The sequence below is a fragment of the Melanerpes formicivorus genome, unplaced genomic scaffold (genome assembly GCF_026170545.1).
Source record: "Melanerpes formicivorus ecotype bairdi unplaced genomic scaffold, bMelFor1.0.p_v2 SCAF_7, whole genome shotgun sequence".
Taxonomy (NCBI): domain Eukaryota; kingdom Metazoa; phylum Chordata; class Aves; order Piciformes; family Picidae; genus Melanerpes; species Melanerpes formicivorus.
The window spans coordinates 7,067,828-7,340,509 of NW_027142359.1; the positions used below are offsets into that span (position 1 = coordinate 7,067,828).

The 272,682-nt window shown below is 48.6% G+C and overlaps 8 protein-coding genes across 26 annotated transcripts; 5 read left to right on the forward strand and 3 right to left on the reverse strand.

The window, feature by feature from the left end:
* The first annotated feature begins 3,883 nt into the window (after window positions 1-3,883).
* Window positions 3,884-89,201, forward strand: SGIP1 (SH3GL interacting endocytic adaptor 1). 12 transcript variants are annotated; one of them, XM_068140851.1, is made up of 26 exons: window positions 3,884-3,953; window positions 10,390-10,434; window positions 30,814-30,877; window positions 36,022-36,046; window positions 37,399-37,476; window positions 38,763-38,819; window positions 39,615-39,669; window positions 41,463-41,638; window positions 44,987-44,998; window positions 46,222-46,233; window positions 47,298-47,322; window positions 47,850-47,901; window positions 49,059-49,144; window positions 51,874-51,966; window positions 54,569-54,643; window positions 57,517-57,960; window positions 61,527-61,651; window positions 62,726-62,852; window positions 66,928-66,987; window positions 73,755-73,866; window positions 75,429-75,584; window positions 76,880-77,012; window positions 77,844-78,046; window positions 79,714-79,778; window positions 80,513-80,677; window positions 81,851-89,201. In XM_068140851.1, the coding sequence occupies exons 2-26, from the start codon at window positions 10,425-10,427 to the stop codon at window positions 81,871-81,873; spliced, it is 2,433 nt and encodes an 810-aa protein (XP_067996952.1). In that variant the 5' UTR covers window positions 3,884-3,953; window positions 10,390-10,424; the 3' UTR covers window positions 81,874-89,201. The 12 variants fall into 12 exon arrangements, with proteins under 12 accessions (XP_067996952.1, XP_067996953.1, XP_067996951.1 ...); XM_068140852.1 differs by lacking the exon at window positions 3,884-3,953 and adding an exon at window positions 6,992-6,999; XM_068140850.1 differs by lacking the exon at window positions 3,884-3,953 and adding an exon at window positions 9,853-9,938.
* A 1,270-nt stretch (window positions 89,202-90,471) lies between these two features.
* On the forward strand, window positions 90,472-93,135 carry DYNLT5 (dynein light chain Tctex-type family member 5). Its single transcript, XM_068140865.1, has 3 exons — window positions 90,472-90,555; window positions 90,673-90,797; window positions 92,303-93,135. The coding sequence occupies exons 1-3, from the start codon at window positions 90,519-90,521 to the stop codon at window positions 92,504-92,506; spliced, it is 366 nt and encodes a 121-aa protein (XP_067996966.1). The 5' UTR covers window positions 90,472-90,518; the 3' UTR covers window positions 92,507-93,135.
* Window positions 93,136-94,185: 1,050 nt separating this feature from the next.
* On the reverse strand, window positions 94,186-96,637 carry INSL5 (insulin like 5). The gene is made up of 2 exons (XM_068140497.1): window positions 95,749-96,637; window positions 94,186-94,444 (listed from the first exon to the last, which is right to left on the reverse strand). Exons 1-2 carry the CDS (start codon window positions 96,065-96,067, stop codon window positions 94,242-94,244), a joined length of 522 nt encoding a protein of 173 aa, XP_067996598.1. The 5' UTR covers window positions 96,068-96,637; the 3' UTR covers window positions 94,186-94,241.
* A 114-nt stretch (window positions 96,638-96,751) lies between these two features.
* Window positions 96,752-123,782, reverse strand: DNAI4 (dynein axonemal intermediate chain 4). Its single transcript, XM_068140864.1, has 17 exons — window positions 123,719-123,782; window positions 122,769-122,916; window positions 121,268-121,458; window positions 119,661-119,758; window positions 118,676-118,832; window positions 117,252-117,391; window positions 114,550-114,708; window positions 112,904-113,098; window positions 111,239-111,495; window positions 109,125-109,211; window positions 105,829-105,980; window positions 105,168-105,325; window positions 104,755-104,876; window positions 102,735-102,833; window positions 101,712-101,938; window positions 100,972-101,125; window positions 96,752-99,515 (listed from the first exon to the last, which is right to left on the reverse strand). Exons 1-17 carry the CDS (start codon window positions 123,766-123,768, stop codon window positions 99,471-99,473), a joined length of 2,439 nt encoding a protein of 812 aa, XP_067996965.1. The 5' UTR covers window positions 123,769-123,782; the 3' UTR covers window positions 96,752-99,470.
* Window positions 123,783-124,008: 226 nt separating this feature from the next.
* Window positions 124,009-176,590, forward strand: MIER1 (MIER1 transcriptional regulator). Of its 7 annotated transcripts, none has more exons than XM_068140868.1 (14): window positions 124,009-124,165; window positions 124,857-124,941; window positions 147,373-147,397; window positions 148,961-149,106; window positions 155,671-155,838; window positions 159,167-159,299; window positions 161,995-162,059; window positions 162,371-162,443; window positions 164,217-164,368; window positions 166,283-166,364; window positions 169,066-169,160; window positions 170,018-170,145; window positions 170,942-171,081; window positions 172,188-176,590. In XM_068140868.1, exons 4-14 carry the CDS (start codon window positions 149,008-149,010, stop codon window positions 172,511-172,513), a joined length of 1,461 nt encoding a protein of 486 aa, XP_067996969.1. In that variant the 5' UTR covers window positions 124,009-124,165; window positions 124,857-124,941; window positions 147,373-147,397; window positions 148,961-149,007; the 3' UTR covers window positions 172,514-176,590. The 7 variants fall into 7 exon arrangements, 5 of the variants coding, with proteins under 5 accessions (XP_067996969.1, XP_067996971.1, XP_067996967.1 ...); XR_010987627.1 differs by lacking the exons at window positions 124,009-124,165; window positions 124,857-124,941 and adding an exon at window positions 126,272-126,441 and having other exon boundaries at window positions 172,188-172,659; window positions 172,941-176,590; XR_010987628.1 differs by lacking the exons at window positions 124,009-124,165; window positions 124,857-124,941 and adding exons at window positions 126,272-126,441; window positions 171,308-171,384 and having other exon boundaries at window positions 172,188-172,273.
* A 2,036-nt stretch (window positions 176,591-178,626) lies between these two features.
* SLC35D1 (solute carrier family 35 member D1) lies at window positions 178,627-193,130 on the reverse strand. Of its 2 annotated transcripts, XM_068140871.1 has the most exons (13): window positions 192,928-193,130; window positions 191,905-191,938; window positions 191,715-191,801; window positions 191,299-191,366; window positions 190,782-190,853; window positions 189,320-189,388; window positions 188,895-188,997; window positions 188,120-188,212; window positions 185,277-185,344; window positions 184,324-184,402; window positions 182,853-182,935; window positions 181,364-181,455; window positions 178,627-180,503 (listed from the first exon to the last, which is right to left on the reverse strand). In XM_068140871.1, the coding sequence occupies exons 1-13, from the start codon at window positions 193,128-193,130 to the stop codon at window positions 180,433-180,435; spliced, it is 1,122 nt and encodes a 373-aa protein (XP_067996972.1). In that variant the 3' UTR covers window positions 178,627-180,432. The 2 variants fall into 2 exon arrangements, with proteins under 2 accessions (XP_067996972.1, XP_067996974.1); XM_068140873.1 differs by having other exon boundaries at window positions 178,627-181,455.
* Window positions 193,131-202,279: 9,149 nt separating this feature from the next.
* On the forward strand, window positions 202,280-221,129 carry IL23R (interleukin 23 receptor). Its single transcript, XM_068140874.1, is given in 14 exon segments — window positions 202,280-202,435; window positions 203,735-204,028; window positions 204,631-204,754; window positions 206,144-206,325; window positions 206,970-207,115; window positions 208,174-208,333; window positions 210,528-210,610; window positions 211,446-211,662; window positions 214,242-214,439; window positions 215,109-215,192; window positions 215,976-216,026; window positions 217,104-217,200; window positions 218,781-218,871; window positions 219,876-221,129. Coding segments are annotated over 14 exon segments (2,484 nt in total). The 5' UTR covers window positions 202,280-202,299; the 3' UTR covers window positions 220,497-221,129.
* Window positions 221,130-233,179: 12,050 nt separating this feature from the next.
* Window positions 233,180-246,842, forward strand: IL12RB2 (interleukin 12 receptor subunit beta 2). The gene is made up of 11 exons (XM_068140875.1): window positions 233,180-233,237; window positions 234,223-234,549; window positions 235,662-235,776; window positions 236,169-236,341; window positions 236,836-236,975; window positions 238,560-238,704; window positions 241,760-241,852; window positions 242,819-242,906; window positions 243,906-244,005; window positions 244,823-245,307; window positions 245,383-246,842. The coding sequence occupies exons 1-11, from the start codon at window positions 233,180-233,182 to the stop codon at window positions 245,417-245,419; spliced, it is 1,761 nt and encodes a 586-aa protein (XP_067996976.1). The 3' UTR covers window positions 245,420-246,842.
* The last annotated feature ends 25,840 nt before the right edge of the window (window positions 246,843-272,682 follow it).

Genomic DNA, 272,682 nt, shown 5'->3' on the forward strand with positions numbered 1-272,682 from the left:
AGAGCCCCCAGTGTTGCCAGGAAATTTCTGACCCAGAGGTCAGGGTTGTGAATAGAAACCATGGTGCAAAGAAATCCAACACTGAAGCAGCTCCATAGGGTTTCCCATGGCACACAGGCCATGGGGCTGGTTTTCCATGTTCATTTTTTCCCTCTGCTCTATAGGAGTTTGGGACAAGCCTGGATGCTGTCCTGGCTACAAGCCAGTGGTGGTGCCTGCCATGGCCCAAGCCTCTTGTGACATTGTCCACTGGTGAAAAATGTTGAAGAAATCTTGGTTTTCTTCCGAGGAAATGCTTTGGGAATGCGGATTTCCCGTCTGGATAACAACACACAGCAGCAGCTTTGTTCCAGTGGTGTTTGTGGGTGTCCTGTGTCCTTCACTGCTGGCCTGGCTGAGGACAGGGATGTGAATCCCAGTTCTGGGGCCACCAGATGCCACACATCAGGATGGCTGAAGCCACAGAGTTGTCTCCAGTTGTCTTAAGTAGCAAAAGCAGCTTTAGAAACCTGCTTTTATTGCAACCAGTGCTCAGTACCTGGAAGGTGATTCCTTCTGCTCGTGTTTTGGCCCTACCAAACTTGGCTTCATGAGCCTTATGTTCACAAGGAGGATACCTCACATCCCAGAGCACACCATGGTCCATGTTCCTCTGTGTGCCAGGTTATAATCCAGCCATAAGGATCTGCTAAGTGCTGGAAGTTGTTTGCTGGCCAAGGAGATTTAGGTGCTGCTGGCTCAGAGTTCACCTAGAGGTCCTACAGATGAAAACAAAAGAAACGAGAATCCGAAGTGCTGACAGTATGGTCATCAAAAACAGGAAGGAGCCCTGGGGGCTGGTGCACAAAACACAGATTTTATCGAGTCTGCAGTGCTGGAAGTGAGCCCAAGGGCTCACAGTACTGGTAGCCTCCATGCGAAGGGGAGGTGGAACTCATGGTCTGAAGGCTGGGAGGTCTCCAGGCCTGTCTGGGAAGGACAGAGCGGTTGTGGTCAAGCTGATGCAGCTGGGGCTGTTTTAGTCTCCCAAATGTCCTTTTTGGGGTCACACAAGGAGCTCATCCCCAAAGGTGCTGGTGAAGAGCTGACCCATGGGGGACAGGGGGACCAGCCTGAGGACATCCTGAGCCCCTTGGCACCTCGGTCACTGCAGAGAGGCGGTGGCTGCCGTTAATGAAGTCAACTGCAGCAGAAGAGATTGACCCAGAAGAGGGGGTGGGTGCCAGCAGTGGGTCCTGCTGTGGGGTCCCACACAGGGTTCTCAGCTCCTCCTGGCCCTGTTGCTGGTGTTTGAAACAGCTTTGGAGGGGCAACATATGCACTGCTCCATCCTGCCTGCACATAGCTGCCTGCACAGCAGCACAGCTCCAGCAGCTCCATCCTGCCTCCACACACCTGCCTGCACAGCTGTGCAGCCCTGTCCTGCCTGCACACAGCTGCCTGCACAGCTGCACTGCTCTGTCTCGCCTGTGCACAGCTGCACAGCTCCATCTGCCGAGGCCCCTGACCACTGCAGGACACTGCACAGCAGAAACGTCCATTGCAGGGGTCCTTGCTTGGACACAGTACCACTGGAGACATGCACAGCTGGAGCAGTTCATGACAGGGCCCCAAGCAGCTGGAGACATGGCTAGCTGCAGTCCCACACAGACGGCGCTGTGCACAGCTGACACCACGTACTACTGCTGGTGGGGTGCACAGCTGGGGCCCCCTTGGACACCTGGAGACTGAGCGGAGCTGGTACTTGAGCGCAGCTGCATCCCTGCACAGATGGAACCAGGCAACGTTGGAGGCTTACAGCTGGATTTCTACACAGCTGGAACCCTATACAGCTGGAACCTCTCACAGCTAGGTCTCTTCACAGCTGGAGGCTGGAGACTGGGGTGCTCTCTGCCTTTCCTGCTATGCTGCACACCATGAGCCTTGCATTCTCCCAGTTCTGACATGTCCCAGCCTCACTCCCTCTTGCTCCATGGCAGCTCCATGCTGATGTGCAGCTGGTGGGACCCAAACCAACCTGCTGGATCCATTACCCAGCCACAGTCCAACTTTTTTGTCTCCCACCCTTCCATTTCTCCCATCTCACACCACCTTCAGCTCCACCTTCAGCTCTTGTTCCATAGATCTGGTGGGAAAATCCTTTTTTAACACAGGAGGGATAAATGGTTCTTCCCTGGCAACATGGCCAGGTTGCTGGCAGCTGGAGGATGTAGTCATGTGAAAGTCATCTACAGGTGCTTGACCAAACATGATACTGCCACCACATCAAAGACTGAGAGTCATAAGGCTTGAGGTTAGGCACCATAGCAGTAATAAGGTCAAGCATTTGGCTTCCATTTGCCTTGAACCTGCTGGCCATCACGTCTCCCACCCAGCCAGCAGCAGGTGTCTGGAAACACCCTCCAAGTGAGAAAGAAACACCAGGAAGGACCATGTCCTTTGCAGAAGTTTGGAGAGAATCTTCTTGAGGTGTTGGAAACTGCTAAGAGCAAACAGAGTGCCTCCTGCCTGCCCAGGACACCACAGGTCATCATTACCAGTACCTCAGAGCTACCTGTACCCCTGCATATCCCATGCCAGACTCTGGGCAGGGTGGGTGTTGTGCCTAAGTAGCACCCATGGGTGAGCACCCACAGGAGCACCCTGCTGCCCATGATGTGTCCTGCACCTGGGTGACCTATGAATACTCCAGGCTTGGGGCAGAATGGTTGGAAATTGCCTGGTGGAAAAGGACCTGGGGGTGTTGGTTGGCAGTGGCTGATGATGAACCAGTGTGTGCCCAGGTAGCCAAGAAGGCCACCAGCATTCTGGCCTGGATCAGCAACAGTGTGGCCAGCAGGAGCAGGACAGGGATTGTCCCTGCTGGACTCAAGCACTACTGAGGCCACACCGTGAATACTGGGTCCAGTTTGGGGGCCCTCACTCCAAGAAGGACATTGGGGTGACAGAGCAGGTCTGGCAAAGGGCAGTTAAGCTGGTGAAGGGTCTGGAGAACAGGTCTGGTGAGGAGTAGCTGTGGGAACTGGGGTTGTTCAGCCTGGAGAAAAGGAGGCTGAGGGGAGACCTTCTGGCTCTCTAAAACTCCCTGAAGAGAGGTTGGAGCCAGGTGGGGTTATTCTCTCCTCCCAAGGAGCAAAGGACAGAACAAGGTGAAATGGACTCAAGTTGCTCTAGAGGAGGTTTAGGTTGGACCTGAGGAAAAATTTCTTCCCCTTGAGGATTGTCAAGGACTGGCCTAGGCTGCTCAGGGCAGTGGTGAAGTCCCCACTCCTGTGGGGATTGAAAAGCTGTGGTGCTGAGACACATGGTTTAGTGGTGACCTGGCAGTACTTAATAACTTGAACCCCATGACCTTGGAGATCATTTCCAACTAAAGGAAGTTTTTAATTCCAAGCAAGACTGCTGGTTGCAGAACCTGTGGGGCACACAAGGACTTTGTCAGTGCCCCTTGAAGCATACTGAAGATGCAGGTGGGTTTCAAAGGTGGGGTTTAGTATGGTGCATATTGAGGATGGAGGTGGCGATCAAGGGTGGGTTTTGGTGTGGTGCATGATGAAGATGGAGGTGGTTTCAAAGGTGGGTTCCAGTGCCTGCTCCATCGGAGGAGCTGCTAAATGTGTGCTCCTGAAGATGCTGCTCCTTCGTGGTGTGATTTCATGGAGCCATAGAATCATTTAAGTTGGAGAAGACCTTTAAGGAGACTGAGTCCAAAAGATTTGCAATGATAGGGCGCAGGAATCCCAGCCAGGCTGGCAGCAGCTGGTGGGGCATGCGTGGGGCTTGCCTTTGTGCCCCAGGGCATAGCCTAATTAGCTGTGCTCGCATGATCCCTGTTAAATAAGGCAGAGTTGGCTGCCGAGTCGCTCCCGGAGCCTGCGCGTTGTGCCGCTGCTCCACCAACGCCGCCGTGCCACGGGGGCACGTGGCCTTGGAGGGACCCCGCGCAGCAAAATGTGAGTTTGGGGTGAGAGCAAGAGGGCTGATGGCTGCAGAACCTGGGCTGCTTCTCACCCTCCATCCTGCAGATGCCTGGTGATGGAGGCGGTTGGCCGCAGGAGCTGCCATGTTTGGTTTCAGGAGAACCACGCCATGTCCCCAGCCCCTACCCCCTACTGTGCTCAAGGGGGGATTGCTCCCACCTAGAGTATTTTGGGGTCCTGGGGGGTGCTGACGAGCTGGGTCTCAGCCTGGGCCAGGTGTTTTGGGGTCCTGAGGGATGCGGACGAGCTGGGTCTCAGCCTAGGCTGGGTGTTTTGGGGGTGCTTTGGCAGGGTGAGGAGCATTTGGCAGGGTGCTCCTCAGGGTTGTTTCCCAGCATGCTGAGGAGGCAGGAGTTGGGGAAGGCAAGAGGCAGCATGTGGAGAAGCGTGGGCAGGAGGGCGTGTGCCTGTGCCGTGTGCTGCTCCTGGTGTGCCCCCGCTGAGCTTCCTCCATGCCAAAGATCTGCTGCTCTCTAGAGAGCCTGGTGCATGGTCTCTCTTTAAATGTCCTTTGAGCAGTTTTCCCTGGTGCTGCTGGGGAAGCAGGTCCCCTGGCCACTTCTCCTGCCTCCCAGAGCATGCACATCCCCAAAGGGTGATGGCACCGCGGGCTCCTCGGAGAAGCTCGCTGAGGTGGAAGGAGCTCGGTTGCTCTTTGTGCCTGGGAAAGCCTGGGATGAATAGAGCAGAAAACTAATAGAGCAGAAGGTAACAAGCTTCATTGTGGAGCCAGGAGCAGCTGCCTTCTGAAAGGGGCCCCGTGCATGGGGATGCTGCTCCTGTCCTCCTTCCAGGGCAGCTCATGGTCCTTGGTGCTCCCAGCTTGTGTGCTGACAGTGAGCTGCCCGTGACAGGCAAGCATAGCAGAATGAAAGGGGTTGGAAGGGACCTCTGGACATCATCCAGTCCAACCCCTCTGCTAAAGCAGAGGCACCCACAGGCAGGTGGGTTTGGAATGGCTCCAGAGTTGGAGACTCCACAACCTCTCTGGGCAGCCTGCTTCAGGGCTCTCCCACCCTCAAAGAAGTTCCTCCTAGTGCTTAGATGGAACCTCCTTTGTTCAAGTTTCTGCCTGTTCCCTCTTGTCCTGTCATGCATGGCAGGGTAGCAGGACTCATGCCAATGAGCTCCTCAGACTGGACTAGCCCTGCTCAAATGGGCACTGTGCAGGCATGTGTGGTGCTCTAGCTGAGCAAAACATGGTGGTTGAGCCCCACAGCATCTTGGGGTGCAGCAGGTTTTGGCTTCACAGCTTCATAGGCAGCAGCATTTCTAAGACTTGGGAAAGGCATTTGTTGCTTGGCTGCCTCTGTGTCCTGAGCTCACTAGGGACTTGGGTGAGATGGTCCTGGTGGTTCCTGCCTTGGATCACCAATAATCAGACCAGCAGAACCTGAGCAGGGGTTATCCCCATCAGACTCAGCACTGGTGAGGCCACACCTCAGTTTTGGGCCCCTCGCTCACACTGAGGTGCTGGAGCAGGTCTAGACAAGGGCAATAAAGATGGTGAAGGGTCTGGTGAGGAGCAGCTGAGGGAACTGGTGTTGTTCAGCCTGGAGAAAAGGAGGAGGAGGAGAAGAGACCTTCTGGCTCTCTGCAACTCTCTGAAAGGATATTGGAGCCAGGTGGGGTTACTTCTCTTCTCCCAAGGAACAAGTGACAGGACAAGAGGAAATGGCTTCAAGTTGCACCAGGAGAGGTTAAGGCGGGAAATGAGGAAAGATTTCTTCCCCTTGATGGTTATCAAGGCCTGTCCCAGGCTGCCCAGGGCAGTAGTGGAGTCCCTATTCCTGGAGGGACTTCACAGCTGTGAAGATGTGGTGCTGAGGATCACGGCTTAGTGGTGGTCGCTCAGCAGTAGCGGTGGGACCGTGAGCTCTAGGGGAGCGGCTGGGCTTGACCTTCTGAAAGGTCTCTTCCAACCTGAGTAGTTCTGTGAAATCCCCAGTGCTGCCTGCCGACGGAAGCTACCGCTCCTGAAGGGGTTTGGTCTGTCCCACGGGGAGCAGATCAAGCACGAGTTTACCCCTGCCGAAGGTCTGCCGATGGTCTCCCGAGTGCGGGTGGGGCCGCGCTGGAGGCGGTGTAAACAAGACGGCGCCGCTAATGCCGGCGGATTTGCCCGCGCGGGGATGAGGCAGGAGGATTTGGGCTTTATTTAGCAAATCCCCATCCCTGCTGCACCATCTCTTGCTCCTCACCCGCCCCGCGGCCAGCCTGGGCCCGGCCGGCTGGGGACGAGCCGGGCTCCTGCGCTGCCACCGCACCTGGCACATGGACCTCAGGCATGACTCTGCTGGGAGATGAGTAATGTGCTGCCGTGACTCATTTGCTGCCTCTTTTCTTTTTCCCTTTCTTGAGGCTGCTGACTTCTCTCGATGTTTACTTGCAGCCTTCCTAACGTGCATCCTGCAGGAGCTGCTGGAGGTTTCCAGCGCTTCTGCTGAGAAATGTCCGTGCGTGGTTGGCTCACGGCCACCCAGCGTGGTTGGAAATGGATCTAAAACCCCACAAATACCAATTTTTCCTTGAAAGGAGAGGGGCTTATGGGCATGTCGTCCTCCCTGGGAAGATGTGTGGACTCCAGCAATGACCTGGCCCTTCATGGGCCTCCTGGCTTAGGGAAAAGTCTGCAGAGGGAGAAGGTTGATGGTGTCATAGATTCATTTCAGTTGGAAAAGATCGTCCAGTCCACCCATTTCCCCATCCCTGCCAGCTCACCACTAAACCATGGTCCTCAGCACCACATCTCCACAGCTTTTCAATCTCTGCAGGAACGTGGGTTCCACCACTGCTCTGGGCAACCTGGGCCAGGCATTGACAGCACTCCAAGGCATGACATTTTTCCTCATGTCTAACCTAAAGCTCCCCTGGGGCAACTTTAAGCCATTTTCTCTTGTCCAGTCACTTGTTCCTTGGGAGAAGAGACGAAGGCACACCTGGCTCCAATTTCCTTTCAGGGAGCTGTAAAGAGCTGGGAGACGAGAATGCCCCTCACCTGGCTCCAACCCCTCTTCAGGTAGGTGTACTGAGTACTGACGTCTCCCCCCAGCCTCCTTTGCTCCAGCCTGAATAACCCCAATTCTGTTATCTGCTCCTCACCAGCCCTGTTCTCCAGACCCTTCACCAGCTTTGTTGCCCTTCTCTAGACATGCTCCAGCTCCTCAATGTCCTTCTTGGAGTGAGGGACCCAAAACTGAACCCAGGGTTTGAGGTGTGGCATGCCCAGTGCTGAGTCCAGATCAAGTCCAACCATTAACCCATCTCTGCTAGGTCCAGAATGTCCATGTGTGGTTAGTGTCAGGTTCATTTTGCCCTCAGGAAGATGAGTTTTGGTTTTGCCACATGACAGGAATTATTTCATAAGACACAGATGTCCCATGGAGCTGTCTTGAGGGTAGCAACAAACCTGGGGTTCCCCCCATGTGCTGATAGTGGAGGTGGCTGAAACTCAGCATTGGATTGGAAAAAATTGATGAAGGTGGAGGTTTTGACCAGTGCCCACCTTGTGAGTGGGTTTGCAGCAGTTCTGCCTTGTCTTGCTGGTTTAAGGAACATAAACCCTACTGAAGAGCACTAAGAGCTCAGGAGGTGAGCTTCTGGGTATCTTCTGGCTGGAAGCAGATTCGCTGGGATTCAGGATGGGTATGGACACAGATCCAGCAGGGATCTGAGCACAGTGGATCCTGCCACATGTGCCATCCTGGTTCCTCAGGGTGTGTTGGGATGGCCTGGGGAGACAGCGGAGCAATGTTGGGCGTGTTGTGTTAATCTTGGGATTGCAGAAGGGTTTCCTGAAGGTGCTGGGAGCAATTTGGGATTAATGGACCATCTGCTCCATGATTCTGGCCCCTGCCTGTGGTGGCAGGGTGAGGACTCTGTTGAAGTTTTGAAGCTCATTCTTCACTGGTGGATCCAGAGCCATAGGAGGTGCTTGGATTGTTTTTTTTTTTGGGGGTGGGGAAAATATAGGATTAGTTCTAAGGGGAAACAGTGAGCTTGGATATTTTTAAAAGGTGAAAATGGTGATAAAAAGATTTTTTTTATTTTTAATGGAAGAAAACTTGATTGATTTTATTTTCAATGGGGAGAAGAAGGGACTGCTTGAAGGGTGGGCAAAAGGATTAAAGAACCATTTAATTTTTGGAGGGGAAGGTTTGTGTTTTTTTTCCCCCTAAGGGAGGAAAAAAAAGGGGTTTTATTTTAGTGGGGGGGAAATAGGATTTTTTAAATCTTTTTTAGTGCAGGGAAAATGGACTTTTTTTTTTTTTCCTAAATGGGAAATTGTTGGGTTTGTGTTGGCTTGTTGGTTTCCAATGGGTGGGAAAAGGGTGTTGTGGGTTGTTTTTTTCGAGGGGGGAAGGGTTTTATTTGTTTTTAATGGGAGGAAAGGGATGGGGTTTTTAATGGGGAGAAAAAAAAAAGCTTTTTTAATGGAGGGAAAGGGACCTTTTTATTATTAAATGGGAGAAAAGGGCTGTTATTTAATGGGGGGAAGGTTTGAAGTTGTAGTGAGGAAAAGGGATTTTTTTTTTTAAGGGGGGAAGAGGATTCTTTTTTTTAAGGGGGATTCTTTTTTATTTTAAGGGGGGAAAAGGGGATTTTTTTGTTTGTTTGAAGGGGAAAGGGTTATTTGGTTTTAAGAGGTGAAGGGTAGGGTTTTTTAAGGGGGGGAAAAAGGGATGGGTTTTAATGGGGGGTAAACGAGATTTTTTTTTTTAATGGGGAAAAAGGATTACTTTAAGGAGGAAAAAGCAGGGTTTTTTGTTTTATTGGGAAAAGGTTTTTTTAGTGTGTGGGGGGGAAGTGGTTTGTTTGGGGTTTTTTATTTATTGTTTTGTTTGGGTTTTTTTAAGTGCTGGAGAGGGGAGGAAATGGGATTTTCCTGGAGGGAGGCAGCTTCTCTGTGCACGGCGGCAGGTACTGACGGTCCCAGTCCCCATCTTTACCGGGTGCTGAGCTGCACTGGTGACCTTGGGGACAGACCAAGGAGTCTTGGGTGTCCCTAGCAGGGTTGGGAGCAGTTTTGGATGTTCCAACCAGGGATGCAGCTCCCGTTCCTGCAGCCATGCACGGGGACATTGTGAGAGGTTTAAAAGCATTTTTCCTGCAGAGTAAGTAACTGAACTTTTGGGGCTGGTTAAAGCTAATTTGGCCAGAATTGTGTATCTCGCGTGTTAACCGGGCTAATCCTAGTAGTGTCCCGTCACCTCCAGCAAGCCCCCCGCCCTTGTAGCAGCCCTGGGAAATGGTTTTGAAGTTGGTGAGGATCTCCCACCCCATCAGCGGGGCTGGGAGGGCTGAGCTGAGGCTGTGTGTTGGCTTGCGGGGGGACATGGCAGGTTGCTGGGACAGGGCTGCTTGAGGTGAGATCTCATCAGGTATAGATAGGACATGAGGGGTTTCCTGAGACGGGGGGGATCCCGGCAGAGGTTAGGGGGTGGTCAACCCTTGCAACCCTCCTCCCCTCCATCAACCTCTTTTGTTCCCCCTCTCCGTCGATGCTCCGGTTGCTCTTCACGTGGAATTAATTCCCGGGAGCTCTTGGAAAAACAGTGGGGAGGGAAAAACCTTTCCATCATCATCCTTTCCGGGCTAATTGGTGGCGATGTGACGTCATCCCGATGGATTTCTCTCTGGAATGGCTGCGGGAAAAGCCAGGAGGGCCTGGTGGATGCTCACCCATGCTGACAGTCCTTTAGCGTGCTAAAGCTCGCTCCCAGTGCGTTTTCCACACTGGGTTTATTTCTTTCCTTTTATCCCACCTCCATCCCTAATCTGACAGCAGTGGGAATTAATCCGGCTGCTCCAGCCGCCGCTATAGGATTAGAGGGAGGGGAAGTGCGTCACTAGGGACGCCCAGGGAGATGCTCTTGGTGAAAGTGGAAGAGAAGGAAAAAAAAGGGGGGGGGGCACAAAAAAAAAGGCACCACCAACAAGCATAAAGCCGGGAAATAGGTTGGTGTGTTCCCAGGGGGGTGTGTATGTGTGTGTGTTTGTGCGCTGGCAGGGGGGATGTGTCGGGAGGCAGCGCGCATGTGAGGAGGTGTGGGGAGGGAGGGAGGGAGCGGCTGCGCCTGAGCCGAGCTGGGCTCAGCCTCCTTTTTTTTTTTTTTTTTTTTTTTTTCCCTTCTGCTCCCTCCCCCCCCCCCCCCCTTTTTTTTTTTTTTTTCCCTCCCTTCAGCATCCTCCGGTGATCCTGGAGGTGATACAGGCTCAGCAGCATCCATGGCCTGCCCTTAGCTCCAGCTCCTCTGCCTTTGCTTCCTCTCCTCATTCCAAAGCATCTGGAAGCGTCTCGGATTGAATCCTGCCGTTGGGCAGCTTGAGGAATTGGGATTCTCTTCTCCACTATTTTCCCCTCATTATTATTGTCATTTTTTATTTTATTTTTTTTTTTTTTCTCCAGGCTCCTTGGAAATTAAGGAATGCAATTCTGCCACCATGATGGAAGGTAGGTGATGAGCCCTGTGTGTCTTTGGGGGATCGTTGTGCTTTTTAGAAAAGAGGAGGAAGAGGAGGGAGGCTGCACCCAACCTGCTGGTGTGAATAATTTCCAAAATAATCAATAATAATAAACCCCAAAATCCTCCCCTCCCCCCAATTCCCATCAAACCAAAGCACCCTGCCCACTGCTGGCAAGCTGGAGGATGGTGATATAATATCAAACCCATCCAGTTATTTGCAATTCCATCCCCAGCTCAGGCTGGTGGGCAAACAACCTGGCTTATGGGGCATAGCCACTAGTGCCTTCAGTTGGTGAGGGGAGAAGGAGCAGGGGCTGGGGTGGGTTTCTTGCTGCTTGGGTTCTTTAAGCATTTTTTTTTCAGTTGGAAAGCCACTTTCTCAGTCTGATGTGGTGCTCAGAGGGTGGATTTGAGCGTTGCCCATATGCACAGCATGGGGGTTGTGTGAAGCTTCTCTCTGGGGTTTCACCCTGTAGCTCCATGGACAAGCAGCTTTGCGGTAGGGAAGGAAGGTGGGGGAACTTAAGGCAATTTTTTTGGCCATATTGTGTCACTGGTTTGAAGATGCAGGCTGTGGAGAAGGGAGGGCGGTGGGGGTTGTTGGGTGAAGGTCCACATGCGTAGCATGGGGGCTGTGAAGCTTCTCAATGGGGCTTTTACCCTGTAGCTCTTCGTGGATGAGCTGCTTTGCAGTGGGAATTGAGGATGGTGGTACTTAAGGTATTTTTTTTTTTGGCCATGTTGTGTCACTGGTTTGAAGATGGGAAAAGGAGTGTGGGGGGGTTGTTGGATGGAGGCTTGTTGGAATAAAAAGAGAAATGAGAATGAAAATGTGGCCTCCAAACATGAGATGCTTCAGGAAAGGGTTGCAAGACTGCGTCTGCTCGTGTGTGGGAACGGCCTTTGGGCATTACAGACATTTTTAACCCCTCTTGGCTGTCTCGGCCATATGTAAAGTGATTTCCTTAATGCCTTCTGGAGCAAGATGCAGGGGAAGGCAGACTGTGTAATAGATTTTTCTTTTAAAGCAGAATGAATCAGATCAAAATATTAATTTTCATTTATTTTATGGCCTGTGTCCAAGGCAGAAGGTCCCAGCTCGGCGAGGGCTACGTGGAGCTACAGCCAGCTCCAGGCTCCTAGCGCTGCCGGCATGTTAACCACCAGCCAGCTGCCCAACCGTTGCCTGAGATGACAGGCAGAAATTGGGCTGCTGATGGTGTGTTTCCCTTCACACCATGGGCTGCTACCCCAAACAAATCAACCCAGGCAGGGAGGTGCTGGGCTCCCTGGAACCAAGGCTTCATGTCTTGATTTAAAAATATTTGGTGAACCTTGGAATTTTGGTGCTGTAATGGTGGTGATGTGGGAGCGCGCAGCTGCTTGCTGGGTTTGTTGGTTCCTTGGTGTTAGGAGAAGGAGGGGTAAGAGAATGAGTGTTTGCCTCTGATATGAGGAAATAGCTTCAGTAATCCCTCTAATATTGATGATAAAGTCATAGGCAAAAGAGATTTTATGTTCTTTAGGCCGTGACATCAAAGCCATCACAGCATGCTGGAAGTCCATGACACATGGATGTCACCCAGCCCATGCAAGAACAGGAGGGGTTTAGAGAAGATGTCATAAACAGCGTGATTTCTCTCCAAAAGACCTGTGTTTGTGGAGGAATTAGTGAAGATAAAGTAAAGTTGGCCTGGTGGAATTCTTGGGTTGTTTCATGTAATGTTTTGGGGTTTTTTTTAGGCTGGTTGGAAGACAGGTGGTTGAGTTTTGGGGGGGGTTGCGTGAGGATTTTTGCCTTTTGAGTATGCTGCTGATGTGGGAGCCTTGGTTGTGGTGGGGGCAAGGTGGGTAAGTATAGGAAAACAGCTGCACAGAGTGCCCTGACCTGGCTTGGTAGGAGGCAGAAGTGCCTCTCACCAACCATCATTCCATTTAAACATAAAGAAAATAGGAAAAACAAATTACTAGCCATAAAATTTCCTCCATTATCTGTGTCTTCAGATGTTTCACTTGTTCCCCAACTAACATCTGGGAACCTAGAATGGAGGCAACAAAATTAGAAGAGAAGAATTTCTCCTTTTGATGAATTTTTAAACAGAAACTGGTTTAATCTGTGGAAGTGTAGAACTTTAGTGACTAATCCCCCCCTGAAATGCTGTCACCTGGCAGAGGTGCTTTATTTTAATCTAAGGATGCTTGCAATGTTCTTAGCTTCATTTGGTCTGAAACTTCTCATCCTGCACAGAATCCCAGCATGGTGGGGTTGGAAGGGACCTCTGGACATCATCCAGTCCAACCCTCTTCTAAAGCAAGGGCACCCACAGCAGCTTGCCCAGGATCATAGATTGGCTTGAGCTGGAAGGGACATTAAAGATCATTGAGTTGCAACCACCCTGCCATGGACAGGGACACCTTCCACTAGACCAGATTACAATGTCCAGCTGATTTGGAATCTCCAGAGAGCAGGACTCCACAACCTCTCTGGGCAGCCTGCTCCAGGGCTCCAGCACCCTCACACCGAGCAAGTTTCTCCTCCTGCTCAGATGGGACCTCCTGAGTTCCAGCTTGTGCCCATTGCCCCTTGCCTTGTCATTGGGCACCACTGAGAAAAGTCTGGCCCCATCCTCTTGCCCCCCACAGGTCCTTTAGCTCTTGCTGAGCATTGATCAGATCCCCTCTCAGGCTGTTCTTCTCCAGGCTGAACAGCCCCAGGTTTCTCAGCCTTTCTTCCTCACAGAGAGGCTCCAAGCCCCTCAGCTGAACTCTCTCCCATAGTTCCCTGTCTCTCTTGAACTGGGGATCCCAGAACTGGAGCCAAGACTCCAAATGTGTCCACCCTAGGGTAGAATAGAGTGGGAAGAGATCATCCCTCGAACTGCTGGCCACACTTCTGAAGGCACCTCAAGAATATAGTTTCCCACTGAGGGTGTAGAACTGGGCTTTCAGGGGGCATTTGCACCTGGGGATGAACCACTGGTTGGTCTTCTCCAGCCCCTGTAGTTCCCTGCAGTTAAAGGGTTTTTATTATTAGACCATATCGAGAAACCAGTTCTTGGAGGAGATTTGAGTGTGTGCCACATGATATCTCATCCACCCAAAGAGGATTGTCGTCTATCTCCATTGAGTGCCCAAGCACTGCTCTTGCTCACCGTCCATACTGGGGATGGTCTTCTGTACTTGGCCTTGTTCTGACAGGTGGCAAGTAGGTGTTGGGGATGGGGACTAAACCTCCTCCAGCTTTGAATTGACTAAAAATAACCTGCAGTAAAATTGTGAGTGTCAGAACTAGATTTGGGACCTGAAATGCTGTTGGAAAGGTCCCACCACATGCTGGAGGTCTCTGCAGAGGTGGCTGTAGATACAAAAGGTATTTAGATGTTCCCTTTGGTTATAGAAGTACTCAGCAATGCACTGGGCATGTCACCAAGATAAAGATCTGTCCACAAGAACAAATTTATCTCCTGTTTCAAGCCATCTGTTGCATCTCCGATGTACTGAAGATCTTTCAGAGAGCTTAATTGAGTTTTGAGATGACTGCTGCAATGTATCACTTGAGCCAGAAGCTCTGTGATGTCCAGAAAGATGAGGAACTCTGTTGTTGATAGGAGCAGTCATGGTTTTGTTGAGGGTCATTTCTTCTTCTGTGGGAGACAGTTAGCAGTATATCTTCAGACCCCAAACCAGATGTTTGCTGAGGTGAAGCTTTCTCCCAGCAGAAACTTCTCAAACTATCTTCTCCGTCCCCCGTCCCCCCCCACACACACACTTTTGCCCCTGTTTCTGTGGAGTTTGGTCACTCAGAGAACTTCCATGGATGGTTGGTTGACCACAGGCAAAATGGCAAAAGCTTTCTGGCGTTCTGTTTTCAGTAATGATTATCTCCAAACCTTATGTTCTCAGTGTGCTGGACTGGCAGTGCTGGGACTGGAGGCATCTAATGGCACATCAAAAGGTCTCTTTCTTGATTAGATATGTGGTTCAGGCCCCATCCTTGGAGACATTCAAGGTCTGGCTTGATGGGGCTATGAGCAACCTGATCTAGTTGATGATGTCCCTGCTTACTGCAGAGGGATTGAACTAGATGACCTCAAGAGAACCCTTCCAACCCAACCATTCTCCTTTCAGTAACTGGTGTCTTTAAATGTGCTTGGTGCTGGTAGAAACATCTGGAGTTTATCTGAGGAAGCCAGCAGCAGGTTTGAGGCAATTAACAGGAATTCAGGCATGGATGGGCAAACCATCCCAGAAAATTCTTGAGCACCATCACACCTATATAAGATCACACTAGTGGAGATTTAGATTGAACAATAGGAAGAAAGTTTTACTATGAGGGTGGTGAGATACCAGAACAGGTTGTCCACAGGACTTGTGGATGCCTCATCCCTGGAAGTGTTTAAGACACATATGAGTGGGTTTTTTGAGCAGTCTGGTCTAGTGTGAGGTGTCCCTGCCCATGGCAGGGGATTGGAACTAGATGCTCTTAAAGATCCCTTTCAATTCAAACTGTTCTATGATTCTACAATCTCGTTTTCTCCAATGCATTTTTTCAGCAGTAACCCATGACCATGCTTGGGCATGCAAAGAGGTTCAGTTCTTAGGCTTGCAGGAACACCTCCAGCCATGTCCTTGGAGATTCAGGGAGCATTTTTTTTCCCAGCCCTGCTGCCTCACCAACAGCCCTCACCACTGGCAAGGAAACTATTTTTTCATGAATGCAAGAGATTTTGACCTGAATGATTTGATGCTTTGATTTGATGATTCAATGACTTGATGAACTTTTTGTCATGCCTCTGGAGATCATCTAGTCCAACTCTCCTGCTAAAGCAGGTTCAGCTAGAGCAGGTTGCACAGGGTGATGGTGTGGCTGAGCCAGTGGCACAGCCTTGTAGCCCAAGGTGGGAACAGGGCTGGGGATATTTCTTAAATCCAGAGACATCCATTAAGACTTTTGGGATGTGCTTGGAGGGCTGGTTCTGCATAGGAAGACTCAGGTTCTGAGCTGCTGAGAATGAGGCATGTGGAAAGCGGGGGGGCTTGGGAAGTGAAGCCTTTGCAAGATAAATGTCAAGGAACTCTCTTTAGCTCTTGTTTTTTGTGGGCTCCAAAGCAGGGAATGTGGTTAATGTGTCCAACCCAGAGTTGCTCTGTGCACAATGAGGTGCTCCAGTGCTGCATCATGGTGCATCTACCAGGTCTTATGTGATCAAGATTTGAGCTGGGTTGGTGAAACTGGATCTGAAGAGCATCCCCATTGATGTGAACTGGATTTGTTCAGCTGGGCATGATGCAGTGGAAACCTCTAGTCATGGGAGTGGCAAAAAACCCCAAAACATTCTTGCAGGACTCTAACCCCTTCCCACTGACCTGGTTTGAGGTTTTCCACCTGTAGTCCACAGGCAACAAGTTTCTCCACACTGAAGGAAGGGTTAAATGGCTCTAGCTCAAAACAAACAATCACCAAGAGTAAGACCCCACCCAAACCTTGGGAATTTGGGAAATATTTTGGATTGGAGCTGGTGGTGCTAAAGAGGTGGCTGAAATCATGGATTTAAACCAAAATATGAACAAGGAAGCAAAACTTTGGGCCTAAAATGATTGATGCACTGTAGCAGCTGAAGGAAAAGCCCACCAAGGTTTGGGGTTTGGGTATGAAGCAGAGGAAATATAGCAAAACTCACCAACTATGTGTGGTGCAGGTCTGCAAAATACCTCCTTGGAAGAAGCCCCAGTTTTAAAATGTGCCCTTGGGCAGCTCAAAGCGGTGCCAAACACAGCAATTTGGGATTCTCTGCCAAGGCAGAAACTTTCTGCATGATTCATTGACTCTGGCATTGGAACAGGCTGTCCAGGGAGGTGGTGGAGTCACCACCCCTGGAGGTGTTCAAAAAACCTGTGGATGTGTTGCTGAGGGACATGGTTTAGTGGCAGTGCCTAAGCAGTAGTGGTGGGATTGTGAGCCCTAGGTGAGCAGCTGGGTTCGATGATCTCTAAGGTCTCTTCCAACCTCAACAGTTCCAGGGTTCCATTGAAATTTTAGAGACTCTTTAGACCAAAATGTTCAGATTAAGTCAGGTGTCTATTCTGCTTGAATTTCCACCACAGGCTCTTCAGCAGTTAAAGGAGGAAAACCATGCTTGTGGGTAGCAATTCTCATTCCCTAAGTGCTGGGGAAGCTTCTGAAGATGGTATATTTGAGGTTCTAGAGTAGGAGAAAGGCAAACACCAGGCTGCTGGGCTGTTTGCTTGTTAGCAGAGTGGGTTGCTGAGTAGCACAAAGTGTGGTCCTGTTTGCCTTGCCAGCTATTGAAGAGCCTCAGCTATTTGTTCTTCAGAGAAGTTCAGTTGCAGGCTGATGCTCCTGGGGGCTTTTGAAGGTGGTGTTGTGTTGTTGGGTTTTTTTTCCCTCCTTTATCTATGTGACTGAAAGAGAAATAAATAAGGATGCAGTGGTTGCAGCTGCTGCTGTTTTTTTTCACTTCACAAAATGATTTCTTGCCTCACAAAAGTATTTAATTTTCATTTTGGTTTGGTTCTTAGAATCCCAGCATGGTGGGGGTTGGAAGGGACCTCAGGAGAACATCCAGTCCAGGCCCCCTGCTAAAAGCAGGGTCACCCTCAGCAGGTTGCCCAGGATCACAATGTCCAGGCAGGTTTGGAATCTCTCCACAGAAGGAGGCTCCACAACAAAAGGTGGTTTTAAATTCCATAGTTGGTCACCAGGCAGCTGCTGGGGTAGGCATGGTCACCTGGGGTGCATGTTCTCCTCTGTGAGACAGAGGTGAGGGTTTTGGGGCCTGCCTTTTGGGAGCAGGCACAGAGCTTGTACCCTGTCCTCCAGACTCCATGTCCCCTGCACACCAGTGAGCTTTCACCACAGTGGTGGGAAGGGGAATGTTCCTGCCACATCCTCACTTACATGATAACATGGCTTGAACCCAGTGAAGTACCAGGGCTGGCAACAAAACTGGTGAAAGGTCTGGAGAAGAGGAGCAGATGAGCAAACTGGGGTTGCTCAGCCTGGAGAAAAGAATGAGGGGAAACCTTCTGACTCTATACAACTGCCTGAAAGGAGGTTGGAGCCAGATGGGGGTTGGTCTCTTCTCACAAGGAATAAGTGCCAGGAAGAGAGGACACAGTCTCAAGTTGCCCCAGGGGAGCTTTAGGTTGGACATGAGGAACAGTTTCTTCCCCTAAAAGGATGTCAAGGCCTAGAACAGGCTGCCCAAGGTAGTGGTGGAGCCCCCATCTCTGGAGGGGTTTCAAAGCTGTGTAGATGTGGTGCTGAGGGACAGTAGCCCAGCACTGCCAGGTCACTAATGGTTGGAATTGATCTTCAAGGTCCTTCCCAACCAAAGCAATTCTGTGATCCTGTGCTCTATTATTCCATAAATCATGAGGGTTTTTTGTTTGGTTGGTTTGGGGTTTTTTTGGCGGGTAGATTTTATGTTTGGGAGTTATTCATAGAATAAACCCTGTTGCAGAGAGGTTTGAGGTAGATTGATATGAAGAGGGTGGAAGTGGAGATGATAGTTTCATAGTATACCCTCATCACCTGGCTGCAATGACTAGTTCTGGAGCTTGGAGGATTTCACACACTCCCAGCAATATTTTGATTAACTAAACCATTCTGTGACACATTTAGCTTGGTAAAGACCTTTAAGATCATTTTAGAGTCATTTAAGACCTTTAAGAGTCCAACCATTAACCCAACACTGCCAGGGATCTATAGAAGTCTTTTGTGTCATGAAAATCATCTTAGAGATTCTTTTTGTCTTCTAATCCCCATCAAAAGACCTGAACCTTCTTCCTGGGAGCAAGCCTGGGGGGTGGTCAGTGGATGGCTGCTGACCCAGCTGTGCTTGCTTCTAGAGGGGCTGGTTTTTAGCTTCACTATTGCTGGGAGCTGCATGATTAAAAATAACCTTCCCCAAGTATTTTGCTGTCAGCAGAGAAAGAAATAAATGTGATGCTGCTGGGAAAAAAAAATGTCCTGTAGCCACCTTGGTGCTGGTGGAGGTTTGCTTGGAGCTTGTGGTGTTGGTAAATGCATCTGATGATGAACTTGTCTGGGGAACCCTCTGGTCCCTCTTAAGGTGCTCTACCAAATGCCAAAGGAGTTGATAATTTTTAAGATGATTTCTTGGAATTTTTCAGGGATTTGGGTGATAGAGGCCTCTTTTATATCTTCTGCACTTTAAGTCATTAAAAACAAGGTCATGTATGCTGCACGAGTTATCCTGCTCTGTTGAGGCCCAGGCTCTCTGGAGTCCTCAGCACAGCAGAGACAGGAACCTGTTAGAGTGGGGCCAGAGGAGGTCACAGCAGTGCTGGCAGCCCTCTGCTGTGAGACCAGGCTGAGAGATTTGGGGTTGTTCAGTCTGCAGAAGAAAAGGCTCCAGGGAGACCTGATGGCTTCAAGGGACTGATCAGAAAACTGGGGACAGAGGTTTGGCCAGGGCCTGTTGTGACAGGACAAGGGGTGATAGTTTGAACTAAAAGAGGGAGATTCAGACTGGAGAGAAGGGAGAGATGTTTGACATTAGGCATGGTGAGACCCTGGCCCAGGTTGCCTGGAGAGGTGGGAGATGCCCTATCCCTGGACCCATTGCAGGTCAGGTTGTCTGGGGCTCTGAGCAAGCTGCTCTAGCTGCAGATGTCTCTGCTGACTGCAGGGAGGCTGGACTGGATGACCTTTAAAGGTCCTTTCCCACCCAGTGCAGTCTATGAAACCTCAGCATGGGGGATAGAGTGTGTGAGAGTCTGCCATGAATGTCTGCAGGGAGCTGCCCCACCAACAATGCCCTGCAGCTGCCTAGTGCTGGAGCATGCACGTGGGAGCATCATCTTCTCCTTTCTCTCACACACCAAAACCCTAAAACCTCCTAAAAATAGGCATCTGAGTGTCGTTTGGGGGAGGGAGAGCCCATCCTGGAGAAGTTCTTAAATAGCACAGCAACCTTTAGAAATGCATCTGGCGTTGTTGTGCCTGTGCCAGCCGAGAATGAAAGCCACAACTGTCCCCAGACTGAATTTAGTGACAATATTGGTGGAGATCTTTGTGTCCTGCATCCCTTGGTCGCTTCACACTGGGCATCTCTGAAAGTTGATATTAAAAACCTAATTTCTGGGGAAAGTGATTCCTGCAGCTGCTTGGTGAACAACCCATGAGCAACAATTTGTGTTCTTCTGATGTTCAGTAGTCCTTAAATGCTCAGCTCTATTGCAGGAGAACAAGGAGTTGATGTCCTGTGTGTTGGGATGGATCCTGCTGGTCCTGCCCTTTATTTTAAGGACAGTCTTCAGCTGCTGGCCTGGTTCCCAAGATCTGGGTTGGGGTTAGCTCTGAGCCACATGGGACTGGGTCTAATGAGCATTTGTGTGATGAGGTGAAAATTCTGGGGGCTTCCCAGTGCACCCAGCAGCAGCAAGGATGAGTTTTCAACTGGATCTTGCTATGGGGAGACCTTTATCTATAGGGAGATTGGTGTTTCCATGGCTTGGGGACTTGTCCCACATGCTGGTGCTGCATTTAAAGATAACTAAGAAGTCATTTGAACTCAGCTGTGCCTGCAATGCCCAGACACCAGTTTAATTTCTGAGTGTCTTCAAATTACATGGAATCCCAGCGTGGTAGTGGTTGGAAATCACCCAGTCCAATCTCCCTTCTTAAAGCAGGGGGACCCACAGCAGCTTGCCCAGGATTGCAATGCCGCAGCTTACTCCAGCACCCTCACACTGGACAAGTTTCTCCTCCTGCTCAGATGGAACGTCCTGGGTTCTGGTTTGTGACCATTGCCTCTTGTCCTGTGCTGGCCACCACTGAGAAAAGTCTGGCCCCATCCTCTCAGTCCCCACAGGTCCTTTAGCTCTTGCTGAGCATTGATCAGATCCCCTCTCAGGTTGTTCTTCTCCAGGCTCAACATCCCCAGGTCTCTCAGCCTTTCTTCCTCACAGAGATGCTCCAGGCCCTTCAGCCACCACTGGACCCTTTCCGGTTTTTCCTCCTCTCCCTTGAACTGGACCCAGTACTCCAGATGTGGCCTTGCTTGAGGGGAGGAGAATCTGCCTTAACCTGCTCACCACACTTCTTCATGCACCCCAGGAGATCGTTTGCCTTCTTGGCCACAAAGGGCCAGTTGCTGGCTAATGGTGAACTTCTTGTCCACCAGCACTCCCAGGACCCTCTCCACAGAGTTGCTTCCCAGCAGATTACTCCCCAACCTGTCCAGGTGCAGGACCCTTGTTGGTACTGGTGTGTGCTGCCTCACCATGCTGAGATTGTGCAAAGAGCAGAGGTTTCATCTCAAGGTCTGTTATGACTATTTGGATGGTTTGCCAAGTGGAAAAGGTGAAGGGGAAGATAAAGATATGAAGATCCTGCAAGCACAGACTACTGTTGATACTTAGGGATGGATGTTCACTGATCTGGGGCAGGCAGGACATGTATGTCAGCAACTGCAAACCCAGAGCTGTCCACTTGGCCACAGGACTTTCTCTCGTTTCTTCTTCCTGTCTAGTCTCTGGACTCAGATGGGTATTTTTAGCAAGGTGTTGGATGCTGACTCAAAATCTCCTTAGGCAGAGTTCACCTTGACCTGCTCAGACTAACCCTCCTGGTTGAAGATGGATGTAGGATGGACATTAGGAAGAAGTTCTTTACAAAGAGGGTAGTGAAATAATGAAATAGGTTGTCCAGAGAAGTGGTTGAGACCCCATCCCTGGAGACATTCAAGTTCAAAATTGGTGTGGCTCTGAGCGACCTGATCTAGCTGGAGGTATCCCTGTTGACTGCAGGGGGGTGGGACAAGATGACCTTTGAGGGTCCCTTCCAACCTGACGCATTCTGTGATTGGAAATGTGACTGTATTTTTTAATCAGCTGTGGGGTCTTGTGCTGGAAGGGACATTAAGGATCAAGTTCCAAACCCCTGCCATGGGCAGGGACACCTTCCACTAGAACAGATTGCTCAAGGCCTCATCCAGCCTGCCCTTGAACACTTCCAGGGAGGGGGCAACCACAACCTTCCTGAGCAACCTGTTCCAGTGTCTCACCACCCTCACTGTAAGGAATGTCTTCCTAATCTCCAATCTAAAGGCCAGGGTCTGTTTCTGTGACTTGTCACCTTTCCCCTTCCACCAGAGCTTCATGCAAGTGTAAATGTGTGGTGCATTTAGTTGGTTTGAAGCAAAACTGAAGTGGCCTCAGAGCAGATTCCTCTTTGGAAAAAAGTTAAAGATTTTTTTCATGTTTCAGAGATATAAGAGGAGATCAACTTACAAAATGTGTGTGGGAGTTGTATCTTTGTTGCTTTTGCTGAATTGGTGGAAGTAGCTTCATTGTGTTTTTCCTGGGAGTTGTGGTTCTGGATAACATCCAGGACTCAACAGGCATGATTTAAGTCACTTTGCAGAAGGGATGGAAGGCTAGCACCAGAAATGGAGCCAGTCCAGAGAAGGGCAACAGAACTGGTGAAGGCTCTGGAGAACAAGGCTGGTGAGGAGCAGCTGAGGGAACTGGTGGTGCTTAGCCTGGAGAAAAGGAGGCTGAGGAGAGACCACCTGGCTCTCTACAGCTCCCTGAAAGGAGGCTGGAAGCCTGTGATGAGGACTAAAGGGCTGGCCCCAGCACTGCAGGGGACATCTCACTGGAGCAGAGCAAGAGGGGCAGAATCCCCTCCCTCCACCTGCTGTCCACACTGCTGAGGACCAGGACTGGCTCTGGGCTGGCAGTGCATGGTGCCAGCTCATCTCCAGCCTTACACCCACCAGCACCCCAAGTCCTTTGCAGGGCTGCTCTTCAGCCCTTCATCCCCCAGCCTGTGTTGAAACCCCTACCCAGGTGCAGAACCTTGTGGAGCAGAGGGCCAGAATCCCCTCCCTTGACCTGCTGCCCACTATGAACAAGCCCTTTGGGCTGCTGCCACAAGTGGTGCTGTCACTGCTTGCTGATGATCCATCCTCTCTTCTCTGTAGCTATGCCTGTAATTAGACTTGTAAATGAAGACAGTTAAAATATTAATGACTGCACGGAGGCAGTGTGGAGGACTTGCTGCATTATTAACCCTGCTGGTAACCTGCTTCAAAGCAGTGGTTGGGTTGGGTAGAGCATTGTAAACGTTACAGAATCACAGAACTGCTTGGGTTGGAAGAGACCTTTGAGATCATTGAGTCCAACCATTAATCCAGCACTGCCAGGTCATCATGCTAAAGATACAATAATTTAATTACATATCAACCAGGCAAACCCAAAATTAACATTGAATCATAGCATGGTCTCAGTTGGGAAATATCTCTTAGGTTGTTATTTGGACTTGATGATCTTAAGATCACCATGGCCATTAAATCATGGACTGAATCTTATGGACTGAGTCTTGTGGGGAGCAGCTGAGGGAACTGGGGTTGTTCAGCCTGGAGAAAAGGGGAGACCTGGCTCTCTTCAAATGCCTGAAAGGAGGCTGGAGCCAGGTGGGGATTGGTCTCTTCTCCCAAGGAAGAATTGATAGGGAAAGAGGAAATGGCCTCAAACTGCACCAGGGGAGGTTTGGGTTGGACAGTAGAAGCACCTTCTTTACTGAAAGGGCTGTCAAGCCATGTAACAGGCTGCCCAGGGTAGTGATGGACCTCACCACCCCTGGTGGCGTTCAAAAAATGTGTAGACATGGTTTAGTGGCCATGGTAGTGTTAGGCTGGGTATTGGACCTGATGATCTTCGAGGTCTTTTCCAACCTTAATGACTCTGTGAAGCAGCATGGTTATTGAAACTTGAATTTTCTGCTGCTGAGGATGTGGTTGAGAACCTCAGGTTGTGCAAGGGACTGAAAATGCCTTCTTTTGTGTGAAATGTCTCATGGGCACCATGGTAGGTGCGGGCTGCTGTGTCAAAGCAGAAGAAACTTCTGCTGGCCTGCAGGGAGTATTTGAGGTACTGCTGTTTGGGTTGTTTATCTTGAGGATTGATGTGGTTCCACCTCTACTACTTCTCCTTTAATATACTGTTTGGCTTTTGCTGCTGGATATGACTCAGAGAATTCCATAGTTTTGTCTTGCCTTTGGTTTCGTCTTGCTGAGCAGAAACAAGACTGTTATTGCTTTAGTAAAGCAACCCAAAGTCCTTTGACTATGAAACAGGAGAAGCTTCCAGGTCTTTGGACCCAGTGAAGAAATTCAGGAGGAACGTGCAGGTGTGTGTGTGTGTGGTGGGGACAGCAGGTTGCTCAAATCCAGCTCCAAGCAATGTGCAAAAGAATCCACAACCAAAGAAGGAAAACCAAACCTAATGGTGATTAATTCTTATTCCCCCCCCCCCCCCTTTCAACCCATTCTTCCTTTTTCTTCCACTCCCTGCAGGTACTTTGGTCTTGAGTCCTTGGCATGGCACTAGATAATGCTTATCTTCAAGTACAGACTGAGCAGAACTAATTTCAATCTTCTTTTTTCCCCTGTAGTTATCACAAAACAGCATTTAAGGCAGAGATGTTCTCACTAATGTCTTTTCTCTTTGAGAGGTGTGTGGCTTTTATGAGCTCCATCCTCCTCCATCCTCCAGGGACCACCCCCCCACATTGATATTTGGGCCTGGGGATGGAGGGTCAGGATACCGGGTTGGAGAACAAGGTTATTTTCCTGCTGGAGATGTGAAGTCTTTGGTGTAAAAAACATGATGTTGGTAATTATTAAAAATAAAATTAATTTTATCACCAGCCCTGGTGGAGTTAGATAATGGTCAGACTGGATGATCTGAACAGGTCTTTTACAACCAAAACAATTCTGTGAAATAGTGAGAGCTGGGTACACACTGAGCCTCCTGTTGTTCAACAAGGGCAAACACATGGCTCTGTACCTAAGCTGGGGAAATCTTGGTAAACAGGCTGGAGGATGAAGGGCTGGAGAGCAGCGCTGAGGAGAACAACTTGGAGTGCTGTGTCCTGGTCTGCTCACCAGCAGCAGGGGCAGCAGATAGAGGGAGAGGATTCTGCCCCTGCGCTGTGTTCTGCTGAGAGCCCCCCTGCAGTGCCAGTTCTGAAGTCCTCAGCACAGCAGATAAAAGGACCTATTAGACCAGAGCCAGAGGGAATGACAGCAATGCTGGGAGGGCTGGAAGCCACCTGCAGTGAGGCCAGGCTGAGAGAGTTGGGGTTGTTCAGCCTGGAGAAGAGAAGGCTCCAGGGAGACCTCCTGCTGGCCTTTCAGTGCTTTAAGGGGCCAGAGAGAAAGCTGGGGACAGACTTCTGAGCAGGGCCTGCTGCTACAGGACAAGGGGTGATGGGTTGAACTCAAAAAGAGGGAGATTCAGACTTGAGCAAAGGGAGAAATGTTTGGCGCTAAGGGTGGAGGGAGCCTGGCCCAGGATTCCTAGAGAGGTGGGAGATGTCCCCTCCCTGGAACCAGCGCAGGTCACATTGTCTGGGGCTCTGAACACCCTGCTGACTGCAAGGAGGCTGGAGTTGATAACCTCTAAAGGTCCCTTCCAACCCAACCCATTCTGTGATTATCTAAAATACTAATGCCTTTCTCTCAGATACCATTTTTTGTGGTGGTGGTTGTGGTTTGTTTGGGTTTTTTGGTTTGTTTTGGTTGTTTGTTTTTTTTTTTTTTTTAATATTAGAGGTTAAAAAAGAGATTAATAGTAAATAAAGGTGAATAATGTCCCACTCATCTAGAGCCATTTGTGTTTGAAAGATCTCCAACCCACGGTGGTTGGCTCAGCCTGGGCTTGTGGCTACTCTGATCCTTTGAGTAAGAGTCATAGAATGATGTGGGTTGGAAGGGTCCTCTGGGGATCACCTGGTGCGACCCACAAAGCCATTTACCTTAGTGAGGACTGCACGTGAAGTTGTTTGGCCTTGGAGAGGTTGGTGGCTTTCCCCATGTTTGGCCTCTGGGCAAGGCTGTTTATGGGGCTGTTGCCATGTGGGTAACAGGACCAAAACAATTCTGGGCTGTCATTGCATGAAGCTCTTTGAGGAACAGCTGCTGAGAAGGCATCAGAGATGGCATCAAATGTATCAGCTGCAGGCATTTTGGTCTAATCTCTCTTCCAGAAGAGGGAAGTCCCACTGGTGCTTGAGCAGGATGCATGAGTATGGTATTTGGTGCTGCTGTCTTCTCCGGCTCATGCACGTGGTGGGGTCCCTTACTGGTGCTACTGTACTCCTTCCAAGAGCACAAACTAAACCTCTGCTGAGGCCTTTCCTGGATGGACATCAGGGACAACCCACCTGTGCTTTAGCTGGGCACTAACTGTATGGGATGAAATCAGCCGTTGATCTTCCAGACAGCAGCAAGGAAGTATGATAGCTGCTGGTGGAATGGCTTTGGTGCTACAAAACCAATAAAGCTTGAGCTTTGTGCAGTTTTAAAGCGAGATTAAAATGGAGCTGGGCAGGCTGTAGAGGTGGGTCCTGCCCTGTGTTTTGGATGTGACAAAAGGGAGAACACTTCAGGAATGTAAATAAGGACTTCTGTGACCCTTAATATTGTCTACTTAAGTGGATTAGCATTTCAGGCACAAACTTGAACATAAGAACTTCCATCTAAACATGAGAAGGAACTTCTTTAAGGGTGCTGGAGCACCCTGGAACTACCCAGGGAGCTGGTGGAATCCCCATCTCTGGAGACCTTCAAAATCCACCTGGAAGTGTTCCTGTGTGACCTTCTCTGAACCTGCCTTGGCACAGGAGTTTGACTCCAACTCCAGAGGTCTGGGACCTCCGTGAGATTTATTAGGATTCTTCTAATGTAGGAGGTCTCCAGGGTGAATGGATGGGGAGAGGGCTAAGGAGGTTACACCCACAGGGGTTTAAATCCTTCTCTGATCCAGGTATGACATCATCCTAATCTTTATCATACTGCCACTTATGGTGGACCTTGACTGACTCTTCTGGTAGCCCTGCAGCTATGGGGTTTTGATGGCTGAAGGTTCTGGCACTGCTGGGCAGTTAGTGTGGGTCAATGGAGATGTATTCCCAGTGTGACCTGTGAACCAAAGCGGGGTGCCTCAGGGCTTTAGGAAACCCTTCCCAGGTTCAGCAGCATGCAGATCACAGAATGTTGGGGATTGGAAATGAACTCTGGAGATCCTTGCCCTGACAGAGCAGGATCTAGCACAGGTTGTACAGGAATGCATCCAGGCAAGGCTTGAAGGTCTCCAGTGAAGGAGGCTCCACAATGTCTTTGGGCAGCCTGCTGTGAACCTTGCAGTGAAGAAGTTCCTTCTCATGTTGAGGTGGAACTTCCTGTGCTGCAGTTTACATCCATTGCCCCCTGCCCTATCAGAGGGCACAAGTGAGCAGGGGCTGTCCCTTCCTCCTTGACACCCAGCCCTCAGATATTTTATGTACATTTATTAAAGCCTCTCTGTGTTTTCTCCTCTCCAGACTAACCAGCCCCAGGTCTCTCAGCCTTTCCTCATACGGCAGTGCTCCAGTCCCTTCTTCATCCTTGTACCCCTGTCTAGCCCCAGCCAGAGACCTGCAAGGAGATAGGTCTAGAGGGGCAAGTAGAAGCTAGGTGTCTTGCCTAGGTGTGCCATGAGATGCTGGGCCCAGGGTGGGGATAGGAGTGGGCTGTCTCTGGGTGACATATACAGTCCCTCATGCTGGTGTCACCCAGTACTGCTATCACAGGCTGATGCAGCTCTCGGGGCCTTCCTGCCACAGATGGTTTTGGATCCAGTACCCAATGTGTCTTGATAGGGAGAGGTGGGTTTTGATCTCCGTGTTGGGTGCTGCTTTATAGAGCATCACACCAGTGGTGGTTTAGCTCCTCCCTGCTCCCGTGATGCTCCACATGGATATTGCTTGACTTGCTTCCTTCATGCCCATCTTTCTGCTGCCTCACTGCCTCTTCTCTGCTTGCTTTCCCACTTGACATCACCTCTTCTCTTCCAGCATTACATCTCTCTTGTCCTATGATGGACCCATAGTGCTTCCATGTGGCATTCCCTCTGTGGACAAGGTCTCATTGGTATCTTTAATTAGGATGATTCTTACCAGGACAGGTTTTATGGTTCTTCAGCTCCTAAAACCAGCTGAAGTGAGATTTTAGGACCAGAGCATGAAGTCCTCTTCCATGCACAACCTTCAGCTCTGTCCCTGCACCATCAGATGGGATATTTTCAACAGCTCTCCAGGCTGGGGTTGACCATGGCAAGAGAGACATGAGCTCCTCTGGGCTGCAGCCACCCAAAAGCAGAGCTATCCTGGGAAATCACTGTGTTGTCACCATCAGGGCAACAACTAGTACCTGGCATGGGTGGTGGGCTTTGTTAGGGGGCCTGCTCCTGCATCTCCAAAAGAGGCTTCTATTTTTTTCATTCTGCTTTTCCTAAAGATCTCTTTCTCCCCTCAGTCACGACCATCTGAAGCAGATGGTGGGGCTGTTATATAACTGAGCAGCAGAAGACTTCCTTACAGAATTCACCCAAATTGGGTGCTGCTTCAGAGCAGACTAAACAGCCCTTCCTTTTGGGGGTTTTCAACCTTCCTTGTTCTGCTTTGAGTTTGGAGGAGGAAGTTATTCTGAGGAGGTGAGGTCAATGGAAACCTTCTTCTGTTATTAATAACTTGTTTGAGTCTCAGAGCTGTTGTAGGGAAGCTGAAAGATGAAATATAGTAAAAGCAAAGCTGTCCACACGAGGTTGCATGATGAGCTCATGGGGTTCAGCATCACTCTCGGCTGCTGGAGGTGTATGGATCCCAAAAGGGACTCCTTCACCCCTGATGGTGTGATGCCTGCTTTGGGAAGAGGAGAGAAGTGCACTTGGTGTGATTTTTATTGGTTTTTATTCCCGCCCCACCCCCCCAGAGCAGTTCCTTTGTTTCCCATTTCACAAGGCAAAATGTCCAACCTGAAAGGTCCATGAGCAGCACCAAGGAGACGTGGTGGAGCCTCTCTTGATCCTAACCCAACTGGCTTGTTAATAGTGTTGGCTCACAAAATCTACTCAACCACAGGGTGCTGAGAGTCTGAAGGCCCCTTCTGTATTTGGATAATATAATTTAAATCCAATGGTAGTTAATTAAACAAAGTAAGTTGAGAGTTCTTAGAGCGCTGGAGCCCTGGAACAGGCTGCCCAGAGAGGTTGTGGACTCTCTGGGGAAATTTCAAAGCCACCTGGACATTGTGATGCTGGACAAGCTGTTGTGGGTTCCCCTGATTTAGCAGGGGGCTTGGACTGGGTGATCTCCAGAAGTCCCTTGCAACACCCAATCCTAGCATGGTAGGGGTTGGATGTTTTAGTTGATGTCAAGAAGAGGAGGATGTTCCTGAGAAAATAATTTCAGTTCAAGGGCATGTCCAGAGTATGAGGCAGACCAAAGATGCCAAATCTCCCCCAAAACACCAATGGGATGGACTATGCTGGAGCACACAGCTCCTAGGATGAGTGCTCCCATGTTCCTGGGATCTCCAGAGCTGATTCCAAGTGAGCTAAGCTGGCTTTAGACAAAACGTTTGATGCTGAGGGTGGTGAGACCCTGGCCCAGGTTGCCCAGAGATGTGGTAGATGCCCCATCCCTGGAACCATTGCAGGTCAGGTTGTTTGGGGCTCTGAGCAACCTGCTCTAGTTGGGAATGTCCCTGCTGACGGCAGGGAGGTTGGGCTGGAGGACCTGTACAGGTTCCTTCCACCACAAAATACTTTGATTTCATGAAGGATCTGCTGTAGTTCCTGCATGCAGCTGTGCCTGACCCACAGTGCTTCATGTTTGGGTAACTTCCAGACCAGGAAAAGAGGGCAGAAATAGCTGCTCTAGAGTCAAGGTCCACAGTTTATATTGGCTGCTTTGGCCACCAAGATCTCTAAAATTACACCCTGACCTAAATTAATTGATTTTGTGCCCCTGGCAGCAATTGCATGGGGAGTGTCCAGCATGACAACAACTTCCAGCTGCAGCCAGGTCTCAGAAACTGAGCTAGGTGGTAGAAAATTAATATGCAGGAAAAGTGTCCAGTCAAGGGGAAATGTGGGGTTTGAAATGCTCCAAATCCTTTCCTCGGTGTGCTTGCCGCACAGGTCATTAAAAACCCATCTCCTGGATAGTTCTTAGGCTGCAAAGGGGAGAAACTTGGATAGATTTGCTATCCTACATTGATATTTTTTTTTTTTAGAAGTCATGTGATGGTGGCCCCTGCCCTGACAGATTCCATGGCTTCCAAGGCTCCTGGAGCATCCCACTTCCCAGGCAGCTCCAGCATCTTGTGACAGGATGAGCAGGAATGGCTTTGAGCTGGAGGAGGGGAGATTCAGACTGGAGATTAGGAAGAAATTCTTTGCACTGAGGGTGGTGAGACACTGCAACAGGTTGCCCAGGGAGGTTGTGGATGCCCCCTCCCTGGAAGTGTTCAAGGCCAGGTTGGATGGAGCCTTGAGCAACCTGCTCTATGGAAGGTATCCCTTGGTTGGAATTAGATCATCTTTAAGGTCCCTTGCAACCCAAACCATTCTATGACCATTGTTACCAGACATCATTTTAAGCAGTGTGCTGGCCAAGAATCATTGCAGAAAATACCCGACCTCATGGTTAAAACTCTTTGGTTGGGTTGTTTTTACACTAAGGAGAGGTTTTCCCACCATTTGTTGATACCCACCTCCAACATCACAATGAGCTCTGTAATTAAGAGCATAAGCTTGGCAACATTAACTGTGAAATATGTTGTCACATGCTGAGAGCAAGCTAATAAGTGCTAAGTGAACAAATAGAAGCCATGAGCAAACATCCACACTACCTGCAAAGGCCTGCTGGCCTTTTCTAGGGCTTGGGTCTTTCTTTTGAAGCTTACTCACAGATTGGGTTGGAAGGGACCCTCAAAGGTAGTCTTGTCCCTGTTGACTGCAGGGGGTGTTGGACATCTCCAACTAGATCAGGCTAGCCAGGGTCACACCAAGTCTGATCTTGAATGTCTCCAGAGATGGAACCTCAACTACCTCCTTGGGCAACCTGCTGCCGTGTTTCACCACCCTCATTGTGAAGAACTTCCTGCTGATGTCCAACCTGAGACTCCCTTGCTCCAGTTTCAAACCATTGCCCCTTGTCCTATTACCACAGACCCTTTTAAACAGTCCCTCCCCAGCCTTGCTGTAGGCCTCCTTCAAATGTTGAAATGCAACTCTAAGATCTCTCCAGATCCTTGTCTTCTCCAGCTGTACAACCCCAACTCTCCCAGCCTGTCTTTGCAGGCCCTCCCTTGGACCCACTCCAGCAGGCTTATGTGTCGTGTTTGGGGTCCCAGAGCTGGACATGGGACTCCAAGTGAGGTCATTGATGAATTACAGTTGACCAAGGGCATGAAGAACCTTTTGGAGTGTTGATGTGAAATATAATATTAATATTGTGTTCTAATTTTATTTCTTTCTCTCTCCAGGATTGAAAAAACGTACAAGGAAGGCCTTTGGTATACGCAAGAAAGAAAAGGACACTGACTCCACGTAAGTGATGGAACTGTTAGCTTGGAAAAGGGCAGGGATGACATCCAGGAGGATCTTGACGTGATTGAGAAGTGGGCTGGTGCAAACTGTATGAGGCTCAACAAGTCAAAGTGCAAGGTCCTGCATCTGAGTAGGGCCAATCCTAGGCACAAATCTAGGCTGGGTGCAAAGTGGGTTGAGAGGAGCCCTGAAGAAAAATACCTGGGGGTTGTAATGGGTTGGGGCAGACCCCCTCCCCACCATGCGCAGAAATAACGACTCAGATTGCAACAGTGATGGAAAGTTTAAATAGAGAACAGTGAGTGTGTACAAAAAAACAAGCATAGTGACAAGAGAGAGACCAAAATACACCTAGAAAGATCCCATCCCCACCTGAGGGTGCACCCAAGACCCCCAGGGCTCCTCCTTCTCCCCCTCCCCCCCACTGCTAGGCTAGTCTCAGTTGGCCAGATCTGAGACTGCCCATCCCCCTGTGGCCTTGGGCCTAGCCAGGCCCATGGCTAGGAGATATCTCCCCCAGTTACCGGGTGTTGGAGAGGAAGGAAAAGAGGACGTGCCAGACCCTGCACTGGACTTTATAGTGGTGCAGGAATTATGGGAATGGAATACCTGGTTTCCTGTGACTACCCCCTGGGCTGCGCCCACCCCTTGGGACCTCTCAGGTGTGGTCTGTGCAGTGGCATCCGGGCCAGCACCCAGCCTAAACCACCACAGGGGTGTTGGCTGATGAGAAGCTCACCATGAACCAGCAGTGCCCTCATGCAGACCAGAAGGCAACCATGTCTTGGGCTGCCATGAAGATGATCCAAGGGCTGGAGCACCTCTGCTGTGAGGATATGCTGAGGGTGCCGGGGTTGTTCAGCCTAGAGAAGAGAAGACTCCAGGAGTCCCTGGAGCTGCCTTCCAGTACCAGAAAAGAACCTATGGGAAGGCTGGAGAGGGACTTCTCATAGGGGTGCCTAGTGACAGGACAAGGGGAATGGTTTTATGCTGAGGGAGAGTAGGTTTAGACTGGATCTTGGGAGGAAGTTCTTCAGTTAAAAGGGTGGTGAGGCACTGGAATAGGTTGCCCAGAGTGGTTGTGGATGCCTCCTCCCTGAAGGTGTTTAAGGCCAGATTGGATAAGGCTTTAGTCAACCAAGTCTAGTTGAGAGATGTCCCTGCCCATGGCAGGGAGATTGGAGTAGATGATCTCTGAGGTCCCTTCCTACCTGAGCCATTTTATGATCATCCAGTCCAACCATTAACCCAGTTCTACCATGTCTGCTGCTAACCCAAATCCAAAGGGGGAGATATCAAATTCTTAGTGTTCAATGAGACATGAACCACATCAATGCATAATCTTGGTCCCAGAAAACTGCTGTCTGCTGCCAGAGGTGAGACAACAGAGCTGGCAACAGCCTTTAGACCACAGCAGGCTCAGAGTGTTGGAAATCAACCTGTTGTGGGCAAAGAGGAGATTGGTTCTTGAGAAGTGGGCATCAAATCTTTCAAAACCTTGAAGATTTGGCCTCAGATGTGAAGTATTTTGTGGATGACTCAAGTTCAGACAAGATGGTGATGGTGAGATAAAATGGGCAAAGATGCCACCTGGGTTCAGTGAAGGTCAATCAACAAGGATAATCAGCCATTGAAATCTCCTCAGGGACATGGTGCAACCTCCAGCGCTGGACACTTTTGAGATTCACTGGACAGGGTGCTGGGCCATCTTGTCTAGACCATGCTCTTCCCAAGAAAGGTTGGAACAGAAGATCCCTTCCAACCTCTGATTTTGTTATGATACTGGGGAGAAGGTCATGCCAGCATGCCATGGCAGGAAGGAGGTTGGTCCATCACAGGTTTTTGTCATCCCTGATCAAGCCTTGTAGTAATTTTAAGTTGTTTCCCTTCCTACCCATAGTGGCCAACAAATGAGGTGTTTCCTTTGTGGCTCTGCAGAGAAACCCAAGCTGGTTCTCTCTGTGCTCACAAGCTACTGCCACAGTTGATCAGAAGAAAATTACTCCTTTGGGACTTCCAGCAGATTAATCTCTGCCCAAACTACTGATCTGCCCATCTGCTGAGATCTTTTGAGATGCAAATTTGGTTTTAAACAGATGCCAGTGCATGAGCCTGTTGTTGCAGTGAAGGCTTGGGGTGGTGAGGGTGAAAGGGATTGCTTTGGCTGCTGCAAGAGATGCATTTGCTTCCTGGGAAAACATCTGGTGGGTGTTTTCTCCCCACATCTGGTGGGCGTTCTCTCCCCAGGAGAGAACATCTGCCAGGAGATGCAGTGCACAGGTGAAGAACTACTGGTGAGGTGCTGAGCCCATGCCAGGGAGGATGCTCAGCTGTCACCAGTGTGACTTTGGAGTAGATATCCACAAGCTGGAAATTGAGTGGGGTTAAGACAGTGGGAAGCCCTGCTCCCACACCTCATCCAGGTGGCACAACAGAAACTGTGGGTTTGTTTTGGGTTTTTTACCATTTTGTCTTGCTTGGCTTTGCTTTCCTGAGCTATTTGATATCTCAGAAGTGGTTGGTGAGGTTTTTCATGTGAAGCACTGCAGGTCCGACCACATTCCCAGAGCCCAACTGAACTAGCTACAAAAGGGCTCAAAAGCATGGAGAGACATGGAGTACATCCCAAAAGAGATGCAGCACCAAGCTATTGTCCTGTTGGCAGGGAGGGGATTGCTCCAGCAGCTGGGCAAGCTGTAGGTCAGTCAGGAGCTCCAGCCTGAATCACAGAATTCTTTTGTTCAGAAAAGACCTCTAAGATCATCAAGCCCAACCATCAACCCAACATGATTGTGGCCATTAAACCATGTCCCAGAGCGCCATGGATTTGAACACCTCCAGAAATGGTGACTTCACCACCTCCCTGGGCAGCCTGTTCCAATGCCTGACCAATGTTTCAGTTCCTCAACTCTCATCTAATTTATCAGAAGGATGAGTAGGAAAGAGGCTGCTTTGCATCCTCCTCTTCTGCTCATGGAAAATCAGTGGAGCCAAGTCTAGGTCCTGCTTGTAGTCAGCACCATGATTTCCATGCTGGTTTACAGCAACCTGCTCTTCCCAGAGGCTGGAGAAGCTGATGGTGCCTGGAGATAATGAATCCTGGGACATTTGTGGTGGTAACAAGCTCACAGAAACGCCACTGTGGAGGAAAAGCTGCAATTAGCAAGCAGCAGTGATTAGCACGTCATGGGGTCATGGCACGGTCACTGCCCTTGGGTGGCTTTAAGTGCTCTCCAAATCCCTTGTCTGCAGCTAGTGTGTAGCTTGAAGCGGTGAGGGCTGATGGATTCAGATAGACCTCTGGTCACACCTTGTCACAGATGAGCTGCTGTAGTCCCAGGAGATGGTGGTGGGTGCCACAAAGTGGGGTCTTCTGAGCTGGTGCCTGGGTTCTGGCCTCTCAGAGGAGGTCACAATAGTAATGTGAGGGTGGCAGCCCGCTGCTGTGAGGTCAGGCTGAGAGAATTGAGTTTATTCAGCCTGGAAAATAGAAGGCTCCATGGAGGCTTTCTGGTAGCCTTTCAGTGCTTCAAGGGGCCCATCAGAAAGCTGGGGACAGACTTTTGAGCAGGGCCTGCTGTGACAGGACGCAGGGTGATGGTTTGAACTCAAAAGAGGAAGATTCAGACTAGAGCTAAAGGAGAAATGTTTGACACTGGGGGTGGAGAGAGCCTGGTCCAGGTTGCCCAGAGAAGTGATAGATGTCCCATCCCTGGAACCATTGCAGGTCAGGTTGTCTGGGGCTCTGAGCAACCTGCTCTAGCTGCAGCTGTCCCTGCTGACTGCAGGGAGGTTGGAATAGATGACTTTTAAAGGTCCCTTTCAAACCAACCAGTCTGCAGTTCTATGGAATTTGCGGGAGCTGCAGTGCAGTGGTGAAGGACCTGCCAGCCCTTCCTTCCACCAGTTGTGAGTCACCACAGCCACTTCTGGCTGGATTTTCAGGAGGTGACATTCCTTGTGCATAAAGGGAGCATGGAAGCAAAGAAGATCTTTGCTGCTTTCAAAGAATGTTGGAAGTCTTTGCACCATGAGATGAAACATGAGATGAGAGGTGGACACCTATGAACAGGGGGAAGTTCCCCAAGAGGCCATTGTTCTCTGTTAAACCAGTGCTGCATGAGCAGATGTTAACTGGTGGCAAATTTTTGGCAGTGCTCAAAAATGGGAAGTGGAGGAGCATGACTGGTTGTTCCTCAACATATCTGTCCTTCCGTAAATAACTTGGCATCCTCAGAGCACCTTCAAACGTGGCTGCTGAGCCTGCTGCGCCGTTGGCTGTGACTGAGGTCCAAATCCCATAAGTAGCTGGGGATTAGGATCCCTGAGGAGGCTCATCAGTTTTCAAATCCCTTCAAGAGAAAATTGGCTCCTTCTGGTAGAAGGAAAAAAACCTCCAAATGACTTTGTGTGATTTTATTTTATTGTCCTCCACAAGATGGGCTTTGGCCATGGAGGGGTGCAAGGAGGAGCCAGCCCAGTTCAGAAGAAGTGCAGACTGGTTTGGGTTGGAAGGAAGCTTTAAAGGTCATGTAGTCCAATCCTGCTGCAGTGAGCAGGGACATATGCAACCAGAGCAGGTTGCTCAGTCCCATCAAGCCTGACCTTGAATGTCTACAGGGATGGGGTCTCCACCATCTCTCTGGGCAACTTGCTTCACTGTTCCACCACCCTCACATTAAAGGACTTCTTCTTAATGTCTTCATCCCTGGAGACATTCAAGGTCAAACTTGATGGTGCCATGAGCAACCTGCTCTAGGTGAAGATGTCCCTGCTGACTGTAGGGGGATTGGACAGGATGACCTTCCATCCTGATGCATTCTGTGATGTTCGTCAACTGGAAGAGGTCAATCAGCCTCAGGAACACTTTATTTACTAATAAATATAAAACATCATCTGATGGTGGTGGTGGTGACCCTGCAGTGTTGGGTCACAAGTTGGACTAGATGATCTTGGAGGTCTCTTCCAACCAAAGGAAGGAATGGTTTTGAAACCCTTCTGTGGGTTTCACATGTGGCAGGTAATTCACATCTGACATCATCAAGCCCATTGCTGATGTAGATTCCTTAAGGAAACCATTTCCACAAGTTACTCAGGAGTGGTTTGGGCTCTAACATGGATGCTTTGCTTTCTGTTCCTTGCAGAGGTTCGCCGGACAGGGACGGCATTGTAAGTATGGCATGAACCTTGGCCCTCTCCTCTTGCAGCCCTTTGAATGCTTGTCCCTCCATCAGCACTTCGTGAACCATCTTTTCCTTTCTGTTTAATATAGAAAACAACTTTCAAGGAGGAAACAAAAATGTTCAAATTAATGAGATTCTGGGGGGTCCATAACATCCAGATAAATGATGAGATGGACACATCTGAGGAGTGCTGGGGGCAGAAGGACCAGGTGTCCTGCTAAACCCTCTCAGCTCTCCACATCCTCATTTCCACTCCTGCTAATTGGCTTGGGTCAGATTTGTGGTGTGATGAGTGAAGGGGAAATTGCCAGAACAGCTGTTTCCAGGAGCTGTTCTTGTTTTCTGTATTAAGCTGAAAATGAGGAGCTTCTTGTCTCTTGAATTATTGCTGCTTTTCTTTACGGTGCTAGATAGTGATGCCCCTGCTAAATCCAGGTAGCAGATGGACCACTTTGGACTTCAGATGGTCTCCTTTAGCTGTTTGGTATCTATGTTGTCAATAAGCATGTTGGGTTCAGACTGGGACTGTGCTGGTTGTTATTTCTTGAGCAAAATCAGATGTCAGAAGCTCATCTTGAAATGAAAAAATGAGACTTAATGAGGCTGGGCAGGGAGAGTGGTAGTGGAGGTCTCTTACAAAGCCCTACAAAAAATGGGCTGCTAAATTGTGTAAGGAAATCACTTTTTGGTTTTCCACATCTGACCCAAGATCCTTGACTCTGGTCTTAAGAAATTGGGATTAAAACAGGGTCTGCAGCTCAGGTAGTACTTTAACCATGGCTCTATTCAGCAGTCATAAATAACTCCAATCCAAGGAGCAGCCTGGAGCTGTTCCCTCCATGGCTATAAGTGATGTGGGCAACCTTTTCCTACCAGGAATGGACACAAAGACCTCAAGGGAGCTCCTTAGACTTGTTGTCTAAGCTTGGTGCAGAGAAAAGTCTCCAGTGCTCCAGCAAGCTGAGTCATAGATTCATTTTGGTTGGAAAAGACCTTGAAGATCATCGAGTCCAACCATAATGATGTAGAAATGCAATTTAGGGGTGGGGCAGGGTGGGATATGCTGAAGATGAGGAACATATTGGAGAATGGAGATGTTTGATATTCTTATCTTTGAAGCCCCTGGTGGGGCTATGAGGCAAATCCTCTGACTGCTGAATAGACCCCCACCCTGTTACACCGCCCCCCCCCCCCCCCCATAAACCCTGTGCTTGCTCCTAATGGAGCCATGTTAATTTCAGTTTTCTTGTGTTTGCTAATTCCTTATTTTTCTTTGTTTAAAACCCCACCCACTTGACACTTTAACCCTCTTTCTGCCAATCCCCCAATCCCTTCCAGCCTCCCAGCCCTCAACCCAATGAGCCACCTTGCAATAGCAAACCTGAGAGTGTGCGTGAAGGAGGAAAAAAAAATGCGGTAAGGAAAACCTTCTAGCTAAGGGTTGGTCAAAACCAGTGAGTCGTCCTCCAGCCTGGCTTTCAGAAGCAGGAGAACATCAGCCAGGTTCAGGCAGGTTCAATGGAAATGGGGTTAAAGATGAACAGATTGGAAAACACCTTTTTTTGGGTAGGTTGGATAGAAATGGGGCTAAAAATTAATGGATTGAGGTTGAGCCCCCATCCCTGTAGACATTCAGAGTAAAGCTTGATGGGGCTCTGAACAGCCTGATCTAGTTGGAGATGTCCCTTCTCGCTGTAGGGGGGTTGGATGAGGTGACCTTTGAGGGTCCCTTCCAACCCAATGAATTCTGTGATTCTGTGAAAAGCAGAAATTCTGTATAACGTCATCTGGAATCTGATTCTTCACTCTCATACCTCTAATGGGGCTCTTCTTGGGCAGTGTCATGTGGACCATGGGGTGAAACAGGGAGAATACTGGTGGCCTCATCCAACCCCAGGATGATGCATTAGATCCCTGGTAGCATGCTGGGGTGGTTGGTGCTACCTCTGGCAGCAAAAGGGAACTGGGTTATTTAATGTAGGTGCCCGAAATGGAGAACCCAACCTGACTTCAGTCCCCTGGCAGCATTGATTGCTGGCCACGGTGGTCACCAAGAGCTTTAGGTGGGTTTTGGATGCCCAGAGCAGACCATCAAAGGATTCTGCAGGTGTTGGGTGCCCAAAACCTCCTTCCAAAGCAACCCCCCCCTTGATGCAAAGCAGCAATAACCTGTGTGTGTCGTCAGTGTGTGTTGTGACGTGCACTAACCATATCTCAGCTGGGTCACCTCTCACTGCTGCAACCCAACTTCACCGCAGGCTGAAGCCATAACCCTCAGCTTGCTCTGCAGGTGGTTTGGTTGCTGGATAACCAAGGCTCAGTCCTTCTTTCAACATGTTCTGGGGAAGGTGTTGATCTCCTGACAAACAGTGATGCTGTCTGTACTCAGTGGGCATCTCCTCATGGGTTGGAACATCCCAGCACATGGAGAAATGGCTGTTTGGTTCCTCTTCCTTTCAGAAATGTTGTATGTTCAGCTAATGAATGTTAAAAAAAAACCCACCAAAACCTCTTTTTGTGTTCTGGTGGTTCCAGAAATGGGGAATGCTGTTGGGTATGGCTGCTGTGGAGGTGCAGAGCAGCTCTCTGGAGTGCCTGCAGCTCCAGCCATTCCAAGTAGCATCCCAGTTAGGTCTATGATACAATATGTCCTTGCTTCCTTCATTTCAAATGTGGACATTTTCTTTTCCAATGTGTTGCAGAAGAAAACAAATGGAGCTCCAAATGGATTTTATGCAGAGATTGACTGGGACAGATATGTAAGTGTCCTGTGAGTCGTTCTCTTCACCTAGCACCCCTGAAGCTCATGATGGGGACCTGGGTTGTGCTCCCATGTCACCATTTTGGCTTTCTGGGTGTCTGTTTTGGGTGGTGTCCAGGTGCTAGTAGTGTCCAGATATGTATTTTATATCTGCAATGTCCCTGGAGATATTCAAAGTCAAACTTAACAGGGCCCTGAGCAACCTTGATCCAGCTGGAGATGGCCTTGCTCACGGCAGGGGGTTTGGACAAGATGAACTTTGAAGGTCCCTTCCAACCCAATGCATTCTGTGATTCTATATTAACAGAAAAAAGTGGCTCTGATGTCTTCAAGGTGAGGAGAGCAGTGCCCAGGCACACAGGACATTGCCCCAACTGTTGATTCCAACCAAGCATTGCAAACCATCTTCTACAAAACCTGAGCACTGCAAAAACAGGCTGCCCAGGGAGGCTGTGGATGCCCCCTCCCTGGAGGTGTTCAAAGCCAGGTTGGATGAGGCCTTGAGCAGCCTGATCTAGTGGGAGGTGTCCCTGCCCATGGCAGGGGAGTTGGAATTAGATGATCTTTAAGGTCCCTTCCAACCCAAACCATTGTAATGAGGCTGGGTGCTCAGCCCCTGCTGGTGGAACCCAGTGGTTCTATCCAGCTCCAAGCTTACCAGTGGGCTTGTGCTCCATGGGGTTTTGTTGGACATCACTTCCCACAGAGGGAAAGAGCTGCTCTGTTTTTTTCAGGACTAAAATCAGCATTCATAATACTTTTGGGATTTTTTTTGTGTGTGTGTCCTCTTCAGAATTCACCTGAACTTGATGAGGAGGGATACAGCATCCGACCTGAGGAACCAGGCTATATCCTTTCCTGGTGGCTTTGTCTCTTGGCTTCCAAGCTATAAGATGAGCTGAGGTTCAATGGCAGGATGATGACTATTTGTGTTTCTTTATTGTTGTTGTTACTATTAATATTTATTTCCTTCTTTATTTTCTTTTTGAGTTTTCACTTCACAGCTCAAGTTGGCTCCCCTGAGTCAGTAGAGCAGGAGGTGATTTTAGTTGGTGTACAAGAGGTGATGGCTTCCTCTTTAAGCTAAAAGAGGGAGGTTTAGACTAGAGAGAAGGAAGATGTTATTCAAGTTGAGGGTGCTGAGACACTGTCCCACATTCCATCCATGTCCCAGTGGAGGCCAGTGACAAGTGGAGTCCCTCAGGGATCAGTCCTGGGACCTGTCTTATTCAACATCTTTGTGGGGGACATGGACAGTGGCATTGAGTGCACCCTCAGCAAGTTTGCTGATGACACCAAGCTGTGTGGTGCAGCAGACATGCTGGAGGGAAGGGAGGCCATCCAGAGGGACCTTGACAGGCTGGAGAGGTGGGCACAGGCCAACCTCATGAAGTTCAATAAGAGCAAGTGCAGGGTCCTGCATCTGGGTCGAGGCAATCCCAGGCACAAATACAGGCTGGGCAGTGACTGGCTGGAGGATAGCCCTGAGGAGAGAGACTTGGGGGTGCTGGTGGACAAAAAGCTCAACATGAGCTCTCAGTGTGCACTTGCAGCCCGCAAAGCCAATCAGATCCTGGGCTGCATCAGGAGAAGTGTGGCTAGCAGGTCAAGGGAGGTGATCCTCCCCCTCTACTCAGCCCTGGTGAGACCCCACCTGGAGTACTGTGTCCAGTTCTGGAGCCCCTATTACAAGAGGGATGTGGAGGTGCTGGAACGTGTCCAGAGAAGGGCCACGAGGATGATCAGAGGGCTGGAGCACCTCTCCTATGAGGACAGACTGAAGGAGTTGGGGCTGTACAGTCTGCAGAAGAGAAGGCTCCGAGGTGACCTAATTGTCGCCTTCCAGTATCTGAAGGGGGCCTACAGGAAGGCTGGGGAAGGACTTCTCAGGATATCAGGTAGTGATAGGACTAGGGGGAATGGAATGAAGCTGGAGGTGGGGAGATTCAGGCTGGATGTGAGGAGGAGGTTCTTCACCATGAGAGTGGTGAAACCCTGGAATGGGTTGTCCAGGGAGGTGGTCGAGGCCCCGTCCCTGGGGGTGTTTAAGAGCAGGCTGGATGAGGCTCTGTCCAGCCTGATCTAGTGTGGGGTGTCCCTGCCCATGGCAGGGGGGTTGGAACTAGATGATCCTTGTGGTCCCTTCCAACCCTGAATGAAACTATGAAACTATGAAACATTGCCCAGAGAGGTGGTAGATGCCCCATCTCAGGTACTATGCCAGATCAGGTAGTCCAGGGGTTCCATGACCCTTGCAAGGTCCTTTCTGACCTACATCACTGTATGACATAGTGGCAAAACAGAATTCCTCTCTCTCCTGCTGGTCCTCTGTGAGTGATGAGCAGTGGAGTCATGATGGAGAGGGAGCTCAGATACTGATGCAAATCACTGCTAGGTTAAACGACTGGCTTAATCTCTGTGGACACCAGTTCCCAAGTCATCTCCATAGATCAAGCACTGAAACATGGCACCGGTGCCAGGCACATCAGGAGGGTCTGCCCCTGCCCTTGGGATGAGCCTTTGATGAACACCTAAGTCTATCTCTTCAGGGAGGGTAGATCCTTTGAACACCAAGGTAGAAGGTGCCTTCAGCACGTGAACATCCTTCAGCAGAAGGAAACTTTCTTTAACTGTGCTCTACCTACCAAAGGAAAGCACTTCTACTCCTCCAGTGAATCTGAAGAGGAGGAGGAGGCACACAAGAAGTTCAACATTAAGATCAAACCTTTGCAGGCTAAGGACATCCTGAAGAGCGCAGCGACGGTGGATGAGCTCAAGGCATCTGTAGGCAACATCGCACTTTCTCCATCCCCTGTGGTGAGTCCTCAGTGTTCCCATCTCTTGCCCTGGCTGATGCTCCACAGGGTTCATCCCAAGCATGTGTGGAGCACTTCCTTAGATGCCAGCGGTGAAGTCTGTGTTGGTGTCCCTATTTATGGAGTTTAGCCTGTGTGGCTCTTGTAATAGGGCTCGAGGTAGTGATCAGGTGTAGTGCTGGGATGCTTCCACTTCAAAATATCTTGAAAATGTTCTTTTCTGCTCACAGAAGAGGACAATTGAGCTCAGAAGATACTATTCCCTTGTTTTTCCTGTTTTTCCCCATGTGATCATTGTTCAGGACACAAATTGGATGAGTGATGTTTTGACAAGGAGAGCATCTGTGGGGTGTTCCACCCTGCTGCTATGGGATGTTAGAGGGACATTTATGACCTTGGGGTCAATCAAGGCTTCCTGGAAGGAAAGGTCATCTCTCCTTAGTCCCTCCTGGTATAAATCCCATCACCCCCTAGCTCTCCTAAGGGTTGTTGAGATTTCTGTTGTCTCATCCCATTCTCTTCAGCTGTGCACAGCTTTGATTTTTGCTTCTCAGTGGATTTTGGCGTGGGCTATGGAGTCTTCAGATGAAGCTCTCTGTGATGTATAAATAGCCTGGATCTGGAGTGTGAATGAAGCTCAAACTCCAAGAAAGGGGAAGTAAAATCACTGTGCCTTATATCTTCTTCCCAAACCAACACAGCAACTTTAGCGGAAGCTTCTGCGATGAGTCATTGTCCTTGGCAATCCAAAGTCCCAGTGCCATGACTCTGCTTGACCCAGTGCTTGGTCCCTTCTAGTGATATGGTCTTCTGGGTGTATTTTGTGCTGTGAGTTTCTGGTTGTTGGTGTTGAAGGATTAGAAACCTAAGCCCTAAGAACATCTTTAAAGGCCAAGTCTATATTTGGAGTCTTATATTTAGTGTATTCTCTTTCCCTCCTTGCTTTTATTTCCATTGCTGGCAGCCCTAGGAGTGGCACCACAGGACTCCAACCCATCCCAGGGTGTGAACCTGCCACAGCTGTGGCAGAGGTGGGGAGAAGCTGCTCCTTGATCTTGTGCTGCAGCATGACAAGAAATAGAAACTAACATTGCCCTTAGTGATAAAAAAAATGAGAAATTATGGGATGGATACAGGCAGCAGCCAGCAGTCCAAAGTTCCTTGGTTTTATTCTTAATAATGCAATATCAAACCGATCTAATAATTGATATTTGATTGAAATTGATAATTAATGCTACTTGAATCCTGGGTTCAGTTTTGGACCACCCACTCCAAGAAGGACAGTAATTAAACTGGTGAAGGGTGTGGAGAACAAGGCTAGTGAGGAGCAGCTCAGTGAACTGGTGTTTGAGGCTGTTCAGCCTGGAGAAAAGGAGGCTGAGGGGAGACATTCTGGTTCTCTACAACTCCCTGAAAGGAGGTTGGAGCCAGTTGGGGGTTGGTCTCCTGTCCTAAGGAACAAGTGATAGGACAAGAGGAAACAGCCTCAAGTTGCACTGGGAAAGTTTTAGGTTGGACATGAGGAACAATTTCAACCTCAAAGTTGTCAAGGCCTGTCCCAGGCTGCCCAGGGCAGTGGTAAAGTCCCCATCCTTGGAGAGATTGAAAAGCCATGCAGAAGTGGTGCTGAAGGACATGGTGATCTGGCAGTGCTGGGTTAATGGTTGGACTTTTGATCTTAAAGTTCTCTTCCAACCAAAGATACTCTGTGAAAGAATTCAGTGATTCTGTGAGTGGTTTGCAGCAGTACATGAGAGTTGGGTTGGTGTGGTCAACAGCTCTTCTGACCTCACCTTTTCCAGGAGAGTAAGACCTCACAAGATGTGCGTTTTATTAGATGTAACATTGTGTTTTCTCTTTTTCCATGGTGTTTTTTGTGCTGAGGTCAGGGAGCGGTTCACCACCAGGTTAGGAAGGATTTAACCTGTTTGTCAGTGTGGTGTGATCCAAGTCCTGCCCTTTGGGCTCTGGGTTGTGATGGCCTGGGCTTTGCTTTGATGAAATCTCTGTTCCCAGCACTAGTCTGGGGTTGGAGTCGATACCTCCATGTAAAACAGCTCAGCTGTCTTCTGCTTCCCCCAGAAGGCTCAGGGAAAAGCCCTGTGCCAGGCTGGACAGAAGGAACCATGCTGCTTCCCCATGTTGGGACCAAAACCCAGCATATGGAGCCAAAGAGCACAGATGGGGAGGTGAGCGGTGCCATGGCCGAGCAGCCGGGTGCTCCCTGGCACACCGCATGCTGGCACGTGGCACTGGTGTCCTGGAAAGCACTGGGGCTCCAGCCAGCAGCTGCCTGGAGGAGTTGGGCATCCATAGGAGTTCTGTGCTCATTGTCTGGGTCCCTGTCCTGGGCTCATCCTTGCTCTTTGGCTGGTGGAACATTGGAATAGGTTGCCCAGGTGGTTGGTGGAGGTACCATCCCTGGAACCATTCAAGGTCAGGCTCAATGGGACTCTAAGCAACCTGCTCTACTTGGGAATGTCCTTCCTGGCTGCAGGTGGGTTGGACTAGATGACTTTAAAAGGTCCCTTCCAACCCAAACCACTCTGTCATTCTGTGAAAACCAGCTGCAAAGCTCTCCTGTGTGCTGACCTTTCCTGGAAGAGAGCAGTGGGATGGGAGATACCATGTCTATGTCCATAGGTATTGTCTTCTCTATCCCTGTGGGGTCTAAATTGTGGTGCCTTCACATGAAGACAAGAAGAAAACTGGAGATGCTACTGTAAATGGTTGCATCCTCTGCCTGAAGCTCAATGGCTCAAGTCTCATTTCTTGGGAAGTGTGGATGTGGTGGTACAACCTGTCCATGTCACATACTGTACCCATGACAAGCCACCATCTTCAGACCTCCTGTCTCTTCCTCCTGGCAGCTCCTGCTCCCTTTTCTCTTTGCACTGTAAAACCTCAGCCCTGGGAGCAAGGGATTTATAGAAGTCAGTGGGCAACATGGAGTAATATCCTGAAATTGAAGCACTTTGGGGTAAAATAAGGGTTGTGGCTCTCCTATCATGGACCCTACCAAGAAATGAAGAAGGCTGGAGAATGACCTTTGCTTATAGCTGTCAGGGTTTGCTAAAGACAAAGCATGTGGCACTTCATAACTCAGCTCAGATGTAGGTTTTATTCCTCTATGCTGTCTCACCTGGATCTTCTTGGATGGAGGACAGCCTGGCTGGATGCTCTCATGCCTCTGCTGTGTGGTTAAGAGCTGTACACCTGATGCTTCTGGTCATCATTTAAAAACAAAACAAGCCCATCAAAACAAAAAACCAAACCAACCTCTTATTTTTTAATCCTTTGTAGAAAATCTCTTCTCATTTTCTTGTTTTATTTTCCTGCTTTCTCTCAGAGGAAAAGTCCGGTAAGAAACACACTTTTGGGGTTTTTATCTCCCTTACCTTGTTCAAACAATCTGTTTTGCATGACTCTGGAGTTGAAATGGAACTGTTTTAAGACCAGGATGGAAGAAGCTTTGAGCGACCTGTTCTAGTAGGATGGGTCCCTGCCCATGGAATGGGTGTTGGAACTAGATGATCTTTAAGGTTCTTTCTAACCCAAACTATCCCATGGTTCTATGAAATGTAAAATGCCATTCAATTCTCCTGTTTGGGAAGATAGCATGTTGGTGGTTGGACATCCTTTTCCCTTCACAGACTCATAGCAACATTCAGGTTGGAAAAGGCCCTCAGGATCACCAAGTCCAATTGATAACCCTACTCTACTAGGCTCACCCCTAAACCATATCCTTTGATTTCACTTAGAGTGTTTTAAAGTAGAGCTAGGCTGGGGGTGTAGTTTGGGTGGGTTTGGATGTGTAAGGGCATGGTTTTATCTGGGCATGTTTTAGCTACATCAAAACATACGGATGTGTAGCATCTTCTGTCACCATCGTTGTGGTCAGGCCCAGGAACAGACTGCCCAAGTCAGTGGTGGATTCACCATCAATGGAGGTGTTCAAAAAACACGTAGACATGGCACTTTGGGACATGGTTTAATGGCCGTGGTGGTGTTGGGTTGATGGTTGGACTGGATGATCTCAGAATTCTTTTCCAACAAAAACAATCCGATGATTCTACAAAAGCTATGAGAAAGCAGAAAAACTTATTAGTGGTTGATGATCTCTGGATGTGATGATGATAGCTTCTCCAAGAGGATGAAGATTTGGAGTATTCAGAGTCCAAAATGGGGAAATTCATTCATTTCAGGGGGTTTGGGTTCTCTCTCTGGACACTGCTTTCCCCTTGCTGCATCCCCCATGGCCAGGATGATCCACCAGCTGTGGAACCAAGATGTTGTCTTCCCAACAGTGGGTCACAAGTTGGTGACCCACCAGCCTGTAGGACCAAGGCATTGTGTTGCCAGTAGCAGGTCACAGCCAAGGTAATCCATTGACCCATAGTACCAAGGTGTTGTGTTCCCAGTAGTGGGTTTCAAGGGGGCAGCATGGAGGAGGAACTACTCCCAAGCAGGTCACACTGTGAAGCCATGATGGAAAGGGGTGTGATGGGCACTGGGGGAGCTGGAGTGCTGACCTGTTGCTCTCTGACCAGGTCTCTCTTCTCTTTTCCTTCTTGCTGACCGCAGCGACGCAGCCCGGTAAGCACCTACTGCTTAGGGGATGGGGGTGCTGGGGGGAAATGGGCTGTGCTGCGATTCCTGGTGAGCACAGGGGAGGGGGAGTGGGATGTCAATGCTGTTAGCCACCCTGTTGTGTGATCCCCGGTGACGGTGGAAATTCATCTCCCTCACCAATGCAGAGAGGTCTCCAATGATGGACATCCTTCATGGTTTGATCTCCATTCTCACAAACCTCCTGAAGACCTTCCTCGTGGTTTTGAGGACTCCCACTCCCCATCCCTCTCCAGCAAAACTCCCATTCTCCTCTCTGCTGCATGGTCAGGGATGGGGATTGTGGATGCTCCCTCCCTAGAAGCATTCAAGGCCAGGTTGTACAAGGCCTTGAGCAACCTGGTCTAGTTGAGAAGTGTCCCTGCCCATGGCAGGTGGTTGGAACTAGAAGGCCTTTGAGGGCCCTTCCAACATAAACCATTCTATGAGTTCTGCTACATGTGGCCATCTGTGTGTGGGGTGGCAAGAACCAGGATTTAGATTGATAAAAGTTACTTATTTGGCTTTATTTTGGGTTTATGCCACTTCCAATGGGGTGAGGGTGTCAGTGACGCCCCCACCCTCCCCCCCCCCCCCCCCCCCATAAGCCACGGGCATCAGGATGGTTGCAAAAGAAGTCCCTGGAGATGGTCAAGGTCAGATTTGATGTGGTCCAGCGCAGCCTGATCTAGTTGAAGGTGTCTGCTGACTGGGAGGGAGTTGAGCAAAATGAACTTTGAGGGTCCCTTCCAACATGAATGCAATCTGTATAGTGCTGCCAGGTGATGGCTTTAGGTAGCTCAGAAATCTTGGTGTGGGTTTTGCCCACAGATCCTCTTGGCTGGGGTTCTGCTTCCTATGTTCTGCAAGCAAATGGGATTTCACCACTCACATGTCCAGCGGGGCATCTTTCAGCCACATGCAGTAAATATCACCCTAGATAGATGTTCTTGCCACATCTGGGCTGCTTTGCTCCTCCTGTGTCCCTTCTCGGGTGACATTTGCCATGTACCCATCTCCCTGTGCTTACCTCCTTGTGTTTCTAATTCTAGGGAACGATTAAAAGGAATTTATCCAGTAAGTATGTTCTGCAGCCTTCAGGAATGATGGCTATGGCAGGGGCATGGTGGTGGTGTTTTTGGGTGGGAACAAAAAAAGGGAGTGGGTTAGGTTTGCTTTGAGGTGGTCCTAGTAGAAATGATGGCATCCAAATGTCTCCCATAAGATGACCACCAGATGAGACATCCTTGGGGTGCCCTGTAGAAACGGTGCAGCTCCCTGGTCCTAGTTCTCTACATAAACAAATAAAATCTGATTTAAAATCTACTGAAATAAATAAAATCTCAATTAAAATTCCACTTCAGGACATGGTTCAATAGCCATGGTGGTGTTAGGTCAATGATCTTGGAGATCTTTTCCAACCAAATCAATTCTCTGATTCTACCAACATCTCCATAGCAGGTGTGGGATGGGACATGTGCTGTGCTGGTGGCACACCTGGTGTGAGGCCTCCTGACAGCATGGGGTCCAGGGAGGTTAAGGGTGATGCTCAGAAGTGGGCAGGGGATCACTTCTAGCCTCATGCTGTCCATTCTGTGCTGCAGGTGAGGAGATTGCACGGCCCCGACGCTCCACACCAACACTGGATTCTGCCAGGTCAGTATGGAGTCCATTGGGATAATGATCTAATGCTTGGCTGGGCATTTGCACCCTTGGATAGGTCCAACCCAGCAGAATGCAGCAAACTCTTTACTGCCCTACCAATATCTCCAACCCATCACCCAGCTGAGCTGCCCCAGTCTGGCTCATCAAGGACACTACTGCAGAAACATCACTTTTCAGTAATTTCTTGAGGGTCACAAACCAGCCAAATCTTTGTGTTCCGTGGCTTAAATAAGATGGACAAATGCAAGAGGAATAGGGAGTTCTGGGTCACAGAAGCTCTGAGTTGCTGCAAAATGAGTGGAGGTGACGGTAGGTCTCTCCAGAGCATGGCTGAACAGGAATGTGCAGAGCTGAGGTGCTGGTGGCAGCCGCACCTCTGGTTTCAATGCACAGCATCCATGCTGGCTTTCCACTCACAGCAGGAAGAACATCCACTGCTGGAAGCCATCTCCAGCCTGATCAATAGGTTGCGCTGTTAAGGATGTGCTGAAGGGACCTTTAAAGGTCCCTTCCAACCCAAAATGTATTACCATTCTATATTGATTGGAAAAGCAAACAGATTAGTTGGTGTAAAGAGAAGCCAAATCCCACCATCAGAGTCCTGAGCAGCTGCAGGACACAACTGAATGTGTGCTGGATGTAAGTGTGGCCCCTCACACCAAGAAGGACATTGAGATGCTGGAGCAGGACCAGAGAAGGGCAACAATGCTGGTAAAGGGACTGGAGAATAGGGCTGGTGAGGAGCAGATGAGGGAACTGGGGTTGTGCAGCCCAGAGAAAAGGAGGCTTAGGGGAGACCTTTTGGCTTTCTACAACTCCCTGAAAGGAGGTTGGAGTAAGGCAGAGGATAATCTCTTCTCCCAAGGAACAAATGAGGACAAGAGGAAACAGCCTCAAGTCACCCCAGGGGAGGTTTAGGCTAGACATGAGAAGCAATTTTTCCCTTGATGGTTGTCAAGGTCTGGCCCAGGCTGCCCAGGCCAGTGGTGGCGTCCCCATCCCTGGAGGGGTTTTAAAGCTGTGTAGATGTGGTGCTGAGGGATATGGTTTAGTGGTCAGACTGGTAGTGCTGGGTTGGGCTAGTTGGGCTCTATGATCTTGGAGATCTTTTCTAACCTAAGCAGTTCTGTGATTGTCTTCTCCCACAGCAAGAAAGCTGGGGAGGACCCTGCAGCACTGGCACCGCTCTTTGGGCCCCCATTGGAGTCAGCATTCGAGGAGCAAAAGCTGGATGGTGAGCTGGGGGACATGAGTGGCATCTCCTGGCAGTTCCAGGAAGAGTGGGGTCGGGGTGGATTGAAGTCCATTAATGACACGGTCTTGGGATGGGCCCTGAGAACAGCTAAGGGACTTTGCAATGTGCTTCAAGTGAAATGTTGGGTTTGCTATTGAGAAGCTCTGCCCATCTCCCTCAGAGCAGTTCAGCCATGGTAGCTGATATCTTCTGAGACCATGGCAGCACTTCAGCACCACCCTAATTTAACTGAAGGAAGGCATGAATGGAGCTTGTCTGCTGATGCTTCACAGCTCCTCATGACAGTGAAGCTGTCACCTCAGTAATGTCATTATTTCTCCATTGGACAGGAGTAGAAGGATGCTTTGCTCCCTTCCAGCCCTGTTTGTCCCAACTTTTGCAAAACACAGACACCTTCCAAAGATTCTTCTCCCCAAAGACCTGGAGCAGTTGGTTCCCAGAGAGGTTTCCTCTTCCTCTTCTGTTGTCCCTTGTAGCCTAGTTATGTCTTGTAATTAATGACCCTCATTCATTCTTTTAATCAAAGCTGTGTTTGCCTGCAGCTCTCTACAGACAGTCCCATAAAAAACAGTGCAAAAAGTTTAAATGAGATATCAAAAGAGTGGGATTTTACCTCAAAAGTTGATATACTTGGGTCTTTTAATCCCATTTTTTGATGGATCCCAACTGGATTTTTCATTTTAATACCATTTTTTCATGGTTCCAAATAGGATCTTTTCATTTTTATCACATTTTTGGATGGTTCCAATCTGGATCTTTTCAGTTTAATGCCTTATTTATGTTTTTTGATGGATCCAAATAGGATCTTTTCATTTTAATTCCATATTTTGATGACTCCTAACTGGATCTTTCATTTTAATACCATTTCTTGATGCCCCAAATCTGCATATTTTCATTTTAGTACAATTTTCAGATGAATCCAAATAGGATCCATCCATTTTTGGATGGATTCCAACTGGATCTTTCATTTTAATCCCATTTTTGGATGGCTTCAAATTAGATCTTTTCATTTTAGTACCATTTCAGATGGCTCCAAATGGGTCTTTTCATTTTAATTCCATATTTTGATGGATCCAAACTGGTTCTTTCATTTTAATACCATTTATTGGATGGATTCAAGTTTGACCTATGATCTAAATGCCATTATGGATGGCTCCACTCTGGACCTCTTAATTTTAGTACCATTTTCAGATGGCTCCAAATAGGATCTTTCCATTTTAATAACTTGGGTTTTGGACAGACCTAAATTGGATGGATCCAAACAGGATCTTTCCATTTAATCCCATTTGTGGGTGGATCCAAATGGGATCTTTCCATTTAATCCCATTTGTGGGTGGATCCAAATGGGATCTTTCCATTTAATCCCATTTGTGGGTGGATCCAAATGGGATCTTTCCATTTAATCCCATTTGTGGGTGGATCCAAACGGGATCTTTTCATTTAATCCCATTTTTGGGTGGATCCAAACAGGATCTGTCGTAGTGTTGGAAGGGTAAGGCCAAAAAGCCTCTTCCCTCCCCCCTGTAAAGTAAAGGGAAAGAAAGTTTGAAAGGGAAAGGGAAAAAAACCTCACAGCTGAATTAGCAAAGCAGGGGGGTGCTGCATATTTACAAAGCCGTTTAGGGAAACACAGGGAAATATATACAGAATTTACAATATATACAGAAATATACAACAAAGTAGCACAGAAATAAGAGAGTTCCCCCCCTCTGCTGAGGGGGTTCCCCACCTCAGCTCCCCCTTCTTTCCCCCTTTCCCCAGAGAGGGTTAGAAAGAGAGAAAAGAGAAAAAAAGTTAGAAGCAGTTATGTGTTAATTGGAAAGCGGTTAATACAGGCCTTGCAGCTTATCAGTTTCAAGGTCAAGCCTTGGCCGAAAGCCCAGAACGCTGTGAGCTGCAAAGCCACCAAAGGAGGAAAGACAGACTGACCAGAAAAGTGCAGGAATGCCCATGATATTCTGCTGCACTCCCAGTTCAGAAGGTTCTTCCTCCCAATCTACCAATGAAATTAGTTTAGATTCGTCTTTTCGTTTACAAACATCCGACTACCATATTCTCTTTCTTAAGGGGACAGCCTCAAACGGTCACAGGATCTTTCCATTTTAATCCCATTTTTGGGTGGATCCAAACTGGATCTTTCCATTTTAATCCCATTTTTGGGTGGATCCAAACTGGATCTTTCCATTTTAATCCCAATTTTTGTGTAGATCTCAATAGACTATTTTAGGTTTTAATACCCTTTTTTGATGGATCCAAACTGACTCTTTTAATTTTAATCCCATTTTTGGACAGCTCCAATCTGGATTTTTTAATTTCAATAGCTTTTTTTTTCCCCAGCACATTCTAAAATTCCAGACGATTTCCGCAATTAACGCACCGCTGCTTCACTTAATGCAATAAACCCCCTCAAACACATAAATGGCATTGTGGGGTTTGTCAAGCAGCATGAGTGTCAAACTAATTGCATGTCCTGTTTCAAAATCAGACAAGCCTGTAATTATCTATCATTACAGAAAGCCTTCCTGTCTTTAATTAACGAGAGGTTTCTCTGTCGCCGTTTAGTTTCTGCTCTTTGCAGGCCCCAGCTGAACGCGTCTCATCTGTGTGGTTTGGTGTTTGTAAGGAGATAGTTGGGTTTACCTTTTCCTTTTTCATGCCTATTTATTTATTTATGATTACTTATTTCTTTTTTTTTTTTTTTCCCCCAGCCACTGTAGATCAGCCTGAAATATGGGGTTCAGCCCAACCTGTCAACCCAAGTGTAGAGTCCCCAAAGCTACCAAGACCTTTTCCAACTGGAAGTAAGTGAGATTCTCAACCAAAAATGAATTAACATAGATAGAAGTCAAATAAAATGTTTAGCTTCTCCTCATCCATAATCCTGGCACTGTGCAATTGTGTGGCATCTTAATCACCAGAGGGTCTTCCTTGTCCCGGCTTGACTCTGGTTTGAACAGCATTGGAGTGGAGGAAGGACAGGGCTTTGATAATCTGTCCCCTCAATGGCCTCAAGTTGTACCAGAGGAGGTTTAGGTGAGACATGAGGAACAATTTCCTCCCCAAAAAGGCTGTCAAGGCCTGGCTGAGGCTGCCCAGGCCAGTGGTGGAGTATCCCCATCCTGGAGGGCTTTTAGAGCTGTGTAAATGTGGTGCTGCATGGTTTAGTGGCGACCTGGCACTGCTGGACTCAATGATCTTAAAGGTATTTTGCAACCTAAATGATTCTGTGATTCTTTGTTGAGAGATGAGATGGATAATACTCAAGATGGGAGTGATGATGTGCATCCTTCAGCAGGAATGTGCATCTGCCATGTGTGCTGAGTTTGTACAGCAAAACAGCTCTGGATATGGCAGTGGTCTGCATGGAGCCAGCAGTTAAACCTGCTCTGCTCTTGGAAACAAGGAGACCTGGTTATTCCTTCCATTATATTGAGACTCTATCTACAGTACTGAGGACAGCTCTGGAGTCATCAGCACATCAGAGGCAGGGACCTGTTGGACCAGGGCCAGAGGAGGTCACATCAGTGCTGGAATGGCTGGAAGCAGTCTGCTGTGAGGCCAGGCTAAGAGAGTTGGGGTTGTTCAGCCTGAGGAAGAGGAGGCTCCAGGCCTTTCAGGATTTCACTGTGCTGATCAGAAAGCTGGGGGCAGAATTTTGAGCAGGGCCTGTTGTGACATAACAAGGGGTGTGATGGTTTGAACTCAGAGGGGGATTCAGACTTGAGAGTAGGGAGAAATGTTTGACACAGGGTGATGAGACCCTGGATTTGTTTGCCCACACAGATGGTAGATGCCCCACCCCTGGAACTGTTTCAGGTCAAGTCATTTGGGGCTCTGAGCAGCCTCTGTAGTTGCAGATGTCCCTGCTGACTGCAGGGAGGTTGGTACTAGCTGAGCTTTACAGGTCCCTTCCCACCCCCCCACCCCAGTCTGTGATTCAGGTTAATGATGCGATTATTTGATCTGAAATGCTGGCAACACTGCTTTCCCTGGGCTAACATGAGGGTGGCCAACACAGTTCTGAATCCCCAGTTTTCATTGCAGCTGTTCTCCCCACCTGTGGCTGTTACAGGTACCCCAATTTTCCTCTGTAGCTGCAAAATCCCTCTTGCTTTTTTCTCCTGCTCCTTTCCCCCTGCCTCCCCCTAACCATTAGCACAACCTCTTCTATGCCAAACCCACCCCTGATGCTGCCAGATGGCCAGTGCTGTTGAGCCAAGGTCAAGACAATCTCTAACCACATCATGAGCTTGCCATGGGGATTGAGACTCTCATGATTTAAATGGTTGCAGAGTGGACAGTGCCACCCAGGCTGCTTCTCCAGGAGATTCCAAGTGGGATGCTATTTACATCTGCTTTGCAAGGAAGCCCCTGCAGAGCAGCACTGGGTTAATGAGCTGTGGTGTTCCTCTGCCCGCATGCATCCCAGAGCGGTGCGGGATGGGCATGAGGAGCATGGAGGCAGATAAATGCCTCAGAGCTCACAGGTTTTAATCAAAATAGTAATTGAGGTTTTCAAGCCATGAGTGGGATCTAAGATTTAAAAATGGGAGAAAAGCCGAACAAAAAAAAAAAACGCCCTCTAAAGGCAGCCCACCAAGATGCTCCCCCCACAAAGGCAGCCCACAGAGACGTCAGCCCAAAGGAAAAGTCCCCAAAACCAAATGAAAAGAAATCTCTAAAATCCAGCAAAAAAAGGTAATCCTCTCAAACACAACCCAGAATTCGCCCAAAACTCAAGAAACCCCTTCCCTCCACCCCTCAACAGAATGGGGCAGGGGAGGAGGGGAGGAACTAAACCAAACAGGTAAAACCCCTAAGTTCCAACAAGTAAACCCCTTATAACCCAACATAAAAAGCAAACCCAAATTAAACCAAGAGAACGCCCCAAACCCATGAAGTAAACCCTGAAAAATCAGCAAAGAAAATCCCCTAAAATCTAACAAAGACACCCCTAAAATCCAATGAGGACACCCCCCCCCAACCCTGATGGAACAAAACCCAATGGAAAAAAAAACAACCGAGCAAAAAAACCCCAAACAGCACTCCCCTACCTCCCCCCAAAAACCCTCAAAATCCAATGGAGGAAAAAAAGCAACCCCACAACCAAACCCTAAAACCAACAAAAAAAAAGCCAAAACCCCAAAGCAAAAACATCCAGGCCCCAAAACCCAACTGGGAAAGAAGCCCTTAAAATCCAATGAGGAACCCCTGTCCAAACCCCTGCCAGAAAAGCCCACCAGTGATTGCCGGTGACTCAGCCTCCTGGGTGGTAGGGCTGTTCCTGCTGGCCCAGCAATCCCCCAGGGCTGGATCTGCTTCCCACTTGGCAGCAGATCCCCCTTTCCATGCCTATTCCTAGTCTACAACTGGATGTTTTTCCCTCTTTTTGCTCTCTTGCAGCACCTCCACCGCTCCCACCGAAAAACATCCCGGCCACGCCACCGCGCACTGGCTCTCCTCTGACAGTGGGATTAGGTAAAAGCTTGGAATTGTGTCTTTGTTGTCCAGCCCTGCTAGATCCATCCAGAATCCTGGGGGTGGTGGGGTGTTAGGTCCCTCTGGCTGCATTTTGGACATGGATTTGGTCCCTGAGCATCTTTGTGTCTCAGAGTTCATGGTGCTTTATGGACGCTGTGGACAAGGGGATGCTTTAGAAGTGATGCAGAGATGACTTTGACCTCCTGAGCTGGTATCACTTGGGTGGAATTGATGCTCTTGGCCACTTGTAGAAATGAAATACAACATAAGGGTAAAGGTAGTGAGACATTGGAATAGGTCATGGATGCCCCATCCCTAGAGATGTTCAAGGCACGTATGAGGCCTTGAGCAACCTGATCTAGTGGAAGGTCTCCCTGCCCATGGCATGGGGGTTGGAACTAGATGATCATTCAGGTCTTTTCCAACCCAAACCATTCGATGATAGTGCTCAAAATTGGAGGTAAATACTGTTGGGATTTGGGAACAAGCATTGTCACCACCTGGAGCAGCACTTGCATGGTCTGTGCTTATCAAGTAACAGGGTAAGACGTGCCCAGTGGTTTTAGGGAGCTGCTCTCCTGCTCTCCCAAATTCCTCCTGCTGTTGGGGAAGGTGGGAAAAGCACTCCCTGGTCCTGCAGCCCGTGATGCAGATGGGAAAAGGAGACAGTGACATGGTAGATAGAGTAAATGATGGCTTGCAGGAAAGGGTTGAAGGACAAAAAGGGAGGTTGTGGATGCTCCTTTCCTGAAAGTGTCCCAGGCCAGGCTGGATGAAGCCCTGAGCAACCTGATCTGTTGTTGGAAGGTGTCCCTGGCCATGGCAGGGGGTTGGAACTAGATGATCTTTCAGGTCCCTTCCAATCAAAACCATTCTATGATGTTGTTGCAGCCAGAGGGACATAAAGTGCTTGTAAGAGTATAATTCATGGTGCTTTTTGCTGGGGGTTGCAAGTTTTGAGGGCAATCCCTGGTCTTTGGATAGAACATTGTATGAGGACAGACCATCCTGATACACACAGAGCACCTCCTGGTGTCGTTAACATCACTGATGAAATCCTTGGCTCTGAGCTTGCTGCTCTGTCCATCAGTATTCCATTCATGCTCCCTTGTCTTGATGTTTCTCTTCAAGCAGCCAGGCCTACGCATATAGACTCATCAACCAGAGCAAATGCAATGCCCAGCCATGTGTGATGGTTCATTTGCTGGCATCTGGCTTGCTGCACCCTTCAGCTTGTGTATCAAGAAGAATAAGTGGTAGAGGTTGATTTGCTTCTGCTTGAGGACATCTGAAGTTTATCTCCTAAATGGAGAAGGGCAGATGGTTCCTACAAAGGGAGGAACAGGGGTGGGATGCTGGAGGACACATTAATGTTGGCCAAATACACATGACCAAGGCCTTGGACAACCAAGTCTAGTTGAGAGGCTTCCCTGCTCTTGGCAAGGGGATGGAGTAATTATCTCAAAGGTCCCTTCCAGCCTAAGCCATTCTATGAGTAAGGGTCCTTGGGAAAGATAACTGTATGGAAAGGAAGGGTGGAGGATCTCCATCCTCTGGATGTGCAACACTTTTTGCTGATGAGTCCTACCTCCATGTTCAAAAACCAAGTGGATGTGGCACAGTCTAGTGGCCATGGAGGTGTTGGGTAGAAGGTTGGACTTGGTGATCTTAGAGGTCCTTTCCAACCTTAATCACTCTGTGATGTTATGTTGGTTATGATGTCAGATATGAATGTTGATGTGTGGTAGCTCAGGTAGTGAGAACAACCCTAAAATACCCTGGTTAAAATACCTCCATCTGCTGCTGCTTCCAACTGATAGCCTCTATGCTGAGGCTGGTGAGATGCTGGCTGGCAGAGAGGTGGTAGACACCCAATCCCTGAAACCATTCCTGGTCAGGCTGGTTCTGGCTTTGAGCAACCTGATTTAGGCTGGCTGCAGGATGGTTGGAATAGATGACCTTTAAAGGTCCTTTCCAGCCCAAACCAGTCTGTGGTTCTTTCCTATGATGTACACAAACCCTGTCTGCTATCCTGTTCTGCATGACCAACCCCAAGTGTTGAGTGTCCACCATGCTTAAATATATATATTTATAAACACAGATTTATAAATATATAGTGGAGTGTGCAAGAGAGCTGAATGTGTAAGCTTGATGTCTGCTGATGATTCTGAGTGATGATAATGTCAGAATTAGCCTGGAGAAGAGAGAGCTCCAGGATGATCTTCTGGTGGCCTTTTAGTACTTCTTGGGGCTGATCAGAAAGCTGAGGTCAGAGTTTTGAGCAGGGCCAGTTGTGACAGGGCAAGGGCCAATGTTTTGAACTAAAAGGGGGAGATTCAGCCTGGAGAGAAGGAAGAAAGATTTGACATTAAGACTTTGGTTGTCCAGACAGGTGGTAGATGCCCCATCCGTGAACCATTCCAGGTCAGATTGTTTGGGGCTCTGAGCAACCTGCTGTACATGATGTCCCTGCTGACTGCATGAGTGTTGGACTGGCTGACCCTTAAAGGTCCCTTCCAACCTATTCCATGACAGTGGTGTCATTTAGACACAACATAAGCAAGGTTGAGAGTCAGTTGTACATTTTAGGAGGCTATGAGACCATTGCCTACTAGGAGGAAGAAGAGAAGGGCTTGGCTTGTGGTGCATGCTCACTCTCATCCTGCCTTTGGATTTCAGTCCAGTGTGGTTCATTGTACATGGCACCTGGCCTGCCCTCGAGTCTCTCTTGCCCATGAATTATATACTGATCAAACCCGGTGCTTCTAGAGCACCCTCTTCTCTAGTTGGTGTAGAGCCCCAGTAGAGGCCAGCATGGCCGCAGTGCTCTCGGTTGATGCTAAGTGTAAAACCAACTGCTTTGACTGCAGGAGGGGACCAGCCAGCAGCAGAGCTCAAAAGGGACAAGCTCCCATCCATCAATGACTTGGACAGCATTTTTGGCCCCGTGCCATCCCCCAAGTCTCCCGCTCTTAACGCAGAAGCCAAGTGGGTCAATTTTTCTGATCAATCCCCGGAAAGCGTGGCTCCGGAGCTGACCCCCCGGGAAAAAACGGGGTCCCCGTCGGCGGTCGATGCTCCTCCAGCAGCCGAGCCCAGCCGCCCGCTCCCCTCACCGCTCCACCTGGAAGAGGTTCCCAAGAAGGTTTCTGAGCAGCCTCACTTTAAGGATGATAACATGGAGCCGGTCGCCTCTCCCAAAGATTTTGGGCTGGGACAGAGAGCGACCCCACCTCCCCCTCCGCCACCCACCTACCGCACGGTGGTCTCCTCACCCGGACCGGGCGCCAGCAGCGGCACGGGAAGCCCCAGCGGTACGTCCCGCGGCCTTGGCTGTGCTTCGGTGTGGCCGTGACCGCCTTCGCCCTCCCTTCCCGCCTGGTTGTGCCTGTGCCCCATTGCCCGCGCTCCCACCCGGCCCTCTCGTGCTTCCACGTCTGTCCTCAGCCTCCTGTGTCCTCTCCTCCCCGCTCCTTGCTGCGTGTCTGCTGGGTCTGACAGCCTTTCCCCCAAGCTCCTCCGAACCACCCTTCCCACCTCTGATGTGTGCTTAAACCCCCTGATGGAAAATTTGGCACAGGGTTGCTGTTGCTGCAGCTCTATCCTCAGTAGGCTTCAAAGTGAACATTCCAGGCAGATCATTTGAGCAAGCCTCAGAACCAGGGTAGCGTTAAGCCTGTTGGAGGCAATACAGGTCACTATATATTGTCACTACTCTCAGAGGTGGCACGGGTCTGAATGTCTCTTGGTCCCTTGACGGTGAGAGCGGTGAATGCCCAAGTGGACCTGGAGAACCAGTTTCCAAGGTGAACCTCTCACTAGCACAGAACCTGATCGGTGTGTCTGGCTTCTCCTGCTCAATTATAAATGTCTCTGTGCCCAGCAGGGCAAACAAGCTAGCAGAGGTCAGCTTACACAAGCTCTTCCATGGTGCTTGAAAAGGTGCAACCTGAGCGTGTTATTTCAGCAGCTGCCCCCAGGGCTCTTGCTGTACTGGTGCAGCCATGATCTGCAGGTCTCCATCCCCACAAGCCACCATCCTTGAGAGTGGTGGAGAGTGCTACCCCCTTGCAAGCACCTCCACCCGTGCAGGAGATGATCGGTGAGTTGGGTGTGCAGCTCCCCAGCCTCCTGTGAAAGCCATGCCATCTGCTCTGGTGGCTTGTCACCTCCAGTGACAGAGTGGTGAAGCTCCTAGGGGTGTCTCACTGAGTGTAGCTGTAGCTGGGAGTGTGGCTTTGCTTCAGTGGTGGTGGCTTTTCTGTGACACTTTGGTGAGGTGGGGGGGTTGGGGTCTGCACTGGGGCTGCAGCATCCAGCTGCCACTGAAAATAGTTGGAGGTGGGATGTCTCCAGGACAGCAGCAGCAGAAAACAGCAAACTCCTTCCTAAACTGTTCTCCATTCTGCTGCCGACTGAGCAACTGCCTTGAGTGAAGACCTGCAGCTTCAGGACCTGCTGGTGCCTCCACATGTTGGGACGAATGGAGCAATCCCACTCAGTGAAGCAGCACTTGCCTGTTTGAGAAGATCCATGTTTCTGCTCCAGAAATGACCTCCTGCCTCAGCTTGGGCTGCTCCAGCCCCCCACCACCTCAGCCCTACCCAACCTAGCCAGCTCTAAAAATACGCACACAAAAATCATGCAGATCTTCAGAAAATTGCATCCTGGGGGGGTGGGGTGGGTGTGTGGACATACCAACCTCTCCTCTCCACCCTTCCTAGGCTCCAGGGGTGTCCAGGAGCCAGGGGGCAGAACTGTCCCAGGATACCCTTCTGCTCACAGTGGGTGTCGCCAAGGTAGAGTTGGGGAATGGCATGTCAGCAGGCTTCTGCTTTTGTGCTGGTTTACAACCTGCTGCCACAGTTTCTTGGTGTAGAAGGTATCAAGAGGTACATTGCTCTCCTAGGGAGCTGAAAGAGCTGAGGAATAAACATCTTGGATGGAAGCTGGCAGTTGGTAGGGCTTTGGTGGGCTGGGGGCAAGATGTGCCCTCAAAGTCTCCACCTTACCACACTCATTCAGGTTACTTTCCTTGGATAATTCCCATTTTATCAAACTTTAATGGGGGTAAGGAAGGAAAAATTCCAACTGCTCAGGCTTCTAAGGGAATAAAAAAGCTGGAGTTTTGGAGATGCACAAGTGATGGCAAAGATTTGTTCTCTAAACAAGTCCAGCTCTCATCTGAACCTTCTCCTGTTGGGCTCTCAGTCTCATTCCTGGGGAGGTAGCTTTGATGTTTCCCTAATCTGAGCTGTTACCCCAAAAATAATAAACTTGAGTCTCTCCTCCACAGAGGTTGGTAGCAGATGCCAGCTCAGCTGCACTGCTTAAGAGGGTTACTGTCCCCTCTCTCCCTCCTCTTGACTTGGTGCAGTCTCTTGGTGCATTACCAGCTAGTGCTGAATTTACGCTGGAAGGAATTTCTCTGCATGGAGCAAAAGACTCTGCTGGGTATCCTCTTAAGTATCTGAAAATTGTGACTTTGGTGAAAAAAGTCCCCCTGGCACTAAGGCAGCAGCTGCTGACTACATGAACCTCAGCCACAGCAAGACCACCTTCTCTGAAACCCACCCAGAGAGCTGGGAAATGCATTTTGCTCCCAGCAGATCTGATAACCTTGCTCTTCCACCTGTCCTCCTTTTCTCTTTGATAAAGCTTCACCCATCTCACCAGGCTCCTCCTGCTAGCAGACCAACCCAAATCACCAGTGCTGCTGCCCCAGGAGCTCCTTGGCCCCTGGGGAGCTTGTTGGTCCCCAGGAGCAGTGGTATCAACATAGTGTTGAGCATATCTGGTTTTCAGGCTTATGCCTCCTTTGATAATGATTTTGCTTCTGGCTGTGGTAGCCAGGTACCTGCCGCAGGTCGACATCCCCTGTGACAAATTAGTTGCTGTCACCAGTCCTGAGAAATCCTCCTCCCATCCAAAGGAGCTAGTGTGCAGCAATGGTCAGAGGGAGGTTGTGTGGGGCAAGTATGGCTACTGCAGCTCCTGGGGAAGAAGCCTTTGCTTCAGCCTGGACAGGCTGGAGAGCTGGGCAGAGGGGAACCTCATGAAGTTCAACAAGGGCAAATGTAGGGTTCTGCACCTGGGGAGAAAGAAGTCCCTGCAGCCGTGCAGGTGAGGGGTGACCTGTTGGCAGGTGGTTTCATGGAGAAGGACCTGGGAGTGCTGGTGAGGAACAAGTTCACAATGAGCCAGCAATGTGCCCTGATTGCCAAGAAGGCCAATGGTCGCCTGGGGTGCATGAAGGAGAGCATGGCCAGCAGGTCCAGTGGTGTTCTCCACCCCCTCCACTCTGCCCTAGGGAGGCCACATCTGGAGTACTGGGTCCAGTTCTGGGATTCCCAGTTCAAGAGAGATGGGGAACTACCAGAAAGAGTCCAGTGGAAGCTGCAAAGAGGCTGAGGGTCCTGGAGCATCTCTGTGAGGAGGAAAGGCTGAGACCTGGGGCTGTTGAGCCTGCAGAAGAGCAGCCTGAGAGGGGATCTGACCGATGCTCAACAAGAGATAAAGGACCCGGGAGGGGGGAGTGTGGCAAGAGGGTGGAGACAGACTGTTCTCAGTGGTGCCCAGCCACAGGACAAGGGGTAATGGGCACAAATTCTTTGTTGAGAGGGTGCTGGAGCAGGCTGCCCATAGAGGTTATGGAATCTCCTCCTCTGACCACCTGGCCCTTGTGCTCCTGGTAAGGCTGCTATGGGTGCCCCTGGTTCAGCAGGGGGGGTTGGATTGGATGATCTCCAGAAGCCCCTTCCAACCCTTGCTCTTGTACAATATTGTGATTTGAGAAGGGATGTGGATGGGTAGAGGGACCTGGGGATGGGTAGCTATGGAGCTTGCCCTGCAGCACACTCACAGCTTCTATTTGTTGCAGGTTCCTCATCTCCAGCTCGCCCTGGCACGCCGCTGGCTGCCTGTGGCACACCACCCCCACCCCCACCCCGGCCTCCATCCCGGCCCAAGCTGCCCCCTGGCAAGCCCACTGCCGTGGCTGATGTGGTGAGTTCTGTGGGACAGGAAAATGGCAAGCAGAGAACTTGAACTGGGGGGGAGGGTGTGGTCTGCATCTTCAGTTCAGTGAGATGGAATAATGGGCAGGGGGACTTGTTGGGAGCAAGTAATGAGCAGCTGCTGCCTGGGCTCATTAGAGTCTTCTTAAATTTGGTTATCAAGACAAATATGTGACAGGTTTAAATTGAAGAGGGAGATTCAGACGGGAGAGAAGGAAGAAGTGTTTGGCACTGAGGGTGGTGGGACCTTGGCCCAGGTTGCCCAGAGAAGTGAGAGATGCCTCATCCCTGGGACTGTTCCAGGTGAGGTTGTTGGGGGCTCTGAGCATTCTGCTCTAGTTGTAGATGTCCCTGCTGACCACAGGAAGGCTGGACCAGCTGACCTTTAAAGGTCTCTTCCCCCTGAACCATGATTCTATGATACAAATTTATCCTCAGAGGATCCATAAGGACTCAACAACCTGGTCTGCAGTAACCTGGCACGTAGTGGCTAGTACAGCCTTCCCCATACTGGGTGCATTAAATCCATCTTATAGGCCCTTGGAGGTCCCATTCTCTGTGCAGATAGGAACATCGAATGCCTAGACCCAGGTGATGGTGGAAAATGCCTGCCATTTTTCTAGGTCTACCCTAAAACCCTTTGGCACTGAAAGAACCAATGGGGAGGGACTTTTCACAAGGGCTTATAGCGATAGAACAAAGGGGAATGGATTTGAGCTGGAAGAGGTGAGACTGAGACTGGAGATTAGGAAGAAATTCTTTACACTGAGGGTAGTGAGACACTGGAACAAGTTGCCCAGGGAGGTTGTGGAAGCTCCAAGCCTGGAGGTGCTTAAGTCCAAGTTGGATGAGGTCTTGAGGTGTTCCTGCCCAAACCATTCTTTGATTGTTTCAACCAACGTCATTCAACTTTGTGCTAACCCAACAAGAATGGTAGGAGGTTCTGAGGGTTGTAGCTTCAGGAGAAAGCTTCTGTTTGTTTGATGCAAATGTCACAGTGTGTGTATTTTCATTAACTTTTTGTTATTTTTATGTTTGTTTGTTTGTTTGTTTTTTCCTACAGTCCAGGCCTTTTAGTCCTCCTATTCACTCCTCCAGCCCTCCTCCGATAGCACCTTTAGCCCGTGCTGAAAGTACTTCTTCCATCTCTTCTACCAATTCCCTGAGTGCAGCCACCACTCCCACTGTTGGTAAAAACATAACAGCACTGCTGTTCTTTCACCTTTCCTACCTCTCAAACCTCCTTAAAAGGACCTTGTCATTTGTTAGGTGGTTCTTTGCGTTCACCTTCATCAACATCCACCAGGTTCTTAAATGCAAAGAGGGATTTGAAGGGTGGAGAGGTCATGAAGGTGATGCTGCTAGGGAAGATGTTTTGGGGGGGCATCTGTAAATGGTGTGAAAAAGAACGGTTTGGTGAAGGCAGAGGTTGTCACCAAAGGAGATATATCTAGGTCTAATTGAAGAAGTTCCTGTTCACTGTGGAAATATGGGACTAGGTGATCCCTCCCTGGAGGTGTTCAAGGCCAGGTTGGATGAGGCCTTGAGCCACCTGGTCCAGTGGAAGGTGTCCCTGCCCATGGCAGGGGGGTTGGAACTAGATCATCTTTAAGGTCTTTTCTAACCCAAACCATTCTGTGTTCTATGACCTTGAAAGATCCTATCCCACCTAAGGCATTCTAAGATGTGCTTATGGTCTATACATTTGGTCAAAATAAGGGGGGAGGGATGCTTCTACTTGAAGGGAAGGGGGCTGGAAGCCAGACCCTTGGGATCTGGGAGACAACTAATTGGAATCTCTTTGTCTTAAATTCTTATTTCTCATTAAAGTGGTAGCAGGAAATGGGGTCTTGGAAGAAAGCTCTTCCAAACTGTTAGCTTGATGTCCTAGACCAGACCAAAGTGCTGCAGTTTTCTTTTGGAGGAGTAGTCTGAAAAATAAGGGTTTTCCAAACCCCAACAGCTTCTGGGGCTTGAGACAAGACAAGCAAATAAAGTGTCTGGCAGCTCCCAGGCTCTATGTGCTGGGACCTCCTGTGCCCTCCTACTCTGTCCCTCCCCGTCCCCTCTGTCCTGGCTGCCAGCGCTCCCTCCTCCACCATCCCTGCCATCCCATCGTTGCTCCCCACAGTTCCATCATCTCCCAGGAACACCTCTCCTCCTTTTTTTCTTTCTTTCCTTTCCATGTCTTTTGTGATGAGCACACCTGGTTTGCATGGTGGGGAAGGAGCTTTGCAAGGCATGGCTGGCACAGGCTGGCAGATGGACTCTGTGGAGGGAGCTGAAACCCCAAGCCTGCAATAACCCAAACCTTGCTGGTCCTCACGTGTGCTCAGCCACAGTCCTGGCTGCACTTCCCACCAGCTGTCACCTTATAAGCCATGGGGAGCAGCAGTATCACCACCCCAACACCACCTTTGCTGACTGGAAGATGATAAGGTGGCCTGAGCCATGCTGTGGGTGTTGTCCCTATGGTGTTGGTGGGCACCCAACCCCTCTGTAGGTTTGCTGGAGTCTCCAACCTGCGTCTCCATCCTGTTGTTTGCTTCACTTTGGAGGTGTTGTAGATGCCTGTACCTGTTCGCCGGCTGTTGGTCACCGTCACAGCATGCTGCTGGAAACTGAAATGCATCTTCAGCAAGGGGCTGGTCAGCCCTGAGCATCCCTAGTGTGTTGGCTTTTGGTCCTGTCTGTGCCCATGGTCCTGCAGCCCACCCCTGGGGCTGGTGGTGGCTTCAACCGGTGCCTGTGGGCATGATGGCCAAGGGTGCTGTGGTGGTAAACATGATTTTGGTGGAGGGGAGCAGCCAGGCTGAGTACAGAGATGGTCATGGGGGCTTCAGGAGGCTGGGGGAGGTGACTGTGAAATGGGGCGGCTTGCTGCTCCTGTGGGCTGAGCAGTGGTGGGTCCCTTAGGCTCTTGTTTGGAAGTTCTGGTTTTTTTCTCTCTAATGTATATTTTTATGAACAAAATATTCTACTCAATGTTTTTTGACCTACGCACTGTGAGCAACAGGGCTGATGTGGCTGGGGGAGGGTGGGGAGGGGGGTGGGCAAGAAGCTGTGCCCACTGTGAAACCAGCACCTCCTACTCTCTCCCAGAGGGATTTCCTTAAAGTGGAACCCAAAACATGGGCTCTGGGGTCACCTTTTGGTAGAGGGACACTAAATGGGGCAGCTAGGAGAAGGAGACCCAGGCTGAGGTTTTGCATTTCCAGCTCTGTGCAAACCAAGTGGTGTGTGCCGCATTGCCAGGATTTGGCCTGGGAAAAGCCACATGGAGAGGCAGATGGAGTTTGGGAGCTGCTCTGGGAAAGCCCAAGCATCTTCTCATTGTCCCTACTAAGCTGGCTGCAGCACTGCTGACCCAGTGCTGGGTGACCATGCATGCACCAGGCTGAACCCCATAGAGGAGGAGAGAGAAATGTAATTCCTGGGGTTTTCAGATCAAAAGAGGAAAAGATGAGATGTAAGGAGTGCAGGGCTTAGGAGCAAGGAAGGTCTGTATGCATGGCAGTGGGTTGGGGAACACTGAGGGTCTGATGTGACCACCACAGGGCCGGGACACACCAACTAGTCTGGGGCTGCCCACAGCCCTCAGCTTGCCACTGGGTCTGGTTCCACCTCACTCTCCACCTTTGATTTAAGGGTGGTGGAACACTGGTACAGGTTGCCCAGAGAAGTGGTGGGAGTCTCCATCTCTGGAGACATTCCAAACCCACCTGGGCATGTTTCTGTGTGATCTTCTCTAGGTGAACTTGCCTTGGCAGGGAGGTTGGATTGGATGATATCCAGAGGTCTCTTCCAACCCCTCCCATTCTGTGATTCTGTCTTCTGTCCCCTGTGGCAAAGTCCAAGGGAGTTTGTCCATGAGCACGTAGAAGACTTCTTTGGTGTACTTGTCCTCTGTGCTGGTCTGGTTTGCTTTTGGTGTGGTCTCCTGTGCATTTTGAACAATTGATTGCAAAGAAAGGAGCTGTTCTTTCTGTGTCAGTGCCCCTTCCATCATCTCCCTCCTTCAAAGCCCTACTCTGTCTTCTTCCTGTTGCCGCAGCGTGCTGCTTGGTCTCGGTTGGGATTTGTGGTTTGGGGTTTTTTGGTGGCTGTTTGTTTGGGGTTGGGTTTTTTTGTTTGTTTCATTCTTTTCTGCTTTCTTCCCCTTTTTTGGTGTTTTTTCTGCTTGTGTTATCAGAAGATGATGCTTTTATTGACAAACTGCCCGCGTTTGAAAGGCACTGTGAGATGCCCGCAGGTACTGTACAAAGCCTGGGCACCTTCGACTCATCTGCCTTTGGAGCTTGGTGGCTGTGGGCACCCCGAGCCCTGGCACCCACCACTCGCAGCACCTTGCATGACAGTTTCTCAGTCATAAAAAAAAAAAAAGGGACAGTGAGGTGAAAGATCTTCACCTGCTGAAGCCCAAAGGGTTCATTTTTCATCCCGCTCCACCCGAGTTATTGCAGCATTACCTGGTGTCTAAAGTGGCTTTGGAAGCAATGTGAGTGCAGGGAGCTGGTGGTTGTGAAAGGAAAGGAGAAGGCCTTGAGCAACCTGGTCTAGTGGAAGGTGTCCCTGCCTGTGGCAGCAGGATTGGAACTAGACGATCTATAAGGTCCCAATCCAAACTATTCTAGGATCTAGTTGGAGGCATCCCTGTTTATTGCAGGGGGGTTGGAACAAGATGATCTTTAAGGTCCCTTCCAACCCAAAGCATCCTATGACATTCCAGTTAGGCACCTCCTGCTCTATGTGCTTGTGTCTGTTTATCTGCAAGTGTTACATCCTGGAACACAACAGAACAACACCTATGTGTCACTGTCACCGAGTTTTGCACGCTGGTGTGGCATGGGTACAGCGTCCCACCGGCGGGACACTCGGTGGTGTGGCAGAGGTCTCACCAGAGCTGAAGAGGAGCAAAACCAGGGGGATTAGAGTCTGATAACAGAATGCATGAGCCAAGAATTCTCTTCTTTGGATCACACACACACAAAAAGGGAACACTCCCAAAAATCCTTCCCAGGCAGGCAAAACCAGTCTTCCATCTGGGCTTCCATAGCTTTTGCTTTCTGCTTTCTGTTTCCTAAACCAAAAACCCCCCAGAGTTTCAGAGCCTCCCCTCACCTTTTCCTTGCACGTGAACAGCTTGCAGCGCCTCGCCCCTTCCCTGTAGCGAGATAAATGACCTGCTCTTTGACTCACACTTGTGTCCTTCTCTCTTCCCTCTCCTTAACCTTTCCCATCCCGCTTCAACTCCCGGCCATACAGAGAATGAACAGCCTTCCCTCGTTTGGTTTGACAGAGGAAAGTTTTATTTGACTTTCGAAGGTAAGTAGTGCACAGCACCACCTGGTAACCACCTTGCTCCCCCTTGCTCTTGCTCTCTGATTCCCGGGGTTTCCTCCAAAGGCTTCTCCAGTCTGGCTTTTCCCTGCCAAATTCAGTGTCTACTAAGGTGACATCACAAGTTCAACCCAGAACCATTTTGGATTTGTGCCACATATCAACCTGCTTTAGCAGGGTGGGTTGGACTAGATGATCTCCAGAGGTCCTTTCCAACCTCTACCATTCTGTAATTCCATCCTCACGATCCATTTGCCTCTTCATTTCCTACAAAAACAACCCAACCAATCCCAACCCCAACCAAATCTTCACTGAGACTGCGGTGAAAACCAGAGAGCGAAGCCGCTTGCACTGCCGAAGAACTTGACTCTGTCAACCAGGGCTTCTTTCTACTCTCCCTTGCCAGCTGCTCCTTATGTAGGCTGTGACACAGTACAATTAATTAAAAACCAGAGGGTGATGATGGGTTCTTGGCCAAACCAGAGCTTCTTCCTCATCTCCACCAGTTTTTTTTCCACAGCAAGAGGTTGGGAGAGTGCTGGTAGCACCAGCAAGCAGAGCTGAAATGCCACCAGGTTGTGCTGCTGGGATGGCTGGTAGGAGGCATTGCAGGTTTTGGGGTCCCTCACTGGTGAGAAGGTGCTTTGGGGAGGATGTGGGGGTGAGGAGAGCTTGTTTTGGGGTGGATGGCAGCTTCTCTGAGCAGCACCACTCCTCAGAGAGGGCAGACGTATGTGTGACTGGATGGCCACCCTGCTCCAAGAGCCCTGAGGCTTTGGAGGAAAAGGCCTTAAGTTGTGCCTGGGGAGGTTTAGGTTGGACATGAGGAGCAATTTGTTCATGGAAAGGTTCGTCAAGGACTGGAACAGGGCAGTGGTGGAGTTCCCACCCCTGGAGAAGTTTCAGAGCTGCTGATATGTGGTGCTGAGGGATGTGGTTTAGTGGTGATCTGGTAGTGCTGAGTTAATAGTTAGGCTTAGTGGTCTCAAAGGTCTTTTCCAATCAAAACAATTCTGTGATTCCATGATTCTTAACTTTTCATCAGCTAGAGCTGCTGGGCTCCAGGATCTTTGCTCTGAGGTTTAGACTAGAGGTGAGGAGGAAGTTCTTCACCGAGCGAGTAATTCGTCATTGGAACGGGTTGCTCAGGGAGGTGGTTGAGTCATCGACCCTGGAGGTGTTCAAGGGGAGATTGGACGTGGCACTTGGTGCCATGGTCTAGGCATGGGGTCTGTGTTGATAGGTTGGACTCGATGATCCTCAAGGTCCTTTCCAACCTAAGTGATACTGTGATACTGTGATGGTCCCTGCTTTAAAGGCAGCTCCTGGCTTCAGCCTGGGAGGAGACCATGGAGGAACTGCTTCCTCCTGACCCTCCATGCAGTTCTGCTGTTCCCAGCAAAAAAAACCTTTGCAGAGTTTCCTTCATCAGGTGCCAACAACCTGCCTGGAGCTTTGGGAAGAGCTGCACAGGGCATGGCAGGGCTGGTGAGGGCTGTGCTGGATGAGGCTGGGTTGCAGCCACCATCTTGGAGCTTTTTCACCCTGTCCACATACCCTGGCACTGCGCATTCCCAGCAACCCCCTGCTCTGTGTTGCCTTCTCCTCCTCTTCCTCAGCACTGCGATTGTGTCTAGAATTTGGGACTTTTCTTGTGGATTTGGGTATTAATGGGGGTTTAATAGGATATTTGATTCTTCTGCATCGTTCTGGCAGCGTGAATGCTCTGGAGTTGGGGTAGGGTGGGTTTGTCCAGGGCAGCAGGGCTGCAAGAGTTCATTTTTCATCCCAGGAAGGAGCTGTTGTACTTCCACACACTGGGTTTCCTGATCTAGAACTAAATCTTTGAATCCAATTTGAAAAAAATCCAAAGCTAAACTTCAGTGATCATCTCTAGAGGTAAAAGAAGATCTGCTGAGCTTGGTATCTATGACTCAGGACATGGAAGGCCAGAAAAGGGGCCAGACTCTTCTCAGTGGTGGCCAGTAACAGGACAAGGGGCAATGGGCACAAACTGGAACCTAGGAGGTTCCATCTGAGCAGGAGGAGAAACTTCTTTGTTGTGAGGGTGCTGAAGCCCTGGAGCAGGCTGCCCAGAGAGGTTGTGGAGTTTCCTTCTCTGGAGATCTTCCAAACCCAGCTGGCCATTGTGATGGTGGGCAAGCTGCTGTAGGTGCCCCTGCTTTAGCAGGGGGAGTGGACTATATGATCTCCAGAGGTGCTTTCCAACCCCCAGCATGCTGGGATTCTGTGAAGAGGAATGATCTTTCTCGTGCTATGATTCATGAATTTGCAGAACCTGGGGTAGGTTGTGTGTGAAAAGATGTGGTGCAGCTTTGGTGCTGTTCTCCTGGGTAACAGGATCACTGGTCCTCAGACGGCCTTGCTCCATATCTCTGTTTTCCACCCTTGTGTAGAGAAAAGTAAGGCAAACGAACCTCTTGTGCTGCTTATGTTTGGATCCCAAGCTCTCTAAAGTGGATTTCTTTTCCTTTCTCCAGTGTGATCAGGTCATTTTGCCAAGATGAAGGCTCTAAAAATGCTTTCTGAAGCAGTCGCTGCAAAGGCAGGTTCCTGGTGGAGGCGTGCCACAGTAATTCAGCTTGTCTCTCAAGCTTCTGGAAATGAATTCTGAGGCTTAAAATAGACTTTGGCTTTTTACATTAAAATTTTCCTTTCCAAAGCTGTTCAGTCTCTGAAGCCATTAAGAGATGAAGATGCAGGATCATGAGGGAAGAGCAGAGGGAAATGAGGACCCTGAATGCCAACTGCATCCACATGGTTATTATTCCGAGTCAGATTAGAAACATGGAGGAGGCTTTGTTGCTGCTGAGATGAACTCAGACTTTCAAAGGCTAGCTGAACCTGGAAATGGAGATACGTGAGCTGAGCTGCTTTGTTCTTGAACATAGAACATTTTGACTCTGGAGAATGGTGGAAGAGAAATGGTGGAAGAAATAAGAGATGGGTGGTCAGGGAAAAGACACATTGGTATGAGAGGCACTAGACCCTTGTTTGATGCTTTGGGCAGGGTTGAGGCTAAACCTGGCTGCAGTTGGAGTGTGTGTGGATTTGTTGCTTCTTTTCCAAAGAATGATGATTGTACTTCCAAGGATTGTGGGCTTTGCTGCTGCTGGATGGCTGAAAGACCTTCCTCTCACCTTCCCTGCTGAGATAAGCTTAATAAGCAGAAGGTCTTCTGGGGTGATACCTCCAGTTTTCACCCCTCTATAGTCAGCCTGCACTGATAGGTTTGCATCTCATCTGTATTTCCGTGTGGATGGGATGAGAATATCCCACTACAGCTGGCTGGGTTTGGTGCAGGGGGGCTGGACTGGATGATCTCCATGGATGATCCCATGCTTGGATTCTGTGATGTGGTGGGTGGGTGGTTATTCTGGGTTTGGGGAACAAGGATGCACTCCCTGCTACCCCACCAGTGGTGTCTATGGGAAGAGTTGATTACAAAATCACCCTGCCAATCTGTGGAGCTGTCCCATGGCCCTGCATGTCCCCTCTGCCACCCAGCCAGGGGCTGCAGCGTGGGTTTGGGGAGCTGCCTTGTGCCTTCATGTGTGGCTGGTGCTGATGTGAAGTGTCTGCTCTGGAACGGAATGTTTCCTGAGTCCTTGATGCGTGGCTCAGTGTTGTGTCCCAGAAGTGGGCACACTGAATCCCTGGGGTCATTAGGGTAATAAATGTGGGTGTGGTGTGATGGCTTTGTTGTGTGTAGGTGGGATGCTGGGTCTGTCTTGTAATCTGGGACACATGGACCACTGATAGTGGCTGAGGGAACTGGGGTGGTTCAGCCTGGAGAAAAGGAGGCTGAGGGGGTGGAGCCAGGTAGGTGTTGGTCTCTTCTCCCAAGGAACAAGCAATAGACAATAGCAAATTACCTCAAATTGCCCATGGGGAGGTTTAGGTTAGAAATGAAGATCAATTTCTTCCCCAAAAGGGTTGTCAAAGCCTGGCCCAGGCCACCCCGAGTAGTGGTTGAATCTCCATCTATGGTTGTATTTAAAAGTCTCCTAGATATAGTGATCAATGATATGGTGTAGTATTTGCCCTGGTAGAGTTAGGTAAGGGTTGGACTTGATCTTAAATGTCTTCTTCAGTCATAGTGATTGTGTGACAGAAGAGTTTTTCCCCAGAGACATTATGAACCCTGATTTCCTTCACCCAAAGTCACACCAAATTTGCAGCAGCAAGCCAGAGCCTTACCATACATCACTGCAAACCCATAGCAAGCTGCATAGATGGAGGTGCAAAGGCAGCAGGCAGCAGGGCTGTGGAGGGAAGCAGAGGATAAAGAAGGGAAGGGATGATTGTTGAGAATAGAAGAAGGAGCTCACCAAAACCATGCTGCATTTTACTCAGTTGCTTTGCTGTCCCCTCTTCACCTCACTGCCTGTGGAGGTGCTGCCCTTCCCCAGGCTGGAACTGAATCTTCAGCTGAGGCTGGCACACGCTTGCGTGCTCCAAGCAATACCCTGGGCTGAATGAATGGCCCCTTTCACCTCCCTGCTTCAGACCCTGCAGATGGAGTCTGGTTTAATTTCTTTATCAGTGACCTGGATGTGGGGATTGAGTGCATCCTCGGTAAGTTTGCAGATGGCACCAGATTGGGTGGGTTGAAGGTAGAAAGGCTCTGCAGAGGGCGCTGGACAGGCTGGATCAATGGGTCAAGGCCAATGGGATGAGGTTCAACAAAGCCAAGTGCTGGGTCCTGCACTTGGGTCACAACAACCCCATGAAGGCTTCAGGCTTGGGGCACAGTGGTTGGAAAGCTGCCAGGCCAAAAAGGACCTGGGGGTTTTGGTCAACAGCCAGCTGAAGATGAACCAGTGTGTGCCCAGGTGGCCAAGAAGGCCACCGGCATCCTGGCCTGGATCAGTGATAGTATGGCCAGCAGGAGCAGGGAAATTATTGTCTCCCTGTACTGGGTGCTGATGAGACCACATCTCAAATCCTGGGTGCTGGAGCTTGTCCAGAGCAGGGCAACAAAGCTGGTGAAGGGTCTGGAGAAAACGTCTGGTGAGAAGAGGCTGGAACATGGTTTAATGGCCATGGTAGTGTTGGACTGATGTTTTTAGAACTTTTTTCCAACTGAAATGATTCTGTGAGTAAGGGAGTGTCAGACTGAGCTGCCCCTCCAGAGGCTTTGATACTCCTTTTTCAGCTGCTTTGGGGCAAAATAATCTTTGTGCTTAACCTGATGGAAAAGAGGTTTGAAAATGATGCATTGTAGAAAAAGATAAGGTAGAGTGACAGAGCATGGGTGGTGACTTCCTGGGGACTTTTTTTTGGGTGGCTGAGGGATCAGTGCCTTCTACATAAGGTGGGTGATGAGGTACTGACCTCAGGCTGATCTTTTGGCAAGAGATTTGCCATAGCAACAGCCCCTCCTCACTCTTCTCTTGGTGGTGGGTGCAAGGAACTGTATATTGTCCCTCATGCTGTGTTTTCAGCATGTCCAAGGCTTCTTGCAGTGATACTTTCATCCCCAAAATTATCTGGGATAGATACTCCTGGCCAGCAAGGGGAAACCTGCATGGGACCATACAGGGAAGAATTATTTCATCCAGGGATTAATTATTTATCCAAGGATGCACAGCATGACCAAAGGAAACTTTTCCTCCTTGTTTTTCATCATCTAAATAAACCAAAGGATAAGAAAACCACCATCTCTAGTGCTTTTGTACTCAGAGTCCCACCGCTGGAGAATTGTGTTCAGTTCTGGGCTTCCCAGTTCAAGAGAGACAGGGAACTACTGGAGAGAGTCCAGGGGAGGCTCCAAAGATGCTGCAGGGCCTGGAGCATCTCTGTGAGGGAAAGGCTGAGAGACCTGGGGCTGTTGAGCCTTGCAGAAGGGCAACCTGAGAGGGCATCTGCTCAATGCTCAGTAAGAGCTGAAGGATCTGTGGGAGGCAAGAAGATGGGACCAGACTCTTCTCAGTGGTACCCAGAGACAGTATGTGGGGCAATGGGCACAAACAGGTTAAACCTGAACAGAAGGAGAACTCTCTTTGGTGTGAGAGTGCTGGAGCCCTGGAACAAGCTGCCCAGAGAGGTTGTGGAGTTCTTTGGAGACTCTGAAGACCCACCTGGATGTGTGACCCATCTGTGTGGTCAGTCCTTTGGCAGGCGGGTTGGAGTCCATGATCTCCAGAGCTCCCTTCCAACCACTACCACTCTGTGACTCTGAATCCCAGATGACTCTTTGCAGATTTGCCCCTGTGGTCTTGGGCGGTGAGCAGCCATGTGGGGGTTCTACCAGGAAGGAGGAGTGTGCCAGGGATCACAGAGGTTCCCACAGCTTTGGATGCCCACAGGCAGGAGCTCAGGGTTCCCAACTTCCCATGGGCAGCCTGAGCTCTCCAGCCAGGGGACAAGGAGCCTCCCCAGCCCCTCTTGGTGGGGCCCAAAATCCTACTGCAAAAACTGTCATGCAAAGCCTGCCTCTGGCAGCCCCTCCGGAGCCATGCTGAGGGGGTCCCACTGCCCTGCATGCTGCTTGTGGCTGGGGCTCCTCCATGATTTTTTTTTTGCTTGCTTTCCTTTGGGGAGGGGCAAGATAACATTTTCAAAGCTCCATCCAAAGCTTGGGTTGTTTTGGTTTTTATTCTTCACCCATAAAGCTAAGCTGGGGGTCTTGGGGAGCACCCCCTTACTCCAGTTTGTGGGAGTAGTGGTGGGGATTGGTGCCCTTTCATCTCTGCACATAAGAACTGGAGAGTTTTGCTCTGTTGCAGGCTCATCAAGGGGACCCAGCCCCCTCACCATGGGGGCACAGGACACCCTGCCTGTCGCAGCCGCCTTCACCGAAACCGTCAACGCATACTTCAAAGGGGCTGACCCCAACAAGTAGGTGCTGGCCAAAGCAGGGCTGGGTGTTGGTGTGGGGAGCTCCTGGACCTGGACAGGCTGGAGAGCTGGCTGGGGTGACATCTATTTAAATTCAAAAAGGGCAAGTGTCAACTCCTGCATCTGGGGAAGATCAACACTGTGGAGCAGCACAGGTGGGACAATGAGCTGTTGGAGAGCAGCTCTGGATAAAAAACCTGGGAGACGACAGGATGGCCATGAGTCAGCAACGGGCCATTGTAGCCAAGAAGGCCAGTGGCATCCTGGGGTGCATGAAGAAGTGTGTGGCTAGCAGGTTGAGGGAGGTTCTTCTCTCCCTCTATTCTGGCCTGGTGAGACCACAGCTGGAGGACTGTGTCCAGTTCTTGACTCCATTGGGCTCCCCTGTTCAAGGACAGGGACTTGCTGGAGAGGCTACAGCAAAGGTCTACAAAGATGGTGAGAGGTCTGGAACATCTCTGTGATGAGGAAAGACTGAGAGAACTGGGGCTTCTTAGTCTTGGAAAAGAGAAGACTGAGCAGGATCTCATCACCATGAGGATGGTGAGACACTGGAACAGGTTGCCCAGGGAGGTGGTAGAAGCCTCATCCCTAGAGGTTTTTAAGGCTAGGCTGGGTGTGGCTCTGAGCAACCTGATCTTGTGTGAGATGTCCCTGCCCATAGCAAGGGGGTTGGAACTAAATGATCCTTGAGGTCCCTTCCAACCCTGACAATTCTATGATTCTAATGATGATCAACACTTCAAGGGTGGGTGTCAGGAGGGAGAGGCCAGGCTTTTTTGAGTGATGCCCAGTGACAGGACAAGGAGTAATGGGCACAAGCTGGAACATAACAAGTTCAATCTAAATGTGAGGAGGAACTTCTCTCATTTAAGGGTGACAGAGCACTGGAGCAAGAGAAGTGGTGGTGTCTCTATCTCTGGAGAAATTCAAAACCCACCTGTACATGTTCCTGACCTTCTTCAGGTGACCCTTCCTTGGCAGAGGGGTTGGATTCAATGATCTCCAGAGGTCCCTTCCAATGCCTACCGTTCTGTGATCCTGTTAAGACAGGCTTGGGGTGCTGTGGAGGGTTTGGTGAGCATTTAGAGGGATGGGGAGGAGAAAAGGAGGTGCTTGCTGGGGTGTCAGTACATAGCACAAGGTGAGGCTCCAAGGTCAGCCTGGTCCTGGGACATCACCATGAGCATCGCATAGAATTGTGGAATGGTTTGGGCTGGAAGGGACCTTAAAGATGATGGGCAGGGACACCTCCCACTAGAGCAGGTAGCTCAAGGCCTCATCCAACTTGGCCTTGAACACCTCCAGGGAGGGGACATCCACAACTTCCCTGGGCAACCTGTTCCAGTGTCTGTCCCAACTCTTAGCAGGTTGCCAGCCTTTGAGGCTGTTTCAGCATACTCTGGTTGAAGACCACATGAATGTTGTTCCACTGCTCCGATGGGTGGGAAGAGGGGGGCTGCCACTACACCATCCCTGCTGCAAACCCTCTCCTTTTCTGCTGCATTTTGAAGCCCTGTCCCCTTTTCCTCCCACCTTGGTCTCTGTGTTGGGCACTGCAGGTGCATTGTGAAGATCACAGGGGAGATGGTGCTGTCATTCCCAGCGGGCATCACCAGGCACTTTGCCAACAACCCCATCCCGGCGGTGCTCACCTTCCGCATCCTGAACTACAACAGGCTGGAGCACGTCCTGCCAAACCCACAGCTCCTCTGCTGGTAAGAGCCACCTCATCTGCATCCCACAGCAAAAACAGTTGCCAGAAAAATCATACAATTACACAGGGCTTTGGGTGGGAAGGGACCTTTAAAGGTCATCAAGTCCACCCCCTCTGCAGTCAGCAGGGACACCTGCAATTAGAGCAGGTTGCTCAGAGCCCCAAACAACCTGACCTGGGATGGTTTCAGGCATGGGGCTTCTACCACCTCTGTGGGCAACAAACATAGAGTGCTTTGGAAAACCACATAGGCCAAGGTATCTTCCCTGGGAGGCTGACTTGGCTTTGGAAAGGTAACACTCAAGCTGGTGCTGAAGCATGTAAAAAGAAGGGCAACAAAGCTGGTGAAGGGTCTAGAGATGAGTCTTGTGAGGAGCAGCTGAGTGAACTGGGGTTGTTCAGCCTGGAGAAAAGGAGGATGAGGGGAGACCATGTGGCTTTCTACAACTTCTTAAAAGGAGGTTGGAGCCAGGTGAGGGTTGGTGTCTTCTCCCAAGGAACAAGTGAGAGGACAAGAGAGAACAACCTCAAGTTGTGCCAGGGGAAGTTTAGGTTGGACATGAAGAACATTTTCTTCTCCTTGAGGGATATCAAGGCCTGACTCAGGCTGCCCAGGGCAGGGGTGGAGCCCCTATCCCTGGAGGGCTTCAAAGCTGTGTAGATGTGGTGTTGAGGGCCACGGTTTAGTGGTGACCTGGCAGTGCTGGGTTAATGGTTGGATCTGATGATCATGAAGGTCTCTTGCAACAAAAAATGACTCTGTGATTCTACAGTTCTAAACCCTTAAATATTTGCTGGAGTGCTCCCTCTGAGAGCAGTCCCTTTGTTAGGCAGAGAGGCAACACCAGAAGAACAAGTCCTTTGATGTGGCATGTTTGGATTGTGCCTCCCTGCTCATTAGACCTCTTCTCTGCAAAATGAGATGACCTACAGCTTGCAACTGTTGTACCTCCCTGGAGGTATCTGAGGACAAGCCAGAAACGTGTGGAAGTGTGGCAGTACTTAGAATACATTGGAGTAGTTTGCCCAGGGAGATGGTGAAGTCTCTGTCCCTGTAGGCATTCAAGAAATGAGTGGCCATGGCACTTCAGGACATGGTTTAAGGGCTGTGGTGGGTTAATGGTTGGACTGGATAATCTGAGAGGTCTTTTCCAATCCAAACCATTCTGTAATTCTGTGCTTCTCAAAGTGTGGGATTAACTGATTTCCCAGCTGATGCCACTGCCTTGCAAGCTTTGCAGAAAAGCTTTCTTCTGCTGAGATGGTTCTCAGGAAGGGTTAATTCTCTTTGTGCAGTGATAACACACAGAGTGATGCCAACACGAAGGAGTTCTGGGTCAACATGCCAAATCTGATGACTCACCTGAAGAAGGTATCAGAACAGAAACCACAAGCCACCTATTACAACGTGGACATGCTCAAATACCAGGTAGGGGTTGGTTTTCTTGTGAGATACATCTGTGCTAAAAATAAAATGTGTGAGTTGAACTTAGACCATGTAACAGCTGGCATTTCTTTAGTGCAGAGTGGAGATAAGGTGAGGTGGGGACATGTTGTCCTGCTAGTCCCTTCTGTATGTCACTAGATTGCTTGGTTTTGAGCCCAATACAAAGGTTCTGTGAGGGGACCAGGTTGTGTCAGGTTGGAGTAAGGGATCCTCAAAGGTCATCTTTGTCCAACCTCCCTGCAGTCATCAGGGACACCTCTAAATAGATCAAGCTGGCCAAGGCCACATCAAATCTGAGCTTGAATGTCTTCAGGGATAGGGCCTCAACACATCCCTGGGCAGCCTGTTCCAGTATTTCACCACTCTCACTGTAAGAATTTTCTCCTGATGTCTAACCTAAATCTCCCCTGCTACAGATTCAAACCATTGCCCATATCCTGTCACCACAAGGGCCTTCTGAACAGTCCCTCCCCAGCCTTCCTGTAGGTCCCCTTCAGATATTGAAGTGTAGTTACAAGGTCACCCTGGAGCCATCTCTTCTCCAGGCTGAACAACCCCAACTCTCTCAACCTGTCCCCAGAGTTCTCCAGCCTCCTCTGGACCTGCTGCAGCAGGTCCATTCCTCTCTTGTGTTGGGGGTCCCCTAGCAGGACACAGTACTCCAAGTGAAATCTCACCAGAGTGGAGTGGTAGAATCCCCTCTCTCCACCTGCTGGCCACCTCTGAAACAAAATGCAATGACTACGTCTTGTAAAATGGGATTTGTCCCTTCACCCCTATGGAAACTAAATGTTTTTTCTGTCATTTTGGAAGGTATCTGCCCAGGGTATTCAGTCTACTCCATTAAACCTTGCAGTGAGCTGGCGGTGTGACCCTGCAAGCACTGACCTTCGCATCGACTACAAATACAACACAGAGGCAATGACCGCCCCGGTAGCTCTAAACAACGTCCAGTTCCTTGTCCCTGTCGATGGAGGAGTAAACAAACTTCAAGCTGTGCTTCCTCCTGCTGTCTGGTAGGAACTGCTCACCCCACAATGAGCTAGCTCTGTTCCTGCCTAAGTCAGTTCTGCTGGGATTTGTAGATTTGGGTTGGAAAGGAACTTCAAGATCATTCAGTTCCAACACCCTGCCATGGGCAGGGACACTTCCCACTGGACCAGGCTGCTCAAGGCTTCATTCATCCTGGCCTTGAGCACCTCCAGGAAGGGGGCATCCATCCACAACCTCCCTGGGATTGTTCTGAGGACATGTCTGTGGGTGGGGCTGGGACATATTGTGTACCCAAACCTGTCCTTCTCTTGCAGGAAGAACCATGTAACCCTGCTCTGATGTTTTATTGTTTGGCATGCCCACAAGCAAGTAGAGCTGAACCCATTCTGTAGGCAGCAGAATAACAAGCCTTATTTTGTGGGGTTTGGTTACTTTAATCCGGTGCTCAGAGGGATAGAATCATTAATGTTGGAAAGGACCTGTAAGATCATCAAGCCCAGCCTTCTACCCAGCACTTCCATGACCACGTCCTGAAGTGCCACGTCTAGTCATTTGTTGGACAGCTAAATGCACTGCTGTTGCTGCCATAAGCACGGGCAGGACAGGAAGCAGGGCACGGCCCAGCCCCACTGCCCCAGTTCTGTTACAGAACCTCAGCATAGTGGGGGTTGGAGATCATCCAGTCCAACCCCTGTGCTGAAGCAGGGGGGCACCCACAGCAGCTTGTTCAGGATCACAATGGCCATCTGGGTTTGGAAGCTCTCCTGACAAGGAGACTCCACAGCCTCTCTGGGCAGCCTGCTCCAGGGCTCCAGCACCCTCACACCAAATAAGTTTCTCTTCCTGTTTAGAAGGAACCTCCTGGGTTCCAGTTTGTGCCCATTGCCCCTCATGCTGTCACTGGTCACCACCAAAAAGAGTCTGGTCACATCCTCTTGCCCCAAAATGTCCTTTAGCTCTTGCTGAGCACTGAGCAGATTCCCTCTGAGGCTGCTCTTCTCCAGGCTCAACAGCCCCAGGTCTCTCAGCCTTTCCTTCTCACAGAGATGCTCCAGGTCCCTCAGCATCTTTATAGCTTCCACTGGACTCTCTCCAGTAGTTCCTTGTTTCCCTTGAACTGGGGAGCCCAGAACTGGAGCCAGGACTCCAGATGTGTCCTCCCTAGGGTAGAGTAGAAGGAGAGAAGAACCTCCCTTGATTCACTGGCCACACTCTTCTCCATCCACCCCAGGAGACCATTCCCTTACTTGCTGTGAGGGCACATTGCTGGCTGATGGGGAACTTGCCCACTAGCATTCCCAGGTCTTTCACCACAGAGCTGATTCCCAGCAGGTCACCCCTCACCTGTACTGATGCAGGGAGTTATTCCTCCTCAGATGCAGGACCCTACACATGCCCTGGTTGAACTTAGAATAGAATAGAATAGAATTAACTAGACCTTCAAGATCATTGAGTCCAACCTATCACCCAACACCATCTAATTAACTAAACCATGGCAACAAGTGCCCCATTGCAATGCAATTCCAGTCTTTTTCTGCTCATCTCAAACCCAAAGCCAAGCTCCTGGAACTGCAGCTCTGAAAAGCAACACCAGAGCTGTTCCCCTCAACCCAGGCATCATTTTAGCTAAATTCAAGTGAGTCCTTCACAGTTTCTTGTTCTCTACAGAAATGCTCTTCTGTGTTTTTAGGAATGCTGAGCAGCAAAGGATACTGTGGAAGATCCCTGATATCTCCCAGAAGTCAGAAAATGGAGGTAATCCTTCAAGTTATTAACTCGGAATACTTAAATGTGACTCATTTCTCCTGCCTGCACACAAGCCCAGACACACAGATTCCTGCTGGTGCCTGCCAGGGCAGGATGCTGTTGACAGCTGGGAGCAAAGAGCTTTGAAAAGCAGGGATAGGTGCCACTGGTGCTTCTTTGCCAATCATTTTGGCATGCTGGATTTGGATGTGGTGGTTTGCCAAGTGCTTTGCTCCATTGACCCTCTCTGTGCCTGAAGGCTGAGGCGGTGTGTCTCCATTGTGCGGATAGCAGCCTCCCATGAGTCATTTCATCCCTGTAGCTCATCTGCTTCATATTGCTGGGATGTCTGAAAAGTGAAAATCTGATGAGGGAGAATCATAGAGTTGTTCTGGTTGGAAAAAGTCTCTAAGATCATCAAGTCCAACCATCAACCCAAAGGCATCATACCCACTAAACCTTGCCCTAGGTGACATGTCTACACATTTCTTGAACACCTCCAGGGATGGTGACTCCACCACCTCCCTGGGCAGCCTGTTCCAATGTCTGACTGCTCTTGCAGTCAAGAAATTTTTCCTAATTTCCAGTGAGGGAACTGGGCTCAAGTCCTTCCCAGGGGTGCTACTGGGTCAGGTACAACTGTGGGAGCAAGCTTCACTCGTGGCACTTTGGGCACCTAATTGCCTTTGGTGGCAAATCTGGCCCTGGCTTGTAAAGCTTTTGTGGGGGATTTTAACTTGCAGGTGTGGGGTCGCTGCTGGCCAGGTTCCAGCTCTCAGAGGGGCCCAGCACCCCAGCTCCCCTGGCTGTGCAGTTCACCAGTGAGGGGAGCACGCTGTCCAGCTGTGACATTGAGCTTGTTGGCGCCGGCTACCGCTTCTCCCTCATCAAGAAGAGGTTTGCAGCAGGTAGGTTCCTGCTCTTGGGATGCCAGTCCATGATCACAGAACCACAGAAATGTTTGGGTTGGAAAAGACCTCTAATATCATTGACTCAAACTGTCAACCCAACACCACCGTGGCCCGAAGTGCCATGGCCACAGGTTTCCTTAACACCTCCAGGGATGGTGACTCCACCACCTCCCTAGGCAACCTATTCCAATGCCTGACCATCTTTTTGATGGTCCTCTCTGTGCTAGCATGCTGGGCACTGTCCCTGCTCTTTATGTGTTACTGTTCAAGCCCATTGGTCCCACCACAGCATGCTGTGGCTGGTGGCAGAGGGAGAAAAAGCTCCTTACATGAAACATCCTGCTGATGTTATTGAGAACCTTGAATTTCACCAGCTCTTTTCTGCTTATGGGTTCTGCATGAAAGGCAAAGTCCTGGGGAGCTCCAGGAAGAGGTTTTGCCTCATTGTTGCAGAGAAAAACAAATATAAACACCAATATTGTGGGTTTTGCCTCATTGCTGCAGAGAAAAACAAATATAAAGGTAAATATTGTGGGTTTTGCCCCACTGCTGCAGAGAAAAACCAAGTCTTTTTCTGCATGCTGCTCGTGTGTGGCAGGGGAGGTGGAGGTGGGTGGTCACCAGGAACCAGGACAGCTAACTCAGTTGGAGAAGCAAATGAGAAAGGCTGTATTTTACAAGCAGAATGAAATGCAATGAATATATACAAAATGTACAGTATTTACAGTATATACAAAAATATACAGGAAAGAATGTAACACAGAAACTCCCTCCGGAGGAGAATTCCCCCTCCAGGTTCCCCCCAAAACCCCTTGTCCCCCTTCCTCCCCTTTACCCAAAAAGGATTAAAGAGAGAAAGTGGATATTAGGGGAAATTTTCTTAGTTCAAAGCAGTTGTTAAGGGAAACAAAAAAAGTTAGTTTTCTTATCTCAGAAGTCCAAGGTCAGCACCGGCCCAGAACAGAACAGAAAGCAAGCAGCTGAACAGACTGACCTCAGATTAAATCCTTGAAGTTACATTCCTACTGATCTACCAATGAAATTAGAGTTATCTTTGTTTTCCTTTTTACACCAAAACATTCAGCTAGAGTATTCTGTAGCTGTCCTTTCCTTAAAGGCCCGGCCTAAAACTGTCACACTTCCTCACACTGATTTCTGCTGCTGTTTTAGGGAAATACTTGGCTGATAACTGATGGAAGCTTATGCAAGTCTGTGGAAAATAAATACGGCAAAATCTCCAAGGACTGCTGTGTGTGGAACGGGTTTTAATTACAGGTTGAGGAAAGAAAAGAAAAGAAAAGAACTAAATCCTGCACTGGAAACATTTCTGTTGGAAGTGTCAACAACTTTCAGCATTGTGTTTTGGGTTTGTTGTTTTTTTTTTCTTGGAAAAAAAAAACCACACCATCTTTGACCAGTCCTTCCAGTATTTACTTCTAGATGTTAACCTTGTTAATGGTTTTAAAATGTAATTATTGTATTTGTAAATGGTACTCATTCCAGTAAGGCTGTATTTTTGGCAGTTAGACCCTTGAGTTTTAGCATTCTACTACTACTCCCATTCATGAAATGGATGTAATTTAAACTGTGGTTATATCAAATTTAATAGTAGTACTGTCGAATGGCACAACGCTTAACAGAGGTAGATTAACATTTTTGTCAAATATTATATACAATTTCAATACTGGTAGCTGTTATGAAGGGGGTGCCTCAGAAAACAAAGAGAGAGTTCAGTAGAACCAGTGTGCTGATTTACCTGTTGGGTTTTTCTTTGGTTTTGGGTTTTTTGTTTGTTTGTTTGTTTGTTTGTTTTCAGTCCTTAGTATGTCTTCACGGTGATGAATACAAAGCTCTATCTTCAGGTTTAGCTGGTTTAACTCCAGGAAATTATCATTGTAAATGTGGAGGTTCCTAATCCAATCTCCTAACGAAACACATACACAGAAATATGTCACTACTGCAAAGAGAATTTCCTTCAGATTTCTGTGACAAGAATCATAGGATCTTTTGGGTTGGAAGGGACCTTCAAGATCATTTAGTTCCAACCTCTCTGCCATAGTTAGGGACACCTCCTACTAGAGCAGGTTGCTCAAGGCCTCATCCAGCCTGGCCTTGAACACCTCCAGAGAGGGGATATCCACAACCTCCCTGGGCAACCTGTTCCAGTGTCTCACCACCCTCACTGGAAAGAATTTCTTTCTAATCTCCAGTCTCCTGTGCCCATGTTCTCTTAGAACCACACATGAACCATCAGGAATCCCAAGCCAGCCCCATAGACATCAAGCACTTCACTTTTCCAGATGTTCTCATATTTTGCCAAATCATAGAATGGTTTGGGTTGAAAGGGACCTTACGATCAGCATGTTCCAACCAAATAAGAAAAAAAGCAGCTGAAGTGGCTTTGGAGCTAATCTGAGCTTACAGCACTGCCCAGGCATGCTATTGTTGGTTTTAAGGATGCATTTTTTCATGCAGTCTCCTGATTTTGGGTCACATTTCTATGATCCTTCTAGAATGGTTTGGGTTGAAATGGACCTTAAAGACCAGCTAGTTCTAACCAGAGAAGAAAATGAGCAGGCAAAGAGGCTGGGTAGCAAATCAGAGCTTACACCACTGTCCAGAAATGCTATTGCTGGTTTTAAGGATGCATTTTCCAAGTAGTCTCCTGATTTTGGGTCACATTTTTATGTTTCTTTGCTTGCTTATTCTGTTTTGTTTGTTTTTCCCATTTGTCAAAGCCCCAGATGTTTAGGAAGTGGTTTAAAGAGTTGCAGCCCAGCCATGCCTTTCTATTTCACCACATAGGCAGGAAAGCACCTATGTACAAACACTGGGAAAGAAATGCAGCCCAAGGCTGGCCCTTGGTGGAACACGCAGTGCTGGCTGGAGCAGGAAAAGCATGGTGGGGCTACCAAAAGCCTATGTCCATGAGCCTACCCTGCTGGCATCAGGAGCTATCTTGTGGAGATAGGAAAATGCATGGAAGTGTTAGGTTGGAGGCTAAATTGCCCCTCTGTGTTTTCCCTGAGTGAATTTTACAGTCACAAATGTTGCCAGGATTCAGCTGATGCATTTGTGTTGGAAAACTTAAACTGAGTATGTTGGGAAGTGCTTACTCGCAGAGCAGTTTAGAGTGATGCAGGAAAACAGAAACCCACATCCGTCTTCAAAGAAAATGAGGAAAGCTGGAGATATTTCAGTTCTGAGATGACTCCCAGACTGAGATGTGGATGATAGGATGGTTGAGGTGCGTGCATGCTCACAAAAGGTATTGACGCAGCAGGCAAAGCACAATTCAGTTCTTTATAGGCTTTGAAACCAGTTCAAGAGAGACAGGAAACTACTGGAAAGAGTCCAGCAAAGGGCTATAAAGGTCCTGAGGGACCTGCAGCATCACTGTGAGGAGGAAAGGCTGAGAGACCTGGGGCTGTTGAGCCTGCAGAAGAACAGCCTCAGAGGGAATCTGTTAATGCTCAGCAAGAGCTAAAGGATGTGTGGGGAGCAAGAGGATGGGGCCAGACTCTTCTCAGTGGTGGCCAGGGACAGGACAAGGGACAATGGGCACAAACTGGAACCCAGGAGGTTCCATCTGGATAAAAGGAGAAACATCTTTGTTGTGAGGGTGCTGGAGACCTGGAGCAGGCTGCCCAGAGAGGTTGTGGAGTCTCCTTGTCTGGAGAGCTTCCAAACCCACCTGGGCATTGTGATCCTGGGCAAGCTGCTGTGAGTGCCCCTGCTTTAGCAGGGGGGTTGGACTGGATGATCTCCAGAGGTCCCTTCCAACCCCACCATGCTGGGATTCTGGAATTCTGTGAAAGTCCACTTGCCAGTACTCCTGGGTGAAGTATTTAACCTAGTTAATTTTTCCCTGAACTGGAAATATGTACAAACTGTGGAACTTCTCCCTTTCTGGCACAGGAACATAGGGCAAAAATCTAAAAACTCTGTTTCTGCATAACTGGTTCATGCTGTGTACAATTGTTACAGACTTATGCTTCCAAAAAAAGGTCTCTGTCATAGTCCTGAAAAGAAGGATTTTATAATGTAAATATTCCCAGAACCTAGAGATTTTACTTTATATTTAATTTGGAGTACAAAGTGTTTACATTAGCATTGGGTTTTTAAATGCTTTTTAAACAAAACAAAACCCCCACCCCAAACCCACAACCCAAAGTTCATCCCATTTGTGCTGTCCCACACAATGGTGGTCTCATTTTCCAGGTCCATGGTGGTGCTGGGCTATAGCACCCATGGCTTATGTGGAGAGACGGGCAAGTCCTGCACCCTTCCTGGGGCAGATTGCCTGGCAGCTGTGTTTGGTGTGCTGACACATTGGCAGCTCCATGGGGACACTGTCCCATACCAGCCATCAGCAGGTGACACAAAACGGCTACTCCCAGCCCGTGACACTGGGACCAAACCCAGTGTTTTGGGACAAGTTTGTTGTTGTTGCTTTTGCATACTGCTTTTGCCAAATTTTTGTGTAGTGCTGTAGTTCACCAGGTGTTTGCTCAGGAGCTTTGAGCTGCATGTGTCCACCTTCCCTCCTAGCACAACCACCCTTCTAGACTGCTTTGCAAGAAGATGCTGGTCCACTATTGTAGGTTTCATTTGTCCTGCACTCTGAGCAGAGAATGCCCTGGGGATGCTTGTTTTCATAGCTTTGTAGAATGGTTTGGGTTGGAAGGAACCTTGAAGATCATCTAGTTCCAGCCTTGCTGCCATGGGCAGGGACACCTCCCACTCCACCAGGTTGCTCAAGGCCTCATCCAACCTTGCCTTAAACACCTCCAGGGAGGGAGCATCTACAACCTCCCTGGGCAACCTGTTGGCTGGGCATTTGTCTTCCCGTGTGCCGTATGAGCATGGCCCCCCCAAGCATTACCCCACACAGAGACAAGGGACTGACCAGTTGTGCTTCTAAGTCTCAAATGCAACAGCCTGGTCATCTTTCTGCCTGACTCTGAGAAGGTGGCAGAAGAGAAAAAGGTTATGTGCAGCAGGAATGAAGGAGATTTAAATTAAAACCACCAAATAGTAGCAATGTAGGAAAACAGGAATCCATGCCCATCTTAAAAGAAAAGAAGGAAATCTGAAGACATTTCAGTTCTGAGACGACTCCCAGACTGAGATGTGGATGGTAGGATGGTTGAGGTGTGTGCATGCTCACATAAGGTATTGACTCAGAAGATAAAGCGTAATTCAGTTCTGCAGCTTCATCCATCTTTATGGGCTTTGAAACCAGTTCAAGAGAGATGAGGAACTACTGGAGAGAGACCAGCAGAGGCTACTGAGGGGACAGAGGATTATCTATACCCAATTTCAGCTTCTCTAATAGCAGCCAAAGCCTGTGGCTCTGGAGAGGGCACATGGGATCATAGAATCATAGATTCAGTTCTGTTGCCTTGCTGGATTCAGGTGCTCTGCAGGCTTCTGCTTCAGCTTTTAGGCAGGAAAAACTAGGTATCTTTAGAGAATGCATCTGTTTGCTCCTCCCTGCCTACTAACAGGGAGTTGAAAATATTTGGTTGCCTGTAAGTCACCTGCATCTTTTGAGCTAAGCATCAGAGCTTGGTTTTGGAGCAAGTGGTTCTGCAGGTCCTTTGCTGAGGGTGTAAAGGGGGTCAGCCCTCTAGCATTGGTATCCCTTCACTCAACAGCACTCAGATCTGAGTAAACCAAGGAGAAATAAAGGAGACATACCAATAATAAACAGGTGTGATGCATGCATAGAAAGGCTTTAGCTTGGCTATTTGCATAGACTTTTTCCTATAGACCACCTCTGCCGCAAGAGGGTTTCCTCTGGGATCCTCAACAGCCACAGCAACCCAGAGTTACAATGCCCTGAGTGGGAGGTTTTATTCCCCACAGACACCTGCAGACTCGGACCTTTAGATGTCAGGAGCAAGAAGTCTTTTATCTTCTTGTTGTTTTGGCAAGTTTTCTTCTTCCATTTGTTGCAAACATCCAGGATTCTCAGCCAGCTTATGGTGCTCCTCACAGGAGATGTTCCAGACAGATCTTCTACTTTAATAGTATTTATTAACTCTGAAATTGCTCAGTAGTGTGAACTACTGACAAATACTAAGCTTCTAATTTGGTCTTTGGATTTGTTCTTAAATACCACTCCCCTGTTAAAAAGTTTATGTTAAAATGCCATCCCGTTGTGGGGGGACAGGAAGGGAAAGGAGTTTCCCAGGCAGGCTGGTGTCACACCCTCACTGCAGGATGTTATTGGGGCAACCCCTTGTGGCAGTGACCAGGATTTGGGGCGGGGGGAGAAGGAGAGAAATATGCTGCTTAAAGTGATCATTTTGAAGCCATGCACACTGGCAGGTGAGATTCATCTTCTTTCTTTAACATGTTCACAGGGGTCCAGGGCAGTGGCTTAATCACTCAGGCATAACAACTGGTCAGCTCTTGCATAGGTGATTATTTTCCTACCAAGGTCCCTGCCCAGACCTCTCTGTGCTGGCCATGCTGCCATAAGTCAGACTTGTATTTATTTACCTAGTTCTGGATGATTTCAACCAGCCATGAAGCCACAGCCACAGAGATTCCTGCAGCACACGAGCATCATCTAAAGGGTCACCGCTTCACTGTCTCACAGCAGTATTTTTCAGTGGCTGGCTGTAATGAAAAGGTGACTTATTTTTAAATTACCTAAGAGCAAAACTTTCTTTACTAAAAAGATTCAGCCCTCCTTGGATCTCTCCCTTTTTTCCCTGTCTTCTCTGTGTCACAAAGGAATCCTGCTCCATTTCACCTTGTCTTTTTGGGAACTACAACCCATGGGTCTGTTTACCCAAACATCCAACATCAACCTGAGAAAGTCACTTTGCTACACTGAATATGGATTGTGTTTTATCCCTACCCTTTTGTTGTTTGTATGTGAAAAGGTTTTGCTTAAAAAAAAACACTTAATTTTGAAGCTTACCATAACCAAAACACATCACATTGTGCTCTCCTGGTAAGAAATGAGTCTCAAAGCTTTCATTTCATAGCCAGAATTTTTCCTTTCTTCTTTTCCTCACGATTTCCCAAGGAAGGCCATTCTTCCACAGCTGGGGAGTTTTTATGCTCGTCAGTATTTTAATTCTTATTTCACTGCAAGGCTAGCAAAAGACTTGCAGAAATCTCCCCCCCTACCTCCTGCATGACCTCCCCTATCACTTTAGGAAGGACTGCAGAAAATGCTGCTGACAATTGGTCTTGCAATCACAAGTGTTAGTGTGGTGATGATCTTCAAAGGTGTGCACACAAGCGGGACTTCACTACAGTGTGTGATAAAACATGCCAGGTTTTAGCAAGGCATTGGGAATATCTGTGCAAAATCCCTCACTTGCTAGATGAAAGGTGAATTGCTGGGGACATGCCATCCTGCTGCTGGGTTCATATTCCACACAAGAAGGGTTTTCCACTACAAAATACTCTAAGGTTTATGAAATCACTCAGTTGCTTTGATGTCATAAACTGTATGGAGATGATAGTCAGGATCTGAGAGGAGAATCGAATCAGGTTGTGGTTTAAAGCTCCAGTCCTGTAGCCACAGGCTGGTAGGTAGAGGATGCAGGGCGCAAGAGAACCTCACCATGACACTCTGAAACCATATGGAGATGTTAGTCATGGTTTGAGAGAAGAATCAAGTCAGGTTGTGGTTTAAATAAGCTCCAGTCCTGCAGCCACAGGCTGGTGGGTAGAGGATGCAGGGCGCAGGAGAACTTCACCGTGACACCTCTGAAACCAGAGGAAGCCCCAGAATTAAATTGGATTTCCCCAGGTATCGTCCCTGTATCATTTTATGACCTCCCTCATGTATAAAATGTTTATAAATATTTGTGGATTAAGATGCACAGGTCTATTTTTAAGATTTAAGTTAACTAAGTTAATGAATGGCTGGCCTTTTTTGCCTAAATGTGCAATGAGATATATTATACCTTTAGTTCTATGATGGCCTAGGTCCTGCTTAGTCTGTGATGAAAAACTTTGCTGCTTACCTACTGTTCTCAGAGAAAAAAAAAAAAAAGAAAGAAAAAAAAACCACAACAAAATAAATGACTTTAAAAGGCATAAAAGGTTTGTTGCACACAGATTATTGCAGCAAAGCTTTGTATTTGACCACTGGTAATATGAATGTGTTGTATTGACTTGTTGAAGATAATCATGAAAACAACATATTTTAAATGTTACTTGCCTTATAGATTAGAATATGACTCTGTGGATATAATTTATTAATTTTTTTTCTTTTTATTTTTAATTTTTTTTTTGTTGTAAATAATGGTTGGGTTTTTTTTTAATAAATGTCTCTCCTCCATTCTCCCCCAACCCCATCACCCATTTCACAAACTCTTGAATATGCAATTATTTACCATGCAGAACGTTGCAACAAATAAATCCCCACGTCTGAACAAAGTTTATTAATTCCATCCATAAGGACCACACTCAATACCTGACTGAGTTGCAATTTAAATGTGATTATTATTTTTTTTCTCCTTGAAAATAAACAAAACCAGTAAAATAACATCTTCTCTGAGTGAGTTTTGCTTGTATGTGTAGGAACATCCAGAGGAGCTGGGCAGAGCTATCAGGGGTTGCCATATCCCTGGCCCAAGATGTCATTGTTGCTGGAGCTGTGTGCAGCTTCCCAGCCTGGGGACAGCTTGGGAGTGGCATGGGGGGATGTGTGGAGTCCATGGGGATGGGGGATGGTTTGAAGGGATGCATGGGTGCTGTGAGGATATCTGTGGTGGGTTGAAATATGAGGGATGGTGGCTGGCAGGGCTTGAGTACATCCATGGAGGATATGTCAGGGTTGTAGGAGCACACAGTGGATGTAGGCATATGTAGGGACCTGTGGGATCCATGGACGTCACAGAATGACAGAAACATTCAGGTTGGAAAAGTCCCTCAGGATCACCAAGTCCAACCAATAACCTTACTCTACAAAGTTCACCCCTAAACCATATCCCCAAGCACCACATCCAGACAACCTTTAAACACATCCAGAGTTGGTCACTCCACCACCTCCCTGGGCAGTACATTCCAATGCCTGACTGACCACTCTTGCTGGGAATTTTTTTTTCCTAATGTCCAGTCTAACCCTACCCAGTCATAGCTTCTTGTTCCATCACTAATAACTTGTGAGAAGAGACCAACACCAGCCTCTCCACAACATCCTTCCAGGCAGTTGTGGAGACCAATGAGATCACAGAGCTCATGGAGACCTGTGTGGGCTATAGGGACATGTGGTGACCTGTGGGGTCCATGGGGAGCTACAGGGGTCACAGAAGACCTCTGCAGGCTATGGGGACACATGGGGGGTATAGGGGCATGTGACCTGTGGGGTCCATGAAGGTCCACAGGGGACCTCTGTGAGCTGTAGGGACATGTGGGGACCTGTGGAGGCCATAAGAACACAGGGTGGGCTATATATAGTAGCCACGGGGACCTAAGGGGGCTTTAGGTGCATATGGGCACCTGTGAAGGCCCTGAGGACCCACAGTGGCCATAGGGATGTTTAAGGACTGCGTGAAGCCGTGGGAGCCATGTGGAAGCTGCAGGGACCCCCAGGAGCCATGAGGATGTAAGGGAGCCGTGGGGACTTGTGTGGACACTTGGAGGTCACAGGAGCCCACGGGGACTTGCGGAGACCCGTGAAGGCTGTGAGGACACGGGAGGGACCCACGGGGGCTGTGTGGACACGGGCGAGGAGGGCCAACCACGGCCGCTAACACCGGCCCGGGCTGGGCGGGAGCGCAGCGGCCGGCGCCGCCCCGCGGTCAGCGGGAGCCGGGTCCGGCGTCACGCCCTTCCGCCTGCCCCCAGCAACGGGGCGGGGATGGATGGCGGCGGGGCTGGCCGCGACCCCCGCTCGGGTAAGGCCTCGGGGCCGGGCGGTTCGGGGTGGGGCGAGGGGCAGCTGCGGGGCGGCTTGCCCTGGCGGTGGGATTTCCCTCAGAGACTCGAGTCTAACCTCTCCGCCTGCCCCTCAGCTCCCGCCGTGCGCTTCCCGGTGGCGGCGGTGGATGAGATCCTGAAGGATGTGCTGGGGAGCTACCTGAAGGAGCAGCCCTACGAACCGGCCCGGTGCAGAGACCTGGCGGAGGACATCGCGGAGGTACCGCTAGGCTGGAGGTGTGACGCGTGAGGCTGCCGTCTTGCCCTCATGCCTCCATGGGGTGTCAGGGAGGTGGCCGTCGGGGCCGGGAGACCCCAGATAAAAGTGAAAAATGAATGCTGGAGGATGCCAGCAAGGGGCACCAAGGGTTGCTCTGAGGTGGGTGAGAGTTTGTGTGAGTTGGTGGTGAGGTTTGTCCAAGCAGCAGTGGCTCTGGCCAAGCACGGTTGCACAGCATCACAGAACTGGAGAATGGGCGGGGGTGGGCTGGGGGGTAGGGGCTTGGAAGGGGCTTCTGAAGATCATCTAGTCCAACTCCCCTGCAAAAGCAGGATCACTTAGAGTAAATCAACCAGACACACGTTCAAACAGGTTTGGAAGCTTCCGGAGACAGACTCTACAGCCTCTCTGGGCAGCCTGCTCCACCACCCTTATACCTAAGTTTTTTCTCCTGTTCAGTTGGAACCTCCTGGGTTCCAGTTTGTGCCCACTGTCCCTTGTCCTGTCACTGGCCACCCCTGAGAAAAGTCTGGCCCCATCCTCTTGCCCCTCCCCCCCCCCTCCCCCCCAACAGGTCCTTTAACTCTTGCTAAGCATCAGATCCCCTCTGAGGCTGTTCTTCTGCAGGCTCAACAGCCCCAGGTCTCTCAGCCTTTCCTCCTCACAGAGATGCTCCAGGCCCCTCAGCATCTTTATTGATTCTGCTGGACTCTCTCCAGTAGTTTGCTGTGTCTCTTGAGCTGGTTTCAAAACCCAGGAAGGTGGATGAAGCTGCAGAACTGAATTGTGCTCTATTTTACTCTTGCAGCCTGCTCCAGTGTTCTTTCACCTTCAAAGTGAAGAATTTTTTCTGTATGTTTATGTGGAACCTCCTGTGTTCAGTAAAAACTCCATGCTATGGTTGCCCTGTCCAGAAATGCCATTTATAAATTTTAACTATGTATCAGACCTCTCCAAAATTACATTAGGATTGATTCTAATATTGACCTTAGGATACCACCTCCCTGGAAGCATTCAAGGCCAGGTTGGATGAGGCCCTGAGCAACCTACTCTAGTGGGAGGTGTCCCTACCCGTGGCAGGGGACTTGGAACTGGATGACCTTTAAGGTCCCTTCCCTTCCAAACCATTCGAAGTCTGTGAACTAAACTGCTTCCTCCAGGCACTACATTTATCTCAGGATTTAAGCACACTGAAGGTACTGCAATTGGAATTGATGTTCCAGAACTGTGAGGTTTGGGCTAGCAGACTCCACCTTCCTGCTTAGGTCTTGTTTTTTGAGACAGGGGGAGGGAAATAAATAGAGCAGAATGAGTGCAGCAGAGAAATGCAGAAAGGAAAATTGAGGACAAAGAAAGAAAACAAACAGGCTGCTCGTTACCATGGGGTTCTTCAGTGACCAACAGCAAGCCAAGCTGGCCCAGAAAACAAAACCCCTGAGCATGTCCTCTAAAAAGGGCTCACCACTTGGGTCTAAGTGTGGTTGTTTTTTTTCCCCCTCTTGCAGGTTATTAAAGCTCGGGTAAAAGACCTTATGATCCCCAGGTACAAGATTGTTGTGGTGACAACGATTGGGCAGCTGAATGAGCAGAGCATGCAGATTGGAAGCAGGTGCCTGTGGGATCCTGCAAGCGATACCTTCTCATCATACGTGTTCAAGAACCCTTCGCTCTTTGCTGTTGCAAAGGTCTATGCTGTCTATTTTGAATAAGGAGGTAGTGAGAGAATCATAGAATTGTTTCAGTTGCAAGAGACCTCTAAGATCATTGAGTCCAACCATCAACCCAACGCCACCACGACCGCTAAACCGTGTCCCAGATTTCCATGTTGAGTCTAACAGCAGGAGAAATGAACATTCAGCCTAACTCTTCCTGTTTCTGGTGTTGAAAGTAGTTGTGAAGGACCAAGGCAACTGACACTTGGTTTGGAATGTGCTTGTGTCCTGGTTTGGCTGGGATAGAATCATAAAGCAGCCCTGGTCTGCAGGCCATTAGCAGCTTCCAGAAGGTCATGAGCTTAAGCTGGGAAGGGCAGGAGTCAGAACAGGTGCCCTGAGCTGGATACAGGTGTATCCCATACCATAAATGTCACAGTCAGTATAAAGGAGAAGTTCATTGAGAATGAGGGCTCCTTTGGCTCCTCTAGCTCCTCTTCTTAAAGGTTGCATTCCCTGGAGGAACTTGCTGGTCAAACTCATCCTGAGGATGCTGTCCCATTTATTGTGGCCACCACATTCACTGGGCTGAGTATTGCTTTGTACAACTTATAATTGCTTTGGTATTAATATTAGCTTGGTGGTTGTATTAAATCTCTCATTTCACCCTGTGGGCCTCCCCTCCTTTTCCTGCCGTCCGTTTTGGCTGAGGAGGAGTCTGTGAGTGATAGAGCAGCTGCCCTGTGGCCCTGGCTTTGTGTGCAGGCTGTGTTCCAGCAGCAGCTTGATGCTGCAGGATACTCTGCTCAGTCTGGGGGTTGGAGGGACCCCTTCACACCATCCTGCTGGGGCCAGGGATATCTGGGAGGCCTTGCTGGTGAGAGGGCAGCAAGGAGTGTGGGAGTTAGGCACTTTGTTTGCTGGGGGCTGCTCCTAAGCACTGAGAAATGCCCTGAATGCAGAGAAAGTGGCTGAGAAGGTGTCTAGTTCTGCTTGGAGGAGACTAGCTTGGTCCCATGGAGTTTGCAATCAAGACAAAAATGTTACAGAATCGTTTGGGTTGGAAGAGACTTGTAAGATCATGGAGTCCAGCTGTTAACTCAGGTCTCACCACTAAACCATGTCCTTCAGCACCACATCTGCATGGCTTTGAAACGGCTCCAGGGATGGGGATTCCACCACTGCCCTGGGCAACCTGGGCCAGGCCTTGACAACCTTTTTGGGGAAGAAATTGTTCCTTGTGTCCAAACTAAACCTCTCCTAAGGCATCTTGAGGCTATTTCCTTTTGTCCTGTCCCTTGGTCTGTGAGAGAAGAGACCAACCCCCACTTGGCTCCAACCTCCTTTGTTGTTGTAGAGAGCCAGAAGGTCTCCCCTCAGCCTCCTTTTCTCTGGTCTGAACAACCCCAGTTCCCTCAGCTGCTCCTTACCACACCTGTTCTCCAGACCCTCACCAGCTTTGCTGCCCTTCTGTGGACCTGCTCCAGCACCTCAGTGTCCTTGGAGTGACGGGCCCAAAACTCCACCCAATATTAGAGATATGGCCTCACCAGTGCTGAATCCAGGAGGACAACCCCTGCCCTGGTCCTGCTGGCCAGACTTCAAGTTATGTCCTCCTTAGAGTGCAGGGCTCCAACAGGTCTGGATCTTTCTGTTAAAGACCCCATGGCATGCTGCCTTCTCATTCCTCAGTGGTGGTTTATGTCATGATCACCCACACAGATGGTTTTGGTCAGGACAGTTTTAATCCATGAAAGCTGTGCCACAGGAGCTGAGCCCTGTGCTCTCTGCTTTAGCAGAGGGAGCTGATCTCTCTCTCGCTGCAGCCAATGCTGCAGCAGGATGTGGTCAGCAGCTTGGCTGCTTCACGCTTTGTGAACACAGATGGTTTACTCTCCATCTCAGGTCTCAGTTCTTTGTTCTCTGTCTCCAGCCTCTGCTCTGTGGATGTCAAGGAGTTGCTGTCTTGTGAGAAAGGCAGGGGATTGTCGCCCTCTGTCACATAAAAATTAGAAGTTATAAAGAAGTCACAGAATCATGGAGAAGTTGACAATACTCACCTTTACTAGAAGGAGAGACTTTCCGTGTTTTGGGTGTGAACAACAGAGAGGTTTCATGGCCAAAGGAGGGCAGTGAAGCTGGTGAAGGGTCTACAGCTGGCTAGTTGTAGAGTGAGAAGGTCTCCCCTCACCTGCATTTTCTCTGGGTTGAACAACACCAAGTCCCTTTGCTGCTCCTCACCAGATTTCTCCAGACCCTTCACCAGCTTTGTTGCCCTTCTCTGGACCTGCTCCAGCACCTTGATGTCCTTCTTAGAGTGAGGAGCCCAAAACAACCCAAGACTTGAGGTATGACCTCACCAGTATCCAGTATAGGGAGACAATCACTTTCCTACTTCTGCTGTCCACACTATTGCTGATCCAGGCCAGGATGCTGGTGGCCTTCTTGGCTACCTGGACCCACACTGGTTCATCTTCAGCCAGTTGTTGACCAACACCCTGAGGTCTTTCTCTACTGGGCTGTTCCCAGGCACTCTGCCCCAAGGCTGGAGCCTTGATGAAGTTGTCATGACTCAAGTGCAGGACCCATCACTTGTCCTTGTTGAACCTCAACCCACTGGCCACAGACTTCCTACCCTCCCTACCCTCAACACTCCCACCCAACTTAGTGTCATCTGCAAACTGAGGGTGCCTCAATTCCTTTGTCCAGACCACCAGTTAAAGAGATCTGGTCCTAGTACTGAGCCCTGAGGAGCACCACTTGTGACCAGCAGCCAGCTGGAAGCCCTGCTCCTGTCTGCTGCTCCTTTATTTTTTTTTCTCATTTATTTCCTTTTCTCTCATTGAATTTAGGTTACCAGAGTACAATTTTCTAGCAATGGCTGAATTTTCTGACTCCATCTCAAATGTGCTAAGAAATTTTAAGTCTGTCCAGCCTGGTGAAGACACTGAACCTGCAGAGTGTGTACTTGATATGCTTTAATTAGGGCATTCTTAGGATACAATAAGTTTTCTGGGTTTTACTGGGAAAAGAGGTAAAGGACAATGATGAAACACTTGGGTTGAGTGTGGTAAAGCTTCTGTCTGACATTTCAGATGGAGATTTTCAGGGATAGCTTTGGGCTTCACTCCTTAACTTGGAAAATCTTCATCTAAAATGGTTTTTAGTTATCTAAGTAGCAACAAGGAATAGAAGCCAAGCAAGCTCTGCCTGAAGGGGATGTGGTTCTCCTGCATCTCCTGGGAGCTGGGTGAGCCTTGCAGGGGTGATTAGCTTGGAGTGTGTTAATTAGTACTCACCAAACAGGTAATGATAATCAGTCAAGTGCCTTTTCCACCGAGAGCCACCGCAGGTGAAGACAACAGCTCGGACAAAGTCCCTCCCGCAGAGCTTCACGGTGTTTCCCTCACCTCTTCCTTCTCCTGCTGCAACCAGGACAACCAGCAAAGCCAGCAGCAGCGCTGTGCCCCTCATCCTCTGAAATTCAGCTTCCCAGTGGGGCATTGGCAAGGCAGGAGGGATCCAGGGGGATGAGGTGAGGAGCTCTGAAGCCCTCTCCTTTATACTAAGGGCCTCCACGCTCCACTGAGTAAGGGCTTGTTCTGAGGATGACTTCATGTTTGCTGCCAACCAGTTAATCACCTGTTCCTGATAGCTTTTGAAGTGCTTTGGGGTTTATACTGGGATCTCTGTCAGCTAGTAATGACTTCTCAAGACCATGTCACTGCTTTACTGGAGGGACAGGGGTACTATAACGTTTATAGGGTACATCTTGGATCAGTGTATGTACTATGTATGCTCTGCAGAAGTGAAGGGCTGTTTATCACATGAGTTGCAGTTAATGGCTTTTCTCTTCCCACCCAGCTCTGCTACCACAGACTGTGGCTTTCTCATGCCTCTTATCACACTTGAAGCAGCTTGAGGTCTTTTTCTGTTAATGATCCCAAATTAATAAGAAGTGGACTTTCAGTGATGCCTGCAGCCACATACTTCGTCATTACCCCTGCCTTGTTCCCAAGAATCCCATAGATATTTCTGCTTACCAATATTTAAAGAGCCCTGAAGGCAAGAGCATGGGGCCAGACTCTTTTAAGTGGTGGCCAGTGACAGCACAAGGGACAATGGGCACAAACTGGAACCCAGGAGGTTCCCTCTAAGCAGGAGGAGAAACGTCTGGTGTGAGGGTGCTGGAGCCGGCTGCCCAGAGAGGTTGTGGAGTCTCCTTCTCTGGAGAGCTTCCAAACCCACTTGACCATTGTGATCCTGGGCAAGTTGCTGTGGGTGCCCTTGCTTTAGCAGGAGGGTTGGACTGGATGATGTCCAGAGGTCCATTTCAACTCCTACCATGCTGGGATTCTGTGATCTTGTCAAGCTGGATGACTATGGACTCTTCAGAGGAATCTGCCAGTGCTGGGCAGTCCCTCATGAGACAGTCAGATACTGAGGGGGTTTGGTGGCAAGCGTAGGCATCATGTGCCTCTGCACTGAGGCCTGTGGAGATAGCCCTTGTCCATAAATGCTTTAAAAGACAGGTGGAAGCTCTAAAGCAAGCACACAACATAGAATGATAGAATAGTGGGGTTGGAAGGGGCCTCTGGAGACCATCCATTCCAACTTCCCTGCTAAAGCAGCAGCACCCACAGCAGCTTGCCCAGGATCACAGGGGCCAGGTGGCTTTGGAATCTCTCCAAGAAAGAGACTCCACAACCTCTCTGGGCAGCCGGCTCCTGCAACCTCACAGAGAAGAAGTTTCTCTTGTCTGTCCTTGTCCTTTTGGTCACATCTGACAGGCAGAAGTGGGTTCCCTAGAGCAGTGTCAGTGTCCTCTGGGACTGGAGGTCAGCAGGTTGATGATGAAGGTGATCCCTCCCTGTTGCTTTGCAGGTTGTTGGCAGTAATTGCTGCAAGCTGCTATAAAAAAAAATCTTGCAATAAAACGCCTTCAGGAGAAAATTTGGCCATTATGAGGTCAGAAATCCCATGTTTGACAACAAAATAGATGAGGAGCCTTGGTGATCTTTAGCATTTCCTAGCACCACCAGTGTTTTCCAGCACCATAATGTTCCAGTTAATGAGCTTCCACAATGAGCAAGGTGAATCAGGAGGTGTTCCAGCCTTGACAGAAAGCTCATCCTGCACCAGTTGCTTGGGTGAGCAAACAGTGGTGAGCACCCATGGAAAACACAGGGTGTGTTCAGTTCAGAATTGTAATAATCATTAACAGATGATTTGCCTTAATGGCTTTTTTGTCTTTTGAAATGGTCAAGGTTTCATTTTATGTCAAGGATAAACTTAGATGTTGGCTGTGAAATGTGCAGAAGGCAGGAGAAAGTGACTGTTAATGCCTCACAAATGATCTTTAACTTCAATGATGTGTTTAAATGCTGGATGTTTATTGTCAGGCTAATGAGAGTCTGAATGTCCTGTATCTATAAAATACCTCTCTCACTGCATCATGCTTGCAGGAGCAGCCAGCTGATGCCTCTGCCAGCTTGGCAAAGTGCTTCTCTGCCAAAGTTCTGGATCATCCAGTCCCAGGGCACAAACTGGAACCCAGGAGGTTCCACCTGAAGAGGAGGAGAAACTTGCTAGGTGTGAGGGTGCTGGAGCCCTGGAGCTGGCTGTCCAGGGAGGCTGTGGAGTCTCCTTCTCTGGAGAGCTTCCAAACCCAGCTGGCCAATGTGATGCTGGGCAAGCTGCTGGGGGTGCCTCTGCTTTAGCAGGGGGGTTGGACTGGGTGATCTTCAGATACCTCCCAATCCTCACTATGCTGGGGTTCTGTGGTGGAGAGATACCAGCTGCACTCATAGAATGCCAGGTTGGAAGTGACCTCAAGGATCTCATCAGGCAGTAGGGCTAGAGCTCAGGTCTTAACTACTCTTCTGGAGAGATGCTTCATGCTTTTGATAAGCAATCAGTGTCTGAAAATCCTGTAAAACATTCCACTAGTGGTTTGCTGGGTGATTTTTCCTGTTTCTTCTGATCTGCTCCCCAAAAAGACAGCACATACTTCCAACCATCAGTGCAGGCTTGAGCAAGCCTTCCCTCCCTGGAGGTATTCAAGGCCAAGTAGGATGAGACATTGAGCAACCTGGTCCAGTGGAAGGTGTCCCTGCCCATGGCGGGGAGGTTGGAACCAGAGGATCTTTAAGGTCCCTTCCAACACAAACCATCCTATGATTCCCAACAGCTGTCAGCTCTCTAGCTTCTGGGAATGGGCTGTGTGAAGGGTGATGGACTCTCAAAACCCACAGATCTGTCTTCCAGAGCTGAAAGAGTTAATCCTTGCTCTAGGAGCACACTGTTCCTTTGGTTGAGGGGCTTTCAGAAAAGTGGAGCAGAGTGAATTTAAACTGCAGTTTTACATTGTCCTCATTTGCCAGGGTTCTACACTTCTGTCTGGCATGGGATGATCTACAGCTTGCAGGAGCACCCAGTGCCACTCGGAGCTCACTCTCACCCTCAGGTGTCATTTATGGGATGATGGACAAGGTGGATCTGGTAAAAATTCCTTTCATTTGCTATATGGTTTCACAGAGGAGGCACAGATGGCATCAGGTAAGGACTTGAGCTGGGTTCCAGCTTTTATAGCTACTGATTTGGACATTTTTGCTTTTTTGGGCAATCCAAAGAGCCCTTGGAGGTCAAAAAGAGGGAGGAAAAATACAAGGTGAAAAAACCTTGGAGGTAAAAAAGGGGAGGAAAAACCCAAGGAGAAAAGACATTGGAGGTTAAAAAAATTAGGTTAAAAAGAGTGAGGAGGTAAAAAAGGGAGGAAAAACACAAGGGAAAAAGCCCATTGAGCCCTTTCTGTCACCTCTGTACCATAGGAGAGGCCATCTGTGTATTAAGACTGCTTGTCAGATGAGGGGGACTTCCAAGGGAAAATCTAGAAGTTTCTAATCAATATAATTTCAAAGATAAGTATTAATGATAGGAAAAGAATAAACAGTTTATCTTAACGCCACAAAATATTTTTCTTGCTGCTGGCCACCTGAGCAGGGGTATTACTTAGGTGCTCTTAAACAGCTAAAGCAGGACCAAGTATGTCATGTAAGGTACCAACCTGCAAAACAAGAGGGGGAAAAAAAGAGCTGTAAAAAGAAAAGAGTCAGTGTAATTGCAGCATAAAACACAGAGAGTGATCCAAAAGTCTTATTTAGGAACAGAACAGAATGGTTTGTGCAATGCAGGCAATCCCAGAATCCCAGCATGGTGGGGGTTGGAGGGAGCCTCTGCAGATCATTCAGTCCAACCCCCCTGCTAAAGCAGGGGCACCCACAGAAGCTTGCCTGGGATCACAATGGCCAGCTGGGTTTGGAAGCTCTCCAGACAAGGAGACTGTTCAGTTGGAACCTCCTGGGTTCCAGTTTGTGCCCATTGTCCCTTGTCCTGTCCCCATCCTCTTGCCACACGCCCCCCCCCCCCCGAGGTCCTTTAGCTCTTGCTGAGCATTGATCAGATCCCCCCTCAGGCTGCTCTTCCCCAGGTCTCTCAGCCTTTCCTTCTCACAGAGATGCTCCAGGCCCCTCAGCACCTTTGGAGCCTTCACTGGACTCTCTCCAGTAGTTCCTTGTCTCTCTTGCCTTGGAACAATTGGAAAGGAAGGTAACTGCAAGGCAAGTCAGATTCTCCCATCCCATCTAGGATAGCCAAGCCCTCACAGATACCCAGTGGTTTCCAGAAGAGCTAAATGGCTGATGGGTTTGCTGACACCGATGTGGTGAGACCCTCTTATTGGTGGCCAGGAGAGGGCATGCTGTTTCTGCATTGTTGGCAGGTAAGGGAACTCTGCCAAATGCATTTAGAGGAAGCTCCACCTCCCTGTCCTTGCCCTGAAAGTTCTTCCCAATACCAGCTGTGGCCCACCACTGGATTTTTGATCATGTGAAACCTGAAGATCAATATTGACTTACCTGTTCCTGAAATTTCTAGTGGTGCAGCATGCAGAAGAGCAGGAGTCATAGAATCATGGCATGCTTTGGGTTAGAAGAACAGATCCCAGCATGGTGGAGGTTGGAAGGGACTTCTGGATATCATCCAGTCCAACCCCCCTGCTACAGCAGGGGCACCCACAGCAGCTTGCCCAGGATCACAATGGCCAGGTGGCTTTGAAATCGCTCCAGAGAAGGAGACACCCCAATCTCTCTGTGCAGCCTGCTCCAGGGCTCCGGTGCCCTCACACCAAGCAAGTTTCTCCTCCTCTTCAGTTGCAACCTTCTGGGTTCCAGTTTGTGCCCACTGGCCCTTGTCCTGTCACTGGGCACCTTAAAGAGCATTTCATTACTCTTCCCTTGTTGTGGGCAGAGACACTTTCTGTCAGACCAGCTTGCTCAAAGCCCCATCCAACCTCAAGATGAAGAACCACCTCAGGTTTTCATCTGATGATGGAATTGTGTCAGATTCCTCCCATTTCAAAATTTGTTAGCTAGACCTTTACCAGATCCCCCTTTCTAAGGAATGAAGCACCAGACAAGCAGGCAGCCTCTGAGGACCACCACATTTCCTGGTGGAAATCATACCTGGCTACTGCTGGCCACAGCCAGGTTCTGCAGCTCAAACACACTGACTTCTCCTTTGCTGTCCCCTACCAGCAGGCAATCGGTGTTCTTAGCAAAGAGCACTGAGGTGAATGTCTCTCCTGGGCTGGCAGAGTAGGAGATGGTGGGGTCCAAGCTGCAGCAGAGGCAAGAATTAACAGAATTAAAGGTTGCTTCTTCTGGAGTGTACTGTCTTGTAAGGTCTAGCAGCCATGAGAAATGTTGCATGTTCTACTCCATGTTCTAGACTTCTGGAGAAGGTCCAGAGATGAACTTGAAGATGATGAAAAAGCTGCAGCACCTCCCCTGTGGGGACAGGCTGAGAGTTGGGGTTGTTCAGCCTGGAGAAGGCTCTGGGGAGACCTAATAGCAGCCTTTCAGTATCTGAAGGGGACTACAAGAAAGACAGGAAGGGCCTTTTTACAAGGGCTTGTAGTGATAGAATGAGAGGGAATGGATTTAAACTTGAGGAGGGGAGATTTAGACTGGAGATGAGGAAGAAATTCATTACATTGAAGGTGGTGAGACACTGGAACAGGTTACCCAGGGAGGTTGTGGTTGTCCTGTCCCTGGATGTGTTCAAGGTCAGGTTAGGTAAGACCTTGAGCAACCTGCTCTAGTGAAAGGTGTCCCTGCCCATGGCAGGGGGTTGAAACTAGATGACTTTTAGGGTCCCTTCCAAGCCAACCTATTCTGTGAACCCATGAGAAGCCATTACTCACATGCTGACACGAAGATCCCAAATTTCTGCTCTGCTTTCATGTGCTGCTGCAAAGATGAACTCTGATTTTGGAGACCACATGATGTCATGAACAAAAACAGCGGTGGAACAGAAAGTTAGAATGGGTGCTTGGGAATCCTGGTGCCACAAAATAATCTTCCAGTCAGCAGAGCAGCTTAGGAACATGTCAGTGCTGAAGGGATTCCAAGCAACTTTGTACACAGGAGCCTTGGGGGTTAGGAAGAAACAGAAGAGAACTTGGTGTTATTTTAAGAGCTACAGCCTCACAGGAGGGCTTTTCATAGTGACCTTTCATGGAGAGCCCTCTGACCTTAGTAGCAAAGCCAGTGTTGTGTTGGTTTCTTCTCTCTAGTATTAGCTGATAAGATGAGAGGAAATGGCCTGAAATTGCACCAGGGGAGGATCAGCTTGGACATGAGGAACAATTTCTTTCCTGCAAGGAGTGGTCAGGCATTGGGACAGGCTGCCCAGGGAGGTGATGGAGTCACCATCCCTGGAGGAATTCCAGAAACCTGTGGACATGGCACGTGGGGACATAGTTTAGTGGCCATGGTGGTGGTGGGTTAATGGTTGGACTTGATGACCATAGAGGGCTTTTCCAGCCAAAACAGTTCTATGATTCTGTGTGTCCCCATCACAGGAGAGATCTTTGGAATAAAGATCTGTGGATTCTGTCCCTTCAGCAGCTGTCAGGAGAAGCTGATGCTCATCACTGGTGAGGCCACACCTTGAATCAGTTTTGAGCCCCTCACTACAAGGACATTGAGGGGCTGGAGTGGGTCCAGAGAAGGGCAACAAAGCTGGTGAAGGGTCTAGAGAAGAAGTGTTGAGGAGCAGCTGAGGGAACTGGGGTTGTTCAGCTCAGAGAAAAGGAGACCAAGGGGAGACCTTTTGGCTCTCTACAACTCCCTGAAAGGAAGCTGGAACCAGGTGGGGGTTGGTCTCTTCTCCCAAGAAACAAATGATAGGACAAGACGAAATGGTCTCAGGTTGCATCACTCACCTTATGGCCTCTGTATGTCTTTAGAAACCACTCATCACAGGAACAAGAACACAGGTGGATGTGACCCTCTTCTGTCCCAGCAAGATAAACATTGGTATCCTGACAGAAAGGTAAAACCAGCATAAGTTGGATTGACCTAGTAGTTATGAGAAATCATGTGGCCAGCAGGACTAGGTCAACCATTGTCCTCCTGTACTCAGCACTGCTGAGGCCACACCTTGAATACTGAGTTCCATTTTGGGCCTTCTGGGCCTCTCACTCCAAGAAGGACATTGAGGTGCTGGAGCAGGTCCAAAGGTCAACAAAGCTGGTGAAGGCTCTGGAGAAGGTTCTGGTTAGGAACAGTGGAGGGACCTGGGGTTGTTTAGTCTGGAGAAGAGGAGGCTGGGAGGAGACCTTCTGGCTCCTTACAACTCCCTGAAAGGAGGCTGGAGCCAGGTGGGGGTTGGTCTGTTCTCCCAAGGACCAAGTGATAGGATGAGAGGAAATGGCCTCAAGTTGCAGCAGGGAAGGTTTAAGTGGGGCGTGAGAAGAAAATTCTTCCCCTTGAGGGTTGTCAAGGCCTGGAACAGGCTGCCCAGGGCAGTGGTGGAGTCCCTGTTCCTGGAGGGATTAAAAAGACATGTGGACATGGTGCTGAGGGATGTGGTTCAGCAGCAGACTTGGTAGGGTTGGTAGTGTTGGTTGATAGGTTGGACTTGATGATCTTCCAACCTGGTTAATTCTATTCTATTCTATTCTATTCTATTCTATTCTATTCTATTCTATTCTATTCTATTCATTGCACTCCATGATCTTAATGGTCTTTTCCAGCCCAAACCATTCTGTTTCTATGATCACTCATCCAAAAATCCATCAAGGCTTGGATGAGCTTGGCAGTCAAAATTTCCTGAAGGTGGAGCAGCTGCTGGAATGTTGTGTGCTGTGCTGCTTGCAGCAGTGCCAACCTGTATCAGCTTTCCTCTGTGTGTTCTCCACTTCTGCATTCTGGATTCGTCAAGAAGTCTGCAATCCATGTGGACAAAATATTGTGCTGGATTAACAGGAGAAACATAGCCATCTAAATCCTGGACATGGGAGATATTGAAAAGTCAAATCTCATGGATTTGACCAACACACAGAGCAAAGCCACTTCAGGATGTGGCCCAAAGCAATGGTGAGTGTCATGGCTGACATGTTGGAGTTTTTCACAGAATCATAGAATGGTTTGGGTTGGAAGGGTCCTTAAAGATCCTCTAGTTCCAACTCCCTGCCATGGCCAGGTTGTTCAAAGCCTCAGTACTCAAGGCCTCAGGTGCTTTCTTGGTTCACCATATTGTCCATTTGGGGTATAACTCTTAGTAGCTAAGAAGCAATTTGTTTCAGAACTAAATATGTTCTAAGTACCAGTAACAAGTCCCAGGCTAGTGGGTATTAAAGTATCTGCAGCTGAAGATCTGAACCCTGTTGGATAGTTTTCCTGGGTCTTCGACCATCCAGTGAAGTGAATAATCCCCTGTACTGGGCACTGGTGACACCACACCTTTGAGTAGCAGGTGCAATTTTGGGCCTTTTACTCCAAAAAGTGTTGGAGTGGGTCCAGAGAAGGGCGGTGAAACTGGTGAAAGGTCTGGTGAGGAGCAACTGAGGGAACTGGGGTTGTTGAGCCTGGAGAAAAGGAGGCTGAGGGGAGACCTCATTGCTCTCTACAGGTCCCAGAAAGGGGATTGGAGCCAGGTGAGTGTTGGTCTCTTCTCCCTTGTGACAAGTGACAGGACAAGAGGAAATGGTCTCAAATTGCTCCAGGGGAGGTTTAGATTTAAGCTTAGAAGAACATTTTCCTGAAAGGGTTATCAGACCGTGGTCCTGGCTCCTCAGGGGCTGGTTGAATCCCCATCCCTAGAGGGGTTTCTAAGAGTCAGAGATGTGTTACTGAGGGACATGGTTTAGCTCCAAACTTGACAGAGTTAGATAATGGTTGGACTCAGTGATCTTCAAAGTCTTCTCCCCCTAAAATGATTCTCTGACTTTCTGAGCCTACCTTTGGATGGAAGTCAAAGCACATCCCAGGTGCTTCTCGAGATAACAGAGCTTCGCTTTTCCTCTTGTTCTCACCTGGGAATATTTTCCTCACTCTTTCTGTTCGTTTTAGTTTCATTACATCTGTACAAACAGCAAGAATTTTTGTCAAACAGATATGTGGCAGTAGTTTGGGTTGGAAGGGACCTTTAAAGCTCATCTAGTCTAAACCCCCTACAGTCAACAGGGACATCTTCAACTACAGCAGGTTGCTCAGAGCCCCAAACAACCTGACCTGGTATGGTTCCAGAGACTGGGCATCTACCATCTCTCTGGGCAACTTGGGCCAGGGTCTCACCCTCAGTGTCAAATATATCTTCTTTAGATCTAGTCTAAATCTGCCTCTCTTAGTTCAAACCATCATCCCTTGCTTACCAGTGCAGTCCAGTCTGGGCTGTAGAAACCACTCGGTGATTCGTCCGTCTGCTGACACACAGAATAATCTCTCTTTTTTGCCACCTCCTTTTGCACCTCTGTCCTGTTCCACCCACTTCAGCTGCCATACAGGACCTGTATGGCTATTTGAGGAGTCACTGGGACCAGAGGTGCATGTGAAACATCATATATTAGAAAAAGACAAGGCAATATAGTTGAAAACTAATAATTTGTAATGAGGGTCAAGTCATAGAACAGAAATGTTTAGCTGTATGAAAAAGAAAGAAATCTGAACACTGGCTGTTTTCCCCAGGAAATGTTTCTTTTATCAGACATAGAATCCCAGCATAGTGGGGATGGAAGGGACCTCTGGAGATCATCCAGTCCAACCCTGCTTCTAAAGCAGGGGCACCCAGGATCTTAAAGGCCCAGTGGGCTTGGAATCTCTCCAGAGAAGGAGACTCCAGTCTGAATCTCCCCTCTTCCAGCCTCAAGCCATTCCCCCTTGAATACTGACAAAAGTTGGGAGGAAAAATTTGCCCTCAGCCTTACTTAGCAAGCCTGTTACTTCTCCCTCAGCTTTTCAGTTGTGGATAATCTTTTAGCTGCTATTGGCTAAGACATGACCAAGGTGGGAGGAGATGGGAAATCACAGCCTTACCTGCTGTCCCAAAGCGAGGAGGTGTCACAGCTCTCTACACTGAAGATTGCAACAGAACCATCGTACATTCCAACTGCTAAAAGGTTTGGGCAGGCCATAGAGAAATCCAAAGCAGTAACACCATGTTCACACCAGAAAATACGCTCTGGCCACTGAGTAGGAGGAAAATACAGGAGTATTTTCAGTAGCTTCTTAATTGTCCTTCGTCTTCTCAATATTTAATACCAAATTTCCAGGCTATGTTTGGAAAATCAAGTGCTGGTGACCACAGTGAGTAGTTCTAGACAGAACAGGTTGCCCAGAGAGGTGGTAGAAGCCCCATCCCTAGAAATATCCCAGGTCAAGTCGTCTGGGACTCTGAGCAACCTGATTTATCACAGAATGCCTCGGATGAGGCCTTGGGAAACCAAGTCTAGTTGAGAGGCATCCCTACCCATGGCAGAGAAGTTGGGGTAGATGATTTCTGAGGTCCCTTCCAAGCTGAGCCATTCTATGATTCTGTGAATGTCAGTTTGGAAGGGACCTCAAGGATCACCTGTCCAACCTTTCTGGGTAGTAGTATAGTTTAAATGAGATGGCCCAGCACCCTGTTAAGCTGAGTCTTGTTGCAGCTGTCCCTGATGACTGCAGGAGGGTTGGATTAGATGACCTTTAGAGTTCCTTTCAACCCAAACCAGTCTGTGATTTTGTGATTCCATGGCATTAGATGCTATATTCTAAATGGTTCAGTTTATTTCCTGCTGCAACTGATTAAAATTAGTAAAAAAATAATAACTATGCAGAGGTATGACACCATAAAATAAGTTAGATGGGCCTACTCCAAACCAAATACCCAACAACTGAGTTTATAGATTCATACAATGGTTTGGGTTGGAAGACAACTTCAAGATCATCTAGTTCCAGCTCCCTGCCATGAGCTTGGACACCTCCCACTAGACCAGGTTGCTCAAGGCTTCATCCAGCCTGGCCTTGAACACCTCCAGAGAGGGGGTATCCACAAGCCTAAGATTCAGCTGTGGGAGTGTGAAGGTTTTAATTCTTTTTAAAGCAAACTTGGCAGTTAGGAAAGTCTCTCTGATGGCTTTCTGTCCAGTAATATCAAAGTGAGAACCTTTCCAATGACAGAAACTTGGCTGGAGAATCTAACGCACTTCAGATAATCTGCATGGAATTTATCCATGGAACCAAAGAACTGATTCAGCTCAGATGGTTAAATCCTTAAAGTCACTGCAGTGAGCTCTTGAAACTATAGAATCAGAGAGTGGTTTGGGTTGGAAGTGACCTAGTCCAACCCCCCTGCAGTCAGAAGGGACATCTGCAACTAGAGCAGGTTGCTCAGAGCCCCCAAACAACATGACCTGCAATGGTTCCAGGGATGGGGCTCCTACCACCTCTCTGGGCAACCTGGGACAGGGTCTCACCAACCTCAGTGTCGAACATTTCTTCCCTCTCTCCAGTCAGAACCTCCCTATTGAAGTTTCAAACCATCACCCCTTGTCCTGTCATAGCAGACCCTGCTCAAAAGTCTGTTCCCGGCTTTCGTCTCAGTCCCTTGAAGTCCTGAAAGGCCACCAGAAGGTCTCTCTGAAACCCTCTCTTCGCTAGGCTTAAACAACCCCAGGTCTCCCAGCCTGGCCTCACAGCAGAGGGCTTCCAGCCCTTGGATCATTGTTGTGGCCTCCTCTGGCTCTGCTTCAAAAGGTCCATGAAATATACTCTCTTTTTATTATGAGAAATTAGATCACTGGAGGTATATAGGAAGAGACTGGATGGGGTGCTTGGTGCCATGGTTTGGTTGATTAGATACTGTTGGATGATCTCAATGATCTCGATCTCAGTGGTCTCTTCCAACCTGGTTAATTCTATTCTATTAGATAATTTTATTAGATACTAATTTTGCCCCCTTCAACTTAAAAGAATTTCATGGTCCAAAAGGAAATGGATGGGAAAGAAGAACCCTTAAATTCCAAATACAGGTGTTCTCTGTAATGAGACTTAGGAAGTATTGAACATATGGCCTATAGATCCTCAAATGCAGAAAGTAAATGGATTTATTTTCATGTTTGCTGTTCTCAAGACCTGTTCAGCCTAGAACATAATTTTTACATCCTTGGGTTTACCCACAGTAATAACAAACCAGATTTAGAGTCTTGGGTTGGTCACCCTAGGGATTGGAAATGGGATGCAGGGATCCCCAGTGCTATGTTGCTACCTGAGAGCTGCAGCCACCTGTTAGCTGTTTGATGACCTGCTTGCAACCAGTTTAGCTCCTGTGAGCAGTGTCTGTGTTACCAAACCTCCAGCACAGCCCACATCTCTGCTGGAAATGTCAGCTGAGAGGGTGGAAGGGCATCTGGAACAGGGTGTCCCAGGGAGGTCATTGGGGTCCCATCCCGGGAGATATTCAAGGTGAGGCTTTACAGGGCTCTGGGCAACCTGATCTAGTTGAGGATGTCCCTGCTGACTGCACAGGGGGTTGGTCTGGATGACTGAGGTCTCTTCCAGCCCAGACCATTCTATGATTCTGTGATCTGTAAATCAGCTGCCAAGGGATGGGCTCACGTATGACATAGAAACCATTTTTTCACAGAGCTTAATTTCCTGCCTCCTACATCTGGAAACACCTCTCAGTGTTACAGTGGGGACTGAAGTGCACAGGCACTCCTCTCTGAAATAAGCAGACTTTCTGTGCATTGACCAGGCACAGGCCCTAAACCTCCTTTGCTGTTGATTGCAAAAGAAGGATGAAAAGGGGGCTCACAAGTAGTCCTGTGGAGTTGTTTGCTGTTGCCAGGGACAGAGATGGTATAAAAGAAATTGCAGAGAAGGAAACTCTCTCTGTGTCTGGAGATTAGGAGCAAATTCTTTAGAGTGAGGGTGGTGAGACAGGTTGCCTGTGGAGGTTAGGGCTGTCTCCTCCCTAGATGTGTTCAAGTCCATGTTGGAAAAGGCCTTGAGCAACCTGGGCTAGTGGAAGATGCCCCTGACCATGGCAGGGGTTTGGAACTAGATGTCTGTGAAGTTGTCTTCCAACACAAACCATTCTATGAGTCTATGAACTAAACTGCTTCCTACAGGCACTCCCTTTAGCTCAGGATCTAAGCACACTGAAGGTACTGCAGTTGGAATTAACCTTCCAGAACTGTGAGGTTTGGGCTAGCAGACTCCACCTTGCTGCTTAGGTCTTGTTTTTTGAGACAGGGGGAGGGAAATAAATAAAGCAGAATGAGTGCAGCAGAGAAATGCAGAAAGGAAAACTGAGGACAAAGAAAGAAAACAAACAGGCTGCTCGTTACCATGGGGTTCTTCAGTGACCAACAGCAAGCCAAGCCTTTCTTCTGCTCTTTGAAATCAAAGGTTCTGTAACCAACAGCTAAAAGATCCTGAAAGCACAGATGAAGAGATATTTATCAGTAGAACTTAAAAAGTTCAGTTGTTTGTTTTTAAAAGGCATCTTTCTGCTCACACTGACTCTCAGAGCAGAGTCTGGAAAGACAATGCTTGTGTCACTGCAAGTAAAATAACACAGGAGAAGAACAGGATTTCAAAATGTCTAGAATACAGGAAATTGGTCCAGTTACAAGTGTTGTGATAGCCACTAGCAGTTGTGTTTGCAGTCCCCTCCTCTCTGGCCTTCATAAAAACATCTCCTCTCCCAAAGGGAACAGACATTATTCTATAAGCATATTTTAGCATCACAGACTGGGTTGGGTTAGAAGGGGCCTTTAAAGGTCATCCAGTCCAACCCCCTTGCAGTCATCAGGGACAGCTGCAACTAGAGCAGGTTGCTCAGAGCCCCAGACAACCTCACCTGGAACATTTCCAGGGGTGGGTCGTCTACCACCTCTCTGGGCAACGTGGGCCAGGCTCTCACCACCCTCAGCATCAAACATTTCTTCTTCCCCTTCAGTATGAATTAACTTCTTTTAGTTCAAACTGTCACCTCTTGTCCCTGTCACAGCAGGCCCTGCTCAAGTCTGTCCCTGGCTTTCTGAAGAGCACCAGAAGGTCTCCCTGGAGTCTTTTCTTCAGCAGGCTGAACAACCCCAACTCTCTCAAGCCTAGCCTCACAGCAGAGGAGAACCCTAAACTGTAGTTAGGAAAGCCATAAATTTTAGTAGGAAACCCCTAAATTTTAGTTAGGAAAAACCTAACTTGAGTTGGAAAAACCTAAACTAACACTTTAAAAGTAGGTATTTGTTTGCCCTATAATTCTAAGGCTGAAGTCTATAAATATATCCATCTTTCTGGGGCTCTGGTTGCTCCCTTGGGGCTATCTTACTGGTTTTACGTTTCTCATCCACTTGCTTTTCACCATCCTTCCATTCATTATGTTTGCTGTGGCTGTTACTAGCTCTACTGAAGAACTGAGCTGTAGATTAATCTCAAGGTGGAGCTCTCTGAACCATTCTCACCTCCACTGCAACTGAACTAACCAAACTTGGGCCAGCTGCTCATCTTATGACACCAAGGTGTGTGGTGTGGTGGACTCACTTGAGGGCAGGGATGCCATCCAGAAGGGTTTTGACAAGCTTGAGAAGTGGGCTGGTGCAAACTGCATGAGGTTCAAGTCAAAGTGCAAGTCCTGTGTCTGGGTCAGGCCAGTCCCAAGCACAAACACAGGCTGGGTGCAGAGTGGGTTGAAAGGAGCCCTGAAGAAAAATACCTGGGGGTGTTGGTTGATGAGAAGCTCCCCATGAACCAGCAGTGCCCTCATGCAGCCCACAAGGAAACCATGTCTTGGGCTGCATCAAGAGGAGTGTGGCCAGCAGGGCAAGAAAGGGGATTCTGCCCCTTTACTCTGCTCATGTGAGACTCCACCTTGAAGACTGTGTCCAGTTCTGGTGTCCCCAGCATAAGAGGGACATATGACTGTTGGAGCAAGTCCAGAGAAGGGCCACAAGGATGACCCAAGGGCTGGAGCAGCTCTGCTATGAGGATGGGCTGAGGGAGCTGGGGTTTTTCAGCCTGGAGAAGACTCCAGGAGGACCTTATAGCTGCCTTCCTATACCTGAAGAGATCCTACAGGAAGGCTGAAGAGGGACTGTTCATAAGGATGTCTAGCAACAGGACAAGGGGGAATGGTTTGAAGCTGAGGGAGAGTAGGTTTAGACTGGATCTTGGGAAGAAGTTCTTCAGTATGAGGGTGGTGAGACTCTGGAATAGGTTGCCCAGAGTGGTTGTGGATGCCTTCTTCCTGGAGGTGTTCAAGGCCAGATTAGATGAGGTCTTGGGCAATCAAGTCTAGTGAAAAGGCATCCTTGACCGTGGTGGGGAGGGTGCATCTCTGAGGTCCCTTCCAACCTAAAAGTTTGCTGAATGCTGCTTTCTTGGAGGTTGCTGTTAGAAAGAAAAGTTTGGTATCTAAACTAGCATTAAAAAGCAGCTCAGAAGCAGCAGTTTAACTTACTGGGTTTTCTTTGCTCCAAGCCATGCTGCTCACACTGTAACCATTAGTCAAATCACAGGTATATGACCACAGCCATTCCATGCTGGGATCAAGTTCTTCTGGGGTTCTATTTAGATCTGACAGAATTGATGGGTCAGTGAGCACTTCCTCTTCTTTATCCTTCTTTTCCTCATGCTCTTCCTTATTCTTCTCTTCATCATGCCCTTCCTGGTCAGCTTCTTTCACAGCTGCTGCTGTGTCTGTTATAACATCAGAATCTAAAATGCACAAACATGGTAGAGTCTGAGTAAGAATATTTCAGATATTGAACTACAGTCATTCACATCAGAGGAAAAAATTTCTCTTTCCCAAATATCTTGCAGCAAAATCCTGACTATTTGAGGAAATAAGATATCTTAACTTTAAAAATTATGGCTAAAATGTGATAGGGATATAAAAAAATTGGCTGGATCTTTGGGTGGAAAAGACCTTTAAGATCATCAAGTCCAACTGTTAACCCAGCACTTCCAGGTCCCCACTAAACCATGTCCCTCAGCACCACTCCTCCATAGCTTTGAAACTCCTCCAGGTGTGGGAACTCCATTACTGCCCTGGGTCAGGCCTTGAAAGCTGCTCCCTCTTGTCCTTTCTCTTGTTCCTTGGGAGAAGAGACCAATCCCCACCTGGCTCCAGCCTCCTTTCAGGAAGGTGTAACTAGAACATATCAGGCTAGTACCTGAGAAACTGAAATGATGACACAGAGGGACAACACAATGAAACCCATGGGACCAGACTACCTAGAGAGGTTGTGGAGTCTCCTTACAAACCCTTACCAACTTTTTTTTTAACTGATGAGCTCGTGTTCTCAATTTGAACTGTGGGGTTAGTGTCTAAACCATGTGTGTTGAGACCTTCAGTTTCATGCAGTCTTTAACTATTACTGAAGTGAGCACAGGAGGTGGCATCTCAACATGAAGAGTAACTTCTTTGTTGTGAGGGTGCTGGAGCCCTGGAGCATTTTGCCCAAAGAGGTTATGGAGTCTCCTCTGGAGATTCCAAATCCAGTTGGGACATTGTGATCCTGGGCAAGCTGCTGTGGGTGCCCCTGCTTTAACAAAGGGTTGAACTGGATGATCTCCAGAGGTCCCTTCCCCCCTGCCATGCTGGAATTCTGTGTGACTCTGCCTTTTTCTGTTTAGTCCATGTGTTAGCTTGGAACTCCTGTGAGAGGTCAGACATTAGCAATTGGGTCCAGGCACTGCATCGCAGAGTGAATGTACTTTATGTTAGACACCGCACATCTAATGGGTTCAAACTTCAGTTTCCCATCAGTCTCTTCATAAAATATATGTTTAAAAATATTGCAAAAGACACTCCAGTGCAATAAAAAATAATATATGGTTGGAGAAGTAGCAGAGTTAATCCATATCTTACCTGTCAGGAAATAAAAGTTTGACTGATTTGAGGAGGAGATGAGCCACCTCAGAACTGATTTATTTAGTTCTTGCACCAAGTGTGGTCTGTTAAAGTGAGTGTAAAACTGCCAAGTTCATGTTGACAACCCATAAACTCTCCTCTCCTCTGTGATTTGTCTGGAGAGACATTTAATGAGGGACATAACTCCCTGGCCTGCAGTAGTGTGCAAAAGCCTTGTGCTGAAAACAGGGAAACCAAAAAGAAACAAACCTCTAAAGACAGGAAACTGCCGATAAACTGCAAGTTTGGGCTGGAAAATGTTCTCCATTAGGATCCTCTCCACGAAAACCAAACCCTGCTGGAAGTTTTCTGATGTCAAGATAGCTTCTGAACAGTGTTTCTCATCTTTGTGGCTTCTGGCAGGGGTAGCACTTTCCAGCATTGATGTAGAAGATGTTTTGCTGCCTGACAACAGAGAATAAGGTAGAGAAGCAGTTTGAATGTGATGATAGTTTGAAGATAAAAGTCAAGGGGATAAGAAGTCTCCTCCTCCTCCACCTGCAAAAAGCACAGAACACAGGAAGTTGAGAAACTTTGTTGTGAGGGTACTGGAGCTCTGGAGCAGGCTGCCCAGAGAGGTTGTGGAGTCTCCTTCTCTGGAGACTTTCAAGACCCATCAGGATGCATTCCTGTGTGACATGTACTAGTTAGTACTGCTTTGGAGTCAATCTCTAGAGCTGTCTTCCAAGCCCTAACATCTGTGGTTCTATCATTATCAAAAAAAGGCTTCCACTTTTTTTTCTTGTTTTCAATTTGTTTTCTTTTATTGCACAGCTACTCCATATTAGGGCCATGAGAAGATACTTCTGAAATCTGGGCAATAAGGAGAGGCTTCTGGAATTTTTCACAATTGGTGTTTAGTTCTAGACTACTAAATAGGTTAGTAGCAGCAAACTTTGCTCCTGGTTATCTTTATTTAAGCTCATTCATGATGGCATTATACAAGAAAAGGTCTTGGTGCAGACCTGTCCAGGGCATTCAGCCTGGAGGAAAGGAGGCTGAGGGGAGACCGTCTGGCTATATGTAACTCCCTGAAAGGAGGTTGGAGCCAAGTGGGGGTTGGTCTCTTCTCCCAAGGAAGGAGTGACAAAACAAGAGGAAGTGGTCTCAAGTTGCCCCAGGGGAGGTTTAGGTTAGAGATGAGCAACAATTTCTTCCCCTTGAGGACTGTCAAGGCCTGGCCCAGGCTGCCCAGAGCTGTGGTGGAGTCTCCATCCCTGGAGGGTTTCAAAGCTGTGGAGATGTGGTGCTGAGGGCTGTGATTTAGTGGTTGGAGCTGATGATCTTAAAGGTCTCTTCCAGCCTAAACAATTCTGTGAAAGGGTAACTTCTTGCATGAAACAGGGACTTCCACAAAAGAAGTTGATAGATACATAGAATGGTTTGGGTTGCAACAGACTTTAAAGACCATCTACTTTCAAAGCCCCTGCTATGGGCAGGGACACCTCCCACTAGACCAGGTTGCTCAAGGTCTCATCCAGCCTATATTTGAACACCTCCAGGGAGGGGGCATCTACAACCTCCCTGGGCAGCCTGTTCCAGTGCCTTACCAACCTTCACTGGAAAGAATTTCTTCCTAATCTCCAGTCTTACGTGCTGCTACCTTTCCATGAGGTAAGACTGTTTCACTGTGGTTTGCAGGACAATCATTACTGATTGTTTTCTTAAAATAAAGCTAGAACTAAAGCTTAAACCATTTCAAGTTTTGATAACTTACATTAACATAATCCTTGCAGTGTAGGAAGCAAACCTGTCAGACTGTGATGCTTTATGTATTTTCTTCATGCTGCTTTCACCACAGAGGGTGGTGACATGAGTGCAGACATGGCAGAAATGTAAAGCTGGAAGAGTAATACCTGTGTCAGAAGTGCCAGATGTAGGCTGATGTTGCTCTTCAGCTGGGTGAGATTCGCTGCTTCTCCTGGCTGTGGCTCTGATACCTTCTGCTCTTGACCTAGGGTTGATTTCTGGTGCATGAAATGAATCGTACAAGTCCCACGAGGTGACCATCACCCCTAGAAACGAAAGACACTCTATGGTTCACAGATTGCATTGGGTTGGAAGGGACATCTTGTACAACCCCACTCTGCAGACATCAGGGACACCTCCAGCTAGATCAGGCTGTCCAGGGCCACACTAAGTCTGATCTTGAATGTGTACAGGTCTCTTTTTGAGCAAAGGTTGACTTTTTGTACTACAGGCCTAAGTATTTGGCTTTGAAACCAATTTTGGGGCAAACAAGGCTCTAGCAGCAGCTGTTGTGTGACTGCAGCAGCCACATTGTGGATTTCTGGGTGTGTGGCTTCCCCTCAGCAGTGAAACACTGCTCTCTCACCTTCCCTCTGTGTGCTCTTCTTTCAAACACAGGCTGGAATGAGCCCTGCTGATGCTGAAGGCACAGAAAGAAGGGGAGGGAGATTCATAGAATCACAAAATGGTTTGGGTGCAAGGGACCTTAAAGATCACCTAGTTCTAACCCCCTGCCATGGGCAGGGACACCTCCTACTAGCCCAGGTTGCTCAAGGCCTTATCCAACCTGGCCTGGAGCACTTCCAGGGAGGGGGCATCCACAACCTCCCTGGGCAACCTGTTCCAGTGTCTCACCAAACTCACTGAAAAGAATTTCTTCCTAATCTCCTGTCTAAAACTCCCCTCTTCCACCTTCAAGCCATTCCCCCTAGTCTACTTTCTACAAGCTCTTGTAAAATGTCCCTCCACAGTTTTCTTGTAGGCCCCCTTCAGGAACTGGAAGTAGATATTAATCTGATTTGAAAACATATTTTGCTGCTTCTTTTTTTCCCCACTTATTTTGCATACACTCATGAATACACAGGGAAAAGGGTTGGAACTGCATTCTCCACTGGTTTTCTTTCTTCTGCACGCAAAAAATGTCCATACTGAGGAAAAGCTCATCCCAAACCTCTGTCATTTACAGCATTGAGGTTGCCCAGTTTGTAAAGTTACATTTCTCTTGTGAGACTGCCAAGATGGTCTGCCTTCCCCAAGATATTAAACAACAGAGGTTCTCTTCTTTGCATTATGGCAAACAGGAATAGAAACCGGCAGCACTGAAAGGTCAAGGGGGAAAAAAGGGAACTGTGTCCTTTCATATTTCAAGAGGATAGCTGAGCACTGGGTGAAGATCTACCTCCTAAGAAGGCTTTCAAAGTGCTGAGGAAGCAGCACACAGCAGCTCTGTTTTATTGCAATGGATACAGTGTGCCAGCAGCAGTGTTCAAGTTTTAGGAGGCGTAGAAAAGGTCAAATCAAATCACACTGGCCTGCCCAATCTTAAGGCAGAGGAAACATCTCCTGCTTGGAGATGGAAGAAATTAAACCCTGTCCTCAGTGTCCTGGTTGTGAGTGGAGAATCTTGTGAGGTCCAATAATTTGGCTGTTGCTCAAGTAGTTCTGAGAGAGGTTTAGGTTGGACAATGGGAAAGATTTCTTCCCCAAAAGATGTCCCTGATGTATTTTAAAGCTCTGTAGATACAGTGCTCAAGGATATGGAGTAGTAGGGGTCCTGGTAGAGTTAAGTAAGGGTTGGACTTGATGATCTTAAAGGTCTTTTCCAACCATAGTGATTCTATATGATTCTGTGAGATGCTGGAGCAGGTCCAGAGAAGGGCAATGAAACTGGTGAAGTGTCTGGAGAACAAGTCTGGTGAGGAGTTGTTGGGGTTGTTGAGCCTGGAGAAAAGGAGGCTGAGAGGAGACCATCTGGCTCTCTACAGCTCCCTGAGAGGAGACTGGAGCCAGGTAGGGCTTGGTCTCTTCTCCCAAGGAACAAGTGACAGGACAAGAGGAAATGGCCTCAAGTTGCCCCAGGGGAGGTTTCATAGTTTCATTCAGGGTTGGAAGGGACCACAAGGATCATCTAGTTCCAACCCCCCTGCCATGGCAGGGACACCCCACACTAGATCAGGCTGGACAGAGCCTCATCCAGCCTGCTCTTAAACACCCCCAGGGACGGGGCCTCGACCACCTCCCTGGACAACACATTCCAGGGTTTCACCACTCTCATGGTGAAGAACTTCCTCCTCACATCCAGCCTGAATCTCCCCACCTCCAGCTTCATTCCATTCCCCCTAGTCCTATCACTACCTGAGATCCTGAGAAGTCCTTCCCCAGCCTTCCTGTAGGCCCCTTTCAGATACTGGAAGGCCACAATCAGATACTGGAAGGCCACATCAGATACTGGAAGGTTGTAGGAGGAACAATTTCTTCCCCAAAAGGGTTGTCAAGCCCTGGCCCAGGCTGTCCAGGGAAGTGGTGGAGTCCTCATCCCTGAGGGGGTTTCAGAGCCCTGTAGATGTGGTGTTGAGTGACATGGTTTAGTGGTGACCTGGCAGTGCTGGATTAACAGCTGGATTGAAGATGTCAAAGGTCTCTTCCAACCACAACGATTCTGTGATTCTGTGTGCTAGAGTTTTGCCAAACAAGTATTTAATAAGTAAACTAAATGTAACAATAAACACAACTGCCAGGGGTGCACTGCAGTAAGTGAGAGATGGTGCTTATTAAACACCTTTTTCTTTCTGGTGCTCAGAAAGCTTACCTTTATCCTCCAGGATGATTTTGTCACACTGGGCTTCCTTGTTCTTTGCAGCTGTGTCCAGGGTCTGCATGGCTTTAGCTACAAAGCGATCGTTACCAGGCCTGGCTTTGCAGACATCAGCATAAATCCTGTTCCTCTCCCTCGGGAAAGAAAAAAGGGACTTTCTGAAAGACAGCTACATTCCACTTCTCAGCATTTTGAACCACAAGCTCAATAGCAGAGGATATTATAAAGGTACTGTGAGCATTTCATTTCACTCCAGATAGCATCTTCTAGCAGCTATTCCTGAGCCTGTGGTGCTGGTCTAAACCAGAAATGGTCTGTTGAGGTAGGAATCACAGAATCAAAGAATTAACCAGGCTGGAAAAGACCTTTGAGATCATCAAGTCCAATATATCACCCAACACCATCTAATCAACTAAACTATGGCTCCAGGGACAGTCACTTCACCACCTCCCTGGGCAGCCCATTTCAATGGCCAATCACTCTGTGAAAGATTTCTTCCTAACATCCAGCCTAAAGCTCCCCTGGTGCAGCTTCAGACTGTGGCTTCTCCTTCTGTCATAGGTTGCCTGGGAGAAGAGACCAACCCCCACCTGGCTACAACCTTCCTTCAGGTAGTTGTAGACAGCAATAAGGTCTCCCCTGAGCCTTCTCTTCTCCAGGCTAAACACCCCCAGCTCCCTCAGCCTCACCCCATAGGGCAAAGCAAGCTGCAAACTACAGGGTGGAAGCCTCATGTTAAATCCGGTGCAATGTCTGGCACAGCCTGGGTAGATCCAACCATGCCACACCAATCCTGCCACACCTCTGAGGTGGAAGCCACAGAGGAACACAGCCCACTCAAAGCCCTTCACTAGAAAATCTCCTGCTGAGTTCCCTGCCCTCTCTGAAGCAGAGAGCACCTGGCAATGCTAGGCTAATGGTTGGGCTTGAAAGGTCTTTCCCAACTTAAACAATTCTTTTACTTGCCAACTGCAGAACACTGCACATCAGGCTTTGGGACTTGCATCTCCAAAAGCTGTGTGACAAGTACATCAGTCTTACATCTATCATGGAGAGAACTTGGCTGCACTCTGTCCCAGTCAGCTGCTGGGAGAAACCCAGAAAACAATGGATTCTGGGTTAACTCCCTGCCAAAGTTCATGGTAGTCCAAGGAGGAGACTCTGGAATGGTAACATTAAATGCGGCTAAGGGGAGAAAACTATTTTAACAGGCAGCAGGGTAAGGTTTCTTCTGGCTAGGAGCACTGTGAAGAGCTTCAGAGGAAGCCTATGGCAGCCTAATTTGTAAGGAATTCAGGCTGTCTTCTCAAGAGAGTCAAGCTCAGTACACCTTTGAATAGAGGTGATGTGACAAGGTCAGCAGTAGCTGGGCATGCTGAGCCCACTGCATGCACATACACAACTCCCAGTATACATACTGGATTCTTGCAGCATCTTCTGATTCTGCAGACACCACAACAGATGGCTTCTCCAATATCCAGAGGGTTTCTGTCTCTGTGAGGAAAACATCCACTCTCCTGTCTAAGTCTTCTTCTGTCAGTTGTTCTTTTATCTCCCCTTGCCTCATCTGCACATCTAAAACATTATTGGAGGTTCATGAGGGAGACCATTTTGGCTCTAAATTTCAAAGACAAATTAGTTCTCAAACTATTGTAATAATCAAGAGAGAATCCTAGAATCCCAGCATGGTAGGGGTTGGAAGGGACCTCTGTGGAGATCATCCAGTCCAACCCCTCTGCTAAAGCAGGGGCACCCACAGCAGCTTGTCCAGGATCACAATGGCCAGCTGGGTTTGGAATCTGTGGCCTCAGCCTCTTGATAGATCAAGGGAGACAGGGAACTGCTGGAAATAGTCCAGTGGAGGCTACAAATGGGCTGAGGGGTCTGTAGCATCTCTGTGAGGAAGAAAGGCCTGGGGCTGTGGAGCCTAGAGAAGGGCAGCCTGAGGAGGGATCTGCTCAATGCTTGGTAAGAGCTGTGGGGAGCAAGAGGATGGGGCTAGACAGGACAAGAAGCAATGGGCAGAAACTGGAACCCAGGAGGGTCCATCTGAACAGGAGGAGAAACTTCTTTGGTGTGAGGATGCTAGAGCCCAGGAGCAGGCTGCCCAGAGAGTTTCTGGAGTTTCCTTGTGTGGAGAGCTTGCAAAACCAGCTGGCCATTTTAACCCTGGGCAAGCTGCTGTGGGTGCCCCTGCTTTATCAGGGAGGTTGGACTGGATGATCTCCAGAGGCCCCTTCCAATCCCCACCTTGCTGGGATTCTGTGAGCAGGAGCCAAAACTTGTGAGACACTGTGGATTTTTGATATTGGCCATCTCACACCCATGCTTTACAGTGTCTCATAAGCCCCAGTGCTCTCAAGAACAGTTTAAATCTAGAATTCTCCAGTGTCTGTACTTTACCAGGTATGTCTCCTCCAGAGCCAGGTTTTGGTATCTCATCCAGCATGGGCACAGCTGTCAGTGCATTTGGTACAGAGGATCTGCTGCTTCTATGTGTCCTTCAGTAACAGAAATGAGTAGAAATAGTGTGAAAGGGCAGTTGTCACTGAGCAAAGCACTACAAAAGTCACAGTATTGTTATCAGGACAAGCCACAGAGGACTTCATAGCACACAGAGGGATGCTTTCTTCTGAAAGTCATAGAGGCTTAGGGAAGAAAATAATGAAATGTTTTGAAAATGACTTCAAAAGGAAGATTTTTTTCTGGCAGCATATCCTGAGGCATTAAGTAGATGATAGAAAAGCAGCTGTTGAGTTCTCTTATTTGCTCTTGGCATGTAATAAGGTGAAGTGCTGGCTACCTGCAGCGTGGAAACACAGAATCACAGATAGCACAGTTCCCAAACAGAACTGACATCTTCCAGAGCTTTGCACATGCTGAAATGTCCTTGGAATGCACAAGAAACTCTTTCAGATCAGCTTGGTAAAAACGCAGAGGTGATATTCCTAGAGGAGATAGCTGTGTTTCATGGTTTGGAGCAGACCAGAGATTATTCTGCTCAGTGCTGTGGCTGCTGAGCTCAGCCTCTGCTCGCTGATGACACTTTCTGGAGTTTGTGATGTATTTCAGCCAGTGGAGATGTGGTGCTGAGGGACATGGGTTAGTGGTGACCTAGCAGTGCTGGGTTAGTGGTTGGGCTTGATGATCTTGAAGGTCTCTTCCAACCAAATATATCTGTGATCTTAAACATCTCTCCCAAGCAAAATGATTTTATGATTCTGTGTGTTTTAGGAAGGAGAATTTAAATAACATAGAATCATAGAATGGTCTGGGCTGGAAGGGACCTCCAAAGGTCATCTAGTCCAAACTGCCCCTACAGTCAGCAGGGACATCCTCAACTAGATCAGGTTGCCCAGTAACCTGTGGAGCCTCACCTGGACTATCTCCAGGGAAGGGCCCTCAACCACCTCCCTGTTCCAGTGTTCCACCAACCTCATAGTAAAGAACCTGCTCCTAACATCCAATCTAAATCTGCTGTTCTCTAGTTTGAAGCCACTCCCCCATGTCCTGTTGCTGCAGGCCTTTGTAAACAATCTCTCTCCATCCTTGTAGCACCCTTCAGGTACTGGAAGGTGGCTATTAGATCTCCCCAGAAATACCACAGGACTGAGTGCTGCAGTTTGCCTTCTACCTCGCTGGAGGAGTTTTCAGTGGGAGTTTTGACGTAGTCACTCATAAATCCCATCCTTCTGACATCCACCCTTTTAAGTATTTGTAAGCGTTCATGAGATCCCCCCTCAGTTTTCTCCAGACTAAGAAGCCCCAGTTCTCTCAGTCTTTCCTCATCACAGAGATGTTCCAGTCCCATCAGCAGCTTTGTAACCCTTTTCTGTACTTTCTAAAGCAAGTCCCTGTCTTTCTTGAACTGGGGAGCCCAAAACTTGACCTGGTACTCCAGCTGTGGTCTCACCAGAGCAGAGTAGAAGTGGAGGAGAACCTCCCTTGACCTGCTGGCCACATTCTTCTTGATGCCATTGGCCTTGCATAAAGTCAGCATGTTGCCTTACCTTGGGAAGGATCCTACAGTGGCATTCACTTCTGTTGTTTGAATTGTGGAAAGGAAAGAGAGAAGACTGGATCCTGTGGCCCAAGGGCAGGTACTGGGTGCTAAGAGCTTGCCCTGTCTGGCTATAGCAGTACTTGAATCTGAAGTGAAGAGTGGATGAGGTGTCACATCCTTTCCTCCATCACCAAAAACCTGGAGAAATATTGAAATGATGGTAATAGTTTCACTCTGTTCCCCAAACCAGCAACAATGGTGACATTTTATCTCATATGGGACAAAAACAAGACCCTGGATCCAGGCAGGAAGCTGACAGCTCAGGCATATCCTCTCTGTAAACAATGCCACACATAGACCAGGGGAGGGCATGGGATTTGTGATTCTGCTTTCATATGATCATAGACACAGAATGGTTTGGGTTTGAAGGGACCGTAAAGGTCATCTACTCCAACCCCCTGTAGTCAGTAGGGACAGGTGCAACTAGAGGCGGTTGCTCAGAGCTCCAGACAACCTGACCTGCAATGGTTCCAGGATCTACCACCTCTGTAGGGAACCTGGGACAGGCTCTCACCACCCTCACAGTGAAGGTGAACCCTTTAGGATTTAACCTGGAGACGACTCTCACCTTTGCCTGGGACCCCTTTGAACTCTCATTATAAAAATGGCTGCAAAATCCAAGACTACCAGCATGGTGTGATTATTTTATGGGAATCTTTATTTTGTAGGTAAAGAGAGAGAGGTGCTACACAGAATCACAGAATGGTTTGGGTTGGAAGGGAGCTTAAAGATTGTCTAGTTCCACCCCTCCAATATCTCACATAGATTTGACTGCAAGTAGTTCTCAGATTAGGAGAAGAAATGTTACTCTGATTTTGTATCATTAGTATTATTCTTGCAGGCTGCTTTTGGACACTAGTAATTTCAGAGTGGATTAAGCTCTTGAGTCCAGAGAATGACAATGAAGCTGGTGAAGGGTCTAGAGCACAAGTCACAATTGTGACTAGCACCTGAATGAACAAGGTTTGTTCAGGCTGGGGAAGAGGCTGAGAAGAGACCTTCTGGCTGTCTACAACACCCTGAAAGGAGGCTGGAGCCAGGTGTGGGTTGGTCTCTTCTCCCAAGAAACAAGCAAGGCAATGGCCTTAAGTTGCCCCAGGGGAGGTTTAGGTTGGACATGAGGAATAATTTTTTCCCCTTGAGGGCTGTCAAGCCCTGGCCCAGGCTGACTAGGGAAGTAGTGGAGTCTCCATCCCTGGAGGGGTTTCAAAGCCATGGAGATGCAGTGATGAAGTACATGGTTTAGCAGCACACTTGGTAGAGTTAGATCATGGTTGGATTCAATGATCTTAAAAGTCTTTTCCAACCAAAACCATTCTGATCATTTTCTTTCTCTACAGCTTTACACCGTTACTTTCCTCCTCTCTCTCCCCCTTCTTTTCTGGCCACTTTTAACCTCTGAAATAACTAACTAAAACTTTTTAGCAGTAGTGTCAATGGCTTCTTACCTGCAGGGCACTTCTTTTATCCACAAGAGAGCTCCTGGACACAGCTCTGACATTGGTTGTCGTGGATTGTCTTCCACAGGTTGCTGCTGGGGTTGAGATGCTCACTCGTCTTTGGCTACCAGAACTTGCTGCTGATGCTTGACTTACCCTGAAATCACCAGCAGAATTTCTATTTCAGTCAACAAAACACAATCACTGCAAGCACCAAATGACTTGTGTCTTTCATCAGTGGTTTAAAGGCTTTCACAGAATCCCAGCATGGTAGGGGTTAGATGGGGCCTCTGAAGATCATCTAGTCCAAGCCCCCCTGCTAAAGCAGGGGCACCCACAGCAGCTTGCCCAGGATCACAATGGCCAGCTGGGTTTGGAATCTGTCCTGAGAAATAGCCTCCATAATCTCTCTTGGCAGCCTGCTGCAGCACCCTCACACCAAGGAAGTTTCTCCTCTTATTCAGATGGAACCTTCTCGTTTCCAGTTTGTGCCCATTGCCTCTGGTCCTGTTACTGGGCGCCAGTGAAAAGAGTGGGCCACATGCCCTTGATCCTTAAGGTGTTGATGAGCACTGAAAATATCAGTTTAATTGATCAATTAATCAGGATGGTAATCCTGAAATAACATAATTCCATCCAAAACTGCCTTCAGCTTCTACAGAGGTGGATGGGATGGGGTCGATTCTTGCTGTGCAGTAGCAGTCTAAAATCCATTTTACTGCTATTCGGTTTTTCTAGGGATAAGCTCACAAACGGGGAGCGATGTGGCAATAAAGGGACGTCAGATCCAGCCTGTGGCTGCCTGCGCGGCCTGTTACACGGGCACCTGGACCAGAACACTGTAGGGACCCTCCCTTTGCCCACCGGCCCGGTGTGCCCGGAGCCGCACCGCAGGCCCCAAGCGGGGACTGCCCTTGCGCAGGCTTCCGGTGTCAGCCCCCACCCTCGGTGCCACTCACAGCGGGGGAAGCCGCCACCCGTTGCCGCCGCTAACACCGGGGCCCAGCATGGCGACCGCGCCTGGGTCGGGGCAGAGCGTCGCGCGGTAACCATGGCAGCGCCCCCCTCAAGACACGGCGCAGGGATTGGCTTGCCAAGAACGGCGTCACCGATAGGTCGAGCTATGGCGCGCGGGCCCCGTTCTCCCCCGCGTCCGCCCGCCTGAGGAGGGACCCCCGCGGCCGGCCCGTCCCCGGGCCCCTCTCCGTGCCCGGCGGGGCTGGGCCGCCTCGCCTCGCCCCTCCGCCTCCCCCTGTCCGGCCCCGGGGCTCCTCCTCTGCCGTCAGGGCCGCGGCAGCCCCCGCGCCCCCTTTGTCACTGAAGCACAAAGCTCCGCAGCGATCCTGGGGAGACAGGAGCTTCTGCCACCCCGCCGTAAAACCTCGGCCCCGGTGGCGGGGATCGGGGCAAGTCTGGGTATTTTAGGGAAAGATTTAGGCCTTTGGGTTTGTTGGGGGTTTTTGTGGGTTCGGTGTTTGTTTGGGTTTTTTGTTGTTTTGGTTTTTTTCCCCTTCGTTTGGTTGAGTCAGCAAAGTTGCATGGCGGGTGGGTGCCTTTCAGCATCACCCCACGGGGACCAGTTTTGAGGGTTTGGTGGGAAAGCTGGTGTCAGTAGAGTGGCTTCACATCGTAAATGGTCTGAGCAGAAGCGGGCAGCCCCCAGCCCAACCCTAGGCTGGCAAGGACTTGAAGCAGAGGAAGAGCAGCCACAGGCTTTCCTCTGGAGATGGAGGCAAACAGGCTTCTCCAAAGGATTTATACATAGTGTCCTCGCTTTTAATTGTAATGCCAGACTTCTGGATCAGGAGCTTTCCTCTTTGCATTGCAGGACTCTCTGTGTCCTTGTACCAGCCCTAAAACAGAACTGAACCTGGGCGGGTGAGGCAGTAGGGAAGCACTTAGGGAAAAGAGGTAGAGTTAGGACTGGGTGTCTGTTTGGGGTGTGGGTGATTTTTGGCTGTTTGTTGTTTTTTGGGTTTTTTGTGGGTTGGTTTGGGGTTTTTTTTTGTTGTTTTGTTTTGGTTTTCCCCCACCCTTTGTGTAGGACTAGTTTAGCCTGGTTGATATTATCCCACCTGAGACTGTCATACACAGCAGGAGTGGGTCAAGAACTGTTCCCTGAGGACCTCATTGAATGCTCCATCGTTGGTGAGACCCTGTCCACACCTGTGTGCCTCACCACGTGAGTATGACTTCTGGGGCAGGAGCCAGGTGGGAGGGAACTGTTGTGGACCGCTCCAGGCATGGGGCAGAGTGGCTGGAAAGCTGCCTGGTGGAAATTAATACGGGGCTGTTGATCAACACCCACTGGAGATGAGCAAGTGTGTGCCCAGGTGGCCAAGAAGACCACCAGTGTCCTGATATGGATCAGCAATAGTGTGGTCAGCAGGAGGAGGGTAGTGATTGCCCACCTGTACTGGGCACTGGTGAGGTCATAGCTTGAATCCTGGGTCACTTACTCCAAGAAGGAGATTGGTATCAAGTTATGCTGGGAAAGGGTTAGGTTAGACTTTAGGAAGAGATTCTGTGCCAAAAGGGTTTCAAAGACTGGAACAGGCTGCCAGGGGCAGTGGTTGTATCCCCATCACTGGCTGTATTTAAAAGCTGTGTAGATACAGTGCTCAAGGATATAGCGTAGTAGTGGCCCTGGTAGAGTTGGGTAATGGTTCGACTTGATCTTGCAGGTCTTTTCCAGCCATGATGATTCTGTGTGAGTCTCTGAGGTGCTGGAGCAGGTCCAGAGAAGCTGGGGAAGGGTCCAGGGCACAAGTCTTGTGAGGAGCAGCTAAAGGACTTGGAATTGTTCAGACTGGAGAAAATGAGTCTGAGGGGGGACCTAGCTCATTACAACTCCCTGAAAGGAGTTGGTCTCCCGTCCCAAGGAACAAGTAATAGGACAAGAGGAAGTGGCCTCAAGTTGCCTCAAGAGAGGTTTATGTTGGACATGAGGAACAATTTCTTCCCAAAAGGATTGTCAAGTGCTGGCTCAGGCTGCCCTGAGCAGCGGTGGAGGGATTTCAAAGCCGTGTAGATGTGGTGCTGAGGGACGTTTTAAATGGTGACATGGTAATGCTGGGTTAGTGGTTGGACCTGATGATCTTAAAGGCTTCTCCTAACCAAAGGATTCAATGAAGGGCTCGCATACAGGCGCAGGACAGAGGCTTTTACAGCCCATCCTGCTAAGGAGGAAATGGCCGCAGCTGCTCCGAAGCTGAGATGGGTCGGCGCCGGGCGGGCCGCTCACGGCTGACAGGCGCGGGGGCGGGGGCTGAGCTTTGAGTGACAGCCGCTGGGTGGGGTCCTTCACTTGAATGACAGACTCGGGGCGGAGCCTGAACGCTGACGATATCTGAGGGGTGGGTCCTGCCCCTTGAGTGAAAGGCGCAGTGGGTGTGAGCTGCCCCTTGAGTGGCAGGTGGGGCGCGCGCAGCTGGCTTCCCGCGCGCGACGGGGTGGGGCCGTGCGTGGTGACGTAGTGCACAGCCTAGCCCCGCCCTGCACCCGCCCCCTGCCGCCGCTCCCCGGCTCCCGCCGCCGTCGCTGCCGCCGCGCAGACTGACCCGCCGGTGCTGCTTGCTCCGCCGCGCGGCGATGTGACCCCTCCCCGCTCCCCGTCCTCTCCCTTCTTCCCTCCCCGCCCGCCGCCGCCCGCCGGCCCGCCCGCGCAGCGAACATGGCGGAGGTGAGAGCGCGGCGGTGGGGCGGGGGCCTGCCCGCGAACTTGTTGCGCGGGGCCGAGGCCGGGCGGAGCGTGCCATAAGTTAGTGGTGGGGCTGTGGGAAGCTGCGACGGCTGGCGGGGCACCACCCCGCTACCGCAGCCCCGGTCTTCCCCTGGCCGATCCCTTCCGGGGCCTACCGGCCCGGGACGGGGAGTCTCGCCTCGGGGCGCCGGGCCCGTGTCGGCAGCGGCGGCGGGGCGCGAGTGGGAGCTGAGCTCGGCCCGGACGGGCGGGCCGGGGAGATGGAAACGGTGAGAGGGTGGCACCGGGAGGTGGTCGCCACCGGGCAGAGAGCTGTACCGGGGGTGTGCCTCGGTTGCGGGTCCGGAGAGCCATAGCTTTACCCTTCTCAGCCCTTTCGTGGGGACGCTAAAGAGGAGCCCCCGGTTCAGCCGGGGACCGGGGCCCTGCTCCGAGCAACGAGGGCGGGGCGAAGGGGCCTGCGCCTTCCTTGGGACGGGGTTCGTCTTGAGGGGGGTGGAAATTGGGGTAGCCTTGCCAGCTGTGGCATGCGGGAGAATAATCCCTTCGGGGTGGAGAGGGATGCCAGCTTCCAGCGTCTGCCACTGTCCCAGTGGCAGAGCTGCTTCTCCAGGGCTTTGGTTGGAGCACCATTGCTCCAGGAGAAAACCTATATTTATTTCATTTAAATATCTCTTTGTAGTCGTTAAGATAAAAGGTAATTGCCTTTGTAGGTAGACAAGCAGCCTTTACAGTCTCCTGGGAGAAGGCAAACCTCTCCCCTGAAAAAGGGAGAAGGACCATTGAGGGGAGTTGCAGGAAATAGGAGAAGGCTTCTTGACCTCTTTTCTTCTGTAGGAGGCAGAGTGAGATACGTGTTTGATTATTGAGGTGTGGATTTGTCCATCTCGATAGGATCTGCAAGAGCAGCTCTTTTGCTTCTTAGGAGACAAGTTAGGACAGATGAATAGATACTTCATTAAGTTTTCTTCAGATTTACCCTCTGATTCCCATCTTGAGGTAATATGCTGCTTGAACGGTGTTGACAAATGGTTTGGAAATGTTTATTTGAAAGCTCTGGTATTAAATAAAAATTAAATCTATTCTGTGGGACAAATGTTTCTCCCAGGCCAGGCTAGGCTGGGGGGAGTTAGAGATAGCAGGGTTAGAACATTTTGTAGGTGAGCTTTCTTCCCCTCTTCCTTTCAAACTCCTGAATGAGTGTGAATTTTTACTTACATTTATTTTATCTTTCACTCCCAAATGAAAGCTGTAACGAAACATTCATTTTGTTACTAGTACAAAATGTACTCATCTAATCTTAGAAGTTAGACAAAAAGACTTTTTTTTTTTTTACCATGAGGGGCAGAAAATCACAGGTCTGATCCTTGACTGATTTCTTAGCTGCAAAAAATGTGCCTCTTAAATTCCTGTCACTTACAAAGTTGGAGAGACAACGTGGAGCCCATACTGATGTAGGCATCATGCTGTTCACCAGCTTTGTGTTGAGTTTCACTAATTCTGTGTAAGTTTTGTTTAACAAACCCCAGAATTATTGTGAAATGCCCTTGTGGTGGGAGCTATGTTCGCCATGTTGTTGAGGAGCCACCAGCGACGTGCTGAATTACTTCCTATTCTGGGTTGTCACGTACTTACATCGAGGTTACAGCAGCGTGGAGGGCTGGATGGCAGTTGTACTGCAGACAGCAATAAAGAGTCAGTGGGTTGGGGAGGGCAGGCAGCTTTTGTTGTCACTTTATGGATGTTGTTAAGACTTCTGTTACATGTCAGTCTTGGTACTTTTTGAAAGGAAAAGGTGTTTTTCCCCTTCAGTGTGTGGAAGAAAAGCTAAGATGAGTTCTTTGTCCTATTTTGGCTTCTTTATTTTAGGTTCCAACCCTTAGCATTCAATGAAAGAAGTAATGAGGGCTTTGATCCACCTGTGGGATGAGTTCAGTAACGCAGAGGTGGCAGGAGCAGCATGGGCTTGGCTGATGTTCCTTCTCTGTTGTTGTGTTGGAGTGATTGCACTGCACTCTGGTTTAGGGAACAATTGAAATACAGGGGATCCCAGCATGGTGGGAATTGAAAGGGATCTCTGAAGGTTATCCAGATTGTCCAATGCCCTGATGAAGCAGAGTCACCCACAGCAGCTTGTCCAGGATCGCAATGTCTTTATGGGTTTGGAAGCTCTCCAGAGAAGGAGACTCCACAGCCTCTCCGGGCCAGGGCTCCAGCACTCTCACACGAAACAAGTTGCTGCTTTTGTTCAAATGGAACTTCCTGGGTTCCAGTTTGTGCCCTGTCACTGGCCACCACTGGGAAGAGTCTGGTCACATCCTCTTGCCTCTCTCAGGTCCTTTAGCTCTTGCTGAATGTTGAGAAGATCCCCTCTCAGGTTTTTCTTCTCCAGGCTCAACAGCCCCAGGTCTCTCAACCTTTCCTTCTCACAGAGATGCTCCAGGCCCCTCAGCACCTTTGTGCCCTCCACTGGACTCTCTCTATTAGTTTCCCTGTTTCTCTTGAACTGGGGAGCTCAGAACTGGAGCTGGTACTCCAGCTGTGACCTCACCAGGGCAGAGTAGAAGTGGAATTTAGAAAAATAATATTTGATTTCAGTGATTTAAACAGGAAGCAATGTCCTGAATATGATTCCCAGTACAATTCAGGAGATAAAGTAGGGAATGGGAAGTCTCCTTAGCACGGCATTGCCACCAAAGTTCTGGTGTCAACCATCTGCCTAGAGAGGAATTGAAGACAGTTGCTGCTATGAGATGGTAGGCTGGAGGAGAGCTTTGTTAGCAGTGTAATTCACTGTGTAGTACTATATTGAGAGGGAGCAAGGGAAGTTGATAATTCAGGCAGTCCTTAGATTTGTCTATCTTGGCAAACAAAGGGCCTGGGACCATCCTGGGTTTGAAAATGCAGGTGGAAAGTGAGATTCCAGTTGTGCCTCTCTTCCTTGTCTTTCTCCAGTGGAAAATCTTGTGCTAACTGAAGGAATGCACAGGAACTCATCCCTCACTCAGGAACGATCCTGAGATGCTACATTCTAGAGGATTAGCCAGGCTTTGATATCAGCCTTGGAAACCTCAAAACTAAACAGTAGAATTTATGAAACTTTTAAAATTTGACAGGAAAGTGCTTCAGACAGGAGCTCAGAACCTGGTTAGGCAGTAAATGAGCCCAGAAAGTGAAACCAAAATGAAACTAAATTAACCAAAAAATGCTGTTTCAGTTTTGTAGATGCTTATTAGAGCAGAGGTTAGGAGAAAAAGAGAAGGGAAAAAAAAAAAGAAAAGAAAAAAGGAGAATTTTGAATATATATTAAACTGGTTTGAGATTTGGGATTAATAACCTTTATTAGGGTTTCATTTTACTTCAAAGCAGTTTCACGTGGTTGCTTTGAGTCCTCGTATACCAACATGTTAGAAGATTGTTCTAGGCATAAAGCAGAAAAGAAACATCTCTAACTAGATGATCTTCAAGGTCCTTTCCAACCCAAACCATTCTATGAATCTTTGAACTTGAAATGAGCTCAAGCTTTGTGTCCCATATCGTGCCTTAAGCTGCTTATTTAGTTGTGGTGGAGTGGATGCTGCTCCACATTTTTCCCACAAAGGGGTCTTTTAGTACCTATGGAGAAGATGTTTTTGACTGAAAAGCTTGATGAGGAATTGAAAGAGAATATTTGCTGTTTATTCAGTCATCGATAATGTTGGACTAAAATACAGTTCTGCATCCAGTGGGACCTGAACAAGCTTGAGAAGGGGGCCTGTGTGAACCTCTTGAGGTTCAGCATGGCTAAGTGCAAGGTCCTGCACCTGGGTCAGGGCAGCCCTGTTATCAATACAGGCTGGGGGATGAAGGGCTGTAGATCAGACCTAATGAGAAGGATTTGGGCTGCTGGTGGGTGAAAAGCAGGACACAAGCCAGCACTGTGCACTGCCAGCCCAGAGCCAGCCCTGTCCTGGGCTGATCCCCAGCAGCAGGGGCAGGGAGGGGATTCTGTCCCCCTGCTGAGACCCCACCTGCAGTTCTGGGGCCAGCTCTAGAGTCCTCAGTACAGCAGACAGGGACCTGCTGGAGCAGGATTAGAGGAGGCCACAGCAATGGTGGGAGGGCTGGAAGCCCTCTGCTTTGAGGCCAAGCTGGGACAGTTGGGGTTGTTCAGCCTGGAGAAGAGAAGGCTCCATGGAGACCTTGTGGACTTTTCAGTGCTTCAAGGGGATGATGAGAAAGCTGGGAACGGACTTTTTCTTGGGTCTTGTGACAGGACAGGAGGTGATAGATGAAACTTAAAGAGGGAGACTCAGACTGGAAAGAAGGGAGAAATGTTTGACACTGAGGGTGGTGAGAACCTGGCCCAGGTTGCCCAGAGAGGTGGTATGAAGCCCATCCCTGGAACATTGCAGGTCTAGTTGTTTGGGGCGCTGAACAACCTGCTTTAGCTGCGGATGTCCCTGCTGACTGCAGGGGGGTTGGACTGGATGACTCTGACAGGTGTCTTCCAAGCCAAAGCAATCTGTGATTCCATGATAAATGAGAATGAGACCTTTTGATATCACAAACATGGAAGAGCTGGGATCTGCCTTTTGCATTGGGAAGACAGACAGACAAATACCTGTTGTCATTTCTGGGAGCAATGAGTTCCTGCTGTTTTCTTTCTTTTGGTCCATGATGGGATGCACCAGTTTGGTTCTAGCAGGCACTTGCCAGGATACCAAACACGGAACAGGAATGAGAAAATGAGGAGGTTGTTGTTTTGTTGGATTGGTTTATTTAAATAACTGGCTGAAGAATAAGTACCAGAGCAGCTGCATGGCGAAGAGGGTAGTCATGTTTGGTCAGAGGTGGGGTTGCAGAGGGAATGGTATTATGATTGAGGAGGGTAGAATTAGAGATTAGGAAGAAATTCTTTCCAGTGGGGTTGGTGAGGCACTGGAACAGGTTGCCCAGGGAGGCTGTGGATGCCCCCTCCCTGGAGGTTTTCAAAGCCAGACTGGATGAGGCCTTGAGCAACCTGGGTTAGTGGAAGGTGTCTCTGACCATGGCATGGGGTTGGAACTAGATTATCTTTAAGGTCCCTTCCAAACCAAATGATTCTATGAATTATGGGTTGAGGGGTGTTGGACATGGGTTGAAGAGGTCTAACAGCTCCTGGCTGCCTGAAAGGGGAGGTCCTTCTTCTGCTGCTTTTGTATAGAATCACAGAATGTTTTGGGCTGAAGGGTCTTTCAAAGATCATCTAGCTCAACCCACCTTGCAGTCAGCAGGTATATCTTCAACTAGAACAGGTTACTCGGAGCCCTGAACAACCTTACTTGGAATGGTTCCAGGGATGGGACATCTCCCACCTCTGGGTGACCTAGGCTAATGCCTAATTAACCTCAGGGTAAAAATTCTCTTCCTTACATCTAGTCTAGATGCTTCATGGTCTTCTGTAGGTTGATTCAGTTCACTAGCTTAGGAAGATGTGAAGAGCTTCCTGCAGGGTAACCAGTTGTATCAGCTAATAGGAAGATCCAGCAAAGACTGGTGCTGGTTTGAGGGCTGGCACGAGGCAGCAGAGAACCTATCATGGGGATCCACAGGATGATGATGTATTCTGCCTCCCAGAAATGTCAAGCTGAGATTGACTCAGCTTCTCCTCACACAATGTCCTTGTCCTGTGCAGCTCTGACCACTTACTTTGGCTGAAAATTAAGATTCCTGTTTCTCCCAGCTCTTGAGCAGGAAATTGACCACCTTCAAGCCAAGGGTGGTCAGCTTTTTGTTTTTAAATTCTGCAGAGTGAATTTTCTGTGGGGTTAAAAAATGGAATGGATTTCCTGAATGTCAGGCAAGAAACACAGAAGTCAAGAAGGTGGGGTCAGACTCTTCTCAATGGATGCCCAGTGACAGGACAAGGGGCTATGGGCACAAACTGGAACTCAGGAGATTCCAGCTGAACAGGAGAAGTAACTTGTTTGGTGTGAGGGTGCTGGAGACCACTTTATTACCATTGTGTGGTAGTAAATCATCTTCAAATTCATAATTTCTGTTAATTTTTCTTTTTTTTTTTTCTCATGAATGTTTTACTTCTTTCAGAGATTCATAGAATGGTTTGGGTTGGAAGGGTTCTTAAAGATCGTTTAATTCCAACCCCCCTGTTATGGGCAGGGACACCTCACACTAGACCAGGCTGCTCAAGACCTCATCCAGCCTGGCCTTGAACACCTCCAGGGAGGTGTTTAACTTAAAGACTCTTAAATTTGAACATAACTGAATTTTACTTTTCATACCCAGCCTGAAACTACTTCAGGCCATAACATTTAAGAACTACAGGATCTATAACCATTCCTAATAACCTTTTTTTATTATTATTTATTTTTACATTCCTAATCTTTGTATTTTTATTAAGCTCTGCTATTACTTTCAAACCAGGTGCATAAATGTGTAATAGCCCTGTAGGAAGCAGCAGTAAAGTTGACACCATCATTAATGTGCTTGTAAATGGAGATGTTTTAACACTCAGGGAGGACAGAGCTTATGAGATACAAAATAAGGAAGGCCAAAATTGATTAAATCAAGGTTTCCTGCTGCCCAATCTGTATCATGGTTAAAATCAGTGATTTACATCCATCTGTCCTGTTGAGCACAACTAATTTTTTGTTGTTGTTTTGGTCTTATTTGATCTCAGCCTTAACTGAATTGTCAAGTTTTTGTTGATTTGTTTCATTTTGTCACAGTTTTTGGATTTTTGTTTGTTTGTTTTTTCTTTAGAATTCTTCACAGATGTGTCTGTGAACTTAATGTAGAGCTGGGAATTCAATTATCTCCTCTCCTTGGTGAGAGGATTAACTCCAAAGTGGTTGGGTAGAGTCCCTGCTTGTGTTCCCTCAGTTTTCCTGACAAGCTGTTGAAGGGCAAACAGTAGCAGTTAATATTCTGCAATTCTAACATTGGAAAAGAGGTTTTCATAGAATGGTTTAAGTTGGAAGGGACCTCAAGATCATCTACTGCCAACCTCTCTGCCATGGGCTGGGATGCCTTTCAACTAGACTTGGTTGTTCAAAGGATTTGTTTTCTGTTGTAATAGTTTTGTGGACTTCTTTGTCTGGGATAGAATGTAGATGTTTTTGAGTTTACTTCTTGGTACTTAGGATCAGGATCCCAAAATCCCAGCATGTTGAAGATTGGAAAGGGACTTCTGAATGCCATGCAGTTTAGCAGGGGCACTCACGGTGGTTTGCCCAGGATGACAGTGGCCAGGTGGGTTTGGAAGCTCTCCAGAAAAGGAGGTACCACAACCTCTCTGGGCAGCCTGATCCGGGGCTCCAGCATCTCACACAAAACAAATTTCTTCTTCTGTTCAGGTGAAACCTTCTGGGTTCCAGTTTGTGCTTACTGGCCCTTGTCCTGTCACGGAGTTTATCCCCATCCTCTTGCCCCTCACAGGTCCTTTAGCTCTTGCTGAGCTTTGATCAGATCCCCTCTCAGATTGCTCTTCTCCAGGCTCAACAGCCCCAGGTCCCTCAGTCTTTCCTCCTCACAGAGATGCTTCAGGCTCCTCAGCATCTTTGGAGCTTTCCCTGGACTCTACAGTAGTTCCTTGTCTCTCTTGAACTGGGGATCCCAGAACTGGACCAAGTACTCCAGCCATGCTGTCACTAGGACAGAGCAGAGGAGCAGGATAACCTCCTTGAACCTCTTGGCCGCATTCTTTTTGATGAATTCTAGGATGCCATTCTTTTTTCACAGAACTGATTTTCAGCTGGTTAGCCTTCAACTTGTTCCACAAGTTATTTTGATAGACAACCTTGGGAGAGCAGGACAGAATGGAGCTGTGAGCATTCCAGTGAAACACCCTGAATAGTGACACATGTCCTTTTGAGGAAATTATCTTCTTCACCATTTTAACTAGCTGTTTATTCCCAGGCCATTGTTTAGCTCACTGGAGAGCTTATTAAATGGCTGCCACAATCACTCCATAAGACTTCAGCAGTTCAGAGATGTACTTTTCACATTTTTTTTTTAGCTGATGAGCTCCTGTTCTCAGTTTGAACTGTGGGGTTAGTGTGTAAACCATGTGTATTGAGACCTTCACTTTCATGGAGTTCTTGAGTAGTATTCATGTGAGCTGAAGAGGTTCCATCTGAAGATGAGGAGAAGCTTGTTTGGTGTGAGGGTGCTGGATCAGGCTGCCCAGAGAGGTTGTGGAGTCTCCTTGTCTGGAGAGCTTCCAAACCCAGCTGGCCATTGTGATCCTGGTCAAGCTTCTATGAGTGCCCCTGTTTTAGCAGGGGGTTTGGACTGGATGATCTCCAGAGGTCCCTTCCATGCTCGAGTTCTGGGATTCTGTCATGTAGTGATTTGAGCCTTAACTGGAGTTTAAGAGCTCAGATGGTAGCAAGAAACCGAGAAATCCTCCCCCTGCCCCCAAAAAGACTGGAGGTAATTTTAAAAAAATAAATAAATCTGGAATTGTTTGGAAGTAGGAGAAGTAAATTTTTTAACAATATATATATAGCAATAACAGGGAGGATTTACAAGGGTAAGGAATAAGGATGAATAGGAAAATATACAGAACCAAACTTGGATGGCCTTGTATCCCCCTTGGTATATGTGGATTTCAGTCCTCTAGAGAAGCATGGATGAGGCAGGGAGAAGATCAGGCCTGACCATGTGGTAGAACCAGGAGGCCAGCAGTGGCTGTTGGTCCTTTCAAATAGGTGAGGCAGGAGCAAAGAGAGAGATGGCCACTGTGCTCCCCGCTTTATAGTCTTGCTGGACGGGAAGGGGGAGAGGAACAGAGCAACTCAGACCCGGGGGACCCCTCCTCCTGGGAGGGGGAAGCCAAGTCCACCTGGATCAGGTTTCTGTTGTCCCTTGGGGGAAGCAGGGCTCTTGCAACCCTCTGCCCCCCAGGATGTAACCCAGCACAGTCTACCCCTCTGTTCCACTTTCCTCTCACAGTCCCTTTATCCAGTTGTGAAAAATCTGGTATTAGAGTTCTTGATGCAAATCCTTTTTTATCCCAGCTGTCCCTGTCTCAGGGCAGTCTCTCTCTCTCCGGTGCTGGTTGATGCAGGTGCTGCTTGTGCTGGGCAAGAATGTGGAGAAAAATCAGGAACCAGGAAACTGTCTTTGTCTTTGAAAGGGAGAATCAGGAGCGGTCTGTTGCTGTAGGGCATCAGGAACCGGTGCAGGTGAGATGATGCAGAAATCCTCTGGATTTGTGCTTGTGTGCGGTGGGTTCATGTTGAATCCTGGATGCTAGCTTGGTATTAAATTAGGAGGGACAAAACTCAGAACAATTTATAACTATTATACAGTGACTATATTACATTGATCTGTGTTACCTCTCTGGGTTCATCCCCTCTCAGCCAGAGTTACGTTTGCTGTGGGATATGCTGAATGTCCCCAGTTTCTAGCATAACCCAGTATGTGTGACCAGGCCCCTCAGCAGAAACCTCCCCTTGGGTTGGTCTGCCCCCACCGGCAGCAGGGGAAACCCACACCAAGTTCCCCAGCAGTTTTTTCTCAGAAATCACAGCAACTCCATCTCCATCCACTGTTTGCAGCAAGTTGGACTGGGCAGGGCCAGCTTAGTTCACAGATCCCCTCCCCTGCTGTTCACTAACCAAGTGGCTTGAGCTAGGTGTTTTTCCCAGTTCCTAAAGGTTCCATCCCCCATGGCTTTTAGGGTGGTCTTTAGCAAGCCATTGTAGCATTCAACCTTCCCCACAGCTGGTGCATGATATGGGATATAGTAAATCCACTCAGTCCCATGGTCTTTTGCCCAGTCCCTTACGATACGGTTCTTGAAATGGGCTCCATTGTCTGATTCAATCCTCTTGAAAGTCAATGCCAAGAATGCAAGGTGCATCTGGACCAGTCACTATGGTGTGCTTTCCCCACTCATTCCCAGTCAGGCTTCTCTCAGCCTGCAGTACAGTCAAATCTGGTGAACCCCCCATGACTCCCTGAATGCTTATGGGCTCAGCCCCTTTGTACCTCGATGGTATCAGGGTGCATTGGGCCCCTGTGTGAGCTCCCTGCCAGGCCATTTCACATAAACATCCCAGTACAGTCTGTTCTCCCTGGCCTCCACCTGGCTGGAGGTAGGGCACCCCTAATGCTGGTGGCAATGCTCACACTTGTCACAGGGTCCTGTGTTACTAGGAGAAGGGTTTCTTGAGCAAGAAGGATCCCTCTGGGAAACTGGGGCAGCCTTTCTCCTGGGCAAGTAATCTCCATTGTGGCCACTTTGCAGTTCCCACACTCTGCTCCCAAGGACAGAGGTGGGTTGGCCGTGCCAGGTGTCCCATGTTTTCCTCTGTGACCACAGAGAATCCTCCCCTTGACATCCCCTGATTAGCTTGGGGTGATCTCCTAGGAGGATGCCTATTCCTGATTGCTGAAACATGGACCCATTCTGAAGGAGAAGGGGAAAAGGAGGTTTCATTCCCTTTTTTCAGTTCAAACAGGGAGGCCTTAAGCTCTTTAGTCATAGTTTCTATGGCTGAGATTGTGGGTCTCTGATTTACACTGTCCTCATATTCCCTCAAAGTTGCTAGCAAAATTCACAGACAGTTTTAGGACTTCCATTCTGTACAGTCTGGAGCATCCCTCCTAGTGTCTGTGCATGTTTTTGAGGGGCACCCTGGGTGGGTTTCTTTATGAGGGACTGTTTCATGGGCACCTCATCTGGGTCCAAGGGGAGCTGGCTGTCTCCATAAATAAATTCCAGCATGGCCATCTGTCTCAGATACTGTATGCCCTGTTCCATAGCTGTCCATCTAATTGGGGCCCAGGACAGGTTGTCGTTTGAGCAGTACTGGGTTTTTATGGCATTGAGGATCTGGGCCCAGAGAGTATGTGTTTCATCGAGTTTTACCAATTCTTTGTTCAAACTGGCATCATGAGACAGCCTAAAAGCTTTGCCTCCCTCTTATCCTGGTCTACCGTGTCCACACCCCCATCCCAACATCTCGGGGCACAGCTTAGTATTGTCTCACCCTCTTTCTGTGCGTAATCCAGGCGAGTTTGCCTTAATTCCTTTCTGGGCAGAGATGTAGTAGTAGTTATCCCTTGATCTGAGTCATCCTCATCCACCTGTGGGTTCTACAATGCGCTGGGTCCTGCCAACGTGCATTCCTCACCATCCGTGTTTGGAGATGATTTTTGCATTTTTTCCTGCGTGTGGTGACAGATGCTAGAGAAAATATGTGGGCAGGAGCATCAGGGGTTAAGTGGGGAACTGCCGGTGGTGGGGCAAACCATTGTGTTTGGGCTGAGGCTGAGAGGGGTAGCCCTTTTTGCTGGGTAGCACTCACTACACCCTGACCCCTCCCTCTTTGTGTCCCTGCTTACACAGTGCTTACAGTGTTCACTACATTCCCCCTCTTCGACTATCAGAGTTTACAAAGGACTGTATCGTGCCCATTGTCCCTCTGCCCGTTGTCCCCATTGTAGAGTTCTTAATGGGTTAGCACCTTCCCCCTCCCCGCATGGCCAGCGTGAATGCTACAATAAATATTACATTTAAAAAAATAAAACATACAGTTATATAATGCAATTTTCCCTCAAAGACATTTTTGCCTACACGGTTAGTTTCATAGCCTGATTCAGAAAAATTCTCTGTGTCAGAGAAGTTACTACTGCTGATGAAATTCATAGAATTTAAGAGGTACATGCCCAACTGCATTGGTAAAGTTTTTATCTAGTCAAGCAGCATCTCTATCATTAACCAAACCACATGATAAGTTATTAGTTTATAGATATGGGTCCAAAAGATCCAGCCAAAAACCCATGCAAAAGCTTGGAACATTAGAATCTTCAAAATTGACGTCTCTACTTCCAATCCTTTCTTTCCAAACAAAGCATTACTTTCAAAATAAAAAACTATTTTTCAAGCCCCACATTGGTGCACCAAAATATTGTAGTGGTTTGAGCCTTAACTGAAGTTTAAGAGCTCAGATGGTAGCAAGAGACAGAAATTCTCCCCCTGCCCCTGAAGAGACTGGAGGCAAATCTACCAAAAAATAATCTGGAGTTGTTTGGAAGTAGGAGAAGTAAATTTTTTTAACAATGTATATATAGCAATAACAGGGTGGATTTACAAGGGTAAGGAATAAGGATGAATAGGAAAATATACAGAACCAAACTTGCATGGCCTTGTATCCCCCTTGGTATATGTGGATTTCAGTCCTCTAGAGAAGCATGGATGAGGCAGGGAGAAGATCAGGCCTGACCGTGTGGTAGAACCAGGAGGCCAGCAGTGGCTGTTGGTCCTTTCAAATAGGTGAGGCAGGAGCAAAGAGAGAGATGGCCACTGTGCTCCCCGCTTTATAGTCTTGCTGGACGGGAAGGGGGAGAGGAACAGAGCAACTCAGACCCGGGGGACCCCTCCTTCTGGGAGGGGGAAGCCAAGTCCACCTGGATCAGGTTTCTGTTGTCCCCTGGGGGAGGCAGTGCTCTTGCAACCCTCTTCCCCCCCACACCAGGATGGGTGTAACCCAGCACATGTCACTATACCTTCATTTTGGGAATGATTGTGAGTTGTGATGAGCACACTGCGCATTTCGGCTTGCAGGTTACTAATTTAATTTGCTTAGTGCAGTGAAGCTTTGGTGCTGAGGAAGCCACATGCATGTGTGGTGGTGAGGAAATGCCATGTCCCCACTGCTCCAGCTTCATTCGTTGTGCTGTTACATAACAGGCAGTGCTGCTGCATTTTAAGGTTTTGTTACCGGCTTTAATATTTCAGTATTTTCTGCCTCAAAAGCACAGCAACTACAACCCAGAAGTTACCTTGGGTGGCAGAGTACAAAAGACCTGAGCATGTACTTGATGAATTTGTCAGGCTTATTGCTATCAGTATAGACAAAATTAATTTCAGTTTTTAACTGATTTATGTAATACTTCAAGGGCTGTTAGAGAGAACTGAGTAAATTTGAACAGGATGTGGATTTGTCATTGGCTTGTAGAGGCTGTAGATACTGCTGGTTTGAAGCTGGTTTGTTATTAATTGATTCTAGTAAACAATATTGAAGATGTTAGCAAGTACACCACCAAATTTATCACAGAGTTCCAGCATGGTAGGGGTTGGAAGCAACCCCTGGAGATCATCCAGTCTAACCCCACTGCTAAAGCAGGGCTGCCCACAGCAGCTTGCCCAGGATCACAATGGCCAGCTGGCTTTGGAATCTCTCCAGACAAGGAGATTCCACAACTCTGGGCAGCCTGCGCTGGGGCTCCAGCACCCTTAAAATGAAGAAGTTTTTCCTCCTGTTCAGATGGAGCCTCCTGGGTTCCAGTTTGTGCCCTTTGCCCCTTGTCCTGTCACTGGGCACCACTGAAAAGAGTCTGGTGCCATCCTCTTGCCCCATATGGGTCCTTTAGCTCTTGCTGAGCACTGATCAGATGCCCTCTCAGGCTGCTCTTCTGCAGGCTCAATAGTCCCGGGTCTCTCAACCTTTCCTCCTCACAGACATGCTCCAGGCCCCACAGCATCTATGTAGCCTTCATTGGACTCTCTTCAATAGTTTCCTGTCTCTCTTGAGCTGGGGATCCCAGAGGTGGACCCAGCACTCCAGATGTGGCCTTGTCAGAGAAGAGGAGGAAGAAGAACCTTCCTCACTCTGCTGGCCACACTCTTCTTCATGCACCCCAGGACACCATTTGCTACCTTGGCCACTAGGACCCATTGCCGCCTCATGGTGAACTTGTCCACCATCACTGCCAGGTCTTTCTCCACACAGCTGCTTTTCAGCAGGTCACCTCTCACCTGACCTGGTGGCAGGGGGTTATTGATCCTCAGGTGCAGGACCCTACTCTTGCCTTGGCTGAACTTCTTGAGGTAGCAGGGATATTACAGTGTCCTCTCAGCTGTGTTCAGATGTTTTTTTTTTTACATGCTGTTGGAGGAATCTAAAGATAGAGTTTAGTGCTTTACCTCCTTGTCTTTCACATTTTACAGTTTCTCATTCCCGTCCAAGCAGCTGGAAAGCACTGGAATAAGGCAGAACAACTTCCTGCCAGTGTGCACAGGTGGTTATTGCCTGACAGCATTCTGAAGTGCTGCTGAGGTGGTGGTTTCAAAATTACACTGTGCAAAACTATTGTATTCTGAAGGCTCTTTGCATTCAATAAACCTTTTCTGATGCCAGGTCACTTTTTCCTGTGTCATTTCACTTTTGTCATACATACATCCCAGCCTCCAGTGGGATTGTGCTGTCAGAGTAGCACTGAATCTGGGCATTTTACTGTCTGATTTGTCTGCTAGAGTCATCACTTGACAGTCTAAAGCTGTCTGGAAGACCCTGGCCAACTTCAGTTCCATTTATTCCTATCTCCACACCCTGGAGAATACACTGGATACCATCTTCTGGCTCAGTTATTGCTTTATGTGTCACTAACCTTCTGAAAACACCTCCTCTGTATCTCCTTCCCAAGACTCATAAAAATACATGTGCAATATAAACAGTGGCAGAGTCTGCCAGTGCCACCAAGCCTGATGCGCTGTTGCTCAGTGTCTTTTTCTCTTCCCTGGGCACTTTGTATTCTTCCTACTACTCAGCTGCTATGTCTTTAAAGATGTGTGCAGTGGTGTATCCATACAGCGCTCCCTTGCTCCATTGAGTTTTTCCTGCTTGTCCATGAGTTAGAGCCTCATAAATGGTATTTCATCTTTCTGACCCCACTACAAATGTTCTCTGCTCTCTTATCTGCTGATGCTGTGCACAGAACAATTTGAGTGTCATCCCATATGTTGTAAGTATTTCATAGTTCTTTGCTGAGCCTTGGATACCATTCTCTTTCTACAGGTAGCAGCTCTTTGTTCCCATGAGTGTCCTTGAGGCAAAAAAGGGGTCTTGTGAATTGCTGCTGCAGGAGACCAAAAGCCTGAAGTAGAGGAGTGCCCTTCTTCACGGGCATTCCTGTTACGTTGGCATGGATCTGATGATACCAGTGAAGATCATAGGGCTACAATTCTTGTCAGGAGATCTTCATAAGCAAATGCCCTCAAACCCATCTGCTCTGTCCTGTTCACAGTGGCCCACTTGGAGGCAAGAAACTAGGGTTGGGTAATCAGTAATTGTCTTGAAACAGCTCTTTAATCATGAAATCATAGAGTGGTTTTGGTTGGAAGAGACCTTTAAGGTTGTGGAGTCCAACTGTTAAGGTAACTGCTAAACCATGTCCTTCAGTACCACATATCCATGGCTTTTCAGTCTGTCCAGGGATAGGAACTCCATCACTGGGCAGTCTGGGACAGGCCTTGATAACCCTTTTGGGAAATAAGTTGTTCCTCATGTCCGGCTTGAGGCTGTTTTCTCTTGTCCTATGACTTGTTCTTTGGGAGAAGAGACCAACCCCCACCTGGCTCCAGCCACACTGTCAGAGAGTGGTACAGAGCCAGAAGGTCTCCCCTCAGCCTCCTTTTCTTCAAGCTGAGGGAACTGGGGTTGTTCAGCTGCTCTTGTGCTCTTGACCCCTCTTTCACCTTATGTGTAATGCTAAGAGATTGTTACTTCTGATCTCCTGCCATACAGCCTACTCCTTGTGTCTGCCTTCAAGCTTGAGATCATTTGCAGCCTGAAGTGTAGAACTTTGGCTGACTGATGGGATGGAGAACCAGTGTTCTTTGAAGTTGCTTTGCTGGACCGGCACACGTTGCTGGGCCTGACACAAGTGGCAGAAGCACATGGGAGTGGTAGGAACAGGTCAGGCTACTACTTTTGGCAGCAGCTGGCTGTTAATACAGATGAGTTGTAATGTGACACTGAATCTAGCTAGAAATAGAAGGCAGAAAATGATTGACAGTGCATCACTTAAACTAGAAATGTAGGAAAGGCAGAGATGGTCATCCACAAAGTAGGGCAGATGAAGTAGATGTGGCAAAGATTGGAAGAAAGGAACAGAGAGACCCAAAGACTGTTCTCCTGAAAGCTGTCTGTGAAGTCACAGAATGGTAGGGGTTAGAAGAGACCTCTAGAGATGGAGTCCAATGCCCCTACTAAATCAGGATCACCTAGGGCAGGTCACACATCACACAGGAATGCATCCAGATGGATTTTGAAGATCTCTAGAGAAGGACGTTCCACAACCTCACTGGGCAGCCTGGTCCAGGGCTCCAGCACTGTTACAGTGTCTCTTCATGTTGAGGTGGAACTTCTTGTGTTCCAGCTTGTACCTGTTGTTCCTTGTCCTACCACTGGGCACCACAAAAAAGGGCCTGGCACCTTCATCTTGACATCCATCCCTCACATATTTGTAGGCATTAATAAGATCCACTCTCAGCCTACTCAGGACTAAACAGCCCCAGGTCTCTCAGTCTTTCTTCATAGGGGAGATGTTCAAGTTCTGAAATTATCCTTGCAGCTTTTCACTGGACTCTCTCCAATAGATCCCTGTCTCTCTTGAACTGGACACAGTGCGCCAGGGGCTGGACACGCTCTTCTTGATGGTTTCTTGGCCATAGGGCGCATTGCTGTCCCATGGATGATTTGCTGTCCACCAGGACTCCAAGGTCTTTCTCCATGGAGTTGCTTTCCACCAGGATGACCCCTAGTCTGTGCTGGTGCTTGGCGGTGTACCTCCTCAGGTGCAGAACTCAGTACTTGTCCTTACTGAACCTTGTGAGGACAAGCCTGTAGCAAAGGACTGAATGCTGAAAGCTGAACTTTGTTCCTTAAAGCCTGCCTGGCTTTTACAGATCTTTCTATGCTCCACTATGGTTTTGTGTCCTTGCTCAACAGGAAAAATGCTTCCTTCTGGTAGGCTCCATTGCAGTGTGTCTACTGAAGCATTTAGTTATCAGGTATTGGAGCTGGAAGGGGCATCTAGAGGTAAGCAGTACCAACTCATTGCTCAGAGTGGGGTAGAGGTTGGGAGGGACCTATGGAGATCATCCAGTCCAGCCTTCCTGCTAAAGCAGGGGCACCCACAGCAGCTTGTCCAGGACTGTTGCCAGTCTGGTTTTCTACACCTCCAGTGCAGACATCATAACCTCTTTGGGCAATGTGTCCCATCACTCTTAGCTTTTCCTTGTGCTTAGATGTATTCCAGTTTCTGCCCATTGACTTGTCAGTGGATACCATTGAGAGCACACCAGTTAACCCATGGCAAGGGGGTTGGAACTAGATGATCTTAAGGCCACTTCCAACCCACAGCATTCTGTGATTTGCTCTTCCCACATCTTTCCATCAAATGTTTATGCACCTGGTTCAGAATGTCCTGAGCCACCTCTTCTCCAGGCTGAGCAACTCAGGCTTTCAGCCTCTCCTCATATGTCAGATCATCCAGTCTCTTGGTTACCTTTGTGGCCCCTTGTTGTGCTGGAGTTGCTTCATTCTGTCATTGTCTTCAAACTGGAGAGTCCAGCACTGGGCCCAGTAGAGTTGAAAAGTTCTACTCCTGAATACCACCTGAAAGGAGTCTGGAGTAAGGCAGAGGCAGTCTCTTCTCCCAGGGAACAAGCAATAGGACAAAAGGAAATGGCCTCAAGTTGCACCAGGGGAGATTCACATTGGACATGAGGAGCAATTTCTTCCCCCAAAGGGTTGTCAAGGCCTGGCCCAGGCTGCCCAGGGCAGTGGTGGAATCCCCATCCCTGGAGGGATTACAGGGTTGTGGAGATGTGGTGTTGAGGGGCATGGTTTAGTGGGGAGCTGGCAGTGCTGGCCTATGAGTTGCACTCAATGATCTTGGAGCTCTTCTCCAGCCTTGATGTTTCTATTATTAAAAAGTTGTTCCAAGACAATTACTGATTATCCAGTTCTGTTTCCTTGCCTCCCAAATGATTACCAAAGATCTTTTCTAACCAAAATGATTCAGTCCTTCTGGCATTCTTGTTATCCCTGGCTCACTTACTTTTTTTCTTCCTTCCTCTCTTTTTGACTTGAGGCCTTTCCCCAGAACTTCACTCCAGTTAAGCAGGTGGATTGACATGGAGAGGCTCCACCTGCCCTGTGACTGGGCCAGCTGGAATTCCTGGTGGATTAGCACTGCAGAGCTGAGACTAGCACTGCTGATCTATAAATACAGCAACTCTTTCCCAGCTGAGCCCCCCTCAAAATGCCTCTGCTACACCAAAAAATAATGGGGAGGCAGGGTGGGTTATTTACCCCTACCAATGGTTTAGGGTTAGGTTAGAGAGATGCTTGCCAGTGGGCTCCTGGGATGCATCAACAAGAGTGTGGACAGCAGGTCAAGAGAGGTTCTCTGCCCCACTGAGTCCACCTCTGGAGTACTTGGTCCAGTTTTGGGCTCCCCACTTCAGGAGACAGGTAACTACTGGAGAAGGTACAGCAGCTACAAAGATGCGGAGGCTCCTGGAGCATCTCTGTGAGGAGGAAAGGCTGAGGGACCTGGGGCTGTTGAGCCTGCAGAAGAGCAGCCTCAGAGGGAATCTGATAAATGCTCATCAAGAGCTAAAGTACCTGTAGAGGGCAAGAGGATGGGGCCAGACTCTTCTTGGTGGTGCTCAGTGGCAGAACAACAGGCAAAGAGCACAAACTGGAGCCCAGGGGGTTCCATCTGAAGAGGAGAAACTTTGATGTGAGGGTGCTGGAGTCCTGGAGCAGGCTGCCCAGAGAGTTATCTCCTTGTCTGGAGAGATTCCAAAGCCAGATGGCCATTGTGATCCTGGACAAGCTGCTGTGGGTGCCCCTGCTTTAGCAGCAGTTTTGGACTGGATGATCTCCAGAGGTCTCTTCTAACCCCCAACCATGCTGGGATTGCAGGATGAGTAAGCATGGGTGAAAGGGACTGTAGTGTCTACACCTGAAGGCATGGTATCAGTTCTGTGTTTTCTTTAGGCTGTATGTGAGGAGAGCAAAACTTGTTTCTTTTTCTTTCCACCCTTCAAGGAAATATTCAAGGTAGATTATTTCTGCTTGATATGGGCAAATACATGTTGAGTTTTCATGTGTACATTATATCCTCTGATGCAGTGTAGGCAGAAACATCAGTGAATTTTAGTCATTGATTCCTAGGAGGGTTTCTTTCTTTTCATTTTGAAGATCTCCTGGTACAAAAGAACTCTGTAATTACAGAGAACTTTTATATTTGAATTTTTGCTTCACTGGACCAAGTGTTTAGAGTGGATGTGGCTTGTGACACCGTGACAAGAAGGCAAATGCTTTAGAAAATCATGGAATAATAGTACAAGTTTTCACCTGAGTTCAAATTTCCCAGTTTACTGGTTTAAATTTACCACTTTTTAACACTATTAAACCAAATGAAACCAGTATTAAACATAATAATTAAATCAAAGGTTTAATTGTTTAACTGCACAGATTTTGCAGTTCCTTGAGTAGAGTTCCCAGACGGTGAGCAGGACAAAGGGGGTCCTGCAGCTCTCTGAAATATAGAAAAAATCACTCTTCCTAATATGGAAAATACCCCAACATTTTATTTGGTCTCTTTCTGAAAGGACTTAAAGATTTGCTTGAATTTTCCAAACAAATGAGGTTTGCATGTCTGCCATGCAAATTCCATCCCAGGAGGCTGAAGACTGGCAAAGGTCTAAGCAAGGGAAAGCAGAATTTTATGAAAGAAGGTGTTTGTTCTGGTTATGAATGTAAGGTTACCAAATATGGTAGACAAAAGGATGTCTCTTACATAAAGACTGTTGTGGATGCCTCATCTTGTTTCTAGATTTCAAAGAACATATTTGTTTTGGAGTCTGTGATTGTATTAATTTGTGTTCTGAAAGTCTGCCTTGGAAAGTAATTTTTATAGAGTTTTCTTCCTCACAGCTGGGTTAGAGACTGATTAAATGACTTTTTATCCATTTGTTCCATGAGCAGTTCTTGTGGTGGTTAGTGAGCACCTTATAAGAGTGTCCACCTCAAAGAGCAGGGAATTTGTGTGTTGCACAGTGCAGAGAGGAAGGATCATTTTGCTTCAGGTCTGCTTCCACTCTAATGTGCCATTTACAAACTGTAATCTGGCCTGCACCTTGCTCATGGACAACGAGATGTAATACCTGGAGCTAGATCAGAGCTCTTTGTCTGTTAAAAACCAAACCACCTCTACAGCTACTCCTCAGAAAGGGAGAGCTAGAAATAAGCAGAGGTGTGGAGAGAAGGCATTATTGCCCCATCCAGCAACAGAATCATAGAATCATGGAGGTTGGTGAAGATGTCCAAGAGTCCAACTCTTACCCCAGCACTACCAGCTCACCACTAACCCATGCCCCTCAACACCACATCTCCACAGCTTTGAAACCCCTCCAGGGATGGGGACTTCACCACTGCCCTGGACAGCCTGTTCCAGGACTTGACAACCCTTTGGGGGAAGAAATTGTTCCTCATGTCCAGCCTCAACCTTTCCTGGAGCAACTTAAGGCCTTTTCCTCTTATACTATCACTTGTGCTTTGGAGAGAAGAGAACAACCCCCACCTGGCTCCAACCTCCTTTCAGGGAGTTGTAGAGAGCCAGAAGGTCTCTCTTCAGTCTTTTTCTCCAGGCTGAACAATTCCAGTTCCCTCAGCTGCTCTTCACCAGCCCTGTTCTCCAGACCCTTCATCAGCTTTGTTGCCCTTCTCTGGACCTGCTCCAGCCCCTCAGTGTCCTTCTTGGAGTGATGAGTCTTAATATAGCCCCAGTTTTACCCCTACTAAGTTGCCTCTGGAACTCTAATACCATTTCCAGAATGAATTGCTTTGCTTTCTTTTTATATTTTCATCCATTCATTCCTTTCATCACGAAATGGGCAGCTCTTCCCATTTTTTCTTTTGCTGAAACAATGCAGCACTATTGAAACATCAAGAAGAAAATTAATATTGTTTGCCTGGAATTGCTTCAAGTGTGTCCGTGGGGCTTTATTTGTACTTGCAGTGACTTGCTTTGTGTCAGCTGAATGATGGAATTGAGTTTGTATCACAGGTTCAATACAGCAACCAAAAACTTAATCTCCTGTGTTTTCTTTTTTAGCCTTCTGTTGAGTCTGCAAGCCCAGGTAACTATTTTTAATGTTTCCTAAACTTACAAGGGGAAAGGGCACCCTTCAGAGATTATTTTTGCTCACCTCTTCCAGGATATAAGTTGAGTTGGCTAGTGACATTCCTGGTTGAAGTAGTCCCTGCTCTCCTCCAGTTTGTACAGCACAAGTGTCTGAACAGCAAAAAAAAAAAACTCCAGGAAAGATGATTCTTTGTAAAGCTGCATAAAGACACAGCTGGGAATGGTTTTGTCCAAAGGAGCACAGAGTCATATAATGCTGGGGGTGTGGAAGGGACTATTTCACCCAGCAGTATGGCTACCATCCTTCTAGCCATGGCTGGAAGTTGAAACTTCTAACTTGGTGGGGTTAAAAAGACACAACAGTTAAGGCATGGTGTGCTCCCAGTTAATAAACCCACCATTGCTGGATGGTTTTTTGTGCATAAACCAGCAAGAAAACAATTATTTTATTTTTTATTGATTGGCATACTAAAAAGATGAGGGATTTAATGATTTTGGGGGTTAAATCTGGTTATTTTCTAATATTCCAGCATCCCAAAGCTACTGGCTGTCCAGTGGTCAGCTTAAGTGTAAATTATGAGTGTCTGGGGTGGGTGGCTTTTTGTCTGTGCTGTACTTAGTGTTATTTATTTCCAAGGCTTTTGGCATTCTACAAGTGGAAAAGCTTCCCAGTAGTTCCTTTAGCTGGGCTGCTCTTGTCTCCTGAGCTCTTAATTTCCTTCAGGGAAACAATCAGTTGCTTGAACACTTCCAACTACAGTTAAGCCTTTAGAGCCACCCCCTCTCTCACACACCCTTAGCATGGACACAGCTTTGGAAAGCTGTGGAAAGCTTTGGAAAATGAAATCAAGCTTTGCAAAAGGAGATTGAAATCATCCCTGAAGACAAGTGGACTCACAGGGCTAGAATTAGAATTCAGATATTGCTGGATTAACACAAACTGCTGCATCTGCCCAACCATTCATCCATTCCTTTATTTCTCATTGTCACAAAAATCTTAACCAGCCTACTTGACAAAGAGCTGGGGCAAGGAAAGAGAAAAACAACAACAAAACAACAAAAAACAAGAGGCATGGGAAAAAAATAATTTAAGGATTCTGCATCCTAAATAAAATCTGCATAACCCTGAAGCTTCCTTCAGGTTTAAATTATGGAAGAGTCATTAGTGGTGTCGACAAGAAAGCCTCCTAAGTAGAAAGGAAACAACTGGCCTGAGTTTGTATTTTATCAGGATTTCTCCTCCTAGCAGAACTCTTAACTGAGGATTATTAAGAATTAAGTCTTCAAGCCCAGGTTTTGCAAACACTTAACTAGGAGCCCACTGTCCAGAGAGAAAGTGTTTAGAGACCTGCTTAAACACTGTCTCCTGGTCCTTTATTTCCTTACTACCCAAAGGACAGCTCTGAGATTGACTTTCCCAAGATAAATGCTTGAGGGATTTAGAGGCTATTTTAATTTCTGAATATAATCTGAATATTAAAATGTCACCACAATAAAACCTTAAACTCTACAAGGCCATGATCTAACTCAAAACATTCTTTAAAATGTTTTCTATCAGGAGGTTCAGCAACATCTGATGACCATGAATTTGATCCATCAGCTGATATGCTGGTGCATGACTTTGATGATGAACGGACATTAGAAGAGGAGGAAATGATGGAAGGAGAAACAAACTTCAGTTCTGAAATAGAGGATCTTAACAGGGTAGGTAGCCTTAAATAGTCATAAAACATAACCACAGGCCACAGTCTCACACAAAACATCTGCAGGTTTTTCTCCCTTCTATTTTGAAATTAAATAAAACCTCCCCCCCCAAAAAAAAAACCAACCAAAAACAACCCAACAACCACTAATAGGCAAATAATATAGATGGGGGAAAGGGGCTGAGTTCTGCAGAACTGGGAAAAGGCAGCTGGGGCATAAATACTTAATCATGTCCACTTCCTGCTTGGTTAGTCTCTTCTTGCATCTGTATGCTGGTGTAGGATTTGTAATCTAGAGCTAATACCAGCTAAACCACGCCCTGACTAAACCTGGGTGTTCCAGTGTTGATTTGGGCATTTGGAGTTTCATTGTTTCTTTACAATTCCATATTTTTACATTTCATTTGAATTTTTATCCAAACATTTGTAGAATCACAGAATTGTTTGGGTTGGGAAAGACCTTTAAGGTCATCAGTACCAACCATTCTCTAACTCTATCAAGGCTGGTCATAAACCATGTCCCTCAGCACTACGTCTCAACCTCTTTGAAACCTCTCCAGAGATGGGAATTCAGCCATCTGCTTGGGCAGACTGATCCAGTTTTTGAGAACCCTTTCAGTGAAGAGGTTTCTTCTGATATCCCACCTAAGCTTCCCCTGGTGCAACTTGAGGCCATTTCCTCTTGTTCTATGACTTCTTCCTTGAGAGAAGAAACCAACTCCCACCTGGTTTCAGCCTCCTTTCAGGGAGTTGAGAGCCAGAAGGTCTCTCCTCAGTCTCCTTTTGTCTGAGCTGAACAGCCCCAGGTCACTCAGCTGCTCCTCACCAGATCTCTTCTGTAGACCCTTCACCAGCTTGTTGTCCTTCTCTGAATGTGCTGCAGCCCCTCAATGTCCTTATTGGATTGAGGGATGCAAAACTGAAGCCAGGATTTGATCTGTGGCCTCACCACTGCTGAGTCCAGGGAAACAATCACTGCCCTGGTCCTGCTGGCCACACTGTTGCTCATCTAAGCCAGGATGCTAGTGGCTTTCTTGGCTATCTGGGCACTCACTGGCTCATCTTCACCCAGCAATAAATGTTAGTGGAGCATTTTCATTTTTAAAGCAGAGGAAGATGCAGGTGAAAAGACTTTCACAACACAAAGAGCTGGTGTCAGAATTCATAATTATTGTTAACAGTGATAAATAAATCTTAAAATGTACATCTGAAATACTTGAAGATAAGAATTATTTGTCATTTTGAAGTTCTGCTGATGCTTCTGTGTTGTCTTAAATTAGTTCTCAGGCAGGAATACTCTTAAACTCCAAACTAGGTTCATTATAAGTAATTTAGCTACTGTGATCTGAAATCCTTCCTGAAAAGACCATTAATGATTCCCAGCTGCATATTTGATGTGCAAATCCTATTCATTCTAAGTGGTTATTCCAATATGACTTTAAATTAGTGTACTTAAACCTGCATTTGAGGTGGAAATGATCCTTTCTGGGCAATTTCAGGTTTGATTAAATGGTTAAATATAAAGAGAAATAAATAGTGTGTGAATCTAACTATGCTTCCTCTAGACAAGATGAGAAGTGGAGCTCCGCATGCTTGCCATTTGGAATTGAAACTATGGGGTGTTTTTCACTCATATTTTGTGAAGAGTCAACAGCTGGTTGCGTCATCTTGTCATGCTTTGTGCCTAGCTGTATTTCAGCCATCACTTTATTCCCTCATGGCTAGAAGTTTGTCTTTTCTCCATGTGTCAGCCCTTTTGTGGTCAGGACAGTGAGCAATGGTCTAACTTACATTTGGGTCGCTCCATCACAGAATCACAGAATGTTAGGGTTTGGAAGGGACCTTGAAAGGTCATTGAGTCCAACCCCCCTGTCAGAGCAGGACCACCTAAAGAAGGTTAGACAGGGATGCATCCAGGGCTCTGTCAACCTCACGATGTAAAAGTTTTTCCTTATGTTCATGTGGAACTTCCTCTGCTCCAGCTTGCACCTGCTGCCCCTTACCTATCACTGGATATCACCGAGCAGAGCCTGGCTCTGTCTTCCCCACACTGGCCTTCACATCTTTTTAAACTTGAGTGAGGCCATCCCTCAGTCTCTTCCTCTCCAAGCCAAAGAGCGCCAGCTCCCTCAGCCTTTCCTCACAAGGGAGCTGATTCACTCCCTTCAGCATCTTTATGGCTCTGCGCTGGACTCTTTCAAGCAGTTCCCTAAAGTTTTTCTTGAACTGAGGGGTCCAGAACTGGAAACAGTGTTTCAGATGTGGCCTCACCAGTGCAGAAGAGGAGGAGAACCTCTCTTGATCTACTCGCCCCACCACTTCTAATATACCCCAGGATGCCATTGGCCTTCTTGGCCACGTGGGTACATTGCTGGCTCATGGTCATCCTGTCCAGCAGGACTCGCAGGTCCCTTTCCCCATGTTGGTTTCCAGCTGGTCAGTCCCCAACCTCTGCTGGTCCATGGTGGTGTTCTTTCCCAGATGGAAGATGTTAAGACTCTACACTGGCCCTTGTATTTCATTCCATTTCTCCCATCCCAACTCTCCAGCCTGTCCAGGTCTCACTGAATGGCAACACAGCCTGAGGAGGTGTCAGCCACTCCTAGTTTCATGTCATCAGCAAACTTGCTGACAGTGCCCTCTGTGCCCTCATCCAGGTGCTGCTCTCCTCAGCAAAATGCTTTGGCAGAGAATCTCATGGTCAGTGTGTGACCTGTAGGTCAGGTTTTGACTGAGTTTCAGGTGTTTCCATGCCAGCAGGATCTTGCTGGACACCAGTGGGCTACTCTTTTTTTCTTATCCCCCATATTCACAGGTATTGTTTCAGATTTCACCCACCTGATTTCCTAGTTCTGCTCCTTCAGAGATGAGGTGGCAGTCAGGTTTTGCAAAGGAGTTTTTGAACCTTAATAATTGACCTCCTAGCGGTCATCAAAATACACTTTCCTCTGAGGCTGTTTTCTACTCATGGCTTGAATCTGGAATGTGTTAGTACTTGGGGTTGAGCAGTGTCCTGTGTTTCTCTGTGTGTAGGTTTTTGCCTAGCAGCAGCATACCTGTCCTTAGAGACCCAAAGTCACCCTCTGTGCTGCACTAGTGCAGGACAAAAGAGTTCCCTGAGAGCAGAACTGCACTAAAGAATCATAGAGTTGTTTAGGTTGGAAAAACATTAAGTCCAACCTTCATCCTAATACCACCATGGCCATTAAGACATGCCCCAAAATGCCATGTCCACATGTTTCTTGAGCACCCACAGGGTTAGTGACCCCACCACTTCCATGGGTAGCCTGTTCCAATGCCTGACTACTCACAGGGGTTCAACAATGTTTTATGATACTCTATAATACTTTAGTGGAGCACCTTCATTCTTAAGGCAGAGGCAAACTTCATGGGGTCCTGGGTGCAGCCTGATCTAGTTGGCGGGAGGTGTCCTTGCTGATGACAGGGGAGTTGGACAAGATGACCTCTGAGGGTCCCTTCCAACCCAGTGCAATCTGTGAAATGGAGATGCAGGAGAAATGATTTCCATAGCACAAAGAGTTGTCAGCAGAGCTAGGACTAGAATTCCAGTTATTGTCAACAAATTACAGAAGGTTGCAGTGCTTCTCCCAAAGGTTCCTCCAGCCGCTAGTAGGGTGCAGTTCAGGCTCATGTGAATATCATGTCGCTTTGTCCATAATACCTGCCAGTCTCCTGGTTTTCCTCCTCCTGTGGTTCTGTCCATTTGGTTTTTAACCTCTGGCTGTCATGTCCATGAGGCCTGTGGCAGCGTTGCACAGTTCATTTAGTATGAGAAGCATGTTTGGTCTTTCAGACCTTGTGTGTGCTCATCTCAGTGTTTGCTCCTCAGTTAGAAGCATGTCCAGTTGGGTTTATTTACCTTCTCTGTTTTCCTTGTGACACAGTTCTGCCTTCTCCTCACTTCACATCTTCTTCAGATCCATGAGTTAGCATCCATTTCCTGTTATTAACCATAGAATGACAGACTGGTTTGGGTTGGAAGGGACCTTAAAGATAATCTAGCTCCAGTCCCCTGCCACAGGCAGGACCACCTTCACTACACCAGGTTGTGCAAATGACTGCAGTGAAGCAGGAAATGCAGTGATCTAGACTCAGCATTTCTGTTACATTTCAAAGAATCATAAAATATTCAACAGTAGAAGGACCTCTGAAAGTTTTCTAGTTCAGTGCTTTGCTCCAAGGGACTTGTCCAGTCCACTCTCAGGGCAATAAATGAAGAAATTAAAAAGAAAAGCCAGTTTCCCCAATTCCAAATTGTTTGCTGCCTCTTGTCCCTGTCTCTTGTCTCATAGAATCACAGAATGGTTTTAGTTGGCAAATACCTTTAATGTCACCAAGTCCAACCCAGCACTGCCAGGTCACCACTAAACCATGGCCCTCAGCACCACACCTCCACAACTTTGAAACCCCTCCAGGGATGGAGACTCCACCACTGCTCTGGGCAGCCTGGCCAGGCCTTGACAACCCTTTTGAGGAAGAAATAATTCCTCATGTCTGAACTAAATGTCCCCTCGTGAAATTTGAGGGCCATTTCCGGTGTCCTATCACTTGTTCCTTGGGAGAAGGTATTAAGCCCCACCTGGCTCCAACCTCCTTTCAGAGAGTTGTAGAGAGCCAGAAAGTCAGCCTCCTTTTCTCCAGGCTGAAAACCCCCAACTCTCTCAGCCTGTCTTTGTAGGAGAGATTCTTCAGCCTTGTGATAATCTTTGTGTCATGATAAACTTTGTGGGGTGATGGCTTTAAACTGGAAGCAGCTGGCTTTAGAGAGACTTTAGGAAGAAATTCTTCTCTATGAAGGTAGTGAGGCACTGGAACAGGTTGCACAGAGAAATTGCAGAGGCTCGAAGCCTGCAAGTGTTCAAAGCCAGGTTGGGTGAGGCCTTGAACAACCTGGTCTGGTAGGGAGTTTCCCTGGGGGTTGGAACCTTGATGGTCTTTAAGGCCCCTTCCAGCACAAACCATTCTGTGATTTTATGAATTTTTGGAGGTGTTGCAGGAGTCATTGCCTTGCCTAGGACAAATTCCTGCCTGTATAATCTGTCCTTCTCTCAGCTGTCTGTGAAGCAGTTGCTGCTGACATGTTTTACTTGGATTTTCCACAAATATGTATGCAATACTGCAGTTTTCCAGGTAGGTTTGGGGCAGTAAAAGGAATATCAAGATTATCAGGAGCATGTCTGTGCTGTGTGCTGAAGGGGAAAGATAGAACCAGATCTCACCTGCCGCCTTGCGGTGCTTGAGTTGTGCTAACACAGCAGTAGAGAAGCACCAAGAGAGGGATGGGGCATACTGCCTTTAGGTGCCCTTTTAAAGACCTTTGTGGCCCCTCTGGGAGGTGTTTGGTACATGAGGTCTGCTGTAAATCCACAAAGAATTGGGAAATCAAGAGTTCCTCTGCCATATTTATTTATTTATTTATTGATGATCTGGATGAGGGCATTGAGTCCATCATCAGTAAATTTGCTGACGACACCAAGCTGGGGGCAGGAGTTGATCTGCTGGAGGGTAGAGAGGCTCTGCAGAGGGACCTCGACAGGCTGGACAGATGGGCAGAGTCCAACAGCATGAGATTTAACACATCCAAGTGCCAGGTTCTGCACATAGGCCACAGCAACCCCATGCAGTGCTACAGGCTGGGGTCAAAGTGGCTGGAGAGCAGCCAGGCAGAGAGGGACCTGGGGGTGCTGGTTGATGGTAGGCTGAACATGAGCCAGCAGTGTGCCCAGGCAGCCAGGAGGGCCAATGGAATCCTGGCCTGCAGCAAGAACAGTGTGGCCAGCAGGAGCAGGGAGGTCATTCTGCCCCTGTACACTGCACTGGTTAGGCCACACCTCAAGTACTGTGTCCAGTTCTGGGCCCCTCAGTTTAGGAAGGATGTTGACTTGCTGGAGCGAGTCCAGAGAAGGGAACGAAGTTGGTGAGGGGTTTGGAACACAAGCCCTATGAGGAGAGGCTGAGGGAGCTGGGGCTGCTTAGCCTGGAGAAGAGGAAACTCGGGGGTGACCTTATTGCTCTCTACAACTCCTTGAAGGGAGGTTGTAGACAGGCAGAGGTTGGTCTCTTCTCCCAGGCAGCCAGCACCAGAACAAGAGGACACAGTCTCAGGCTGCGCCAGGGGAGGTTCAGGCTGGATGTCAGGAAGAAGTTTTACACAGAGAGAGTGATTGCCCATTGGAATGGGCTGCCTGAGAAGGTGGTGGAGTCACCATCATTGGAGGTGTTCAGGAGGAGACTTGACAGGGTGCTTGGTTGCATGGGTTAGTTGATTAGGTGGTGTTGGATGATAGGTTGGACATGATGATCTTGGAGGTCTCTTCCAACCTGGTCTGGTCTATTCTATTCTATTCTACCCAACAAAGTTCTCTTGGGAGCCAAAAGTTTGGAATTTGAGCATCCTGTTTGATGATGGAGGGGCCATTCTCAGTCTACATGACCATCATCCATCTCATTTTGGTGTGTTTTGTTTGAAGTTGACAGCTTGAAGCTGCAGAGCAGATGTGGGATGTGCAATGTTTGTGTTCAAATCTCCTACTCTGTTTGGCAGGAAAGTGATATGCCAATCCAGGAGCTGCTCAGCCGATATGGCTATGATGGTACCATGCCACTCCAAGAAGATGAGGAGGATGAGGAGGAAGAAGAGGAAGAGGAGGAGGGAGAAGATGATGATGATGTTGATAATGATGACAACAGTGGCTGTAGTGGTGAAAACAAAGTAAGTGTTGACACTGATTCAGAGATATGCAGAATGGGAGGGGTTGGAAGGGACCTCTGGAGATCATTGAGCCCAACCTCGCTGTTAAGGCAGGGTCACCTAAAGAAGGTCACCCAGGGAGATGTCCAGGTGGGTTCGGAATGTCTACAAAGTTGGAGGCTCCACCACCCTCTTGGGCAGCCCGCTCCAGGCTCCATCACCCTTATGCTCCTGCTCACATTTAGATGGAACTTCCTACGTTCAAGTTTGTGCCTGTTACCCCTTGTCCTGTCACTGGCCCCACTGAAAAAAGCCTGGTCCCATCCTCCTGACACCCACCCTTGAAGTGTTGATCAGCACTGGTGAGATCCCCCCTCAGGGTGCTCTTTTCCAGACTAAAAAGCCCAAATTCTTTCAGCCTTTCCTCACCAGAGATGTTCCAGTCCCCTCAGCATCTTTATAACCCTTTACTGTAGCCACTCCAGCAACTCCCTGCCCTTCTTGAAATGGGGAGCCCAGAACTGAAGCTCTCAGTACCATTCTGCCCTAGACAACCATTCAAGATGCCAGGTCATGGCAGAAGTGATTCATAACAGAGCTGATTTCAGGTGCTTTGTGTGCTGAACCCCTTCTGCTTAGGTTTATTCTGAATTATCTGCCTATATCTCTCTGCACTGCCCAGAGCAGTTGAGAGGGGATCTTCTCAATGCTCAGCAAGAGCTGAAGGATCTGTGGGGGGCAAGAGGATGGGGCCAGACTCTCTTCAGTGGTGCCCAGTGACAGGACAAGGGGCAAAGGGCACAAACTGGAACCCAGGAGGTGAGGAGGAGAAACTTCTTTTGTGTGAGGGTGCTGGAGCTCTCGAGCAGGCTGCCGAGAGAGGTTGTGGAGTCTCCTTCTCTGGAGAGCTTCCAAATCCAGCTGGCCATTGTGATGCTAGGCAAGCTGCTGTGGGTGCCCCTGCTTCAGCAGGAGGGTTGGACTGCATGATCTCCAGAGGTCCCTTCCAAGCCCTACCATTCTATGATTCTATGTGGTATACTGCCCATTTTTATTCTGAACTGGATAAAACTTCAGTGCCTGTCAGTAGTGTTTGCAGTTGGAGGAGGAGTCATCTTGGTCCCTCTGCAGGGCACAGATTCATAGCTTGCATTGGGTTAGAAGGGAGCCTTAAAGGTCATTTTGTCCAAGCCCCCTGCAGTCAGAAGGGACACCTCCAACTAGATCAGACTGCCTAGGGCCACATCAAGTCTGATCTTGAATGTCTCAAAGGGTGGAGCCTCAACCACATCCTTGGGCAACCTGTTCCAGTATTTCACCCCCCTTGTTGTGCAGAACTTCCTTCTGATGTCCAATCTAAATCTGCCCTGCTCCAGTTGCAAACCATTGCCCCTTGTGCTATCACCACAGACCCTTCTAAAGAGTCCTTCCCCAGCCTTCCTGTAGGTCCGTTTCAGGCACTGAAATGCAGCTCTAAGGACCCTTGTTCTTTGGAGTATGCAGCAGAACCCCAGTTGTTTCCCAGTGAGATACAACCGGTGGGTCAGTGAGTTAGCACTGTGGTTGAGTTGGAAGAGTGAGTTAACCTTTTCTACCCCCTTTTTGGTGTGTTTGGACTAAAAGTGGTGGGGAGGACTGGTCTCAAAGCCAGGCAGCTAACCTGTTAGAAGGGTTTGCCTCAGAGAGCAGGGCTGAGAGCTCTGAAATGCTCCCAAGCTGTTAGCGGAGGGGCCACAACATCATCGGTGGGGGTGGAATAATTGTATAAATCATTCAGCCTTTCTCTGCCAGCACTCATCTTTCCCCACAGCTTATTTAGCTGGGCTGCACTTAGCTGCTTTCTATTTTTAATCTGCTCTAAGCTATGCATGTGATAATACTCTGCTTGCTGCTGAAGGTGCACGTCAACATGTGCCTAATGCTTCTGTGTTAGAGCTACCAAGTGTGAGTGCTGCCAACAGAGCCATGAAACACACAAAAGGTATTGACAATATGCATTGAACAGAGAGCACTGAGCTATTTTTAACCTTTTAACAAGTTAATCTGCCATAATTGTAATCATTCCTTCTGGTTCATTAAAAAGTTTTGTGGGTTATCTTCTAGTTTTTGAGTTGTTCATAACTTCATGTGCATACTTGAGGTCATTGATGGCCACATATTGACATGGATGTTTATGGATGTAATTAGTCCAGTTTTGGGCTCCCCAGTTTAATAGAGACAGGGAACTACTGGAGAGATTCCAGATGCTGAGGGTCCCAGAGCATCTATGTGAGGAGGAAAGGCTGAGAGACCTGGGGCTGTTGAGCCTGCAGAAGAGCAGCCTGAGAGGGGATCTGATGAAGGCTCAGAAAGAGATAAAGGATGTGTGGGGAAAAAGAAGATGGGGCCAGACTCTTCTCAGTGGCAGCCACCCCCAGGACAAGGGGCAATGGGCACAAACTGGAACCCAGGAAGTTCTGCCTGAATAGGAGGAAAAAATTCTTTTTTGTGAGGGTGCTGGAGCCCTGGAGCAGGCTGCCCAGAGAGGTTGTGGAGTCTCCTTGTTGGAAGAGCTTCTAAAGCCAGCTGGCCACTGTGATCCTGGACAAGCTGCTGTGGGTGCCCCTGCTTTAGCAGGGGGAGTGGACTGGATGATCACCAGAGGTCCCTTCCAACCCCCACTGTGCTGGGATTCTGGGGTTCTATGATTTCTATTTGACTGAGAAAAGTATAGCCAGTATGATAATTCCCCCCCTTTTTATTGCAAATTCATAAGGAAGGGTTTTAAAGAGCAGAGTAAAATTTTAAAGTTAAATGAAATGAAATGCAAACTGCCAAGGCTTTGCTTGACTGAATTAAAAGCTTACTGTGATATTTCACTCTGGTTCATATTTCTGTTTTCTGTTAGAGTCTGAGGGTTAAATCGATGTACTAGAAGTCCTGGTCAATAAATAATCTGCTGTATTTACACTTTTGTTGTGGCTCAGTCTGGACAGGCCACAATCTATACACAGAATCACAGCATGGTGGTGTTAGAAGGGACCCCTGCAGGGGCAGGGGCACCCACAGCAGCTTGTCCAGGATCGCAATGTCTTTATGGGTTTGGAAGCTCTCCAGACAAGGAGACTCCACAACCTCTCTGGGCAGCCTGCTCCAGGGCTCCAGCACCCTCACAACAAAGAATTTTCTCCTCCTCCTCAGATGGAACCTCCTGGGTTCCAGTCTGTGCCCACTGCCCCTTGTCCTGTCACAGTCACTTCATGTCAATATATCAGACCCAAATGTCTTTTATTTGAGTGGGGCCAAGTGGGGCCAAAATATGTCACATAGAAGGGATCACTGATCTGCTGTTTGCTTTCTTACATTTAAGGAGGAGACCATAAAAGATTCATCAGGTCAGGAAGATGAGACCCAATCATCTAATGATGACCCAGCACCATCTGTTGCTTCTCAAGATCCACAGGAAATAATTCGCCCTCGTCGATGTAAATATTTTGACACAAGTAGGTAAAATTCCTCCTGATGTCCAACATAACTGTACCCTGCTCCAGCTTCAAACCACTGGTCCTATCCCTGCAAGCCCTTCTAAACATTCCCTTTCCAGCCTCCCTGTAGGTCCACTATAGGAAATGTAGTTATATATCATGACAAGGCTTGTTGACACTGAGGTAGGGTCTCTTTGAAAGAAGGTGAGAGTCCAACTGAAGGAGAAAGTAGAAGCTGAAGGGTACTAGAATTCCACATGGGATACCATCACCAGCTTTATGGATCAACCATTTTCTCTCTTCCTTTCTTTAAAAATTGGTCTTGCATCCAGTTGAGAGCATTGAGCTGGTGTTGAGTTATTCATTTAGACAACTCTTAGTTCTGTTGCAATCCTACTTAATGGCATCTGAACATTAGCATTGAGCTCACAGCAGGGCCAGCTGGACCACAAAATACCTGTTTTACCTTTCTTTGATGGAAGTGGCTGTCACTACTGGTTGAATTTCTATTGTTCTGTATTTTAACAAACAAAAGTTAAGGAACACTTCCTTATGATACCTTATACTGGATACAACACTTGAAAAAGGTCCCCATGAGCCAGCAATGTGTCCTCATGCCCCAAAAGGCAATGGTCTCCTGGGGTGCACCATCATCATGAATATTATTGTTACAGACAGTATTCATTGGACAGTTTGGTAAAGTAGAACCTTGTGAAGTTCAACAAGGGCAAGTGTAGGGCCCTGCACCTGAGGATGAACAACCCCCTGCACTAGTACAGGTGAGGGGTGACCTGCTGGAATGCAGCCCTGTGGAGATGGATCTGCCAGTGCTGGTGGACAATAAGTTCACCATGAGCCAGCAGTGTGCCCTTGTGGCCAAGAAGGACAGTGGTCTCCTGGGGTGCATGAAGAAGAGTTGTGGCCAGCAGGTTGAGGGAAGTTCTCCTTTTCTCTGTCCTAGTTAGGCCACATCTGGAGGACTGTGTCCAGTTGTGGGTTCCCCAGTTCAAGAGAGACGGGGAACTACTGGATATAGTCCAGGGAAGGCTACAAAAGGTACTGAGGGGCCTGGAGTAACTCTGTGAGGAAGAAAGGTTGAGAGACCTGGGGCTGTTGAGCCTGGAGAACAGCAGCCTGAGAAGTGGATCATCTTAATGCTCAGCAAGAGCTGAAGGACCTGTGGGGAGCAAGAGAATGGGGCTCAATAATTCCCAGTGACAGGACAAGGGGCAAAGGGCACAAGCTTTAACCCAGGAGGTTCTATTTGAACAGGAGGAGAAATTTTTTTGTTGTGAGGGTGCGGGAGCCCTGGAGCAGGCTGCCCAGAGAGCTTGTAGAGTCTCCTTGTCTGAGGAGCTTCCAAACCCAGCTGGCCATTGTGATGCTGGGCAAGCTGCTGTGGGTGCCCCTGCTTCAGCAGGGGTGTTGGACTGGATGATCTCCAGCCCCAAGAACACAGGGATGCTGGGGTACTCATTAGCCATGACATTGTAGAAAGGCAGTTTTCTTTTAATCCCAAAGTGCTGAGGAAACCTCAGTATGTAACTGTGGAGAGAATTAAGAGATATCTTAACCAAACTCTAGTTTTTAACCATAGCATTGTATAATGCAAGTACTCTGCATGAAGTTTGGGCCTTTTTACAGTGTTCAGCTGTGTCTAAATGGTAATTTAACGCACAAATCATTTTAGGGCTCCTGTTACCACTTGCTCTACGTTAACCAGATCCTGCAGTTGCTTTCAGCACACTATGCAAGGCAATGAGCCTCTGTCATAAGGAGCTTACAATTTTTGTCAGTCTTTATCCAAAATAATCTATTTTCAATGCTTCTGTGCATCCCTAAGCAGCACAGCCCTGCTTACTAAATCCCAGGAAGACTGAGAAAAGCCCACTTGCAAATATTCTCCCACCTTGTGCTGTTGTCTACCTTAAATTCAGTGACAGCTGCTTGAAGGGAATAAAACCAGCAGTAACACTGAGCCAGGAACTCAATGAACAAGGTGTTGAAACCCACATGTGGATGCTGAATATCCTAAAAATAGCTTCAGCTGTTTGTAGTAAATTAGGATGTGGATGATCTCCCCTGCTTCAAAGCTGGGTGAGGGAAAGGAAATTTTAATTAGGGAGTAGTAAAATTAGGGAGGTTGTGGATGCCCTTTCCCTGGAGGTGTTCAAGCCCAGGTTGGATCGGGTATTGACTAGGATGGTGGTGGGACACTGGAATGCGTTGCCCAGAGAAGTGGATACCTCATCCCTGGAAGTGTTCCAGGCCAGGCTGGATAGGGTCTTGAGCAACCTGGTCTGATGGAAGGTGTCCCTGCCCATGGCAGGGCGGTTGGAACTAGATGATCTTTAAGGTCTCTTCTACCCAAACCATTCTGTGATTCTGTGGAAACTGATGGATGTATTAATTTGTGCCCTGACTTTTCAGAGCCTGTTGTGTGTCTTGGTCCAACCTCAATGTGAACATTGAGTCATTTTTTTGAAGTTGTCAATATTGAAGCATTTAATGTCACTAAAACTGCCTTTTGCCCTTGTGTGGTCTTAGATAAGATGGCCATGAGGCAGAGCAGAACTGGTGACGTGAGAGGTTGGGCTCACATTTCCCCCTGGTCACTCTGATGTCCTCAACCCTCCTCACTCAGCTTGCTTTGCTGGAGTTTGGCATGCACAGGCCCCACCACAGCTTACTTTGTGGCAATGATTCCTTGCAGATAGTGAAATAGAAGAAGAATCCGAAGAAGATGAAGATTATATCCCCTCAGAAGACTGGAAAAAGGTAAATACCAAGGGCTGTTCAAAAAAGCTTGTATTTCATGAATAATGATCTGTTCCCTAGTAACTCTGAGCTCTTTAGATCAATTTTTACCCCACAAATACCATTTTGATCACATAAAGTGTTAAAAACTTCCCTAAATAATCTAAACTCCATTTCCATACAGTGCCTCTTTAATGTATTTTTAGACTTTTGAACAATAAATGTTTTCAAGGGGGAAAAAAAAACACAAAAAGATGTGGTCATGCTTTTGGCTGTGAACAAAAACCATCAGGGCTGTGCTTGCTCAACTTCTTTCTGTTGTTTTGAAACAGGAAATCATGGTGGGCTCAATGTTTCAGGCTGAAATTCCAGCTGGCACCTGCAAATACAAAGAGAATGAAAAAGGTGAGATTCTGCTGCTGGGGAGTTGTAAAAGATTGGATTGATCATAGAATCATAGAACTGTTTGGGTTGGAAAAGATCTTTAAGATCAAGTCCAACCATCAACCCAACACCACCATGGCCATTAAACCATGTCCCAAAGTGCCATGTCCACAGGTTCCTTGAAGACCTCCAGGGGTGGTGACTCCATCACCTCCCTGGGCAGCCTGTTGCAATGTCTGACCGCTCTTGCAGGAAAGAAATTGTTCCTGATCTCCAACCTAAACCTCCCCTGGGGCAACTTCAGGCCATGTGCACTTGTCCCATCATGAAGACAGTAAGATGCTGAGGGGACTGTAACAGCTCTACTTTACAAAGAGAGGCTGAGAGACCTGGCGTCATTTAACCTGGAGAAAAGCAGCTTGAGAGGGGATCTTCTCAATGCTCATAAATGTCTGAAGGACAAGTGTCAGGAGAATGGGGCCAGACTCTGCTCAGTGGTGTCCAGTGATAGGACAAGGGGAAGTGGACACAAAGTGGAACACAGGAGGTTCCACCTAAACCTAAGGGGAAAATGCTTCACTTCACGGGTGGCAGAGGCCTGGAGCAGGCTGCCCAGAAAGGTTGTGGAATCTTTTTCTCTAGAAAGGTTGAAAACCCAGTTGGACATTGTGAAACTGTGTGATTTACTTTGGGTGATCCTGCTCCTAGCAGAGATGAATTGGATCATCTTCTGAGGTTCCTTCCAACCTCTACCATTCTGTGATCCTATGATTCTGTGAAAGCCAGGGTGGATGGAGCCTTGAGTAATCTGGTCTGGTGGAAGGTGTCCCTGCCCATGGTATGGGCTTGAGACTAGATGATCTTTAAGGTCCCTTCCATCCCAAACCCATCTATGATTTTACTGTACCAATATTTTAATCCTGTAGGCTCTTCAGAAGAAAAAATGGGAGACGATTCAGAGGATATGCTGTGTTTCTCTCATGATGGTCAGTGTGTTGTAGTTTCCCTGATTTGAAACCTCACTCAAAAGCTCTGAAAACTGAGTAGAGATTTGGGAGTATTAAAACTCAGCAATCATTAGCTGGGTGATTTCATGTTAGAAAGCATTTCTTGGAAGTAGTAGGAAAGTCTCAGCCAAGTTTCCTTTCAAGAACTGTTTTGACTTCAGAGTGTCTGGCATCTGGGTGGTCATCTTCCATGGAGAAGGAGCAGATCTCATTGTTGGCTTTTGCCAGCCACATTGGCTGAGACTTTTATATTTAGTTGCCCAGACACCCTGTAGTGTTTTCAGCACCATTTCTGGTGCTTTTTGGTTTTATGGGACTGAAAGTGTCCTGGTCATTTGGATCCATGAATTCATGAGACTGTCCAGAGACGGTCTGTGGTCTGGACTAATGTTGGTGCTCTCATGATCTCAGAGGGTTTCATAGATTCATGGAATAGATTGGGTTTGAAGGGACCTTAAATATCATCTAGTTCCAATCCCTGTGCCATGGGCAGGGGCCCCTTTCACTAGAACCAGTAGCTCAAGGCCTCATCCAACCTGGCCTTGAATACCTCCAGACTGGGGTAATCCACAGTCTCCCTGGGCAACCTATTCCAGTGTGTCACCACCCTCACTGGGGACAATTTCTTCCTAATCTCCAGTCTCAATATCTCATCTTCCAACTTCAATCCATTCCCTTTCATCCTATCACTATGAGCCCTTGTAAAAAGTCCCTTCCCAAAATCACTTGTTTTGTAAGAGAGCAGAAAGTTTAGCTTGCTTGTGTTTCTTTCCCATTGTTCCCTCAGTGTATGAAAACGATGACCAGCTGCTGTGGAATCCTGACTTCTTACCAGAAGATAAAGTGATTGAGTTCCTAAATGAGGCATCGAGGCGTACAGGGGAGGAGAAAGGTCTAGATGCAATTCCTGAAGGATCACATATTAAAGACAACGAGCAGGTATCTTAAGAATGATTAGGATTAGGATGGAGTTAACCCAGCACTGCCAGGTCACCACTAAACCATGTCCCTCAGAACCCCATCTCCATGGCTTTTAATCCCTCTAGGGATGGGGACTCCACTACTGCCCTGGGCAGCCTGGGCCAGGCTTTGACAACGCTTTCCATGAAGAAAGAGTTAGTTGAGGCCCTGTCCATGGAGACTTTCAAGATCAGACTCTATGTGGCTGTGGGTGGCTTGATCTAGTTGGAGGCATCCCTGCTGACTTCAGTGGGGGTTGGACAAGATGACCTTTGAGGGCTCCTTCCAACCCAGTGCAATCTGCAGATCTGTAAAGAAATTGTTCCTCATGTCCAACCTAAACCAAATGTTTCTATGAAGAGTTTTTTTCCCCAGTGTCCAACCTAAACCTCCCTTGGTGCAACCTGAGGCCTTTTCTTCTTGTCCTGTCTCGTCACATGAACTAGTTCCAACCCCCTGCTGTGGCCAGGAACACCTTCCACTAAAGCAGCTTGCTCAATATTCCAGAATAAACTCCCTTTATTATTATTTGACTCCCAAGAATTACCTTTGTATTTAAATCAGCTTTATTATTCCTTGTGGAAATAGAAATACGACGGATTTAGTTTTCTACCTCTCCACAAGCATTAAACAGTTAACTCAAGTTTAACCTTCTTTTCTGCATCAGTGCTTTATTTCATTGCTGAAGAATTGTGTAGGAATAAATTCTCTTCTTGCACACGCTGCAGGGGGGTTTTAAACCTTTTTTATTTCATAACACCCCCCAAGAAGTCTGGGGACGACGGAGATTGGAATCAATACGGCTGATCAATATGATCTAGTATTGTTCCTTTATTGCTTCATCATTGTTCCGTTATAAAGCAAGCATAGTGCAAAGCAGACAGTAGAGCTGACAGGCTAGTAAGGAGTGCGCAGAAGAAGTGCGTATTAAGAAAAACTTTACAACTTATATAAGCTCGGGGGACATTGCTGGCATGGCTTCATTGGCCCCTCACGAGTGATCACACACTGTACTACTGTGGATTATTGGTTAACATGTGGGATTGTTGATATACGTGTGTGCCCTGTCATTCCAAGATAACTCTCTATGTTTATGGCTACCAGTGCCCTGCTTTGGTTACACAGTGCGGGCACAGCACTGTTCTGCTATACTGCTAGCCACTTCCGCACTCATGCTGGGCACGGCCTACCACCATGTCAGGCTCTAGGCCTACACTGCCAGATTGCTCACACTGCCTGTCACAACCATTACCACAAAGAAGAACCACCAAACCCCATCAATTTTTCATGTATTTGTAAATACTCAAAATACTTTGCCTAGAGATGTTCTGGGTTCTGTGATGATTTGGAGATCTAACCAGAAACAAACAAAAAAATAATCCTTTTTCTAGTAGATTGTAGTCATGCAAAGAGTTTAATTTCACTAAGTATTAATCAGTTATTAACTCTTTGCATTCATTCCAAGTTTATTTCTAATCTTGAGAGCTGTTTATCAGTTCTTAAACCCTTTGCATTCATTTGAAGAGTTTATGATTTCAATAACTATTAATCAGTTAGCTCTTTAATTCAGAAAGCATACTCTTAGTATCTATTAATCAGTTATTAACTCTCTGCATGTATTCAAATAGTAGAATTAAATTATTAATAGTTATTAATATTATATTAAGTCTTTGCATTTAATGAGTTTATACTCTTAACTATTAATCACTTATTAACTCTTTGTACTCATCCAAAGAGTTTATTTATAATCTTAATAACTATTAATAGTTTATTAACTCCTTGCATCCATTCAAGAGTTTCTATTTTTTAATATCTGTTAATCATCCATTAAGACTGTTTCTGTGGCACAGCATCAATCTATAAGGTCAAATTTCTCTCTTTTCACCTCTCCAGGCATTGTATGAACTGGTGAAGTGCAATTTTGATACCGAAGAATCATTACGAAGGCTGAGATTTAATGTGAAAGCAGCCAGAGGTGAGCTCTGCACTGACAATTAAGCTGAAATTGTTGAATTAGCTCATTTTGTTTATTACAGAGGTTTGGGGTTTGCTGGCACCAGGCAGGAAAGTGTCATTAGGGCTTGATTGCATGTAAGCCATCAACATCAGTGCCCATTTGTCTGCAACCTGTGGTGGATCTCCTCCTGTTCTCTGAGAAAATGAAACTAACAGATGTAGCATAACCAGGTACATGCTCAAAGACAGCATGGAAATGGTCTTCCTGTTAGCACACCTTGATACTTCTATCTGTGACCTTAGCAACAAACTGAAATTATTTCTGAACCCTGCATTTCTTGGGCATTTTATTCTTCTAGGCCTTTTCACAGTGTCACAGTATAACTAAGGTTGGAAGAGACCTCGAGGATCATCGAGTCCAACCTATAAACACAGACCCATGACGAGACCATGGCACCAAGTGCCACGTCCAATCTCCTCTTGAACACCTCCAGGGATGGTGACTCTGCCACCTCCCTGGGCAGCACGTTCCAATGACGAATGACTCGCTCGGTGAAGAACTTTCTCCTCACCTCAAGTCTAAACCTCCCCTGGCACAGCTTGAGACTGTGTCCCCTTGTTCTGGTGCTGGTTGCCTGGGAGAAGAGACCAACCCCCTCCTGGCTACAACCACCTTTCAGGTAGTTGTAGAGGGCCATGAGGTCTCCCCTGAGCCTTCTCTTCTCCAGGCTAAACAATCCCAGCTCCCTCAGCCTCTCCTCATAGGGCTTGTGTTCAAGGCCTCTCACCAGCCTTGTTGCCCTTCTCTGGACACATTCAAGTGTCTCGATGTCCTTCTTAAACTGAGGGGCCCAGAACTGGACACAGTACTCAAGGTGTGGCCTCACCAATGCAGAGTACAGGGGCACAATGACTTCCCTGCTCCTGCTGGCCACACTATTCCGGTTGCAGGCCAGGATGCCATTGGCCCTCTTGGCCACCTGGGCACACTGCTGGCTCATATTCAGGTGGCTGTCGATCAGCACCCCCAGGTCCCTCTCCGTTTGGGAGCTCTCCAGCCACTTCGACCCCTTTTGAGTTATCAAAGTTAACAGAAGAAACATGGAATATGAAATTAAATCCTTCACAACTCTAAATAAAGGAGAATCACTGAATTGTTTGATACTGATCTTTATAGTCAAAGGGCCAAGATGCTAAGAGAGAACACAAGGTACTTTTCTTCCACATTGATCTGCTGGTTATGCTTTCAGGCCTGTGCTTCTCCAAAGTTTACAGTGAAAATCGCAAGGCAAGAATGATTACACAGAGAAGATTAGTTTGTTCTCCCACTGTTCTTAATTATTCTTGAATTTAAGAATCAATAAGGCCATATTACATCAAGTTCTTTGAAGTGGAGCTGGAATCTGTTCTGCCTTCAGTGGGACCAAGATGTCCTCACTATTTCTTGTTCCATCCTACTGGGATTAACAATCTGTCATTGCTGGCTTCTACAGCACTAAGGAGGATCTCATCCCTCATTCCTCCTCCCCAGCTTTTTCCACATACTAGCAACCAGTTTGAGCCAACAGCATGAACTCCTTCAGGCTGTGTCCTGGCTTGGAGGACACCTTCCTATGGTTCTAGGGGCAGAATGGTGAAACCAGGTGTCCAAGTCTTTCTTCTTCTTCCTGATGCCTTCTTATGTACCCACACGGCAGGGCTGGAGTTACAGATCACATATAACAGTGATGGTACCCCAGCATGCCAGGGTTGGATGTGACCATCCAGTCTGACCCCCCTGCTGAAGCAGGGGCACCCACAGCAGCTTGCCCACCATCACAATGGGCAGCTGGGTCTGGAAGCTCTCCAGACAGGGAGACTCCACAACCTGTCTTAGCAGCCTGCTCCAGGGCCCCAGCATCCTCACAATGAACAAGTTTAAGTCCTGTTCAGGTGGAGCCTCCTGCGTTCTAGTTTGTGCCCACTACCCCTTATCCTGTCACTGGGCACCACTGACAAGACTCTGGCCCCATCCTCTTTCTCCCCACAGGTCCTGTAGCTCCTGCTGAGCATTGATTATATCCCCTCTCAGGCTGCTCTTCTGCAGGCTCAACAGCCCCAGGGGTCTCAACCTTTCCTCCTCACAGAGATGCTCCAGGGCCTTCAGCATCTTTGTAGCCTCCACTGGGCTCTCTCCAGTAGTTTGCTGTCTCTTTCAAATTGGGAAGCCCAGAAGTGGACCCAGTACTTCAGGTGTGTCTTCCCTAGGACAGAGTGGAGGGGCAGGACAAGCACCTGCTGGCCACACTCTGCTTTATGCACCCCAGGACACCATTGGCCTTCTTGGCCACCAGGGCCTATTGCTGGCTGGTGGTGACCTTGTCCACCAGCATTCCCAAGTCATTCTCCACAGAGCTGCTTTCCAGCAGGTCACCTCCTTACCTGTACTGGTACAGGGGCTTCTTCCACCCCAGGTGCAGGGCTATACAATTGTCCTGGTTGAATTTAATGAGATTCTGCTCTTGCCATCCATCCTTTCCCTACCAGACAGCTACCAAAGACAGCCAAATTTCCCACTGACTCACTACAAGGGCCTAATCAGTGATATTTCTGGAGGTGGTTCTCCTTCAGTCAACAGATGATGTAAGAAACTTGAGCACCACCTATGTTTTCTGTCTCTTGATGTTGTGTCTCATGACCTTTTGGTTAAGTATTTCCTTTCTTCCTTTTCTTTGCTACAGAAGAGTTGTCTGTTTGGACAGAAGAAGAATGTAGGAACTTTGAACAAGGGCTGAAAGTCTATGGCAAGGATTTCCATGTGATTCAGGCAAATAAGGTAAAGAATTCTGTCTTCTCCCTTTTTTAAAGCAATATAATTGTAAATCATAGTATGAATGGTTTAGGGTGGAAGAGACCTTAAAGATCATCTGGTTCCAACCCTCTGCCACAGGCAAGGACACCTTCAACTTGATCAGGTTGCTCAAAGCCTCATCCAACCTGGCCCTGAGGAGACTGTGAGGTGAAAAGAAACTCTTAATCCTTGGTTTCTTTCACAAATTCCTGTATTGACTTCTGATTTTTACTATGTCCAGATTCACAGATTGCATTGGGTTGGAAGGAGCCCTCAAAGTTCACCCTGTCCAATCCCCTGCAGTCAGTAGGGACACCTCCAACTAGGTCAGGCTATCCAGGGCCACATCAAGTCTGAGCTTGAATGTCTCCAGGGATGGGGCCTCAGCTGCATCCCTGGGCAACCTGTCCCAGTATTTCACCACTCTCATTGTGCAGAACTTCCTCCTGATGTCCAACCTAAATCTCCCCTGCTGCAGTATTAAACCATTGCCCCTTGTGCTATGGCTACAGGCCCTTCTGAACAGCCCCTCCCCAGCCTTCCTGTAGGTCCCCTCAGATTATGAAATGTATAATGAGATGTAGGTTGATGTCTCGAAGTCCAAAACCACCTGTAGCTGTGCTTGCAGCACCTCAAGATGTCTTAAAGATCCTCAAAACCACCTTCAAACTTTGCATTCCAATTTCTTTTCCTCTGAAATTCTCAGCCAATGGTTTCCACTCTTTCCCCAGTCCTATAAAGCAGCAGTAACTTGGAATTTCACACCTTTTGATTGAAATGGTGGCTTTTGGGCCTAAAGTGGTGTTTCAGTTCCTGAGGATTTGCCTGGCCCTCTCTCCTAGGTACGAACGAGGTCAGTGGGGGAGTGTGTGGCCTTTTACTACATGTGGAAGAAGTCAGAGCGCTACGATTTCTTTGCACAGCAGACCCGCTTTGGGAAGAAGAAATACAACCTTCATCCTGGTGTCACGTAAGATCTGCAGCACTCTTACCTGCTTTTACAGCTTGGGGACAACATTTCAGCCTTTGTGACTCCTTACTTCAGTCCTTTCTGGGGATTTTCAGCCTTTTTTCCCCTTCACATACCTGTGTGCGTTCTTATGTTCTTGCCTCAAATCAAAGCAAGTGAGCTGACACGGATTCACAGACTGCACTGGGTTGGAAGGGATTCTCAAAGGTCATCTTGTCCAACCCCTCTGCAGTCAGCAGGGACACCTCCAACTAGATCAGGCTGCCCATGGCCACATCAAGTTTGACCTTACACATCTCCAGGGATGGGGCCTCAACCACATCCCTGGGCAACCTGTTCAAGTATTGCACACTCTCCTTGTGCAGAACATCCTCCTGATGTCCAACCTAAATCTCCCCTGATCCAGTTGCAAACCATTGCCCCTTGTGCTATCACCACAGGCCCTTCTGAACAGTCCTTCCCCAGTCTTCCTGTAGGTCCCCTTCAGAGCTGCTCCCAGGTGTCCCTGGAGCCTGTCCACTTAGGGGAGGTGCTCCAGCCCTCTGATCATCTTAGTGGCCTCATTTGGACCCTCTACAACAATTCCATGTCCTTGTTTTGGTGGCTCCAGAGCTGGATGCAGTGCTCCAGGTGGGGTCTGAGAAGAGCAGAGCAGAGTGGCAGAATCCCCTCCCTTGATCCTAAAGCTGTTACCTTCGCAGGATAATGTTTCTGCATTCGCAGCTGTGAGTGGCTCACACTTGTAGCATGTGCAGGGAACCAAAGTGATACTGAACCTGCTCTTCCTGTTGTCTAGAGATTACATGGACCGTCTGCTGGATGAAAGTGAAAGTGCTGCCTCCAGCAGAGCTCCATCCCCACCTCCAACAGCCTCCAACAGCAGCACCAGCCAGTCGGAAAGGGAAGACAGCACCACCAGCAGCAGCAATCAGAATGGTGAGTGCCTGCCTCTCCCTTTTCAACAGAGTCACCAAATCGTCACTGCTAATGAGCCCAAGGAGCTAAACGAACCCAGATGGAGTTGTAAAGATCTTCCAAGGTGTCAGCAGTGATGCAGCTTTTAAACAAGAGGTTTGGGGTTAGCTAGGGGTCACATCTCAAAGCTGAATCTCCACCAGAATCTTCCTTTTCAAGGTCATTCATCTGTTCTTGTCTTCTCCAGGCTAGTGTAGATGTGCTGTGCTAACTTTGTGAGGAGTACCAAACAGGTGGGACACTGAGATGGGAAAACTCAGTGAGGTGAGAAACAACTGAGGTGGGAAAACTCAGTGAGATGGGGAACAGCTGGGATGGGAAACAGCTGAGATAGGAGAACCCAGTAGGATGGGAAATAACTGAGATGGGAAAACTCAGTGAGATAGGAAACTACTGGGATGGGAAACAACTGGCATAGGAGAACTCTCTGAGATTGGAAATAACTGCAACAGGAAAACTCAGTGAGATGGGAATCAACTGGAATGAGAAAATTCAGTGAGATGGGAAGCTACTGGGATGGGAAGACACAGGGGGATGAGAAACAGCCAAGATGGGAAGCAACTGGGATGGGAGAACTCGCTGAGATGGGAAACTATTGAAATGGGAGCTGGGCTGTTGTGTAGCTTCTGTGGTGCTTGTCTCACACTGAAGACATTAGTAATGGGAGAAGAGCCAGGACTTGCCTACTCTGGGAGGAAGAAAACTTCCAAAGCAAGGAACAGCAGTTCTGAGGGATCTGGAGTGAAAGTGGTGGCAAGTGGTGGAAAGAGCTTGGGGCCTTAATCAGGTTGTGAAAATCAAGTGGAAGCTCCAGAAACTGCCCTGGTGAAGACAGTGCATCTGGAACTTGTGCAGTTGTGGGGTTCCAGGATATTTTGTTGGCTGCTACTGCTTTTCAGGGTTTCCATAAAGTCCATCATGGCAAGACACTCAATTTATGTGCCACATAGTGAGGACACCAAGAACCATTTTATTTAGTTGAGTGGGATTCAAGCTTTTGCTTCTTGAACTGTCACAGGCTGATCTGTCCTTGATTCTCTCCCTGACACTATGTCTCTGTAACACAGGGGTGTCTGCCAACGGGCCAGGGGAGATACCAAATAAAGATGAAGCAAAAATGGAAGGGTTGCACGTCAATGGACCTAGCAGTGGCAAGAAAACACCTCACACAGATCTGGATACCAATGGCTATGAGACTGAGAACCTTGCCGCTGAACCAAAACTTGCTCATTCAGCTTCGAGGAATGAAAACGACTTGGAAGAAAAAACCGAAAGACCTCTAAAAAGAAGAAGGATTAACAGCAATGGGAAAGAAAGTCCAGGCTCTGCAGAGTTCTTCCAAGAAGCAAACTCACACGGGAAGCTCGAAGAACTAGAAACTTTGGAGGACTGAATTCCAAGCAGCTGATTTTTATTCCATGGAGTAAATGTTGGGGTGTCTAAAATTTTCAGGGTTGATGGGTTACCTTACAAAAACAAACCAAACACCAAAAAACCAACAAATCCAGTTCCAGAAAACCAGCCTGCCCAGATACATAGGTATATACAAGTATATATATTTAACTCCTTTTCCCCTGATACCTGCCAGTTGGCTCTTAAAAATCTGATTATTTGGTGGTCTTCAGTGCTGAAAAAGCAGTGGGAGGAAGAAAAGAAAAAAAGCTGCGTTCCTCAGACTCTTAAAAATATTTCAGGAACAAAAGTTTCTGCAACAAACCCCCCAAAAAAATCCTCCCAGATGAAGAAGTTAACATTGGGGTTTGTTTTTTTTTTTTCCTTCTGTGTGTAAAAAACACCTTTTTGGGTTGTTTTTTTTTTAGGCATTGTACAAGTGAACAAAACCATCCTGTTTGTAGCAGGGGAGCCGGATCAAGCGTTGCAGGGAGCGAGAAAGCCAAACGCAGGATGCCAGGACACCCCCCAGCAGAGCAGGCAGAGTGAGAGGAGAGTGTCACCTCCCCCCCCACCCCCTATGGTATTACTAAGGAACCCTTCTGAATCCTGAAAGTTATGAGCACAACTATTTTTATATATATATATATATATATATACACACATACATATATATATATAAGTTTTTAAAAAAACAAAAGAAAAAAAAAAAGACAAGCAAAAAAAGTAACTAAATAAACCAGGTCAGGTTTGTGTATGTAAAATTGTTGACATCAATGATGTCTTTTTTTCCATATTCTTTATCTGGGCTAAAGAAATACATTCTGTATTTTTCCAGATTTCTTTGTAAGCCTTTGGAAGAGAGTTTTTTTTTCTTTTTTCCTTTTTTTTTTTCCCCCCTTTCTATTTTTTCTTTTTAACTTCAAACTTGTCTTGAAACTGAACTTGTCCTTTCTTAAGACAAACAATCAACAGCAAACAAACAAACAAAAGCTTGTATAATTTTCTTAACCTTGTACAGTTGGTAAACTTTTATGAGAGAATTGATATCTGGAGTTTAATGTCAGCTTCATTTTATTTTGCTGAAGTCTTTTCTAAGAAAACACACAAAAAAAAACCCCGACAAAAAAAAACAACCAAACCACCCCCAACCCCCTCAAACCAAACCAATTGACTTAAAGATTGCTTATTAGTCACCAACATCTTCTTTTCTTCTCTGAAAACGGTCAACAGTTAACATCAGGAATGGTTAGTAAGTCTTTTTGCTTTTGAAAAGGTGAGTTTATTGTTTTCCTTTATGGCAAATAGCCATGCTAAACAACAAAGAATTAAGTTAAGCACGACGCTTGCCTTGCACAGATTTGTTTTCTCTCCTTGCTTTTGTTAGGCACATTTGTAGGTGGAGCTCAGATAAATTTCACCTCAGCCCACATCCTTTTAAGTGTTGGTTTTGATTATTATTTTTTTTTACTAAAGATCAAGGTGGTGGGTCAGCCACTTGAGTTATTGTCGCTCTTTCACCTCCTACATTTCATCAAGGGCAGGAAAAGGGGGCAGGTGAGGCTGGTTGTAGCGGCTGGGCACCTGGTGCCTGAGCTTGAATGGCTGGAAACTAGGGAAGGTTGGATGGAAATGAGTGGAGGATTCTGGAAACTAGTGGTGGATGTCTGGAAAACAGCAGAGGATGTCTAGAAACTAGTGGAGGGTGTTTGAAAACTAGTGGAAGATGTCTGGCAACTGGAGGAGGATGGCTAGAAACAGTGGGAAATGCCTGGAAAATGGCAGAGGATGTTTGGAAACTAGGGAAGGATTCTGGAACTAGTGGAAGATGTCAAGAAATTAGAGGAGGATGGCTGGAAGCAGTGGAAAATACCTGGAAAATAGCAGAGGATGTTTGGCAACTAGTGGAAATACCTGGAAATGAGTGGAGGCTGCCTGGAAACTAGTGAAAGGTGTCTGGAAACCAGTGGAGGACGTCTGGAAGCTAGTAAAGGATGTCTGAAAACTAATGGAAAATATCCATGAAATAGCAGAGGGTGTCTGGAAACAAATGGAAAATACTGGGAAACTAGTGGAGGATGTCTGGAAAGCACTGGAAGATGTCTGGAAGCTAGCAGGGTATGTCTGGAACTAGGAGAAAATCTCTGGAAGCTAGTGGAGGATGTCTAGAAACTAGTGGAGCTTACATGGCTGGGTTGTTTCAGTGGGAGCAGAACCATCACCCAGGCTTGGCACAGCACATTCAGATACCTACAGCTTCCGTAGCTCCAGGTCCCTGTGTCCAAGTGAAGTTTTTAAGATGAAAAGTGCAGGAAATGCAAATTCTTTATCAAGAAGTGTGGAGGGCTGATGCTCACCATCCCACCAGCGTCATCTGGAAGTTAAAGCAGGGTTTTTCATCCATGAAATAGCTTTTGAACAGCAATGTTTTGCTTTAGTTTGGTTTAAGTCACAACTAACCTTTTACTTAGATGAAAAATAGGACAGAAATTGTTCATTTGTATAATTTCTCCCCATAGCTCCTCATCCTGTGGCTCACAGGAAGGCTGTTAAATCCCTGATGGATCATTTTGACTTAAAAGTTTATGGGTTCTGACAGCTCTAATTTTAAATTTCAGCCTATGCTTTGAAATTAATGTCTCCACCTAAACCAGCCAATCAGCTGCTCAAGGATTTGGTTTTGTTATATTCAGCTACCTGTACTTGGACTTGGGATCATAGAATCACAGAATCGTTTTGGTTGGAAAAAACCTTTGAGATCGATTCCAAACCAGAAGCCAAATATTCTGGCTCCAGCCTGGCTCCCTTGCCAGGAGTCATTGGAGTCTCTTAACCTTCTGTTCCTAGGAAGGAAGACATTCTTTACAGTGAGGGTGGTGAGACACTGGAACAGGTTGCCCAGGGAGGTTGTGGATGTACCCTCCTTGGAGGTGTTCAAGGCCAGGCTGGATGAGGCCTTGAGCAATCTGCTCAAGTGGGAGGTGTCCCTGCAGGGGAGTTGGACCTAGCTGACCATTAAGGTCCCTTCCAACCCAAACCATTCTGTGATTCTATGAATGCTGTGAGTGCTCCTTCCTGCTGGTCCAGCTGATGGGTAGGAGCTGACTCCCAGTGGAGAGGCCCATTAAGAGATCTGTACCTGTACCACCTGCATTGTGAGTGATTGACTTAGTAGGAAATTGCTGCTAATTTGACAAGCTGGTTTATTAACAAACCCCAAATGACCACAGCTGATGGTCTTGCCATGGTTCCAGGCTGAGTGTCTAAGAGTCTTTACCCACTAGAGTCCTATGTCCAACTTGATTTTGATGCTTTGCTTTATTTTTGGAGGTTGAAAATTGTTCCCTGAACCTTACAGGAACCTTTGTAAGTGAATTGTCTCAGGCTTGTGTGTGAAATTCAGCACTGTGTAAATCTTCAGGAACCTTGCTTTGGGTTTGATTTTTAGGTTTTTCCTTTTCTCTTGGTGACACTTAGAAGAGACCTTGACATTCCATAACACAACTACTTAACCCTCAGCTAGGCCTTTGACATTTATTTAATTCCCATTTAGTTTTCTTGCTGTTTCACACAATACTTTGGGGTTTGTTCTTCCCCTTTGACTCGAGAAGCCATTGCACTACTAAAGCTATTGAAAAATCCTACAACTTAGAGTAACTTTGGTGTCGTTTCAAAGCCTCCAGCACAGGTTTGAAGCTGTTTCCAGCCTGTGCTGAGAAGATCACAACTCACACATTGACACTTGGGTGTGTTCTGTGTTTTTTTCTTGTTTTATTTCCAAGCACTGTCCTGGTGTGGGGTTCTGGATTCATGAAGCACTTGAAGGCTTCAGAACAGAGAATCCACTACCACAGAGTGAGGAACTCATGGGTGGGCTTCCTAAAGGGTGAAATGTGATGATGCAGAATAAAACCCCAAACCCCAGCCACACAGAAAATGTACAGATTAGTTTTATACCTTTTTTTCCACACATAGTAATTTTGCACTGTTAGTAACTCCTGTCTCTTACCCTTCCACCCACCCCTTCCCTGTCTGCAATGCTGAAAGAAAAGAGCTTATTAAAATATTTTTGTAAACATTTCTGGCTGCAGAAAAACCATTCCTGAGTTTTCTTTGCTCAACATGGGGGAGAAAGGAGTCAAAAATAAAAAAATAGAGTGAGCTTGGGGTAGCCAGGAGGAAGGGAGGGTGGTGGTGGATTTGCCATGGGTTATAACTGGCTCGTGGTTATGCATCAGATTGATTTGGGTGGGAAGGGACCTTTAAAGGTCTACCCTGTCCAACCAGACCTGCACTGACTCCAGGGATGGAGCACCTCCCACCTCTCTGGGCAACCTGGGACTGGCTCTCACCACCCTCAGGGTCAAACATTTCTTCCTTCTCTCCACTCTCAATCTCCCTTTTTGAGTTCAAACCATCCCTCCCTTGTCCTGTCACAAACAGGCTCTGCTCAAAAGTCTGTCTCCACTTTCTGATGGGCTTCTTGAAGCACTGAAAGGCCACCAAAAGGTCTCCCTGGAACCTTCTCTTCTCCAAGCTGAACAACCCCAACTTTCTCAGCCTGGCCTCACTGCAGAGGGCTTCAGCCCTCCCATTATTGCTGTGAGCTCTTCTGGTCCCTCTCCAACAGGTCTGGCTAAGTCTCAGCACTGTTCACTCCCAGCAGAAAGCATCAGGCAGGAGGTGCAGCAGAGTGCTGAGCAGGAACTGCTGGGAGCAGAAGGTACTGCTCTGTTGCCATCATGGCCCTGCCAGCTTGCCCAATGTGCTGTTAGTTACTGACCAGGCTCTGGTTCAGTAGTGACTTTGTACAGGGTTAGAGCACCACCAGGGACTACTGAAGACCTTATGGAGTGCTCCAGCCCCATAAAACACCTCAGGGAGAAGGAAAGGGAGTGCTTTTAGCACAAGGTAGCAAGGTAGTTTGGGTTGCTTTAGTTGGGGTTCCCCCCAGCTCATCATTAGATACTTTTCCCATCTTCACAGACTAAAAACTGAAAACTCAAGAGACCTCTCTCACCACCCTCTTCCTCCACACATCCCAGAGACCATCCAGAATCATGGAATTGTTTTGACTGTAAAAGTCTTTCAAGATCCTTGACTCCATTACCCCAGCACTACCAGGTCACCACTACACCATGTCCCTCAGAACCACATCTCCATGGCTTTGAAACCCCCTCCAGGGATGAGGATTCCACCACTGGCCCAGATAGCCTGGGCCAGGCCTTGAAAACCCTTCTGAGGAAGAAACTTTGCCTCATGTCCAACCTAAGCCTCACCTGGCACAACTTGAGGCCATTTCCTCTTGTCCTGTCACTTGTTCCTTGGGAGAAAAGACCAACCACCCCCCCCCCCCCCCCCCCCCCGGCTCTAACCTTTCAGGGAGTTGTGGAGAGCCAGGTCTCCCCTCAGCCTCCTTTTCTCCAGGCTAAACAATTCCAGTCCCCTCAAGCTGCTCCTCACCAGACCTCTTCTCCAGACCCTTCACCAGCTTTTTTGCCCTTCTCTGGCCTTTCTCCAACACTTCAATATCCTTCTTGGAGTTAAGGCCCCAAAACTGAGCCCAGGATTGAAGCTGTGGCTTTGCCAGTGCCCAGGACAGTCCCCGCTCTGGCCCTGCTGGCCCCACGCTTGCTGATCCAGGCCAAGATGGTGGTGGCTTTCTTGGCCACCTGGCCCCACACTGCTTCATCTTCACCCACTGTATAGCAACACCCCTGGGTCTTTCTCTGCTGGGCAGTTCCCAGCCATTCTGCCCCAAGCCTGGAGCCTTCATGGGATCATTGTGACACAAGTGCACGATTCAGCACTTGGCCTTTTTGAACCTCATCCTATCTGTCCAGGTTCTGTAGACCTTCCCTAACCTCTAGCAGATCAACACTGGCTGCCAGCTTAGTATCATCTTCAGACTGACTGAGGGTGTCTTGGGAAAGCCATTCACGAGAAGCAGCCTGAGTGCTGAGCCAGCATCTCACTGTCCTCGTACTGAAGCCACAAAAAAGGGACACCAACCCTATCCCAACTCAGCAGCTTCATCAGCTCCAGGCTTTTCTTGTGGTTCTAGGGTCTCAAGGCCCAGCTCCTGGGCAGGGGCAAGAACAGACAAGGCAGGAGGAGGGATGTTCATTGATTTATTTGAAGCCAGTAGAAAAATACATCATAGGCACATGAAATTCTTCTTGCTGTCATCACTGGCTGCCATCCAAAGCCTGCCATACATTCACACAGAAAAGGTGAATCACTTTTTCATCTTTTAATCTCTTCACCTGCACCGCTCATTTGTGTTTGTTTGTTTTTGTGTAAATAGATTCTACATAGAAAACATTTTAGTTGGTTAATAGCATAAAAAAATACTGAAGTAGGAGCTATCTTGGCCTTTCCCACTGTCTACACACCACCCCTCTGGACTCCAGCACAGCACTGGGCCCAGTTACAAACAAGCTTTACAAATACTTCCCTGTTTGGAACAAAAGAAAAACAAAGCCCCCCAAAAATGTAGAAATCTAACCAGTAGATTCAGAAAAAGAACCAAAAAAAGGCCAGACTTTCAACGAGGAGTCACCATCCTGACTGCAAACACAAAGCATCTCACAACCATTCCTGTGGCAGCAGCCTGGCTGAGGGAGGACAGGGGTTGGGCTGGTGACAACAGGCATGGAAGGGGTTCTGGGAGCCTGGGGAAGGGCTGGAATGTGCCAGCTCCAGCACAACCCAGCTGTTGGGAAGCAGCTGGGACCTATAACTTAAGCTAGAGCTGAGGTGGGAGTAGCTCTGGGTTTTTTCTTAACTGCACAGGAAGCATTTATCTGGCAGAAGAAGCTGCTGATTTCCAAGTGAGGTTGGACTGATGTTTCAGAAGCTAGAAATGATCAGGGAATCATTTTTCTCCAGTTCTGCACTGAGAAGGAAGCCCCCACATAAGGGCTGCTCCAGAAACCACCACCTCAACCCTTGGTGCTGCAATAACCACACCAATCCTTTCCAGCATTCCACTGCCCCTAAAAGAGAACTCCATGGGAGGGAAGAACCCCAACTCCAGCACAGAGAGCCCCAACTCCAGCACAGAGAGCCCTCCAGATCTGGCACACTTGGCCTGAATGTCTCCAGGTACTGGATATGGAGCAAGGGCTGACAGATTTGCTCCACTCCCTCTACCAGCACCATTACAGAAATTCTCCATCACATAGAAAAACATCAAATGTGAAGCTCCCCACTAAATGCAGCTTCTCCAAGCAGCAGGTCCACTGGTAGCAAAATACCTTCCAGAAACATGGACTGGTTTGGGTTGGAAAGGACCTTCAAGATCATCTAGTTCCAAGTCTCTGCCATGGGCAGGGACACCTCCTGCTAGCCCAGGCTGTTGTCTAGAGAAGCTGGTTTTCCTGATTACCAAAAGTATACAAAACCCCCTCATAAAAATGAGTTTTACCAAATAGTGTGGATTTTTTTTAACCCAAACTAAAACCAGCTCTTTTTAACCCAAAAGGAGACAGATAGAAAGAAGTGCTGTGTAAAACAACCTTTAAAAAAACAAAAATCACTGAACACTGCCCAAAGTAGTTTAAAAAAATGTCCCATTTTCTTAATGGGTCACCAGCTGAAGAAGACTTAGGACATCTAAAAACATGATCTGGCTTGGCTGAAGGTGCTGGTGCTGCAGGGTGGGCACACACAGAGCTGTGGGGCCAGGTGGCAGCACCCACAGAGCCACCCACTCCACCAGTTCCCCAAAACAAGGCAACCTGAGGTCCCAGGATGGGTGGGAAGGGGGTTGGAGGGGCAGGTGTGGCAGCTGAGGAAGAAGGTGGGACAACATCAGCTCCCTGGAAACCACACACTACTCCCTGTTGGCTCCAAAGAGCCTCAGCCTAGGGCCAGCCCCAGCGCAGCCAACAGCATTCCCAAACACAAAGGTTTCTTCTAAGAGGTTGTGACCCTGCCAAGCTCACCAGTGGTAGGTGGAACCTTCATGGAGGGAACATCCTTGAGCCCTGTAAAAGCAACCTCAGGTTGGGAAAGAGGGCTCTTAGAAGAGTAAAGCCAGCTTGAAAAGTAGGTTAGCAGAACAGAAAGAACCCCCAAAACAACTAAGAATTGAAGTTCTGAGAGCACTGTGCATTCAACAAGGAGGTTTTGGCCCAAAGCAGAATTGTTTCAGTTGGAGGAGACCTCCAAGATGAAGTCCAACCTTGCAGAAGTGGCTCTGCTGGGGGAACGTCAGCACTCACCATGGCTGAGCTGCATGGGTGCAGCTACCCCACCCTGCTCCATTCCCCTTGGGGCAGGACTCATACCAAGCACCTTGGTCTCACCTTCCTGTGCTGAAGGGACCAGGCTGGGGGACAGACACATGGAGCAGAGCCAGCTCAGCCAAGATGAGATGCAGCCAAGGATGGCACAGCCAGCATCACAGACTGAGCTGGATTGGAGTAGACCTCAAAAGATCATCTCATGCCAACCCCATTCCAACATCTTCTACTAAACCAGGTTGCTCCAAGCCCCATCCAGCCTGGCTGGGAACACTTCCAGGCTTGGACCCTCTACAGCCCTCCACCATTCTAAGGTGGACACCTCTGGTGGCCAAATCTCAGCATGATTAGAAATCCCTTAATTCTTCATGATCAGACCTAATTAGGTGTCATCTTCACCGTGCAATTAAGTCACTGTCCCAATCATTTGTCAAGGCAGCAATCAAGATTGTGCAAATTAAGAGCCTCGCCGGTACTCCGTGGCAGGACACCTCTGATTCTTCCCCGCATTCTGCCCGTGGATCAGCTGAACACAAATGGGTTGCTTCCAAGAAAACAACCCAGAAAAAGAGGGCTTCTCCAGGGTCACACCGAGCTCTTGCCTTTAATATCCATCTTGATGCCAGCCTCAGACTGTTTGTTCAGTTGCTCTTCTGTGAAGGTGATGTAGGAATACACCAGGCTTCCAGCAATACTGCAAAAGAGGGGTAGGAATGAGGCTAGGACAGATCAGCTCAGGGCTACATAAGTTCTCAGTTCCTCCCACACTCCATGACATAAATTTCCACCAGTAACCCCCAAGAAGATCATAGAATCACAGAATGGTTTGGATTGGAAGGGACCTTAAAGATAATCTAGTTCCACCCCCCTGCCATGGGCAGGGACACCTCGAATAGACCAGGATGCTCAAGGCCTCATCCAGCCTGGCCTTGACCACCTCCAGTGAGGGGGCATCCACAACCTCCCTGAACCACCTATTCCAGTATCTCACCACCTTCATAGTAAAGAGCTGCTTCTTAATGTCCAATCTAAATCTCCCCTGCTCTAGTTTCAAACCACTGCCCCTTGTCTTACCACCACAGGCCCTCTCCAGCTTTTCTGTAGCCCCTTCAGGTACTGGAAGGCTGCTCCAAGGTCTCCCTGGAGCCTTCTCTTCTCCAGGCTGAACAACCCCAACTCTCTCAGCTTGAATTCACAGCAGAGGGCTTCCAGCCCTCCCATCATTACTGTAGCCTTCTCTAGCCCCACTCCAACAGGTCCTTGTCTCTGCTGAGCTGAGGACTCCAGAGCTGGTCCCAGCACTGCAGGCAGGGTCTCAGCAGAGCACAGCAGAGTGGCAGAATCCTCTCTCTCCACCTGCTGGATTTTACACCAGCTGAAGGTGCCTCCTCCACCAGCACCTTCATGAATTACAGATACCTGCCCTGGGCAGCCACAAACACCAGCTGCCAAAAAGTGACAATCTTGTGTGTGCCAATGGTCAACCATCTGTTGCAAGCATCAGACTGCAAGAGAATTCTCTGGTTTCCACTTAAAAATAAGATTAATTTGTCTTGCTTAGCCTAGTGCTGGAGCTGCTCCATTACTGGGGGGCTCCTGCTGAAGGCCAGGAGAAGAACAAGAAGACTTTTTACAGCACAAAGACACCCCAGAGCAGAAAGGCTGTTCTGAAAGCTCTGCTAAAATATAAGCTGAAACAACCTCAAACCTTAATTATAGCTCAGCTTTGAGCTTCCTGGTCTGATGAAAGGTGTCCCCACCCATGGCAGAGACGTTGAAATTAGATGATCCTGAAGGTCCCTTCCAACCCAAGTCACTCTATGATATAATTTGGATACCAAACTCTGAGAATAACTCAAATTTGTTCTAAAACATGTTCATGAGTTCTCCTGGCTTTCAAACAATCCAAGCATATCCTCAAACTGCTCCTCTTGGGCTACAAGAGGTGGCTCAGCACCACTCCAGCCCTTCTGCCGAGGCACAAATGACAACTCCATGAGGCATTTTTGGAAGAACCAACAAACCATTTCAGTTTCACAGCAATTTTGACTTCTAAAACACATCACAACTGCCAAGGCCCAACCTTCTTACCTGATATTTAGACCAATGAAGTTTGTCCATGTAAAAATATAGTCTCCTCCAAAAAACATCCCAATATAGGTTATTAAAATATTCTGCAAAGGAAGAAGAGTTGAGGAGCACAAGGATCTAACACAGCTCTAGAGAAGTGGTAACATTAACAACATGGAAATGGGAAACCTCAGGTGCAGACAGTGTAAAACTGGGAGGTGAGGGCAATACTGGTCTCAAAGTGGGCAGTTTTAGAGCTGCTGAGAAATGCTCCTGGATGAAGCTTTGGTTGCTACCCTCAGCATCACATGAGCCCTGGCCACTAGGCCCCAGAGTAACACCCAGGAACACCTACTCTTTGCAGTGGGGTTGCTGAGTTGAGGTGACCTAGCATCATAGAATTGCTGCCAAACAGTTCCCAGACCCTCCAGCCAAAGGTATGATCCCTAGCCACAGCCAGCAGCAGCCAGCTCCAGATGGAGCATGCCTGCTCCACAGGATGAATCCCTTGCAAGCTCTGCAGGAAGAGAAATGAGGTTTGGATGGGAAGAAGATGGTCCATCTCCCTGAACTGTCAGTACCACTCCACTGAATCACAGAATTGTTTTGGTTGGGAAACACCTCCAAGGTCACTGGATCCAACCATCAACCCAACACCATGCCATTAAGCCAATTCCCAGAGTGCCATGGCCACAGGTTTCTTGAGCACCTCCAGGGATGGTGACTCCACCACCTGCCTGGGCAGCCTGTTCCATGCCTGACCACTCTACAGCAGTGTGGCTGTTTCTGGGTGGTCAGCAGGACATCAGCCCCGAGGTCACAGATTGCATCAGGTTGGAAGGGACCCTCGAAGGTCCTGTTGTCCAACCCCCCTGCAGTCAGCAGGGACACCTCCAACTAGATCAGGTCATGCTATGCAAACATGCACAGAGCATCTCTCAACTCCAAACAGCAACAAAAAACCCTGTAATTAAATAACAAATGATGCCACTGGGATTGTCCTCCCCTCCATGCAGCACACAGCTGAAGCCTCAGAACTTCTGTCCTGCCCATCCCATGCGCATGTAGAGCAGACGTAACTACAGAGCTGTGGGCAACAAGGTGCTGGAGCAGTATGAAGTAGGTGCTGGGAGGCTGTTGGTGGAGACACCATCCCTGGAGATGTTTACAAGACTTTTGGATGAGGAGCTTAGGGACACGGCCTAACAATTGTGTATACAGGAGAGGTGTTGGGTTATGGTTGGACTCGATGATTTTAAGGTCTTTTCCAACCAGGAGGTTCTGTGATTCAAGATGCCCAGAGCTTCTGCTGGAATAACCCTTGCAGGCAGCAGCACCCTGCCCATGCATCCCAGACAGGTACAGAATGACCTAAGAGACACAAAGCTGGTGCAAGCCACAGTGCCAAGCATCTCCCTACAAGTGTCCCCTGCACCAACAGCTATAGCCATAGAGAGAGGAAGCCCTGGGAGGAAGCTGAGGAACCACTTACCTTAATGCAGCCAACTATTGTAGTTGTAAGAGCAGAATTATACTGAGTGCAAAGAACGATGGAATACATCAAAATAAACCTGGAGAGGAAGAGGAGACATCAGGCTGCAGCACACAGCACAGGCAAAGCCATTAATTCCTGACCTTCTTCTCTAGAGCTCTACCCATAAAACCACTTTCTTGGCTAAACCTGCCCTGGAGAAGGTTAGGAAATCATTTCCAGCCTGCTACAGCTCCCAGACATGCTGTCCATGCCAGGGGTAAAGGTTTAATACTGGGCTTTTAACCCAGAATTGCTCCAGCCACCAAAAACTCTCAATTGCTTTGGTTGGAAGAGACCTTGAAGATCAGAATCCAACTGTTAACCCACGTGGCAGAGTGCCAGGTCACCACTGAACTGTGGCACTCAGCACCACATCTCCAAGGCTTTGAAACCCCTCCAGGAATGAGGATTCCACCACTGTCCTGGGTAGACTGGGCCAGGCCTTGACAACCCTTCTGGGGAAGAAATTGCTCCTGATGTCTAACCTAAACCTCCCCTGGGGCAACTTGAGACCATTTCCTCTTGTCCTGTCACTTGTTCCTTGGGAGAAAAGACCAACGCCCACCTGGCTCCAGCTTCCCTTCAGGGAGTTGTAGAGAGCCAGAAGGTCTTCCCTCAGCCTCCTTTTCTCTGGTCTGAACAACCCCAGTTCCCTCAGCTGCTCCTCAGCAGCTCTGTTATCCAGATGCTTTCCCAGCTCTGTTGCCCTTCTCTGGTCCTGCTCCAGTACCTCCATGCCCTTTTTAGCGTGAAGGCCCCAAAAGTGAAGCCAGGATTCAAGGTGTGGCCTCACCAGTGCTGAGTACAGGGGGGATGATCCCTGCTCTGTTCCTGCTGAGGACACCTCCCCTGCACCCACCCTTTGGTGCTCAGAGGAGGGCAGCACCCACCTCAGCAGCACAGATCCTTACCCCATCACACATGACAGTGTGAACTGCACAATGAAGAACAGGTCTGCCCAGCCCTGGTACTCCATTGCCTGCAAGAAACAAAAGCCAGCTCTGAAAAGTGGGGAGGGAGAAGGGAAGAAGAAAGAAGGGGGGAGGGAGAAGGGAAGAAGAAAGAAGGGGGGAGGGAGAAGGGAAGAAGAAAGAAGGGGGGAGGGAGAAGGGAAGAAGAAAGAAGGGGGGAGGGAGAAGGGAAGAAGAAAGAAGGGGGGAGGGAGAAGGGAAGAAGAAAGAAGGGGGGAGGGAGAAGGGAAGAAGAAAGAAGGGGGGAGAGAGAAGGGAAGAAGAAAGAAGGGGGGAGAAGGGAAGAAGAAAGAAGGAGGGAGAAGGGAAGAAGAAAGAAGGGGGGAGGGAGAAGGGAAGAAGAAAGAAGGGGGGACGGAGAAGGGAAGAAGAAAGAAGGGGGGACGGAGAAGGGAAGAAGAAAGAAGGGGGGAGAAGGGAAGAAGAAAGAAGGAGGGAGAAGGGAAGAAGAAAGAAGGGGGGAGGGAGAAGGGAAGAAGAAAGAAGGGGGGAGGGAGAAACGAAGAAGAAAGAAGGGGGGAGGGAGAAACGAAGAAGAAAGAAGGGGGGACACACACAGTAGTTCACTGCAACACAAGAAATGGTTCCAGGGATGGGGCACCTCCCACCTCTCTGGACAACCTGGGCCAGGGTCTCACCACCTTCAGCATGAAAAATGTCCTCCTTCTACTTAGTCTGAATCTCCCTCTTTGAGTTGAAAGCCATCACCATTTCCCCTCATTACCTTGGGTGCTTGTTAATGAACTGCAAGATTTAAGCCACCCACACACACACCCAGGGATGGTTGGAGGCTTTCCAAGGTGACCTCCCACTCTCCCCGGTGTGCCCCCCCCAACAATGCAGCCCCAGAAGCTGTCCCCACACAAGCCACGTTCAGCAGCACGTCCTTCACAAGAGGCTTTTTCATGGGGCTGCATACGTGGAGTTTCCTGGCAGCAGCCCCAACACAGCTCATCTTTGTCTGCTGCTGGCTGCCAGGAGCTGGTCTGAGCAGAAAGGAGTTTATTCAGGGGGAAAAAAAATTTAAAAAAGAGTCAAAAAAAACCCCAAACACCCTGGTGGTTTCTCCAGAGGCTGAACAGAGGCTGCACACAGCAGCACAGAGCCACCTTCTGCTCCTGTCCACTACCTCCTGCTTCTAAATGAGCACTTTGTGCCTAAATACATCTCTTGGAGATGTCCTTCAGAAAGGGCACCATCTCAGCTACCTTCACTGCCTGCAACCGCCTCTCCTCACTAATCACAGCTCATTGTCTTAGTGCATGATTAGTAAGTGTCATCATCAGGACATTGATTTTTTTAATGAGGAAACAAGCCACCAGGGTTGGACATGGCTTGATGGGAGGGGACAGGAGTGGCTGTGGGGACACCAGCAGCCAGAGTTGTCACCTAAGGACGGGCAACACCTTCAGCCTTTAGTATTTGCTGCCTGTGAAGAGGGACACTTGTGCATGCAGGAATGAAAATGAGTGCAATAATGATAAAAAAATCATCATAAACAACCACCACCAACAATAATAGCAGCAGTAAGTGGTAGTAGTAATAATTACAATATTCAATAGATAATACCTGTTGACATGTTTGGTACAGCAGAACCTCACAAAGGTCAGTAATGGCAAGTGCAGGGTCCTGCAACTGGAAAGGAAGAACTCCCTACAGCAGTACAGGTGAGGGGTGACCTGCTGGGAAGCAGCTGCACAGAGGAGGACCTGGGAGTGCTAGTGGACAAGGTCACCATGAGCCAGCAATGTGCCCTCACGGCCGGCAGGTCAAGTGAGGTTCTCCTGCCCCTCTACTTTGCTTCGCTGAGGCCACAGTGGGAGCACTGGGTCCAGTTCTGGGTTCCCCAGTTCCAGAGAGACAGGGAACTATTGGAGAGAGTCCAGGGGAGGCTGAGGGCCCTGGAGCACCTCTGAAAGGAAGAAAAGCTGAGAGACCCGGGGCTGTTGAGCCTGCAGAAGAGCAGCCTCAGAGGGGAGCTGATCAATGCTCAGCAAGAGCTGAAGAACTTGTGGGGCAAGAGGATGGGGCCAGACTCTTGTCAGTGGTGCCCAGTGACAGGACAAAGGGCACAAAGTGGAACTCAGGAGGCTCCCTCTAAGCAGGAGAAATTCTTTGTTGTGAGGGTGCTGGAGCCCTGGAGCAGGCTGCCCAGAGAGGTTGTGGAGTCTGCTTGTCTGGAGAGCTTCCAGACCCAGCGGGACATTGTGATCCTGGGCAAGCTGCTGTGGGTGCCCCTGCTTTAGCAGGGGGGTTGGACTGGATGATCTCCAGAGGTCCCTCCCAACCCCCACCATGGTGGGATTCTGGGATACACTTCATGTATACAGCACCCATATAAACCAGACCCTGATGAGGCAGCACAGAGACACCGTCCCTCAGAGCAGTTCCAAGTGGGAAGGTCAAAAATAAAGTTAAAGAAACTCTTTTCTTCTAAAAATACTCAACTTTTGGGTATAAATAAGATTATGTTTCACTTTCTGCATTTCCCCATTCCTCAAGCCTTGCAGCAATGCTTGAATGGAGCAACTCTGTGGATTTCAAGGCCAACGTAAGACCTACAGTTGGTTCTTTGCTGATGCGGTTTGGAGGCGGATCTCCACCACACTTTGTCCTAATCTCCCTCCTCAGAACCACTTCATAGCTTCACATTTTGGGAGTATCTCCCAGGTTGAGCTACAGAAAAATTCATTGTAACAAAGAGCAAAATATTCTGAGCAACCCATTGTGACCAGACCACCTCATCCCAGTAAAGACTCTGAATTGTGGGGCAGGACTCCTACCTTCTGCGCGTCTCCGGTGAAGTAGGCAATGGTCAAGGTGGGCAGGACCATGAACAGTGCATTGTAGTACAGCAGCCCGTACTTGCCCAGCTCCTAGGGACAAGAAACAGCTGGGGGTGTGAGATGGATCCAAGCAGGGACACAAAAACCTCACCTGGCTGCTGAAGGCTGAGGCTGGTGAGCTTGAGTGAGGTGGGATGCTCAGAGACAGAGAAGCTGGAGGGTGGGGGGTTTGTAGAATCAGAGAATGGCGTTGGCTGGAAGAGACCTTTAAGATCGTAAGAGTCCAACCATGCTCATCACTAAACCATGGCCCTCAGCATCACACCTCCACAGCCCTGAAACTTCTTCAGGGATGGGGACTCCACCACTGCCCTGGGCAGCCTGGGCCAGGCCTTGACAATCTTTTAGGGGAAGAAATTGTTCCTCATGTCCAACCTCCCCTGGGACAACTTGAGGCTGTTTCCTCTTGTCCTGCTGCCTGTTCCTTGAGAGAAGACACTGACTCCCACCTCACCACAATGTGGGTAATGAGCTTTCAATGTGCTTTATGGTCACCACCAATCAAACCTCCACTTCTCTGCTCTCACAGAGGACTGTGATTGTGACTGGCACTGGGACACGGCTGCAGCTGGTGCCATCTGGCAACGCTGCCACAGCAGGATTGCCAAACCCTCAGGACAGAAGATTTTAGTTGAGCCTCACCCCTCCACCCTCTCTGATGCAAGGAGCTGGCAGACAAAGTTCAAGACGAAGGCTGAAGGTCAAAGCCTACCTTTGAATCCAGCTTCTGTTTCACATAGGCACCGTTTGCAGCCGTTAAGGCATCGTTAATCAGGATAAAAATATATCCCTCCAGGTCGAATGCCAAGTCAGCACTGGGGAAGGGGAACAAAAAAACCCCACCATCACCTTAAAGCTTGAAGCTGTGCAGGAAAAAAAAAACCTCCTCAAGCTGAGGTATGATGCCCAGCAAGATTCCTTCCACCTTCTGCTCAGCCAGTGAGCTGTCAGAAAATGTTAATCATGGGAGGAGGAGCTGGGATTTAGGTCACTGAAACATTTTTTTTTTCCTACTGGAGAGGATGTCTGAGGGTGGAAGAAAAAACCCAAACCCACAAGCATTTCATCTTCTGTCTTCTTGGGATGTGCCATGGTGGGACCCTGCAGGGACATGGGAGAGGGGACAGCAGAGCTCACCTAGCAGCTATGAAGGCGCCGATGATCATGGCAAATACTGTCATCTGAACACTCCAGGAAAACTTCTTCCTGAGGAGAGAGGACATCATGGCCACTTGGATCGTCACTGAGGTATTGCAAGCACTCTACAGAAGCTTTTCCTCCCAGCTTAGAGTGCTACAACTCTGCTCATTGCAGAAAAGGGTTCAGCTGGGCACTGGGTGCTTGGCATCCCATAGGGACCAGCCCAGCCACACAGTGATGGTTCCAAGGAGAGATGTTGGCTCAAGGCAGAAGATAGTTTGGGAGCCTCTGGAGGCACCAAGGAAAAGAAGAGCCATAAGCAAGGATGGAAAGGCACAAAACCCTCCACTTGGATGGAGAGGACCCTCATGAAGGTCAGCAATGGCAAGTATAGGGTTCTGCACCTGGGGACCTGTACCCTGCAGCAGTACAGGTGAAGGGTGACCTGCTGGGAAGCAGCTCCAAAGAGAAAGAACTGGGAGCACTGGGAAACAAAAAGTCCACCATGATCCAGCAATGTGCTCTCATGGCCAAGGCCAGTGGCTGCCTGGGAGGCATTGAAGAATGGTGTGGCCAGCAGGGCAAGGAAGGTTCTTCCACTCTGCCCTAGTGAGGCCACATCTGCAGTCCAGGGTCCAGTTTTGGGATCCCCATTCCAAGAGAGACAGGTAACTGCTGGACAGAGTAACTGCTAAGGATCCTGGAGAATCTCTGTGAGGCTGAGTGGCCTGGGGCTGGTGAGCCTGCAGAAGAGCAGCCTGAGAGGGGATCTGATCAATGTTCTTAGCATTTAGCTCTTAGCAAGAGCTAAAAGACCTGTGAGGAGCAAGAGGATGGGGCCAGACTCTTGTCAGTGGTACCCAGTGACAGGACGAGGGGTAAAGGGCAGAAACTGAAACCCAGAAGGTTCGACCTGACCAGGAAAAACTCCTTTGTTGTGAGGGTGCTGGAGCCCTAGAGCAGGCTGCCCAGAGAGGGTGTGGAGTCTCTTTGTCTGGAGGGCTTCCAAACCCAGCTGGCTGTTGTGATGCTGGGCAAGCTGCTGTGGGTGCCCCTGCTTCAGCAGGGGTTTAGACTGGATGACATCCAGAGATCCCTTCCAAGCCCCATCACACTGGCATTCCAGCACTGTGCTGCACAGGCTGCAGCAAGCAGAGGCAGAACCCTTCCAACCTCCCCACTCCTGCCTGGCAGCTCCAAGGGGCACCTCCTCTTGCCCAGCTGCCTCCGGGCATGGAAAAGCAGCAGGAAACTGGGATGTGCAGATCAGGACAAGCCACACACAGCTGCTCTGCATCCACTTCCTCCACCCACTCTTGCTCCTAAACCCTATCCTGGAGCCAAGTCCCCTGACCACACAGATCTCCAACCTGCTGCACGCCATTCCAACCTCTCCAGCCTTTCCCACCTCCAACTAGGACCTGCCCCTGAGTGCCCTAGCAGGGCTGGTAAGACTCACTTGAGTAAGAATCCTTCGGCAAACATTGTAAACAGGATGGAAAACCTCCGCAGGACGGTGAACATGGGCAAGCTGCAAGAGGAAGAGGAGCAGCAGGGTCAGAAGGTGTCATCAACCCTAGCCTGGCACCGCTGAAACTCTTTCCTGAGGCCACCCATCTGGCATGAGGTCTCCAGAAAGCAAAGCCATGGGCCAGCTGCCAGCTTCCTCATGGGAACAGCATTACTCCCACAGCAGGAACGTGGTGGTCAGGTTTATGTCAAAATGGGGGACCTCAGGAGTAACCCCAGACCTCCATACACAGCGGGTGTCTCTCCCCACCCATGGTATGATGGAAAGCTTTGGGAAATGTGCACATGGCTCTATTTAGTATGGGCTGAGGAGGAACCACAGCACCCCAGCTGGCTCCTGCTTGGGTCACCCACACCCCCACAAAGCCTCAGCAGCTCCCTACAGACACCAGAGTCCTACCACAGACATCACTGTCCCCCCCCAAGTAGAGAAAACTCATCCATACTTCAGTTTCTTTGTGCTGAAGAGTCCTGTGATCTGGTTCCCAAAATACAGAAGAGGTAGAGGAAACGTCTGGAAAATTTTAAGGACAATGAATGGAGTGAGAGTGGAGACACCGGGAAGGGGGAACACACACCACCCCCAGGACCACCCTCCTTCCAAGCAAGGTCATGGAATTATTCCCACCCCATGATGGAGACGTTCCCAAGTGGACACGTGCCAGCTCCCCAGCCCTGGAGCTGCTCCACAGCCGTGGGCATCGAGCAGGAACATCCCGCTGCCAAACAGAGCCTGTGGTGCCCACAGTGGGTGAGGGGCTGGGAGAGAGACCCCTGCCCCGGTGAGGGGAGGAGCGTGGGTGCCCAAGGAGATGGTTGGATGGCTGAGGAGGGGCACTGGGTGCCCAGGAAAGGAGCTTACCCGCCGTGGGACATGCCTGTCGAGGTCAGGGAACTTGACCACCCTCACCACCTTGCCCACCCACAGCACCACCACCGTCGCCAGCATCTGGAAGAGAGTGGGGTGTGGGTGTCAGCCTGGTGACCACCCCCCCAAATTTGGGGGGTCAAGGGGTAGGGGACCCACACAAGACAAAGGAGACCCCACTCACCTGACCCAGCCCCACACACAGGGAGGAGGGGAACCTGTGGATAGAGAGTAGGTATCAGGGAGGGGGCACCTACATTGTGGGGCACCCACAGTGAGGACAAGGAACCCAGGAGCCAAGCACCCCCGCACTCGGTGTGCGTGGGATGGGGGACAGTAGCAATCCCCAGCCCCAAAACTAGAGTCCATAGCTGGGGGCAGGGGAGTGGGCACTGCTCGGGGGTCCCCCACAGGAAGAGGGGGCACCCACAGAAGAAAAAGAGGAGGTGCGCATGGCAGGTGTTGGAGTGGGGAGCAGATCCACAGCTGGAATGTGCATGCAGGGGGTGCCAAGGGATGCAAAGGACCCTATGGAGGGGGGAGCATGTATAGACGTGCCTGGCACCCAAGGATATGGGTGCATGAATAAATGGGGGAGCAGGAGGGCTGCACATGCACAGATGGGCAGATGCCCAGTGGTTCCTAGCAGTCAAGGGGTGGGATCCATCATAGGGGAAGGAGGTACACACACAGATTTAGGGGTGCCCACTGCTGCCCAGCACCCATGGGTTAGGGGTCTATGGTGGGGGAAGGGAGGGTACACGCACAGATGGGGGTCAGGGTGCCCGCTGCTGCTCAGCATCCAAGAGTGCGGGTCCTGGAACAAACTGGGGACGTGCAGAGGGAGTGCCTGCTGGTGCCCAGCACCCAAGGCGGAGAAGAGAGGGGAGATCTATGGTGGGGGAGGGGTACAAAGAAAGTGCCCAGCACCCAAGGTGGGGGATGCAGACCAGGGTGGGTGCATGTTCAGAGGAGCCCAGCGGTGCCCAGCACCCAAAGGTGGGGAGGATGCATGGTTAGGGGCGCCGCAGAAGGTGGGAGTTCATGGTGGGGGGAGGGGTGCAGAGGGGGCGCCCAACACCCAAGGTGGGGGGAGGCTGGTTCGGGGGGGTGCACGCAGAGAGGTGCCCGCGGGTGCCCAGCATGCAAAGGAGGGGGTGCAGGGGGGTGCCCGCAGATGCCCTCCCCGCGCCGCCGCAGGCCGTACCCGTAGGTGGTGAGGACGCTCTTGTTGACGACGACGATGAGGAAGGAGCTGAGGCCGTAGAAAGCCGCGGCCAGCAGGCGCAGCCAGGGGCTGGGGCCCGGCGCCGCCATGCCCCGCTCCGCATCGCCGGGCGCGGGGGCTCCCGCGGGGGCTTCCCCCTCGGCCCCTGCCAACGGGCGTCTGCGCGCCACCGGTCGCGACATGGCTGCGGGGGCGGGAACGGCAACGGCAGCGGGGCGGGAACGGGGAGGGGCGAGAGCGGGGGGGCGGGCATGGGGGGCATTGAAGGGGGTTCGGGCATGGGGGGCACTGCGGGGGGCCGGGTATGGTGGGGACTTTGAAGGGGGGTTGGGCATAGGGGGGCATCGAAGGGGGTTCGGGGGGGGGGGGGGCAATGAATGGGGGTTCGGCCATGGGGGGCATTGTGGGGGTTCGGGCATGGGGGGCATTGTGGGGATCTGATATGAGGGGGCCTTTAGTGGGGTCTGGTATCGGGTAAGCATTGAAGAGGGTCCGACGGGGAGCATTAAATAGGGGTCTGGCGGGGGAGGCCTTGCAAGAGGTGTGGTATGGGAGGGTATTGCACGGGGGATTGGGCATGGGGGATAGCTAGCTCGGGGGTGCTGTACGGGACGTGTTATGGGGGGACACTGCAATGGGGTCGGGCATGGGGGCATTGCAACAAGGTCTGATATGTGGGGGACATAGTACAGGGGTCTGGTGGGGGAAGCAGTGTAGGGGGATCGGGCATGGGGGACATTGCTGGGGTCTGGGGGGCACATTACACAAGGTTCTGGGAGGGGGAGGGGGCAATGCATGGAGGGGCATTGCACAACAGCTTGGCATGGGGTGGGGGGAACACACACACCACTACACAGAGGAGTAGGGGGCATTACAGGGGGGGGTCACTTGGGCACAGCCTGGGACAGGGGCCATTGCAGGAACAAGGGGACACACTGCAGCATTTGCTGGGTGAGGGGACAGGATGGGATGGGGAGGGTCCCGGGGAGGGCCCCTCCCAGAGGGTCTCTCCCCACAGCAGAAGCATGCACAGGAGGTGCTGCCACCCGTAGAAGCGGGTGCAGGGGCCCAGCACCCTGCAGGGTGTTGCCCTTGGGTGACCCCACACGCAGGATTTTGGCACCAGGCCTGTCAGAGATTAAATCTTCCCCTCTGGGCAACCTTCTGCCAAGTGGAAAAAACCTAAAATAACCTTGAAAAAAAAACCAAAAACACCCCCCCCACAAAAAACCCCAACCAACAGAAAACCCAGCACCCAAACCACCACCCCATGGGTTACATCAGAAAATAAAACAAGGGCTTTGTTTAAGATTTTGTAGGAGAGAAGAACCAGAGAAGAAGACAAGAACCACCAAGTGCAGTCACTGCTGTGCTAGCTGCGTTCTACCACCCACAGCTCCAGCTCCGGTCACCAGGGTGGGGAGCTGATGGTGGGTTCCCACTGGGGCAGATATGGGGTGCCTGCTGTGATGGGGGGGTGGGAGGGTGTCTATGTGGGACACTTGGAACTGGAACAGGTTGCCCAGGGAGGTCATGGATGCCCTTTCCCTGCAGGTGTCCAAAGCCAGCTTGACCAGGGCCTCAAGCAACCTGTGGAAGGTGTCCCTGCCCAGGGCAGAAGATTGGAACTGGATGATCTTCAAGGTCCCATTCAACTCAAACCATTCTGTGATTCTATGTCCAAGGGGGATCTGGAGATGGCACATGTATGAAGGACAGAGTTAGTGTGGGTGGCCATGGAGATGCTGCACCAAGTGGGTGGGTGGAGATGGAGGGTGGATGTGGGGTATTGCAAGTCAGCTGCAAGGGAGTTAGGGTGAGCAGACCCCCAAATGCAGCACTTTTGGGCCATTTCTGCTGGGAAGAAGTCGGGCAACTGCAGGCTGTTCACTGCCCTTGGCCATGGGGGTGTCTGCAGAGGAACCAGCCCCTTTCCGACAGCTTTTCCCCCAACTGGCTCCCTGTCATGTCCCAGCCTGCCTGGGCACAACCAACCCCTGCAGTCTCTGATGTGAAACAGGGTGACATGACCCTGTGGGCACCAACCGCTGCTTACCCTGGCATGTTCATTCTCATCCTCTCCCATCCCATCAGGAAAACAAACTTTCTGCCCAAACTTCCTTTTTCCTGGCCAATTCATGCTCCTGCTGCTGCCACTTAAAGCCCAGGAACAACTTTCCCATCTCTAGGATGTCCTTTAAGCCAGGCCAAAACCTACAACCATAAAAGCTTTCTCATTGGCATCACCTTCCTTGTTCCTGCCCCAAGTCCTGGCCATCCTTATCAAGCCACAGTGCGGCCTTGGACCTGGAGATATTTACTCCTCTGACAGCAGAGAGGAACCTAATCCGGCTTGGAATTCAGTGTGACGCAAATGGCCTCGATTCCCACCAGCACATCCAACCTCTCTAGCGGCACCAGTGACCTCAAGATGATGGACAGGGCACTGCAAACCCCATGAAAGGTGCAAGGAAGCCCCCATAAGAGCAGCTCCCATGTCAGTCCAACAGCAGACTCAGCTCAGATGTTACCATGGTTGGTTTGAAGTCAAATATCTGGACCTAAATATCTGCACCTTCTGGGTGAGTGAGTTTGGTTGGCAGCAGCAGATGTGGCTGCAATGATAAATAACACAGCAAGAAGGGGATGTCTTAAATATCTGAACCCAAATATCTAGACCTAAATGTCTGGACCTAAATATTTGGACCTTCTAGGTGAATAGGTTTGACTAGCAGCAGATGAAACAGTTGCAATGATAAATAACACAGCAAGAAGGGGATGTCCTAAGTATCTGGACCCTAAGTATTTGGGCCTTCTGGGTGAGTGGGTTTGGTTGGCAGCAGATGTGGCTTCAATGATAAAGACACCCTGAGCAGATGACAGCTTCAGGGCTGTGTGCCTGGGACAGCCATGTCACTCAGGTCCCCCGTGGTGTCCCCCATGCTGAGCACAGCTCTGGGTATGACACAAGAGCTTTGCTTTTGGCAGCAAAGCCTGTTCTGGCCCGACCTTTCCTTCCTGCTAAACTAAGCCTCTGACTCACTGCACTAATGCTGGTGACCCAGCCAGCAGTGAGCCCACCAAAGATATCGAGTGGGAAATTCATCTAGGTTGATCTTCTTGTCCTCTGGCAACCAGCTCAGCCTGAGGTTTCTCCTCACTGCCAAGCTGGCCAGGACTCCCCAGGCAATGCACAGGTCTTAGAGTCAGGGAAATGGGCTTCAGATCCTGGTTTCCTGGCTTGGATCAGCAAGAGCTTGCCCAAAAGGACCAGGGCAGGGATTGTTCCCCTGGACTCAATACTGGTGAGGACACACCTTGAATACTGGGTTTGGTGTTAGGCCCCTCACTCCAAGACCCTCATTCCAAGAAGGACATTGGGGGCTGGAGTAGGTCCAGAGAAGGGCAATAGAAGAGGTCTGGTGAGGAGCAGCTGAGGGAACTGGGGTTGTCCAGTTTGGACACAAGGACGCTGAGGGGAGACCTTATGGCTCTCTACGAAGCTGGAACCAGGTGTGCGTTGGTTTCTTCTCCCAAGGGAAAAATTCTATGATAAGAGGAAACAGCCTCAAGTTGTCCCAGGGCAGGGTTAGGTAGGACATGAGGAACAGTTTCTTCCCCAGAGGAACAGTTTCTTCCCCAGAAGGACCAGGCTACCCAGGGCAGTGGTAGAGTCCCCATCCCTGGAGAAGTTTTAAAGCTGTTCTGAGGGCTGTGGTTTAGTGGTGCCCTGGCAGTGCTGGGGCATTGGTTAGACTCCATGATCTTAAAGGTCTCTTCCAACCAACACAATTCCATGGTTCTATGGTAGCCCCAGAAACAAGGTCAGAGGGGAGGCTGGGGGACATGGAGGTGGTGGCAGGACTAGGTGGTGGGTGGGGGCTCGCACAGGGGCCAGAGCAGGGCTCAGCAGCTAGCAAGGAAGTCCGTGAGATGCAATCTCCTGCCTGGGGGTGGCTGGGGAAATTCATGCTAGAGCAGAAACACCACAGACTGCACTGTCCTCTGCAGATTGTCTTGGCTACTTGAATCAGGGCTAGTGGGTGCCCCACCCCAAACATAGGTGCTGCTGGGGCAGATGGGGTGCAAGTGTCCCTGAGGCAGGTTGAGGGCCAGGAGAAAGTGCTAGCAGGGAAGGAGAAGACTGACCTCAGCCTGGGGTTGGACACAGCAAAGGTGTCAAGGGGACAATGAGCCAGGCTGGGAAAAGGCTGGGAAGCACTTGGGGTCGCAGGGGAAACAGGCACTGGGTGCTGAAGGCACCATATTGGGGCATACTGGGAGAAGCCTGCTGTGCTATGCCATGCCAGTCTCTGGAAGGACTCCATCTTCAAGTCCATCTCTGGGCATTGGGCTGTAAGGAGGATCTAAGAACATCAGGAAGAGCCCTCAAGGGAGCAAAAGCCTGATGGGGTTTGGGAAGCCTGGGTGGTGTGACCTTCCTCAGAGGAAGGTCCAAAGCAACTGCGATTGCTGAGCATGGGAAAGAAAGAGCCTGGCTGGAGCACTTTGGTCTTCTACTGCCCAAGGGCTGGCTGCATCAGGGTGCTCAGCCACAGCTCACTGTGCCCGCTCAGGAAGAAACAAGGAGACACAAGTTTAACTGGCACCAGCAAAGGCTGGTGGGCTGGGAAACATGGGAAACAGCAGCTCAGAGGGCCTGAGACACCCATGCTGGGAAGGCACCAAGGTTGGAGGGGTACTGGGGATGAACTGTAACACACCACAGCTAGAAATGTACCTGCTCCAGGTGTGCTGTGATGGCTCCAGATGGGTTGAGGTGACTACAGATTCGCTATGATGGTTCCAGATATGCTGTCTGCTACAGATTTAGCTCCAGATGTGCTGGGTCCAGATTTGCTCTGTTGGTTCCAGATGTGCAGTGCTGACCTCAGTCATGCAGTGCTGGCTCCAGGTGTGCCATGCCTGCTCCAGATGTTCTGTGATGGTGCCTAGTTTGCCCTACCAGCTCCAGATGTGTGCAGTCATGCTGCTGCCCTGGACCCAGATGTGCTTACCTTCAGTGCTGACCCAGCTCCAGATGTGCACACCAGCAATCCCCCCCCGAAAATGATTTTTGATGGACATGAATAGAACCCACAAGGTCCATTCACAATGCACTGAAACTCAAGTTCTCACCAAACCCCTCCTGACCTTGCTCATGCAGACACCTTCTGGATGTTAACTCTAGCTATACATCATAGCTCCATCCCTTGGTGAGCTTCTAGCAGCCCAATGCTCTTACCTTCACCTGTTCTTTCCCTTCACCCACCCTTTGCTCCCACCCATTTTGCTTTCACAGCCCCCCTCCATGGATCATCTAGAATCTAGAGCAGCTGGGACTTGCTGACAGAAAAAGACTCTGTCTTGCCCTGGGGAGGGGAATCACATCCCCTCCCCTTTCCTCTTGTCTGGGCAGAGGTGGGTGAGCCCTGCGGGATTTCCTGTGGTTGCAGCACCTCCTGAGGTTAACACTTTTAGTGAGGTGCAGTCATCAAGTGATATTGTACCTCTGGACTCAGCACTGGTGAGATCACACCTCGAATCCTCACTTCAGATTTGGGCCACTCACTCCAAGAAGGACATTTTGGTGCTGGAGCAGGTCCAGAGAAGGGCAACAAAGCTGGTGAAGGATCTGGAGAAGAGGTCTGGTGAGGAGCAGCTGAGGGAACTGGGGTTGTTCAGTCTGGACACAAGGAGGCTGAAGGGAGATCATCTGGCTCTCTGCAACTCCCTGAAGGGAGGCTGGAGCCAGGGGGAGGTTGGTCTCATCTCCCAAGAAACAAGTGGCAGGACAAGAAGAAATGGCCTCAAGTTGCCCCAGGGAAGTTTAGGTTGGACATGAGGAACAATTTCTTCCTCAAAAGGGTTGTCAAGGCCTGGCACAGTCTGCCCAGGACAGTGGTGGAATCCCCATGTCTAGAAGGGTTTCAAAGCCATGCAGATGTGGTGCTGAAAGCCATGGTTTAGTGGTGACCTGGCAGTGCTGGGTTAATGGTCCATGATCTTAAAAGTATCTTCCAACCAAAACCATTCAGTGATTCTATGCAAAAGGAAGTCAAAGGCTCTGCAGGGGGGCTTTTGGGAATGATGACGGGATGGAGAGCACCAGGAAATCCTCAGCCCCTTCTGCCTGCCACTCTGGGTTCCCACAATATCCATGGGTGAGCTGGAGACCACAAGAAAAGAGGGTTGCCAGTGAAAACAACCTCAGTCCTTGAGGAGTTTTTCATTGTGGGCTTCTGGAATTAGTGGGAAAACACTCTTTGGTTGACAGAGCTCAGCCCAGCTCCCCAGAACCCTTCCACTGGGTTCCTGTCACCTCACATGCAACTTGGTTGTAAAAATCCATTTGGGGTGGACTTTTAATTTTCTGGGGTGACCCCAAATCCCATGACAACTTCAAGACTAGAAAGCCACCTGTGTCCCCTCCTGTTCCTTTAAGGGATGTTGGGTTTCCCCATGGACTGACTCAGACTGGAAACTCTCAGGTTTTCTCGGCACAGCTATCTAGGTCAGCTTTGCTGACAATTGCTGATGCTGCTCACCACGTTCAGCAGCTCCAGCCACAGCAGCAGCAACAGCAGCAGCAGCACATGGCTTGAGGACCAGCAAGGTGAGGACCAGCAAGGTAAGGACCACCCTATTCTGATGTCCTGCTTAATCCAGCTCCCCCCCTGGATTTAAAGGCAAAAAAAATAATCCTACCTGAAGTTTTTTGGCTGCTCTTGATGGGTGTTGGTCACTTTGGACACATGTCAGTGGTCAAGGTATCAAGTCCCTGAAAGAAGGTTGGAGTGAGGTCTTACTTTCCAGGGACCTGCTGGTTGCATTTTCAGCCTTCCTAACTCACTCCATGGTGGACCCCTGCAGATATATCCATATCCAGAGGAGCATGGCTCATCTCCTGTCCTGCAGCTCTCAGCATGTGGTGGTGCAAAGATGAAACTGGGGCTTCATCAGTGGCATAGCTCCTGTGGGTTCCCTGGGGACTAGATTTGTCCTTTATGTGGGAGAGGTCTACAGCACAAAGTCTCTGAGGAGAGTTTAGGAGACCTGGGGCTCTTCAGGCTGGAGAAAAGGAGGCTGAAGGGAGATCTTCTGGTCTCTACAGCTCCCTTGAAAAGAGGATGAAGCCAGGTGGGATCAGTCTCTGCTCCCAAGGAAGTGACAGGACAAGAGGAAACAGCCTCAAATTGCACCAGGGGAGGTTTAGGTTGGACATGAGATGAAACGTCTTCACTGAAAGGCTTCTGTGGAAGAGGCTGCCCAGGCAGGTGGTTGAATCCCCATCCCTGGAGGTGTTTCAAAGAGACAGAGATGTGGTGCTAGGGGACATAGTTTAGCAACAACCTTTGTAGAGTTAGATGATAGTTGAAGATCTTCAAGGTCTTTTCCAACTGAGACAATTCTATGAGAGACTTTTTTTTTTTTTTTGGTGTGTTTTGGGCTTTTTGCTTCTTCATTTGCTTCGCTTTTCTTGAGCGCTGCCATACAAGGAGATTTTTGAGCAGAGATGAGATCAAAGATCAGTATCTCAGCAAGGGGAACAGGTCTCCTTCCTTCCAGCTTTGGAGTTTGCAAGAGCTCAGAGCTAGCAAACTCCTGTAAACTGAGATCAAACCAGGAAGGTGAGTGATCCCTGGAGGAGGCAATGCCTCTGATCTTGCCTTCAAGCTGGCAGCCAGGCTGATTTATTGTCTTTTTAGCTCTTTTCATACCACACAAGGTTGGCTTTGGTTGTGTGGTGGTGGTTTTTTTTTTCTTTCCATCTGTTGTAACCTGCAGAAGGCTTGCAGGCAGTTGGGTGGCCTTCAAGTTCTCTTAGTGGGTCAGGTAATGGGAAGGCACTTGAAATTTGACTCACTCACGGTGAATACTCTTCAAACAAACCAGGTCAGCTCAAGCAGCGTGAGATACAGAAAAGCATGAGCTCTAACTTGCAGCTTGGGCTGGATTGAACAAGGGGAGTTTGAAGCTTTCATGGTGGATTCAAGCTTAAAGTGTCCCTCAAGGGAAAACTTCCCTCTCTAAGGTCAGATTTGATATGGGGTTATTTTAATTATCATAGAATCACAGACTGGTTTGGGTTGCAAGGAACCTTTGAGATCATCTAGTTCCACCCACCCCTGCAGTCAGCAGAGACATCTTCAGCTAGATCAGGTTGCTCAGAACCCCATCAAGCCCGACCTCGAATTATTGCTGACTTCAAAAGAAAGTGCTGGAGGTGTAGGGCTTGGTACCATGCACGTGAGCAGGGTGTAAGGCTACCCTAATAGCCTGCTCACCACCTACCTCCCCGTGGCACTTCCACCTCTGCCCAGATACCCCATGGTGGGACCAGGATGCTGGGGGCTTGTAAGGAGGCTGGCATCACCCTAACCTTTGGGTGTGCCATGAAAGCTGCTTCTTGGAAAAGAGCAATTCCCCCCACCAGGAGATGTGTTTCCTTGCAGCCCACTGGTTTCTACCTTGGCTGCTTCAAAGCTGTCCCAGTTCCATGCCCTGTACCCCAGATTTGTGCCCCATACCCCAAGCCCTGTGGAGCTGGTGAGCCTGGGCACGCCCTCGCTGGAGGGGGTGTTGACCTGTTAACTGGAATGTCCTAATTTCCAGTGTGGGTTCTTGGCCTCCTGTCTTGCCTCTGGGAAGTGTTGAGAGGGGACTGATTCTCTCACACCTGCTTCCTTCACATCAGACCCCTCTCAGCCATCAGGCATCTTTGCTGGACTCACTCCAGTCCATCCCTTTCTCTCCAGTCCTGGAGAGCCCAGCCCAGGACCCAGCATTCCAGATTTGCCTCCCCAGGGTTGAGCAGAAGGCCAAATGAAGACAGCAGCATCTCCTGCTCTCCCTCCACCCACCATTCCAGACCTCTTTGAGGGAGGCTCTGCAGGTTTTCAGACATGATTTCCCTTTTGTAAATCCACTCTGTCTCCCCCATCATCTCCTGGTTCTCCTTCGTGTGTTGGGAGCTGGTTTCTATGAGGGTTTGCTCCATCAGCTACCAGAGGAGTTGAAGTTAAGGCTGACCAGGCTGTGGGTTACCAAAACCAGCTTGAAGATACACATCTATATGTATAAGAAAAGGGTTGGAGCAGTTTCACAGGTATAAGAGCCAAGAGAAAGGGGTGAAAGCTTGGAGAAAGCAGTCTCAGGGCTGCTCACCAGGGCTGGACACTGAGCTCAGCCAATGGGGTCATTTTTGCCCCAGACCCCAAGTCCTGTGTGCCCATGGGTCTGTCCCATTGCTGGCACAACCTGTGTGACTGCAAACCCCCAGCAGAACCCTCACCCTGGGACCTCTGGGATGTACCCTGAGCATCCCAGGCTGAGGGTAGTCTGAGTGACATGGCTGATGGGACAACTCACACCTTTCCTTCTCCCCTCAGACTATGCCACGTGTGGGCAGTGGCCACAGCCCAGGCCATGGTGGGGTCCAGAGAGGCTTTGGAAGTCCATGTCCTGTTCTGTTGCTTGTGTGGAGGTAAGTGGCAGTGTGATGTGGCCTGGCTTAGTATGGCCACCATGGCATGGCATAGAATCATGGAATGGTGGGGCATGAAAGAGACCTCTAGAGAACATTTAGTCCCCACACCCTGCTAAAGCAGGGTCACCTGCAGCAGGTTGCACAGGAATGCATCCAGAAGGGTTTGAAATGTCTCCATGGCCACTACAGCATCACCCTCACCAACCACTGAAGCAAACTGAGGAATCAGAGTGGGAGAATTATAGGGCTACAGTTCTTATCTTTGGGGAAAACACTTCATAAGCATCATGGGGGGAGCTTCCATGCCCCACAGCACCTCTTCCATCCTGCTCACATCCCTGCATCAGGGCCACATCCAGCAATGTGGATGCAGACATGAAGAAGTGGCATTGGAACAGGTTGCCCAGGGAGGTGGTGGGGTCATGATCCCCAGAGGTGCTCAAGACATGGCACTGTGGGACATAGTTTAATGGCTATGATGGAGTTGGGTTGACAGTTGGACTCAATGATCTTAGAGGGCTTTCCAGCTGAAACAATGCTCTGACTCAAGTGGTGACTCTGGTGCTGGCATGATCCTGCCCCTGCACCCTTTCCAGGAAGACCAGATCAAGCCTGATAAGTTTTGAGTTGATGCAGAAGGTTCATCTGATAGCAAAGGGCAGAGGTGCCTCTGTGTGGAGGCTGCTGCCCTAATCTGGAGGCATCAGAGTGCTGGCGGCTGCAGGTTGTTTCCCTGCCACCAGCTAAGCACTAGAGCAAAACCTGAAATCAGGGACCCAAGGGGATGAGCCACCAGGTGCTAGGACACTGCTGAAGAGCTTTTCAGTATTTCAAGGGGCTAAGAAAGCTGGGGAGACTTTTGAGTAGGGCCTGTTGTGACAGGACAAGGGGTGATGGTTTGAACTAAAAGAGGGAGATTCAGACTGGAGAGAAGGGAGAGATGTTTGACACTGAGGATGCAGAGACCCTAGCTACAGATTGCCCAGAGAGGTGTTAGAAGCCCCATCCCTGGAACCATTCCAGGTCAGATTGTATGGGGCTCTGGGCAACCTGCTCTAGTTGCAGCTGTCCCTGCTGAGTGCAGAGGTGTTGGACTAGATGACCTTGAAAGGTCTCTTTCCATCCAAAGCATTTAATGATTCTGTGATCCTATAATCCCCATCCCAGTGGTGAGCAAGGGGACCATGGGATCCAGCCAAGCTGCTGCCCACATCCCAGCAAAGCAGCCCACGAGCACCATCTCCTCCTGCAGGAGGCCCACCTGGAGCCATGCTTACGAGGGGTGTGTTGGCACAGGTCTGGCAAGCCTCAAGTGCTGGGGGCACGTCTGGATTGAGCCTGCGCCGGTGGTGCAGATGGGCTCCAACATCTCCATCAACTGCCTCTCCACCTTCGGTTGCCCCTGGGCTGAGTTCCACGTCCTCTTCAACACCAGCCTGGCTGAAGGTCCCCTACAGCCCATCAACAGCAGTGCCGTGCAGCTGCGGCTGCATGACTACCGGACGCCCTTCGGGAGGGTCTTCTGCGTTGCCCGGTGTCCCGGCAGCCGCATGCGGCACCTGCTCTGTGGCACCACCATCCTGGCTGGCTGTGAGTGCCTACCCCACCTATGGGCCTTGGGCTTGGGGTAGGGAGGCTGCAGTGGCCTGGGGTTGGCACTGCTTGGGGGGTGTCATAGAATCAGAGAATAATTGTCAGAGTTGGAAGGGACGTCAAGGATCATCCAGTTCCAACCCCCCTGCCATGGGCAGGGACACCTCACACTAGATCAGGTTGCTCAGTGCCACATCCAGCCTGGCCTGAAAAAACTCCAAGGATGAGGCTTCCACCACCTCCCTGGGCAACCTGTTCCAGTGTCTCACCACCCTCATGGGAAAGAACTTTTACCTAACATCCAATCTGAATCTACTGATTTCTATTTTTGTTCCATTCCCCCCAGTCCTATCGCTACCCGACACCCTAAAAAGTCCCTCCCCAGATTTATTGTAGCCCCCTCCAGATACTGGAAGGCCACAAGAAGATCTTCTTGGAGCCTTCTCCTCTCCAGACTGAACAGCCCCAACTCTCTCAGCCTGTCCTCATAGAAGAGGTGCTCCAGCCCTCTGATCATCCTTGTGGCCCTTCTCTGGACATACTCCAGCACATCCAGATCCTTCTTGTAATAGGGGCTGTGCCTGCTCTTGCCCCCACAGACCCTCCAGACCCCCCCAGCAACCTGAGCTGCACCATCCCTGAGGGCTCAGAGCACCTGGTGTGCAGGTGGGACATGGGGCGACCGACTGAGCTCCTCACCAACTACAGCCTCCACCTGCGTGGGTGAGCACTCTGGGGAGGGGGAACGGGGGTGGGTGATGCCATGAGCTGGATGGGCCTGGGAGGGAGCGTGGTAACTGGCAGAGCTGGTACATGGTGTATGGTACAGGCACAGCACAGAGACACTGAATTATACATTCGTGTCAGCTGGATAGCCTGGGCCAGGCCTTGACAACCCTTTTGAGGAAGAAATTGTTCCTCATATCCAACCTAAATCTCCCCTGGGGCAACTTGAAGCCATTTCCCCTTGTCCTGTCACTTGTTCCTTGGCAAGAAGAGACTAATCCCCACCTGGTTCCATCCTCCTTGCAGGGACTTGTAGAGAGCCAGAAGGTCTCCCTTCAGCCTCCTTGTGTCCAGGCTGAAGAATTCCAGTTCCCTCAGCTGCTCCTCAGCAGCCCTTCACCAGTTTTGTTGCCTTTCTCTGGACCTACTCCAGCACCTCAAAGTCTTTCTTGGAGTGAATGGCCCAAAACTGAACCCAGTACTGGAGGTGTGGCCTCACCAGTGCTGAGTCCAGGGCAACAATCCCTGCCATGGTTCTGCTGGCCACACTTCTCAGCCACCTGGGCACATGCTGGCTCATCTCCAGCCAGCTGTAGACCAACACCCTGAAGCCCTTTTCCTCTGGGCAGATTTCCAGCCCCTCTTCCCCACACCAGGAGCATTTACAGGGTTGTCATGACCCAGGCAGCCCCACCAAATCTGGGCATTGACACCAGCACTGCTGTGCTGCTGGTGACTGGGTGCTGTGCCCTAGTTACACTTTCTAAAGCTCACACCTTGCTGGTTTCCTGCCTGCAAACCACGTGGCAAACCACAACTTTAATTCTGCAGGAGGGATCTTTTGCTGTTGGTGGCTCAGCAGCCATGGTGTCACATCACGTGTCCCAGCCACACATCTTGGGCAGCTGCTCTCCCAGCTAAAGGACGTGCAGAGGGTGCTGCCCAAAGCCCCAAACCAAAACTCTGTCAGGGTATAAAAGCCTGAACCAGAAGCAGACCTGCTTCAGGTGCCACCACCTCTTCCCACTTTCTACCACCAAAGCCCCTGTGACACAAGCCCAGCAGGCTTACAAAGGTAATTTGACTTGATAAAGACCTCAAATCCCATCACACGTAGACTTAGTCAGGAGAAGTGATTAAGCACCCACCTACATTTGTTTGGGTTCAGACCTTGAGCTGAGAACCTTCTCTTCCGACATCAAAACACAAACGTCCTACAGAAGCGTCAGGAACCGAAGCTGATGACCTTGCAGTTGACTTTAGGAGTCACAAACTCTCGGTTTGGAGGTGACTGTGCCACAGTCATGAGCTGTGACCCCTCAAGAGTTGACCGCATGATGCTGGGATGGGCTCTGACCAGGGTTGTCTTCTGCTTTCTGGTGTAAGGGTGGTGGTGGCAGAAGATGCTGAGGAGAAGAATGGTGAGGAGGAGAAGGTCTTCACTGCAGGTTCACCAGTGTCACTAAGTGAGTTGCATGGCAGGACCCACTACTGGGCATGGGTACAGGCCAGCAACGCCTTGGGTGCTGCTCGCTCACTCCCTCAGCACCTTAACTTGCAGCAGCTTGGTATGTATATCCATCCATCCATCCATCCATCCATCCATCCATCCATCCATCCATCCCCCCACCCGCCCACTCTTCCCTCCTCCCTTCCTTCCTTCCATCCATCCTTCCCTTACATCCTTTGTTCCTTCCTTCCATCCACCCATTCTTCCATCCTTCGTCCTTCCCTTCCATCCATCCTTCCCTTCATTCCTGGCATCTGTCCACACATCCATCCTTCTTTCCTTCCACCCATCCTTCTTTCATAGAATCAATAAGGTTGGAAGAGACCTCAAGGATCATCAAGTCCAACCTGTCACTCAAGACCTCATGACTACTAAACCATGGCACCAACTGACATGTCCAATCCCTTCTTGAACACCTCCAGGGATGGTGACTCCACCACCTCCCTGGGCAGCACATTCCAACAGCTAACAACTCTCTCTGTGAAGAACTTTCCCCTCACCTCGAGCCTAAACTTCCCTTGGCACAGCTTGAGACTGTGTCCTCTTGTTCTGGTGCTTTCCTTCCTTCCTTCCTCCCATCCATGCTGGGTCTGTGCATGGCTGGACACTATCAAATATCACTTTGTGGGCATGCTCAAGCAGTGCAGCCCCCTCCCATGACGTGCCAGCCTTCAGCCCATTCTCTCCTGGCTCTCCCCACAGTGGTACCCACTCTGCCCCTGGTCACTGGTGCTGAGACAACAGAGACGTCACCTCCCACCACCACCATCCACTGGAGAAGACAGACGCTGCTGGAGAACGTGCACTGTGAGGAGCGACACAGAGCCACAGGCACCTTGGCATGGCATGTGAGACAGCAGGATCCCCCTAGATTCCCTCCCACTGCAGACTCTTGCGCACAAGCTGCTATCCCATTTAGGAGATGCACCAGTCCTGGTCCTCTGGGAGACTTCTAAGCACCCATGAGGGCTTGGAGTTGTTCAAAGCTCACCTCTTTGCTTCAGCTGAGGTTGGAGGCCTCCAAATTGCTGTGGTGCCAGAAGACCAATGAAGTCTTAGCCAGCCCTAGGGCAATGAAGCTGGAGAAGGGCCTGAAGAACAGATCTGGTGGGGAGCAGTTGAAGTAACTGGGGTTGTTCAGCCTGGAGAAAAGGAGGTTGAGGGGAGACCTTCTGGCTCTCTATAACTGACTGAAAGGAAGTTGCAGCCAGGTGGGGGTTGGTGTCATCTCCCATGAAACAAGTGACAGGGCAAGAGGAAACAGCCTCAGGTTGCTGTTTAGGGGAGGTTTAGGTTGGACACGAGAAGAAACTTCTTCACTGAAAGGGTTCTCAAGCCCTGGAAGAGGCTGCTGAGGGAGGTGGTTGAATCACCACCCCTGGAGGTGTTTAAAAGCAGCAGAAATGTGGCACTGAGGGACATGGTTTAGCACCAGTCTTGGTAGAGTCATGGTTGGACTCAATCTTCAAGGACTTTTCCAACCAAAACCAATCTGCAAGATAAAATTTTGAAATGCTTTTTCACATGAGATGTCTAACAGGACAGAGGAAGTCACCTCAAGTTGTCCCTGGGGAGGTTTAGGTTGGACATGGGGAACAATTTCTTCCCCAAAAGGGTCTTCAAAGGCCTGGCCCAGGCTGGCCAGGGCAGTGGTGGGGTCTCTGGAGGGGTTTCAAAGCTGTATAGATGTGGTGCTGAAGGCCATGGTTTAGTGGTGACCTGGCAGCGCTGAGGTAATGGTTGGATTCTGATCCTAAAGGTCCCTTCCAATCTAAACAATTCTGTGTGGGCTTTGCCCATCCCCATACATGCAGACAAGGAATGCAGTGACCGCTGCATGGTCTCATTCTGCATGGTGGGGGACAGCTGAGACCTGCTCACCCCCAGCACCCTGCTTCTCTCGCAGGTGGAGGTGTGGGATGGTGTGGAGCAGCACAGGACCCACTCGTGGCACAGTCTTCAGGGTGACACCCAGTACATGTTTCAGGTCAGGTGCCGGCTCAGCCCCCCTGGCAGCCCCTGGAGCTCCTGGAGCACCCCCTTTCAGTACACCACCCCTGAAGCTGGTAAGTTCTGCCCAGTGATGCTCTTGCTGCCTTCTCCCAAGCAGCTCATCTGTGAGATGTTCCGCAGGGACCTGGCCAGTGTTCTGGCTGCTTAAGACAGATGCAGGCGTGGCATGGAGCCTGCACAGCCCCATGCTTCCAGACATCAGGCCAACAGGTCAAGGGAGATGGGTCTGCTTCTCTACTCTGCTGAGAACCCACCTGCAATGCTGTGGCCAGCTCTGGAGTCCTCAGCAGAAAGCAGACGTGGAATTGTTGGAGCAGGACCAGAGGAAGCCACAGCAGTGATGAGAGGCCTGGAAGGAAGACCTCTGCTGTGAGGCCAGGCTGAGAGAGTTAGGAGATTCAGACTGAAGAGAAGGGAGAAACTTTTGACCCTGACGGTAGTGGGACCCTGGCCCAGGCTGCCCAGAGAGGTGGTAGGAGCCCCATCCCTGGAACCATCACAGATCAGGTTGTCTGGGGGCTCTGAGCAACCTGCTCTAGTTGCAGATGTCCCTGTTGACTTCAGGAGGTTTGAAACTGGATGACCTTTAAATGTCCTTTCCCACCCAAAACCATCTATGAGTCTGATCCTATCACCCAGGAGGCACAGCCACCATACCACCATCCAAGGACTGAGCACTGTCATCAGCTGGAAGCTCATCTCATGCTCTCCAAGATCCCTGGCCCCACAACATGTTGCAGATCATAGAAATTTTGGCAGACTCTTGAGGCTGCTGCAGCATGGAGCTGAAGAGAAGCCAGGTGGCTCAAGGCTGAAAGCCTCAGCTCCCCCAGGAAAACCACAGGGAGATATCAGCTCAGTGTGCTGGGAGAAGAGAGAGGAAGGAAAAGGCAGAGGAAAAGCCTGTGCTGCCCATTTATATAGGGGAGATGCAGATATCATGGGATGGAATAACAAAACAACAGAGAGCTACCAGGATGATTGAGGGACTGGAACATGTGCCCTATGAAGAAAGGCTGAGAGCCCTGGAGCTGTTTACTCTGGAGAAAAGAGAAGACTGAGAGGGACTTGCTGGAGCGAGTCCAGAGAAGGGCAACAAAGTTGGTGAGGGGTTTGGAACACAAGCCCTATGAGGAGAGGCTGAGGGAGCTGGGGCTGCTTAGCCTGGAGAAGAGGAGACTCAGGGGTGACCTTATTGCTCTCTACAACTACCTGAAGGGAGGTTGTAGACAGGCAGAGGTTGGTCTCTTCTCCCAGGCAGCCAGCACCAGAACAAGAGGACACAGTTTCAGGCTATGCCAGGGGACGTTTAGGATGGATGTTAGGAAGAAGTTCTACACAGAGAGAGTGATTGCCCATTGGAATGGGCTGCCTGAGGAGGTGGTGGAGTCACCATCACTGGAGGGGCTCAGGAGGAGACTTGATGGGGTGCTTGGTGCCATGGTTTAGTTGATTAGGTGGGTTAGATTAGTTGATAGGTTGGATGCAATGATCTTGAAGGTCTCTTCCAACCTGGTCTATTCTATTCTATTCTAAATGTTTATAGATATCTGAGGGCTGGGTGTCAAGAGGGAAGGGACAGGCTGGGTAGATTCATATTGGATGTTAGGAAGAAATTCTTCACCATGAGGGTGGTGAGACACTGGAACAAGTTGCCCAGGGAGGTGGTGGAATCCTCATCCCTGGAGGTTTTTAAGGCCAGGCTGGATGTGGCTCTGAACAACCTGACCTAGTGTGAGGTGTCCCTGCCCATGGTGGGGCAGGGGGGTGGAACTAGATGATCCTTGAGGTCCCTTCCAACCCTAACAATTCTATGACTCTGCTCAGTTGTACCCTAGGATAGGACAAAGGGCAGTGGATATAAACTATGGCACAGGAGGTTGCACCTCAACATGAGGAGTAATTTCTTCACTGTGAGGATCCCAGAGAACTGGAACAGGCTGCCCAGAGAGGTCCTTTCCTGGAGACTTTCAAGACCTCCCCAGATGTGTTCCTGTGTGACCTGTGCTAGATTCTATGGTCCTGCTCTGGCAGGAGGAGTTGGACCTGATGATCTCCTGAGGTCCCTTCCAACCTCTAACATGCTGTGATCAGATTACACATTCCAGTGTCCTCCTCCCTGGACTCTCTGGTCCTTGGGGACTTTCACCTCCGTGGTTAAGCCATCAAGTCTTAACCCCACAACACATCTCCAGCTGGTCCCCCCACTTTGTTAGCTCTCACCATGTCTCACGCTTCCTCCCACAGCTCCCACCAAGGCGCCTGACACCTGGCGGCGCCTGGGACCGGCATTACCAAACGGCAGCCACGAGGTGACAGTCTTGATCAAGGTAAGGTCTTCTCTGGCGGCTCCTCCTCACACACTGAAGAACTTTCAGCTGCACTTCTCAAGCTGTGCCAGAGGAGGTTTAGGCTGGGTGTTAGGAGGAAATTCTTCACAGAAAGAGTGATTTGCCATTGGAATGGGCTGCCCAGGGAGGTGGTGGAGTCACCATCACTAGAGGTGTTCAAAAAGAGACTGGATAAGGCACTTTAGTGCCATGGTTTAGTTAATTAGATAGTGTTGGGTGATAGGTTGGACTTGATCTTGAAGGTCTTTTTGAACCTGGTTAATTCTGTATTCTCCCACCTTAATTTGCCCACACGGGAACACTGGCCTCCCATGATTGAATGTTGAGGTCACCCAACTCTTTGTCTGGCTCTTCTTCTTCCATCTGGATGTGCAAGAGCCCAAAAGCTAGATTTAGAAAGAATTTTTTCACCATGAGGGTGGTGAGAGCTTGGCCCAAGCTGCACAGAGAAGTGGTAGATGCCTCAACCCTGGAACTATTCCAGGTTAGGTTGTTTGGGGCTCTGAACAGCCTGCTCTAACTGTAGATGTCCCTTCTAACTGCAGCAGGGTTGGACTAAAGGAACTTGAAAGGTCCTTTCCAACCCCAAACATCCCATGATCTACAAATCCTCCTGGCAGCAGAAGGTGATGCCCTTCCAAAAGAGCCCTTTGACCAAAGAGAGAGAAGAAAGATGAGATCTCATTGCATCCATGGGGCACAAGACCTCCCTATCCGTGCAAAATCCATCTGAGCATGGAGATTTTGTAGTGGGGTGGCTTGGTGTTGGACCCCATACCTGTGCCCATGGGACTGACTCTTTCTCTGCTCACAGCCCCTGCCACCCCAAGATGCCCATGGGAGGATTCTGGGATACACTGTGACCGCCAAGACCACCAAGGGATCACTGCTCCTCTGCAACACCTCCAGCACAGCATGCAGTGTCCTGCTACCACCAGGAGCCCACATCCTCCATGTCACTGCTCACAACTCTAAGGGGGCTTCCAGCCCTGCCATCATCACCCTTGGCCAGGGCACCAACAGCCAGGAAGGTAGGACCTCACACACCCCAAATGCAGCTTCAGCAGAGCCCAGATTTTATCAGAATTGCAGGGGAGGAAAAAGGGAATGAAACAGGCAAGGTCCTATACTGGGGATGGGGCAGCCCCTGGTATCGACACAAACCAGGGGATGAAGGGCTGGAGAGCAGCCCTGAGGAAGACTTGGGGTGCTGGTGGGTGAAAAACTGGATGTGACCCAGCACCAAGCACTGCCAGCCCTGTCCTGGGCTGATCCCCAGCAGTGTGGGCAGCAGGGGCAGGGTGGTGATTCTACCCCTCTGATGTGCTCTGCTGAGAGCCCAACTGCAGTGTTGGAGCCAGCTCTGGAGTCCTCAGCACCTGTGAGGCCAGAGGAGGTCACAGCAATGCTGGGAGGGTTGAAAGCCCTCTGCTGTGTGCCAGGCTAAGAAAGTTGTGGTTGTCCATCTTGGAGAAGAGAAGGCTCCAGGGAGACATCCTGGTGGCCTTGCAGTGCTTCAAGGGGCTGATCAGAAAGCTGAGGACAGACTTTTGAACAAGGTCTGTTGTGACAGGACAAGGGGGGACGGTTTGAATAAAAAAAGGGAGATTCAGACTGGAGAGAAGGGAGAAATGTTTGACACTGAGGATGGTAAGCCCCTGGCTTTGGTTGCCCAAAGAGGTAGTAGCTGCTCTATCCCTGGGACCATTGTAGGTCAGGTTGTCTGGGGCTCTGAGCAACCTGCTCTAGTTGCAGCTGTCCCTGCTGACTGCAGGGGGGTTGGACTGGATGACCTTTGATGGTCTCTCCCCACCTGAACCACTCTGATTCGCTGAGCTGCTGAAAGCCATGCCTCTGGAACAGCATGGCTGCTTTTGGTGAAGCTCAGAGGTCAACCAGCACAACTTCTCCTGAGGTGTATGGGACCACACTACCACCACTGACAGCCTCTTTCTCTAGACGGACCTTTAAAAGGCCCTTGCAGCCCAAACCACTCTATGAAGAGCACCAGCTTGTGCACATATGGATTTAAACAGGGGAAAAGCCCTGTCAGAGCTCTGCTCACTCCATCAAAGGAACAGACTGTCCTCCAGACAAGGCCAGCATCCCCTGGAGATGCTCCACAGCTGCGTATCTGAGCCCTAGGCCTCTGAAGGAGCTTCAAAGCAAGTTTGTTCTGCTAGCACTAGATGGCAGGGCTGAGCTGTGCTGTGGCCTCGGCGCAAGGGTGCTCCCCACAATAGCTCCTGCTGCTTCTGGAAGGAAGACAGCTGCATGTGAGCTGGGTCCTTGCAAACAGAAAGAGAGGAGAAACAACCTTTTTTGTGCCACCTTGGCTTCCTTGCGCCATGAGCTGTAGTTTCCCCACAGCCACTTTCCTATTTTTGAAGGAAGTGTTTCTTTTGCTGGGGAAAGTCCCATGTGAATGGAGGACAAAGAGATGAGTAAAGAGAAACTGAAGAGAAATGAAGTGGAAAAACCTCCCAGAGCTCTCACACTTATGAGAATCGTGCCCCTTTCTTGTAAGGGAGAACAGGTGAAGCATTTCAGATGAGGCACCACCAAGGTGAATATGTGCTTGAGCAGTGCACACCTGTTCCTGAATCCCAGCATGGTGAAGGTTGGAAGGGACCTCTGGAGATCATCTAGTCCAACTCCACTGCTAAAGCAGGGGCACCCACAGCAGCTTGCCCAGCATCCCAATGGCCAACTGGGTTTGGAATCTCTCCTGACAAGGAGACTCCACAACCTCTCTGGGCAGCCTGCTCCAGGGCTCCAGCACCCTCACACCAAAGAATTTTCTCCTACTGTTAAGTTGGAGCCTCCTGGGTTCCAGTTTGTGCCCACTGCCCCATGTTCTGCCACTGGGCACCACTGACAAGAGTCCTTCCCCATCCTCTCCACTCCCAGAGGTCCTCTAGTTTTTGCTGAGCACTGATCTGATCCCCTCTCAGGCTGCAGGCTCAACAGCCCCAGGTCTCTCAGCCTTTCCTCCTCACAGAGATGTTCCAGGTCCCTCAGCATCGTTGTAGCCTCCCCTGGACTCTCTCCAGTAGTTCCCTGTCTCTCTTGAACTGGGGAGCCCAGAACTGGACCCAGGACTTGCAGGCATGTCCTCACCAGGGCAGAGCAGAGGAGGAGAACCTCCACTGACTGCTGGGCACACTCCACTCCATTCACCCCAAGAGACCACTAGTCTTCTTGACCGTAAGCCCACATTGCTGGCTCATAGTGAGCTTTTTATCCAGGAGCACTCTCAAGTCCTTCTCTACAGAGCTGCTTTCCAGCAGGTCACCTCTCACCTGTACTGCTGCAGGGAGTTCTTCCTCCCCAGGTACAGGACCCTACACTTGCCCTTGTTGAACTTCATGAGGTTCTCCTCTGCCCGTTCCCACTGAATGGCAGCACAGCTTGACTGGGCATCAGCCACTCCTCCTAGCATGCTATCATCAGATCACTGGCTCAGAGCTTGTTATGTCTCTTCAATATCATCATTATTGACCTGGATGAACAACTCTGGACCCAGTCCTGGGCTTAGTTGACCCTTCCAAGTCTGCAGCTCTTCAAGCTGTGTTTGGAGAGACCGTTCCCATACTATCTCTCTCCACAGAGTTCCCAGAACCAGTGGCTGTGGAGGCTAAGCCTGAGAACCAGAGCAGGATCTTGGTGACCTGGCAGCATCCCCACCACAGCAGGAAGTCCCTGCTCTGGTTCATAGTAGAGTGGATTTCCACCAGCCACCACAGCCAAGAGGAGCAATACTTCTGGAAGAAAGTTCCATACCAGGAAACACACACCTACATCCAAGGTAAAGCATTCCAGGAGTTCTCTTGCTATGGGATGAGGTTCATCAGGACCCTATGAAGCCAAAATATACTCTAAAGGTAGAATTTCACCTGATATTGTGCCCTTGCCCGCTTGTTTTTGGAGAGTGGGAGCATGAAGAACCCTTAGTGAGGAAGGAGTGAAGCAGTAGGAGACAGAGCAATCAATAGGATTTAGTCTCCCAGGGAAAAAAAGTCACAATTACAGAACCATTGTGGTTGGAAAAGACCTTTAAGATCACCAAAATTCCAACCATTAAGTCACAAGAGAAGAGAATGAAGTGACAACTGAGCTGCCACCAGGAAATCCAGGCTAGACCTGTGGAGGCTGTCCAAGCACAGGAGATGAATGTCTACATTTAAAGGCTGCAGAGAGAAGGTTCAACACTTGATGCACCAAGGCTGCTCCTCCCCTGTGCCCGGAGAGACAAACCCAAAGGTCCTTACCAACGCAGCATGACCATCCCAGGACCCATCCCACCCCATCCCTGCTTCCCATGTGAATTGTGGTGTTTATGGGGTTTTGGATGCTTCCCAGCCAGTTACCAGGCTTTTTGCTCCTCCCCCTGTGGTTTGAGAAACAGCTCACACAGTGAGCTGCTTACAGACCAGTTTACAAACACCTTCTAAAGGCAAATCTTGCTTCTTTCCAGAAGGTACAGCAGCAAGAGGTCACATCAACGTGTCTGTGTATGCAGTCTACCCTGATGGAGTCAGCAAACCAAGCTCTGGCCAAGGTAAGCCCAGCTGGGTACAAAAGTTGCTGCTTAGTTTTAGAAAGAAGATGTAAACCCCTCCCATTGACCAGAAGAAAGTGAAGCTCTGGATAGAAGTATCTTGGCTGCAGGACATGGAACTAGAGGGAAGTGAGGACCACCATAATCTCCATCTCTGTGTATTGGCTTTGATTGTCCTCAAGAGCTGGCCATATGGAAATCCCTGAGCTTTTCCATCCTGCTGCTAGTCCTCATGCAGCTGAGCCAGGATAAACCCTGCCCAGCTCAACATCTGAACATTGAAGACACCTCCCAGCACCATCATACCAGCTCCACAGCGCAAACAAAACATGTCTGGCAGGTCCACAAAGGCACAAAAGGGCTGAGGTCCAGTCACAAAGTCAGTCCATGAGTCCGGAGCTCCTCCAACATAGCCCAGTAAGAATTAAGGGCCCAGGGCTGAGATTAAATAGACTCCCTGGGGAGGGGTGTGGAGAGCCCAGCTGAGGATGGTCAGGCCACTTAGACTTGTTAGTGCCCTTGGAGCTCTGACAGAGCTGTAGCTGCAGGCAATCGTTGCACCTGAGGATGACATCAGTTCTCCATCCCATGTATTGATGCAGTTGCAGATGGGTTATTTGAAAAGATGGAATTTCTGATCACTTTGGGGGGCTTTAGTGTTCTCATTATCCCATTATTTATTATTCTTATTAACAAAATAAAACCAAGCCACAGCTTCTCTATCACCCATTGACCTCTAAATGAAGTTATGGACATATCTTTCCTCTCTCTCTGTCTTTTAAGTCCCTTCAGAGAACCACCTCCTGAGCTCCACCTACAGTGAGATCTCCTACGGTAAGAAGAAGATAGTAGCTCAGGTTTAGTAAACAAGACTTTCTCCGTGACCAAAAAGGGAATTTTTAGCTTTAGCAGTCCCTGCAGCACCTGGTGATGGAGAAGCAAAAGCTCCTCTGCATTTTGGAGAGATCGGGGCCCCAAAAGCAAGTTTTCACTTGATAGGGACATGAGCCATGTGGCAGAAAAAGCTGTAGAGTTCTCATGGGTGAGGAGCACCCACATAATGCATGCCTTTTGCTTTCTGATGAGGCTTAGAATGTACCTTACAACATGTAGGAGAAGAAAACAAGGGGAATACAAGACAGTGGTAGCACAACAACTTTATGGAGTCTACTTCTCTGGAGAGATTCCAAACCCACCTGGACATTGCAACCCTGGGCAAGCTGCTGTAGGTGGCCCTGCTAAAGCAAGGGGGGTTGGATTAGATGACCTCCAGAGGTCCCTTCCAGCCTCCCATGGTTCTGTGATTCAATGGAGTGTTTGAATCAGAACCTTGTTTAAGCATTTCCCACCCATTTTCCTAACCAAGTATGCTCTGGCTGGCACATCTTCTGGTGAAGGTTCCATTATGATCTGCAGCAGTACTTGAAGCAAAAGCAAAACCAACATGAGCTGAAGAATTCACTTCAGCGTTTCTGGAAGGTAAGGCTGTGTAGGAGATGGTTAAACATGGTGACCACACTTCTACAAATTACTTGGTTGAACCACCTGGTCGTGGTGATGGGGAGAAGCTCTGCTCACAGCACAGCAGGGATGGGGACAGCAGCTCTGGGTTTGCTTTTGTTATGGCTTTGCTTCTGTCATTGAGGAGAAAAAGGAACAGGGAAGTGCTAAAGGTTGCTTTAGTGGAGATCTGGAGACATTCAAGATCAAACTTGATGTGGCCCTGAGCAGCCTGAATCTAGTTGGAGGTGTCTCTGCTGAGTGCAGAGGGGTTGGACAAGATGATCTTTGAGGGTCCCTTCCAACCCAATGCAGTCTGTGAATCTGCGAACCTCTGAATCTGCTCATGACATCAATGAATGTGGTGGAGCAGAACCCCTTTTGACCTCCTCCTTCTCTCACCTTTTTCAGATGATGACATCAGTGTTTTCTTGGGACTGGGCATCAGCATGGTTGTGTTATCGTTGGTTTTTGCTGTCCTGATGTTTAAAAAATCAGCCAGGAAAAGGTATTTTCTTCTCTTCTTCATTTTCCCCCTCCCTATTTCTTAGCCAGCCTTAGGGACATGTGATGTTCTTCAGGAGAAAGAAGGATGAGAGTAGAAAAAGAGAAGAAAATCTTAATCTCTGGATATCAGTTTCATCCAAGGAGTTGTCACTGCTTGGACTTGAGGAGGGGATGCTGAAGCTCCTCACCTCTAGAACCTGAGGGGCATGCAGTGCCTTAAGAGTGGAACAGGTGGAAACCTCAACATGGAGGATCTTGCTATTGTTTTTTAGCACCAACTGCTGTTCTTTAGCCATCCTTGCAAACTAATCTACCCCAGTTTGGTATTTAACTGGAATGAGGATGTCCATGCACCGCTGTCCCAGATACAAACACAGGGGAATGGGTGACCTTTAGAGCACAAAGCTGCTGGTTGGGTCTTCTACTGGTTGAATTTTCAACTGGATGGATCTTCTACTGGTTGGACAAAATAAGGAATATGGGAGAGGAGATTTGGAGTTCTAGGGTGTTGAGGGGCTGCCTCTTTCATTTCCTGAACACAGCCCAGTTCTTCTGCTCTGGATATAGTTGTGAAATGGACATTTCAGCAACACCAGGCACCAGGCATTTTCCCAGAAGTGCACCAGAACTTCAGTGAAGTGAAAAGTTCTTGCAAAGGATTTTCATTTCTGCAGCAGCTTTGGTTGGAGGAACATAACTTTCCTTATTGCTGAGTAATTGCTGTCATCAGCTCAAGCCACACATGCTTCATCTGGGTCATGAAAATAGCTTGGTCCTGGTCCCACCTCCCGGTTTAGCAACATTTCCCCATACAGACTGGTTTTGCATAAGGGATTTAGAGTGGCTTAGCTTCTAGACGTGAGCAACCACAAACCAGACCTAGAGGAATCATAGAATCACAGAGTGGTTTGGGTGGGAAGGGACCTTGAAAGGTCCATCTAGTCCAACTCCCATGCAGTCAGCAGGGACATCTGCAACTAGGGCAGGCTGCTTAGAGCCCCAAACTACCTGACCTGAAATGGTTCCAAGGATGGGGCAGCTACCACCTCTCTAGGCAGCCTGGGACAGAGTCTCACCACTTCCACACTAAAATATTTCTTCCTTCTCTCCAGTCTGAATTTCCCTCTTTGCGTTCAAACCATCACCCCTTGTCCTGTCACAACACGCCCTGCTCAAGTCTGTCCCCAGCTGTCTGATCAGCCCTGCTCCCACAGGTCCATGTCACTGCTGTGCTGAGGACTCCAAAGCTGGCCCTAGCACTGCAGATGGGGTCTCAGCAGAGTGGGGCAGAACCACCTTCTTTGGCCTGCTGGCTCCAGTTTGAACCATCATCCTCATCCTGTCACAACAGTCCCTGTCTTTCTGATCAGCCCCTCTGAGCGCCCACTAAGGCTGAAAGGTGAAGAGCTAGAGTTCAAAGAGGGGAAACCCAAACATATGGGGTAAATCTGGAGCTCCCAAGCCATCCCTGAAGGACAGATATGTCTCTTCTGCCAGGGGAGACTCTCATTCTGCATGAAGAATCAGTGACTCATGCCATGGACTAACATCTTGAGCTTTATTCTTCTCTTTTTGGTACAGAATTAAAGCCGCCATTGTGCCGCTCTTGCCAAAATGGCTCGTTGAAGACTTTCCCCACATGGAAAACAGCAACGTGGTGAAGTCACTCCAGGTAATTAGACCAGTTTCTCCCAGCATTTCACTTGTCTCTCCTTAAAGTTTGCTCCAGAGATGTGAGAAACACAGCTGGGAAGAGGATTAAGCTCTGAGGGACCAGGAACTCATCAAGAGTTATCCCCCAGGCATTGGCAAGGTCCATGAGAATCCAGCTTAGTTTAAGTGATTCACACCTTCCCTTGATATACTCTTTATTCAGTGGCCATGGCTGACTCAAGCTGCTCTTTATATGTTTGCAGAGCATAGAGACAGGCACTGATACTACCACAGAATCCCAGCATGGCGGGGTTGGAAGAGACCTCTGGAGATCAGCCTGCCCAATGCCCCTGCTAAAGCAGGGGAACCACAGCAGCTTGCCCAGCATCACAGTGGCCAGCTGGGTTTGGAAGCTCCTCAGACAAGGAGACTCCACAACCTCTCTGGGCAGCCTGCTCCAGGGCTCCAGCACCCTCACACTAAACAAGTTTCTCCTCCTGTTCAGACAGAACCTCCTGGGTTCCAGTTTGTGCCCATTGCCCTCTGTCCTGTCCCTGGGCACCACTGACAAAAATCTGGCCCCATCCTTTTGCTCCCTACAGGTCCTTTAGCTCTTGCTGATAACTGATCAGCTCCCCTCTCAGGCTGCTCTTCTGCAGGCTCAACAGCCCCTGGTCTTTCAGCCTTTCCTCCCCACAAAGATATTCCAGGCCCCTCAGCATCTTTGTAGCCTCCACTGGACTCTCTCCAGTAGTAGTTCCCTGTCTCTCTTGAACTGGGAAACCCAGAACTGGATACAGGACTCCAGATATGACTTCACTAAGGCAGATATTCCCCATCTCCTCTTGTCCACCTTGCTGTGGTCTCTTTCACAGGACATACTGGAAGAGAGGTAGGAAGGAAGATAAGATGAACACAACAAGTCATTGCCCCATTTATTCCTTGGGATGCTCTAACTGTAGCTCTTTGTAGGTCAAATTTGCCAGTTTTTTACACCACTCATGATTATTTTTTTTTTTCCAGGAGAAGAGTGATTTGATGGATAACAGTTACCATGAGCCATTCTTGGACATCAGTGACCCCTCAGTTACTGAGGTTGAGGAGGTGCCAGAACACAAGGAGTACAAGACCGTAACAACCAGAAGGAAGCCCAGCAGAGAAGTCTCTAAGGATGAGGAACGCCCAAAGAGCACAGCACCAGCCAGCACCACCGTCCCTGAACAGATCAGTGACTACAAACCTCAGGTGTCTGATGTCAACCCAGCAGGCTACATCGCTGCCAACTTTTACCAAGCACAGCCCCAAGCACCCCTCCCAGAACCAGAGACAAATGTCTTCTTCAGAGACTACACCAGCACTTTCCCCCACCTGTGGGAGGCAGAGGGAGCGGGCCACAACCTCTGTCTGCTGGAGAAGGTCAACCTTGTCCTAAACAGCAGCCAGAGTGGGCAAAACCACATGTTCAGCTCAGCTGTGGTGGGACATGGCTCCCTCGTAGAGAACCAGTGGGCTCAGACGCTGGCCATGGACGGCCAAGAGCAAACACTGGTTCCTGATGAGCTCCTCTCCTGCCTGAGAGCCATGAATGGCGAGTCGGTGACCACCGAGAGCTGCTTTCCCTGAAGCACTGGAAGGTTATTTTGAGGGACATTACATTTGTGGTTAAAGAACCTAACATGAAGACCACAGCATGTATCAGTATTTGAGATGTCAAACAGCAGAGCTGGAGCAAAACTCCAAATCAGAAATGTGTCTCCTTAGTTAACTCCAAATTCCTGGAATGTTTTGGCCAGTAAACCATAATGTTAAACCTCCCTCATATTGCCACAGACTCTCAGCATCCCAGCACAGGGAAGGTTGGAAGGGACCTCTGGAGATCATCTGGTCCAACCCCCCTACTAAAGCAGGGGCACCCACAGCAGCTTGCCCAGGATCACAATGGCCAGCTGGGTTTGGAAGGTCTACAGACAAGGAGGCTCCACAACCTCTCTGGGCAGCCTGCTCCAGGGCTCCAGCACTCTCACAATGAACAAGTTTTAAATCCTGTTCAGGTGGAACCTCCTGGGTTCCAGTTTGTGCCCATTGCCCCTTGTCCTGTCACTGGCCACCACTGAGGAGAGTCTGGCCTCATCCTCTTGCTCCCCACAGGTTCTTCAGCTCTTGCTTAGTATTGAGTAGATCCCCTCTCAGGCTGCTCTTCAGCAGGCTCAACACCCCCAGGTCTCTCAGCCTTTCCTCCTCACAGAGATGCTCCAGGCCCCTCAGCATCTTTGCAGCTTCCAATGGACTCTCTCCAGTAGTTCCCTGTCTCTTTTGAACTGGGGAACCCAGAACTGGACACAGTGCTCCAGTTGTGGCCTCCCTAGGACAGAGAAGAGGGGGAGGGGAACCTCCCTTGCCCTGCTGGGCACACTCTAAATGCACCCCTGGAGATCATTTGCCTTCTTGGCCACAAGGGCACATTGCTGGCTGATTGTGAATTTGTTGTCCACCAGCACACCCAGCTCCTTGTCTAGGGAGCTGCTTTCCAGCAAGTGCAGGGGGGGTTTCCTGCCCAGTACAGGGCTCTACACTTGCCCTGGTTGAACTTCATGAGGTTCCTCTCTACCCAACTCTCCACCCTGTACAGGTCTCACTGAATGACAGCACAGCCTGAAGAGGTGTCACCACCCCTCCCAGTTTCTCTAACCCCTGTTGCCCAAACATATTTGGTTTATTATTTACTCCTGGGTACCTTCATCATTGTCCACAGTCCTTGCTGCCTTTTGGGACCCCAAGATCTCCATTGTTTACATCTGCAGAGTAGCAGATACCTGGCAAGAAGGGGTAGGATACTGCTTTAGAAGCAGCAAGCAGTTTCTATGGCAGAAATGGGACTTTGAGGTGTCAAGGAGTCTAAAATTAGTGATTGCTGTCTGTGCAGGAAGGAAATTGTAGCAGAACTGCCATGTACTGTCAGCAGCCCAAGAGTGAGGTGAGGAAGGTGGTTTGGTTTTGTTCAGTGTCCACATCCTGAGACACTGCCTCCACCACCTGAGCGACCAAACCCCAGGGTGAGAACATGTGCCTTGGCAGACAGCAAGGCTTACAATCATAGAATTGTCAGGGCTGGAAAGGGCCTCAAGTATTATCTAGTTCTAACCCCCCTGCCATGGGCAGGAACACCTCACACTAGATCAGGCTGCTCAGAGCCACATCCAGCCTGGCCTTAAAAACCTCCAGGGATGAAGCTTCCACCATCTTCCTGAGCAACCTCTTCCAGTGTCTCACCACCCTCACAGTGAAGAATTTCTTCCTAACATCCAATCTGAATCTACCTATTTCTAGGGTTTTTTTTTCCATTCCCCACAGTTCTATCACTACCTGACACCCTAAAAAGTCCCTCCCCAACTTTCTTGTAGCCCCCTTCAGATATGGAAGGCCACAATAAAGTCTGCTCTTACCTTCCAGGGACCTGCTGGTTGCATTTCCAGCCCTCATAACTCACTCCAGAATGGACACCTGCAAATATATCCATAGCAGCATGGTTCATCTCCTGTCCTGCAGCTCTCAGCATGTGGTGGTGCAAGGATGAAACTGGGGCTTCATCAGTTGCAAAGCTCCTGCTGGTTCCCTAGGGACCAGATTTGTCCTTTATGTGGGATAGCACAAAGTTTCTGAGGAGCAGCTGACGGAACTGGGCTTGTTCAGCCTGGAGAAAAGGAGGCTGAGGGGAGACTAGTCTCTCTACAACTCCCTGAAAGGAGGTTGGAGCCAGGTGGGATTGGTTTCTTCTCCTTCTTAAAGGAGCAAGCAATAAAACAAAGAAGAAATGGCCTGCACACCAGTGCAGGGTGTATCAGGTGTCAGCTTCTAATGTTGCTCACAGACTCAACACATCATGAATTATGGATGAAATGTGTACCCAAGCCACAATTTAAACCATTTCTGCGGCACCTCTGTCCCATGGCCAAGTTTTCTGCAGGAAGACACAGCCCTATCTGCAGGAGGGCACATTCATTTCTGCAAGACACATTAATTCAATTTACTGTAGAAATTCTTCCCTGCGAGGGTGGTGAGGCACTGGAACAGATTGTCCAGAGAAGTTGTGGAGACTCCAAACCTGGAAGTGTTGAAAGCCAGGCTGGATGGAGCATTGAGCAAGCCGGTCTAATAGGAGGTGTCCCTGCTTGTGTCAGCAGGTTGGAATTCGATGATATTTAAGGTGCCTTCCAACCCAAACCATTCTGTGTTTCTATGTCTCATTTCTGCAGGAGAACCCTCATGCTGGTTCAGTGTAGGAGCAGAGATGAGCTGGTTTTAGCCTCAGCTCAATCACTAACCACCTGCAGACCTTTACGAAGGTCACTTTGCCTCCATCTCTTATGTACAGATCCTGGAGAGTAACACTACCTCTAGCAAATCCCAAGGAGCTCAAGATTGAAAGAACTTGGTATGAGGAGAAATTTGAAGATCGTGGAGATGTTTTCTGAGTAATCTTGAGTTGCCCATGTTTATTCTTAAAGGTTTGTGAGAACTTGGTTGTTGGTGACTTGTGGAAGAGATCTTGCGGCAGATAAATATGCTGCAGAAGTTAAAATTGGATGACAAAGCTTGCACTGAGCTAAATAACAACAGCAAACCTCTGGGGATTTCTGAATGTAAGAAGATCAAAGCCAAGATTGTGACCAACAATGGTGAGAAGACCTGCAAAAAAAACAACAAAAAATGTCTGGATCAGCAAGAGGCATCTGGGAACCTGGTGAGGGGAATGTGATGGAAGAAGAACTTGCCATGAAACGTGAGGTGATGGAAACATGATGGAAGAAGAAACAGCCAAGGAAAGAGGAGTTTGTGTTAAAATGCTGCTGCTGGATGTAGTCCTTGTTCTTGGGGAGGACGAATTCTTCAAGGGGGAGAATGAGGAGTTACTCACAGCACAACGGTGGAGACTGAAACCAAACCTGCATTTCCTAGAAGAGGATGTAAGAAGTGAGGCTGTGGTTTGTGCCTTGAGTGGCTTCACTGAAGGGTGGCTTCACCAAGTCAAATTCCATGAAAATCCACAGGTAAAGCGATGGGAGCAGGATCTGGATAACACAGCACAGCAGGCACTGAACACAAGGACTAGGATCAGACTAGAAGATTGGTCTAGCAAAGGACATTTCAGGGTTGCTGCTCACCAAACTGAGCCTCTCTTCAACAGAGAGGGGTTGCCACAAGAATACTGGAGAAACCCACAATTCCCAACCTCTCAAAGGAGCTTGCATCTCACACATTGTCCATAGGACTTTCTAGAACTGCACTGTTGGGCCCATGTTCTCCCTTGGCCTGGTTATGTGCTTAGGAGGAAGAAGAAGCGGTGCAGTACTAAGTCATTACTTGTTCTACTGTACTCAGCACAGTGAGGCCACACCTCCAGTATTGGGTTCAGTTTTGGACCCCTCACTCTGAGAAAACATTGAGGTGCTGGAGCAGGATCAGAGAAGTGCAACAAAGCTGGGGAAGGGTCTGGATAAGAGGACTGCTAAGGAGCAGATGAGCATTGTTCAGCCTGGAGAAAAGGAGTCTGAGGGGAGACCTTCTAGCTCTCTACAACTCCCTGAAAGGAAGCTGGAACCAGGTGGGGGTCAGTCACTTCTCCCAAGGAACAAGTGACAGGACAAGAGGAAATGGTCTCAAGTTGCCCCAGGGGAGGTTCAAGTTGGATATGAAGAATAATTTCTTCCCCAAAAGGGTTGTCAAGCCCTGGCCCAGTCTGTCCAGTGCAGTGGTGGAGTCCTCATCCCTGGAGGGGACTCGAAGGCATCATGTGGTGCTGAGGGCCATGGTTTAGTGGTGACCTGGCAGTGCTGGGTTAATGGTTGGGCTCAATGATCTTAAAAGGTCTCTTCCAACCAAAAACTTTCTGTGACTGCATTTGCCAAACCAAGTAACTGATTCCATCCTGCTGGAGTCACTGAGGTACTTCATGGATGTAAAACTAATGGAGCCAGGACACAAACTACCTGCAGTAGCGAGGTCAGGTCATTGCCTTATTGTCTACTTTATTGCCATAGAAGTAAACTCAACAGTACTGCACTGCCATGGACTACAACTCTGCTGTCCAAGTTGCAAGAAACTACCTATCCAAGGAGTTGGAAGGCATTAAGACCATGTTTTTTGCAAGAAAGGTTGGAGCAGATGACCCTTGAGGTTCCTTCTATGACTCCGTGATTAAAGCAGCTGGAGCTGTGGCAGCAAAAAAAGCAGCAGGAATGAGCAGACCTGGAAGCAGAGCTGTGTTTGCTTGGGCCATGATGTGACTTTCAGCAGCCTCAGAAGTCATGCTGACACCTCAACCATGTCTAGTGATCCCATGTCTTCCATGGCGCTGAGAGGGGTCACAGTCCTGCAGCAAATTGGATCAAAGGACTGATCATCATTCCAAATAACAACATCTGATTGGGGTTTGATGGTCCAATATTCAACACTGAGCTAATGTCACCTTCTCAAGTGTCACCATGGCCTTTGCGTTGGTGCTGTATGTTGGATTGGTCACCACAGAGGGGTTGTCATCTGTTGGCATTGCTGATTCTGGCTGCTTCATAAGTCTGCAGACAGGCAAGTCTGGGCTTGATGGCGCTCTGAGCAACATGATCTAGCTGGAGATGTCCCTGCTGACCACAGAGGGGTAGGACTAGATGACCTTTAAAGGTCCCTTCCAACCAAAACCGGTTAATAATACTATGCTAATTGCCTGTCCTCAGTTATCCCTGGTAGCTCTGCTATTGAGAAGGCTCATCACTCCTGCCCTGGTTATCAACTGTTGCAATCAACACTGTAGCACCTGAGACCTTCTCAACTGTGAGAGAGTGGCAAGTGGGGGAGGATTGGCAGCATCACAAAACCCAGAGCTGACAACAAAAGCTGACCACAGTAAGATCAGCACAGTACTGATAGTGTGGCCCAGGGCCTCTCATTTAGTGGAGTGCTGCTGTGCAACCTCACCCATGTGGTCCCTGGCACAATCATATCTAGAATCTCTATTGTCTTCTGGAATCTCATTACCAAAACCAGCCAGAAGCCAGCAGATCTTCAGAAAAATGAAGGAAGAAGCAGGCTGGAAGGAGTCTACAGGGTAGGAGGTGCTGGTCTGAAAGCAGTCTATGAACTTTTGAGGTCTTCAAGTAGGAGGGTTAATAACCTTTTGTCCTTGCTGACACAAGAAAATAGAATCACATGGTTGGAAAAGACCTCAAGATCATCAAGTCCAACCATAAAGTTGAGTACAAACTGAAGACAAAAAAAAATCATGGCATACCTTGAGAGCAAAGGTAGAAATGCCACCACAAGAGCTCTTCCTAAGATGGACTAGACAATGTGGTAGAACTAAGAGCTGCAGAGAACATTACTGAGGAAATACACTCAACAAACACTGCTCCTGATTGAATGACCACCAAGGACAACCACAGCAGGAGGCTGGAGACACTCATACTTCTCTTGCCTGGGTTTTCAATTAACCTAGAATTAACACCCAGTACTCTGTCACTCCCAGCATCTCCATGTTGGTGACTCATCACCATTCCTTCACAATTCTTTCTCAAGGTTATTTTCAGACCTACAACCTGACCAAACCAGAGAGTAGAAGGGCTATGTCTGCTGATATCACTTTCGAGTCTGAATTCTGCTTCCTCCAGGATATTTTTAACTTACACTGTCCTGTCTTCTGCCTGGGCTCCAGCCTTCTCGCATCACCAGTTTGAAATGTGATTCTCTTGAAAATGAGAACTCATCTGCAGTGCTGGGGCCAGCTCTGGAGTCATCAGCACAGCAGAGACAGGGACCTGTTGGAGTGGGGCCAGAGGAGGCCACAGCAATGATGGGAGGGCTGGAAGCCCTCTGCTGTGAGGCCAAGCTGAGAGAGATGGAGTTGTTCAGCATGGAGAAGAAAAGGCTCCAGTGAGACCTTCTGGTGGCCTTTCAGGGGTTGGAGGGGCCAAGAAGAAAGCTGGGAACAGGCTTTTGAGCAAAGCCTGCTGTGACAGGACAAGGGGGGATGGTTTGAATAAAAAAAGGGAGATTCAGACTGGAGAGAAGGGAGATATGGTGGACACTGAAGGTGGTGAGACTCTGTCCCAGGTTTCCCAGAGAGGTGGTAGATGCCACATCCCTGAAACCATTGTAGCTCAGGTTGGTTGAGGTTCCAAGCAACCTGCTCCAGTTGCAGCTGTCCCTGCTGACTGCAGGGGGGTTGGACTTGATGACCTTTGATGGTCCCTTCCCACCTGAACCACCTGATTCACTGAGCTGCTGAAAGCCATGCCGCTGGAACAGCACGGCTGCTTTTGGTGGAGCTGACAGGTCAACCAGCACAACTTCTCCTGAGGTGTATGGGACCACACTACCACCACTGACAGCCTCTTTCTCTGTCCTAATCCACTGCAGCCCTCTCTGCATTCCCACAAGTGCTCCTCAGCAGCCGGTCACCCTCACCACCAGACATCACATGATCTTTTGCCACCTGCTGCTAGTGCTTTCCTGTTTCATTTTCAGAATGGCAGACACCCCCTCCTCTCAGAGAGCTGATGACTCCATACTTTCCTTGACATCATCCCCTTCCTGGAGCGACAGAGAGGCTGGCACCATGGCCTCGCATTCCCAGCAGCTCTGCTCGCAGCAGGGACCTTGTGCTTTGGCTCTTCTGCTACAAGTCAACCAGGACAGAAGTAGTTCTGGCGAGACAGCTGACTGCAGGGAACACACTGTTCTCTGCATGATTCATGGTTACAACCTGCTTTCTCCTGTAGCTTGGTACTCAACACAAGGCAATGAAGAAAGAACCAAACAAAACCCAAGACTTTGGTGCCTAAAAAATAAGCAGAGGAAAAAGAAAGCAGCAGAATTTTGTGGAAGGTAATGGCTGGGTGGTTTGCAGCTTGACTTCCTGTCAACAGGACACAAAACTCCACTCACTTGGGTCACTCAGTGAGCATCTTCCCTTAACTGCACCATCAGTGAGTAAAATCCTACTCAAGGTCTGCTACAGCCAGATGAGGACATCGTGGTTGCTGCCAGGCATTTTCCAAAGAGAAAAGAAAATGCATGCAGGGAGGGACAGCAATGAACAAGTCCTCAATATGAAACATGGGGTAAGAGTCCACCTTTTAATGGTGCACTGCTTTAAATGTCTATAAACCCAGGTAGGGACTTCTACAAACCCTGGTTTAAATGTCTACAACCCAGGTCTGAACTTCAACAAATCCTGTTTTGCAAGTCTACAAACCCTAGCCTGAACTTCTACAAACTCTGTTTTGAACTTCTACAGCCCCTAGTGTTGCAGGGTGTAGATCAAACCCTTGCTGGAAGCAATGCTGTGAGAAGTGCAAATGTGGTGTGAGCTAAAAGAGGCCAGAGGGTGAGAAGTTCTGTGCTTAAAAAGAAACTGATACTCGGAGGTCTGCAGGGTACAGCCTCATGGAGCTCACAAATGAGGTTTCATGGACTCTGTCAGCTCCCTCCAGAAAACTTTGGCCAAGGCTGGCCAGAAAAGTGATAGAGGCCCCATCCCTGGAACCATTCCAGGTCAGGTTGTTTGGGGCTCTGAGCAACCTGATATAGCTGAAGACGTCCCTACTGGCTGCAGGGGGGTTGCAGTAGATGACCTTTAAAGGTCCCTTCCAACCTAAAACCAGTCTGGGATTCTATGAAATACATGAAAGAGAGAAGACAAAAAACCATAGTGGATCTGTCTCAGGACTGGCTATCTGTCTCAGGACTGGATATCCATCTCAGGACAAGATGGATCTCAGGACTGGATGCACCTCAAGAGAAGATGCATCTCAGGACTGGATGGATCCCAGGAAGGGATGGATCTCAGGACAAGCCCCTTTCTCCCAGCAAGGCAGTGCAGGATTTATTTCCTTCTACATGGCCCCATCCCAGCCCCAGCAGCCTCTGGCAGCCACCCGCGCTGGAGTTTCTCACTCTTTTGCTGGTAATCTCCACTTTTCACACCTCGGGCTCTTGCTGCCGTTAAAATTTCCTGTGCACTCCCCTTTCCCAGCCTGTAACCCCGGGGCTGGGCAGGGTTTGGAGGAGGGAGGGGCCGGGGGGCGGCTGTCAGCCAGCCCCTTTCAGCTGCCATGGGGAGGCCCCGGGGCGGGGGCCGTGCAGAACTGAGAGGCTGCGGGACCCTGCCCGGCGGCTGCGGGAGCTCCGGGGTGAGTACCCTTGGGTTGGGGATGGTATTCCCCAGGAAACCCCCCTGAAACGGGAAGAGTTAGGTGCTGAGAAGCCAGTCCTGGAGGCTGTCTCGGGATGCTCGTGCTCTGGCATGATCTTGCCCCGGGGCATGCTCCCTGCCTTGGAATTGTCCTTGCTCTGGGTGATCCTGCCTTGGGATGCTGCCTGCCTTGTGACTGTCCCCATCCTGGGATACTCCTGCCTTGGGATGCTTTATTCCTCTGTGTACTTCCTACCCTGAGATGCTTGCTGCTCTGGGATGCTTATTGCCTGCCCCGAGATGCTGGCTACGTGCTGGGAAGGAGCTGTCTGTCGGACCTCAGGACTGAAGGTCCCTCCTCTAGACATCAGGTCACCCTTTCCTTCACTTCATGAAATCTTATTAAATACCTCGTGCTTGGTAGCGCTGGTGAAGAGTCACTGACCTCAGGTGAGATGGCATCAATGTGGTAGTTCTCCATTGCCAGAGCACAGGGTACAACCATCCTCACTGGTCCTAGTGGTGGTAAAAAGGTTCCCTAAAAGCACAGAAAGTGTTGTGAGCATGGTGCAAGCAAGAGCTTGGTTTGGGCACAGCATTTTCTTCTTGGTGAGATGTGAGAAACATTCCTCTTCCCACCAGTACTGGGTTGGCTGTTCTCACAGGTTCCTTGTGAGACCCTCAGAGCAGCAGATTTGCGTGGAGCTTTTTTAGGCTGTTACCTTTGGTCAGACATTGGCATAGGTTACCCGGGGAGGTGGTGGAGTCACCATCCCTGAAGGTGTTCAAGAACTGTATGTGGGCATATCATTTTGGGACATGGTTTAATGGTCATGGTGGTCTTAGCTTGATGGTTGGACTTGATGATCTTAGGGATCTTTCACAACCCAAAAATTTCTATGATTCTCTGAAGTGGGGACAGGAGGCATAAAAGGTTGGTTAAAAGCAATCTATGGAGTTTTAGCACTCCACAAGTGGTTTCATTTCAGAACTGGAGCTAATGATGGCACTACAGTGAATCCAGAAGTGATAAAAACCTCCATTCTGCAGCCCTTCTGCTTTCAGTTCAGATTTCATGGAGATTTTCCCACAAGGAGATACTTCTCTACTGTGAGGATGCTGGAGCTGGCTGCCCAGAGAGGTTGTGGAATCTCCTCTGGAGACATTCCAAACCCAGCTGGGCATTGTGACACTGGGCAAGCTGCTGTAGGTGCCCTTGCTTTAGCAGAGGTCACTTCCCACCTCCCCCCCTGCTGGTATTCTGTGAGATAAGTGTGCACAGACACGATCTCATGCTCTGTGAACACCTTCATAACTTCCTCCACTTTGTACGTACCAAGACAAGGTCCTTTATTGTCTTTAACTTATGCACAGTGATACCATTTTCCCTCACTGATGTGGGAGGTGGAAGCTGTCTTCTCCTTAATTTCCCTGCCACACACACATTTTTGCTTTAATCTGAAGGCTTTGCTCCTTCCATCCTCACATTTTACTCTGCTGACAGCTTACACGTTGTGCTACTCTCCTATGATGCTGCACAAATTGACTCACACCTAAATTAACAACTGATTAAAATGCTTTAGTTGCCCAGGGAGGTTGTGGGTGGTTCCTCCATGGAGGTGTTCAAGGCCAGGTTGGTTGGGGTCTTGAGTAACCTGGTCCAGTGGAAGGTGTCCCTGCCCATGGCAAGGGGGTTGGAACTAGATGATCTTTAAGGTCCTTTCCACTCCAAACCATTCTATGACTCTATGGTTTGAAGTGAGACTTTCTCTGCTGACTCAAGTGGCTTGGGTGCAGTTTTGCTGTCAGCAAACATCTCGCTGAAGGATGTTTACACAGTGATGGGACAATTTCAGTTTATTGGAAGGCAACAGCATTTACTTGAAGAGCCTTGGTGCTGTGATTGCTCATCCTCAGTTACAAATCCCCTGTGGCAGGCACCACCTCGAGCAGTGCTGTGCAAAGCTGAGGCTCTGCAGCACAGCTGGACCTGTCTGTCTGAACAGCATCTGCAGGTCAATCAAACAAAGAGTTAGGAGAACCTCGTGAAGTTCAACAAGGGCTAACATAGGGTCCTGCACTTGGACCTGCAGCAGTACAGGTGAGGAGTGACCTGCTGGAAAGCAGCTCTGCAGAGAAGGACCTAGCAGTGCTAGTGAACAAGTTCCCCATGAGCCAGGAGTGTGCCCTTATGGCCAAGAAGGCCAATGGTGTCCTAGAGGACATGAGGAAGAGTGTGGCCAGAGGATCAAGGGAGGTTCTCCTTCCCCTCTACTCTGCCCTAAGGAGGACACATCTGGAATTCTGGGTCTAGCACTGGGCTCCCCAGGTGAAGAGAGACAGGGAACTACTGGAGAGAGTCCAGGGGAGGTTACAAAGATGCTGCGAGGCTTGGAGCATCTCTGTGAGAAGGAAAGGCTGAGAGACCTGGGGCTGTTGAGCCTGGAGAAGAGCAGCCTGAGAGGGGATCTGATCAGTGGTCAGCATGAGCTAAAGGACCTGGGGGGGATGACAAGGTGGGGGGGCAGACTTTCTCAGTGGTGCCCAGCAACAGACTGGAACAGACTGGAACCCAGGAGGTTGCACCTGAACAGGAGGAGCAGGCTGCCCAGAGAAGTTGTGGAATCTTCTTCTCTGGAGAGCTTCCAAACCCAGCTGGCCATTGTGATGCTGGGCAAGCTGCTGTGGGTGCTTCTGCTTTAGCAGGGGGCTTGGACTGGATGATCTCCAGAGGTCCCTTCCAATCCCCACCATACTGGGATTCTTTGACCATGCTACGAATCTGTGAAGAAAAGTCAGGATGCAAATTTTCACTTCATCACAGCCCTTCATAGCTGTACCTCTGTGATGAGTCAGAAGTTATGGAAAGTACTTCCTGGTGTGGTCACTTCTGGAATACCTGAGACATTCTCACTTCTGCTGTAGACCTGCAGGGGAAGGACAAAAAGGGAAACAGTCACTAAATTGTGGCTGCTAAACAGTTTGTGAACAAATTGACCTTAGTCTAGGCTGACCTTGAGTAACTTGTGTTCATCACCTTCCATGAATGGGGTGTGGGTTCCATCTAGTGAGTCTGAACATCCAAATTTGCATCTGGACAGAGTTTCTGAGCCATCTTGTGGAGTTTTAAAACATTTCAAAACCTGTTTCATTTGTTTGAGTGGTTAACAGTGCCCTCATGGAGGCATCTGTCCATCAGGGTGGAGTTCAATAGTCTAAAGAGGCTGTGTGGGAGGGTTCTTCTTGGAAAGCTGTCAGAAGATTGCTGCTTCACACAGTCTTATTCAAAAGTTTGTGTAATACTCAAGTCTGAGAATCTCCAGACCATGTTAGACATCTGGGCTGAGATCATTTCACTTAGGTTTGGAGTCATCTGCACAACATATGAGCCCAGACAGGCTGAAGGGCATGTGAAGCTCCTCAGGAGGTCCATAAATGAGGATGCTCCATTCAGATGGGACTTCAGGAGAGTGTGGGATGCACTGGAGGAGGGTATGAAAACAGTATCTTTGGGAGCAATAGCATGAGGGGGACTGAATCATAGAATCACTAAGGTTGGGAAAAAACTCTAAGATCATTGAGTCCAACCATCAAGCCAACACTACCGCAGCCACTAAATCATGTCCCACAGTGCCATATCCACTCATTTCTTGAATACCTCCAGGGATGGTGACTCCACCACCTCCCTGGGCAGCCTGTTCCAATGCCTGACTACTCTTGCAGGAAAGAAATTGTTCCTAAATATCCAACCTAAACCTCCACTGGGACAATTTGAGGCCATTTCCTCTGTCCTGAGGGGTTGTCTTGTCCTTCACAAGAATTTTGCTTCTGAGGGTCTTAGGGAGGGAAGGGAGAAGATATTTCTTCTAAAGCCCAGAGTTGTCCTGCTTTGAAGCACCCATGAGTCTGTCATTCCTCCAGCTCCTACACCTATCTCAGAGGAGAACCACCTAAAAAATCAGCTGCTCCTTCACATAGGGTGTCCAGAGTCCCAAATTCCCAACATGAGCAAAGGATGTGAATCAGAAAAGCTTCATGAAATCAGCAGTTTGGACTTTCTGAGGTTCTAAACTAAAAATATATGTGAATGGTTGCCCCACTTTTGAGGAGCTGGTAAAAGATCTTTCTCTCTCTAGGGAGCAAAATGCTACTGGTGTGGACTCTGCTCACAGCATTTGGGTTGTTGGTGAACCTCAAAGCAGGTAAGAGCTGAATGTGGTGGAGAGCAACTGATGCTGACGAGGTGTGGCGAGAGTAAAGTAGCTCTGTAGAGAAGGATCTGGGAATGCTGGTGGACAAGAAGTTCCCTATCAGCCACCAATGTGCCCTCATGGCCAAGAAGGCAAAAGGTCTCCTGGGGTGCATGGAGAAGAGCGTGTCCAGCAGGTCCAGGGAGGTTCTTTTCCCCCACCTACTCTGCCATAGGGAGGCCATATCTAGAGTCCTGGATCCAGTTCCGGGCTCTCTAGTTCAAGAGAGACAGGGAACTACTGGAGAGAGTCCAGTGGAAGCTGCAAAGATGCTGAGGGGCCTGGAGCATCTCTGTAAGGAAGAAAGGCTGAGAGACCTGGGGCTGTTGAGCCTGCAGAAGAGCAGCCTGAGAGGGGATCAGCTCAGTGCTAAGCAAGAACTAAAGCACCTGTGGGGGGCAAGATGAAGAGTCCAGACTCTTGTCAGTGGTGGCCAGTGACAGGACAAGGGGCAATGGGCACAAACTGGAACCCAGGAGGTTCCATCTGAACAGGATTTAAAACTTGTTCATTGTGAGGGTGCTGGAGGCCTGGAACAGGCTGCCCAGAGAGGTTGTGGTGTCTCCTTCTATGCAGAGATTCCAAGCCCAGATGGGCATTTTGATCCTGGGCAAGCTGCTGTGGGTGCCCCTGCTTCAGGAGGGGGGTTGTACTGGTGGATGATCTCCAGAGATCACTCCAAACCCCCACCATGCTGGGATTCTAGGAAAAAAGCAGTTCTGCTGGATATTGTCTGGGGTTGGGTTGTTCCATATGATGCCTGGCAGCTCGCCCATGGTTTCTGACCTCAGTTAGTCAAACTGGGGATGACTGGGCACACCAGTATGCCATGAAGTTACCACACAGATCAGGAATTCTTGCAAGATAAATTTGGGAAGCATTTTCCTTGAGCACAGGGTGTTGGACCAGAGAAGTGATATATCCATGTTTGTTGCAGAACCCTGCAGCAAAGGGACCCTGTCCTCCAACCAACATCCCCTCAGCACCACAGAAATCTGTGACAAAGGGAATATGACCTCCAACACAGCTACTCAGGTCCAGCCTGGAACCAGCATCACCCTCTCCTGCCAGCTGAGCCCTCTGCCATACCCTCAGCAGTGCAGGACAGCGATCTTCGTTAACAACTCTCAATTAAGTCTCACTTATGGTCGTTCATCAAGCACCACATTTCTCGTCCGTGCCTATGGCAAGCACACCTTCACCTGCAAGGAAATTTGTGACCCCACCAAAAAACTCATTTGTGGACTTGATGTTGAATCTGGAAGTAAGGAGGATGTCCTAAGCCCATGTTCTGAAGTAGTCCCTGTGGTTCCTCTGAGCTGTGGGTTAGGCAGCAGCAGTGGGTGGCCTTTCCCAGAAGAAATGCTACCTTTTGGGATCTCTTTCAAAGAATCATTAAGGATGGAAAAGACCTCTGAGATCATTGAGCCCAACCATTGACCCAGTACCACTGTGGCCATTAAACCATGTGCCAAAGAGCAATGTGTAGATGTTTCCTGAACACCTCCAAGGATGGTGACTCCACCACCTCTCCTGGATTTTGTATTTAACTATCCCTGGGTGGGAACATGCAACTCCTCCATGCAACAGCCTGCTCAGAGCAAATACCACACTCTCCTGTTCCACCTTGGACAACCACCAGTTGCTCCAGGACACAGGGGATGTGCAAGGAACCTTTCTAAGGGTATTCCATATTTTCTTCTAGCCTGATGAGCTGCTGCTGCTGCAGCCATCATCTGCTGTTTCAGTTACGGAGGTCTGTGTTTTAAATGAGTAATGGTTGATTGCTTCAAGCACACCTCATGGTGGCCAGCCTGCAGAGCTGTGTTCATCTGGCAGTCTTGGAAAGCCACTAGGGTTTCTCTCAGGTTGGGGTTGGGTGAGATGATCTCTAAGCAATTTTCCATCCCAACCCATTCTATGATTCTGTGTCAGAGGGCTCAACAGCCTACAGGGATTAGAGGCTCAGGAATCTCTTCCTCTGGGGACATTTTAAACCCACATGGACATTGTGATCCTGGGCAAGCTGCTGTGGGTGACCTTTAGCAGTGGGGCTGGGCTGGATGATCTCAGGTTACCCAGGGAGGTTGTGAATGTCCCCTCCCTGGAGGTGTTCAAGACCAGGTTGGATGAAGCCTCGGGCAACCTGGGCTAGTCCCATGGCAGGGGGTGGAACTAGATGATCTTCAAGGTCCCTTCCAACCCAAGCCATTCTATGATTGTATGATCTCCAGAGGTCCCTTTCAACCCTCACCATTCCATGATTCTGAACATTTTGTCTTTAAAAAACCCCAAACAATCAAAACAATAAGTATTTCTTAAAATGTCTCCTATCAACACCCTTAAGGAAAAAACTGATCAGAGTATCTGCTTAAGATCCTCCAGATGAGCCACAGAATGTGTCTTGTATCCAGGATGGGACAAATGGCCACCCCACCTGCACCTGGGATAAAGGGAGGCTCACCTACATCAGCACAACCTACGTGGTACAGTAAGTAATGTGGGGATGGAGGTGCCCCATACTGGTAATCATATCTTAGATCATCTTTTCTGTGGTGGACATCCTCTATACAGTAACTAATATAGGGATGGAGGTGCTCCATATCTGTAACCATACCTTAGATCATCTTTTCCATGGTAGACCTCCTCTATACAGTAAGTAATGTAGGGATGGAGGTGTTCCATTCCTATAACCATACTTTAGATCATCTTCTTCATGGTAGACCTCTTCTGTACAGTAATTAATGTAGGGATAGAGGTGCTCCAGTACTTAGAACCTTAGAGCTGCTTTTCCATGATGGACCTCTGTGAGCCATACCCTGATGTTCAGCTTGCTTAGCGCACCAAGAAGAGCATTAACCAAGCCTTTGCCTTCTGTTGCAGGCTATCAAACGGGACAGATGTCTTCTGTTTTTCAGAAGGTGTGAATCAGGAGGTTGGCTCTCTGACTCTCAGCAAGTTGAGTTTTGACTCGAGGTACAAGGTTGTGGTTGTCGCCTCCAATGAGCTAGGAAGTGCTTATTCACAGCCCCTTGTCTTCATGCCAATAGACATCGGTAAATGCAAGACTTCTGCCTTCCAGTCGGTCCCAACCCTTTAGAGATGTGAAGACACAAAATCACAGTGTGGTTGCGGTGGGCAGGAACCTTTAAAGGTCATCTGGTCCAATCCCCCTGCAGTCAGCAGGGATATCCCCAGCTAGAGCAGGTTGCTCAGAGCCCTTTAAGTACCAAAAAGCCACCAGAAGGTCTCCCTGGAGCCTTCTCTTCTTCAGGCTGAACAACCTCAATTCTCTCAGCCTGGCCTCAGAGCAGAGGTGCTCTGGCCCTCAGATCAATTTTTATTGACCTCCTCTGGCCCTGCTCCAGCAGGTTCATGTCCTTCTTGTGCTGAGGACACCAGAGCTGAAGCACTTTCTTGGTCAAACCTCTCAGAAAAAGCATCCATCCAGTCTACGCCAGTAAATGCCACTCTCAGATAACCCCCACTTAGATTCCAAGCTGTACCAGGTCTCTGAGCACCACTTACCTCTTCCTGTTCTTGCTGCTAGTGAAACCACACCCTCCCAACTTTTGGGTGCAATTTGAGAATTCTTCAGAGGCTGGCTGCACCTTCGTTTGGTCCAATGAAACCCAAGAGAGGCACTGCAGGCTGAGATACCGACCACTTAGCAAGCACTCCTGGAGCATGGTAATCCTCTTTGGAAGAGTAAAGGGAATTATGAGCCTTGGAAGTTAACTGGATGGTAAAAAATGATCCATGGATGAAGGTAAAAGGCTGATCCTGTAAAACAAAACCCCAAAACTGACAACAAAACAAACAAACAAACACAACCAAGCATGAAGAGATCTCCTGATGGCAATGTCTGTGTGATGCACTGAGGAATAAGAGCTTATGTTTGACCCAACACTGAGGCACTGGAATAGGTTGCCCAGGGAGGTGGTGGAGTCACCATCTCTGGTGGTGCTCAAGAAACGTGTAGACAAGGCACTGGCGGACATGGTGTAGCGGCTGTGGTAGTGTTGTGTTGGTGGTTGGACTTAGTGATCTTTAGAGTTCTCTCCCAGCTGAAATAATACTGTGACTATGATTCATTGGAAGATGGTCTAGATGCTTACTGCAGAGGGGGTTGGACTGGATGACCTCTGGAGGCCCCTTCCAACCCAGACTATTCTGTGATTCTATGGTCAGACCTTCCCATCAGACCTCAGAGCTACAGGCAGGCAACTTCCAAACAGTTTGGCCTTGCCCAGTGTCACCTCAAAATCTTTGCTTTTCAACACTAAAAGAAATTAATTGCTTGAAGCTGAGTGAAAAATGTAAGAAACAAACTTCTTAATTTCACATAACTCAGAGATTTTGAGGCGAAGAACCACAAAGATGGATAATTCAATGGATCGTTCTTTGAGTTATTAAAGTTGCCTCAGCTCAGAGGTTTCTGCACTGATTTTTAAAGACACGTTTTCACACAGTGCCAGCATGATGGGAGTTGGAAGGGACATCTGGAGATCATCCAGTACAACCCCACTGCTTAAGCAGGGACACCCACAGCAGCTTGACCAGGATCACAATGCCCAGCTGGGTTTGGAAGGTCTCCTGACACGGAGACTCCACAACCTCTCTGGGCAGCCTGTTCCAGGGCTCCAGCACCCTCACAACAAAAGTTTTTCCTGGTCAGGTGGAAGCTCCTGGGTTCCAGTTTGTGCCCATTGCCCCTTGTCCTGTCACTGGCCACCACTGACAAGAGTCTAGCCCCATCCTCTTGTTTCCCACAGGTCCTTTAGCTCTTGCTGAGCATTGATCAGATCCCCTCTCAGGCTGCTCTTCTGCAGGCTCACAGCTCCAGGTCTCTCAGCCTTTCTTCCTCACAGAGATGTTCCAGGCCACTCAGCATCTTTGCAACTTCCCCTGGATTCTCTCCAGTAGTTCCCTGCCTCTCTTAAACAGGGGAACTCAGAACTGGACCCAATAGTGCAGATGTGCCTCCCTAGGGGGAAGACCATCACCTTACTTGACCCTCTGGCCACACTCTCCTCATGTTCTCTAGGAGACTATTGGTCTTCTTGGTCATGAGGGCACAATGCTTGCTCGTGGTGAACTCGTCCACCAGCATTCCTAGGTCCTTCTCCACGGAGCTGCTTTCCAGCAGGTCACGCCTCACCTGTACTGCCACAGGGGGTTGGTAGCTAAGGCATTGGTAACTAAGCCTCTCACTACCTTCAATCTTTCTTTCTTTGTGAGTTTAATGTCTCATGTCCTTTATCTCCATTGAAGGTTGAGAGCTTGGACAATGGGAACTGGAGTCTGTGTGGGCTGGAGCCTCACACAGCCTACGAGTTTCAGCTCAGCTGTAAAATTCACCCTGAGCGAGGACTGTGGAGCAACTGGCACACGTACCAAGCCTGGCCTCCAGAAGCAGGTAACACAAGAGTCCTGAGCACAGTAGAGAGACAGACCTGTAGGAGCAGGGCCAGAGGAGGTCACAACAATGATGGGAGGGCTGGAGGCCCTCTGCTGTGAGACTAAGCTGAGAGCTGGAGTTGTTCAGCCTGGAGAAGAAAGGGCTCCAGTGAGACCTTCTAGTGGCCTTTCAGTGCCTCAACTGGCAGATCAGAAAGCTGGGGACTGACTTGAGTGGTGCTTGTTGTGACAGGACAAGGGGTGATGGTTTGAACTAAAAGAAGGAGATTCAGACTGGAGAGAAGGGAGAGATGTTTGACACTGAGGGTGACAGCCTAGCCCAGGTTGCTCAGAGAGGTGGTAGAAGCCCCATCCCCGGAACCATTCCAAATCAGGTTGGTTGGGGCTCTGAGCAACCTGTTGTAGTTGCAGCTGTCCCTGCTGACTGCAGGGGGATTGGGCTGGATGGACCTTTAAAGATCCTTCCAACCAATCCCAGGCTGGCATTCTGTGAACCTTACCAGCTGTCCAGGAGAGATGCCACCAAGAATTAGGTGAGTAAAGAGCACTACTGCCCTCGAGTGGGCCACACCAGATGCCATGGGACATATAGCACCAACCCGAGGCCACTTCTGCTAGTTTCTGCCAGCTCTGCCTTGGGCTGGCCATACACTCCCATACCTGCCTGTCTTCACCCTCAGCTGCATAAACTCCCAAGCTGCAGAACTTTTGGTTCTTCTACAAGAAGAAAGCTTCTCAGAAGTTTGTGTTTCAACTGAGATGTGTTGGCTGCTTTGGCATCCCCTCCTTTCATCTCCTCCTTGGCTTCCGTTGCTCTCTTTTGTGAATTACTATCAGCTCCTCAGGCTGGTTCCACTCTTACTCATCCTCCCCACCACTACTGACAGCAGCAATTGCTGTAAGGAGCATTGATTGATGCGGAAGGTGTGAACTGCTCCTTCCTTCCCCCACCTTCCTCTCTATGGTATGCTCAGCCTTCCCCACGCAGCTTGGCTTGCTGCAGCATCTGTGATCACCAACCTGCTATCCTGTAAAATGAGAAGCTTTTGAGAAAATTAAGGAGCATTTTATGTCCCCAGGCTAAGGGACATCAAGGAGAGGCTGCAGGTGAGATGTTCTGAGCACATCATGATTGCCCTTCTTCGAAGGTGCTGAAGTTCTACATGAGTTTGCAAACTCAGAGTTATAAAATAATCCTAAACAAGAATAAAATCATCACAGATTCATTTAAGTTGGAAAAGACATCCCTCAAGGGGAAAAAAACTGTTCCTTATGTCCAACCTAAACATCCCTCGAGGCTCTTTCCTCTTGTCCTGTCCTTTGTTCCTTGGGAAAAGATACCTAACCCCACTTAGCTCCAACCTCCCTTCAGGTAGCACTCACAACTGTACCTTCTCAATGACATAATTTTTCTCCTGTTCCTCTAAGCCTGACCTGCTCCAAACTTGCTTTAATTAACCACTGCTCAACAGAGAGAGTTTTTTCTGGGGTGGGATTTTTTTTTTTCAACTCTATCTCTGGAGTCATTCAAAACCTGCCTCAGTGCTTTCCTCTGCAACCTTCTCTAGGTGAACCTGCCTTGGCAGCAGGGTTGGACTCAGTCTCCAGAGCTTCTTCCCAATCCCTACCATTCTGTGATTGATTCACTTTGTCCTGCTCTGAGCTCTGCCCTTCCTCCTTCAGTCACAGCCACTCTGCTCTGCTGCTCTTTGTTCTCTTGCTTCAGCTTCTTTTTCCCATTCCAGTCACTCTTTACAGTTCATAGAAGACTAATAACTCCTAAAACTATTGCCACTGAGGGTTTCTTCTGTCTGTGAACAGAGGAACCAGCAGGAAGCCCTCTTCTAGCTGGGTTTGTGCAACAGCTGCCTAGGTTATTAGCACCAATTAAGGTTTGAATTTGATAGATTTTATTGGGTTATAGGCCTTGAAGAACCAAGCTTGATGAGCTTTTGTCACATCAGATTTAGAATTACATCTTCAAAATGCTTAGGTTGGAAAAGATCTTTAGGACATGTGAGTCCTACTCTGACTATGCTGTGACCACATCATGGTTGCCTGTCGTGAGTTAACGCCCATTCTGAAAACAAAGGGGGGAGGGCATTGCGAGACTCCCCCTGAGTCTGTTCCGCTCCCCCCTCCCTGCCCATCTAGGGTATAAAAAGCAGGGCATTGCAGCTCTTAGGTCTGCTTTTGGCTCCTGCCTCTCCTGGATGAGAGCCACTGTGGCTGCTTTCCTGCTCCTCTGCCACGTGGTCAGGCCTGATCCTTCTCCCTGCCACCTCCACGCCTCTTCAGAGGGAGACTGGTTTTGCCGTCCCTGGAGGTGTTCAAGAGGGGATTGGACGTGGCACTTGGTGCCATGGTCTAGTCATGAGGTCTGTGGTGACAGGTTGGACTCTATGATCTTTGAGGTCTCTTCCAACCTTAGTGATACTGTGTATTATTCTTCTTTGTCCCACTCCCATCCATCCTTGTTCCTTGCCCTAGTTAACCTTACCTGTTATTGTTATATATCTATTGTTTACAGAAAACTCTTTACCTCTCTACTTCCAAGCCAACTCCAAATTATTATTTAGTGAATTTGCTCCTTCCTTTTTTTTTTTCTCCTCCTCTCTGTTGAGAGGGAGGAGGGCGAGTGGGGGAGAGATTCTCAGCCTTGCCCCCATCTGAGCTCTTAACTCCCAGTTAAGCTTAAACCACCACATTGCCCTTCTTTGAAGTTCTACGCACAGATTTGCAAATTCATAGTTATGAAATCACCGTAGGTTCTTTTTTGTTGGAAAAGATCTTAAAGATCATGAAGTCCAACTCTGACCAAGCTGTGACCATTGGATCATCAAATCCAATCCATAACCTAGCACAGTGAGGTCACCACTGAACCATGGCCCTCAGCACCACATCTCCATGGCTTTCAAAACCCTTCAAGCTTTCCTTATGTGTTTCTGATACTGACCATTGTTCACAAGTTTGCTTTAGTGTTATTTGGGGTGGTGTATTCAATACATCAAGGGTCTGAGTGCTTCATTTGTTTCACCTGCTTTTCCTTCCAGCCATTTCCAACATGAGCGGCCAGCACTCAGTGGACATCCCTGACCTGCAGCCTGGCAACTATGTCCTGTGGGTGACAGCATCAACAGCTGCTGGTGAGGGTCCCTCAGGCAACGGCGAGCTCCTCTGCTTGGAAAGAAATGAACCTCTGCCAGGGTGGGAGCAAGGAGAGACCCTAACCCTTGTCCTTCCATTGCCACAGACCAGAAATGATTTCCCTATCCCTCTTGAATTACTGAAGATCTCTGGATCTTTAATTCTTGAGTCTATCTCAGCACTGGTGAGGACACACCTTCAGTACTAGGTTAATTTTTGGGCCCTTCACTCTGAGAAGGGCATTGAGGTGCTGGAACAGGTCCAGAGAAGCACAACAAAACTGATGAAGGGCCTGGAGAACAGGTCTGGTGAGAAGTATCTGAGGGAACTGGGATGGTTCAGTCTGGAGGAGGCTAAGGGGAGACCTTCTGGCTCTCTACTACTCCCCAGAAGAAGGCTGGAGAGAGGTGGGGGTTGGTCTCTTCTCCCATCAAACAAGTGACAGGACAAAGGAAATTGCCTCAAGTTGCATCAGGGGAGGATTAGGTTGGACATGAGGAACAATTTCTTCCTCAAAAGGGTTGTCAAGACTTATCCCAGGCTGCCCAAGGCAGTGGGAAAGTCCCCATCCCTGGAGGGGTTTCAAAGCTGTGTAGATGTGGTGCTGAGGGCCATGGTTTGGTGGTGACCTGGCAGTGCTGGGTTAATGGTTGGAGATGATGATCTTCAAGGTCTTTTCCTAACCAAAACCAAACCAAATTTGAAGCCAAACCACATTCCATGATTCTAATGGGGTGTTTTGGGTCACAGACTACATATCTCAGAAGACACTAAAAAATGTCTTTAGTTCCAAAGTCCTGTTGTCCCCAACAGCCAATCCAGATTCCTGATTTTAAACCCCAAAGCAGTTGCTATGTTGGTAGCCAAGCACTAGCCAGGCCACAACTGATCTCCAGCTTGGAGCAACATATTTACTTGGATGATTTGATTTAATGAAGATGAATGAGGAGTGTTCCATGTTTCAGGTGCTGGGGACTGGTTGGCTCTTGTGCTCACCTGCAGCTTCTTCATCCTCTTAGCCTGTGTTTGTTCTGTGCCTCCAGTGAGGAAAGTGTGAGTAGATCCATCTGTTATGCTCCAATGAACCATGGAATTGTTGTTGGAAGGGATGGTCACATCATTGCAGGGCAGTGTTGCTGTGAGTGAAGGTTCCAGAGTACACAAACAGTGAGGAGGACATACACTGGACATAAAGTCCAGCTTTATCTAATTCCTGTCATTAATTTTAACCTATTTCTGAATGTCTCTTTTCACCAAGACACAATTAAAGGGCTCCAACCCTTGGCTATTAACCTGGGAGAGAAGATCAACCCTTGGATTAAACTCTTTAGAGCAACACAAGCTTGTCCCTAGCCTGGTTTTCCAGGAGTGAGACTCGTGGTCACACCCACCAAGATTTTTCCACAGTGCTGTGGTCAGTCATTGCAGGCAAATATCTGGCAGGAGGATGGTGCTGAGAAACATCTACTCCTGCCCAGGAGTTGCTTGACCAGCTCTGACCTGCTCCTGACACCCAGCCAAGGTGCCAGCAGGTTGCTGCTAAGGCAGATTCATGATTGCATCAAGCTTCTGTGTGCTGCCCCAGGTTGTGCTTCAGGTATCAATATCACATCAAAAGAAGGCTGACCAGCAGATCCAGGGAGGCAATTCTGCCCTTCTGCTCTGGTGATACCCCACCTGGGATATTGCATCCAGGTCTGGTGCCTTCAACAGTAGGAGGACATGGACTTTTATGAGGGCTTGTGGTGACAGGATGAGAGGGAATGGATTTGAGGTGGAAAAGGGGAGGTTTAGACTGGACATTAGGAAGAAATTCTTGACACTGAGGGTGGTGAGACACTGGAACAGGTTGCCCAGGGAGATCATGGATGCTCCCTCCCTGGAGGTGTTCAAGGTCATGCTGGATGAGGTTTTGAGCAGCCTGGGCTAGTGGAAGGTGTCCCTGCCCATAGTAGCAGGGTTGGAGTTGGATGATCTTGAAGCTCCCTTCCAACTCAAGCCATTCCATGATGCTATGGTTCACATTTCTCACAGAGTTTACTCCACCTGCAGATTACACCAGCTCCTCTTTATGCTGGTGCCCCAGTGGCAGAGCAAAGCCATTCCAGATCCAGCTAACGCTACGTGGGTGAAGAACCACACAGCTATGAAGGTAAAGTGCAACTTCCCCTCCTTCCCCCCTCCCCCTTTTAATCCAAACATTTTCATTGAGAAAGTCATTGGAGCCATGCAATCAGTGATGTCCTAATGGGGCAAATCCAGAGATCTTCAAGAGTGGATAAACCTTGTTCTTCTGAGGTGACAGACTGTAGGGTGTGTCAGGGCTTGGTTGGGAATGGACCTTTAAAGGTCATCCAGTCCACCCCCCCTGCAGTTAGCAGGGACATCTGCAACTAGAGCAGCAGGTTGCTCAGAGCCCCAGACAACCTGACCTCACCTCCAGGGATGGAGCAGCTACCACCTTCTCTGGGCAACCTGGGACAGGCTCTCACCACCCTCAGTGTCAAACATTTCTGCCTTCTCTCCAGTCTGAATCTCCTTCTTCTTGGCCCCTTGAAGCACTATAAGGCTGCCAGAAGGTCTTCCTGAAGTCTTCGCCTCTCAAGGCAGAGAGAATGCAGAGATGTTAAATTTTCACCCTCAAGTTGTACCAGAGGAGGTTTAGGTTGGACACCAGGAGCAATTTCTTCCTCCAAAAGGGTTGTCAAGGCCTGTCCCAGGCTGCCCAGGGCAGTGGTGGAGTTCCCATCTCTGGAGGAGTTTCAAAGTTGTGGGGGTGTGGTGCTGAGGGCTATGGTTTAGTGGTGACCTGGCAGTGCTGGGGTAATAGTTGGACCAGATGATCTTGGAGGTCTTTTGAACCACAATGATCCCTGATTAGCTGCTGGAGACAGGATTTTTGCCTTTTTGGGATGTGAGATTGCAGGGTATCAACTAAATTATCACTGCCATGTTGTCCCCCTCCACAGGCTGAGCTGATGTTTCCCTCCAGCCTCTTCCTGCCTGACATCAGCAGCTTTGAAGAACCTGAAACAACCCAAGTGGAGGAAACCTTCCTGAAGATAAACCTCCAGGACAAGCTCCTCTTTGGCAGCACTGGCAGGAGGGGCAATGGTGACTGGCCAGCAGAGAGTGGCTCAGGGCAGGAAGAACCCGAGCACCTGGCTATCCCTGGCGTACCAGATGGGGAGGTAGATGAGCAGCAGCTTCCTCACCTCTACAAGAGGATGGTGGTGGAGGTGATGGAGCCAGCACAGACTGTTTCTGAGTATATCACCAACCCCATCACTGACATGGCCACCACCTACCTACCACTGGGCCTATGCACTCCTGAAGAGCTCCCTGAACATGAATGTGAGCCGCTCTCCATCTTCCCAACAGCTTCTTTGACACCATCCTGTGGAGGGAACCTTACCTTGGACCAGGTGAAAATTAACTGCAGCTCTTTAAGAAGGTAAGAAGGAGGTGAGGTTGATTGAAGACTAGTCTGCCTTTTTGCACTCTACTGAAGTGTTTTGGTGTGTTTCAGCATAACCAGTCCAGGAACTTGTCCAGTGGCACCTTGAAGTCATCAAAAACTCAACTCACAAACCCTTCCAGCAAGCAAGTCACACCTCACTGCAGCACAGCAGCTCCTTACCCAGCCAGCAGGCTCAGGGAGAATCCAAGAGAGAAAACTGGAATTGTCAATCCTGCATGACCTGAATTCTGGAGATGTAATTGGGGTTGTTCAGCCTGCAGAAGAGAAGACTCCAAGGAGATCTTCTGGTGGCCTTTCAATACTTAAAGGGGCTGATCAGAAAGCTGGGGACAGACTTTTGAGCAGGGCCTGTTGTGACAGGATGAGGGGTGATGGTTTGAACTAAAAGAATGGAGAGAATGTAGAAATGGTTGACACTGAGGGTGGTGAGACCCTATCCCAGGTTTCCCAGAGAGGTGGGAGATGTCCCATCCCTGGAACCATTCCAGGTCAGGTTGTTCAGAGTTCTGAGCAACCTGCTCTAGTTGCAGCTGTCCCTACTGACTGACCTTCAAAGGTCTCCTCCAACCCAAACCAGGCTGTGGTTTTGTGATGCCTTCATGAAGCCTAAGCTACCTCAAGTCCCTGTCCCACTGTCTGACCATGAGTGGCTCAGCCTGGCTTGGTCCATTGCAGGAATCAGAGCAGTGCCAACCATCATTTTCCACCACTGCTTACCCAAGAGCAAGGAGTCGTGCCATGCAGGTGTTGGGTAGAAGGTTGGACTTGATATTCTTAGAGCTCTTTTCCAACCATAATGGTTCCATGCTCAGAACTCAACATCCCAGCCCAACTCCTCCGGCTGTCCAGTGACACCCACCTCCACAGGTTGTAATCCTCCCTGCAGCCCCAGCATGCCACAAAGTCATGGTGTTCCCAGTCACACCAGTGCTCCAGCCCATTAGGGTACCAAAGGACAGGGCTGTGTCCAGCCCACCTTCAGGGTTGAGTTCAGGGAAGGAGGAATCCTCACCAGAAACCAAAGCAACAGGCAGTGCCTCCATGCAGATGTCAGCTGGACTGGTGAGAAGGATCCAAAGCATTTATCAAAGTACTCTAATGACAGGCATGAAGGATGAGTTGTGCCTGTAATGACTTTGTTTACACCATGTGTAGATACATACATCCATACATAAAGTGCTGGAAACCTGGACTTTGCTTCTTGGTTCCTCTAAGTCAAGCTCAAGTTCTACAGTTTATTCTTCTTGCAGGTAGAAATATCCTCAAAACTGCTCTTAAAAAAAGATGTTGCTCCTAGAAATGAAGTTGTTCAGATCTGAACTTACCTGGAGCATCCTCCTCCTCCTCCCCAGAACTGCTGCTGAGCAGCAGGCATAAGCTGGTGATGAAACCATGTTGTGACACCACCATCATCAAGAGCACCTCCATGAACAGCTGGGCATCCAGCTTGGTGAGGAAATGGCTCTCAGCAGCACCACAAAGGTCTCCTTGCATCATGAGGATGCTACCTCCAGGCCATGGCTTTCTCACCACCTTTGGCTTGAGTCATAGAATCATGGTGGGGTTGGAAGGGAGCTCTAGAGATCACCCAGTCCAAGCCCCCTGATAAAGCAGGGGGCACCCACAGCAGCTTGCCCCAGCTGGGTTTGGAAGCTTTCCAGACAAAGATATTTCACAACCTCTCTGGGCAGCCTGCTCCTGGGCTCTAGCACCCTCACACCAAAGTTTCTCCTCTTATCATAGCTACAGCAAAGGGTTTTCATTCCACTAGGTAACTCACCAGTGTCTGGAGGACAAGAATCCTCACCCTTACTGCCCAAATGCTTGGTGTGAGCTCACCATGTTCACAGCAGAAAACCTTAGAATAGAATCACAGAATGGGTTGGGTTGGATGGGACCTTAAAGATCATCCAGTTCCAACCCCCCTGCCATGGGCAGGGACACCTCCAACTAGACCAGGCTGCCCAAGGCCCCATCCAATGTGGTTCTGAACACTTCCAGTGCTTGGAGCCTTCATAACTTCTCTGGAAGCTCATAAATTGTCAGGAAGCTCCTCAGGAAACATCTTCCCAAGGCAAAGTCTTGGAAACATGTGGGCACCATAACCACTGGCCCTCTTGGGGCAGAACTTAGATGAGATGCTACTAATCTAAGTGGTTCCATCTCCATCTGTTGATTTGGGTTTTTTCCCCATGAGATTTGTTGGAAGAGCACAAACAATAAACCTTTATTTTAGTGAACACCCACCAAAATCCAAGAGGACACGTTCACAATTTGAGTTCTTGACACAAAGGGACTCAAAAGAGGCAAATTTACACCTACCAGAACAGCAGATACACAGGTTTGGAGTACAAGCTGTCTTGGGAAGCATAGATGATGCCATCAAGCTTTCTGACCATGTCCAGCTAGCAGGAACCCAAATGATTCTACAGAAGGGAAGGCTTCTGATCATGCCCAGCTAGTAGTAGGAATCCACATGACTCATTGCCTGGCCCAGAGGTCATCTGGAATTGAAGCTGTGGCAACTGGAAGAGCAAGCAGACATTTTGGATAGGGGGAGGAAGGTTTATGACCTCCAACACAGCTACTCAGGTCCAGCCTGAAACCAGCATCACCCTCTCCTGCCAGCTGAGCCCTCTGCCATACCCTCAGCAGTGCAGGACAGCGATCTTCGTTAACAACTCTCAATTAAGTCTCACTTATGGTCGTTCATCAAGCACCACATTTCTCGTCCGTGCCTATGGCAAGCACACCTTCACCTGCAAGGAAATTTGTGACCCCACCAAAAAACTCATTTGTGGACTTGATGTTGAATCTGGAAGTAAGGACAATGTCCTAAGCCCATGTTCTGAAGTAGTCCCTGTGGTTCCTCTGAGCTGTGGGTTAGGCAGCAGCAGTGGGTGGCCTTTCCCAGAAGAAATGCTACCTTTTGGGATCTCTTTCAAAGAATCATTAAGGATGGAAAAGACCTCTGAGATCATTGAGCCCAACCATTGACCCAACACCACTGTGGCCATTAAACCATGTGCCAAAGAGCAATGTGTAGATGTTTCCTGAACACCTCCAAGGATGGTGACTCCACCACCTCTCCTGGATTTTGTATTTAACTATCCCTGGGTGGGAACATGCAACTCCTCCATGCAACAGCCTGCTCAGAGCAAATACCACACTCTCCTGTTCCACCTTGGACAACCACCAGTTGCTCCAGGACACAGGGGATGTGTAAGGAACCTTCCTAAGGGTATCCCATATTTTCTTCTAGCCTGATGAGCTGCTGCTGCTGCAGCCATCATCTGCTGTATCCTTCTTATGTTTAACCTAAGTCTACCCTGCTCCAGATTAGAACTATTTTCCTCTGTCCTATCATGACAAGCCCTTCCAAACAGTCCTTCCCCAGTCTTTCTATAGGTCCTCTTCAGATACTGAACTAAGGTCTCCCCAGAGGCTTCTCCCCTCCAGTCTGAAAAGCCCCAATTCTTTCAGCCTATCTTCATAGCTGCTCTAGCCCTCTGATCATCTTTGTGGTCCTCCTCTGTACCTGCTCCAGCAGGTCCATGTTTCTCTTGTGTTCCTTCAGACTAATTGCAACAGCCTCCCATAGCTACAAGAGCTAACTTTTTCTTACAACTTTTCCAATAAGTTCATCAGAAAAGCAAATGCCACATAGTGCTATCTCCTTTGTAAAAAGGGTTAAAGGATGGTTCCAAGACAGGTTAACTATTTTCTGCTCCTAGCAGCACAAGATTTAGGGAAAACAGAGCAGATTTGTATGCAAAATATTTTAATTTTTTTTTAATTTATTTATGCATATTTTAAAAATTTATTGACAAGTGGCTACCCCAAAGGAGTCATTCCTGCTTGGCCAGTCATGCTTTATGACCTCACTGTTCCTCCTTATAGCTCCCCTTATAAAAATAAGCTAATAGAGGCTTTTACTGCCTCTAGCAGACAGACACACTGGAAAAACTGCCTGGATTATTTTCTGGTTTATGCATAAACAATAAAACTATTATAGAGTCTCAAAATACAGCCTCCCTGGTGACACTGAAGGGCAAGCCAAAACCAACTCAGCTGCGCTCCCAAACGCTGGCCAAGAGCAGTTGCTGCTCTGAATGACTAAACCACTAATTAAAAACTTGAGGAATTTTGAAAATTCCCTCTGTTGGTTTTAAGTGACAACTGGCAAGACAGTGCATTTTTATGTCCTTTTTTTTTATTGCTTTGCTTTATTTTTAGCCTGTGCAGCTATAGGACGCTCAGCAAGACATTTGCATTTCCAAAAGAGAAGCGTCAGCATTGCCAACCACAAATTAATCAGAAAAGCTGAACTCAGCTCAGGACTGTTAAAAATAAGCTGGGGAACTGGGTTTGGGGCTAGGGATTTTTTCCTTTTTTTTTTTTTTCCTCCCTATAACAATATTTATTTGGATCTTCCTATTGGCTCTCTTGGTTCTAGGTCTTCAGGACACACTTCATGTTTTCTTGATAATCACGTAAGAATTAGGCACCATGAATAGAATAGAATAAACCAGGTTGGAAGAGACCTTTGAGATCATCACGTCCAACCTATCATCCAACACCACCTAATCAACTAAACCATGCAACCAAGCACCCTGTCAAGTCTCCTCCTGAACACCTCCAATGATGGTGACTCCACCACCTCCCCGGGCAGCCCATTCCAATGGGCAATCACTCTCTCTGTGTAGAACTTCTTCCTAACACTCAACCTAAACCTCCCCTGGCGCAGCTTGAGACTGTGTCCTCTTGTTCTGGTGCTGGCTGCCTGCGAGAAGAGACCAACCTCTGCCTGTCTACAACCTCCTTTCAGGGAGTTGTAGACAGCAATAAGGTCTCCCCTGAGCCTTCTCTTCTCCAGGCTAAGCAGCCCCAGCTATCAGTCTCTCCTCATGGGGCTTGTGTTCCAAACCCCTCACCAACTTCATTGCCCTTCTCTGGGCACATTCCAGCAAGTCAACATCCTTCCTAATTGTTTGGCTGTTGGGGTTTTTCCCCTTTTTTATTGTCTTTGTTTGGTTGTGGGGTTTTATTTATTTTATTTTTAATCATTTGGTTTGGGATTTTTGTTTGGATTTCTTTTTCCCCCTGATTTTTTTTTTTTTTTGTGGGGGGATTTTTTGTTTAAGTTAAAAGAGAGGATCCTCTTGCCAAAATAGATTTACTGTTCACCAGTAGAGGTCTTTCTCTTAATGTCCATCTTGTGTTACCAGATGAAAGACAATAGTGCATTTCATCAGATCATATGATTCATAAGCCAGTACCTAATAGCAGCCACAATAACAAATCACTGCTTTTACCATCTCCATTAACAGCACTTGAATGAGCTCGGGTATACTTTTCCCCGGCAGACAACACTAAAAAGCATTTGCTCACATTAATCACTCAAAGGTACTCTTAAGAAAGAGACAAAACTTTAACATAACTAAATGGGCAGAATTCTCTTTCTTGTTAAGTAAATAAGGAAAGAGTGAATTTAGAGTAAATAAATAAATAAACAAAAATCAAAACCATTGCCATTCTTCAAACATTAGATTTGGGGAAAGAAAAATATAGCCTTATATAACCATTATAGCAATTAGTTGTATCCAACACCCTGGAAACTGATGACCTATTGAGGTTCCATGAGAAAAAACCAAACAACTCGTCCTGGACATATGGTCTGGAAGCTTTTTGGTTTGGTTTTTTTTTGTTGTTGTCATTTGTTTGGTTTGTTCTGGAAAAAGCTGACAATTCAGCCAGTTTGGTGTCTTGGCCTACTTTCTTGATAAAAGGGATGACATTCATATTCCATTGCTGTACTGCTTTTATCCCCGCGAGTTCCACATCCACTCTCGGTGACTAGGTGAAGATAAATGTAAGATAATGTGGCAGTTTTCAACCCACCACAGATAGCAATGCAGATTTCCTATTTGGTCTAAAAAACCCAAGTATAATTTGCATATAATTAGAGGCAGTCAAAACAAAACTAAGAACAGCATAACCTCATCTTTTCAAAAGTACAGATGGGCAGTGAATGAGACTATATAATGTCCTGCCATTGTATAATCAAAAGCCTTCAAAGAATAAGCTGCTAAGAGGCTTTTCTTTCAAGTTCTCTCAATTTTGTATTACCATATTAACTCCGGACAGTCCTGCTGTTAAAACCTAAGAAATAAATTATAGACAGCCTCACTCTAAGGGCAGCAAGGAAGTAATGTCCAGAACTTGGTACTGCAGACAACTAATTTATACAAATGTTGTGAGCAGAGATGGTTATCAGCTATTACAAGGCAGATGAGGATGTTTAGGAACCTACAACCTCAGAGGAAAGGGAAATGACTGCAGCATTTCCAAGTGTTGCTAAGTACACAGCACTGTTGCAATCACAGCTCTCTTCAGAAACTGATGATTGGACTAATGTTCACTAATCACAGAGGAAAGAAATCGTCTGAATAGAACATTTAGCTGCACATACCAGTTAGCTAGATTACATGACTACAGGCTGTAGCCTTTCCTGAGCAAGGACTGCAGCCCAACACAAGCTTGCTTATTCTCTCCTACATCAAAGCTTCACAGAGATGGTAAACCTCTCTCAGGAGAGCTACCCATTTAATAACTTGTTGGTAACACTGAATAACTACACATACTGTGATGCTGAGATGCTGTGATTTAAAATTCTCAAATTTCAAACTCTAAAAAAAAAAAAAAAAAAAAATCAGAAAAATAAAAAAACCCAAACCATAAAATTCTTATTTAAAATAGCAGTCCTAATACAGAGTCTCATTAGCATACACTAAGAATATAGCTAGGTATTTAAATGACAAAAAGGAACAGGTGTAACAAGGAAGAAAGAAGAAGGAAAAAAACACAAGAGGAGCAAATCACACCCTGGAAAAAGCAAATCATGCAGTTAAGGACTCCATTAGATACTATACAGCATAGGTGTGCAGATCCCAAGAAGTACGAATTCTCACCACTGCAGCCAAATTGTGCAATTGGCTCTTTAGACAGGAATGTAAATTAGTAAGAGCATGATAGCATAGAATTATGGAACGGTCCAGGCTGGAAGGGACTTCCAAAGCTCATCCAGTCCAACCTCCCTACAGTCAGCAGGGACATCCCCAACTAGATCAGGCTGCCCAGGGCCTCATCAAGCCTCACCTTGAATACCTCCAGGGAAGGGGCCTCAACCACCTCCCTGGGCAACCTGTTCCAGTGTTCCACCACCCTCACAGTAAAGAACTTGTTCCTAACATCCAATCTAAATCATCATATTATAGATTCCAGATGGATTGCCTTGTGTCTACATAGTCTTAAGGAAACAGTGATATGGAATGAGACACTTTGAAGTATATTACAAGTGGTCAACTTGAAGTGCATACACATTGTCTTGACTCAGCTTGCACAAACACTTCATAGAACATAGTGCCCTTGGGCTAAGACTTGCCCTGTAGATCTGACACAGGTAGGTGGACATACTGCCCATTCCCGGCTGCAGTAGCAAATAGACACCAAGGAGTATCTCAGTAGGACTAGTTATATGTGTTTACACAACTCAATCAAGCCTGATTTCTTGACTACATTAGGTAAAGACTTCACTTTTGCCATGTGTTTTTTTATCCACCCTGGCACCTTAAATCATTTACTGAAAAAATGGCTCATCTATAACTTCATTTTCCCTCCAAAGTTTCTATGACAATTCTCTCAAGACAACCATGCTAATACAGAAATCTTCATGTTTTGTACCTCAGATTTTACTCAATTAAGTACAGTGTAACTACCCAGGAACTAAGAGCAGCTCCCTACTGCAAGGACACACACCTCAAACAGGGAGAGAGGGTAAATCCATATGCTGAGAAGTTTACGTGCCTGGAGGCTTTTAACCATGGCAAACTCCACTGATAAGCTACAGACCTCCTTCACAACCCAAGCTCTTCAGTGTTATGTCCTCCCACTGGACTGCTGCATCAGGTGCGCAGATCTGAGGGTAAATGGAAAAAACTTGAGGCTTTGCAGCATGAGGGCAGGAGACAGGGCTGCAGTCCCACGACCCCATTTCCCTGTAAGCAGTTTTTACCATATTCCATAGCCTGTACTTCCCAGGGGGAAACAAAATCAGTGAGCCTAAACCTAGAAATCACAGGGAAGGCTTTATATGAGTATTGCCTTCTTGCCTGGCTGCAAAGAGCAGAAGCTTTGTAAGGGTGGTTCAGAGTGTGCTCTACTGGGCTGGTAACATGCCTTCAGGTGTGATGTGAACCCACAGCTGAAAGATTGTATTTTGTAAACATTAGAGGCGCCAATAAGCAGAAATGACAAATTGTCATGGCATTTGCCAAGTGCCCAAGGAACATGACATTCATCTAATGTCAGATTTAACTTGTTACCTCTGGTTTGCGTCCTGCCTTGCCTATCTCACTAGTCACAAGAGTTTACCGGAACATCCATCACTAGCACCAGCCAAGGCAAATAGCTTTTTCTCCCACGCTCCTTGTCTGCAAATGGTGATTCCAGTATTCCCCTCAGAAACAACAGGTGAGTAAATAAGAACAAGATTTCACTCTTCTTTTCTCCCTGTGAAGAAATGGTTACATACTCAATTATTTAATGAAGTTCTTTCCTTTCTACCATGTCATGACCCATTTTGCCTTTGCTTAGAGAAAAAGACTACAGGACTGTAACTTTACTTGCATAAATACACAAGGAAAAAAACTTGGGCAGGAAAGTTCAAGAGCAGTTTTCAGAGATTTTAATTTGTAAAGGTTTATCATTCACAATGCCAGATCCAGTTAATTATTGAGTCACTCAGTACCATGGCATCACTTCTCGGCAGTAGGAATCATCAATATTTCCTATCAATTACTCTTTTCCCATGAAGACAGACTTGCTTTTCAGTCTTGCAATTCAAGTCCACAATTAAAGTCAAAAGGAAGAAATGACTAGAAATTTCTAACCTGTTGTTCCTTCACTCGTAATTTTACTTACTGCTGAAATAATCTTGTCACAGAACATTTAGGGTTGGAAGGGACCTCCAGAGATCATCGGATCCAACCCCTCTTATAGTAGAGAAGTTCATAACTCATTTTTAATCTCAGTTAAAATAGAAATACAAACCCTGCTTGTTCCTTATCATCTCCACACTCTCACCACTTTTTGTTTTAGCTGAATTTCGCAATAGCTTCTGTTGGTGGTCACCATGCTCTTGTTTTCTAGAGCACGTTTATTCTCTGGATATTTCTCTCTGTAGCTCTACAGACTCCTTCCCTATCTGCCTCCCATTTCTTTTTACATTCAATACTGATTTATTTTTTAAACCCCACTTGACACTCATGGTTTAAGATATTTAAAACTGAATACTTACATTCTGTAAAGTGTATTGGTTCTAGATGAACATCTGTCACTTACAGCCTTTTTGGACAAGTTCATAACCTCTCAGGAGCAACCTCAATGCTACTTTAAAGACCACTCTATACTTACCAAGCCTTCCCATGTAGTCTCCAGCACCACCACAGTCTGTCTTCAAACCAGATAACTTGTCTTAGAGCACCACTAATACAGTAGCACACAACAAAGCCTTCCCAACAATGTCATTCACAGACAGATTTCCTAACAGCCAGGTTTCACTCAAACCATTGCAAGGCAAAAATTAGCTTGCTCACAGGAACTCTCTGCTGCTCTGAAGGAGTGCCACCCCTCTAGCCCACAAAGTGAGCAGGCCTGTTGATCAACTCAAAGGTCTACACTCATGGATTAATTAGAAGGCTGAAACAAGGGTCAGCAATGTGCCCTTATGGCCAAGAAGGTAAATGGGATCCTGGGGTGCATTAAGAGGAGCGTGTCCAGCAGATAAAGGGAAGTTGTCCCCTCTACTCTGCCCTGGTAAGACCTCACCTGGAATATTGCATCTAGTTTTGGGCTCCCCAGTTCAAGAGGGACAGGGACCTGCTGGAGACTGTCCATCAGAGGGCTATGAGCATGATGAAGGGACTGGAGCACTGCCCTATGAGGAGAGGCTGAGAGCTCTGGGGCTGTTTAGTCTGGAGAAGACAGAGAAGGGATTTAATAAATGTCTATAAATATCTGAGGGCTGGGGGTCAAGTGGGAGGGAACAGGCTCTGCTCAGTTGCACCCTGTGATAGGACAAGGGGCAATGGATATAAACTACAGCACAGGAGGTTCCACCTCAACAGGAGGAGGAACTTCTTCACTGTGAGGGTCATGGACCACTGGAACAGGCTGCCCCAAAGAGGTTGTAGAGTCTTCTTCCCTGGAGACTTTCAAGACCAATCTGGATGTGTTCCAGGGTGACCTGTGCTAGATTTAATGGTCCTACTCTGGCAGGGGTGTTGGACTTGATCTTCAAAGGTCCCTTTAACCCCTAACATCCTATGATGAATACCATGTTATTAAATGCAGTTCCAGAATACAAACATAGCAACAGTTCTACAGAACAAACAACACTGGGGTGACTCCTGTTAAACTTTTATTGCTGCTACCACAGCACAACAATTACTTCCTAGCAACATGAGTAGTGCTCAAAAAATCCAAATCTTTACTCAGTGGATGAAAAGTCTGTATTGTGCTTGAAGTTGTAGTGCACTGGTCGAACAATTCACTGACATTTAAAGCCAGACAGATTTACATTGTTAAGCACTGAAGAGTGGGCAGAGTCCACCTCTATTGTCAGTTAAAATAGTCATAGAAGTTACTGCAAAACTCAGACCAGTTGCTGAGATAATTATGTTCTCTCTAGCTCTACTTCTCTAATAAATTTAAGGTACAGTATTAAAAATAATAAAAAAATCAGGGAGTTTTTTTCAGCATGATCAGAGATGAGATCAAACAGTAAAGATTACATCTAGCAAACAAACTACCTGTTCTAACAGGTGAAACGTTAACAGAACATGCTAATAATTTTCCTTGAGCAACTTAGGCTGGGTTTACGGATCATAGTGCAGTGATAAATGAAGCTAATAGCCTAGATAATCCAGACAGTTACTTTTTCCACACCTTTTGAAAGAATTGTTCTGATTTCTGTATCTGCACTGGGTCTGCCAGGCATTTTAGCTACAACCCCCCCAGCTTTTCTAGCCAGCATCTAAGTTTTCAAGGGAAGTCACAGGCTCACACGATGTCAGGGACCTCTGAAGAATGAGTCCAAACCCCCTGCCAGAGCAGGACCATTAAATCTAGCACACAGGAATGCATCCATATGGGTCTTAAAAGTCTCCAGAGAAGGAGACTCCACAATCTCTCTGGGCAGCCTGTTCCACTGCTGTGGGACCCTCACAGTCAAGAAGTTCCTCCTCATGTTACAGTATCACAGTATCACAGTATCACCCAGGTTGGAAAGGACCTCGAGGATCATCGAGTCCAACCTGACACCGCAGACCCCATGACTAGACCATGGCACCAAGTGCCACGTCCAATCTCCCCTTGAACGCCTCCAGGGTCGATGACTCAACCACCTCCCTGGGTAACCCATTCCAATGCCGAATGACTCGCTCGGTGAAGAACTTCCTCCTCACCTCGAGTCTGAACCTCCCCTGGCGCAGCCTGAGACTGTGTCCCCTTGTTCTGCGCTGGTTGCCTGGGAGAAGAGGCCAACTCCCTCCTGGCTACAACCACCCTTCACGTAGTTGTAGAGGGCAATAAGGTCACCCCTGAGCCTCCTCTTCTCCAGGCTAAACAATCCCAGTTCCCTCAGCCTCTCCTCATAGGGCTTGTGTTCAAGGCCTCTCACCAGCCTTGTTGCCCTTCTCTGGACACGCTCAAGTGTCTCAATGTCCTTCTTAAACTGAGGAGCCCAGAACTGGACACAGTACTCAAGGTGCGGCCTAACCAGAGCAGAGTACAGGGGCACTATGACCTCCCTGCTCCTGCTGGCCACACTATTCCTAATGCAGGCCAGAATGCTATTGGCCCTCCTGGCCACCTGAGCACACTGCTGGCTCATATTCAGGTGGCTGTCGATCAGCACACCCAGGTCCCTCTCTGTCTGGGAGCTCTCCAGCCACTCCGACCCCAGCCTATAGCTCTGCATGGGATTGCCATAGCCAAAGTGCAGCACTCGGCACTTGGACTTGTTGAAAGCCATCCCATTGGACTCTGCCCATCTTTCCAGTCAGTCGAGGTCCCTCTGCAGAGCCTTTCTACCCTCTAATTGACTAACATCTGCCCCTAACTTTGTGTCATCTGCAAACTTGCTGATGACTGACTCTACCCCTTCATCCAGATCATCAACGAATATGTTGAAGAGGACAGGGCCCAGCACTGATCCCTGGGGGACACCACTGGTGACTGGCCTCCAGCTGGATGCGGCACCGTTCACGACCACTCTCTGGGCCCGGCCCTCCAGCCAGTTCCTAACCCAGCACAGAGTGTAGTGGTCCAATCCACAGGCTGACAGCTTAGTCAGCAGTTTGCTGTGGGGGACGGTGTCAAAGGCCTTGCTGAAGTCTAGGTAGACCACATCCACAGGCCTCCCCACATCCACCAGGCGGGTCACCTGATCATAGAAAGAGATCAGGTTGGAGAGGCAGGATCTGCCCTTCCTGAATCCATGTTGGCTGGACCTGAGCCCTTGGCCATCCTTCAGGTGCGCAGTTATTGCTGCCAGGATAATCTGCTCCATCACTTTCCCTGGCACTGAGGTCAGGCTGACTGGCCTGTAGTTTCCAGGTTCCTCCATCCGACCCTTCTTGTGGATGGGGACCACGTTGGCCAGTTTCCAGTTATCTGGGACCTCACCAGTGAGCCAGGACTGGAGGAAAATGATGGAGAGTGGCCTAGCTAGCACATCCGCCAGCTCTCTCAGCACCCTAGGATGGATCCCATCTGGTCCCATGGACTTGTGGATATCCAAGTGGCTCAGCAGGTCCCGAACTAACTCCTCATGGATTTCCAGGGTATTACTCTGCTCCCCGACCCCAACGCCCAGCTCCGGAGACCACTCGTCCTGAACTCCTGCCTTGCTGTTAAACATTGAGGTAAAGAAGGTGTTCAGGACCTCAGCTTTATCCTCATCCTCAGTAACTGTGTTCCCCTCCAGGTCCACTAGGGAGTGCAGGTTCTTCCTGCCCTTCTTCTTATTGTTAATATATTTATAAAAATGCTTTTTATTATCTTTGACTGAGGTGGCCAGCTTCAGTTCCAGCTGGGCCTTAGCCTCCCTAATTTTATTCCTACATAATCTAACAGCTTCCTTGAACATACCTCGAGAAGCCTTCCCCTCCTTCCAAAGGTGATACAGCCTCCTCTTCCCCCTTAAATCCTCCAGGAGCTGCTTGCTCATCCAGGCTGGTCGCCTTCCCTGCCGGCTTGCCTTCCGGCACGTGGGAACCGCCAATTCCTGTGCCTTCAAGAGCTCCTGTTTGAAGTAGGTCCAACCCTCCTGGACCCCTTGGTTCATGAGGGCTGGTACCCAGGGGACTTTGCAGACAAGTTTTTTAAATAGGCTGAAGTTCGCCCTTCGGAAGTCCAAGGTGGAGGTTCTGTTGGTGCTCCTCCCAATCTCCCTGCATATTGAAAACTTCACTATCTCGTGGTCACTGCACCCTAGGCAGCCTCCCACGATCACATCTCCCACCAGCCCTTCCCTATTGCAGAACAGCAGGTCAAGCAGAGCCTGGCCCCTGGTAGGCTCGCTTAACAGCTGTGTCAGGAAGCAGTCCTCCATTCGCTCCAGGAATCTTCTGGACTGCCTCCTCCCTGCTGAATTAAGTTCCCAGCAGATATCTGGGAGGTTGAAGTCACCAACAAGGACAAGATCAGATGATCTTGAGACAGCCTCCAGTTGCTTGTAGAACAACTCATCAGCCGCCTCATCCTGGTTGGGTGGTCTGTAACAGATTCCAATCAGGATGTCAGACTTGTTAGGTTGTCCTCTGATTTTGACCCACAGGCTCTCAACTACCTCATCTTCCACCACAAGTTGTGTGGCAGAGATTGACTCTCTAATATACAGAGCCACCCCTCCTCCTCTTCTCCCTCGCCTGTCCCTCCTAAAGAGCCTGTAACCCCCCATTGTAGCACTCCAATCGTGGGTGCTGTCCCACCAAGTTTCTGAGATAGCGACTACATCATAGTCGCCCTGATGGATTAGGACCTCCAACTCCTCTTGCTTGTGTTGAGGTGGAATCTCCTGTGCTGTAGTTTATATTATTGCCCCTTGTCCTATCCTAGGGTGCAACTGAGCAGAGACTGTCCCCTCCCTCTTGACAACCCTCAGATGTTGATAGACATTTATTAAATACCCTCTCAGTCTTCTCTCCATACTAAACAGCCCCAGGGCACTCAGCCTCTCCTCTTAGGGCAGTGCTCAGAGCCACATCCAGCCTGGTCTTAAAAACCTCCAGGGATGGGGCTTCCATGGGGTCCATGCCCATAGGTTTGGTACTAGATGATCCTTGAGGTCCCTTCCAACCCTAACAATTCTATGATTCCCAGGGCAGAGCTCCAGTCCAGTCATCCTGGTAGCCCCCTGTTGGACACTCTCCAGCAGATCCCTGTCCCTCTTGAACGGGGGAGCCCAGAACTGGATGCAATATTCCAGGTGAGGTCTCACCAGGGCAGAGCAGAGGGGGAGGAGAACCTCCCTAGATCTTAATGCACTCCTCTTCAGTCACCCTAACTGCACTACCCTTACAGTATTTGTGGAAAGGTGTTAATCTGCTCAGCCTGCACTTCCCATCAGCAGAAAGGTCAGCTTCAGTGCCAAGAACTAGCTGACCTCACTAGCACAAGTTTGTAAGCATTGCTGAGAAGCTGATTTGATTAAGAGCACATCTCGTGACTCTGAGGCAGTTAGGATTTAGTAATGATGTAACTTGGAGGGATTTCTGGACAGAGGACTATATTGTCATCTATTTACATTTGCATGGATGCCCCAGGGCATTAGTGCATCCTGTTTTAGAAAAGTCATGGAGGAGTAATAGAGAGCTGAAATGCCAGCAGGTAAGAAACCTAATGAGACCTAGGGGCATACCTGGGTGCCCAGGGAAATACTGCTCCAAGAAAAACAAAGAGCTGCAAGAAGGCCAGCTCCTCCCTGTTCTGACCTCTTCCCCTCCACCTTCTGTATACCACTAATCAATCCACTGCCAGCTGTTAACAGGAGGTTGAGAGGAGCCCCTTGATATATTCCAGAAGCAAGCTGTGGGATGATTTGATCCATTTCCATTGGCACAGGCATCTCCTCACAAGACAGATAAGAATGGGAAACCACAACAAACTGGGGCATCTTCATCTGCTACAACTGGCCAGATAAATCTTCCACCTCAACATGAGAAGGAACTTCTTCACTGTGAGGGTCACAGAGCACTGGGACAGGCTCCCTGGAGAGGTTGTGGAGTCTCCTTTTCTGGAGATTTTCAAGACCCATCTATCTGGATGCATTCCTGTGTGACCTATACCAGATTTAATGGTCCTGCTCTGGCAGGGGGGTTGGACTTGATCTCCAGAGGTCTCTTCCAACCCCTAACATCCTGTGGTCCTGCAAAAAAAAGGGCAACCTGACCACATTTGGGCTTAGTGTAATCTACCACTTTCAGTGATGCTACTACCATGCTGCTAACTTTAATTAAGTGTTCAGAGAAATTGGATTTAAAAAAAAAATTTCAAGGACAACATGAATAAAACTCAGCTATTTATTAAGATAAATTCCCCTAAACGTCGATCTGAAACCAAAATATCCACATTACCACATAAAGTCATCTTTAAGTTGTAGCTTCTATTTCAGCAAGAGTCCACAATTTGATATTTTTATATTAGAAGAAAAGTATTTTTAATAGAATAAACCAGGTTGGAAGAGACCTTCAAGATCATTGTGTCCAACCTATTATCCAACACACCTAATCAACTAAACCATGGCACCAAGCACCCCATCAAGTCTCCTCTTAAACACCTCCAATGATGGTGACTCCAACACCTCTCCAGGCAGCCCATTCCAATGGGCAATCACTCTCTCTGTGTAGAATTTCTTCTCAACCTCCAGCTAAACCTCCCTGGCACAGCTTGAGACTGTGTCCTCTTGTTCTGGTGCTGGTTGCCTGGGAGAAGAGACCAACCTCTGCCTGTCTACAACCTCCCTTCAGGGAGTTGTAGAGAGCAATAAGGTCTCCCCTGAGTCTCCTCTTCTCCAGGCTAAGCAACCCCAGCTCCCTCAGTCTCTCCTCACAGGGCTTGTGTTCCAAACCCCTCACCAACTTTGTTGCCCTTCTCTGGACGCGTTCCAGCAAGTCAACATCCTTCCTAAACTGAGAGGCCCAGAACTGGACACAGTACTCAAGGTGTGGCCTAACCAGTGCAGTGTACAGGGGCAGAATGACCTCCCTGCTCCTGCTGGCCACACTGTTCTTGATGTAGGCCAGGATGCCACTGGCCCTCTTGGCTGCCTGGGCACACTGCAGGCTCATGTTCAGCCTACTATCAACCAGTACCCCCCAGGTCCCTCTCTGCCTGGCCGCTCTCCAGCCACTCTGACCCTGTGCCTGTAGCACTGCACGGGGTTGCTGTGGCCAACATGCAGAACCCGGCACTTGGATGTGTTAAATCTCATACTATGTATAGCTAGAAACCCTACACAAAGCCTTAATCATTTTGGTATAGAGGCAATTGTTGACGCAAACTGCTCCAGCCAAACATCCAAACAAATCTAAAAATGTAAGTTTCCAACAGACTTTTCTCATTCCATTTGATTTGATTTTTCTTTTTTTTTTTTTTAATTTGAAAATACAATTAGCCAACAGGCTTCAGAAGGCAGAATGTTTTAATTAAGACACCACTCCTGCAAGACCAGAAATAACTTGAGCTGGGAAAAAAAAAAGGAGAAGAGGAGAAGAATCCAAACTATAAAAAGTCTTCCAGTTAGTCTAACACAAAACTTTCACAAACAATTTAAAGCCTACCACTTGTGGAGGAGATCAGAAGCATTCTCCCTTCCAACTTGTGTGCAATCTATTCTTGTGAATGCATCAGCATACTTCAGAACAGCAAAACCTATCTGATCATATTTAGCCCAGATGTGTGAAAATATCACTGAAGCAATGAAAAACAAGTAAGAGCAGTGTTGTAAGGGGCATAGTTTGGATCTGATAGGAAATGCCAATATAGAATCTCAGCATTCCTTTGGTTGTCACTGAATTAAAATGGCTTGGTCAGTTTCCCACTGTTTTTGTTTGAAGCTCCACTCTTCTATTTTTCCTTTGGCCAAAGAGACCTGCTGGTAGATGTACAAAGCAGACTTCCCTGGACAAACATAGCAGAGTCTTGTCATATGAAGATGGTCCTCAAACACATTTAGGAAACTCTAATTGTTACCGCTGCTTGGCTAAAGAGCTCTGTCTCCATCAGGAAACATTTGTATCCTTAAGTTTGCCAGTTAAGTTCAGCTGCTTACTGTTAATCTTCTTATTACTGTGGAGTGAATGATTTGAAAAGAATTTGCATCAACAAATGATTAAGGTCTGTGACAACTGATGAGTGATAAAGCTCACTGAAGCTAAAAGCACAGGCCATGCACTCCTTCATTCACTGCAGCATGACAACAGCAATGGCAGATGTGGCCACACTGTCCAGGGTGGAATTAATCCTGGAACAGATTCTCAGGTAAGTGAAGAAACAAGTAGTACAGTGGCACAAGAGTGGATGTTCCTATACCTAAAACATCAAATAGGAGAACAACAAACACATGATGGTGCTTCTACAACAAAGGCACCATGTGATCAACTTTCCTACAAAGCAATTTGAAGGATGTTGTATTTTATTCCTGTATCAGTTCTGCACGAGTCCTGACCCATATTGATTAGGAAAGGAGATGAACAACAGTTTACACCCAGACACACACGGGGGCAGCAAAAGGGGAATTTCTCTGGGTGAAAAAGTGGTATTTCAAAGATAGGTTCAACAAAGAAAACAGCATTTAGGGAAAAGATTAAGAAAGACGTAACACATCATTTTGCACATCTTCCCAGAGCCTCTCCAGGGCCACATAGATTCCAACATGCAAAAGGATCAACATCCATCTTCCATAGGAGAAGTTTTACTTCAAATGTAATGGTATCTTTATAACCATGGCACATCTGCACAACCTATTGCTGTAATATTTTTTTTTCCTATTCTTGCTAGTAACATACTTGAGCAATAAAAAAATCCTGTCAGGTGACATCAAAGCACTCCCATAGCTACAGATAACAGGGTCCAGAATGAGAATGTATAAACACTCTGTGGCTTTGCAAACAAAGCAAAACAGAAACCCCAAGCAAGCCTACACACTTCCCCTACCTTTCAAATTCTTCCTGCATCAGCTCCTCCCTCTACCAAACAATGATGTTTTATATAGTGGCCATGTTTAAATTCCATGAGAGGAGACTTATTCCTGCCATCCAATGTTGAAGAGGAACATGGCTCTATTTACTGTTACAAGTATGCAGCACATAAGGCAGCCTCAACATAGCAGAATGGTGCTACTTCTGATAATAGAGTATTTAACTCTCAACCTTCAAAGAGTTAATAAGAGCTGTCAGGCATTGTTGGACAGATGGATTTATAATATGCCCAATATATATAAATCCATGTTATACAGTGGCCACACAAATGTTTATGTTTAGCAAGAAAATCATGGGGAATTATCTGCATTTTGTTATAACTATCACAGAATCACAGAAATATGCAGGTTGGAAAAGACCCTCAGGATCACCAAGTCCAATCCAGAACCCTACTCCACAAGGTTCACCCCTAAACCATATCACCAGGCACCACATTCAAACCACCTTTAAACACCTCCAGGGTTGGTGACTCAACCACCTCCCTGGGCAGCACATTCCAATGCCTGACCACTCTTGATGGGAAAATTGTTTCCTAATGTCCAGTCTAAACCTACCCAGTCATAGCATGAAGCCATTCCCTCTTGTTCTATCACCAATTACCTGTGAGACTAACACCAGCATGTCTTCAATGTCCTTTCAGGTAGCTGTAGACAGCAATGAGGTCTCCCCTCAGCCTCCTCTTTTCCAAACTAACCATCCCCAGCTACTGCAGTCACTCTTCATCAGAATTATTCTCGAGGCCCTTCACAGCTTCCTTGCCCTCCTCCGCACTGGCTCCAGCACCTCCACATCTCTCTTGTATTGAGGTGCCCAAAACTGAACACAATACTCAAGGTGTGGCCTCACCAGAGCTGAGTACCAGGGGACAATCACCTCCCTGCTCCTGCGGAGACACAGCATTTCTAATCCCAGCCAGGATGCCATTGGCTTTCTGGCTACCTGGGCACACTTCTGGCTCATATTCAGCTGCTTGTCCATTAGAACCCTCAGGTCCTTCTCTGCCAGAGAGCTTTCCAGCCACACTTCCCCAAGCCTGAAGCACTGCTCGGGGTTGTTGTGACTCAAGTGCAGGACCTGTCATTTTGCCTTGTTGAAGCTCATCCTATTAATGCTGGCTGTGGATCCAATCTATCCAAGTCCCTCTGTAGGACCTCCCTACCCTCATGAAGTTCTCTGCCTCACATACAACTCTGTCAGCATTTGAAGGTAAAGGAAATAAATATACAGCTAAGCTTACGAGACACAAGGCAAACTCCTTTAAGAGCTTATAGCAGAACTAAGTCTAGAAAAAATTCGGCACTACTGCTTTTCATCCTTCACACGTTAAAAGGTAAACAATATCTAGCCTTTTCTAATCTGAGAATTAACACCTACATGCAGAGCTGAAATTCTTCTGCTAGAGAAAGACGTTCCATGTCTTTGCTGATGTTTTTTGTGCCCATGTGTTCTTGCTGCTCAGCCAGCTGCTGGGCTCAGGAGGTCAGCAAGAGCTGGAATATGAAATGACTCAACATAGGTCCAGTCTGGGAGGAACAAGCCCTCATGCAGAAGAGTAATAAGGAGGTTTTGTTACTCTTACCATGTTAACCTAACCATGTTCTGTGTGGAAACAGATTTTAATTTTCTTATATACAGACTATCTCAACAGAAGCTAGAAACTCTGAGGCAGAAGACTTTGAATACTACATCTTCGATGCTTCAGCTTTTGATGGAAGTGTCCAGGACTGTGCGAGGCTCAGTTAATGAACCAAGCCAAAAAAGGTGACTGAAGAGCATCCCCAAACTCTAAGTCTTAGACTTAGAATTAGTCACCTAATTCTAATTATTTCCTATCTACATTTATAGACTTAAATTGAAGGCCTAAAATTTGTTCAACAAGTTCCTTATGAGAAAGAATTCTTTTCAGTTGTTTACAAGGGACTCCTAAAAACAAACCAAAACCAACCAACCAACCAAAACCCCCCAAAACCAAAACCCCAAACCACCTAAAAGCTGCTCTTTTTTGCCTCATGCCAAATTAGGCTGGAATGCTGTCTAAAGCTACACTTATCCTCGGCCCTGTCGCAGTTTAGTCCATATAAAGCAGTCTGGCCAGCCTGTTTACAGTGACATTCATCTTTGCTTCCACTTTGTGAAGAGCGCAGTTTGTTTGTTTGGCAAGGGGAAGAAGGTGACGTAGCTAACAGCTGACATTACTGCAATTGTAATAGGGATGTGCACATTACAGAACGCTCAGAGGCCAATCAAGCAGCTCCTGTTATCCTGGCACTTTACTCAGTATCCATTGAGGTGCGTCACTGGCATTCCCTTTTAGTCATTCCTTGAGAAACTGCTCTTAGCAGAGGTGCAGCCTTCCTGCACTCCAAACAATGAAGCGCTCTACGGGGACTTCTTCAGGGACTGCTCAATGAATTAATATTGAAATAAATGCACAAGAACAGAAAAAAAATATTTTAAAATTCAAATATGAACAGCAACAAGCTAAAGAGGTGATCTGCTAGAGAACAGCCCTGTGGAGAAGGACCTGGGAGTCCTGGCGGATAACAAGTTCTGCATGGATCGGCAATGTGCCCTTGTGGCAAAGAAGGCCAATGGGATCGTGGGGTGCATTAAGAGGAGTGTGTTCAGCAGATTAAGGGAGGTTCACCATCCTCCCTTCTACTTTGCTCTGGTGAGACCTCACCTGGAATATGGGTTCTGCGCATTGGCCACAACAACCCCATGCAGTGCTACAGGCTGGGGTCAGAGTGGCTGGAGAGCAGCCAGGTAGAGAGGGACCTGGGGGTACTGATTGATAGTAGGCTGAACATGAGCCTGCAGTGTGCCCAGGCAGCCCCAAGAGGGCCAACGGCATCCTGGCCTGCATCAGAAACGGTGTGGCCAGCAGAAGCAGGGAGGTCATTCTGCCCCTGTACACTGCACTGGTTAGGCCACACCTCGAGTACTGTGTCCAGTTCTGGGCCCCTCAGTTTAGGGGCCCAGAGAAGGGCAACAAAGTTGGTGAGGGGTTTGGAACACAAGCCCTGTGAGGAGAGACTGGGGGAGCTAGGGTTGCTTAGCCTGGAGAAGAGGAGACTCAGGGGAGATCTTATTGCTCTCTACAACTCCCTAAAGGGAGGTTGTAGACAGGCAGAGGTTGGTCTCTTCTCCCAGGCAACCAGCACCAGAACAAGAGGACACAGTCTCAAGCTGTGCCAGGGGAGGTTTAGGCTGGATGTCAGGAAGAAGTTCTATACAGAGAGAGTGATTGCCCATTGGAATGGGCTGCCTGGGGAGGTGGTGGAGTCACCATCACTGGAGGTGTCCAGGAGGAGACTTGATGGGATGCTTGGTGCCATGGGTTAGTTGATTAGGTGGGTTGGATGCGATGATCTTGAATGTCTCTTCCAACCTGGTCTATTCTATTCTGCATCCAGTTCTGGGCTCCCCAATTCAAGAGGGACAGGGATCTTACTGGAGAGAGTCAGAGTTACCAGGATGATGAAAGGACTGGACCACTGCCCTAGAAGGAGAGGCTGAGAGCCCTGGGGCTGTTTAGTCTGGAGAGGAGAAGACTGAAAAGGGATTTAATAAACCTCTATAAATATCTGAGGGCTGGGGGTCAAGAGGGAAGGGACAGGCTCTGCTCAGTTGCACCCTATGATAGGACAAGGGGTAATAGATACAAACTACAGCACAGGAGGTTCCTCCTCAACATGAGGAGGAACTTCTTGACTGTGAGGGTCCCAGAGCACTGGAACAGGCTGCCCAGAGAGGTTGTGGAGTCTCCGTCTCTGGAGACTTTTAAGACCCATCTGGATGCATTCCTGTGTGACCTGTGCTAGATTTAATGTTCCTGCTCTGGCAAGGGGGTTGGACTCCATCTCCAGAGGTCCCATCCAACTCCTAACATCTGTAATCCTGTGAAATAAGAGTCTGACTAGTCTTGTGCCTAAATGGCATACTGCTGGAATTTTACACAATTGCAAATGGCAATTCTGCCCCTCCATGAAGTGTTGGTACATTTCTTGGAATTTGTAAAGAAATTAAGGAAACCATACTGAAAATGTCAGTATGAAACAAAAACAGCAACCCAAACTGAACATACCATGTCGATTTAGGGTCCCATAGCTGAAGGGAGGAACCTGGAAGTTTATGCAAGTTCTCTAGATGTTTAGGGCCTTCTTTATATAAGCAGTATCATTCTCATTAAGATCACTTGCCAGCTGAATACTATGTAGATTTCACCCCACACCCCAGTTATTAGCTGCATGACAGTTGTGCCTCACTCCCCACCATGAACATATACTATGTTTCCACAAAGCCCTGCTCATCTGCTTGGTGAATACCAAACACCTCTTAGCACCTAAACAGCTGACTGGGGGCTTACCTAAGTGTTCTGATTACCACTTAGAAAGACAGTCGCTCCACCAACATATGGGAAAGCACATTTAGTGCCTAAACAAAACCTTAAATACTGGTTTCTCCCTCATCCCATCCATCATTGCTGGTATAAAGAAGGAGGGGGGAAAAAAGGTGCATTTAAATGACCTGAAAAATTAGTCTTCAAATTTTGCTATCAGCTGATTGTTTACTGTGTACAGAAGTTCAGGAACACTTACAAGTTTGTTCTTACTCAAAAATTCTACACAAGTGCATAATGTCTATGTATTCTGAAATATTAACTACTGAGTTCCTCATTCACCATCAATAGAGATCAGAGCTTCATAATTTGCTGCCTTGATGAGATGCAGTGAAGGTACAGTTCTACAGACCAGAGCCAGAAGGTCTAGGCACTTAACCGCTTAGGTTAAGAAACCAGCAAACAAACAAAAGAAGAAAAATAGAAGGAAAAGTCCAGAGAACTATCCTTTGAAAGGTCACTTCTTTCACTCCCATTCAAAAAGACAACACACAGAACAGTACACAGCATCCTCAGTATTAACAAAGCTAACTCTGAAAGGGCAGATGCAGCCCTGAGGCTTGGTGAGGAGCCAGGAAGCATGTTTTATTACCAATAGCAGTCTGGGGTGGGATTTTCAGAAGTGATCCTTTCTTTCCCAAAGGTTGTAGGTCTTCTGTAAAGCTTAGATCTAGCCAATCACAAATCAATACCTTCCACTACCCCAATTTTGAGGTTATTCATACTTTTTGCCCCCCTAACATACAGGTCTAGACACCAAAGAGCCAGCATGTCTCTACCCTTGCAGCTTAGGTCCAGTAAGAAGCTAGCAAGCAGCATCAACCTCCTCAGCTTCCATTTTTGCCATCCTCACCTATATTTGTGGACAGGTTTAGAGAGAGATGATTAAAATTTGTTGCACTGTCAAAGCTCCTTTTCTTCAGGGTGATGTCTGAAGAGAGAAATTTGATTTTTTTCCATGCACAGCTCTCCAGGGGTTCTTGATAACACCTCCTGGAAGCTGTTCTGACATGGCAGGTTTGGGAAATGACACATTTGACCAAAAATTTATCAGGAACAAAAAGGGGGGGGTGGGGGGGGGGGGGGAAGAAAGAAAAAAATCCAAAAGTGTGCTGCCTTTCATGTCAATTGAAAGTTTCAATCAGTGAGAGGAGTGGGTCTGTGGAGTAAGCATGTGTTAGTGCTAGTCTGTAACTTCTCAGAATAAATTGGTTTATGCTGTGTTCCAGGAATACTAACTAAACTTTAGTGTATGGAGTGACTCAGTGTGCTGGTGAAGTGAAGCAATAGTCAAAAGGAACAAACCCACAGTGCTCCATGTGCTAAGGCTGCTGGAAAACTCAAGCCACCTAACCCATGGAGCAGCACTAAATGGTAATATATCCTCAGGACGAATTAAAATTGCATAGTTCTGGCTCAGCAATCCAAGAAAGAAAATGTGACTGCTACAGAGCATATGTTTCAGTTCATTTGTTTTAATACACTAGCTCCAAAGCTACCAGGAAACAATCCAAGACCCAGCCCAGCCCAATCCAAGACATGGATCCGGTAGTATTAATACAGGCAAATAAGGTAGCAGAGTTTGTCTGCAGTGTCCCAAACCAGCTTTTAAAGAACTCATATGAAATGCATATTGCTCAAGACAATGGCAGTGGATGAGGCTTTTACTGTCCTTAGTTTTAGCTGCACAATTTCCAGGAAGACTGATGGGTGCATCCTGCATTTCACCTGTGTTTGCTGGCAGAGATGAGCTCTATCATCACAAATTCAGTTAAGCAACTGAATATGAGCCAGCAGTGTGCCCAGGTAGCCAGAAAGCCAATGGCATCCTGGCTGGGATTAGAAATGCTGTGTCCCAGCAGGAGCAGGGAAGTGATTGTCCCTGGTACTCAGCTCTGGTGAGGCCACACCTTGAGTATTGTGTTCAGTTTTGGGCACCTCAATACAAGAGAGATGTGGAGGTGCTGGAGCCAGTGCAGAGGAGGGCAAGGAAGCTGTGAAGGGCCTCGAGAATAATTCTGATGAAGAGTGACTGCAGGAGCTGGGGATGGTTAGTTTGGAAAAGAGGAGGCTGAGGGGAGACCTCATTGCTGTCTACAGCTACCTGAAAGGATGTTGCAGAGAAGCTGGTGCTGGTCTCTTCTCACAGGTAATTGGTGATAGAACAAGAGGGAAAGACTTCATGCTATGACTGGGTAGGTTTAGACTGGACATTAGGAAACAATTTTCCCATCAAGAGTGGTCAGGCATTGGAATGTGCTGCCCAGGGAGGTGGTTGAGTCACCAACCCTGGAGGTGTTTAAAGGTGGTTTGAATGTGGTGCCTGGGGATATGGTTTAGGGGTGAACCTTGTGGAGTAGGGTTCTGGGTTGGACTTGGTGATCCTGAGGGTCTTTTCCAACCTGCATATTTCTGTGATTACAATGTCAGCATCACAGTGTAGAGCACAAACTGTTTAGGCAATCTCACAAGGTGCAATTACAAATAGCCAAAACTTCCACTGAGAAAACATTACTGGAAACTTAATTGCTGTTCACTGATGTTGAATGCAGGCTAGGAGTAACACCCATCAGTTTTGGGTGCCTATTTGTGGGTTTAGGAGCCATACCACACAAAGTACCTAGCCACCAGCCCCTGCTGTAGCCCTTAGAGGCTTCATTCAAAGCTAGATGTCCTAAGTCTCTACAGAGTCAGCTTTAGTTTATGACACAGCAGGTTCCCACATCATACCCAGACCTCATTGAAATGAAAATTTGATCAGCAGCCTCAGCTGCTGTGTGAAGGAAAAAGCTCCTGTTAGATTCAGTTACACAAAGCGGAGCAGAAGCAATCTGCCCCTTCAAACTGATCCCTGAAAACAAATGGAGGACATTGAGTTTGAGGCAGGTAACCCATACCCAACCTGAATGACCAGGCAATATGTTTTGAAGGTTTTTTTTCTCTCTCAACTTTGGACAATAATTTCACAGCAGAGCTGAGGATCTTTGCTGCCAGCAACTTGGATACCATTGATGTTTTATCAAAACTGGACAGACAGAAAGCTACTAGCAAATTTTGATAAGGAGAAAACATTAATACAAAAATACTTGTAGCCAGGGCAACAGAATTATTCAGCTGAGCAAAAACTTTAATTCCTGAAAAGAAGGCAAGTATGCAACTGAATCATCCATATTCATTTTGCCTTTATCTTGTGGATATGATTATGAGAGAGAATTGGAATAAGACAGGAAATGGAATTTGCTATGCTTGTTTTTATAAGCTCATTAGCAGGATGGGAGACCAAGAAAGGAAGGAAAGACAAGAAAGCTGAAGGTCATCAGCCACATCTCTAACTGCCACATATCTCCAAGTGGCATTTGCTGCAAATAGCATGTTCCATTAGTTATCATACGGATCTGCTGAGAGATTGTGTGTTAAGCTTCAACTTCTTTATGTCATTAAGTCTCTCCATGAAAACAGAGGGAAAATGATGCTGTAAGTGGGGGCAAAAGAGCACCATTACTACACAGATTTATCACATTCACTTAGAAAGGGATCCAACAGCACAAATCAGATTGGAGGCGGAATTAAGAGTTCATCCTTGTGCTTAATTGTGCAAACTTAAAGGCATGCTGAAGCACAAGAGTCTTCTGCCAGACACTAAGATGAGATGAAAAGATTGCCCTGGTTATTTCCTCATCACACACAGAGCACACCACTGAGCTGTTCTTTCTTTACCATCAGATACGAGCTAAAAACGCTACTCAAAAGCAACTGATGACAATGAATTTACATCAAAACCAAATGTAATATTCCCAAACAATCCTACATGGGCTGCAATACCTAGAACAGAAAACTCAACAACAAAAGTGAAATGGGCAACGTGTACTTTCCCATTATAATTGGAATCAGAGAGGTTAAAATGACTACCTACTGTGCAAATAAAGGACCAAAGCAAACAGCATTGCCTCTGGTACCCAGAAGGTGATTTTCCCCCCTTTTTCTTTTCTTTTTGTTTATTTAAATAGTGTTCTGTTGATTCATTCTTCCATCTTTCAATAGAACCATGTATGTCCTCAGTCAATGAGGCATACTTCCCCCTGGTATACTTGGAAAGAGCACACCACATTTAGAGAACTACCTCTACCATAAACATTTGTTCAGTGGTATCTTCAGAGGACCATTCATGTGATCTCTCTCAGGTTGTTTGCAATCTTTTTTCCCCCTCTCTCCTGAAGCCTGGACTACAAGAGAAAGAGCACTTGCTACCTAGTGAAATAGAAAAGCTTTGCTCATTCAGATAACATTTTATCAAGGACAGAAACCAGAAGGTGACAGGCAGCAAGTAAAAGAGAAGCTTCTACAATAAAATGCAAAGCAATAGCTGAGTAACACTAAAATTACACCCTGTGCTTCACTGGCACTGCAAGCTCAGAAAAAAAACCCCACCTCTGCTGTGGAGACTTTTTCCTACTTTCCCCAGTGCAACAGGGCACACACTGGCAGAGCTGTGGCTACTCATGGGCCTGAGCAGCAAAAGGTCACTCTGCTGGCAGACTGCCCACATTACCCTCTCATGCCTAGGAATACCTTCAGGTGGCATCCAGTTCTGGGCCCCTCAATTTAAGGAGGACATTGAGACTC

Coding starts and splice junctions, on each gene's coding strand:
- DNAI4 (XM_068140864.1), bottom strand. CDS start 123,768: ATGCTGGGCCCCGGTGTTAGCGGCGGCAACGGGTGGCGGCTTCCCCCG. Junction 118,833..119,660: donor CTCTGGAGGAGACATACCTG/GTAAAGTACAGA, acceptor ATAATGTTTTAG/ATGTGCAGATGAGGCAAGGG. Junction 104,877..105,167: donor GCCCAGACTGGACTGCACTG/GTAAGCAAGGGA, acceptor CTGTTTGTACAG/ATGTAATGAAACTAAAACGA.
- MIER1 (XM_068140866.1), top strand. Junction 147,398..148,960: donor TGTTGAGTCTGCAAGCCCAG/GTAACTATTTTT, acceptor GTTTTCTATCAG/GAGGTTCAGCAACATCTGAT. Junction 164,369..166,282: donor ATATTAAAGACAACGAGCAG/GTATCTTAAGAA, acceptor TCACCTCTCCAG/GCATTGTATGAACTGGTGAA.
- IL12RB2 (XM_068140875.1), top strand. CDS start 233,180: ATGCTACTGGTGTGGACTCTGCTCACAGCATTTGGGTTGTTGGTGAAC. Junction 236,342..236,835: donor CTTCATGCCAATAGACATCG/GTAAATGCAAGA, acceptor TCTTGCTGCTAG/TGAAACCACACCCTCCCAAC. Junction 241,853..242,818: donor GACAGCATCAACAGCTGCTG/GTGAGGGTCCCT, acceptor TCCATGTTTCAG/GTGCTGGGGACTGGTTGGCT.
- DYNLT5 (XM_068140865.1), top strand. CDS start 90,519: ATGGATGGCGGCGGGGCTGGCCGCGACCCCCGCTCGG. Junction 90,556..90,672: donor TGGCCGCGACCCCCGCTCGG/GTAAGGCCTCGG, acceptor CCTGCCCCTCAG/CTCCCGCCGTGCGCTTCCCG. Junction 90,798..92,302: donor TGGCGGAGGACATCGCGGAG/GTACCGCTAGGC, acceptor CCCCTCTTGCAG/GTTATTAAAGCTCGGGTAAA.
- INSL5 (XM_068140497.1), bottom strand. CDS start 96,067: ATGAAGTCATCCTCAGAACAAGCCCTTACTCAGTGGAGCGTGGAGGCC. Junction 94,445..95,748: donor TGATTATCATTACCTGTTTG/GTGAGTACTAAT, acceptor TTTATGTGACAG/AGGGCGACAATCCCCTGCCT.
- SLC35D1 (XM_068140871.1), bottom strand. CDS start 193,130: ATGTCGCGACCGGTGGCGCGCAGACGCCCGTTGGCAGGGGCCGAGGGG. Junction 185,345..188,119: donor TCACCGGAGACGCGCAGAAG/GTAGGAGTCCTG, acceptor TGTTTCTTGCAG/GCAATGGAGTACCAGGGCTG. Junction 182,936..184,323: donor CAATAGTTGGCTGCATTAAG/GTAAGTGGTTCC, acceptor CTTCCTTTGCAG/AATATTTTAATAACCTATAT.
- SGIP1 (XM_068140851.1), top strand. Junction 39,670..41,462: donor CCGACCTGAGGAACCAGGCT/ATATCCTTTCCT, acceptor ACTGTGCTCTAC/CTACCAAAGGAAAGCACTTC. Junction 80,678..81,850: donor CAAGAAGAGGTTTGCAGCAG/GTAGGTTCCTGC, acceptor CTGCTGTTTTAG/GGAAATACTTGGCTGATAAC.